The following is a 288,358-nucleotide window of genomic DNA, read 5'->3' as shown; positions in this document are numbered from 1 at the left end:
AGGAGGGTGACGGAGGGAGAGGGGTCCATGCAGGGGAGAGTAGAGTCGCGGCGGCGGGACAGCGAGAGGGACAGGGCGCGGCTCGGGGGAGAGGTGCTGCGACGGAAGCGACCCGTTCGCTGGAAAATGCTGTCCTTTTTCTTGCGCTGCTCCTCTCTAAGGTCCTGCTCATCCTGTTGGACCTAGACACACACACACATGGAAACGGGTCAGTTCTTACTGGCATCTACCTTACAATCTACGGTTGCATCTTGCCAACTGACACACACTAGACCTTGTCAACTCCCTGGTGTCGAGTGTAAACCCTTATTCAGTGTGTAAAGATCATCGCTACACCAGGTGGCAGGATTGAGGATCTCTTCCCATGGTTTGGGTCATTTTGTCCTTCTGGGTGTGTTACAGACCCATTTCCCTCCGTACAGTACCTGTAGTCTCCCCAGCTGTAGCAGGTCCAGCCCCAGACCTACAGAGGCCAGTAGGGAGGCACAGCCCAGCAGCAGCAGGTCACTCTTCTTCCTCTGGCTGCAGCGCCGCACAGAGTCCTGGTAACCCACCCCGCTCCCCATCCCGGGCCCCGCCCCGCCCAACGAGGGGCCTCCCTCCTCCACAGCCCCGTTACTGCAGGGCTCTGGGGGCATCAGAGACCCGGGCGACTCCTCCAGCTCACAGTGCTCCTCTGTCAGAGAGAGAGAGAGAGAGAGAGAGAGAGAGAGAGAGAGAGACAGAAAGATAGAGAAAGAGAGAGAGAGAGACAGAAAGATAGAGAAAGCGAGAGTGTGAGAAGGAGAACAAAGCATTTCAATCAGTCACGAATCTGACAGATTTTGAATCCAGGGTATGTTTTGTAACCTCTTTTCTGTTGCAGAAATGGTGATTACATGAAGAGACCCACCCATTTCATTGAGGCTAGAGAAGCCGGCGGTCATGGGGGCGTGTTTGGGAGACTTGCCCAGATTCGGGGCACTAGAGGACCACACCTTGCATCCGTCGCCCAGCGAGTTCAACCTGCAAGACGAAGAAGATTGGGTCAATACTATTAACTGGTACCATACACCAAACACTCGCCAGAATAATGTTCAGAGATGATTCTGACGTGCAAATGAAACCAATCTGAAAGGGTAGCAGGCAGGTTAGGGAATGGGGCTAACAAGGGGCTGTTTTTGGACCATGGCTGTTACCTGTCCTCTCCGCCCAGTCTCTCTCTCTGGAGGGTGGAGCTGGGGCCCCAGGTGCGTCCCTTCTTTTTGCTAGCTGCCAGGTCCTCCTTCTTACACACGGCACTGCGGCCCCACGTTTTACTGCCATCGCTGGGAGTCACTGAGGGGCTCAATAACACAGTTATTGTCAGTACAACACAACACAACACATCATCAACAAACTCCTGTTGTGCCATGAACATAACAAAATGCAGTTCTATCCACCTGAATACCAGATCTAGGAAGGGAATCCACAACATTGGTTCGGATTATATTGAGACAATGGCATTCCCCACAATTGAATAACCGGTGTTAACTTGTTGGTGTGTCCTCGTTCCTCCAGTCCCCCTCAACCCCTGTCTCTGTCTCCCCTCTGTCTCCCCCACAGATCAACTCACGTCGTATGGCCCTGAGGCGGGGTATGACCCCTGGGCTGGCTGGAGGTGTGGTGCTCTCATTGCCCTGGGGCTTCCTCTTATCCACGCTCGGAGACGCCTGCACTGTGATCTTATGCTCAAAACCTGTGTACATACACAACAGGGAGGGATTACAGTCAAATGATTGGCAGCAAGAATTCCGGTAACTTTCCACCAAATTGCTTGGTTTCACAGAAATCCTGGTTGGAAGATTCCCGGAATCCGTGAACCCTCCAACCAGTCTTTCTTAAAAACCTGTGGATTTTGGGAAAGTTACTGTAATTTTGCAATCCTACTAAGGATAGAAAGAAAAAATAATGATGGCCTATTCATGTAATAGGATAAGTGCTTGGGTGCAATACCCTCCATCACACACCAGAGGGCAGACTGATGCTGTTGCTATCTCTGCCCAGCTTGAGCAGTCTGCTCTTCTTGAAGTGGCCCTTGCGCTTCTTGACCCTGGGCTTCTCTTGGTACATCTGGTGGATGATGATGTTGAGTTCACGCTCCACGATATCGATCTCTCTCTCAGCCAGCTCCTGCTCTCTCCTCCTCAGCTGCTCCTCCTGCTCCCTCTGCTCCTCGGCCGCACGAGCCAACGCCTCCTCCCAGGAACGCAACTCCTACAGGAGAGGAGAGGGGCATATAAAACAAAATGTAGATGTGGTGTTACAGCAACATAACACCCTGTCGAGGATCAGTCACGTTGCCAAGGCAACGGCACTTTCCTACTTGCACTTTGTGGGGGATGTTGACAACATGCCCACGTGACCGTGGGGGCTCTTCTCACCTTCTCCTTGGCCCTGAGCTCATCAAACATCTGCTGGATCTCCAGCCTCCAGTCCTCCTGCAGAGAGTGGAAGGACTCCAGGGGCATCTGAAACATGGCCGACTGTTCGATGGCCAGCAGCCGCATGAGGATACTAGTGAAGGACGGGCGACTGTGGGGGTTAGGGCTCCAGCACTCTGGGGATGGGGAGAGGAGGCTGAGTCAATATGGCTTAAATGTACACTACCGTTCAAAAGTTTTGGGGTCACTTAGAAATGTCCTTGTTTTTGAAAGAAAAGCAAATTGTCACGTTCTGACCATAGTTCTTGTGTGTTTTCCTTGTTTTAGTGTTGGTCAGGACGTGAGCTGGGTGGGCATTCTATGTTGTGTGTCTGGTTTGTCTATTTCTATGTTTGGCCTGATATGGTTCTCAATCAGAGGCAGGTGTTTGTCATTGTCTCTGTTTGGGAACCATATTTAGGTAGCCTGTTTTGTGTTGGGATTTGTGGGTGGTTTTTCCCTGTGTTAGTGTTTGTGCCACACGGGACTGTTTTCGGGTTTTCACGTTTCTTGTTTTGTATTCTGTTCATGTATAGTTTTTCTCATTAAAAACCATGGACAACTACCGCTCTGCATTTTAGTCCGCCTCTCCTTCGACGGAAGAATCCCGTTACACGTACAGAGGCCCATTATCAGCAACCATCACTCCTGTGTTCCAATGGCACGCTATGTTAGCTAATCCAAGTTTATAATTTTAAACGGCTAATTGATCATTAGAAAACGCTTTTGCAATTATGTTAGCACAGCTGAAAACTGTTGTGATGATTAAAGAGACAATAAAACTGGCCTTCTTTAGGTTCGTGAGTATCTGGAACATCAGCATTTGTGAGTTCGATTACAGGCTCAAAATGACCAGAAACAAATAACTTTCTTCTGAAACTCGTTAGTCTAAACTTGTTCTGAGAAATGAAGGCTGTTCCATGTGAGAAATTGCCAAGAAACTGAAGATCTCGTACAGTGCTGTGTACTACTCCCTTCACAGAACAGCGCAAACTTGCTCTAACCAGAATAGAAGGAGGAGTGGGAGGCCCCGGTGCACAACTGAGCAAGAGGACAAATGCATTATAGTGTCTAGTTTGAGAAACAGACGCCTCACAAGTCCTCAACTAGCAGCTTCATTAAATAGTACCAGCAAAACACCAGTCTCAACGTCAACTGTGAAGAGGCGACTCCGGGATGCTGGCCTTCTAGGCAGATTTGCAAAGAAAAAGTCATATCTCAGACTGGCCAATACAAAGAAAATATTACGATGGCAAAAAACACAGACACTGGACAGAGAAACTTGGACAGAGCATCCCGGAGTTGCCTCTTCACTGTTGACATTGAGACTGGTGAGTACTTGTGAAGCATCTGTTTCTCAAACTAAACACTCCAATGAACCTGTCCTCTTGCTCAATTGTGCACCGCGGCTTCCCACTCCTCTTTCTACTCTGGTTAGAGACAGTTTGCACTGTTCTGTGAAGGGGTAGTACACAGCGTTGTTCCGAGATCTTCAGTTTCTTGGCAATTTCTTGTATGGAATACCCTTCATTTCTCAGAACAAGAATAAACTGACGAGTTTCAGAAGAAATGTCTTTGTTTCTGGCCATTTTGAGCCTGTAATCGAACCCACAAATGCTGATGCTCCAGATACTCAACTAGTCCAAAGAAGGCCAGTTTTCAGCTGTGCTAAAATAATTGCATAAGGGTTTTCTAATGATCAATGAGCCTTTTAAAATTAATAACTTGGATTAGCTAACACCACGTGCCATTGGAACACAGGCGTGATGGTTGCTGATAATGGGCCTCTGTATATAGATATTCCATTAAAAAGCAGCCGTTTCCAGCTACAACAGTCATTTACAACATTAACAATGTCCACACTGTATTTATAATCAATTTGAAGTCCTTTTAATGGACAGAAAATGTGCTTCTCTTTCAAAAACAAGGACATTTCTAAGTGGCCCCAAACTTTTGAAATAGCCAAGTACAGTGGTTGTCTTCTAGATGTACACGCTACAGACCCCATCGCTCTGTAGCACCAATTGCCCTCAGATCCCAAACCATTGTTTATAGACAGACAGACAGATGATATTTCAAGTCCAAGGATGGGCTGAAGAAAAAGAGAGAGGAGATGAAAGAGGGGAGAGAGAGCAGTAAAACAGAGAGGGTGGACACGGTAGAGGGGTGACAAAGGAGAGATTAAAGGATAAACGGGGATAAGACAAAGGAGAGGGAGAGAGGGATGAAGCGAGAAAGAGCATTAGGAATAGTGGAGAGAGAAGTGGAGCAAGAGCCTATGAAATCGCCAGTTGGCTGACTGGGAGGGGAACCTACAGTACTCACACTCTGACCACCAACAATAATAGACTGAGAGGCTGACAGGAAGCCATCTTGGTTCTAATCAATAGGTGAAAATGGTTCTGACAGGAAGCCATCTTGGTTCTTACCCGCCAGCAGGAGTGCGAAGGGCTCGGGGCAGGTGGAGGGGACGGGCAGGGTCAGTTTGTTCATGGCCACTCCGTACGCCACGGCCAGCGCATCTATCTCACGGTACGGAACCTCTCCTGTTAGCAGCTCCCATAGCAGCACCCCGAAACTGAGAGGGGGGTACAGCTTCAAATCACTGGCACTGGTCATGATTGTACAGGCTACTAATAACACAAACTTTATGTTACCTACTAAACTCAGCAAAAAAAAGAAACATCCCTTTTTCAGGACCCTGTCTTACCAAGATAATTCGTAAAAATCTGAATAACTTCACAGATCTTCATTGTAAAGGGTTTGAACGCTGTTTCCCCATGCTTGTTCATTGAACCATAAACAATTAATAAACATGCACCTGTGGAAAGGTCTTTAAGACACTAACACATGCTGCAAGGAGGCATGAGGACTGCAAATGTGGCCAGGGCAATAAATTGCAATGTCCGTACTGTGAGACACCTAAGACAGTGCTACAGGGAGACAGGACAGACAGCTGATCGTCCTCGCAGTGGCAGACCACAAGTAACAACACCTGCACAGGATCGGTACATCTAAACATCACACCTGCGGGACAGGTACAGGATGACAACAACAACTGCCTGAGTTACACCAAGAACGCACAATCCCTCCATCAGTGCTCAGACTGTCCTCAATAGGCTGAGAGAGGCTGAAATGAGCGCTTGTAGGCCTGTTGTAAGGCAGGTCCTCACCAGACAGCAACAATGGGCACAAAGCCACCATCGCTGGACCAGACAGGATTGGCAAAAAGTGCTCTTCAATGACAAGTCGCGGTTTTGTCTCACCAGAGCTGTTGGATCGGAGGGTGAAGGCTAGGGCCATTCCCCCCAAGATATGTCCGGGAACTTGCAGGTGCCTTGGTGTAAGAGTGGGGTAACATCTCACAGTAAGAACTGGCAAATCTGGTGCAGTTCATAAGGAGGAGATGCACTGCAGTACTTAATACAGCTGGTGGCCACACCAGATACGGACTGTTACTTTTGATTTTTACCCCCCCCCCCCCTTTGTTCAGGGACACATTATTCCATTTCTGTTAGTCACGTGTCTGTGGAACTCGTTCAGTTTTTATGTCTCGGTTGTTGAATCTTGTTATGTTCATGGAAATATTTACACGTTAAGTTTGCGGAAAATAGACGCAGTTGACAGTGAGGGGACGTTTCTTTTTTCTTTTTTTTTGCTGAGTTTATATATTGAGGAAGTATATTTCCCTGAGGGTATGAATAGTTGAATTATTGAAAGAACAAGGACACTAGCTACTGACTGTGGGTGTTGCACCGTGCTGCGTGTACGACATGTCCCACAGTAACAACAAACGGTACAGTTTACATGACAGAGTGTTGTACCTCCAGACGTCGCTGCTCTTGGAGAACAGGGAGAGTTTGATGACCTCGGGGGCCATCCAGGCGTAGGTGCCCGCCGCGCTCATCTTGGTGGTCTGGTGCCACTCCCGTGCCAGGCCAAAATCGGTGATCTTCAGGGTCCTGCCACCCAGATCCTCCCTCTCAATGGGCTCCAGGATCAAGACTGAGGAGAAAGAGGGAGGAAGGTGAGGAGGAGAGAAGAGCGATGGAGAGACGGGAGAGAGGAACAGAAAGAGAGAGATGGGTTGAGTTTGATTGGAGGAGTAAAGGTACAGTGTACGTCATGCTGTACTACAACCTGTCCTTCAACAGAGGCCCTTATCCAAAGCACTTTAAACAGCACACCCTACCATCACATACATAGATAGAAGGTGTGGTTATTGACAAAAGCAATTCAGGTTTAAAGTGTGTGGTTCAAGGGCAGTGCAACCTGGGGATTATCAGCCGGTATCTGACCCTAGTTACCTGGCCATATTCCTCTAATAGGCCGTAGGCCATATCTGTCATCAACCTGTATTTTCCTCAGGTCTACACTAAATATATAGCACTATTGGCTGAAAGGTTTGGTCACATCAGTGTTCAGGACTCTGCCTCACCGACGTTATGCACTGTACTCAGCACCTCCGTTTTGAGGATGTCCACACAGCGAAGCAATCATTCCAAAGTCTCTAGGTGACTTGGGTGAGTCGTTTTCTCCCCTGTTGGACTCCCAGCGTTGGCCATATCAACTATCTCCTGTCCTCTCTTCTCACTGCACTTCCTCCTCCATTTCCGCGTGAGGGCTGGCTATGGAAATATCTGGAGTGTACACTGTCCACAGTGCTGGGAGGGAGGGAGGGAGGGAGGGAGGGAGGGAGGGAGGAGGGGGTTTGTACTTGCTTATCTACAGGCGTATGCAAAGGGAGGCGGAGAGAGGCACAGCACACAGCAAAGTCTTTGTTTAGACACACGCACGCACGCATACACACACATACACACAGAGAGAGAGAGAGAGAGAGAGAGAGAGAGAGAGAGAGAGAGAGAGAGAGAGAGAGAGAGAGAGAGAGAGACACGGCTCACGTGACACAGGTGTGCCTCTAAGATTCATTATTATGCTGACAGGCAGCTAATGTCCAAACACACACAACTAAAAGGTCATGTCAAGTACAGTACATACAGTGTATATTGAGTCTTCAACTGTTCAAGGCTTGACTATATAATGTGCTTTTGTTCATCTCCCGATGGCTCCACTCTTCATCAAATACCATTCTCACATTTTATTTCAGGTCAATCAACAATGTTCTGGGTTCAATGGCATGATAACATACTGTATATGTCACAAGAGCACTTAGGCAATATTGCCTGTCTGTCGGTCAACATGCACATTGGTGTTTGTGCGTTTGTGCGAGTGTGTGTGTGTATGTGTGTGCATGTGTTCTTCATGTGCTTGTTATGTTTCACATGCGTGTGTGTGTGTGTGTGTAGCCTCCACCCAAGTCTCATCTGAGGGACAGGGAATAGGGGATGGCTGATGACATTGATAATAAGCCATTGTCATCCCCCAGCTCTCTTTTTCTATTTCAATACCAACTGTCTCTCTCCCTGTGAGGGACAGCTGTCTTCCCATTGCTGGATGGGCCTTGCCTGTGTGTGTGTGTGTGTGTGTGTGTGTGTGTGTGTGTGTGTGTGTGTGTGTGTGTGTGTGTGTGTGTGTGTGTGTGTGTGTGTGTGTGTGTGTGTGTGTGTGTGTGTGTGTGTGCCTATGAAAGATGGAGAAAGAGTAAGAGAGAAAGAGAGAGAGAAAGAGAGAGAGTGAGTGAGTGAGTGAGTGAGTGAGTGAGTGAGTGAGTGAGTGAGAGAGAGAGAGAAAGAGAGAGAGAAAGAGAGTGAATGAGTGAGTGAGTGAGTGAGAGAGAGAGAGAGAGAGAGAGAGCGCGAGAGAGCGTGAGAGCGTGAGAAGGAGAGAGGCACAAATGTGTATCTGTTTGCATGTGAAACTGAGGGTGTGTCTGTGTCTGTCAGAGTCCATAAATGTGTGTGTTTGACTTAACACAGCATTGCTTTTGGTGTCTGACTACAGTATGTGTGCTGTACGTCGCACCCCCTTGAACTTTGCGACCTTTTGCCACATTTCAGGCTTCAAACATAAAGATATAAAACTGTATTTTTTTGTGAAGAATCAACAACAAGTGGGACACAATCGTGAAGTGGAACAACATTTATTGGATATTTCAAACTTTTTTAACAAATCAAAAACTGAAAAATTGGGCGTGCAAAATTATTCAGCCCCTTTACTTTCAGTGCAGCAAACTCTCTCCAGAAGTTCAGTGAGGATCTCTGAATGATCCAATGTTGACCTAAATAACTAATGATGATAAATACAATCCACCTGTGTGTAATCAAGTCTCCGTATAAATGCACCTGCACTGTGATAGTCTCAGAGGTCCGTTAAAAGCGCAGAGAGCATCATGAAGAATAAGGAACACACCAGGCAGGTCCGAGATACTGTTGTGAAGAAGTTTAAAGCCAGATTTGGATACAAAAAGATTTCCCAAGCTTTAAACATCCCAAGGAGCACTGTGCAAGCGATAATATTGAAATGGAAGGAGTATCAGACCACTGCAAATCTATCAAGACCTGGCCGTCCCTCTAAACTTTCAGCTCATACAAGGAGAAGACTGATCAGAGATGCAGCCAAGAGGCCCATGATCACTCTGGATGAACTGCAGAGATCTACAGCTGAGGTGGGAGACTCTGTCCATAGGACAACAATCAGTCGTATATTGCACAAATCTGGCCTTTATGGAAGAGTGGCAAGAAGAAAGCCATTTCTTAAAGATATCCATAAAAAGTGTAGTTTAAAGTTTGCCACAAGCCACCTGGGAGACACACCTAACATGTGGAAGAAGGTGCTCTGGTCAGATGAAACCAAAATTGAACTTTTTGGCAACAATGCAAAACGTTATGTTTGAAGTAAAAGCAACACATCTCATCACCCTGAACACACCATCCCCACTGTCAAACATGGTGGTAGCAGCATCATGGTTTGGGCCTGCTTTTCTTCAGCAGGGACAGGGAAGATGGTTAAAATTGATGGGAAGATGGATGGAGCCAAATACAGGACCATTCTGGAAGAAAACCTGATGGAGTCTGCAAAAGACCTGAGACTGGGACGGAGATTTGTCTTCCAACAAGACAATGATCCAAAACATAAAGCAAAATCTACAATGGAATGGTTCAAAAATAAACATATCCAGGTGTTAGAATGGCCAAGTCAAAGTCCAGACCTGAATCCAATCGAGAATCTGTGGAAAGAACTGAAAACTGCTGTTAACAAATGCTCTCCATCCAACCTCACCGAGCTCGAGCTGTTTCAGTCTCTCGATGTGCAAAACTGATAGAGACATACCCCAAGCGACTTACAGCTGTAATCGCAGCAAAAGGTGGCGCTACAAAGTATTAACTTAAGGGGGCTGAATAATTTTGCACGCCCAATTTTTCAGGTTTTGATTTGTTAAAAAAGTTTGAAATATCCAATAAATGTCGTTCCACTTCATGATTGTGTCCCACTTGTTGTTGATTCTTCACAAAAAAATACAGTTTTATATCTTTATGTTTGAAGCCTGAAATGTGGCAAAAGGTCGCAAAGTTCAAGGGGGCCGAATACTTTCGCAAGGCACTGTGTCTGTGATCAAAGCAGAGGCACCTGCTCTCCACTAGCTCTCATGTTGTCCCCATGTCTTCCGCTCCAGCACAACTCTTCACAGCGTAAAGCATACTAACAGCTCATACAAATACTGAAATATTTACACTTCTACTGTAGCGAAACTTGAAAAACAACACAACACCTATTCATACATATTATTCACTAAGTGGTAAAGTATTCACGCCCTGCATGGCAACAATGTCGACATCAGTTACTGGCACCCAGAAAAATACTAAGTGCCATCGACATTTTTCTAGTGCCCATTACCTTCCTCTGCCACAGCCCAGACCTGAACCACCCCTTTGTTCTTTCCCTTGATTCCTCCCCCATCCCCAGCCACTGGACCCTGACCCTCATCAGAGAGCAGAGGAATGCTGTGAGTCAATCTTTACACAGAGGCCTGATAAAGGCTAACCGTGGAGACTTAACCTTAGTGATCAGCCTTTAAAGGGGGCCATCTGCCATTTCTACACGGAGGGTCATTCTTTGCACCCGTAGCTCTGTCTATGAATTTGAGAGTGGTTACATTTCTCCAGCTGTTTACCAAAATGGAGAGAGTGCTTTGTTAAGGTTCGTCGTGACAACAGGTTATGTTAAGTACAGGTGGCTGACACACATTGGAGGTGGAAGGGAGTTTGAGAAAAGTCCAAACGTTTAATGCTGTACTATTATTATGTAGCAGTGTTTTTTATTTGATATTTATTTCACCTTTATTTAACCTGGTAGGCTAGTTGAGAAAGTTCTCATTTGCAACTGCGACCTGGCCAAGATAAAGCATAGCAGTTTGACACGTACAACAACAGTTACACATGGAATAAACAAAGATACAATCAATAACACAGTAGAAAAATCTATGTACAACATGTGCACATGAGGTAGGATAAGAGAGGTAAGGCAATAAATAGGCCATGGTGGCGAAGTAATTACGATATAGCAATTAAACACTAGAATGGTAGGGTGTGCAGAAGATGAATGTGCAAGTAGAGATACTGGGGTGCAAAGGAGCAAGATAAATGAATAAATACAGTAAGGGGATGAGGTAGATTGGATGGGCTATTTACAGATGAGCTATGTACAGGTGCAGTGATCTGTGTACTTGGTACTGTCTGTTATATTACATTTGTATACAGTTGAAGTCGGAAGTTAACATACACTTAGGTTGTAGTCATTAAAACTCGTTTTTCAACCACTCCACAAATTTCTTGTTAACAAACTATTGTTTTGGCAGGTCGGTTAGGACATCTACTTTGTGCATGACACAAGTCATTTTTCCAACAATTGTTTACAGACAGATTATTTCACGTATAATTCACTGTATCACAATTCCAGTGGGTCAGAAGTTTACATACACTAAGTTGACTGTGCCTTTAAACAGCTTGGAAAATTCCAGAAATTGATGTCATGGCTTTAGAAGCTTCTGATAGGCTAACTGACATAATTTGAGTCAATTGGAGGTGTAGCTGTGGATGTATTTCAAGGCCTACCTTCAAACTCAGTGCCTCTTTGCTTGACATCATGGTCAAATCAAAAGATATCAGCCAAGACCTCAGAAAAAAAAAGTAGACTTCAACAAGTCTGGTTCATCCTCGGGAGCAATTTCCAAATGCCTGAAGGGACCACGTTCATCCGTACAAACAATAGTACGCAAGTATAAACACCATGGGACCACGCAGCCGTCATACCACTCAGAAAGGAGACGTGTTCTGTCTCCTAGAGATGAACATACTTTGGTGCGAAAAGTGCAAATCAATCCCAGAACAACAGCAAAGGACCTTGTGAATATGCTGGAGGTGACAGGTACAAAAGCATCTATATCCACAGTAACACGAGTCCTATATCAACGGAAGGAAGAAGACACTGCTCCAAAACCGCCATAAAAAAATCCAGACTACGGTTTGCAACTGCACATGGGGGCAAAGATTGTACTTTTTGGAGAAATGTCCTCTGGTCTGATGAAACAAAAATAGAACTGTTTGGCCATAATGACCATCGTTATGTTTGGAGGAAAAAGGGGGAGGCTTGCAAGCCAAAGAACACCATCCCAATCGTGAAGCACGGGGGTGGCAGCATCATGTTGTGGGGGTGCTTTGCTGCAGGAGGAACTGGTGCACTTCACAAAATAGATGGCATCATGAGGAGAGAAATGATGTGGATATATTGAAGCAACATCTCAAGACATCAGTCAGAAAGTTAAAGTTTGATCGCAAATGGGTCTTCCAAATGGACATTGACCCCAAGCATACTTCCAAAGTTGTGGCAAAATGGCTTAAGGACAACTAAGTCAAGGTATTGGAGTGGCCATCACAAAGCCCTGACCTCAATCCAATAGAAAATGTGTGTGCAGAACTGAAAAAGCGTGTGCGAGCAAGGAGGCTTACAAACCTGACTCAGTTACACCAGCTCTGTCAGGACGAATGGGCCAAAAATTCACCCAACTTATTGTGGGAAGCTTGTGGAAGGCTACCCTAAATGTTTGACCTAAGTTAAACAATCTAAAGGCAATGCTACCAAACAGTGTATGTGTATGTTGAGTGTATGTAAACTTCTGACCCACTGGGAATGTGATGAAAGAAAATAAAAGCTGAAATAAATCATTCTCTCTACTATTATTCTGACGTTTCACACTCTTAAAATAAAGTGGTGATCCTAACTGACCTAAAACAGAGAAGTTTTACTAGGATTAAATGTCAGGAATTGTGAAAAACTGAGTTTAAATGTATTTGGCTAAGGTAAACTTAATAATATAATAATAATATATGCCATTTAGCAGACGCTTTTATCCAAAGCGACTTACAGTCATGTGTGCATACATTCTACGTATGGGTGGTCCCGGGGATCGAACCCACTACCCTGGCGTTACAAGCGCCATGCTCTACCAACTGAGCTACAGAAGAGTAACTATTAAATGGGATTGACAGTTGTGAGAGTGCTACACAGCTTAACCAGTTAGTGTACTTGACTTTAGTGTGGAGTGACTTTAATGTGCAGTGTCATCAACCTCAGTTGTTATGGTAACCAGGGCAGAGGTCGTGCTCTGTCAGACAGGAAGCTAAGGAGCTGAGACTGAGACAGAGAGATGACCCTGGGAGAACTAGGCAGAGTTGACAACCCAGTTAGCAACAAGCATAGTGACCTCACTGACCTGGACACCCCTATGCTCCTCTTCCCCCTCTTACTCTGTCATCATCCCTCCATTACTCTCTTTCTATCATTCCCTAACCTCACTTTCTTTTCCTCCAACCTCTCGTTCACTTCTACCTTCGTCCCCATCCCTTCCTGTCCTTGTTACTGACAAGGAGCGTATGGCTGAGCTCTTTGAACCACCACTTCATTAAGTCAGGATTCCTATTTTAGTCAGCCATGTCTCCTTTTAATTTATTCTTTTGCAAATAGTAGATCAGCTTTAATATTGCAGATAGATTATGGCTTCTATCCATGGAATTGTCTGCATCATTCCCATAATTTCACTCTTTTTCCCCTGCCCTGCTACACAGCTTCTCCCTGCAGGCGGTCACAGAGTCTGAGGTGCTAAAGGAGCTCCTTAGACTTTGACCCCCCCCCCCCCAAGAAAAAAAAACATCTGGGTCAGATGGTTTAGATCCTTTCTTCTTTAAGGTTGCAGCCTCTATCATCGCCAAGCCTATCTCTGACCTTTTAACCCGGTCTCTCCTCTCTGGGGAGGTTCCCAGGAATTGGAAGGCAGCCACGTTGCATCCTTTGTTTAAAGGGGGAGTTCAAGCTGATCCTAACTGTTATAGGCCAATTCTTATCTTGCCCTGTTTATCAAAAGTGTTGGAAAAATGTGTAAATAATCAACTGACTGGCTTTCTTGATGTCAATCTGGTTTCCGCTCAGATTATGGATGTATCACTGAAACCTTAAAGGTCCTAGATGATGTCACCATTGCCCTTGATTCTAAGCAATGTTGTGCTGCTATTTTTATTTACTTAGGCAAAGCTTTTAATACGATAGACCATTCCATTCGTGGCTTGGCTAAGGAGTGTTGGTGTCTCTAAGGGGTCTTTGGCCTGGCAATGTGCAAAGTCAGAACATCTTCTGTTTCAGCCACTGCCTGTCACCAAGGGAGTACCCCTAGGCTCGATCCAAGACCCCACACTCTTCTCAATTTACATTCCCAACATACACTACCTGACCAAAAGTATGTGGACATCTGCTCATAGAAAATCATAAAAATAAAGAAAAACCCTTGAATGCGTAGGTGTGTCCAAACTTTTGACTGGTACTGTACAGGTACACTACCGGCCAAAAGTTTTAGAACACCTTCTCATTCAAGGTTTTTCTTTATTTGTACTATTGTCTACATTGTAGATTAATAGTGAAGACATCAAAACTATGAAATAACACATATGGAATCATGTAGTAACCAAAAAAAATGTAAACAAATCAAAATATATTTGATATTCTTCAAATAGCCACCCTTTGCCTTGAAGACAGTTCTTGGCATTCTCTAAAATCAGCTTCACCTGGAACGCTTTTCCAAAGGTCTTGAAGGAATTCCCACATATGCTGAGCACTTGTTGGCTGCTTTTCCTTCACTCTGACTTATCTCAAACCATCTCAATTTGTTTGGGGTCGGGGATTGTGGAGGCTAGGTCATCTGAGGCAGCACTCCATCACTCTCCTTATTGGTAAAATAGCCCTTACACAGCCTGGAGGTGTGTTGGGTCATTGTCCTGTTGAAAAACAAATGATAGTCCCACTAAGCACAAACCAGATGGGATGGCGTATCGCTGTAGAATGCCGTAGTAGCCATGCTGGTCAAGTATGCCTTCAATACTAAATAAATCACAGACAGTGTCACCAGCAAATCACCCCCACACCATAACACCTCCTCCTCCATGCTTTACGGTGAGAAATATACATGCAGAGATCATCCGTTCAGCCACAGCGGTTGGAACCAAAAATCTCCAATTTCGACTCGACCAAAGGACACATTTCCACCGCTTTGATGTCCACTGCTCGTGTTTCTTGACCCAAGCAAGTCTCTTCTTCTTATTGGTGTCCTTTAGTAGTGGTTTCTTTGCAGAAATTCGACCATGAAGGCCTGATTCACACAGTCTTCTCTGAACAGTTGATGTTGAGATGTGTCTGTTACTTGAACTCTGTGAAGCATTTACTTGGGCTGCAATTTCTGAGGCTGGTAACTCTAATGAACTTATCCTCTGCAGCAGAGGTAGCTCTGGGTCTTCCATTCCTGTGGCGGTCCTCATGAGAGCCAGTTTCATCTAGCGCTTGATGGTTTTTGTGTTCCATATTGTTAATTGAAATGCATTCCAGGTGTCTACCTCATGAAGCTGGTTGAGAGAATGCCAAGAGTGTGCAAAGATGTCATCAAGGCAAAGGGTGGCTATTTGAAGAACCTCAGTTTACTACATGATTCCATATGTGTTATTTCATAGTTTTGATGTCTTCACTATTATTCTACAATGTAGAAAATAGTCAAAACAAAGATAAAGTAGGGGATCTGAAACTTTTGATCGGTAGTGTAGGTGTTGGTAAAGTGACTATGCATAGATAATAAACATTGAGTAGCAACAGCGTAAAATAAGGGGTGGGGGGGGGGGTCAATGGAAATAGTCCTGGTAGCCATTTGGTCTTATGGCTTGGCAGTAGAAGCTGTTATGGAGTCTTTTGGATCTAGACTTGGTGCTCCAGTACCGCTTGCCATGCGTTTTTTAAAATGTTACCCCTTTTTTCTCCCCAATTTTGTAGTGTCAAATTGTTTTAGTAGCTACTATCTTGTCTCATCGCTACAACTCCCGTACGGGCTCGGGAGAGACGAAGGTTGAAAGTCATGCATCCTCCGATACACAACCCAACCTAGCCGCACTGCTTCTTAACACAGCGCGCATCCAACCCGGAAGCCAGCCGCACCAATGCGTCGGAGGAAACACCGTGCACCTGGCAACCTTGGTTAGCACGCACTGCGCCTGGCCCGCCACAGGAGTCGCTGGTGTGCAATGAGACAAGGACATCCCTACCGACCAAGCCCTCCCTAACCCGGACGACGCTAGGCCAATTGTGCGTCGCCCAACGGACCTCCCGGTCGCGGCCGGTTACGACAGAGCCTGGGCACGAACCCAGGGTCTCTGATGGCACAGCTGGCGCTGCAGTACAGCGCCCTTAACCACTGCGCCACCCGGGAGGCCGTGGCTGGAGTCTTTGACAATTTATAGGGCATTCCTCTTTCAATTCATCCCAAAGTTGTTTGATGGGGTTGAAGTCAGGGCTCTGTACAGGCCAGTGGTTAAGTTCTTCCACACTGATCTCGACAAACCATTTCTGTAATGACCTCACTTTGTGAAACAGTAAAGGGCCTTCCCCAAACTCTTGCCACAAAGTTGGAAGCCCAGAATCGTCTAGAATGTAGTATGTATGTATTGTCGCGTTAACTTCTTGGTGACAGGGTGGCAGTATTGAGTAGCTTGGATGAATAAGGTGCCAAGAGTAAACTGCCTGCTACTCTGTCCCAGATGCTAATATATGCATATTATAAGTAGTATTGGATAGAAAACACTCTGAAGTTTGAATGATGTCTGTGAGTATAACAGAACTCATATGGCAGGCAAAAAACTGAGAAAAATCCAAACAGGAAGTGGGAAATCTGAGGGTTGTAGTTTTTAAACTCAGCCCCTATTGTAGATACAGTGGGATATTGGTTATGTTGCACTTCCTAATGCTTCCACTAGATGTCAACAGTCTTTAGAACGTTGTTTCAGGCGTCTACTGTGAAGTGGGACCGAATGAGAGAGGAATGAGTCAGGTGTCTGACAGAGTGCCACAGGCTCTGAGGCGCGGTCACGAGAGAGTTAGCTCTGATTCCATTGCTTTTCTACAGACATAGGAATTCTCCGGTTGGAACATTATTGAAGATTTATAATAAAAACATCCTAAAGATTGATTCTATACTTAGTTTAGCAACGCCCAAACAAAAGAAGCTATTTAGACATAAATAATATGCCATTGATGGACATTATCGAACAAAACAAACATTTATTGTGGATCTGCGATTCCTGGTAGTGCATTCTGATGAAGATCATCAAAGGTAAGTAAATATTTATAATGCTATTTCTGACTAATGTCGACTACCCAATATGGCGGATATCTTTTTTGGCTGCTTTGTTGTCTGAACGCTGTACTCAGATTATTGCATGCTTTGCTTTTTACGTAATTTAAAAACTAATCTGACACTCTGACAATCTGACAATTTTCATCAACATTTATAATGAGTATTTGTGTAAATAGATGTGGCTCTCAGCACAATCACCACATGTTTTAGAACTACTGAACGTAACATAAATATGCACTTTATTGAACAAAACAACAAGTCCTATGAGTGTCATCTGATGAAGATCATCAAAGGTTAGTGATTCATTTTATCTCTATTTGTGCTTTTTGTGACTCCTCTCTTTGGCTGGAAAAATGGCTGTTTTTTCCTGTGAGTTGGTGGTGATCTAACATAATCGTTTGTGGTGCTTTCGCTCAGTAAGTCCATTCTACTGCCAATGTTTGTCTATGGAGATTGCATGGCGGTGTGTTCGATGTTATACACCTGTCAGCAATGGGTGTGGCTGACATAGCCGAATCCACCAATTTGATGAGGTGTCCACATACTTTTGTATATATAGTGTAGCTCAGGCAGTAGGAAGCTCTCACATCCATTTATATGCAGATAAATTGTCTTAAATGCTCTACAAAAAAGCCTTCTTAGTGTCCAACAAGCTTTCTCTGCCCTTAACTTTGTTCTGAAAAAACAAAGGTCATGTCTGAGATACCTACTGCAACCCTCATCCTCCACATACGACGCCCATTCTGCCAGTCACATTCTGTTAAAGGTCCCCAAAGCACACATTCCTGGGTCTCTCTTCTTTTCAGTTCGCTGCAGCTAGTGACTGGAACGAACTGCAAAGAAACACTCAAACTGGACAGTTTTATGAAGTGTTGTGGTGTCTCTCTTTGTCGTGATGTTTTTTTTGGCCTACATTTTTTATTTTAATGGTAGGCCGTCATTGTAAATAATAATTTGTTGATTGACTTCCCTAGAAAGGTTAAATAAAGGTTAAATAAAAATTCAATGAAAAGTCTCTCCCTCTCCTTCTCTTAGTTAATCTCTCCACCCCCTCTTTCCCTTTCCCTTTCTCTCAGCCCTCCCTCCCTCCCTCCCCTCTCTCTCTACCCTCCCACTCCTTCTCTCTCTCTCTTTCTCTCCACAGAGGAACAGGTGTAGCCTGCAGGGTGGAACAGCTGTTGCCTCCAACGAACCCCCAGAGCAACCACTATACAGCCCCCCACAGCCCACTGCCCCCCGGCATCCCTTCCAGCTCCCCACACTGCTACCTGCTGGTTCTACAAGTCTAACAGTGCAGAGCACTGGAGCATATTTTACCTGCGATTTCCCACCTCAGTTGAATTTCCAGATAGAAAAATATTCTTCAAGAAATAGGGTGCCAGATTTTCTCTGTTGGAATTTCTATATGGTGGGAAGGGGGATTTCTGAGCCAAGGGTTTTGGGCTGGCTAAAAGTGTAGGTAACAGACGGGGCGGTGAGCCAACCAGGTAGAATGATTGGCATGGCTGTGAGCCAATGTGAGAGTGCGAAGGGCTCTATTATCCTTGTACTCCAATAGAGGTCTTTGATACAGTCACTGCCCCCGCCCCTCAGGGCCAGTCTGAGGGACTCCGTTTCCACTTCACCGCAGATCACAGCACTGCTGACAAAGCCCCCCACCCCACCACCCCATGTAACCACCCAGCCATCCCCTAGTCACCCCCTTATCTCCACCCCTCACCCCTCGCTCCCCCTGCCCCTCCCATGTCTGTCTGCCATTCCAGCTGTCGCCGCCTAGGATCAACTCAGACTACCCACACTGGGGAGGTTTGATGGAGAGAAAGAAAGAGAGAGGGAGTGAGAGCACGAGAGAGAGTGAGAGAGGGATGGGTATGGGAGGGAGAGTAAAGGCTTCCACATGCCTCCCATCTGAAACAGTTTGTGCATATATCATGAAGACATTTTGCAACGTTTTTGTTAGTTTTGGTCTATGGCAAGGGTTTTTTCGGCTTTTCGTGCACATTAAAGCCAGTATTACACTTCCTCAAAATAGTCTGAATTAATCTAAGATAATTCAGGAAATCTGTAATTAATGTAGATGTTTTTGCAGAGGATGTATTAGTCGCTCAAAATCTATCAAAGCCTTTTGGTGCAGTATTTCTCAAGTCAAAAAAGTTGCATGAAAACGAAACGTCTCTCGTTGAATGACAACAAACACTTCCTTGAAGAATTCCTACTGTTGACCAATCTCTGATGAAGGGGCATAGACTTCGGTTACAGAGCTTCGGCTTGCCTCAGGGAAAAAAAAGTGTGTGCACGAACAGCCGAAATAAATCTTGCCGAAGAACAAAAAATCTATTTTTTGGGGGGGTCATAATTTATGCACACACTGTTTCGGATGGGAAGCATACGGACGTCTTTAAGGGAGAGGGACAGAAGGGAGAGGGACAGAAGGGAGAGGGACAGAAGGAAGGGACAGAGAGTCGGAGGAGATGTGGGGGAGGGGATGGAGATAAGAGGGAAGGAAGGAGGCAAGAAAGAGAGAAAATGACAAGAGCGAGACAGGAATGAGGGCAAGGGCAGAGGGATGGGAATAAACTAGCAGACAGGATAGTGGGGGAAAGGAGGGTTGAGAGCGTGAGGGCAATAAAAGGGGAAGATGGCGAGGAAAATAGAGTGAGACGGGCAGAGGATTAATGGCGTGAGAAAGAGAGAAGTAAAGTCGACGAAAAGGGTGAAGGAGTGAAAGAGATGACTGGGAGACGAAGCTCTTTTGTTGTTGTTATCTTGCTGGCAGGATATTCTTCATGTCTTGATGTCCCTCATGGGTCTTTCTTTCTGTCACATATTCCTGTTCTGACACTCTAAAGAGAAACCATACGTCAGTCAAGAACACAAACCCATCTCACAAAACACTACACTGGGATACAAGTACAGTATACAGCACTGCTGTTAATTGTGTACGGTACCATAGCCCGCGGGTCCAGTAGGCTAGGGGAAGCTTTCCCTAAAGTAAACTGAATTAAGTTGCCAAAATGATATAGTATAATTAGCCCACTACTGTCTATACAGAAATACATTTAAGGATTCAAAATAGGCGTCAACAGCATGATTTGGACACAGAGGCTCATTAGCTTCTTTAAAAAATAAAAAAAAAGATTGTTTTCTATCGCATTGCCTACAGTCGGAAGGAAAGACGACAGCGTGCACATTCTGGACAGCGTGCACATTCTGGGCAGCGTGCACATTCTGGGCAGCGTGCACATTCTGGGCAGCGTGCACATTCTGGACAGCGTGCACATTCTGGACAGCGTGCACATTCTGGGCAGCGTGCACATTCTGGGCAGCGTGCACATTCTGGGCAGCGTGCACATTCTGGACAGCGTGCACATTCTGGACAGCGTGCACATTCTGGGCAGCGTGCACATTCTGGGCAGCGTGCACATTCTGGACAGCGTGCACATTCTGGGCAGCGTGCACATTCTGGGCAGCGTGCACATTCTGGACAGCGTGCACATTCTGGGCAGCGTGCACATTCTGGGCAGCGTGCACATTCTGGGCAGCGTGCACATTCTGGACAGCGTGCACATTCTGGGCAGCGTGCACATTCTGGGCAGCGTGCACATTCTGGGCAGCGTGCACATTCTGGACAGCGTGCACATTCTGGACAGCGTGCACATTCTGGACAGCGTGCACATTCTGGGCAGCGTGCACATTCTGGGCAGCGTGCACATTCTGGGCAGCGTGCACATTCTGGGCAGCGTGCACATTCTGGGCAGCGTGCACATTCTGGGCAGCGTGCGAGGCAAGTACCAAGCATACGATTAACGAGTTACGACAGTCAAGCGAAAGCTACATAGGCCCAGCCAGTCATATCGCAATATTTAAAAAAAATACAATCGCGGGAAGCGATAGTTTGGAATGCAAATGGCTATGGCGGTAAATAAGGCGCCAATGATAAGACTCTAATCTGTGTTTTTAGTTGATCTGTTGGTCCGTGTCAGCAGAGTGCAGGCTACCATGTCATTTGTAGTATTTCAAAAAGGTTTTGCCCGTGTCTCCAGTTGTAATAGCGTAGGGTAGGCCTCACAGGGATAAACTGCAGTACAGTGTAGAAAAATGCAAAAACCTTGAAATGTGTTTATAAAAGAAAGCAAAGAAAGGAGAAATGTATCTGATATACCCTATAGCCGAGGCCTACTCTATACGGTTACACGCGCTCAGCCACGCATCTTTTTTTTGTTGCCTAACAGGGATTGAGTTATATTTTTAGCCTAAATTATGACTACAAGAATCTACTCATCGCATTACATAAGTCTTCAAATGCGTTGATGCGCGGTACACCTTATTATAAAGGTGTACTCACCCGCCGCCTATGGATGGTAATTTACAGAACGGCAGTACCAACATCAGCAAAATGGACGCTGCACCCACAGTATCGCAGCCAGAGTTGCTGCACTTTGCCTGCTTGGATATGCAGGTTGTACTTAGTCTGCTCCCATGTCATTGATACCCCTGGTTGGCTCCAGTCGTATAACCAGAGGCCATTTGGGTTCTAATCCTGAGCCATGCTGCGGCACGGTTTCACCCTGGAGGCATTCACTTTGTCTCCACACAAATGCAACTGCCAAATTCGTTTTGACCAGGCAGCCTGGCTCTCATGAAGGATGGAGGCATTGAGACTGCTTTCCCCCAGTATAAATAATAATAATAATATATGCCATTTAGCAGACGCTTTTATCCAGAGCGACTTACAGTCATGTGTGCATACATTCTACGTATGGGTGGTCCCGGGAATCGAACCCACTACCCTGGCGTTACAAGCGCCTTGCTCTACCAACTGAGCTACAGAAGGACCGAAGGACCGAAGGACCGAAGGACCGTGTATGTGTATGTGGAGTAGGACTGCATCAATATTTGTACAATTGGGTTTCGAATTTAAGTCGTATTTCACTCACCACCTCAAACATATCGAGGTGAAATTGACATGGTTTAACCAAAGGCATGACATCTCTTAGCATTTGAGCGATCCATTTGAACCTCCCTGTGCCGTCTATTGGAGTCACAAACCATCGACACCAGGAAATCCATATACATGTTGCCTGGACTGAGAGGCTAGTCTTAGGTCCCCCAAGCTCTGCAACAGAGCAGGGTCAACGCAACGGAGCAGGGTCAACGCAACGGAGCAGGGTCAACGCAACGGAGCAGGGTCAACGCAACGGAGCAGGGTCAACGCAACGGAGCAGGGTCAACGCAACGGAGCAGGGTCAACGCAACGGAGCAGGGTCAACGCAACGGAGCAGGGTCAACGAACGGAGCAGGGTCAACGAAACGGAGCAGGGTCAACGCAACGGAGCAGGGTCAACGCAACGGAGCAGGGTCAACGCAACGGAGCAGGGTCAACGCAACGGAGCAGGGTCAACGCAACGGAGCAGGGTCAACGCAACGGAGCAGGGTCAACGCAACGGAGCAGGGTCAACGCAACGGAGCAGGGTCAACGCAACGGAGCAGGGTCAACGCAACGGAGCAGGGTCAACGCAACGGAGCAGGGTCAACGCAACGGAGCAGGGTCAACGCAACGGAGCAGGGTCAACGCAACGGAGCAGGGTCAACGCAACGGAGCAGGGTCAACGCAACGGAGCAGGGTCAACGCAACGGAGCAGGGTCAACGCAACGGAGCAGGGTCAACGCAACGGAGCAGGGTCAACGCAACGGAGCAGGGTCAACGCAACGGAGCAGGGTCAACGCAACGGAGCAGGGTCAACGCAACGGAGCAGGGTCAACGCAACGGAGCAGGGTCAACGCAACGGAGCAGGGTCAATGCACAAACACAGTCCAATGTTCATTCCACGCAGTTATATTAGCCTTTATTCTGTAACAGCCTGTCGTTTTCGACCTTTTCGTAGGGTCGACATGTCGGTCGAGGGCTCGGTCCCCGTGCGGCTCAGCTGGTAGCGAATGGTGTTAGCAACGCAAGGGTTGTGGGTTTGATTCCCACGGGGGACCAGTATGAAAAAAAGCATTGAAAATGTCTGCACTCAGTACTGTAAGTCGCTCTGGATAAGAGCGTCTGCTAAACGACTAAAACGTCGCTCTACACTGCATTGCCGTTTATCCCTGTGAGGCCTACTCTAGCTGCAGTGTTTGTCCCTGTGAGGCCTACTCTAGCTGCAGTGTTTGTCCCTGTGAGGCCTACTCTAGCTGCAGTGTTTGTCCCTGTGAGGGCTACTCTAGCTGCAGTGTTTGTCCCTGTGAGGCCTACTCTAGCTGCAGTGTTTGTCCCTGTGAGGCCTACTCTAGCTGCAGTGTTTGTCCCTGTGAGGCCTACTCTAGCTTCAGTGTTTGTCCCTGTGAGGCCTACTCTAGCTTCAGTGTTTGTCCCTGTGAGGCCTACTCTAGCTTCAGTGTTTGTCCCTGTGAGGCCTCCTCTAGCTGCAGTGTTTGTCCCTGTGAGGCCTCCTCTGCTGCAGTGTTTATCCCTGTGAGGCCTACTCTAGCTGCAGTGTTTGCCCCTGTGAGGCCTCCTCTAGCTGCAGTGTTTGTCCCTGTGAGGCCTACTCTAGCTGCAGTGTTTGTCCCTGTGAGGCCTACTCTAGCTGCAGTGTTTGTCCCTGTGAGGCCTACTCTAGCTGCAGTGTTTGTCCCTGTGAGGCCTACTCTAGCTGCAGTGTTTGTCCCTGTGAGGCCTCCTCTAGCTGCAGTGTTTGTCCCTGTGAGGCCTACTCTAGCTTCAGTGTTTGTCCCTGTGAGGCCTACTCTAGCTGCAGTGTTTGTCCCTGTGAGGCCTACTCTAGCTGCAGTGTTTGCCCCTGTGAGGCCTACTCTAGCTTCAGTGTTTGTCCCTGTGAGGCCTACTCTAGCTGCAGTGTTTATCCCTGTGAGGCCTACTCTAGCTTCAGTGTTTGTCCCTGTGAGGCCTACTCTAGCTTCAGTGTTTGTCCCTGCGAGGCCTACTCTAGCTTCAGTGTTTGTCCCTGTGAGGCCTACTCTAGCTTCAGTGTTTGTCCCTGTGAGGCCTCCTCTAGCTGCAGTGTTTATCCCTGTGAGGCCTACTCTAGCTTCAGTGTTTGTCCCTGTGAGGCCTACTCTAGCTTCAGTGTTTGTCCCTGTGAGGCCTCCTCTAGCTGCAGTGTTTGTCCCTGTGAGGCCTACTCTAGCTTCAGTGTTTGTCCCTGTGAGGCCTACTCTAGCTGCAGTGTTTGTCCCTGTGAGGCCTACTCTAGCTGCAGTGTTTGTCCCTGTGAGGCCTACTCTAGCTTCAGTGTTTGTCCCTGTGAGGCCTCCTCTAGCTGCAGTGTTTGTCCCTGTGAGGCCTACTCTAGCTTCAGTGTTTGTCCCTGTGAGGCCTACTCTAGCTGCAGTGTTTGTCCCTGTGAGGCCTAATCTAGCTGCAGTGTTTGTCCCTGTGAGGCCTCCTCTAGCTGCAGTGTTTGTCCCTGTGAGGCCTCCTCTAGCTGCAGTGTTTGTCCCTGTGAGGCCTACTCTAGCTGCAGTGTTTGTCCCTGTGAGGCCTACTCTAGCTGCAGTGTTTGTCCCTGTGAGGCCTACTCTAGCTGCAGTGTTTATCCCTGTGAGGCCTACTCTAGCTGCAGTGTTTGTCCCTGTGAGGGCTACTCTAGCTGCAGTGTTTGTCCCTGTGAGGCCTACTCTAGCTGCAGTGTTTGTCCCTGTGAGGCCTACTCTAGCTGCAGTGTTTGTCCCTGTGAGGCCTACTCTAGCTGCAGTGTTTGTCCCTGTGAGGCCTACTCTAGCTGCAGTGTTTGTCCCTGTGAGGCCTACTCTAGCTGCAGTGTTTGTCCCTGTGAGGCCTACTCTAGCTGCAGTGTTTATCCCTGTGAGGCCTACTCTAGCTGCAGTGTTTATCCCTGTGAGGCCTACTCCAGCTGCAGTGTTTGTCCCTGTGAGGCCTACTCTAGCTGCAGTGTTTATCCCTGTGAGGCCTACTCTAGCTGCAGTGTTTATCCCTGTGAGGCCTACTCTAGCTGCAGTGTTTATCCCTGTGAGGCCTACTCCAGCTGCAGTGTTTGTCCCTGTGAGGCCTACTCTAGCTGCAGTGTTTATCCCTGTGAGGCCTACTCTAGCTTCAGTGTTTGTCCCTGTGAGGCCTACTCTAGCTGCAGTGTTTGTCCCTGTGAGGCCTACTCTAGCTGCAGTGTTTGTCCCTGTGAGGCCTACTCTAGCTGCAGTGTTTGCCCCTGTGAGGCCTACTCTAGCTGCAGTGTTTATCCCTGTGAGGCCTACTCTAGCTGCAGTGTTTGTCCCTGTGAGGCCTACTCTAGCTGCAGTGTTTGTCCCTGTGAGGGCTACTCTAGCTGCAGTGTTTGTCCCTGTGAGGCCTACTCTAGCTTCAGTGTTTGTCCCTGTGAGGGCTACTCTAGCTGCAGTGTTTGTCCCTGTGAGGCCTACTCTAGCTGCAGTGTTTGTCCCTGTGAGGCCTACTCTAGCTGCAGTGTTTGTCCCTGTGAGGGCTACTCTAGCTGCAGTGTTTATCCCTGTGAGGCCTACTCTAGCTGCAGTGTTTGTCCCTGTGAGGGCTACTCTAGCTGCAGTGTTTATCCCTGTGAGGGCTACTCTAGCTGCAGTGTTTGTCCCTGTGAGGCCTACTCTAGCTGCAGTGTTTGTCCCTGTGAGGCCTACTCTAGCTGCAGTGTTTATCCCTGTGAGGCCTACTCTAGCTGCAGTGTTTGTCCCTGTGAGGCCTACTCTAGCTGCAGTGTTTGTCCCTGTGAGGCCTACTCTAGCTGCAGTGTTTGTCCCCTGCTCATGACCTCTCCATGGGGCCCGGAGTCACTTGGCCCGTCCGTCGATATTCACGTGGACCCTCTCAAGCCTCGCCAGGCCACTGTCTCACGCAACAAAATAAACCATGAACAGGACATCGTATCCGACCAGTAATAGGTGACGTCCAAGCGAAACACAGGATGATAAAACATTCTGCTTTGTTTTCAAAGAGGACACCCAGTGTGTCCTCTACTGTACTACGGTTGGTCAAGAACTCTGGCTCAGGGGACACCCAGTGTGTCCTCTACTGTACTACGGTTGGTCAAGAACTCTGGCTCAGGGGACACCCAGTGTGTCCTCTACTGTACTACGGTTGGTCAAGAACTCTGGCTCAGGGGACACCCAGTGTGTCCTCTACTGTACTACGGTTGGTCAAGAACTCTGGCTCAGGGGACACCCAGTGTGTCCTCTACTGTACTACGGTTGGTCAAGAACTCTGGCTCAGGGGACACCCAGTGTGTCCTCTACTGTACTATGGTTGGTCAAGAACTCTGGCTCAGGGGACACCCAGTGTGTCCTCTACTGTACTACGGTTGGTCAAGAACTCTGGCTCAGGGGACACCCAGTGTGTTCCTCTACTGTACTACGGTTGGTCAAGAACTCTGGCTCAGGGTACACCCAGTGTGTCCTCTACTGTACTATGGTTGGCCAAGAACTCTGGCTCAGGGTACACCCAGTGTGTCCTCTACTGTACTATGGTTGGCCAAGAACTCTGGCTCAGGGGACACACAGTGTGTCCTCTACTGTACTATGGTTGGCCAAGAACTCTGGCTCAGGGGACACACAGTGTGTCCTCTACTGTACTACGGTTGGCCAAGAACTCTGGCTCAGGGGACACACAGTGTGTCCTCTACTGTACTATGGTTGGCCAAGAACTCTGGCTCAGGGGACACACAGTGTGTCCTCTACTGTACTATGGTTGGCCAAGAACTCTGGCTCAGGGGACACACAGTGCAAGGCCCCCTGTGTTTGGCCTGCCTTCTCTCAGTGTCGTCGTCCCCCCCCGCCAGTCCCCGGGAGTCCTAGGCCCAGTGCTAGACTGGCCAGCAACAATGCCCTTCTAACAGCAGTCGCCACACACAACCTGGCCAATGTGCATTGTGCCAGCTTTCTGGCACCAGCGTGCGAGCATCTGTGTGTGCGTGTGCGTGCATTCGTACGTGCGTGTGCGCTCTCTGTTGTTGCTCTGTTGTCGCGTGAGGCTGGCAGAGGGAGGCTGGGTGCCATGGTTGCCCTGTTAACTGGGTACTGTACAGTATGTACGTTGGCATTCTGGGAATGTTATGAATGCAGGGAAATGAGCAACTGGGATGTACCTGAATACATGCCAAATTCCTCAAATCATTGAATGAGCGGAAACTCTAGAGAAGGACATGGGGTAGGGAAGCTGTGTAGTGTGACCTGTGTCCTCACTAGTTTACTGGTAGCCATTGGCCTCATCTCTTATCTGTTTATTGACCTGTGTGGACTGTGTGTGTGTGTGTGTGTGTGTGTGTGTGTGTGTGTGTGTGTGTGTGTGTGTGTGTGTGTGTGTGTGTGTGTGTGTGTGTGTGTGTGTGTGTGTGTGTGTGTGTGTGTGTGTGTGTGTGTGTGTGTGTGTGTGTGTGTGTGTGTGTGTGTGTTGCAATCTGACTGACCATTGATCGGTATCATTTCAGACACACTGAGCTATTCTACTTTCCCCTGCTATCCCTCTCCCATTCTCTCACTCTATCCCTCCCCCATTCTCTCACTCTATCCCTCCCCCATTCTCTATCACTCTATCCCTCTCCCATTCTCTATCCCTCCCCCATTCTCTCACTCTATCCCTCCCCCATTCTCTATCACTCTATCCCTCTCCCATTCTCTATCCCTCCCCCATTCTCTCACTCTATCCCTCTCCCATTCTCTATCCCTCCCCCATTCTCTATCACTCTATCCCTCTCCCATTCTCTATCCCTCCCCCATTCTCTATCACTCTATCCCTCTCCCATTCTCTATCCCTCCCCCATTCTCTATCACTCTATCCCTCTCCCATTCTCTATCACTCCCCCATTCTCTATCACTCTATCCCTCTCCCATTCTCTATCACTCCCCCATTCTCTATCACTCTATCCCTCTCCCATTCTCTATCCCTCCCCATTCTCTATCACTCTATCCCTCTCCCATTCTCTATCACTCCCCCATTCTCTATCACTCTATCCCTCTCCCATTCTCTATCCCTCCCCCATTCTCTATCACTCTATCCCTCTCCCATTCTCTATCCCTCCCCCATTCTCTATCACTCTATCCCTCTCCCATTCTCTATCCCTCCCCCATTCTCTATCACTCTATCCCTCTCCCATTCTCTATCCCTCCCCCATTCTCTATCACTCTATCCCTCTCCCATTCTCTATCCCTCCCCCATTCTCTATCACTCTATCCCTCTCCCATTCTCTATCCCTCCCCATTCTCTATCACTCTATCCCTCTCCCATTCTCTATCCCTCCCCCATTCTCTATCACTCTATCCCTCCCCCATTCTCTATCCCTCCCCCATTCTCTATCACTCTATCCCTCTCCCATTCTCTATCCCTCCCCCATTCTCTATCACTCTATCCCTCTCCCATTCTCTATCCCTCCCCCATTCTCTATCACTCTATCCCTCCCCCATTCTCTATCACTCTATCCCTCTCCCATTCTCTATCCCTCCCCCATTCTCTATCACTCTATCCCTCTCCCATTCTCTATCCCTCCCCAATTCTCTATCACTCTATCCCTATCCCATTCTCTATCCCTCCCCCATTCTCTATCACTCTATTCCTCTCCCACTCTCTATCCCTCTTCCACTCTCTATCCCTCTTCCACTCTCTATCCCTCTCCCACTCTCTATCCCTCTCCCACTCTCTATCCCTCTCCCACTCTCTATCCCTCTCCCACTCTCTATCCCTCCCCATTCTCTATCCCTCTTCCACTCTCTATCCCTCTCCCACTCTCTATCCCTCTCCCACTCTCTATCCCTTTTCCACTCTCTATCCCTCTCCCACTCTGTATCCCTCTCCCACTCTCTATCCCTCTTCCACTCTCTATTCCTCTCCCACTCTCTAACCCTCTCCCACTCTCTATCCCTCTCCCACTCTCTATCCCTCTCCCACTCTCTATCCCTCTTCCACTCTCTATCCCTCTCCCACTCTCTATCCCTCTCCCACTCTCTATCCCTCTCCCACTCTCTATCCCTTTCCCACTCTCTATCCCTCTCCCACTCTCTACACCTCTCCCACTCTCTATCCCTCCCCCACTCTCTATCCCTCTCCCACTCTCTAGCCCTCTCCCACTCTCTATCCCTCCCCCATTCTCTATCCCTCCCCCATTCTCTATCACTCTATCCCTCTCCCACTCTCTATCCCTCTTCCACTCTCTATCCCTCTCCCACTCTCTATCCCTCTCCCACTCTCTATCCCTCTCCCACTCTATCCCTCTCCCACTCTCTATCCCTCTTCCACTCTCTATCCCTCTCCCACTCTCTATCCCTCTCCCACTCTCTGTCCCTCTATCCCTCTTCCACTCTCTATCCCTCTCCCACTCTCTATCCCTCTTCCACTCTCTATCCCTCTCCCACTCTCTGTCCCTCTATCCCTCTTCCACTCTCTATCCCTCTCCCACTCTCTATCCCTCTTCCACTCTCTATTCCTCTCCCACTCTCTATCCCTCTCCCACTCACTATCCCTCTCCCACCCCTCTCCCACTCTCTATCCCTCTCCCACTCTCTATCCCTCTCCCACTCTCTATCCCTCTCCCACTCTCTATCCCTCTCCCACTCACTATCCCTCTCCCACTCACTATCCCTCTCCCACTCCTCTCCCACTCTCTATCCCTCTCCCACTCTCTATCCCTCTCCCACTCCTCTCCCACTCTCTATCCCTCTCCCACTCTCTATCCCTCTCCCACTCTCTATCCCTCGTCCACTCTCTATCCCTCTCCCACTCTCTATTCCTCTCCCACTCTCTATCCCTCTCCCACTCACTATCCCTCTCCCACTCCTCTCCCACTCTCTATCCCTCTCCCACTCTCTATCCCTCTCCCACTCTCTATCCCTCTCCCACTCTCCCACTCTCTATCCCTCTATCCCTCTCCCACTCTCTATCCCTCTCCCACTCTCTATCCCTCTCCAACTCTCTATCCCTATATCCCTCTCCCACTCTCCATCCCTCTCCCACTCTCTATCCCTCTCCCACTCTCTATCCCTCTCCCACTCTCTATCCCTCTCCCCTGTTCTCTCTGTGTGGCGCTTTCATCATGTTTATCAACTCAAGGGGTCTAACTGAGCTTAACAGAGAGGGAATACAAACATCTGTTTGCAGTATTCCCCTGTTCTCACGGTGCCTGTGCTGAGTCCAAGGCCTTACTCCGAGCCAAAACAGTAGTAAGACAGAACACACTGACACGACCACTCACAGGATAGGCCTCATTTGACCTTGTTCATTCGTCTGTCAGCTCGTTCTCTTTACAACCATTTGCTATGTTCAACGAATTAGTCCATCACCATTGGTTGATTGGTGAGGCGTTTTGGTTGGGAACATATACAGATGTGTGGAGTAGAGAGAGAGGTACAAGAGGAACTGTATGACCTTGATTCTGTAGAACACTCTGACTGCATCCCCACCACTTACTCCATCCCTGTATCCCTCCCCCAACCTAGCCCGCAGGGCCCACTCTACAGCAAGCACATTCCTTCTCCTTTTCTCTACCCATCCATCCCTCCGTCCTGTCATTCAAGGTCTCCAGTCGACCTCACTCCCTCCGTCGCTGCGTCGTCCGTCCTCTCCGCGCCCCCTTCCCAACAGTGACTCCTGTCATTGTGAGCCCAGCTCTGCCTTGGCTTGTTGTGTGAGAATGGGGTCATTGTTGCTGCACTCCCAGTGAGTGTTCCCTGCCCTAGCTAGCGAGCACCACCGTGTCCCTCTGTCCCACCTCCATACACACACACGCGCGCACACACACACATGCACACGCACATGCACATGCACATACACACACTCAATCATCAAGTTTGCAGACGACACTACAGTGGTAGGCTTGATTACCAACAACGACGAGACGGCCTACAGGGAGGAGGTGAGGGCCCTCGGAGTGTGGTGTCAGGAAAATAACCTCACACTCAACGTCGACAAAACAAAGGAGATGATCGTGGACTTCAGGAAACAGCAGAGGGAGCACCCCCCTATCCACATCGACGGGACAGTAGTGGAGAGGGTAGTAAGTTTTAAGTTCCTCGGCGTACACATCACGGACAAACTGAACTGGTCCACCCACACAGACAACCTCAGGAGGCTGAAGAAATTTGGCTTGTCACCAAAACCACTCACAAACTTCTACAGATGCACAATCGAGAGCATCCTGTCGGGCTGTATCACCGTCTGGTACGGCAACTGCTCCACCCAGAACCGTAAGGCTCTCCAGATGGTAGTGCGGTCTGCACAACGCATCACCGGGGGCAAACTACCTGCCCTCCAGGACACCTACACCACCCGATGTCACAGGAAGGCCATAAAGATCATCAAGGACAACAACCACCCGAGCCACTGCCTGTTCACCCCGCTATCATCCAGAAGGCGAGGTCAGTACAGGTGCATCAAAGCAGGGACCGAGAGACTGAAAAACAGCTTCTATCTCAAGGCCATCAGACTGTTAAACAGCCAACACTAACATTGAGTGGCTGCTGCCAACACACTGACTCAACTCCAGCCCCTTTGATAATGTAAAAATGTATCACTAGCCACTTTAAACAATGCCACTTCATATAATGTTTAGATACCCTACATTACTCATCTCATATGAATATACTGTCCTCGATACCATCTGCTGCATCTTACCTATGCCGTTCTGTACCATCACTCATCCATATATTTTCATGTACACATTCTTCATTCCTTTACACTGTGTGTATAAGGTAGTTGTTATGAAATTGTTAGGTTAGACTACCCATTGGTTATTACTGCATTGTCAGAACTAGAAGCCCAAGCATTTAGCTACACTCGCATTAACATCTGCTAACCATGCGTATGTGACAAATCAGATTTGATTTGATTTGACACACACACACACACGCGTGTAACACGTGTACATCCAAAGACATGCGTGCGAAAGCATTCAGACAGGGCCCTTGATTCATTCATTCATTGAATCAGGTGTTCTGGTGCCGGACAATATTTTCCTACTCCTGCCACGACGATGAATCAAGTCAATCCGTGACGGCTCTTCCAGCGGCAACGTCCCTCTTTCTGTTGTGCGGGAGAAGCCAGAGAAGACAGGCTACTCAGAGAGAGTCCAGCCCAGTCGTCCACCGACCGTCAGCCAGGCTCGTCTATCTCTGATAGGGATTAGCAGCTACTGCTAGCCATAACGCTAATCCTTCTCTCAACAAACACACGTTCAAACGCTTTTCAGTGGCACGCCATCCCATAATCCCATAAGTAGCCATTAGGGAACATGTATTCATGTCATAACGGAAGAGGTAACGAAATGTAAGATGATGACGCTCGACATTTCGGTCCAACTCCATCTAACCGAGTAGTATCCAAGTTACGGGTTCCTGCAATAAATGCTGAATTATCCAGGGGAGGGAAGAAACGACGGCAAACTGGACATGCCAGCTTGCAGACTCAAGGCCCCACTATTCAGGTGACTTTTGAACGTGTCAACTTGCTCTCCGTTTGAAGTGACAGAGCTCAAAACAGCAGCAGGTACCGTCAACCACCCACCCCCATCTTTATGATGCCTATAGACAGTGTAGCAGCCTCTCTCATTCAGTATCTTCATTGTCAAGCAGCTTTCACAAAAACTCCCCAAACGGAGGCTACAAACATGGGTTTTTAAATGGCATTTCCTTATCGACTCATCTACAAAAGGACTTGATTGGTGAATCCTCAGAGATGGGTATCTCCATCTCTAATCTCTAATCTAATCTAAGTCCAGTCCTTTCACCTTTCTGTGGTTGCGCAGGAAACTGGGTCACGGGACAGAAGCAACCATACAGTTCAAGTCGGAAGTTTACATACACCTTAGCCAAATACATTTAAACTTTTTTTTCTTCACAATTCCTGACATTTAATCCGAGTAAAAATTCCCTGTTTTAGGTCAGTTAGGATCACCACTTTTTTTTTAAGAATGTGAAATTTCAGAATAATAGTAGAGAGAATGATTTATTGTAGCTTTTATTTCTTTCATCACATTCCCAGTGGGTCAGAAGTTTACATACACTCAATTAGTATTTTGTAGCATTGCCTTTAAATTGTTTAAATTGGGTCAAACGTTTTGGGTCACCTTCCACAAGCTTCCAACAATAAGTTGGGTGAATTTTGGCCCATTCCTGACAGAGCTGGTGTAACTGAGTCAGGTGTGTAGGCCTCCTTGCTCGCACACGCTTTTTCAATTCTGCCCACAAATGTTCTATAGGATTGAGGTCAGGGCTTTGTGATGGCCACCTCAATACCATGACTTTGTTGTCCTTTGGAAGTTTGTCCATTAGGAAGACCCATTTGCCACCAAGCTTTAACTTCCTGACTGATGTCTTGAGATTTTACTTCAATATATCTACATAATTTTCCTACCTCATGATGCCATCTATTTTGTGAAGTGCACCAGCCCCTCTTGCAGCAAAGCATCCCCACAACATGATGCTGCAACCACCGTGCTTCACAGTTGGGATGGTGTTCTTCGGGCTTGCAAGCCTCCCCTTTTTCCTCCAAACATAACAATGGTCATTATGGCCAAACAGTTCCATTTCTGTTTCATCAGACTAGAGGATATTTCACCAAAAAGTGTGATCTTTGTCTCCATGTGCAGTTGCAAAACATAGTCAGGCTTTTTATGGCGATTTTGGAGCAGTGGCTTCTTCCTTGCTGAGCGGCCTTTCAGGTTATGTCGATATAGGACGTGTTTGACTGTGGATATAGATACTTTTGTATCTGTTTCCTCCAGTATCTTCACATGGTCCTTGGTTGTTGTTCTGGGATTGATTTGCACTTTTCGCACCAAAGTATATTAATCTCTAGGAGACCGAAGGCGTCTCCTTCCTGAGCAGTATGACGGCTGCGTGGTCCCATGGTGTTTATACTTGCGTACTATTTTTTGTACAGATGAACGTGGTACCTTCAGGCGTTTGGAAATTGCTCCCAAGGATGAACCGGACTTGTGGAGGTCTACATTTTTTTTCTGAGGTCTTGGCTGATTTTTTTAGATTTTCCCATGATGTCAAGCAAAGAGGCACAGAGTTTGAAGGTAGGCCTTGAAATACATCCACAAGTACACCTCCAATTGACTCAAATTATGTCAGTTAGCCTATCAGAAGCTTCTAAAGTCATGACATAAATTTCTGGAATTTTCCAAGCTGTTTAAAGGCACAGTCAACTTAGTGTATGTAAACTTCTGACCCAGTGGAATTGTGATACAGTGAATTATAAGTGAAATAATCTGTCTGTAAACAATTAATGTAAAAATGACTTGTGTCATGCACAAAGTAGATGTCCTAACCGACTTGCCAAAACTATAGTTTATTATCAACAAATTTGTGGAGTGGTTGAAAAACGAGTTTTAATGACTCCAACCTAAGTGTATGTAAACGTCCAACTTCAACTGTATGTATCTGTATACAGTAAGCTTATTGGGACACAGCCGTGTAGGTTGTAGTGTCTTAGCTCTTACTACTCATGTCTATAATAAGAAAGACTCCAGATACAAGGAAGTGAACTGGAGATTCACATTTAATGAAGCTAGTTAGTACAAGAATAACATAGAGCAACACTGCACATGACCAAGGGTTCTTCGTTATGAAAGGGGACATCAGTAATTAACAGAACAGAACATAGGTATATATAACGTACCTACCTCTGCAGTATAGAGGGGTCTATCTGACCCGTGTGTGTCCATAGAAATATAATCTATAGAAAGGGCTTAGAACCTCTAACCCGCTGCTAGTCCATCCATTATAGCATCATTGACTTGAATGGGGAGGTCTGTTCTATAGATTATATTTCTACGTGAGTTACAGTAGCCAGGTGATCAGTAGTACAGTATTTTGTGACCGGATGCTGAGTCATGCCCATATACTGTACAACTCAATGCAGTGGCAGCAGACACGTTAGCCATCACAGGGTAGCGTTTCCAAGACCTCTTTCTGAAGACCCATTATCTAGGGCAGGTTGAATTTCAACTTGGTCAAATCACCTGATCAATAATGTGTTTAATTGAATGGCTATCGACTAGGGCCATGTTTTTGAGAAATGTGCGGTTAATGACGTGATTGTTCACATGACCACATTCTTAGGGCTTCTCTCGAGTCAGCCTACTATATGTGCTTATAAAGTGCTATAACAGTTATATTCGTATTTATTTAGATTTTGCTGCTGGCATGAGAGCCAGCACACTCTTGCCCTGAATCATATGACCCAAGGAGGATTGTGCGCCACTGAGAGAGTGGGCTGATTCTGGATCAGTGTGACAGGTACGGCTAAAGGGACCACGGGACAGCGACCTGCCAACCCACAAACACCGCTGTCACATCACTCTAAGGAGGTCACCGTAATCAGATTATCCCAGTTAGACAGTCAGGCTCACTATTCCAGCCTCAGCCAGGCAAACAACCACACCGAGAGAAAGGCAGAAACACACACCAACACACACACACACACACACACCAACACACACACACACACACACACACACACACACACACACACACACACACACACACACACACACACACACTACAAATACAGTGAGTGGGAAGAGGAGAGGTTTGAGGGCCGGCCAGATAGGTGGGGAAGAAACAGAGGAGAAGCTGTGGGGCCTAAAGCTTCTCCATAACCGCTGTGATGCCAAACGGGCGGCGGTTTGAAGCGGATATCTGAGACCTGTACACCTGGACAATGAGCTGAGGTGTAACCCTAAACTAAGATGAACCACTGTTTATCTCCCTCTCTCTCTCTCTATCTCTCTGTCCCTCTCCTTCTACCTCCCCAATCGCTCTCCCCTTCTATCTCTCTATCTTTCTTCTCCCTCTCTGTCCCTCTCTTTCCTCCCTCATCTTTGTAACCTCTCCTCTCTCACCATCTCATTTGCTTCCTTCCCTCTCTTCCTTCCCTCTCTTCCTTTCCTTTCTCCTCTCTCTTCCTTCCCTCTCTTCCTTTCCTTTCTCCTCTCTCTTCCTCCCGCCCTCCCTCCCTCCCTCCCTCCGGGCTTCGCCGAGGCAATGTAAACATCGTCTGATCACATACTTGAATAGTTTCGCTTTTTTTTTTGGAACGGGACGCAGAGAAATGAGACGGCGTGACAGATTGAGACACTCCTTTGAAATCATCTTTTTCACACGGAAATAATTCCAAGTGAAGGAATTGACATTTGCGCCGGGATGCTGACAGCTGGATGACTCAACACAGCCCAGTGTCGTGGAGGCAGCTCTGTGTTGTTGCCAAGGCTTCGCCATCCAATACCCATCTGATCCCTATCATCACAGCTACTGAGGGAGGGGCAGCTTTTCACATGGCGGCTCTCGCCTACATCACGGCTTCACAAACCCGGGGAGCGATTAGGAACAGTAACGGAAGATCTGTGAGCCGGGTGTTTTTAAGCTACAGACACTCCAGATCATCTCTCCCCTTCACAAATCTCTGGACTCAGCATCCTGTAGCCTCAACTCGTACCTCTACACCCCATCTCCCATACTCACGTCACACACACAGACAGGCCCACGTACACCCCCACACACACACACACACTAACACACAGTGCCCCCCAATACACCAACAACTGTGACTTTAAACAGCAAGTAGTACAAAGGACCAGAAATAGCTTGGCGAGTTGCAGAGCAGAACTGCTGTCCTTGAGGAGGGGTGGTAGAAAGAGGAGGACGAGAGGAGAGGATGGGAGGAGGGGAGAGGATGGGAGGAGGGGTGGTAGAAAGAGGGGGACGAGAGGAGAGGATGGGAGGAGGGGAGAGGATGGGAGGAGGGGTGGTAGAAAGAGGAGGACGAGAGGAGAGGATGGGAGGAGGGGTGGTAGAAAGAGGAGGACGAGAGGAGAGGATGGGAGGAGGGGGGAATAAATGACAGGGGGAAGATGGCAGAGAGAGAGAGCCAGCTCTCCAGGGCTGAACTTACCCTGCCATTCTCAACTCAACTGTCTGTGTGTCAAACAGAAGACCTCTCTATTTCGTTTCATCCACACGATACTTAAATGAACCCATCAACACGAGGGTTAACAGTATGCATTGTACTGCACATTCTGTCAGTGTCCACTCATCCATCCTCTGTTAAATGAATGTCATATACTATACTTCCCTTAACTGGAGACTGGAACTAAAATAGGCAATAATACAGTCTGTCTACGGCCTATGAGGCAATCAACTGTGTGTGCATGGCTGATTCAACATGCAAACAAACCAACGGAAAGAATGAACGTGTTCCCATTCTGAGTGTGATTTGCCCCCCAAACGTTTTATATTTGACATGAAATAGGACTCATTTGGAGCGAATTATATCTTTGAGAAGGCAGACTGGAGTGGGAGACGAGTGTTGGCATACTCACTGTTGCTTGACTTGAGGTCTCTGTGTATAACCGGTACAAAGGTCTGATTGTGCAGGTAGTCCATCCCTGTGGCGATCTGCACGGCCCAGTTCACCAGCACCCTGGGGGGTACCTTCTTCCCAGCTAGGGCTCTGTTCAGGGCCCCCCCGCGGGCGTACTCCATCACCAGGCAGAGGTTAGGCTCTCGCAGGCACACCCCTATCAGGTTGATGATGTTGGGGTGTCTGAGCATCCAGAAAAGCCTGGCCTCTTGTCGTACGCTTTCAGCTGTGGCGCTGATGTCCTCGTCCGGGTCCTGCCTGGCAGCTTTAACTGCCACCTCCTCCCCTTGCCACATCCCCCTATACACCTTCCCAAACCCCCCCGCCCCGATCACCTCCTCCAGCACCAGCTCCGTGAAGTCGATCTCCAGGGGGCACCCCTCAGGCACCCCACCCGCCACCAGCCCTCCTGCGGTTAGCTGCGGGTAGCTGCCGGCGTCCCTCCGAGTAACGTAGTTGCATGGGAAAATGCCCACCTTGTCTTGGATCTTGCCCGTCCACCAGCCCTCGTCCCCGGACACTTTGGAGTCCTTGGAGAGGACCTCCAGGAGGTCCCCGCGCCGCAAGGTCAGCTCCTCGTCTGCCGTGGCCTCGTAGTCAAACACGGCCGTCCAGTAGGGGTTGGAGGTGGTAGAGCCGCACTGGTGGCCAGGGTGGGAGTCTGAAGAACCAGAGGAGGAGTTCCAGCTGCTGCCATTCTCAGCCTGGACAGCTGTAGCAGCACACACCGGGGGAGCAGGGGTCATATGTGGGGGCATGGAGGAGAGAGGGGGGCCATAAGGGGGGCCAAGGGGACCAGCGAGCACGAGGCCAGGGGGAGGAGGGTCGCAGCAGCCCCCACAGCTGGTGCAGGGCAGGGGGCTGCTGTGCTGCTCGCTCTGGCATATGGATCCATGGCTGCCCGGCTGCTGGTCAGCGGTGTGGGCCTGCCCTCTGTCAACTCACACACAAAATCCATGCAGGGCCCATCAGCTGAATCCAGGCCTCCTTAACCAGAGGAGTGACAGATCAGTGGACAGGCAGGCCAAAGCTCCACTGTCCCATCACTGGCCCCGTTTACTGGGGTAGTTCCAGTTCCTGTCACCAATCATGTGTGTGTAGCAGTCTGTATTACCATGTATAATGCAGTGTGTATTTAACATGTATACCTACGAGTTCACTTTGGGGTGACCCCTGGCTATCCCTGAGAGAGGCTACTGATTATTCTCCCATGTATGTTCTAGAAAGCTACCACAGAGGCTGGCCTGGGAAAAATCCCAAAGTAGACCATGTGTTCCCTCTTCAGTACTGTGAGTTGAGGTTCTGGTGGATGGGATAGCTTTGCGCTGCTTCAGGATCTGAACACGGGTCTCTGTAACATCCCACACGGCTTTTACGACTACTGTAGGGGGGCTGTGTGTGTGTGTGGGGGGGCTTATGATCCTCAAAGCATCTATTGCTATATTAGACTACAGATTTGATTTACTGCGTCCCTCTCAAGACTCAGCAAGAGCTGGATGGTCTCAGTTGACCACAAATGTTTATTCTGGTTTCTTACTATTTTTATTTCCTTGATTTTTTTTGCCCTGATGAATAATTCATGGCCAAACGCTACACTTCATTTCGCCTCCTTGAGAACAGATCCTGACACAGAGATTTAAAGAGGCAAACTCACTCCTCTCCCTGGAGATTATGAGAGGCCAAAGACAGTGAGGAAGCCACGCGACAGTTAAAGGGGATCCCACATCTAAATCGGCTATTTATAAATCAGTTGCACCACGTGTAACAAAACATTTTGTATTCTAAATAGTTTCACCTGTGTAGTTTAACATCCTCTGAGCAAGGATCGTTGTTATTTCCAATCAAGCGCAGCGCAGAAAAATAGCGCTTGTCTGACATCTCGTTATTACAGGGTCATTGGCTTTTTGACAGCGATGAAAGACCCGTCTTTGACGTCGTATTTCGTTGAAATGTCGATTGAAATATTTCCCTACTATCTGCTGCCTCGTCTAAGTCCTGCACGCCTACATCGATCAACGTATACGCCCGTTGAATGTTCTTAAAAAACCTACTCCTCCATTTTTAGATGGGGAATTACGGCGGACAGTGTTCAGGCAAACACCATTGAGTGACTGTACATTTTGCACCTTAGTTGTCAGCGAACATCAATGATTGATCGTTCGTCTTGTTACATTGTCCGGCCTAAATTCTGCGCTCTGTAACGTTTCAATAAACACGATACAGTGAGCTTTCACGAATGCGCGAGTTATCGCGACAGAAACGTATACATACAACGTGTACAGAACAGTCTGTTGTAGCCATAATGATCTTCGCGTCAATTTTGTAGGCTATAAGACGATGCTCATTCATAACATCTGATACATTTGTAATCATAAGCAATAGCCTTGTCTAGTTATATGGACACAATGTTGCACATTTCAGTTATTTGTGAGCAAAGGTCCCCCGCACCTGCTGGCTTTTAACGAATATATTTCAGTGCTTTTCGACACCTTCACACGCTATGTTAGAGACCGAAATAGCCTACAGTAATAATACATTATGTGTTTTGTGAAAGCATTTGACTGTAATTCCAATTGCAAATATTTGTGTATCTCTGATTCGAGTTGACGTGATAAAGAATAAGGCGATTAATCGTCTACGGTAACGTGTTTTCTTTGGCTTTGATAGACAGATGCACCATCCTCGAGGCAATAATAATAACAACAATAATAAAAATAATAACGTAGCAGGTCTAATAAAAGCCTAATTCTTCCTTTTGGTGCAACATTGAATTACAATCCTGTCTTTATGCGTATATGGCGTCTTGTCTTCTGGTTCAAATAAACCAAATATGAAATATTCAAATATTTACGGAAAAAAAGCCTGACCACTGTTCATCACAACAAACATCCATTGACATTGTCGCATGGGCGTGTGATCGCATCCAAATATCCACCATCAGATTCCATAATCCAATTCCACAAAATGAATCGTCTTGGAGTCCTTGCTCATCTGGGTCAGTCGGTTGGCCACTTGTCCTTCACAATCAAATCGCTTTTTTCTCCAAAAGACGTGCCATTTCTAGACGGAGCTGTCAGTCTCTCGGCTGACTTTGTATCCAAATACACCGGCTGTACTGGGGGTGGAATATGCCGTTGTATTCTGGGTAGTGTAGTTTCTTGAGGAGCCTACATCCACATAGGCCTTTATATCTCAGAATTTGGACATCGCTTGGACGACCAAATGAACTTTTGCTTCATTTTGATTATTAAAAAAAATGGGTTTTAAAATAGTCTATCTGTAAGGCGTATTTTTATGGGTGACCTTTAAAGTTAAGGCATTGCTTGACTGTACAACAACAGCCTATACTGGTCATTGTCAGTTAACCTTGGTCATTAGGCTGATGTTTTGTGGACCAGTGGGTTGAAATTGTTTTTCGTGGTGTGTGTGTGTATATAACACTGTGTAGCCTGTGTGTGTCATTGGCGCTTGTGTGAGAGAGCATGCATGTGTCTCCAATTATCACACAGCATACTGTCTAGTATACAGCTCTATTTTATTGCAATTTACAATCCCATCACAATTTGGTAGATGTTTATCACGCAGATTTCCGGAGACAATAGAACTTAACACTGACTAAATGGAACCTTGGCCCCACACTGCCCCCTGGTGATAAGGTTGGATGACACCTAGACATGATCACCTTCACTTTCTGCACCTTCCCTCTCTAGGGTTCCATTGGCTCCCTCACCCAGTCCACCTCTAGCCTCCCATACATGCTCTCCAGAGGGGCCCATGGTGGAACTGGAAGGGGGGGCCTTTCCAATGATGATCTGGCCCAGGGACACCTGGCTGGCCTACCTGGTCTGAAGAGGGGACAGGGTGCAGTGGTAGCGCTGGACAGCCCCTGGGACATCCAGAGGGCCAAGAGCGGACAGTCTGTCCCTCTGTGGAGCGGAAGCCATATTGGGATACAAGCTTGTATAGGCTCTCCCTCCAGTTGGAGTCCCTCTTACCCTTGATGGGCTCCAGTCTGAAGTGTTGTGGGCTGTCTGGAAGCTGCACCAGACTAGCGTCCTTGCTCATCCCCATGGAGCTCATCCATTTTATTTTATTTTACCTTTATTTAACCTTTATTTAACCAGGCAAGTCGATTCTTATTTTCAATGACGGCCTGGGAACAGTGGGTTAACTGCCTGTTCAGGGGCAGAACGACAGCTCGGGGGTTTGAACTTGCAACCTTCCGGTTACTAGTCCAACGCTCTAACCACTAGGCTACCCTGCCTCCCCTATGAGGGCGGGGTCATAGACTTGTACGTGTGCTTTCTCAGGGATCTCCACAATGCTCTCCCACTTGGCTGTGGACTGAGAGAATTTGCTGCATTTCTTTGGTGAGCGGTGTGGGCGCTTGAAGTTGTCGCTTGGCAGGCTGAGGCCTGGCTCCTCTTTAGGGGGAGAAGATTCATGGGTGCCCCCCAAGGGACCTCATAAGAGGGAGGTCAGGAGTCCACATGTGATCTGTTTACAGAGAGTGGGAGACAGAAATAGACAGTAAAATAGAAAGAAGAGAGGAGAACGAAAGGGATGGGAGAAATAGGGGTGAGACTGATAATGATTGAGCTACAAAATAATACATTAAATAAATATACAAAAATAAACTATTACTTGATGAATCGTGTCTTGCCACACCATCACCCAACACATCTAAAGACTTCCAGGGTTTCTCTCCATGAAACACGAAGATTACTAATTAGGGCAGAAAATCGGCATTTGCTTCCCCCGGATTAAAATCTGAATTTTTCCATCGGCAGACGCTGCCTGCTTAGTTAGCACCAGCAGCACTGCCCTGGAAAGCAGAGGCCTGATTGGGTACTGAGGGATGAGAGTGGTAGCTAAGCGCCCTGGGTACAAGAAGAGAACCAGTCAGTCAGTGTTCACTTTCATAGCATATTGAGGAACTAGTTTGAAAACAATATTATACGTTTGTAATACAGTACAAAGCCGTCGTGTAAATGATGAATATTGCCATTGTGCACTGGAAGTAACGTGTTGACAATAATATATAAGCAATTAAACAAATGCACTGGGTATGACAGTCATATTGGGCCTCATAGTTCCAGTGTTCTTTGCTGTGAACTCCAAGAAGGGCCCTGAGGAGAGAGAGAAGAAAGGGGGGAAGGTCCCTGTGTAAAATATGGCCTGGACAGCCTTCTGCTGATGGATTTGGTGGGAGCGTCTGTAGATCTTTCGTGCTCCAGATCATCAAGACAGTTTTCTATCCCACCGTTTATGGAGCCTGTGGTTGTGAGAAGGGTTTGGGAGGGGAAATACACAAACAAATCATAAATAAGACTGTTGCTAACAAAACTGGTTCATTTGTGAAATGTCAATCAAATCAAATCAAATCAAAATCAAATCAAATGTATTTATATAGCCCTTCGTACATCAGCTGATATCTCAAAGTGCTGTACAGAAACCCAGCCTAAAACCCCAAACAGCAAGCAATGCAGGTGTAGAAGCACGGTGGCTAGGAAAAACTAGAAAGGCCAAAACCTAGGAAGAAACCTAGAGAGGAACCAGGCTTTGTGGGGTGGCCAGTCCTCTTCTGGCTGTGCCAGGTGGAGATTATAACAGAACATGGCCAAGATGTTCAAATGTTCATAAATGACCAGCATGGTTGAATAATAATAAGGCAAAACAGTTGAAACTGGAGCAGCAGAACGGCCAGGTGGACCGGGGACAGCAAGGAGTCATCATGTCAGGTAGTCCTGGGGCATGGTCCTTGGGCTCAGGTCCTCCGAGAGAGAGAAAGAAAGAGAGAAAGAGAGAATTAGAGAAAGCACACTGAAATTCACACAGGACAGGAGAATAGGACAGGAGAAGTACTCCAGATATAACAAACTGACCCTAGCCCCCCGACACATAAACTACTGCAGCATAAATACTGGACCCTGAGACAGGAGGGGTCAGGAGACACTGTGGCCCCATCCGAGGACACCCCCGGACAGGGCCAAAATCACTCTCAGTTCCTTTGATTTGAGCACTACTCACATCTTGGGTACGTCTTCATTGGCCTGCATTCTATTCAGTAAGCTGGTCTTGTTCTCAATGCCGTAGGCCCGGCTCAGGATGTACGTGGCCACCTCCCGCAGGTCCACCGCTGGGTCTAGGAGAACCTCCTCCAGCAAGTACAAGTGTTTGTCCTGGAAGTGATCTACCTGATCCAGGACCCCCCCCCAGGCGTTTCCAGTGGGGGTTCCCCTTCTGGATATGTTTCAGGAGGCAAAAGGTGAGGTTCTTTAGGATCTCTGGAGGGATGTCGTAGGTCTGGAACATGCTGAGTAGGGCCTATGTGCAGTTCGCACAGACATCACTGTCCATACCCTCAATGGTCAACATCAGGTCAACGTCATAGGCTCTCGGAGATATTCTTCAGAAGCTCATTTCCGTAACTAGTGTCATCTTCCTCGTCTTCGGGTGGGGATTCACACTCGGTTTCGGGTGTCAAGCAGTTTAGGCATGCGGATTGGTTTGTTGAGTCTTGCTTCTTTGGCCTTAGCGAGGATGACAGTGTCTATTGGTGAATGCTCTGGTTCCTCCTCTGACTGCAATAATGTTATCTGAAGGGCTTTGGCAACAGGGCCTTGGGTGGCTCCTGCTTCGGCTTCCAGTTACGCAGCACTGAGTCGGGGAGGAAGCCGCGTGGAGCCACGGTCCAGTCTAGAAGAAGTGTGTCTGGTGGGAGTCTTGAATAGTGTTTGAGACTTATCCCATTCTCATGGCCCTTCCATTAGCTCGTCCTGCAGATTCACTTCCTTCTCTACAGTTCTAACCAGTTGGAGAGCATAAGACCAGGAGCCTGTGAGAGGGGAAATGATTGCTTTAACTACCATTTATAACAGGTAAACTTGACTATGTTGTAAATGTTATTTCATTACACCATAATACTTTAAGTGTGGTCGCTTTGTGGTGTGGTGCAGCAGGCCAGGGATGATGCAGATGGTGCCTCCTGTTAGTGAAGCACACCTAGCTAACCGGCGTACCCAGGCTTATCTTGGCCAACTGCACACCCCGAGTGTCCCACACTTCCAAAGTGCCGACAGGACCCAACACCACCACCAACTCTAGGGCAGCGCAGCCGGTTGGGGGAGAGCAGCTGGAGCTTCCTGTAGCGGCGCCCACTGAACACCAGGCAGGGCAGGGGGCTGACCCCGGCCCACTCCGCCCCACCCACCATCACTGCCTCCACGCACATCACGCTGTCATCCAGGTCCTCGTTCCTGAAGGTCTGGATGATCTGCTTAGCTGTGCAAGGGCACAAAGCCACGTCTAGCACCAGGACCTCTGGACTACCACTGGCCACAAACAGTTCCTTCCGACCAGGGTTGTAGGAAAATCCCAGGGCCTGGTCCAGGAGGAGGAAGGGTCAGGGGAGAAGTAGCAACTCCTCGCTGGCGGGAGAGATCAGTCTGGCGATACTATCTTGCGATACAGCCAGGAGCTGTGCCTGTCCCTGACTGCTCTCGACCCGCCTCAGGAGCTGTGCCTGTCCCTGACTGCTCTCGACCCACATCAGGAGCTGTGCTTGTCCCTGACTGCTCTCGACCCGCCTCAGGAGCTGTGCCTGTCCCCGACTGCTCTCGACCCGCCTCAGGAGCTGTGCCTGTCCCTGACCAAGGCCCCCTGAGAGCCCTGTACTCTTTCTTCCTCACAGTCAAAGCTCTTGATCCCGCGGTTGCAGAGCGTGTAAAACGTGGACACCTGTCTCTCCGTCACCAGGCCACTAACGACAGTGTCCCTCTCCAAGGAGCTGCAGTGCCAGTCCAGCACCTTAACAATCCCCAGGTGGGTCTGCACAGAGGTCAGATGTCAGGGAAAACAATATGGTCGCTACTTATCAGTCCAACCAAGGTGCGGGTATTGAGTAAAAAAAACAGGATGTGTCAGAGAAGTTGAAGAGAAAATTATTTTTATCTTAAAGAACAAGAAGACTGTAGTGCTTCCTAACAAAATGTTTGAATATCCCACCCATCTGCAGAGTAGTCCAGAAGCCCCAGAAGGTGATGATGCCCATGCTGCCAGTCAGCAACTCCCCGGACACTTTGCAGTAATGCATACAGAGCACAGAGCCCAAGCAATTGGCCCGGTACAGGACCGCCATGCCCTGAGTTGGGTCAGAGAACACATGCAGAGAGAGGTTATCGCAGGTCCCAACAAAGATCCGCTGGCTAGGCACAGAGACCAGGTGCTCCACCCGGTAGCCGCTGTCCAGGGGCAGGCTCAGGTTGTGCCTCAGATCCCCTCGCAGGTTCTCTGTCCACACTGAGGGAGGGAGGTAAGAGTTCATGGTTTTGCAGTTTTGAGGTTTGCGCTAATTCTATTTGAGCATCATGCAATGGCATACCGCCCTGGAACTAATTGCCCTGGTCTAATAGGATCAATAAAATATTAATGTATGGCACTGCTTTTTGTTATACACAGTATTATCTTTTAATTTTCATCTGTAAATCCCTATTTAATGCCCCCTTCTCTCCCGATGCCGAGGTCATGGCGTGTCCCCATTGGAAGCCCACCACCACAGTGCCACGGAGGCTTGAGTTGGTAGTGAGGCACTTGTATGTAGTTCTGTGCACAGGAGTGTCGGAACTGCATGGCGGGAGTGGCATCCAGACACAGGGCTATCTCTTCCTCCACCACATCTTCATCAGGACCACACACTTCCTGTAAATATGCACGGGAAATGGTCAAGTGCTCGTAATGGCGACGACGATGATGAGATCACGGTCACAAATTAGATTTGGATGAAGATCACGAAGAACAATGGGAGTTCTAATTAGTTTCTTATGGGATAGTAAAACAAGTCCTATGACGTCGGAGTCAGCTATGATAAACGTCAAAATGTCAAATCAAGAGTGAGTTGGACAATACCTTTTATAGTTTGTTTCAGCTGCGGAAGAAAAATATTTACATTCTGGAACAGTCCTTCTCATTGAAGTCATGCTGCACCTTATCCCTTTTTCACTTCGACTACATCATCCCTGTAATTGAGGATGATTTCCACTCAGTTTGCGATTCACATGTGTCAATTGAAGAAATTGGAGAGGCTCTGAATTCAATGAAAAATGGGATAGACATTCTGTAGACAGTTTTGGCATTTACTAGAAGACCCTATTTTTAATGTTTCAAGATTGCATTGAAAATGGGTAAATGGTCTTCACGTATTTCACTGATTCTGAAGCCTGATAATCTTTCTGGTAAATGCCAAAAGATTAAAGAAAGGAATAGATACCATTATAAATGAGACTCAAACAGGATTTATGAAGGGCCGTCACATAAGCTCTAACATTCGTTTAGTCTTGGGCCTTCTAGATGAGTCAGATGCAATTGACTCAGATGCTGTTGTCTTATTTTTGGACTTCTGTAAAGCCTTTGACACAATTGAACATTAATTTCTCTTTCGGTCTCTTAAACTTTTTGGTTTCGGTGAACATTTTATCAAAGTCATTCACATGTTTTACAAAGATATAAATAGTTCTGTGCTACTAAATCTTAATACATCCAAAATATTCCGGATCAACAGAAGTGAATGACAGGGATGCCCAATTTCACCCTTTGTATTCATTTTGGTTGTGGAACTTCTATCTCTAGATATTCTGAATAATGGAAATCAATATACTGCATGCCCTTAATGCTATCACTGCACTCTCTATTAAAACTGAATGTTTCTAAATATGAAATCTTATGTTTATTTGACTCTGATGATAAAGAAATAGAAAATGTTCCTGTAAAGGACTGTGTTAAATATTTAGGAATACATCTGTCAAAAAAACACTTAAGTCAGACAACATGTGAATTTCTCTCCTAACATTAAGAAAACCAAGAATATATTGAATAATTGGCTACAAAGGGATCTTTCTATACTTGGGAGAGTGATTCTGTCCAAGGCAGAGGGACTGTCTCGCTTTGTGTACCCCTCATTATCTTTATGTGTAAATCCCTCTACCTGTAAAGAGATCAACAGGACTTGACTTCAAAAACAAGTCAGTCCTCTCTAATAAAAGAGGTGAAGGCGATCTGGAAGTGTTGGATTTTGTGACATAAATAACACTTTCAAGATCAATTGGTTGAAAAGATGTTTGGTCAATACTGAATCAGTTTGGTCTTTCATTCCAAACAATGTGTTGGGATGTCTTCCATTTTTACTGAAATGTAATTATATTCCTGAAAGATAAACCCACTAAATTGGCTACCAATAAGCTTTAATAATGGCCTGGAAAATATGTTTCCCGCACAATTTTTCCCCACATAAAGCTCTTTTGTGAAATAATTCAGACATAACTGTAAGGAATAAATAATTGTTCTACCCTTGCTGGCAACGAGAGGAATATTGACTTTGTTGTTGATGTTTTTGAGAACAGGGGTAATATTCTGGCATATGAACAATTTATACTTTGGATGGGTTTCCAATACCTTTCAGAGAGTTTATTTCTGTGATCAAAGCCTTTCCCAGTGGTCTTAACTACACTAATGAAAACTCATCTTAGCTTTGGTGATGATCACAGACCTTCTCCAGAACTCAGTTTGGAAGGCGTGGGCTTAACTTGAGAAATCCTTTTTGTAATAAATACATAAGATACATTTTCCATTCATGGAACCAACTTACGCCCAGAGGAAAAAAAGAGGTATGGAACTTATTCCTGATATTGTCTGGCTTGGTTGATGCCTTACAAATATTGTATACCAAACCAAATTAAGGAAGTGCACTTTACATAAGATATATCCATGTAATTCTATGTTGTCCAAATGTGTGGCTATTGACGATATCTGCGTTTTCTGTGAAAAAGATGGGAAAAATCTTACTCACTTGTTCTATGAATGTAAATCTGTGATATAATTTTGGGGAAACCTTGCAGAATATTATTTTCCATTTTGAACACTACCCATATTTTTGACATGAAAGCTATAATATTGCAATGATAACAAGACCCTTGAAATGATTGTAATTTTATACTAAATACATTATACACAAACAAAAATTCCAGAATTCTATACCAAAATTACTAATATTTTTGATTGAACTGAATCATCTTGTTAAGACATTATCCCTAGTGAATAACAAACACATCTTCCTGAATCATTATCATGAGAATCCGAGTGAATACAATTGCACTATAATTGTTTTTATTTTGTATTATTATTTATTTGTATGTATTTAGTATTTTCTTATTTTTTTTTTATACCTTTAATAAAAACTTTCTAAAAACTTTAAAGTTTATAACTGTGTTTTGTTTTGTTAGACATGTTTGATGTTGCGATGTAAGTTGCTGATAATTTTGTATTATGAATTAATATATATATATATATATATATATATTTAAGAGAAAGTATATAAATAAAAATCGATATAAAATCAGACTACATTATTATATTTCCTTGAAAAATTGGCGTATTATGACGTGGCAATAATGTAATGCAGCTTAATAGTAAAACGACACCTTTGCGTCATAGTGGTTGGCAGGCATATAAAGTGGAGAGGATGGGATTTGTGTTTTCAGGTCATGTCCAAAATAAAATAGCCAAACGCTGTATGCCTCTATTTGTGTTTACGTGTAAAAATGCTTTGATTATAATTGACTGCCACAAGGTTGCGCTATTTACTAATAAGTAGGCTCCAACTCTATAACCAACAACCCCAAATAGACAATGAACGTGATGCGAAATGATTTTACAGCCACATGTAGCTAGGAACTGTTATACCACAAAAACACAACTGCGTATTTCTGAGCAGCGCTGTTGTTTCTTCGAGACATTGCTGCGACAGCACTTATTGCATTTTTTTTTGCAATGAACATTACTAACGCGTCTGTGTTATGGTTGTAGAACACTGCCCCTCACATGTTACTATCGGTACTACAACAACCATGCTCGCACAGGCGCATTGCGGCGTGAGATCGTTTGCTAAGCGCAGCGCGGTGGTTTCGCCTGGCTTGTGTGATCGGACTCCGGAGAGGGCATTCCTGGCAACGTTTGCGAGCGAGATAGAAACAAGCAGTCCAGTATATTGTTCGATCAATGTTTCCCCTTGGATTGGGGATTTCTAACGGGATATAAGTTCTTCGAAAGTGCGAGAACGTCGAGAGGTAAGAAAACACTCCCAAGTCGTATTTGAAAAAGTAGTTTTGAGTAATAGTTCGGGCTCCTCAACAAACATTGAAAAGTGGCGAGTCGGGAGCGGGGTAAACGTTTCGCTACCATTGCTCACTGCTTGCAACTGGCCAGCGGAGAGCTATAACTTCATTCCTGCTATGCAGCCAACAACTTGCATACCACGGGTTCCTTTTTTTGAATCGTCGTTGCACCTTTCTAAACACGCAGAGGATATACGTCTCACCTAGACCCATATTAATCCGTTAACTAGTTAAAAACACGGTACATCGGCCTCAGAAATCATGTTTTATTAACAAAAAAAAAGAAGCCCGATCCTTCCTGGTCCGCCGTCTTTCCAATACGCAGGCGCATAGTAATTTTTGCATACTCCGGGTTTGTACTTTCTCTACTTGATTTAATCACACTTGTAAAGGCCAAGCGGCTGTGGTAAAATGACAAGTTCCAGACAATGGAATAATTGTGAAACGCAACAACATTTGGGAATGTAAACCAAGCCTAGTTTGATCGAGCTTAGAATTTTGAAAAGTGCTGCAGTAGAAAGTTTGCTAATGTGGGTTCATTTTTGTTTTGATTGAATTGTCCACAAAACACACTGTTTTCTTTAGGGGATTTGTGTTGGGTAGTTTATACGTTTCGTGTTTGGCAGCCTACGACAAAAATTGTTTGGTGTTGTGTGATTCACGGGTAAATCTTACGAACGAGCTAGTTAACTAACTAGGTCACTGAAAGTGGTTGTGCCTAGTATGGGTGACTCTGGCTAGCATGCTAACTAGCTAAATAATTTTTATTAACTAAAGCCCTCATAAGTGGTCTTACTGATTTTCATTCAATCAATCATCTTTCATTCAATCATAGAAACTTAAACCTCCAAAGTTCACCAATATTTGCAAGCCATGCTGACCTGTTCGCACACATTAGTGTCAATGCTGATCAGCTGTCATTGTGACATGTTAAGGTCTGTTGTGTCTGCCACCTGACCAATCTTATCTGTTAGGCAGTTGTAGTTTCCCCTTAACTCTGAAATTGAGTTTGTGTGACGTTAAAATAGCCTCTTGATTCAAAGATATCCATCTACTTTGTTCAAAGTCATCTGGGTGTGCGGGTGTGCGTGCAGTGGGAAGGGGGGGGTGAAATGTCTACATGTCGTATATTAGTCCACATGCCTGTGCAGTGGGTGAAACGTCTACATGTCGTATATTAGTCCACATGCCTGTGCAGTGGGTGAAACGTCTACATGTCGTATATTAGTCCACATGCCTGTGCAGTGGGTGAAACGTCTACATGTCGTATATTAGTCCACATGCCTGTGCACTGAATGCCGCAGGAAGTAACACATCAAATATTAGGATAGCCCTTTCATGCAGAGGGCAGCATAGATATGACGGTGCTTAACAATTTATTTTGCTTGCTTTCTCTCCGTGACTAATAGAATAACGATAATGCCAGTATCGGCGAGAAAAGGTCAAGTCCACTAACTTCCCTGCTTTCTGAGAACAGAGGGTTTCAGATCAGCTCATTAATGTTACACGAATCAAGTCTGCAGTTTCCTCATTGGCCTATTCACTTAATTTGAAGGAAATTACGTTAGAAAGGCAATGCTTGCTTGTGAAGTTCTGAATAACACAGTTAAAGTTGATTAACCACGACCAGGTGCCTCTAATTCCAATTTCAGATCCCCTCATTCATCCCGACTGCTTCAACTTTACAGGTGCCTATCACTGAACGATAGAAGTGTTTTAATTGAGACACTTCGTTTTTTGATCATTTCCATCAGGGAATTTCTATCAATGTCTCACAACAGTGGTGAAACTAACCAATACACATTTTAGTACTATTTTATTTCTTGATTCTGTGCTGTGAAAATATTTTGACTAAAGTTCTTGAATCAAAACCTGAACTAAGAGGTGATATTATGCCATTTTACATGCTTTGGGATATTTATTTAGATGACAAGTTATTGTTGCTGAATTGCTAAATTTGATAGTTATATTTTGGTTTAGTCCATTTCATATAGGCTACTGTATGCTGCCTTTATTGCCTTTCAAAGATAACATTTCTGTACAGCTTTAAAATAATTAGTGACTTAAATCACCTCTGGAGAGAAAAGCTTAACTTAAAAATAAAAAATAAACGTAAAAGCAGCATGTTTTGGTTGAAGAAAATGTTATATTTATTATGTTAATTCTCTGTGGTTACTTGGGACCCCGTAGTAGTGCTTCCCAATGTAGTTCCATGAGGAACCGTTCAAAATGATCTCAATGAATATGCCGTAGTTTCTTGCTGTCTCTATGATTAGGCTTACATTATAAATAAAGTAAAAAGACTTTAAAATACAAAGGGAATTGTATCTCGGTGACCCCCGTTGCATTCTAACCTGTAAACCTAATGATTCACGCACCCCTCTCATTGATGATTCATCGAACTCATGTGTTTTTTTGTTGTTGAAGATAAAGACCACTTATTCAACTGGTTCTCAAGGGTACACACTTACATGCTGACCAAACCGGCATTGCTCACATGTTTATTTTTGTTCACCCACACCGGAAGCGGTCAGGACACGCTGGTTGAAATATCAAAACAAACTCTGAACCAATTATATTCACAGGCCGAAAAGCATTAAACATTTAAGGCAATTTAGCTAGCTTGCTGTTGATAGTTAATTTGTCCTGGTGTTGCTAGCTACTTTGTCCTGAGATATAAACATTGGGTTGTTATTTTGCCTTAAAATGCACAAGGTCCTCTACTTTGACAATTCATCCACAGATAAAACTAGAAACCTAATTTGTTTCTCGTCATCTCTCCTCCTTCCTACATGCTTCCTTTTTGGACTTTTATATGGAGGTTGGTAACCAACTTTACGGTGCATTACTACAACCGACAGGAGTGTGGATGTCAGTGCATCTTTCAATCACCCACGTGGGTATATGCTCCTAAAACCAATAAGGAAATTTGAGAGGAAGGACTTGCAGCGCATCGAGCGTCAAATAGAACAAACTTCTATTTTAACGCCTAGCCATGCAGACGCTCACTGTCGCTGCAATGATTGAATAACATGTATGTGTAAATGTATTTTTGCAAGCCTCACGCCCCCCGACGAGAGCGGGTTGGTCAGCATGTTTCTCAGCTGTTGAGTTAAAACAATTTTCATCAAATGAATCGAACATGGCTTGAGTGTCGGGTGTCTTCTCTAAAAGTAGACTACACAAGCCCTATCGATTTGATTTCTTTATCTTCCACTTAGTATTTTTCCGTTTCAGCTATTCCGACAGCACAGTTTGAGTCTTAATAACCACCACACGGGTAGTCCTCCCTCTCTGTTTTGTCATTTTAGATCTATACTGTTTCTTGCCAGGTTTCTCCCTGACCCCTGGGGACGTCCTGGTTAAATAAAGGTTAATAGAAATGAACAATATACTGCACGGCGTCACATAAGATGCGGCCGACAGACTGATCCATCATGCTCATTAGTGTAGCATCACAGCTCCGAGAGGAGGAAGCAAGCCTCGGGCTAGGGATACCATCTGGCCCTCATCATGCTGGAGAGAGCATCGTACGTTTGTGCATTTGTTGTTGTTGTTGTTGTTTTGAGCACATATCGCTCACATCCAGAGTAAATAAATAAAGTGTTTATCTGCGATTGACGTTGTGATCTTACAATATAAATATACGGCATGCAATCGGCATTAACCCACCTGCACCGGTGTTGCTCACAGAATCTCTTTGAAGTATTGGCCGTCCCTTGAAGCCCGTCTGTGACTCAGCATGTATGACAGTTTCAACAGTTTGAGTTATATAAAAAAAGAGCAGGATGTTCGTTAAAATTAGGATCTACTTTATGGCTCCTTTACTGTCATAAAACATCATCCCCTCTCCTCACTCCCTCAGGCACGAGCCCCCGAGGTGTTTTATAGATTCACTTTTCGGGTAGGGAGGGAGAGCGAGCACTTCTCCCAGACCCAGTGGTTATTCCCCTGCAGGCTTTCCCCAGGCCTGTTTGACTGGGGTAAATATAGCCTGTTGGTTTTAGCTGGAGGATAAACACAGATGTTGAGTAGACCTTCCTCGCCACAGAACAGTGTCCTCCCTGCACTGAGAGAGGGAGAAATGTCCCACTGTCCACAAAGCTTTTAAACAGAGTTATCGGACTTAGTAAGGTTGCTGTTAGGGCTATTACGTCTCTACAACAGGGGTTTTTCTGCATGAAAGGGGGCTTGGGTGGTGGGTGTGGTAGGGTGTTTGGCAATGGGTGGGCGGCGAGGCTGAATTTGATTGATTTTCTTTTTTTGACCAGTTTCCTGCAACTCCACAAGTCCATGTAGCAGATTGTGGACCCTAACAGATATTTATGTATACTGAGCCAAAATATAAATGCACCATGTAATAATTTTAAAGATTTGACTGAGTTACAGTTCATATAAGAAATCAGTCTATTTAAATAAATTCATTAGGCCCTAATCTATGGATTTCACATGAATGGGAATACAGATATGCATCTGTTGGTCACAAATACCTTCAAAAAAAGGTAGGGGCGTGGATCAGAAAACCAGTCAGTATCTGGTGTGACCACCTTTGCCTCATGCAGTGTGACACATTTCCTTCGCAAATAGTTGGTCAGGCTGTTGATTGTGGCCTGTGGAATGTTGTCCCATTCCTCTTCAATGACTGTGCGAAGTTGCTAGATTTTGGCGGGAACTGGGACACGCTGTCGTAGACGTCGATCCAGAGCACCCCAAACATTCTCAATGGGTGACATGTCTGGTGAGTATGCAGGCCATGGAAGAACTGGGACAGTTTCAGCATCCAGCCGTGCATTATCATGCTGAAACATGAGGTGATGGCGGTGGATGAATGGCACGGTGGATGAATGGCACGACATTGGGCCTCAGGAACTAGTCACGGTATCTCTGTGCATTCAAATAATTAAGCAATAAGGCCCGAGGGAGTGTGTTATATGGCCAATATACCAAGGCTAAGGGTTGTTCTTACGCACGACGCAACGCAGAGTGCCTGGATACAGCCCTTAGCTGCGGTATATTGGCCATATATCACAAACCACAGAGGTGCTTGTATTGCTATTATAAACTGTTTACCAACGTAGTTAGAGCATTAAAAATAACTTTTGTCATACCCGTGGTATATGGTCTGATATACCACGGCTGTCAGCCAATCAACATTCAGGGCTCGAACCACCCAGTTTTTATAATAACTAATATTCATGAGTTCTAACTTGAAAAATTATTTGTTAGTTTATAAATGTACAATTTATGCTCCCTGCATATAAAAACCACAAAGACTGATGGAAAGTCCTGAACGCTAGATGGTCATGGTCACATGGTGGAGGAACATATTGCCTGTAGCTTACTGTATGTCCATTATAATAATATAATAATATATGCCATTTAGCAGACGCTTTTATCCAAAGCGACTTACAGTCATGTGTGCATACATTCTACATATGGGTGGTCCCGGGAATCGAACCCACTACCCTGGCGTTACAAGCGCCATGCTCTACCAACTGAGCTACAGAAGGACCATTGTAAGCTTGTGGCCACCAAGTGGCATTTTCACTTTTTAGTATGGAAAACAGCTGTGAGGATTTGTTTTTAGAATTTTTACAACATATTGACACAATTATAATCTTTATAGAATAAAAATCAAATGTAATCAATTCCATGTGAAAAACATATTTGACTCAACATTAGCAAGCCAGCAGTAGATGAAGCAGAATGTGAATTCGTTCCTCCCTCTCTCCCTGGTTTTAGCTTGCGGCTATCGCTGTGTAGCTGGCTAGGTTTAGGATATTTACTAGCCCATTCCAGTGAGTTGGCAATGTTAGTGACATATGGCAGTACACAAACAAAATCTTGCTCACTTATTTTGCCAACTAGAAAGAAATAGCCACAAAGTCATTACGAAACAGAGGAACACAATAGCAAGCTAATGTTAGTTGCTACGTCTTCAACAAGAAACAACTGTGATCAACATTGATCCTATGTTCAAAAAATAAACTTTCTCATTGAGCAAAATCCACAATCTACCCCTCCAAAGAATGCCTGGCTCCAGGGTTACTAAGAAATGCCACCAGACCCGCGTTCGGATCCATGGCAGAAGCGTCTCATTACAATTTATCTCACACTAGGCAGGCCTTACAGAAAACTCCCTCTGAGCCACAGACCGGCATATTTACATTCCGTTCCTAAAATCTGCCATCGGTCCAGTGTATGGAATATCTTCGAGATGCCCTAGCCCATAGCAGATGTCAGAATAAAATTCTGCTGGAGGTGTCGTATAAACCCGTGCAGATCCATCCGACTAGCCATCCACACACACAATTTTGGCCCCAGCCATAAGGCTGTATACAGTAGGTGACCTTCGTCGTGGCTAAAACTACTCTTTCCCATAGGCTTGTACAACCGTTGAAGTCGGAAGTTTACATACACTTTAGCCAAATAGATTTGAACTCAGTTTTTCACTAATCCTAGTAAAAATTCCCTGTCTTAGGTCAGTTAGGATCACAACTTTTTTGTATTCGGTAGTATTGCTTTTATATGGTTTAACTTGGGTCAAATTTTTCGGGTAGCCTTCCCACAAGCTTCCCATAATAAGTTGGGTGAATTTTGGCCCATTCCTCCTGACAGAGCTGGTGTAACTGAGTCAGGTTTGTAGGAGTGACTCGGTCAGAGAAGGCTATAAGCCCAGGCCTGGAATAACAAATGTCAAGCTAAAATGCCCTCGGCCCTTGCTGGTGTGCTGTTTTTAACATGAATTGATTTCTGACCCCTTATACCCTCCTTGGTTCTAATTAGGTCATTCACATTTCGAAACCGATGCTGTGCTGAATCAATAGAACAGGTAGATGAGCAAATCACGCATGCAGAACCCCTGGCAAAGCATTTCCCCAACCCCTTGGGATATGTGGGTGCAACTGAGGCCCTCTTGATTTGCTGTTAACCTTATTTTCTTCTGTATTTGCCTCTGCTGTTTCCACCGAGAAGCGCTAGCAAGCCTAGCTGTCTTTATTTCACCCGTTCTCTAGCTCTCTCTCAAACCGTGCTCGTGCACATAGAGCTGTAATGGACTGGGCCGTGTGCGAGTTAAGATGTGAGGGGACTTCCACAAAGAGCCCTGTCACGCAGAGAGTGAAATGTTCTATAGAGGAAGGAGGAATTCCTGGATAAAGGGAAAAGGAAACGGCGGACATCTGATCTTTGCTCGGTACCATCTGTGTTTCATTGGGAGATGAGTTGTTTGGCTCTTGCTTGCCCTGGCCCTTCCCATTGCGTGAGTGGAGGTCCGGCTTGAGGACAGGAAGTGAGTGCGCTCAGGGAAGTAAGTGAGTGTGTACTGGTCTGTGTGGTCAGGGCGATGACTGTCGCTATGAATCAGACAGTAGGCATGACTAGAATCCAGCTGGTCAGGATATAATAAAATACATCCTCAACTATTCCATTTATGGTTCAAGCGACGTTTTTAAGTATGCATTGATAACATTTTGGAATGGATGAATGGGTACAACCCAACAACACCAGGAAAGCTGTGGTCATTTGCTTAATTCCACGTCCTCTGTCTCTGAGGATGTTTCCGTTTTGGAGCTGGCCAGTCACACCCATGTCTATCTGCTCATCCTTATCCCCCCCGCTTTCATTCTCTATTTTCACTCTCCCTCTCTCTTTTGCTCTGGAATGTGTCTAGAGGCGTGCGAATGTCCCTCCCACCCTGTATGCGTTTGTGCAGTCCAGTCCACCTCCCCACAGTTCAGATTCTGTCTCCACTGTAGAGTCATTGTTTTAATGTGAAGTGGGTGTAGCATGTGGTCATTCCACGAATGCCGTTTGGACAGATTTTATGGTACTGTACCAGTGTGTGCATTTTTTCCTCCCCTTTTTCGAAATCCGATTTGGTGTGATGGAGCTGCTGCAAAGGCCATGTGGTTATACTATATAGTATGTTCAGGAAGAGAAGGGGGTGTTTCTGAGAGAGACGCAGGCTGTTTGTTGTTTCGGCGGGTGGGGCTGTTGTCTCTCCTAATGATGTGTGTGTGCATGTCTCTCTGGGCCAGTGGCGGTACACTAATGATGACAAATGTCTGTGAATATGTGTATGAGAGAAAGAGAGAAATAATTGTGCACTGTTGACACCTTTTTGTTCCTTGTCCCCTTGGAGTGGGCCTGAGAGTGATGGCGTGAGGGAAGTTGCATACAATGATATACTAGACAATTCTGTGCTTCCAACTTTGTGGCAACAGTTTTGGGGAAGGCCCTTTCCTGTTTCAGCATGACAATGTCCCCATACACAAAGCGAGGTCCATACAGAAATGGTTTGTCGAGATTGGTGTGGAAGAACTTGACCGGCCTGCACAGAGCCCTGGCCTTAACCCCATCGAACACCTTTGGGGTTGGAACACCGACTGCGAGCCAGGTCTAATCGCCCAACATCTGTGCTCGACCTCACTAATGCTCGTGGCTGAATGGAAGCAAGTTCCAACATCAAGTGGAAAGCCTTCCCAGAAGAGTTATAGCAGAAAAGGAATGTCTTGTTTGACGAGCAGGTGTCCACATACTTCTGGTCATGTCGTGTACGTAATCATGTTGGATGATAAATTACCGAGCTATAACAAGCTAGAAGTTAGTCTATGGTTGGTTGCTGTCTCGGTCTCTCCTCCCTCCACCTCGCGTCACTCACTCACAGTACACACAGCTTAAGGACACGCCTCTGCCTGTTAGAGCGTCTCGCCCCGGTGATTTATCAGTTCTGGTTAACAAAGTAGCTTACAAATTGACTTCTGCTGCTTCCCTCACTCTGACTTGACCGGGTCTGGATCTGACCAGATCTATACGGAACTGGTCTAGTTATCCTCGGGTCCGTTCAGAACGGGTCTCTAATGTATATCGGATCCGGGTGGGAAAGGCCCAGGTCCATTTCGGAATGTGTCTTGACTTTTTGGACCCGTGAAGTCCTCCTCTACTTTAGAGGCCCAACATAACAATCCCTGTCACAACAGACAATGCGAGGAATGTTTTATAGTTTCGCAAATAAAGTTAGCCAAATAAACAAAAATTAACTATAGTAACTGTTGACATGAAAGACACATTGGAGGAGGAGAGTGTGAATGAATCCCGAAAGGAAAAAGTGGCTAGAATGAATGTGTGAGTGGAGGAAATGTGCTGTTGTCCTTTCCCTGTTCTTCTCCTGAGAGGGAGAGGGTGTGTTCTTGGTTTAGCAGGGCAATTCAGTGGCTCCCCTCCCATCGGGATAAATGGGAGCACTCTGAAAAGGGTGAGGACAGGACACAGACAAACACAGAGCATGTATTGTCTATCACAGTAACCAGGTGACACACACACTCTGAAGGTCACTTCCATTACTCCACCCCTAAATAAAACGGGCTTGGCCCACTTACAGAATCACAAACACTCAGCTAGGGATGTTGCTGGTCACAACGTTTCTTCAGCGGTTTCACGTTAGTTGACCATTGATTTAACAAACACATTTAGCCACCCCTGGCGTCCACACACAGCCTACATGCCACTGATGCAGACGTTTGTAACATCTGCATTTTAAAATGTCTAATACATCCATGTAATATAGCCTACACCTTCTCAATAAATCCAGTATTTATTTTAGACTGATCTAAAGCATGATGTGAAGAAAATTTCAGAAGGACAGAATAGCATACTCTGAGTTGTCCTGATCTGGCTATGCCAAATGGCTGTGGGCTACACTAGTTCGTTCAGCAGACAAGATTTACTTAGAATTCCATGGCATTATTTTATAGTATGAAGAATACAACAGGGATGTAAACTAGTCACCTTTTCAGGTGAAATTTGCCGTTTTGAATCCAAAATAGGTGATCTACGTGATTCGTGTCGATCCGACGGGGGGGTTGGATCACTACTGGCTGTAAGTGAACGAGTGATGCGCGTTTGGATAAATACTGGCTGTATCCAAGGTTCAGCCAATCGTTCACTTAACAATAGAATGCAATGCAGCCAGCGATTTAACCTCTTGCGTCGAGCAATCCCACATGCGGGAGCGTAATCATAGCCTCAAGCTCATTACCATAACGCAACGTTTCCTATTCATGAAAATCGCAAATGTAATGAAATAAATATATTCAAACACAAGCTTAGCCTTTTGTTAACAAGACTGTCATCTCAGATTTTCAAAATATGCTTTTCAACCAAAGCTGCACAAGCATTTGTGTAAGAGTATTGATAGCCTAGCATAGCATTAAGCCTAGCATTCAGCAGGCAACATTTTCACAAAAACAAGAAAAGCATTCAAATAAAATAATTTACCTTTGAAGAACTTCGGATGTTTTCAATGACGAGACTCTTAGTTAGATAACAAATGTTCATTTTTTTTCCAAAAAGATTATTTGTGTAGACGAAATAGCTCCGTTTTGTTCATCACGTTTGGCTAAGAAAAATACCGGAAAATGCAGTCACTTACAACGCCAAACCTTTTTCCCAAATTAGCTCCATAATATCGACAGAAACATGGCAAACGTTGTTTAGAATCAATCCTCAAGGTGTTTTTCACATATCTATTCGATAATCTATCAGTGGTGGTAGTTGGCTTCTCATCAGAAGCAAACGGAAAAATACTGCAGCTGGAGATTACACAATAATTGCGACGGAGGACACCAAGCGACCACCTTGTAGATGTAGTCTCTTATGGTCAATCTTCCAATGATATGCCTACAAATACGTCACAATGCTGCAGACATCTTGGGGAAAACGTGTAAAACGTAAGCTGACTCCTAGCTCCTTCACAGCCATATAAGGAGTCATTGGCATGAGGCGGTTTCAAAAAATGCGTCACTTCCTGATTGGATTTTATCTGTGTTTTTTCTGTAACATCAGTTCTGTGGCACTCACAGACAATATCTTTGCAGTTTTGGAAACGTCAGAGTGTTTTCTTTGCAAAGCTGTCAATTATATGCATAGTTGAGCATCTTTTCGTGACAAATTATCTTGTTTAAAACAGGAACGTTTTTCATCCAAAAATTAAAATAGCGCCCCCTATATCCAAGAAGTTAAAGAAAGAAGAGACAACCAACTTACTTACTTATTACAGCATCAGGACACGCTCTGGAGAGGCATCTTGTCAGTTACAGCAGCTAGCTGGATCGAATTCTCCGTTAGCTAGCCAGAGAAATGTTGAGCAACAACAACTCATCTGATCAAGTAATTGAGTTTATGGTGTGAAAATTAGCTGGCTAGTAAAGTCAGACAGCTAGCGTGAGCTAGCTAACGTCACAACATCAGATGAGCTAACGTTAGTAACCTAATCAATCCGCTGTAGTATTTACCCGGAAAACGACTCCTTGCCCCGCTCCTCAAGTTATGACGCGTTGGCTGCTTACTTGACCCTGGCAATCTGTGTGAAATGTTACCTAGCTAACGAGCTAACCACTATCTGTTAACCACATACTGTGAAAACATTAAGTTATTTTTCAGAATGAGAGAATTAGGTGACAATGAGGCGTTGCTTGGTAGACAAGTGGATTCAGGGATCAAGTGTAGCTGGAGCTGGGCCTGGCTTAAACTGGATGCCACGATAGATGTGGAAGGAACACCACACATTTTCCCCTCTTTCTCACTTTTGCTGGCACATTGTAGAACAGATGTCCACAGGCAGAAATTGTACAATGTAACCATGTGCAGTGTAGCCCACAGTGTTTTTGTTGTGTTGAAGTTGACAGTAACACATGTGTGAGTGAGGGGGGTGAATGTGAATGTTATTTTTGCACACGTAGACTTGTGCACTTGATCGATGTCTATAGTGGCCACTATAATAGAGCAAATTCTATTTCTACTTTAAGATGTTTTTTTCCCATGTGTAATATTTATGTGTGGTCACAAGCGTTCTATTATAAAGGCTGTCATGGCTAACTGCAATATCATATTCTTTGTTGTGTAATTAGTTTCTCCCTAGCAGGGATTTTTTGCATGTTTCAGTGCAACAAAAAAAAGTGTCACCTTTTTGGGCCCTCAGCAGTTTGCATCCCTGATACAATTGAACAAAGCAGAATAAAATAAAGGATATTTTCTCCAAACGATTTGAGTGATGCGGCTATTCTGTGTTGAGCGGTTAACAAGAAATAGGTATTCCTATATGCTTAATTTAGAGTTGTTAATGTAAACTTTAGTTGTTCTACAAACGTTGCGTATATATGTTTTGATTTTTAATACATTGTAATTCTGCGTGACGTGACTCTGATGATGATTTAAAAACCGTTACTTAATGGGCATGAGCTGTGCTTAGTTTTTTCTGCAGGCTGTACACACTACATCAGTCTCTCATTCACAATTTGACAAGCACTTGATGAGCCGAGAATTTCACGGTGGCATTCCCTTTGTGTGGCTGTAATGCACCCTAAAAAAATAATTTAAATATAGTAGGCCTAACCTATAGAAAGCTGATGGCCTCTACTAAAAAGAGGAGGATCCCATCACACTGTTTTCTTGTGCAATCGCATTGCCTATAGAAATGTTGTGCAACATGATCTCATGGGCTCTCATGAAGTGTTAGATACATTTTTCGATTACATTTGCATTGATGTCAGAGAGCTGAGAGGGACAATGGAGCCCTGCGTACCAGGCAGTTAGCAAGTTTAGTAGGCTACTAATGACCAGCAGCAGCATCAAGAGCTCGGAGAAGCCTAATTACCGTGACTAAACGGTCACGTGGAATTTGACTGCCTTCATGACCGCCGGTGTGGCGGTAATACGGTCACCGCTACAGACCTACACCCAGCGTCCTCGCCACTTAGGCATGACCCTCTCAGCTTTGCCCTCTAAAAGTTGCATGAATTCACTCTACACAGACACCTAAAACTCGCACACACTTGCGTGCATTCACATTTACTTTCATGCAGTTCTCTCTTTTGCAAACCCTTGGGCACATTCACACACACACACACACACACACACACACACACACACACACACACACACACACTCTGTTGTGTTTTTCCAGTGGTTCCCATATCTGGATTTTACTGGAATGTTGGCATCCACACGGGGAGCCTCTAGGCCCCCCCTCTTCACTCTCCTTTTCTCACTCATTAGACAAATGGTTTCACTGAGGTCAGGCCACATGCTGTTGTCTGTTCAGTGGGACGTGTACCTGTGTCTTTGCAAGTGCATGGTCGTGTGCTCATGAATGCGGCACCACCAGGCCGTGGGCTCACACCATACTACCCTTGGCTAATCGAGCGGGTTTATTGCGTCAGTGGGACACACCTTTACCGGGCTATTACTGACCGAATTCCATTTCTGAGATGCCTGAGATGGCTCTGGGGGTGTGACCTTCCCTTTGATGCTGTGAGCTTAGAATCAACAAGCAGACATCAGTAATCGTGGTTGCTCTGTATTAGAAACACATGCTGCGGAGAGGAGAGTTTCATTTTAAAAGGGCATCGACCCTTGGACACTGAAGGGTGGGTGTTGACAGCTCTGGGTGGGAGTTCTGTCTCTACATTAGCCTGTCAGAGAAGGGCTTTGTAAGAGCATACAAAGCTAGAAGTACACACACACACACACACACACACACACACACACACACACACACACACACACACACACACACACACACACACACACACACACACACACAGAGTGCTCCTCTGCATTGGAAAAAGCCACACCTTGCTCCTGGTATCTTTCACCAAAGACTGCCTATATATCACTGTCTGAATAGACCTCAGCTCACCACCTGCCTCTGTTCACCTGGCCAGGATAAGGGAGTGGTGTGTGTGTGCCCTAGGCCTCGTTTGTATGTCTGCGTGTGTAACGGTGCTAAAGCTGTGCTGTGCTGTGCCACGGGGAGTGCTTTTTAGCGCCGTTTGCTTGGTTTTAATGCCCATGCTGCATTCTTCATATCTCGTTATAGATTCCGTTTGTAAAGTGTCTTTTTTTTCTCTCTCTTTTTCTTCTTCTAGTGATTCCGTTCAGTCTCAATAGTGCTACTGCACTCGGTTTGCCTTGCTTTGGCAGGCAAGCCCAGACTGTTGCTCTGTGCTCAGGGGTTTTGGACATGTAACCAAGGCAGCTGTGAAGCAGCACTACAGTTACAGTATGTTGCCAAGCTGTTTTAGCAACAGCAGGGGAGATGTCTGTGTTGTGTAACAGTCTTTGAAGACACATGTGTGAGGGACTAAGTTGGTGTGTCTGTACTGTGTGTGTGTGTGTGTTTCGCATTGGGAGCTGCGTGGGCACAGAGTGTGTACCGAGTGACGACGACACACAAGTGGAACGGTACACAGTCAGCATAACTCTGGTCCCTGGGACTGGGAACAGGCAGACTGGGGAGGGTGAAGGCCTCCACTGGGCCAGCCTGGCCCCGGCTTTCACACATTTAGGTTAGGTGTGAGCGAGGAAGAGCAGGCCCTAGTAAAACCCGTAACACCTGGGTGCAAGGCAGTTGTGGCCGTGTTTTTTCTGTGCTTCTCTCTGCATGTGTGTGTCAACGTGTGTGTCTAGGTGTCGTTACACCTAATTAATCGAAAAACCGGGGCCCCCTGTAGTCGCGCTGCTTCACTGGACTCTCGGGGTAAGGCCTGGTAGACACAGAGGAGGAGGGCAAGAGCAGAGAGATTATGAAGCGAGGGATCTGTTTTAACACTCGGGGGTCTGCTGCCAAAACACCTAGCTTAGTGCTTTTAATCCTCAAGCCAAAGGGTTTTTGCTTACCGATTGTGCTCTCGTCCAACTTCCTTTTCAAGTTTGTGTGCTTTTGTTTGCGGCCGTGTTTGTGAGGCGTGTTCGTAAACACGCTATGTGCACAGCTTGTCTGGTTGTTTCCTGGTCGTCAACACGCTAGCGAAGAGCCCCGATGTGGTTTTGGAGTGAGCCTCCCCTCCCCGTTGGTTCTTCTACACAAGCGGGCAGGCAGACGTGTTTATTTACCCTGGTCCCTGCAGGGCTGGCATCTGCCCTGGGAACCAGTATACCGCATGGAGCCCCAGCCTCGTGTCTTCATTGGTTTTTCCCCACTGTGTGTCTGTTTTCCTCGCCGTTCTGGGCTCACAGTTAATAAATACATGCTCGTTCCACAACGTTCTTTTGTATTCTGTCTTTTTCGTTCCTTCTATGTAGACTGTTGCCAGGGTAATGAGTGGTAGTGCCGTGCCCGAACTGAACCGCGCACGCATTGTTAGGACGGCCTATGATTATTGCCAAAGACGTTAGCTTACCGAACCCAGCGTCGATAGCCCAATCTGACATTGTGAGTGTGGGGTGCTCACACATCAGTGGAGGTCTGATGGAAGGGAGCAGAGGCTTGGAGGGATTCAGTAGCAAGGGCCCGTCACTGTGGGTTTTACATCTCGGCGTGGCGCCGCACGGCTCCTCCGCAGAGTCACGCCGGAATCCGGGTCGGCCCTGTTTTCCCCGAGCAGCCCGAGCCGCGGTGTGCTCTAGTCATATTGGGACCTGCGTCACCTGCCCTGTCTGTCGCTCCATGTTGGGATGGCACAGCATGGCTCTGTTGGCAAGACAGATGGCCTGGTGCTGGCTACCTTAGGGATGGACTGTCCTGACAGACCTATTACCATCTCACCTAGGGCTCTCTATGCCATGGCAGCTTCACCATACCTAGAACTAATGCCCAAATTCAGATCTTCCCCAACCGCCCTAACCCTAGCTCTGCAAGGTCTGAATCGGGATTAGGCTCTTTGGAACAGTTAACCTAAAAGGATTTGGAGCTGTCTTGTCATAAGCAGTGATTTTTGTTCTCCACAGAGTAACAGGCTGGAGTGGTTGCACTGTGGCTTTGGACACTGGATCCAGCCTTTCGAGTTGGAGTCCAAGGTGATGTGGTCTAGAAGCACAGAGGCTGAGCCCAGCCTGCCCACAGTCAATATTGGCTTTTGTGAGTGCCTGCCTTCTGGCGTGAGAACAAACAAACTGGCAAATGTCTTTTGAGGGAGAAATGGGAGAGAGAGATGGATTTTCTTTCATTCCTGAGAGAGAGAGAGAGAGAGAGAGAGAGAGAGACTCTCTTGCGACTCTCTGTCTGAGATGTGACACCTGTTCCTAATGTTCTCCAGGTCTGCATTTATAAAACACTTGATGCTAACCACAGCTCTAAGTGGTGAGTGGGTGGGTTTTTGATTGCATTCGTTGACAGCTCTCACAGGTTTTCCTGTGTACATGCATGAGTGTGTGGTTAAAATGTTTGCGTCGTGAGCTGCTGCTATTTAAATGCCACGGCAAACCCATTGAGCCCTGGGCAGTATGTTTGTCTCACTCACTCTGTCCAGCTGGCTGCCCGAGAGAGTGAAGGATAAAAAGAGTCTGTACAGCAGAGTCAAGGAGGTGTAGAGGAAGCAGCTGAGGGAAGGGTTGGCGAGTGAAGGATATAGTGTGGGGGGGGGGTTTACAGAGAGGGCAATGAATAGTAAAGGGTGTGGTGGTAAAAGTGTGTCCCGGTTTCCACGGCAACATAAGAGACCAGCCAGTCTCGTAAACTACGCGCGCCAGAGATGCTTTGAAGGGAACCTCTCCACTGCAGCCCCTTCCTCTGCCTGGGCGTGCTTGTCAGGCCGCAAGTAATGATCACCTTGCCCATATGAGGCGATCAGAAGGGCAGGCCTGAGCCAAATGCTTCTCCCACCTACAAGCCCGTGGAAAACGTGTAATGTTTTATAGTTTTGTGCGTGTCTGCGTCACGGCCAGAAATGAACGCAATTCTCCCACCGCAAAGATTGAACCCTTGTGTGGTTGAACCTCAGCCTTATTTACTCCCGGGAATCAATTAGGCTCTTGTGTGTCCGCTGGTGTTCTTACAGTTGTACTTCTTCCGTCAGTTAGAGCAGACCGGGTGGCTTTGTTTGGAGACGAGTGCTGGGTCTGTTTTTGCACATGTTCGCATGATCCCACGGTGGGTAGGGGTGGAGGACACGGACACACACAGCCCCATCGGCTGTCCGGCTGCCGCGTTAATAAGTCGGAGGCTGACCTCAGTGTTTTCATGCTCTCGTCCCCATCTGTGATTACCCTCTGTGCTTGGCCATGATGCGGTGGCTTTGTGCCACCGAGCACTGCAATTGTCTCCACCTCTGTTGGGTCAGGGTGGAGGTGTTTACAGGGGTTGCCAAGTCGTTTGTGTAGTGACGACATTTGCGTACTGGCTTGAATAGGTAGCTTGGGAGTGAGTGGGATGCCAGAAGCCTTTTGAATCAATACAGTCCCACATGTTCTTAGCTGTTGTGAGATTGACTGTGACAGCGTAGACTCTACGCCGTAGAGGGTCATATTTCGTGGCTTCCCCTTCCCACTATTTTTCATTTCTCTGGCCTGTCCTCTCCCTTCATCTCAATCTCTCTACCCTGTCTGTGGCTTAGCCCCCTTCCTAAAGCTATTTTTCTCTATCTCTCTCTCTCTCTCTGTATGTCTCTGTATATCTCTCGCACTCTCTGTATCTCTCTCTCTCTGTATCTCTCTCTCTGTATCTCTCTCTCTGTATCTCTCTCTCTGTATCAATTCAATTCAAGGGGCTTTATTGGCATGGGAAACGTGTTAACATTGCCAAAGCAAGTGAGGTAGATAATATACAAAAGTTAAATAAACAATACAAATTAACAGTAAACATTACACATACAGAAGTTTCAAAACAATAAAGACATTATAAATGTATTTCTCTCTCTGTATCTCTCTCTCTCTGTATCTCAATTCAATGGACTTTTTTGACATGGCAAGTTCATTATTACCTACATTGTCAAAGTATCTCTCGCTCGCTCTCGCTCTGTATCTCTCTCTCTCTCTCGCTCTGTATCTCTCGCTCTGTATCTCTCTCTCTGTATCTCTCTCTCTGTATCTCTCTCTCTCTCTCTCTCTGTATCTCTCTCTGTATCTCTGTATCTCTCTCTCTCTCTCTGTATCTCTCTCTCTGTGTGTATCTCTGTATCTCTCTCTCTCTGTATCTCTCTCCCTCTCTCTCTCTCTCTCTCTGTGTATCTCTGTATCTCTCTCTCTGTGTGTATCTCTGTATCTCTCTCTCTGTCTCTCTGTCTCTCTCTCTCAGGACAAGTGAAGTAGATAATAAACAAAAGTGAAATAACCAACCAAAATTAACAGTAAACATTACACCCACCAAATTTCCAAAATAATATATAGTGTTGTAATGATGTTAAAGTACAAAAGGGAAATAAATAAACATAAATATGGGTTGTATAGACAATTGTGTTCTTCACTGGTTGCCCTTTTCTTTTGGCAACAGGTCATACGTCTTACTGCTGTAATATTGTGGTATTTCACCCAGTAGAGTTGATCAAAATTGTGTTTGTTTTCAAATTTGTAATCTGAGGGACATATGCGTCTCTATGTTCATACATTTGGCAGGAAGTTAGGAAGTGCAGCTCAGTTTCCACCTCATTTTGTGGGCAGTGTGCACATAGCATGTCTTCTCTTGAGAGCTAGGTCTGCCTACGGCGGCCTTTCTTAATAGCAAGACTATACTCACTGAGTCTGTACATAGTCTAAGCTTTCCTTTGTTTTGGGTCAGTCACAGTGGTCAGATATTCTGCCACTGTGTACTCTCTGTTTAGGGCCAAATAGCGTTCTAGTTTGCTCGTTTTTTTTTGTTGTTAATTACTTGACAAATTGGAAAGAATTATCGTTTTGTTTTCTCATGATTTGGTTGGGTCTAATTGTGTTGCTGTCCTTGGGGTCTGTTTGTGTTTGTGAACAGAGCCCCAGGACCAGCTTGCTTAGGGGACTCTTCTCCAGGTTCATCTCTCTGTAGGTGATGGCTTTGTTATGGAAGGTTTGGGAATCGCTTCCTTTTATGTGGTTGTAGAATTTAACGGCTCTTTTCTGGATTTTGATATTTAGCGGGTATCGGCATAATTCTGCTCTGTAATCATTATTTGGTGTTTTACATTGTACACAGAGGATATTTTTGCAGAATTCTGCATGCAGAGTCTCAATTTGGTGTTTGTCCCATTTTGTGAATTCTTGGTTGGACCCCAGATCTCACAACCATAAAGGGCAATGGGTTCTATAACTGATTCAAGTATTTTTTTTACCAGATCCTAATTGGTTTGTTGAATTTTATGTTCCTTTTGATGGCAAAGAAGGCCGTTCTTGCCTTGTCTCTTAGCTCGTTCACAGCTTTATGGAAGTTACCTGTGACGCTGATGTTTAGGCGTCACAAGTATAGTTTATAGTGTGCTCTAGGGCAACATAGTCTAGATGGAATTTGTGTTTGTAGTCCTGGCAACCTGGACTTTTTTTGGAACACCATTATTTTGGAACACCAGAATCTGTGCAGAAGATCTTGGTACTGCTGTAGGCCCTCATTGGTTGGGAACAGAAGCATCAGATCATCAGCAAACAGTCGACGTTTGACTAAAGATTCTAGTAGGGTGAGGCCGGCTTCTGCAGACTGTTCTAGTGCTCTAGCCAATTAGTTGATATATATGTTGAAGAGGGTGGGGCTTAAGCTGCATCCCTGTCTCACCCCACGGCCCTGTGGAAGGAATTTATTTATTTTTTCTCCAATTTTAACCGCACACCTTTTGTTTGTGTACATGGATTTTACAATGTAAAATGTTTTTCCCCCAACACCACGTTCCATCAATTTGTATAGCAGACCCTCATGCCAAATTGAGTCAATAGCTCTTTTTTTTTATCAACAAAGCATGACAAGACCTTGGCTCTGTTTTGGTTTGTTTGTCAATTAGGGTGTGCAGGGTGAACGCGTACGGTAATTTGGTAAAAAGCCATTTTGACATTAGCTCAATACATTTTATTTAACCTTTATGTAACTAGGCAAGTCGGTTAAGAAATTGTTCTTATTTTCAATGACTGCCTAGGAACAGTTGACTGATTTTTACCTCGTCAGCTCGGGGATTTGATCTTGAAACCTTTCAGTTACTAGTCCAACGCTCTAACCACTAGGCTTCCTGCCATCCCTCAGTACGTTGATTTCACTGAGGAAATGTACGAGTCTCTCTCTCTCGCTCTCTTTTCTTTGCTTCTCCATCCTGGCAAGCCGAGACCTGAGGCTGAATACCAGCTAATCCCATAATACATACTGAACCGACCACAGGAGAGGGGGAAGGAGCGAGGGGAGGCACGAGGGTTCAAGGAACAGAAGGGGGGTGGGGGAGGGCAGAGCAAAGGATTTTTTTGGGGGGTTGGGTTCAACCTAGAGGCCAGTTAATTTGATAGCTAACAGAAAGGAAGAGGGAACATATCCAGAAGCAAGGCTTATAAGGAAGCAGTAGTAGTCACTCAGCGGGAGGGAGGAGGGTGTCTGTGTCTGTGTCTGTGGTGGTCTGAAGAGAACCAGGTTAGAATCACTCAGCGGGAGGGAGGAGGGTGTGGTGGTGATGTGTTTTTAAAAATTTCCTCCAGCTGTGTCTGTGGTGGTCCGAAGAGAACCAGGTTAGAATCAGGGAGGGGGTGACGGGCACGACACTCGCATGACCCCCGGAACAAAGCTCCATGCGACAGGCTGGGTTCGACCTGCCTCGCCACACAGTTCTGCGCGTAGAAGAATGTAGTCTTCCACCAGGTTGACTGTTTTGCACCCTTGACCGAGTCCACCTGAGCTGCTGCTGCTGCTGTGTGAACCCAGACGGCATGCTGCTCACGCCACTGCCCCGCTGAACTGTTAACCCACGGACGAGAAGGTCACAGCGGAGGGTGGTCCTTCTGTAGCTCAGTTGGTAGAGCATGGCGCTTGTAACGCCAGGGTAGTGGGTTCGATTCCCGGGACCACCCATACGTAGAATGTATGCACACATGACTGTAAGTCGCTTTGGATAAAAGCGTCTGCTAAATGGCATATATTAGGGTCACTCAAAGGCCTTCTCTAGGGTCGCGACTGATTCCCCCCTCTCTCTTTCTTGGCCATTGGTGAATGTAATGGGGCACTCGTGAGTACAAGAAGGCCCACGTCTAAGTCATAAAGTAAAGATAATGAGAGAACAACGGTGGGCGTAGTCCAGCCTGCCTGGTAGTGGATGTTGATGTGTCAAATTAGGCTTGTTCCATTCAAAGCAGAGAAAGAGAGGATCCCACCCAAGATGCATGCAATCTGCTTGGAGTGCTGCTCCCCCAGGAGAGCTGAGCGGTCACTCTCCTGCCCGGTAAAGGTCTCTGCACCCCTCGTATACCAGAGTCCATTAGGCAGAGTCATGACAAGACCCATCTTAGAGGCATTCCTTTTTAATGTTGGTTAAAGTCCAGCCCCGGCAGTCTCGCACCCCAAACACCAACAAGACTTGTGCAGTCAAAGTGGTTCTGAAACTTTTTTTTGTTTGCGCTGTGACCCAGTTATAGCTTTAAAGTTGTTTCGTGACATACCAGTTGAGCAAACCCAAGTTTTCGTGACACAACAGAATATTTTCGGTAACCCAGAAAATGGCAACCCACCTAGTTTGCCGTGCATTGCACTTGTGCGGTGAGCTGAATGTTGTGCTGGTGGTTTTATCATCCTGGCCAGTAATCCTGAAAAGTTCATTCAAAGGTCCAACACGGCTCCCTCCTCTTCTATTTTCCTGGATTGATGTGTAGTGTGCTTTGATTGGCTCCCGAGTGGCGCAGCGGTCTAAGAGACTGCAAGAGACGTCACTGCAGTACCTGGTTCGAATCCAGCCTGCATCACATCTGGCCGTGATTGGGAGTCCCATACGGTCGGCGCACAATTAGCCCAGCGTCGTCCGGGGTTGGCCGGGGTAGGCCGTCATTGTAAATAAGAATGTGTTCTTTACTGACTTGCCTGAGTCCAGTCTGATCTGCATTCCAGCCTCACTAGGCCAATGCTTCCCACATAAGTCCAGAGAAGTAGAGTAGAGCGGTTCACAGAGGAAGCCTCAAAATAATGCATCATTTCACAAGCATCAGAAGAACAGTCCGGCATTATTATCACCATCTCCCGGGCCCCTACTGGCTGCCGGGCTTATCTAGGCCACATGACTGCTAGATGCAGCATAGCTCTCTATGGAGAACCCAAACCTTCCAGAGGACAGGCCGACTGACTGACTGACTGACTGACTGACTGACTGACTGACTGACGGACGGACGGGCTGACTGGCAGACTGACTGACTGACTGGCTGACTGACTGGGGAACGCGATCCGGGACTAAGGGGGGGGGGTCCTATCGGGCTCACTCCTCAGGGAGCACGCTCAGTCCTCACAGGATCCCAACGGCCTCCACTCTCAATGGCGCCATTGAGGAGAGAGCGTGAGAAAATGAGGCAAGAGAAGGAGAGACTGTCTAAAACTGTGTCACAAGCCCTCTTTGTCTGGCTGTACTGTAACTCCCCCCCAACACACACACACAAACACACACACACACACACTCTGCCCCTTGACCCTGTTGAAAATGTGGCTTTTTGTTGGTGCGTCAGTATGAGCTAGTTGGCGGGAAAAGAGAGGCCTGTCGGTTTTTCAACAAAACACTGGCAACAAAACCATGAATCTTGTCAATGCATTTTGGTTTTCAATTTAGTGGCCTTTTTTTATTTTATTTTATTTTTAATATTCAACAGCTCTTTTCCAACTGTTTATTTTGTTTCTGTGAAAGAAAATCAATCCCTGATTTTGAGGAGTAAAACAACAAAGATGCGAGTGTCGTCAGAGTTCTGACTGCATGTATGGACCATTGACGTATTAATGTATTGACATCTATGTGCCCGTCTCACCACCCATGTAGCAATAGTCAGCCACAATATGCCTCTTTCTCACTGGCCCCAAATCTGTTTCCAGAAAGCAGTGTTTGTTCTGTTTACTTCCTGGTTGCCAGATTCTGCTCTTTGCTCTAAAGTACCCCCCCGTTCCACTGGTGGTGCTGTATTTAATCGGTTTTAAATGTGCTGGAGGATGTGTTTCAGGGGCGTTTTAATCAGTGATTGACCCAGCAGATCTGGTCCTTGCTGCTGGGAGGAGAGCATGGTGTCGTTCCTACAGTCTGGCTCTGGGGCTGGACAAACAGCATGTTTCAAAATATCTCTTTTTTTTTCAGGCTAATAGTTTGAAGGCTGAACATTCCTTTTTTTTTAGATGGTCCAAATTAAACTTTAATTTAATTTTTTATAAACTGCACTTTTCACTTTTTTCCACTGGGTCCCTTGAGAAACAACACTGATGCCACTGGCGAGATGGACATCATGTTAGAAGGGGCCATGCCACGGGGGACAGCTGGCTGTGTGACTGTTCTATGTCATTGCATGTCTTCGTTGGGGTCTTTTCTCCTCTCTCTGCAGGACACCCTTTGATCCTAAAGCCTCATCATCATTTAGCCTCATTAGCCTGTCGCTGGGGTGATACGGTGACAGGAAGAGCCTCGTAAAAGAACCCCCCCCTCAGACCTCCATTTCCTCCCACGTCCCTAATGCAAACGTGATGACCATACTCACCACTCAGTCAGAGCAGAGGGCAGTGTAACACTTGAAATGTCCCCCTTGAAGAATATTTCGCAGCCACTGCTCCTACTCGTACGAGTGGACTACTGTTTGTCACTGTGTTGTAATTAGCCCATGAACTGGATCTGCGCTGTAGGATTCTCCTAGATACGATTGTGGTTTGTTGACGGGCTTGTGAAGATTGTTTCCCAAAGCTAGGCCTGAGGGAGAAGATGGCACCTGCCGGAAAGGCGGATAAACCCCCACATTTTTTGCTGTGTGTTTTTTAAATATATTTGTTTTAATGCCTAGTAGTCAGCTATGCATGTTGGCTGAGAGTAGCCTCCATGTGCAGAGGGGCTAATCGGCGCGGCGCAGCACTATCCCCCCCTGTTCTCCCCTGGGACGCACGCCTCCATGTGAGCAGCAGCAGCTGTGGGGGTCTAACTCACCCCTCTGCTCCGTCATTACCAGACCCCCCCGTGGGGCGGTAGACGGGGAGGACCTCAGGCCAAGAGGGCCGGAGAAGCTTGACCATTTACTTCACAACCATTACTTAAGTAAGCCGTTTGGCTACTGTTATGTCTACCCAGTCGATCCTTATGCTCTCCCGACCTAGCCTAAACAATGGTTTGTCTTCATGACTCATGACTGTGCAAAGACAGTTCTTATACATTCATGTTAATGATGTCTGTTACAGTATGTGGTCCTTGTGGCAGGGGGAGGGGCTTCAGGAAAAGTGTAACCTTCCCTTCTACCCCTGGACAACCAGAATAAAGTATCACAGTTTTGCCGTGACAGCTTAGCTCACCCACTGTAATGTTCTTCCTGTGTGTGTGTGTGTGTGTGTGTGTGTGTGTGTGTGTGTGTGTGTGTGTGTGTGTGTGTGTGTGTGTGTGTGTGTGTGTGTGTGTGTGTGTGTGTGTGTGTGTGTGTGTGTGTGTGTGTGTGTGTGTGTGCTCGTGTCACCTCACAGGAATGTGGGTCAGTTGGTCTGTCTGCTGGCTCCTCAAGCAGCATGTAGATGGTAATCAGCCCTGTGTGTTGACACCTTTACCTACCTGACGCCACTCGTTACACCTGTGTGGCCCAGGTAAATGGGCATGTGTTACTCTCGAAACCGTGTGTACTCTCTGTGTGTGTGTGGGACACAGAGTGGGATTTAGGCCCATCTCCTGCTCCGCGTGTTAGCATAGCCGCGTTCTCTTTAAAAGCGCGTCTAGTGTATGTGTGGAATTAGGGCTGGGAACCGCTACGGTCCTCGAGATACAATATCATGACACTTGGGTGCCAATACGATATGTATTGGGATCTTTCACTATTCTATATGTATTGCGATTAGATTCTGACGTTTTATTGCGACGTTCCAAACATATGGCTCATCAAATGTCTGCCGCAGAGGGACAAGGCATGAGAAAACTATTTTTTTGATCGGTCATGGGAATTTAAAGTGTTGAAAAAGAATTGGCTCCCTATTTTAAAAAGATGGAGAGAACAAGCTACGAAGGAAAAATACTGCCATTTTGGTGTGCAGGTACAGCAAAGTAGCACAAAAACAATATTGTAATGTTGTCAGAACGAAACGATATGTCATCCAGAAAAAAACCTGATATGTAACTAAGGATTATTTTCCCTCAATCACTATGTGGAATGCTCAAAAATGCAGGATGTTTTTTTAAAAGCATGCATGCTAGATTATATTAGGGAAACGGACACAGTAACAGATGTTGAATCCTGAGGAATGCATATTTAAGGGTACGGTTACCATGACGTCTTTGATGAATGTAGTGCAATTTAAAACACGTTGTATTGCGTGTTTCGAAGCAGTAGGGCATGTGGTTGTTCATCTTTTCACGCCTGAGTTCCAAATATGTCTTAACGGTCGCCCGAGCGTGTGTTATTTGTTTTCATGCACGTGATGTCAGAATGCACTCACTGTTCCAAAATGTGATTGTTACGCAACATGACAGTTAACACGCGCTGCCCTCCAACAAAGAAACGCTGCCTGCTAATTATCTATAGGCTGTGTTTCCACTTGTCAATTTCAAATAATTTTCTAACAAGTTTTATTTTCTTAACAGTAGTTTGAATTGAAGTGTGTTCCGCCTCCTCATTAACCTGTTACTCCTACCCCCTACTTTTTAGAACATTCTGTTAAAAATCGCGCAACATTTCAGCGCCCTGCTACTCATGCCAGGAACATAGTATATGCATATGATTAGTATGTGTGGATAGAAAACACTCTGACGTTTATAAAACTGGTTAAATCACGGCTGTGACTGTAACAGAACGTGCGTTTCATCGAAAAGTGCAGGAAAATCTGATCACTGAAAATGGGAAAGTATATTCATGCGCCACTTCAACCCATTGTTAAACGAGATCCACATTAAATGGGGCCGAGGTTGCAATACCTACAGCTTCCACACGATGTCAACAGTCTTGTCATTTGCCTACGATTTGTTTCTTGGTCAAACAGACACAAGGCAGCGCAGTTCTTCCGGTCTCCGACCGGATATTTTGGTTGAGATTTACCCGGACATTATTTCCAGACGTACAGCTATAGAATATACATCGCCTCGTGATCAATTTGATCGCTTATTAACGTTTACTAATACCTAAAGTTGCATTACAAAAGTATTTCGAAGTGTTTTGTGAAAGTTTATCGTCAACTTTTTTCATTTAAAAAACGTTATGTTATAAAACGCTATTTTCTTCGTTGATCACACAGTCTTCATAGATCGATATCTAGGCTATATATGGACCGATTTAATCGGAAAAAAATACCCAATAGTGATGTTTATGGGACATCTAGGAGTGCCAACAAAGAAGATGGTCAAAGGTAATGAATGTTTTATATTTTATTTGTGCGTTTTGTGTAGCGCCGACTATGCTAATTATTTTGTTTACGTCCCCTGCGGGTCTTTTGGGGTGTTACATGCTATCAGATAATAGCTTTTCATGCTTTCGCAGAAAAGCATTTTAAAAATCTGACTTGTTGCCTGGATTCACATCGAGTGTAGCTTTAATTCAGTACCCTGCATGTGTATTTTAATGAGTGCTATTAGCATTTAGCGTAGCGCATTTGCATTTCCAGATGTCTAGATGGGACGCCTGCGTGTCAGGTAGGAGCAAGAGGTTAATTCACATAGAAGTAGCCCATTTCACTGTTGCGGACAATTTATTTTTGAGGCTTTACTGAGCCAGACAAACTTCTCGCTTGACGAAGAGCCCAAGTACTTCCCCAGTGTTTCTGCAGATCCAAGTATGCAGACATTTGCACAGTCTTGCATACACTTTTCCCACCTGGCACATTTTCTGGCTGGAGCTTGCATTGCATTCATTGTTGTTTTCCTTGCAAATGTTTTTATTTATTTTTATTTAACCAGGCAAGTCAGTTAAGAACACATTCTTATTTTCAATGACGGCTTGGGAACAGTGGGTTAACTGCCTGTTCAGGGGCAGAACGACAGATTTGTACCTTGTCAGCTCGGGTGTTTGAACTCGCAACCTTCCGGTTAACCACTAGGCTACGCTGCCGCCCCAAATAATATTGGACGTTTGCGTTCCTATCAAAGTAAGTGCCTTATTTTCTGTATATCGTGTTGGCGTTTCTACTGTTGCTTACAGTATGTATATATGGAGCGTCATGTATTTACCATTTTATTTGTGTTTTCAAGTACTGGTGACAAATCATGCATTCCGATTATTGCATAGATTGAAATGGACACCTGTGATGTAAATGTACTTTTTTGAAGGTTGTACTGATTATGATGAGCTAATGCTAAGCTATTTGCCAGCTATGTGTGTCGCCATGTTTGTTGACATTATACAAAACATTCTTGGTGTCACATAAAACGTCTGTCAGACCAAAGATGTCATAACAAAATGCGGCCAAGGAATGGTTCACTAATTTTTTTAAATAAAAGAAGGGAAGTGAATGATGTTGAAGGAGGTGTGTCATCTACCATCTGTGCTACAAACAGACCCAACTCATCTTGTAACCTCTTAACTTTTGTTGACGCGAAAAATCAAACATATCGGCGCGCACAAATTACCCATCGTCGGATTACTTTCGATTTTCGAAGGTATTTTACGACATTTTTTTCAATCATGGTGAGCTCACCCGTGATGTGATGAATTGGAAATAGTGGCTAATTGCTATTAGCTAATTAATATTGTGGTTTCTGTCAGCCGAGAATTATCTAAATATGACCGCTTGTGTTAAGTCAATATTTCCTCGGTTGGCGCTCGGACTAATGTAGCCTACATTTTATGGTTTGAATGATTGTGTTATGCGGTCACTACCTTTTTATTTATTTACCCCTTTTTTCTCCACAATTTCGTGGTGTCCAATTGGTAGTTAGTCTTGTATCTTCGCTGCAACTCCCGCACGTACTTGGGAGAGGCGAAGGTCGAGAGCCGTGCGCCGTCCAAAACACAACCCAACCAAGTGGCGCTGCTTTTTGACACAATGCCCACTTAACCCGGAAGCCAGCCGCACCAATGTGTCGGAGGAAACACCGTACTCCTGGCGACCGGAGTTGCTAGTGGGCGATGGGACAAGGATATCCCTGCCGGCCAAACCCTCCCCTAACCCGGACGATGCTGGGCCAATTGTGCGCAGCCCCATGGGTCTCGCGGCCGGCAACGACAGAGCCAAGACTCGAACCCAGAATCTCTAGTGGCACAGCTACTTAGTCCACTGTGCCACTCGGGAGGCCCTTTGCTGTCGCTACTTCTGTGAATGTCTGAACACTGCATCCAGAAATAAACTGTTCACATTGAGGACTTAACGTTGTAAAGTTTCAGTGAAACAGCTGTGGCCAACTCAAATGCTGACTGTTGCGTCAATCGAAACTGGACGTTCTAATCACACCGGTTTAAGTGTACACTGCAGGGACCACTGTAGAATGATCACACCCGTTTGTTGGTACGTGTCAAGCCTTCTCACACAGAGATATCGGGGAGGCTAGCTGGGAGAAGAGAGTCAAGGGACACAGCAGAAATATCGGAGAGCTAGAGGGAGAGATTCAAGGGATAGAGGAGAGATGTGAGAGATGGATGGAAAGAGAGCGGGAGAGATGGAGGGCCAGAGGATGACTCAGAGATCGGAGAGGAGGCGGGGTCGAGGACTGCTGGGCCTCTGTAGGAGCAGCAGCTCTGTGCTGGCGCATCACTCTAAAAGCCTCAGTCAATCTCTCCTATCTGATTTACCACGGAGTCCTTGGTCTGTCAGGCTCTGCTCTCTCCTCGTGTTAAAATGCATTCTTTCTCTCTCCCTCACACACATTGAATTCCCCCCTGTGCTCCTGTGCTTTCTCTCTGTCCATTACTTTCCTTTACAGGCTCTTCTCTGACTGCAGTCCTACTAGGCTCCTAACTTACTGCGTTCGTCTTTCTCGTTCCCTCCGGCTATTTTCATTTTTTCCCCAGTCTTCTGTTATACTGACCTTCCCCTCTCTTCCACTCTTGTTTCCGATGTTTCTCTGCCCTTTCTACACTGTCATCATTTTTCTGTTGGCTCCTTTACCCTCTCTCTCTCTCTCTCATTCCCCACGCTCTCCCCCCCTCCCCCTAGAGATTTGAACAGAGGTGATTATTATTATTATTATTATTATACTGATACGCAAGTGCAAGTGGGAGGCTAACCACTTTCCCTCTACAGTGTGTGTCTGCGTGCATGCTTGTTAGATTCCTCTTCCCCTACCTGTAGTGACAAGGAAACATTTTGTGATTGACATATTGCGGAGTGGATGATTGGACATCTTATCTATTTATCGCTCGGGTTATGTGTTGTGAATGCTCACCGCCTCACGCCTACATCCTAACTCTTTCTGTGTGTCCAGGGTTGTCATGGAAACCGACCGCACCGCAATCCAGAGTGAGCGGAGTGTTGTATACATACATACAGTGAGGGGGTGTATTTGATCCCCTGCTGATTTTGTACATTTGCCCACTGACAAAGAAATGATCAGTCTATAATTTTAATGGTTTATTTGAACAGCGATAGACAGAATAACAACAACAAAAATCCAGAAAAACGCATGTCAAAAATGTTATAAAATGATTTGCATTTTAACGAGGGAAATAAGTATTTGACCCCTCTGCAACACATGATTTAGTACTTGGTGGCAAAATCCTTTTTGGCAATCAGAGGTCAGACTTTTCTTGTAGTTGGCCACCAGGTTTGCACACATCTCAGGAGGGATTGTGTCCCACTCCTCTTTGCAGATCTTCTCCAAGTCATTAAGGTTTCGAGGCTGACGTTTGGCAACTCGAACCTTCAGCTCCCTCCACAGATTTTCTATGGGATTAAGGTCTGGAGACTGGCTAGGCCACTCCAGGACCTCAATGTGCCTCTTCTTGAGCCACTCCTTTGTTGCCTTGGCCGTGTGTTTTGGGTCATGCTGGAATACCCATCCACGACCCATTTTCAATGCCCTGGCTGAGGGAAGGAGGTCCTCACCCAAGATTTGACGGTAAATGGCCCCGTCCATCGTCCCTTTGATGCGGTGAAGTTGTCCTATCCCCTTAGCAGAAAAACACCCCCAAAGCATAATGTTTCCACCTCCATGTTTGACGGTGGGGATGGTGTTCTTGGGGTCATAGGCAGCATTACTCCTCCTCCAAACACGGCGAGTTGAGTTGATGCCAGAGATCCATTTTGGTCTCATCTGACCACAACACTTTCACCCAGTTGTCCTCTGAATCATTCAGATGTTTACATACATACATACATACATACATACATACATACATACATACATACATACATACATACATACATACATACATACATACATACATACATACATACATACATACATACATACATACACAGCATTCCCCAACCTAACCCACCCTGAGATGCTCAAGGGAGATGGTGGCGGTGCCCCTCACCACATATCTAGGATCAGATAGATTTCCCCCCAACTCCATTTCCAACCTTAAAGTGGGTAAGGGCTTCCATCTACTCCTTGAAATTCAGCTATTACCGTTCACCCACTTTTCATGTGATTAGTCCGGTACTTCTCACAGCAGTAGCCCCCACCATACTACTGTAGACAGCACAGCGCCACGAGTCACACACTGGAGAGACATCCAGCAGAGGTAGGAGTTCTCTCATGCAGGTCTGATCAACCCTCCTATTTCCATTCAAATAGAGTTGGGGGGAGGTAGAGTAGAGGGAATAGGAGGAAGAAAAGGATGAAAGCGTGGCAATCCCACCTCCCTGTGTTTTAGTATGAATGGGGCTGCCCTCCCCTCTCTGCAGGGGGTCCCTCCCTGCCTGTAGTACACTTTCGGGCTTAATAGTGAAGGTTGCTCGATGATGGTGCTATTAGAGAAAGAAACCATTTTAGATGCACACAATTTATTTTAACACGCCTAGCACAGTCTCTCTAGCTGGTAAAGGTTTGATGCAGGGCAGTGTTCCTTATCGCCGGTTCTATAGAGGGATATGCATTTGCTTTGAACCAACCCCTTTATAACCGACCACCTTTGTCATGGTTGACTTTTCGATGCTTTCTCTAATGGTGTTGGGAACATAGAAATATAATCTAGATTATATTTCTATGGTTGGGAATCAGGGAAAAGAGTGGTGGTTGTGCAGAAATGAGGGATGGGCATTTGAAATGATTGCACTTAGAACAATGCATTTCAATGCATCCCTCCCCCCCGGATATCCGGATAGTAGAATGTTTTTTTTATTTATTTAATATCTTCAATCAAGGCTGGCTCTTTTTTCAGCTTGAGAGTGGGGGAGGGGACGAGAGAGGACCAGGAGCCGTGTGTGTGTGTGTGTGTGTGTGTGTGTGTGTGTGTGTGTGTGTGTGTGTCTGTGTGTGTGTGACAGTCTGTGTGTGGCACGGTGAGAGAGAAAGTAGTCAAACTGACTCGTGCTAGTTAGACAAACTTGTTGCTGGAGTCGAATATCTATCATACCATCTGGCGGTGCAGGTCTTGACTGCATCAAGTCGTTGTGAACAAGTTAGCTAGCTACAGTAGCTAGCTAGTCAGAGTAGCATGGCTAATCGAGGCTATTTTGCTGCGATCCCTGTCCTTGTCGACAACTCCATTCATATGAATGAAACTGACGACCTGTTGGTTGATCATTGTAGCCTACTCCTTATTTTGACAACTTTCTTCCGTAATTTTAATTAATTCCATTTTGCGTTGGTAAGAAATCTCCCACTTCACTTGCTACACACACAACCTCTGTAGCGTCGCTATTATTGACCCACAATAACAAGCTGTTGTCACGGTACCAGAATTTTGACTTTGATACCGATACCAGGTTTATTATCATACTCGATACAGTCACCATACCAAAACGAGACCACGAAACAAAAGGAGTATTAGCCAAAGTTACAGAATGGCACTTGATCCTGCTAGATAAACTCATCTGCTGCACTGTTCAATCGTTAGGCGTCTTTTGAGTTCAATATCATTACATTTGAACAATTGTATGTAAATAATATTGAGACAGCCATTTATGCATTAACCTGTTACTCCTACCCCCTACTTTTTCGAACATTCTGTTAAAAATCGCCCAAATTCATATAAATGTCAAGAATTGTGGAAAAACTGAGTTTAAATGTAGTTGGCTAAGGTGTATGTAAACTTCCGACTTGAACTGTATTTACAACAGGAGTGTAGCCTACCTGGCTGGCATGAAAATGAACCACGGGAAAAGTGTCCTCCCTTCGATATTTAAGGACATAGATTATGCATTTTTGCCGCTGTTCTGAGACCGGTGCATGATAATGGTTCATTCTAAATCAAAACTCATTTCACACATTATTTAGTATATGTGAAGACCGCAAGAATACATTTACATTTACATTTAAGTCATTTAGCAGACGCTCTTATCCAGAGCGACTTACAAATTGGGATAGCCTGATGGTTGACAATATTAGCCTATCACGTGTGAATGATGTATTATCGCTTGTGCAGTAAGGCAAGAAATAGCTTGCCTTTTTTCTTTTGCTACCTTTTTCAAATCATAGTCATGTAGCCAAGCCCGTAGACCTATTTGTTTTGATAGGGTTTGTATCACAAGTAAAGTGGCCAAATAACTTCTGTGTGTGAGTTTAAAGTTTGGGGGAAGATAATTTTCACCATAAACATGCACATTTTTAGAATAAAGCGTTTACGTGCGTGATCGCGATTGTCGTCACTTTTGAGAACCGCGCAAATGCAATGGGAAATCGCATCAAACACATCACCCAAACAGCCTATCATACTTTTAACTCACCTCACTGTGATCAATTTGAAGAAAGAAGTTCAACCGCGGGTTTAAACAGTGTAAAAGAAATGGACAGAGCTTTCTAAGGTGATTATTAATTCAAAACGCCGATATGCATCTTAGAGTTTATGCATATGCATAGGCTTATGAGCCCAAGCCCCCCCCAAAGGAATGAATAAAAATTATGCTTGTTCCATTATACAATGCATAGCCTACCGCATATTACGCATGGCAGAAAAACCTAAAACAAAACTGATTTAAGATGTCTTTGATACATAATTGGTCTAGCCTTTGAGTGTGGACTGTTATTGTGCATACTGGATGGACTGGTTACCTTATGCTATGCTCCAAAATGTACATCCATGAGCCTGGGAGAGAACGTATAGCCCTAGGCCATGCTGTTGGTTCATTGATGATGCAGAGCGGCTTAGTTAGCCTACAAAATAATTAATTTGATTTTGAGTAGTCTAGTAATAAGGAATTTGTTATATTTTCATAATTAATTGGGGGACACATTACCTTTAACTATACCACACGAGACCGGGAGTATTTTGCGTGACAGTAACCGGCGGACAAATTTTCATGACCGCCACAGCCCGAGTAATGTGCCAGTGGAATCAGATTTTGTGGCTGCGGAAGCTAGTGGAAACCAGACGGGTGGCGAGGGAGATGAAGAAGTAGATTTTTTTGGGTGGTGAGGGAGGCAAAGTGAACTAATAACGTTTTTGGTGACAATCAGCTTTAAAATCAGCATATTTTGCTTAATGGTTTGCATATTATTACAAACAAAGGCACTTAGGGGAGTGGATTCAGCTGTGAGCTGGCAAGGAAAGTTAGCCTACAATTAAAAATGGAAGCTACAGGTATAGTCTTGCATTGTAAAAGGGTGCTATCGTGTATGGACATTTGTTTTGCGAACAGTAATGAACAGTTTCAACATTTCTTAATTCCTTGTTGCGTTATTCAAGTGTGTTAACTTCTGTGCAGCATGAGTGGGGAGCTGACGAGGCAGCTCAGACAGCTCTAGCATTGAATAAGTGGAGCAGGCAATTGCTATAAAGGGACTGCACTGAGTAGATGTAATCCTCTCAATCACGTGACAGTACCAAATGTAACAAAAATGATAGTATCAAACAGGTTTTTGTTTTGAAAAAGTACAGAAGTTTTGGTATACCGTGCAACACTAATGTAGGGGCGGCAGGTAGCCTGGTGGGTAGGAGCGTTGGGCCTGTGTCCCAAAGGTTGCTGGATCGAATCCTCGAGCTGACAAGGTTGAAATCTGTCATTCTGCCCGAGCAAGGCAGTTTAACCCATTGTTCCCCGGGCGCCGATGACTTGGATGTCGATTATGACAGCCCCCCGCACCTCTCTGATTCAGAGGGGCTGGGTTAAATGCGGAAGACACATTTCAGTTGAATGTATTCAGTTGTACAATTGACTAGGTATCCCCCTTTCCCTAATGTGTAGGCTACCAGAGCTTCTTTTTGGGGTGCACTCATAAAAACTGTTGTTTTATTCAAATGTTGAATGTGGTGGTCTATCCTTGTGGACTTATGTGGCAAAGCCTTTTCATTGTTAAATTAGGTCTGGATTTTTTCTCTAAAAATGAATCCTCTCCCGAGAAATCAAAACACTTAGCGTACGTTCGGATTTTCAAATAACCGTTCCCATCCCAAGCAGAAATGAATTTGAATAACCGTTCCCGTCCCGAGCTGAAATGAATTTGAATAACCGTTCCCATCCCGAGCTGAAATGAATTTGAATAACCGTTCCCATCCCGAGCTGAAATGAATTTGAATAACCGTTCCCATCCCGAGCTGAAATGAATTTGAATAACCGTTCCCATCCCGAGCTGAAATGAATTTGAATAACCGCTCCCATCCCGAGCTGAAATGAATTTGAATAACCGTTCCCATCCCGAGCTGAAATGAATTTGAATAACCGTTCCCGAGCTGAAATGAATTTGAATAACCGCTCCCATCCCGAGCTGAAATGAATTTGAATAACCGCTCCCATCCCGAGCTGAAATTAATTTGAATAACCGCTCCCATCCCGAGCTGAAATTAATTTGAATAACCGCTCCCATCCCGAGCTGAAATTAATTTGAATAACCGCTCCCATCCCGAGCTGAAATTAATTTGAATAACCGCTCCCATCCCGAGCTGAAATTAATTTGAATAACCGCTCCCATCCCGAGCTGAAATTAATTTGAATAACCGCTCCCATCCCGAGCTGAAATTAATTTGAATAACCGCTCCCATCCCGAGCTGAAATTAATTTGAATAACCGCTCCCGTCCCCGAGCTGAAATTAATTTTAATAACCGCTCCCGTCCCGAGCTGAAATGAATTTGAATAACCGCTCCCGTCCCGAGCTGAAATGAATTTGAATAACCGCTCCCATCCCGAGCTGAAATTAATTTGAATAACCGCTCCCATCCCGAGCTGAAATTAATTTTAATAACCGCTCCCATCCCGAGCTGAAATGAATTTGAATAACCGTTCCCATCCCGAGCTGAAATGAATTTGAATAACCGTTCCCGAGCTGAAATGAATTTGAATAACCGCTCCCATCCCGAGCTGAAATGAATTTGAATAACCGTTCCCGAGCTGAAATGAATTTGAATAACCGTTCCCATCCCGAGCTGAAATGAATTCATATAATACAATGGCAGTGGTATCACACAGCTAAAAAAGTCTACCCATTCTGACAGGGTAAAGAACTGCGTACATTGTACAGGCCACGTCAGCCAGGGTATGATTACACCAACACTGCGATGTGTCTTACAGGGCTTTCACACTAAATTGGTTTGGAGCGTTTCTCTCGAGAGCGCACTAAACAACGCACCATGGTTCGTTCAAAAAGGGTGGTCTCGGCCCGATTCCATTCGTACCGTGGTTAGGTTCACTGCTGGTGAGAACACAGTCCAGGCCAAACACCGGGAAAACTGATGCGTGCATTTTATGAAATGTACTGTACTGTAATTTGATATTATCATGCAGAATCTCTATTATTATTAATATTATTGATTAGGGAAGATGGGGGTTATACCGGGTTATAAGCTACTGAATATAGCTACTATTGTGCCGTTTTTATCGAAAGTAATATGACGTTTGGGATACACGTGCTATGCTTCTTGATAATCAGAGGGATTTAATGTGAGCATTGTCCCCCCCCGATAAACAAATTACTTGAATTAGGGGGGTACAATAACAAATAATGGAACTCCGATTCGAACTACAGCTCAGAACTGTGTGAAAACGCCCTTACAGTTGCATTGACAAACCCATTAGATGACTGGAACGGCTCCTCTTCAAACTGGTTGGAATATGGAACGACTTAAGTAGCACTTTAGTAGCCCTCGCACGCACACACGGCAAACTTTCTAAAATATGAATGCAGCCGGAGTTTGGAGTAATCCATTTAAATCGCAACACAATGTGTATGGCGGGCGGGAGGAAGGCCGCTCCTTGCTTCTCTCCTCTGTGGCTCACCATGGAGCAGAGCGCCGCTGGATCAACCACTAATGGTATGTAAAAAAAAAAGGATGATTTTGCATGTACTCTTTGAAACGCGCCTGGTTTCTAATTCGGGCCGGCCCAGTCACACTGTGTTCAGCGTGCTGAGAGAGATTTTTAATTACCCTGCTCTGCTGTGGGAGATGATGATGATGGTTATTACTGAGCTTTCCCTAGCTCTAACATGCAGGGACATAACTGACCGTGCTCACTGAGCCTACTGTACAGCCGTATACAGCAAGGCACACGTTCATATTACACAGTACACACACACAGGCAGGTGGAAACACGCTCATTCACACACACACACACACACACACACACACACACACACACACACACACACACACACACACACACACACACACACACACACACACACGGAAGCATAGCTGGTACCAAGAAGCCCAGTCGTCATACTCATAAGTCAAGAACATGCACTCGATTTCCTGATAGATCCAGCTCTATACACACACACGCACGCACTCGCTCCCCCTCTGCACTGGGCATGACTTTCTTTTCTCTTTTGTTTGATGGTCATTCCGTCTGGCAGGCACTGCAACCACAGAGAACGACTCCAGTACTAAATATACAGCTGATGTCCTATTTAAAAAGAAAATGCACACATACGAGGCTAAATGGAGTGTCTTCATTTCTTTGTGTTTATTATAATGGAATGTAGGCTAGGCTATTATCCTACATGCCTGTAAGCCCCGTGGCCTAGGTGTTACGTTTCTACATTTCAACCCTAATAGGCTTTAACAGTGACTCTACTCCATGGGCTGAACTGTTAGCCACGGCTGGAAAGTTTTCACTCTTCATTTGATTTTGATTTTGGAAGTTGGGGAGGTCTAAACTGTAAATCCATGCTGACTCTGCAGGCTATATTCAGGACTGGCCCTTGGCTCTGGATACTATACTCTCCAGTAGTTTAGTCGATACACACACACACACACACTCATGGCGCGCGCACACACACACAATGTCTCTCCCCGCCCCCACACACTCATTTACTAAGAGATTGTAGTGCTGTGCGTCGTGGGGTAAGTGGACCTGAATTGATCAGTATTGATTGGCACTGTATTGTCAGAAGGTAATGGGCCTCCCCTCAGGACATTTTAGCAGTGTCTGACCCCCCCCCCTCCCCTCCATCTCAGCCCAATCAACCTCACTAGAGTTGGGCGATATTACAATAGTATCGTATAGCCATCACGATGTGACAGACGATGGTTTAGCCTATTTGAACTTGACTGGAGCCGCGCAGCAATGAAGGGAGTGGTACAGCACACAAGCGACATTCAGATTAATTTGCCTATTTGCTATATAGCCTATTTGTTTCAATAAATATGTTAAAGAAAGCAAGGGAGGAATGTAGGCCAGACAGTTAAGCCGGGACTATACCAGAATCGCGATACACGTAAGTATCGTGGAAAGGAAACAAAACACAGCGCGGATTTAACTTCTTTAGGAAAATGGCCCTAATGTTGGAAACAAACTTTAATTATGTTGTCATCCGGAGTAACATTTTCGTATTTCCTAAGCTATAGCACACCCTATTTTACACACAGCGGGTTTTTAAGGGGTTTTAACGAGTTACGTCTGCTTTGTGTGTTCATTTTTTTTTTTAAATATCGCAATAATGGGTATCGACCAGACCCGACCCGACTCGACCGAGCGGAGAATTCCAACAAAGCCGTGCAAAATGTCCATTCTCTTTCGGAAGACCTGTAGCCTTCACCTAAAGCTTGTTGTTTTTGTCGGCCAATCAGAGCGACACTACAGTCAAAGAAGCTACATGTGTAGCAAGTGAAGTGAGAGATCACTAATACACTGCAAGATTCACAAAAAAACATGACAGAATTAAACGTTGGCAAAGCGAGAGACGAGCATCCAACCGTTTGGCAATTGTTTGGAGTTGGGGGGGAATGAACAGCATGTAGACTCAATTGTCTACATAGGTTATCTAAGCTAACGTAGCCAGCTATCTAAGCTACTAGGACTTAATGGAGGTTAAATTCATTTGAAGTAAATCACTTTTTGACAGCATCCTTTTTGATTTGAAACTTTCCATACATACCCATGGAATTAGTGGCCAGGAAGGGATTTATTTGGACCTGAATGCTAAAACATTGAAGAGATAAAGGTGCTCTAAGTTGACCCGTTTTGCATACTCCACCATACCATGAGACATCCATGCCTTCATCACTGGGGACATATGTTTTGTTCATTTTTGTTTTAAACCTTTTTTTAATGTCAATTATCAAGATTCGGACCCCTTGACTTTTTCCACATTTTGTTATGTTACATTCATATTCTAAAATGGATAAAAAAATTCTCATCAATCTACACAATACCCCATAATGACAAAAGTAAAAACAGGTGTTTAGAAATGTTTGCAAATGTATTAAAAATAAAAACAGATACCTTACCCTTTGCTATGAGACTCAAAATTGAGCTCAGGTGCATCCTGTTTCCATTGATCATCCTTGATGTTTCTACAACTTGATTGGAATACACCTGTGGTAAATTCAATTGATTGGACATGATTTGGAAAGACACACACCTGTCTGTATAAGGTCCCACAGTTGGCAGTGCATGTCAGAGCAAAAACAAAGTCATGAGGTCGAAGGAATTGTCTGTAGAGCTCCGAGACAGAGTTGTGTCTAGGCACAGATCTGGGGAAGGGTACAAAAAATGTCTGCAGCATTGAAGGTCCCAAACAACACCGTGGCCTCCATCATTCTTAAATGGATGACGTTTGGAACCACCAAGACTCTTCCTAGAGCTGGCCACCCGGGACAAACTGAGCAATCAGGGGAGAAGGGGCTTTGTCAGGAAGGTGACCAAGAACCCGATAGTCACTCTGACAGAGTTCCTCTATGGAGATGGGAGAACCTTCCAGAAGGACAACCATCTCTGCAGCACTCCACCAATCAGGCCTTTATGGTAGAGTGGCCTGACAAAAGCCACTCCTCAGTAAAAGTCACATGACAGCACTCTTGGAGTTTTCCAATAGGCACCTAAAGGACTCTGACCATGAGAAACAAGATTCTCTGGTCTGATGAAACGACCCTAAGCACACAGCCAAGACGATGCAGTCGTGCCTTCGGGACAGGTGTGCCAAGCTTGTAGCATCATACCCAAGCAGAATCCAGGCTGTAATCACTGCCAAAGTTGCTTCAACAAAGTACTGAGTAAAGGCTCTGAATACTTATGTAAATGTGATATTTCAGTTTTATTTTTTTATACATTTGCAGAAAGTTTTAAAAACCTGTTTTTACTTTGTCATTATGGGGTATTGTGTATATATTGAGGGGAAAAAATGATTTAATCAATTTTAGATTAAGTTTTAGATTAAGTGCCAACATACTGAAGTTGCCTCTGCCAGGAAGGATATTAGAAAATATTTGCCTCCCAAGTAGGCTCTGCCCATTTTAAACAACATCTTTTGTCATGATTTGTCCAGTTGTGAATGTGATTTCACTCTATAGCCTAATGGTGGTTATAGTAGGGTTTTGTTTTCCCGCCCAATTATATATTTTGGAGGGGTTGGCAAGTAGTGGCGGTACCATTTGTATATCGCAGTGTTTTATGAGTACAAAAGTTGACATCGACCAACCGTAAACCTCACCCGCTCACCCCGTCCTCCCCCCATATTTGATCACCCCACCCTCTTGCATACTCTTTCACATCACTCACTCCGGTTCTGAGCAACCCAACACCATTTTTCTATTTATATTACTGAGCTTACATCAACCCCGTTCCTCATCCCACTACTCTGTAGCCGACCCTCGGCTTGCCCCCAGTCCTACAACCTCCACCGACACACACCGACCTCCCACGCACTGGCACTAGCACCCTGAGTGCAGTCGTCCCCTGGCTCACCCTGCCGCCGTCGTTTTGTTCAGGAGAACATTCCCGTGCACAGGAAGAGGAAATCGGGAAGTACGGAGAGGCAGGGCATCCGTGACGCGGATCCTGTGTTCTGCCTTACAAACAGGACAACGGAATGGATCCCATGCAGCGACCCCCCCCAAAAAAAAAAAAAGACTCCGGAAAAGAGGGAAACGAGGCGGTCTTCTGGTCAGACTCCGGAGACGGGCACACCGTGCACCACTCCCTAGCATTCTTCTTGCCAATGTCCAGTCTCTTGGCAACAAGGTTGATGAAATCCGAGCAAGGGTAGCATTCCAGAGGGACATCAGAGACTGTAACGTTCTTTGCTTCACGGAAACATGGCTCACTGGAGAGACGCTATCGGAGGCGGTGCAGCCAACGGGTTTCTCCATGCATCGCGCCGACAGAAACGAACAACTTTCTGGTAAGAAGAGGGGCGAGGGCGTATGCCTTATGACTAACGAGACATGGTGTGATGAAAGAAACATACAGGAACTCAAATCCTTCTGTTCACCTGATTTAGAATTCCTCACAATCAAATGTAGACCGCATTATCTACCAAGAGAATTCTCTTCGATTATAATCACAGCCGTATATATCCCCCCCCCAAGCAGACACATCGATGGCTCTGAACGAACTTTATTTAACTCTTTGCAAACTGGAAACCATTTATCCAGAGGCTGCATTCATTGTAGCTGGGGATTTTAACAAGGCTAATCTGAAAACAAGACTCCCTAAATTGTATCAGCATATCGAGTGCGCAACCAGGGCTGGAAAAACCTTGGATCATTGTTACTCTAACTTCCGCGACGCATATAAGGCCCTGCCCCGCCCCCCTTTCGGAAAAGCTGACCACGACTCCATTTTGTTGATCCCTGCCTACAGACAGAAACTAAAACAAGAGGCTCCCACGCGGAGGTCTGTCCAACGCTGGTCCGACCAAGCTGACTCCACACTCCAAGACTGCTTCCATCACGTGGACTGGGATATGTTTCGTATTGCGTCAGATAACAATATTGACGAATATGCTGATTCGGTGTGCGAGTTCATTAGAACGTGCGTTGAAGATGTCGTTCCCATAGCAACGATTAAAACATTCCCTAACCAGAAACCGTGGATTGATGGCAGCATTCGCGTGGAACTGAAAGCGCGAACCACTGCTTTTAATCAGGGCAAGGTGTCTGGTAACATGACCGAATACCCTCCGCAAGGCTATCAAACAAGCTAAGCGTCAGTACAGAGACAAAGTAGAATCTCAATTCAACGGCTCAGACACAAGAGGCATGTGGCAGGGTCTACAGTCAATCACGGACTACAGGAAGAAATCCAGCCCAGTCACGGACCAGGATGTCTTGCTCCCAGGCAGACTAAATAACTTTTTTGCCCGCTTTGAGGACAATGAAGTGCCACTGACACGGCCTGCAACGAAAACATGCGGTCTCTCCTTCACTGCAGCCGAGGTGAGTAAGACATTTAAACGTGTTAACCCTCGCAAGGCTACAGGCCCAGACGGCATCCCCAGCCGCGCCCTCAGAGCATGCGCAGACCAGCTGGCCGGTGTGTTTACGGACATATTCAATCAATCCCTATAGCAGTCTGCTGTTCCCACATGCTTCAAGAGGGCCACCATTGTTCCTGTTACCAAGAAAGCTAAGGTAACTGAGCTAAACGACTACCGCCCCGTAGCACTCACTTCCGTCATCATGAAGTGCTTTGAGAGACTAGTCAAGGACCATATCACCTCCACCCTACCGGACACCCTAGACCCACTCCAATTTGCTTACCGTCCAAATAGGTCCACAGACGATGCAATCTCAACCACACTGCACACTGCCCTAACCCATCTGGACAAGAGGAATACCTATGTGAGAATGCTGTTCATTGACTACAGCTCGGCATTCAACACCATAGTACCCTCCAAGCTCGTCATCAAGCTCGAGACCCTGGGTCTCGACCCCGCCCTGTGCAACTGGGTACTGGACCTGGCGCCCCCAGGTGGTGAGGGTAGGCAACAACATCTCATCCCCGCTGATCCTCAACACTGGGGCCCCACAAGGGTGCGTTCTGAGCCCTCTCCTGTACTCCCTGTTCACCCACGACTGCGTGGCCACGCACGCCTCCAACTCAATCATCAAGTTTGCGGATGACACAACAGTGGTAGGCTTGATTACCAACAACGACGAGACGGCCTACAGGGAGGAGGTGAGGGCCCTCGGAGTGTGGTGTCAGGAAAATAACCTCACACTCAACGTCAACAAAACTAAGGAGATGATTGTGGACTTTAGGAAACAGCAGAGGGTACACCCCCCTATCCACATCGATGGAACAGTAGTGGAGAGGGTAGCAAGTTTTAAGTTCCTCGGCATACAAATCACAGACAAACTGAATTGGTCCACTCACACAGACAGCATCGTGAAGAAGGCGCAGCAGCGCCTCTTCAACCTCAGGAGGCTGAAGAAATTCGGCTTGTCACCTGAAGCACTCACAAACTTCTACAGATGCACAATCGAGAGCATCCTGGCGGGCTGTATCACCGCCTGGTACGGCAACTGCTCCGCCCTCAACCGTAAGGCTCTCCAGAGGGTAGTGAGGTCTGCACAACGCATCACCGGGGGCAAACTACCTGCCCTCCAGGACACCTACACCACCCGATGTTACAGGAAGGCCATAAAGATCATCAAGGACATCAACCACCCGAGCCACTGCCTGTTCACCCCGCTATCATCCAGAAGGCGAGGTCAGTACAGGTGCATCAAAGCTGGGACCGAGAGACTGAAAAACAGCTTCTATCTCAAGGCCATCAGAATGTTAAACAGCCACCACTAACATTGAGTGGCTGCTGCCAACACACTGACACTGACTCAACTCCAGCCACTTTAATAATGGGAATTGATGGGAAATGATGTAAATATATCACTAGCCACTTTAAACAATGCTACCTTATATAATGTTACTTACCCTACATTATTCATCTCATATGCATACGTATATACTGTACTCTATATCATCGACTGCATCCTTATGTAATACATGTATCACTAGCCACTTTAACTATGCCACTTTGTTTACATACTCATCTCATATGTATATACTGTACTCGATACCATCTACTGTATGCTGCTCTGTACCATCACTTATTCATATATCCTTATGTACATATTCTTTATCCCCTTACACTGTGTATTAGACAGTAGTTTTGGAATTGTTAGTTAGATTACTTGTTGGTTATTACTGCATTGTCGGAACTAGAAGCACAAGCATTTCGCTACACTCGCATTAACATCTGCTAACCATGTGTATGTGACAAATAAAATTTGATTTGAGATCAAGGACGAGGTTGAGGGTCAGTGAGAGAAATATGGACGTATAGACATGGGAAGAAAAGGGGGATAGATAGAGAAAAACCGAGTGAGAGAGAGAGGAATAAAGGTGTCTGCATGCTTCCCTAACAAAACAGTTCGGAAGAGTTTGTGCATATATTATAGGGACACTTTGTGACAGTTTTGTTCATTTTTTACTTTAGTAGGGGTTTTTTTCTCTACTGTTCGGGCACACCATTTATTTTCTCTATCGACAAGCCAAAGTCGGAGTCTTACGCGTAGGGATTCTCCAATGAAGTCTTTGTCATTCAACGAGAGGGACGACTTGTTTTCATGCCCATTTCTTGAGTTGAGAAACACTGCACCAAACAGCTTAGTTAGATGTAAAATTGCGTGACTAAATGGACACAGTAGTATTGCTGCTTTTTTTTCTCGTTTTCCAAGCGAAGGTCTTTAAGGGAATATACAGACACATTTGTTCGGTTCGGCCTAGCTGAGTTCGGCTAGGTGCCAGCCGAACTGAAGCATGTTGATGCCTTAAGAAGAAGAGAGTGGGAGAAAGAGAGCTGGGGGGGGGCAGAAAGAGGGAGAGAAATGCCAGAGGATGCTGCTGGATTTCTGTTCAATAAAAGTTTTGTTTTACTTCAGTATAACGTCTGACATGTATAGTGTCGTAGCCACATGAAAAGAGGTAAATGCACAGAGGCTTTATGTCTGAGCTGTTTTATCCGTGGAGGATCAGAAGATCTTAATTGTTTGCTCGATTTTGGGTGCTAACATATGAATGTTGTAGAGATAACTGGTGAGTTTGTGTATTTAGGAGACTATGGTGTGTGCCACTGAGTGATTGGATGTAGGCCTTGTGTGTGTGTGTGTGTGTGTGTGTGTGTGTGTGTGTGTGTGTGTGTGTGTGTGTGTGTGTGGTTTGTAAGACACACAGAGCCCCTGGCATCCACGTCTCCTCATCACACAATAGACTCACTGCTGGACTGATGAGCCTGGAACTGACAGCAGACACACACACACGCCTCTCTCACTCACTCACTCACTTACACACACACACACACTTCTCGCTCTCTTTCTCTCGCACTCACACACACACACACACACACACACACACACACACACACACACACACACACACACACACACACACACACACACACACACACACACACACACACACACACACACACACACACACACTGTACCCACTCAACTCCTCACACAGAGCTCAGTCAGCCTACTTGGAATGTTATTACCAGTTAACAAATAAACATTATGAATCTGCTAAAGTAAAGTAGCAAAATTAATGTTTTGCGGTGTGTTTCTCTCTTTTGGCCTAGATCTTCCCAATTGTGTTAGTGTAGTTTTCCTCTGGCTACCTGGAGGCTTTGTTCGGGCTCTCTGACGTTTCACTCAAAATGTCACCCGTTAAAGTTTTAAACAACTGGTAGTTGTCTCTTCGGTTCCCTAATAGCAGAGAACAGTGGTTCTAACTTCTTACCTTGTGTTCCTCTTGTGTTCCAGGCAGCAGAGCTGTGACCCACTTCCCCGGTCCCCGCCTCACTGATCCCCTGATGCCCTGTGAGTCAACACACACGCGGACCACGCCCGATTCACCTGCACAGCTGATGCCAGGAGGAGGTAGGCTAAATGAGTAACAACAAATGTGTGTGTGCACGTATGTGTTAGTAACACTTATTTTACAGCAGCAGGGCAATACGTGGTCGGCTGTAAAAGGGAAGGAAGTCACAGAAAGTGTGTTGCAGGGATTTGTGTCCCCATCTACAGATTTATATTGCCTTCAGATGACAGCTTGAAAGACCTGGTTCAATACTCAGTGAAACTCCCCACCTTCCACCAGTAGAGTTTGGGGTTTCATTTGCATAGTCGACACGGGACTGTTTTTGATTTGTTCGGTCCCGTTTCTGTCTATGCATCTGTTTGTTGTAGCCAGAATGCTGACAACGTTTTTAACGTGGTTTTACTCTTATCGAGAGATTGAATGTGGTCGCAAGTGTGTACGCTCGCACACAAACCCATTAGGGATACTGGAAGTCTTCTGTGCGGACCAGCCTTAACCTTGGGCCATCGCCTGATCCTCTGTTATGTGACAGCCGTCCTGTGTGTTGTCAATGTTAAGTCAGGGGGAGGTTAAGGGGTGTGTTTTGACGTCTGTGGCTGAGTCTTAGGCCCTATTCCTGCTGCGAGAGATGCGGTGTGGCGAAAATAGATTTCTACTTTTCAGTTCGCATCACATCCTTGCTTTGCCTTTCGTTGTGGCTGGCAAAGCGTCGTTCTTGGTCCGCAGATCAAATTGACCCTAAATATCACAGTAGCCACTAGCCAGTAAGCACAATTTATTTAACAAATCTTAGAAACTTTTCTTCTGAAATATATTACACTATTGAATAATTACAACCAAACCAGATTACACTCTTGAATAATACAATAATTGACAAGCGTGGTTTATTTTCTCATCCGTACGTATTCAATTAGCTGAAAATACACAGCTAACTCCTGTTAGCTAGTTATCTAACAAACAACATTCTTCATGATCAAGTAACGTCAGCATATAACGAACGTCTACCCCTCCCGTACTATCAAAAGTACATTCACGTTATCATACAGCGTCATTCATATTATATTATAGGCTACACAGCTAGGCAACGTTATCTAGCGAACTAGTTAGCTCGCCAAACAAAATCATTTCAGCATCCTCCTCACATCAACGTGCTGTCTGTTAGCCGAAGGCTGACGTTTAGCTGAACCATAGCTAGGACAGGAACTCTTAGGCTTACACTAGCGTATTAGCGCTACACTAGAGTATTAGCGCTACCTTAGAACAAACCAGGTAAAAGCAAATTGCGTCTGACAACGTTGAACATTTCAGAGTGTAACCAGCTGTTTCTACAATGTCAGGTAAAAAATAAATGGGTATTTTTTGTAAAAAAGTATGAAATACATCTACACTTAACCATATAGTCCTGGTTTTACTGCACTGGTAATATTCACTTAAATGCACTTCGTTCAATAGGGCTGTGAATGGCTAGGTACCTCCCGGTATGATATCACGATACTTAGGTGTCGATACGACATGTATTGCGATTCTATATGTATTGCAATTCGACACTGATTTTTAACTGAGATTCCACGGTCCAAACATATTGCCCACCGTATGTCTGCTGCAGAGGGACAAGCGCGAGCCATGAGAAAACGAGTTTTGAGCAGTCATGGGAAAAAAACAATATGTTGTATATTTCAAAATAATATCATCACTAACGACCGGGGCGAGTCATGTTCCTATTCAGTCCGAAAGTCGAGTACTGTGTCTGAATCCACTGTAGTTCTACTAAGCTACACCACAGACTTTTGGAGGAAGTAATGCAGTTGACTGCTATTAGCTTTCCCTCTTTCTGAGTCTGAGAATTCCCCTTGTTCTCTAAAGTGGCTGTCTACCCCAGGAGAAAGGCCCAGTGCTAGATTGCACCACAGCAGTAGATTAAAGTGGTAGTAAATTGAAGTCGATGCAAAGGTCTCAGTGAAATTATGATGAATGCTTTATTTGCATAGCTGATTGGGGTTAAAAGTACCACTGCTCAGCATGACGGCCTCGGGACACGCTTTAGAAATGAGCTGTAAGGGTTAGTCTCTTTTTAAACCTGAACCAATGGTGTGTAGATGAGGGCTCATCTCATCCAGTCAGAGGGAGGGGAGGGGGGTCAGATGTTGCATGGCCTTATGCTGATGTGTAAATCTTACTACCTCCTAATGTTATCAATGTAAAGATTTGTGTAAGCCTATGTCATGGCAGAGACAACAAGGCGACCTTCAACGTATCCCCCCCCGCAACAACTCCTCAAACTTCCACTGCCCTTCACCCTACTTCAGATCACAGGCAACCAAGTGGAGGAGGGGAAGATTGTAGGTCGCCCCTCATTCCCCGCCCCCATGCACCCTTCTCCTATGTATGTGTGTGTGCGCACAATGCAAATGCGCACGTGTCTCTGTGTGTGTGTGTATCACTCCCTGCCAATGTTTCTCCCCCAGGCTAGCGTTCTGCCTGTATGACGGAGTAGACCACAGCAGTGACAGTAGAGGTTATCAGGGACAGAGTGCAAAACAATGTCACAGGAAATCAATGGAGACCATCACGGCCGTGCCAGGAGAGGCAGCACAAGAGACCCTGATCCTGACAAGACCTGTCACTGCCAGGTTCAGTAGGGAAGCCCAGCAGACCTGGAGGACACACTAAGACAGGGGTGAAAAACGAGGGCTGCAGTGTGTGTGCCAGCTTTTCCAAGCCGTCACTTTATCTCAAACACTGCAGCCCTCCGGGACCAGAGTCAGGCTAAGTTGGTCAAGTCTTATCACACAACAGTCCCGGGAAAAACCACAGATTGTCCTTTTATCGTGTTCATGTGGCCCCGGGGTTTGGTTAGGGTCAGAACTGTGGTCAGGTTGCAAGGGGAAGCCAGTGGGTTGAGATCAGGTAGCCGGAGAGACTGGTCATCCTGGACTAGCTTGAGACAGACTCACCACAGGAACCCTGCAACGACCAGAGGATAACCGAGCTGAACTTTCTGCATCGCTACACATTCACAACCCACTGTAGCGACAGTAAGGGTCCTAGTCATCTCCACCACTCACTAATCATCTATTCATTCATTATCAGGTCACAGTTTTCACTCGTTACAAAAATTCTGTCTCCTAATAAGGATTACGGACGCTAACATTCTGGCAAACTGAACAGACATCAAGGGTCTCGTGTCATTTCCTCCCGTCACTCTCGATCAGTTTGCAAAGTACTGTTTGGCTACATATGTTTCGGCACTTGATTCTCGTCTTCATGTATATTCCACCCCGGCCCTGGGGGTTGTGTATGAAGACCACACAGCCCAGTCTCTGTTGTAGTCGATCTATACCAGCGCTGGTATTAGGAAAGCATCTCAGAGTAGGAATACTGATCTCGGATCAGGCCCCCCTGTCTTCATAATCTGAATGCTGATCGGCTGACAGCCGTGGTATATCAGCCGGGTATGACAACATGTTTATTTGCACTGCTCAAATTGCGTTGGTAACCAGTTTGGTAATAGCAGTGAGGCACATCGGGGGTTTGTGGAATATGGCCAATGTACCACGGCTCAGGACTGTGTCCAGGCACACCGTGTTGCGTTGTGTGTAAGAACCCCCCCCCGGGGCCTTATTGCCTAATTCTGTCGCCATTCTATGCATGGGCTACCTCTTTATCTCAAATGCATTATTATCCTGCGTGGCCGTCTGTTCCACAAGTGACTTTTTCCTTGACCTTGGTCACTTGGCTTTGTCACGATACAGTAACCGTCTCTGGAGCATGTGTACAATAATTCCGCTGGTAAGCTGTAGCTCTCTCGTTGCTCTCTCTGTGATTATGGTGAGCGACTAGTGTAATTACCAGCTCCAGTATGTGTTTTGCGTTGTGTGGGCCAAGGGTGCACAGGCACTCCGAGCGTGAGGCGGTGTGGGGGAGGGGGAGCGCATCTTCAGCGACCTCACTAATTGCTATGGGAGTAATTAAAAGGCATTACATTCCTGCGTTACGTCTTCTGTAGTTTGGGCCAGAGCTGTGTCTGCCTGGGGGTGGCTCAAAGCCCTTCATGTTCCTGTGGCTCCTGTTTCCTATGGCACTTGCCATTTTCTGCCCCCCCCCCTACTTATAACTCTATTTAGTTATTTTTGTTGTTTGGGGATAAAGCTCATCCCTTTCACCTATGTGGGCCATCCTCTGTGCCTTGGGTTGCGATGGGTCTGTCTGGAGGAGTTTCCTTACAGCTCTTATTTTGGGCCGTGGCGAGCCCATCTCTTTCAGTTTGGCAAAGGCTCCGTGAACCGTGGAGGCTAGCGACGGCGTCAAACAACGTAACATTTCACATTTGAGTTGAATTAGAAACGTATCAGTGCACTGCATAACAAGATGTGTGTGCCAAACGCGTCCTGTTTCGTTGTGTGGCTGTGTTTTAGTCTGTGTCTGTCCGCCCTCCCAGCTTGTGCGTCTGTCGGGCCTTTGGCACGGCGTTGTGGGACACCCAGAGACATGACAGAACTTCCACTCTCTCCTGACCTGCGTTCAGCTGAATAAAAGGGCCCTTTCTCCGGCTGTAGCAGCCCGGGACCTATCTGGGATTGGGACTGATAGCGTATCAAAGCCAACGTGCCGGATGAGGGAAGGTTTTTGTTCCGGAGCAGCAGGATCAGAGCAGGACCCTTCGGAAAGGGGCCTTTTTGAATATCCTGTCCTTCTCCAAAAGACACAATGCATTTGTGTGGTTAACTGGTGCTCAACTGACCGGGGGGGGTTTGTTCACTGCAAATGAGTTTTGTTCATGGTATGTGTGTAATGCTGTCATATGCCAAAAGTGAATCACAAGAGGATTGTGCAGAACGTACACAAGTTTCATTCACTCTCTGCCTTGTGAGATGTAACACTCAATATAATTCAAATTCGGCTGAGTAGAATGATGAATAGAAGCTTGTGTGGGAATGATTACGATCCCCACAAAACATTATCCCCCCTACCAGTAGCTAACATCCGTTAAACAATGTCAGACTGAGAAATTGCCTGGATCATAAGCTTACTGGAGACAGATGTTGGGATGGAATGAGAACAAGGATTGGCGGATCATAAAGCCCGAATGGAGAGATGCAGAAACACAGGGATGAAGCAAAAGGAAACCGATAGGGATGGAGCGACGAAGGAGAGGAGGGAGTGTGAGCGGAGAGGAGACTGAATAAAATGGCGATAGAGGAGCCGAGGTATAAGGGACACAGAAAAAGAGAGAGAGAGTAACATTAGAGAGTTTTGAGCAGAGAAGACCCTGAATAAAGCAGAGGTAGATTAGGAGTCTAGGGAGGCTTTTTATAGCGCCGGTCGGTGGTGAAGCCTGATTCTTTGTGACTGCCATATTAAGGCGAGTCATTTTGGTTCAGTGAACACGTTTCTGCTCTCTTCCTTCTCGCAGTCTCTCGACTCCGTCACTTTCTCCCCCCTAGCGTTCTGCTGTTCTGTCGCTTTTACATTCTCTCCCCCCTTCTCGGTATTCTATTCACTCTTCCCCTCCTTAGCTGAGTATGAAGTAGCTTAGTTGCGTGCATCCTCGTTTGTTTCTTTCTGAAAACGCCATGGCAAGGGAGGGTGAGAATGTACAGCAGGATGGGTGGAGTAGGGTCGGGCGATATTACCATAGTGTCTGGTATCGAAGATTATTGTCAGCCATCGTCGATGGTGGCGACAGTGTGACGTGACAGGCTATGTATAGCCCATTTCAACTTGACTATAGCCCATTTCAACTTGACTATAGCCCATTTCAACATTCCGTTGTTATAGCCTGCACAACCTATTTCAAGAAATATGCTATAAACAATTTCTAGAATGCAAGAGAATAATGTAGGCCGATATTTTCATCAAAGCAGCGCAAAATGTCCAGTCAGAAAATGTTCGTTTTTTTCCCCCAAAACAAATTGGATGATCTGGGCAATATAGCTGATGCTTATTTTTTGTTGTTGTGTGTGGACACTACGGTGTCTTAATTATTTTAAAAGCCTAATTTAGTATTTTCTCTCCATTTGATGTGAATATGACCTGTTTTTTTTTCCCGGCCACACTGCTGCGTGATCAAACTATGAATTTATCTAACGGAGTTGTCAGAACGTTTTTAAGTTATTGAATAACCACTGCATGGCAACTGCGCCATCCTCGATCGCACGGCGCTACAGGGGATGTTGCAAACAGCCCGGTACATCACTCGGGCCGAGCTCCCCTGCCATCCAGGCCCTCTATATCAGACGGTGTGAAAGGAAGGCCCGGAAAATTGTTAGACTCCAGCCATAGACTGTTCTCTCTGCTTCCGCACGGCAAGCGGTACCGGAGCATCAAGTCTGACACAAACGGGCTCCTGAACAGCTTCTATCCCTAAGCCATAAGACGGCTAAATAGCTAACAAAATGGCTACACACACTATCGGCATTGACCCTTCTATTTTATTATCTCTATTCACACACACACACACACACACACATGCATTCATACTGACTCTACACACACTATGCTACCAGGCCAAGTGTCACGATGCCAAGTAGTATCGAAATACCACGGTGGGGGAAAAAAATCTGTGCCCCCCTTCACGTTAGTTTTTTGGAGAACGTTTAAAAAATGTCTCTGAAACTTCTACTCAATGCAACACATTGTATTTAGCTTCACACTGTTCAGTGTATAATAGAATTCTGCATAGAATGGCTCATTTGCTCATATTTGCAAAGGCCTAACTGTGATTTGGCTGGAGGAATGGGAGGAAGGAATATGCATCAGTGGAGGCTGCTGAAGGGAGGACGGCTCGTAATAATGGCTGGAACGGCACGAATGGCATCAAAACGCACAGAAGCCATGTGTTTGATACCATTCCACTCATCGGCAACAGCCATTATCACGAGCCCGTCCTCCCAAATGAAGATGCCACCAACCTCCTGTGCTATACATGCATAATGATCTGCATGTCATTGTGTCAGTCTGGGGAAAACACTGCATGAAGCCTTTACTCTTCAGTACACACACATACAGCTTTCTCTCTCTCACACACACACACACACACACACTGCTCCCAACTTTTAAAACGTTAGGCACCAAACAGAATTTAAGGACCACCAGAAATACATAGATTTTTTTATCTAGTTTAGGCTTAGATTAGGCCTAATATGAATCCTACCTTTTGAAGCACATCTCATGAATAGCAGACCGAAATGTGCCTAAGCCTACTGTCAAGTACCAGATCGTTAGCTAGCTAGGTAGCATAACTGAACGGGTTATTTTTGTTATCAAGCCAATAATTAGCGACTCTGGATTTTTTTTTAAATATATTTTTCTACGGCCCACAACATGGTTTGTGAAATGATATAAAACGCATGCGAATCTCGATAGGACAAAAAAAAAGGCATCTCCGGTAATATGGGCCATATTTTCTAAAAACCGTTTAGGTTGGAGACGAGCTCTTTTCTTTGCTGTAAAATCTCCAAGCATGCCTGTCACGATTCTTTCCATTTTCCCCTCTGACACTCAGAGGCTGCATGATGGTGAGCTTGCAAAGTCGACTCAGACGGGCCTGTGCTCTTGGTTATAACAGGTGACGAAATGATACAACGTATCAACATTGCTGGCTTTGCACACTGCTCCAATGCAACAAATGTAGAAATCGAACAACGGAAGACTCATCGGGGTCTGCACCCGCACTCGCCATCACGGCTAAATTATATATATATATATTTTTAAACCGAAGGTGGAATAGACGTGCAGTGCTGGCGAAGAGAAGCAGGTGAGTGAGGGCTGATAAGGGATGCAGCAGGGTGATTACTGCTGCCACACGTGATATACACATCAAAGTGGATATCATTGGACCTGCCCATACAAGAGACGAGTGGCCGTTGCTTCAAATTCAACTCAATTTATAAACAAAAGTGACTTTTATAAAAGGCACCAGCGGGTTCTTTAGATCGGTAGGGCATAAAAAGTTGGTAGTATCATATGAAACGGTACAACGGTATTCTAAAATGTTGGTATCATAAGTATCATGACGTTTTGGTACCGTGATATTACTGGTATGTCGAGCAACACACACATAGTCATCAAACTGAGCAGCAGCATATACTGTATCATATATCCTGATGCCTAGTCACCTTACCCCTACACATATCTATCTATCCCTACCACTCCAGTATCCCTGCACATTGGGAATATGGGTATTGGCACTGACTCTGTCTATAGCTTACTTGTTTTCTTGTTGTTTTTCTTATTTCTATTTCTTGTGGGTTTTGTTCTATTTTACTTCATTTTTTTTTTTTTTAAATCATTGTTTTATACTTGTTCTACTGATATTGATTACTGCATTGTTGGAAAAGAGCAACGAATGCATTTCACGTCAGGTGACAATAACTTAACTCGGAACGAAAAACATGATAGGCCTAAGGTAGTAGTAATGAGACGGGTAGAACAAACAATAGCAAGATAGAAGAATCGAATCGGCTTAATCTAAATTAAGTTATGCATGCATCCCTCCTCCTCGCCGTTGCAAACCAAAACAGCCAAAAGCAAAATCCGACTAATTAAAATAGCTTATCGAAAGCATTAAGGCGAGTTACAGTTATGAGTATTTCCCGAACAGAGGCCATTCTAATAGTGTTTGTCCTAAAGGTGCAGCTTTCAAATGGTAACAATTGTGAAAATCAGATTTGATCACAGATTTATTTTTAATGACAAATATTACAGCCAACAAGTGAAATTGAGCCAACATTTTGTTTGAAAGTTTGAACGAGAACTCAAATGAAAACGTACAGCTTATGAAAGAAAGTGTGTAGAGTATGCCAATCCTATTTCCATAGTTTATTATTAGCTATGTAAAGTGCATTTGGAAAGTGTTCAGAGCCCTTCACTTTTCCCACGTTTTGTTACGTTACAGTCTTATTCTAAAATTGATGACAGTTGTATTTTTGTAATCCATCTACACACAAAACCCCATAATGACAAAGCAAAAACAGGTTTAGAAATGTTTGCAAATGTAAAAAAAAAAAAAAAAAAACAGATGCCTTATTTACATAAGGGTGGCAGGGGTAGCCTAGTGATTAGAGGGTTGGACTAGTAACCGAAAGGTTGCAATCGAATCCCCGAGCTGGCATGGTAAAAATCTGTCGTTCTGCCCCTGAACACTGTTCCCAGGCCGTCATTGAAAATAAGAATTTGTTCTTAATTGACTTGCCTAGGTAAATAAAAGTTAAATAAAACAAGTATTCAGACCCTTTTGCTATGAGTCTCAAAATTGAGCTTGGGTGCATCCTGTTTCCATTGATCATTCTTGAGATGTTTCTGCAACTTGATTGGACATTATTTTGAAAGGCACACACCTGTCTATATAAGGTCCCACAGTTAACGGCATGTCAGAGTAAAAACCAAGCCATGAGGAATTGTCTGTAGAGCTCTGAGACAGGATTGTGTCGAGGAACAGATCTAGTGAATGGTACCATAAAATGTCTGCAGCATTGAAGGCCCCCAAGAAAACAGTGGCCTCACTTATTCTTAAATCGAAGAAGTTTGGGAACCACCAAGACTCTTCCTAGTGCTGGCCAACCTGCCAAACTGAGCAATCGGGGGAGAAGGGCCCTGATCAGGGAGATGAACAAGGACCCGATGGTCACTCTGACAGAGCTCCAGAGTTCCTTGTGGAGATGGTTCTCCTTCTGGAAGGTTCTCCCATCTCTGCAGAACTCCACCAATTAGGCCTTTATGGTAGAGTCGCCAGACGGAAGCCACTCGGAGTTTGCCAAACGGCACCTAAAGGACTCAGACACAAGATGCTCTTGTCTGATGAAACCAAGATTGAACTCGTTGGCCTGAAGGCCAAGCCTCACATCTGGAGGGAACCTGGCACTATCCCTATGGTGAAGGATGGTGGTGGCAGCATCATGCTGTGGGGATGTCTTTCAGCAGCAGGGACTGCGAGACCAGTCAGGATCGAGGGAAAGTACAGAGAGAATCTTGATAACCTGTTCCAGAGCACACAGCCAGGACATCACAGGAGAGGCTTTGGAAAAATCTCTAAATGTCCTTGAGTAGCTCAGCCAGAGCCCAGACTTGAACACCAATCGAACATCTCTGGAGAGACCTGAAAATAGCTGTGCAGCAACACTTCCCATCCAACCTGACAGAGCTTGAAAAGATTTGCTAAAATGTCTCTTTAAAAAAAATTTTTTTGCTTTGACATTATGGGGTATTGTGTTCAGATTGAGGAAAGTGTCATGGAAATTCCTACAGGTGGACACAAAGTCAATCTTTAAATTAATCATTGTTTATTTGTCAGCGCACTGGAGAGGTTCCAACCAACTCGATGCACCATAGTACACATGTCAATCAGGAGCTTTTCCTGGGCAGACCCAGCAATTGTCTTTATAAATGGCTATACACAAGTTATATTTGCTTGGTTTAGCATAATTCATTCATCATTACTGTTTTGTTTCATCCACGTGACAGACCAATACTGGTTCATAAATGTGACCGACCAATACTGGTTCATAACACGTGACAGACCAATACCTCACAAGGCTTCTTTCTCTCTAAGGTGAGACGTTGAAACCGAGATCTTTCATTCGTTCTCAAAACAATGTCTGGGCGCACTGACAAATTGCAGCTACTGATAGTGAGGATTTGTACAGTCAGCCACTTCCGTGAACACAGAAATTGGTTGTTAGAACAGCACACCGAAATTAGTGACAAGAAAAGCACCAACATTAAAATTCCCATTACAAATGAAGAACAATTTCATCCATTTTAGAAGGCTGTAACGTAACAAAATGTGGAAAAAGTCAAGGGGTCTGAATAATTTCCGTAGGCCATGTATCGAGCCTAGGCATAATAATAAGGGAAGATTAGGCAAAGATGCAAATCATTGAATAATTATCCAGTTCTGGGGACAGCAGAGTTGCGTGCTCTGAAGCCGTGCCCTTCATGATTTTACAACCCATCACACGACGCTCAGCCAGCGAGGCTGTCTTGTGCGTCGGCACACACAGACACTCGCCTCTTTCATGCCACGGCTTCAACAGAGAGGAATAGGCTACTGAAGATTTGGCTCCAAAATATACTTTGTTATATTTTGTCTCGTCCCTCTCGCAGCATGCGGGCTCGTGTTAGCTGTCCTTTTTAGCTTTAAAAAATATATATTATTATATATTTTTGGGCCAAAGTGTTTCCCAATAGGGGATGATGTTTTGGTACTTAATCACGATAGGACAAAGGTTGACTTCACCCAACCTCAAAGTCATGCTCATATCTGGCCTGGTGCTTAAACTTATACCCACTGCGCACACACCTTATTATATACCTACTCTCACACACGAATGCATATGACCTCTCACTGCCTGACACCAGCTGTAATGCACTTGTGTACGCACACATACCTCTCACGGGCTGATACCAGGTACATAAGCATAGATGCTCTCATATTTATCATCGCCCTGAGCAGATAGGAGAAAAATGAGGAACCACACATACTGATTGTAAGTTAAATTAGCTGAAAGATGACACTGCAGCAGTAACCCAACGTGTGTGTGCATATTCTGCCTCCATGTAACTATCCAGTCGGTTTAGCTGGGATTTGTCCTAGCACTTTCAGAATGGCTTTATGATGCAGGAGTGTGTGTGTGTGTGTGTGTGTGTGTTGCTGAAATATGACACTAGTATGATAATAATAACCCTGCTTGTCAGGCATTCTGAAGATTAGTCTCAACAGGAGAAATCCTCTGTCAAATCCCCTCACCTCACTACTCTCTCTCTGTCTCATATCATCCTCTCTCTCCTCTCTCTCATATCCTCTCTCTCTCTCCTCTCTCTCATATCCTCTCTCTCTCTCTCTCTCCTCTCTCTCATATCCTCTCTCTCTCTCTCCTCTCTCTCATATCCTCTCGCTCTCTCTCCTCTCTCTCATATCCTCTCGCTCTCTCTCCTCTCTCATATCCTCTCGCTCTCTCTCCTCTCTCTCATATCCTCTCGCTCTCTCTCCTCTCTCTCATATCCTCTCTCTCTCCTCTCTCTCATATCCTCTTGCTCTCGCTCTCATATCCTCCTCTCTACCTTAATCACTCTCTCACACACTACTGCAGATGAGTTGCTGTAGTCAGTTTTCGTGGTGTCATTTCATTGGGTAGCAGGGGGGAATCTGGGTTAGTGTAGGTTAGTGTTTAGGTGTGCATGTTAAGAAACAGCGTATTACTGTATGCATGTTTTTTGTTTTTTTTGTTGTGGTCATCAGCATATCAATGTGTGTTTTGTCTCCTCCCCAGATCTGCCCAGAGCCTGAGAGAAGAGAGACGGCCTACTGTGTAACTGGGCATATGACAAGCAGGGTCTCACCATCCCAGTGAAAGCGATGTGTGTGGGAGGTGGAGGCCACAGCATCAGCAGAGTGTGTGTGGGGCTCCTCTCCCACTCCCCTACCCCCCACCCTGGCACGGGATGCCAGCCCACTTCCCCCCTGCCTTCTGTCCTGCCCTGAGCTCTCTTGGGGCGCCATGAACACCTACAGAGATAGAGGGGTCACCTGCACCTCCTCAGACCTGCTAGAGAGGGGTGGAGGGGGAGGGCCTGGGTCCCTCCTCACACAACATGCCGCCTTCCACCTCACCCTCAACGGCCACCCTGCCCCCTCCTCTGACCCAGCCACCCAATCCCGTGTCTCCGTTCCCAAGATGGGCGTCCGCGCCCGTATTGCTGAGTGGCCGCCACGCCATGCGCAATCGAGGGAGTCGCTCCTGGAGAACGGGCAAGGCGCTAATCACCATGGAGACGACCCCTCCACGACGACCTCCTCCGCATCTTTCCCCATCTCCGAGGTCGGGCTGGTGCGGGGAGGAGTGGCTCGTTTACCGAGGCGACGCACAAAGGACGTGGAGTTCCGTGGTGGGTACGGGGGTGTAAGAGGGTCTCCCGTAGGCCTGCGTGCCTTCCCCCCGTTACGGCAGCGCTCCAACAGCGAGGTGACTCTGAGCGAGCAGGATGAGAACGAGGTGGAAGGTCGTGGAGGTGCTAATCTGTTCCGGGAGTATGGCAGCACCTCCTCCATCGACGTGCAGGGCATCCCCGAGCAGAGCTTCTTTGACATGCTCAGCCAATTCCACCAGGAGAGGCCCGACCAGCGCAGCACTGCTCCCGTACACCTGGGGGAGCTACTGTACACCAACTCCCCTCCCTCGGCACCCCTCCCCACGGGTCACTCCCCCATCCCCACACCCCGGGGGGAGGATGGAGGGATGGGACGGTCGGAGAACAGGGTGAGGAAGAAGAGTGGGGGGACAGACTCGTCTCTGGGGACATCCTCTCTGTTCCGGAAGCTCCGCAGCTCCAGCAGAGGGGAGCTGGACAGAGGGGAGGCGGGGGAGGACGGGGGAGGCCGTAACTCTACAGATACCCCCTACAAACCCTGGGTGTGCCCCAAGAGCTTTGTCCACTACGACGCCCAGAGCATCCTGTTTGACCTCCATGAGGCTGCTGCTCAGCGCGCGTATGTATCCCAGCGGAGGAACACTGCCACCGGGGCATCGGCGGCCTCCGTCTCCCTGGCTGTGTCACGGTCCTCAGCTCTGAGTGGGTTGGACGCTACCTACTCCAGCGTTGAGGACCTGACGATAGGTCTCGACCCCAGCGCGCCCACCCCCTCCCTGGGCGTGGACCCTCTGGACGCCCCCCCCGGTGGCCCCACCTCCAGTCTGCTCCTCCTCAGCTGCCCCCACTTCCGCAACGAGACGGGGGGACACGGGGAGCGCAACGTCAGCTTCCTGAGCTCCTCGGCCGAGCGGGGTGGGGAGGGGGGCGCGGGTGACCTGGCGAGGGGCAGCCTTCGGCGTAGCAACGCCAGTGTGTCGGTGGTGGAGGTACCCATCGAGCAGCAAGTCACCCGAATGGACAGGCTGAAACTCTATAGCATCGAGCACGTGGACCTGGGGGCACGCTACTACCGAGACTACTTCCACGGGAAAGGTAACAACTCGATCCAGCCGCCCTATCCTGCCTAACTTGTACGACTATTAGTATTCACTCTCCCTATCATTATCTGCTGTCAATAAAAGTCTAGCCATGTCACTAGTGTTTCCACTGGCGGTACTCTCTCCTCCTCCATCCAGCTGTCCCTGTACAGCCAACCTGGCAGCGGTCCCAGAGGATAACATGTACCTGCCTCTTGTCTGTTGGCAAACTGAGTTCACAGCTCTGGGAAGAATTAGTTTACTCCCTCACACACACGGTGACCTCTCTGCCTCAGCACATGAATCCTGACACTGGTTGTCTCTTCCTATTAAAATGCCCCGATCATAGAGAACAGGTTGTGTGTGTGTGTGTGTGTGTGTGTGTGTGTGTGTGTGTGTGTGTGTGTGTGTGTGTGTGTGTGTGTGTGTGTGTGTGTGTGTGTGTGCTCCAAGCATTGCCTCTCTAAGACCCTGGAAAAATAGATGGCTGCCCCCCCGAGGACAGAATCGTCTGCTAAGAGCCTAATTAGAGACAGAACGCTGTGTGGAACATGAGACTACTCTGCTGTTGTAACTGTACTACCCTGCATGCATGTCAAAAAGCTGACGTTTGTACTGCGGGACAAAGCGGGAATGCTAAACATGGCTGAGCCTCTTCAATTATGCAGGGGCGAAACTAGTTGAAAACGAGATCCTTCCATGGGTTTCCTCCTCCTCCGCTCACAAATGGGAGAAGTCGCTAATGAATCATACGGATTGATATGTTTATAGCCTTTTACTTTAGGAATGTGTCTCATCGGAGATTTCCACTTATATTCATCAAACTGTAGATAAGCAGACAGGCTACTCATTCGTCACACAGTTGTAATAAAATATCATGTGGAGCGATCTGTTTATGAAACCAGCATGTCTGGCTACGAGGCCTATATCGCGCAGAGCAATAAGGCTAGTACGTCAAAGCAAGCGGTTTGTGTTGTTGTGGATTGAAGAGCAAATATAATTGAATTTAGTATATTATTATTATTATTGTATTATCTACTCTACCTATCTGAAGGTTACTCAAGCATGTGACATCTGGGAAAAGTGGAATCTGTTCCGAGCAAGCCATGCCACCACACCACCGGCTCAGCTGTACAGTCTTTGTTTGTCATTTGTAGCTCTAATCAATGTCCTCAGCTTCCTTGATGACCTGATTTTAATTCAATGTGAATCTCTCTCTCTGACTCTCTCTCTCTCTCTCTTTCCCTCCTCCGCTCTGATCTCCTTTCATCTCAACCCCCCCTACTTTCCCTCCTCCATTTTTCCATGTCCAAAGGCTGTTATTGCAATGATCAATACACGGTGATCAACAGTACCAAAGGCATGTCCAGACATGTTGTGAACACACTCTCTCCCTGTGTGTCACTTCAGAGCACTCAAACTACTTTGGCACGGACGACAAGCTGGGTCCGGTGGCTGTGAGTATCCGCAGGGAGAAACTGGACGACACTAAAGACCTGAAGGACCAGTACCAGTACCGCGTCATCGCCAGAACCAGTGAGGTACTAACACCTAACCCCCGCCTCCCACTGTCTGCCTACACACAGCTAGATGGAACACCGAGTAGGCTGAATACTGACGCTGCCAAATGTGTGTGTCGTTTGAGTAGGCAGAGTGTGCTTGAGACACAGGGTGGGAGTGTGCGTTTTTTTGGACGCTGTTATTTATGCCTGGACTGGACCTCAGCGAGTCACCACGGCTCATCCTGGCTCCACCCCACACTACCCTCTCCCTTCACACCTTCCCCTCGCACTCTCCAATCCCTCAATTCTCTGCCAGTGGAAATTTCCACCTGACCAGGCCCTGCTCAGAACAGCTAAGCCCAAACGCTGCCCCGGGCCCGGCCCCGGTCCACTGGTTGGCCTCTCTCCACTCAAACCCCAGCTAGTGATCGGTCAAACCTCTTCATTCGAAGCAAAGATGTAGCCGGACAACTCCTTCTTTCTGTTGCGCTGTGGATCGCTTCATGCTTTAGTCTGAGACGGCCATCGTTGAAGTCAGTTGTGGTGAAGAGGTGCGTTGTACAAAACAAAGTCATCAGCGATTTAGATCCTCTCTACCTGATCAGAGTATCAAAGCCAATGATACGTTTTCAAACCGCCACTTTACCCACGTGTGGTCTAACTCTGGCCCAACCCATTGGTTTCTGGACCAATCAGACGGCCCGAATGTGTTCGCATTCGGTAAAGGTTTGGGGAGGTCCTCAGATCCAGACTCATTGCGGAGAAGGAACTAACGTTCGTACGTGTGGCGTAGTGTTTGGCCGGAGCAATGAGTCTGGGTAGCCAGGCAAGCAAAGATGTGCTCTGATTGGATCACCACCCCTCCAGGCCTGGGACAGGGCGTTCTCTATGATTGGCCATCGAGCATTACCAAAGTCCTCTTTAGTAGATTATAAACACCAAGTGTGGACACTTTGTCCTTGGACAGGGTTTTGAAAAACGGGTGCCCCAGTGTGCGGGGATCTCCCATTAACAAACTAGGGCACCACCGGAGGCACTGAAATATTCATGTGGAAAAGCCCATAAACAATCCAGGCCACTATTTTTAGGGCACTCTAAGAGTCCACATGTACCTGGCACTACCTTTCCTGCACACTCAAGTTATCTCAGGATGTTTCTTGTACAATGCATTCGGGAAGTATTCAGACCCCTTGACTTTTTCCACAAAAAATGTACGTTACAGCCTTACTCTAAAATTGATGTATTTTTTTTTTTAAATATACTCAAACTACACACAATAGCCCATAATGACAAAGCGAAAACATACCTTATTTACTTAAGTATTCAGACTCTTTGCTATGAGACTCGAAATTGAGCTCCGGTTGCATCCTGTTTCCAGAAGGACAACTATCTCTGCGGCACTCCACCAATCAGGCCTTTGAAGGTAGAGTGGCCAGACGGAAGCCACTCCTCAGTAAAAGCCACATGACAGCCCACTTGCCAACTAAAGGACTCCCAGACCATGAGAAACAAGATTCTCTGGTCTGATGAAACCAAGATTGATCGCTTTGGCCTGAATGCCAAGCGCCATGACTGAAGGAGACCTGGCACCATCCCTACGGTGAAGCATGGTGGTGGCAGCATCATGCTGTGGGGATTTTTCAGTGGCAGAGACTAGGAGACTAGTCCGGATCGAGGGAAAGATGAACGAAGCAAAGTACAGAGATCCTTGATGAAAACCTGCTCCAGAGCACTCAGGACCTCCGACTGGGGCGAAGATTCACCTTCCAATAGGACAACGACCGTAAGCACACAGCCAAGACGATGCAGGAGTGGCTTTGGGACAAGTCTCTGAATGTCCTTGAGTGGCCCAGCCAGAGCCCAAACTTGTACCGAACTTGAAAGGTGCTGCCAAAGGTGCTTCAACAAAGTACTTGTTGAGTAAAGGGTCTGAATATTTACGTAAATGTGATATGTCCCCCCGCGCTTCCGTTTTTTGCTTTGTCATTACGAGGTATTGTGTGTAGATTGATTGGGGGTTAATTCGCTCCATTTTAGAATAAGGCAGTAACGTAACAAAATGTGGAAAAAGTCAAGGGGTCTGAATACTCAGAGACTGATTGACAGATTGACTGACCACTGCACAAATAGCCATCTTAATAGTACTTTCCAATAGTGTCCAGTGAGTGACTGTGCCCCTCTGGCTAGCTGCTGCCCTCCCTGTTGTTTTTAGCTGGATTACATGGCTGCCTGGCCTCCTCGCCTTAGTCCCTATGGAACAATGGGCCGCTCCGCCGCCTGTGTCTACAGAGATTAGCTCACACAGACGCTCCACTCAGGCCTGTCCTTGGTTCCCACACACAGACAGACACACAGACACACAGACAGCTCACAACCCCCTCACTCATTGAAGTTTGAACGACGCTGACACAGCATGCTATAACCACACGATGCACACTCAATCGCGCTCGTCCACGTGCACTCAAACACATTGTTACACATACCCTACAGATGCCCCAGGCTGGTGCAGTCAGCCACTACTGGACACCAACGTAAGGGTTCCCCATCCTGCCAGGGGGAGAGATTGGGTTGGGGACAATTGTCAGAGGTTAAAGGTCACCGGGGGGAAACACGATGTGAATAGTTCGACGACAGGTTATTGGCAACTATTGGCTCAGCATCTGAGAAACGACTTGAGTAGCTCTGTGTTGTGCCAGAAGGTCATCTGAATAGGTGGAATTTAACCTGCACTATTTAGGGGTTTCTTTTCCCCCACGACAAAAAACCCTTGACTTCGTTAAGGTGAAGCACTCTCTCGTCCCCTCCAGCTCCTCGGCAGTGTGTTGCAGTTTTAATGAAGCACGGTGCCGTGGTCTCTCTGAATACAATGAATAAAATACAGCTCTCTCAGCACCTGAGATTGTTATGGCCCCGTTGTCTGGAAACACCCCGAGTACCGGTCTCCCCTGTAGGGTTCACTCAGGTGCATGGCAGTAAGAAGCTTTTAAAGATTGCAGATATTCATCTACTGAAGACATTTGTCCTTTTTCTCAATGTCTCAAAACAACTTCCAGAGACATAGATGTGAGCAAGTTCTCTGCAAGTGAATGGACAATAAAGTACGTCTCATCTTACCTTTTCGTGTGTGTTTCACATCTCTATCACTCCCATGTCCTCTGTGTGTGTGTGTGTGTGTGTGTGTGTGTGTGTGTGTGTGTGTGTGTGTGTGTGTGTGTGTGTGTGTGTGTGTGTGTGTGTGTGTGTGTGTGTGTGTGTGTGTGTGTGTGTGTGTAGCTGGTGACGTTGCGGGGGTCCATCCTGGAGGATGCGGTGGCCTCCACGGGGAGGCACGGCACGGTGCGGGGTCTCCCCCTGAAGGAGGTGCTGGAGCAGGTGGTCCCGGAGCTCAGTGTGTCCTGCCTGCGCCTGGCTCTCAGCACGCCCAAGGTCACCGAGCAGCTCCTCAAACTGGACGAACAGGGGGTGAGTCGGCGGGCCATGGTCTCAGGCGCGAGTTAAGTGATATATCTGTGTCTTTTTATCACCTCCTATAGCTACAGTCATAAACGCCAGACAGGCGTGTCTCAGTTTGCGCCGGGGGAGCGGCAGCCGCGTGTGAATGCGGCCTAATATTTGTTTCTTCTCCGGTGTAGCTGAGTCAGAAGCACAAGGTGGGAGTGCTGCTGTGTCGGGCAGGGCAGAGCACCGAAGAGGAGATGTATAACAACGAAGAGGCCACGCCCGCCTTCTCTGCCTTCATGGACCTGCTAGGGGAGCAGGTGTGCCTCCGAGGCTTCACCAACTACGCCGCCCAGCTGGACACTAAGAGTACGTGTCTGTGTGTGTGTGTGGGAGGGTAGAGTGTTTGTGTTTGTGTTCGTTGGTGTTTGTGTCTTGTTTGTGTGTGTGTGTGTTGGGGGGGGGGGCGTAGTAGGGTGTGTGTGCAGGCGAATGTGTGTGCCCAATGTCATCACTTTTTTTCTCCGTGCCTTCCTAATGGTTAAATGTAGTTTTTGCAATCATGTAATGATGTAACTTAAGGCCCAGGTGTGAACACTGAGTAAAATGAGTGATTCCTGTCAAATGGCTCATGGATGTAAAAACTCTGTTGCTGCGTCAAATCCTATGAAGTCAACCGTTTATAAAGAGTCTCGACAGACTGTGTTTCTTTTTGATGTGGTGTTCCTTTATTTGTTGAGTTCATGCCCTGGTGCTGAACTGGGACAGGATAACGGAACGTTGACCGTGTGTTTGCTTGTGCGTATGTTTGTGTGTGTTGCTCTCTCTCTCGGTTTCCCCCAGCTGACTCGACGGGAACCCACTCCCTGTACACCACCTACCAGGGCTATGAGGTCATGTTCCACGTGTCCACCATGCTGCCCTACATGCCCAACAACCCACAGCAGGTGAGACCAACACACACACACACACACACACACACACACACACACACACAGCATGGTCTACCACAGCCCACCCCAGACACCTTCAACTCCCCTTCTATCTAGTATTGTTGTCTGGTCAATCCCACAGGTGTAGTTACAGGGGTCAGGCACTCTTCCAGATGACCCAAAGGGTACTCAGGGTGGAGTGGCCATTGTCAAAGTCTCACTAATCCTTTGGACGTCCGTCCGAGTGTCACCGTTGAGTGTCATAGCTCAGATTCAGAAGACACATGGCGGACAGAGACAGGAAGGGTTATATAAACTCTCTTGTGTTTGTGTAATGTGGTTTTGTTACAGCTCTGTTCTATAGTTTGTCTGGCTCGGACATGGACAATTGCGGCTGCTCGTGAAATATAACTTCTCCCTCTCTTTTAGACTGGCGTTCCTCTTCAATTCTGTGTCTGTGGTGTTTTTCCTTGAGTCTTTGTTCCCTTTTTGAATGGCCTTTTCAGTCCTCTCTCTCTTATAACTGGATCGAAGCTGGGTGGGGCTCGGGCTCTAGGTTTCCCTTTCTGCTCTAAATGAAGCTGCCTTCCGACATATCCCTCAGGGCGTTGTGTTAACGGTGTGTGCGAGTGAAACTGTGCGTCGGTTGTTAAGCTCGGCATTTCTTGTGTATGCCCAAGTGTTTGCATGAGAACTTAATGTGGGTGAATGTACAAGGTCATATAAACCCCAGGAGTGTACTTATATTTGTAATGTGCTGCTAACGGTATCTATGTTCATTAAATACATGCCAACTGTACAGTAACTGTTGCTAGCACATACACCACATGGCCAAAAGTATGTGGACACCTGCATGGTATTAATATGGAGTTGGTCCTCCCCCTTTGCTGTTATACCAGCCTCCACTGTTCTGGGAAGGCATTCCACTAGATGTTGGAACATTGCTGCTGGGACGAGCTTCCATTCAGGTCTGGCTCGCAGTCTGCGTTCCAATTCATCCCAAAAGTGTTCGATGGGGTTGAGGTCAGGGCTCTGTGCAGGCCAGTCAAGTTCTTCCACACTGACCTAGACAAATCAGTTCTGTATGGACCTCAATTTGTGCATTGGGGCATTGCTGAAACAAGGAAAGGTGCTTCCCCAAACTGTTGCCACAAAGTTGGAAGCACAGAATTGTCTAGAATGTCATTGTATGCTGTAGCATTAAGATTTCCCTTCACTGGAACTAAGGGGTGTAGCCCGAACCATGAAAAGCAGCCCCATTCCATTATTCTTCATCCACCAAACTTTACAGTTGGCACTATGCATTCGGGCAGGTCGTGTTCTGGCATCACTCCAGAGGACACTTTTCCACTGCTCCAGAGTCCAATGGCGGCGAGCTTTACACAACTCCAGCCGACGCTTGGCATTGCTCATAATAATCTAAGTCTCGTGTGCAGCTGCTCAGCCATGGAAACCCATTTCATGAAGCTCCAGACGAACAGGTTTTGTGCTGATGTTGCTTCCAGGGGCAGTTTTGAACTCTAAATTGAGTCTTGCAAACGAGGACAGGTGATTTTTACACGCTTCAGCACTCAGCGGTCCAGTTCTGTGAGCTTGTGTGGCCTACCACTTTGCGGCTGAGCCGTTGTTCCTCTTAGATGTTTCCACCTCACAATAACAGCATTTACAGTTGACCGCGGCAGCTCTAGCAGGGCAGAAATTTGACAAACCTAACTTGTTGGAAAGGTGGCATCCTATGACGGTGCCACGTTGAAAGTCACTGAGCACTTAATATATATACTTTTTTTGCCCCACTGTGTAGTGGATACATTCAAATAGTTGCTAAAACATGCTAACTGTTGCTAACAGCAACATTTTTGTCAGTCAAGGTGTCTGAATAATTTGGAATGCACTGTATGTGAATTGGGGCAAAAAAGTAATTAGTCAGCCACCAATTGTGCAAGTTCTCCCACTCAAAAAGATGAGAGAGGCCTGTAATTTTCATCATAGGTACACTTCAACTATGACAGACAAAATGTGAGAAAAAAATCCAGAAAATCACATTGTAGGATTTTTAATGAATTTATTTGCAAATTATGGTGGAAAATAAGTATTTGGTCAATAAACAAAAGTTTCTCTACTTTGTTATTATACCCTTTGTTGGCAATGACAGAAGTCAAATGTTTTCTGTAAGTCTTCACAAGGTTTTCACACACTGTTGTTGGTATTTTGGCCCATTCCTCCATGCAGATCTCCTCTAGAGCAGTGATGTTTTGGGGCTGTTGCTGGGCAACACAGACTGGTTGCTGACTAAATGCCTTGCATAATGACGCATGTGCAGGCTGTCAAATTAAAGTCACTCCTTCGATATTAAAAGAAAATCATACCTGTCAGTTTCACAAGGTTGTAGTAATGACAGGTCCAGCTACTTAAGATATTTGCTCAAATCTAGGTTTTGCCTTTAGAATTCGAGAAAATGAACAACTAAGGACGACTTCCTCCCATTGTCTGCCAAACCCTGGTCTGTTAAGTCGGCTTCCAGACGCTTTCCTAGAAGTATCGCGACGTTGCGCCTCTGGGTACAAAAACTCTGTGGTTACGCTATATGTGTGCCTGACTGAACTACTTTTATAGGCGTGTGGGTGTGTAAATGGTACAATGGCAGAGAATAGATGAATATTCAGCACACTTACTCCATCCAGGGGCGCAAAGGCAACAGCAGCAACATGTTTTACTTCTGCCTTGCAACCTCTAGGTGTCAGTGTTGATCACCAATAAACATTCACACCAGTGGAGGCTGGTGAGCTGAAAAATGGAGTAGGATGGGAGACTCACGGTATAGGCGCGGAACGCATGGAGACGACAAAGTGTTTTTCAAAAATCGTCAAAGACAAATTATTTTAATGAATACATTTGTTGTACAGTGTTATGGGGAATGAGAGGGCTACTTACACCGTGTTGGAAAGGGATCACAGCAGGGATTGAATGAGGGTATGAGGCATGAGTTGAGGTGTTCAGAGTTTTGACCAGTGCTGGACAGGATTTGACTGGGAAGACTAAAAACAATCACACTACACAGTTAGACAAATGAGCTAAGAATGAGTTAGTCCAAGCAAGGAGTAAAATCAATGATGTGTAATGTGATAGTGTATGTAAATACAAATAGCAGATACATTCCATTGCAGCCGCACCATCGTAGGTTTGGACAACGAGTTTCTCTATGAACTTAAACTCAGAAATCTCAAAATTCATCAAATCAAACAGACTGTATCTCGCCCACTTGACACATCAAAGTAGTCCAAGAAATGTTCCTGAATAAAGCCCTGATTATCCACATACCTGACGATACCTGACAACTGCACACTGACTTTCCTTCTGGGGCCTGGAGTTTTTCCTTATATGTTAACCTAACTAGGAAAACTCTGGACCCTATAAGGTATTGACAGTGATTAATTTTAGGGTTATGATGGGACCTGTTTTTCCTTATCAGGTCACATGGGTAATTTAAAAAAATAATAAACTCCTGAAAAAAGCTCCTTACCCTGGAGGATGAAACCCCTGTCAAACTGAAGCTACCTTATATTCCCTAACAATATAATGGTGCGATAGTGAGTCAAGTGAGCTCATAGTGCCAGTTCTGTCTCACTCATGTTCATTTGTACTTGTTCTGTCTCCCCCGCTCACTCTCCTCCCTCCTTCTGCTTCGGTCTGTCTCTCCCTCTGCCAACTCTATGTGCTTACCTCCACCCTCGCTCGCACTCCTTTCTGTCTCCCTCTTTCACACGTTCCTTTTTGCTCCTTCTCCCCCCCCCTTTCTTTTTCTCCCTCAGCTCCTGAGGAAGAGGCACATAGGGAACGACATCGTCACAATAATCTTCCAGGAGCCGGGAGCGCTGCCCTTCACCCCTCAGAACATCCGCTCCCACTTCCAGCACGTGTTCGTCATCGTCCGCGTGCACAACCCCTGCTCCGACGGCACTTGCTACAGGTAGGGGGGGGGACACACCAACTCCCACCATGGCATTCATTATGCTGCTGTTATTGGTGGGTTTGTTGATGTTTTGTAAATATTTTTTACTCCTCTATCCTCAGTGTGGCTGTGACGCGCATGAAGGACGTGCCTCCCTTCGGCCCGCCCATCCCCAGCGGGGTGACATTCCGTGACCCTGAAGCCTTCCGCAACTTCCTCTTGGCCAAGGTGATCAATGCAGAGAGCGCCGCGCACAAGTCCGAGAAGTTCCACACCATGGCCACGCGCACGCGACAGGAGTACCTCAGAGACTTAGCCGAGAACTGTGTGAGCAGTACGCCGCTCGACTCCGCGGGCAAACTCAACAACCTCATCTCGCTGGCGTCGAAGAAGAGAGAGCGGGCGCGGGCGAGGGAGGGGGCCGAGTTGGGAGCGGCCGGGGCGGTGGCGTGGAGGGTGCTGGCCCAGGACTTCAGTGGCGGCGGGACGGAGATCTCCTGCGCTCTGGGCGTGTCGGCAGAGTACATCCTCCTGGCAGACTGCAACACCAAGGAAGTGGTGTTCAACTGCTTTTGCGTCGACGTGATCGGCTGGACGCCGGAGAGGCTGGCGCTGAAGATCTTCTACGGGAGAGGAGACCACATCGCTGTCCGAGTCCCAGAGGGCTTTGCTCAGGACATCAGGGAGGTGGTGCAGAGGTTAAAGGTGAGCGGGCAGAGGTCATAGAGCAGGGGAAGGTTTACCACATGTATGGTGGTGTAAGAGGCACCGGGCTAGGGAAGAGTTCAACTGGATTTTTTAGCCTGGGTACCACTTCCCTACATTGTTGCGTAAGACAATTAAGAGTTTGCTAAAGCAGACAAACAGACACCCAGGCTAAGGTGACCGTGATTCTTGCCAAGGGGCGGTTCTGAAACAAAAATCCATGTTTGGCTGTTTTGTGTGATTATGTATTTAATGATGCATTTAAAACCACCAGTCTTTGTGAAGCCTTTTTATTTGCTTAAAGCTCCTAGGCTCTCCTCCCTCCCTCTCTCCCCAGGCGCTGACGGTGGGCTGTGAGACGGTGGATATGACTCTGAGGAGGAACGGCCTGGGACAGCTGGGGTTCCACGTCAGGCTGGATGGCACCGTGGCCGAGGTACTTTTCCATTCCTTCAAAAAATATATTTCTGTGAAGTCAAATCCATAAAAAATCATTGTGAATTTATATTACATATATATTTATTTATTTATTTTCATATTTTTTTTTACCTGCTTTAGGTGGAGGAGTACGGCTTTGCCTGGCAGGCGGGGCTGAGGCAGGGCAGCCGGTTGGTGGAGATCTGCAAGGTTGCCGCGGTAACCCTGACACACGAGCAGATGATCGACCTACTGAGGACGTCGGTCACCGTTAAAGTGGTGATCATACCGCCCTACGAGGAGGGAGGGCCCCGCAGGTCAGTGTGTTTGTGCCCATGTGTTTGAGTGTGTGCGCGCGCGTTTTGAGTGTCTGTGTGTGAATATAAATGTGTTTGTGTCAAAGCATCATCCTGCCTCCGAAGGATGTGTTGCAGAGAGAGAAGAGTCACAACACACAGCAACACCAACAGAGCTGAGATATGCTGGCCAGACGTCTCTGTTCTGTGGAGAGTTTTGAGTGGGAGTGTGTGAAAGAGAGGCGAGAGGCACATGGTCTGAACATGTGTGAATTCCTGGACGTGGTGAAAGAGGAGAGGGAAAGAAAGAGATGGATAGAACGGAAGTAACAATCAATGGAATGAGTACACAATTTCCTTTCAAGCTTTCTTATTCCCCTTCTCGCTGTCTGCCTGTAATGCCTGTGTTTTTTCACGTGCCTCTCACTCTTTATCTCTCTTGCTATCTCCCCTTTATCTCTCTTGCTATCTCCCCTTCCCCCATCTCTCTTTTTGTTGGCTCCGTTCCTCTCAACCTTTCATCTGAGTATGGGCCTTGAGTACAGTGGGATAATGAGGCTCTATTAAATAGTGTGGGGTTGAATGTTACTGAGATGAATACGCACTGACTACACACAGTGGGACTAGTCTCTACTCGATATATAGCCCAGCTTGGGTGTGTCCCGAATGGCACCCTTTCCCCTATTTAGTGCAAATACGTTCAAATAGGGCCCATAGGGCTCTGGTTAAAAGTGGTGCACTATATAGAGAATAGGGTGCCATTTTGGACCCCCCTCCGAGTGTGCTGCTCCGTAGTCAGGGTCACATGGAGCAGGATGTCTGTTCTTGATTGAGTTGGGGTTTGCTAAATACAGTAATTGTGCTGCCGGGGCTGTGTGATGGCACAGTGGTTGGACTTCTTAAATGTTTAAGGCAGCTTAATTGCATGACTTAAACCCATTTGATACACGCACACACACACACACACGCTCACTCCTCTACACACACTACATAATTAGTCTTGTATTTCACTCTTTCTGTTCCGCCCTCTCTTTTTCACCCCACCCCCATCTCTCTCTATCAGGCTCGTTTTCTATAGTGTGCCAGGAAAACGGATTGCATGAGATTAAGGCCTGGAATCTGCGGGGAAATAAATAAATATATAGAGGCGATGAATGAAAAGTGCGTGCTCTGTTTGAATGAAGAGGGTAGAAGAGGAGGGAGAGAGAGGCAGTGTGTGTACAGTAGGGCAGCGGCGTAGAGGAGCTTGGATGGGTAGACGTGTCTGAACACCTCTCAGGTGGGAGAAGCCAAGTGGGTGGGAGAGAGAAAAGAGAACTGCCTTCACTTCTTCCTCTTTCTCTCCCCTCCCGGTGTGCGCTGTGGACAGGACAGCGATATAGAGATGCAGTAGCGAGAGAGGGTGTGTGTTTGCTCGCGGAATGTGTGTGTGAGAGAGAGAGCTCCAGCTGTCAGGCCGGCCATTGCGATGGAGCGGTCTCTGGAAGTGGGCACCGGTGTTTTCTGTCTCTAAGGTTGGTGCTCTGGTGTGTGTGTGTGTGTGTGTGTGTGTGTGTGTGTGTGTGTGTGTGTGTGTGTGTGTGTGTGTGTGTGTGTGTGTGTGTGTGTGTGTGTGTGTGTGTGTGTGTGTGTGTGTGTGTGTGTGTGTGTGGGTTGTTTCTTGACTTGACATTGGCAGTTATATTTGTGTGGGATCAAGTTTTTTTTCCCTTACAAGGTTGGTTAGTAGACTCACTGGTATGTGTTTGAGACTGATCGAGAGACCACCATATGCCCATCATTCTACCCATATAGTGTCTCCTGGTATCTTTCATACAGACCGTGCATGTGATGTTGCGATGTCCCCTCTGTGTGTGTGCTCTGTTTACTTTAGCCTGCAGCGGTAGTAGTGGTGGTGTGTGTGTGTGTGTGTGTTGTTTTCTGAAGCAGTCTTGGGCTTAGTGTGGCCAGGCCTGTGTGATTGAGCTTAACCCAGGTCAAATAATAGGGGAGAGATCACACTCAGAGACACGGACAGGACAATCTGCCCCTGTCCAGCTCTTCTCCTCTTCTTGTCCGCCACCTAGGCTATATTCATATTTTCTGTCCCTTTCTCCACTTCTCCTCCCTTTCCCTCCTTTTCCATGTCCTCTAATTTGTTAATGTATCCTGTCCCTTTCTCCACTTCTCCTCCCTTTCCCTCCTTTTCCATGTCCTCTAATTTGTTCATGTATCTTGTCCCTTTCTCCACTTCTCCTCCCTTTCCCTCCTTTTCCATGTTCTCTAATTTGTTCATGTATCTTGTCCCTTTCTCCACTTCTCCTCCCTTTCCCTCCTTTTCCATGTCCTCTAATTTGTTAATGTATCCTGTCCCTTTCTCCACTTCTCCTCCCTTTCCCTCCTTTTCCATGTCCTCTAATTTGTTCATGTATCTTGTCCCTTTCTCCACTTCTCCTCCCTTTCCCTCCTTTTCCATGTTCTCTAATTTGTTCATGTATCTTGTCCCTTTCTCCACTTCTCCTCCCTTTCCCTCCTTTTCCATGTTCTCTAATTTGTTCATGTATCTTGTCCCTTTCTCCACTTCTCCTCCCTTTCCCTCCTTTTCCATGTCCTCTAATTTGTTAATGTATCCTGTCCCTTTCTCCACTTCTCCTCCCTTTCCCTCCTTTTCCATGTCCTCTAATTTGTTCATGTATCCTGTCCCTTTCTCCACTTCTCCTCCCTTTCCCTCCTTTTCCATGTCCTCTAATTTGTTCATGTATCTTGTCCCTTTCTCCACTTCTCCTCCCTTTCCCTCCTTTTCCATGTTCTCTAATTTGTTAATGTATCCTGTCCCTTTCTCCACTTCCCTTTACCTGCCTTCTTTTTTTCTTTCTTTTCTCCTCTCTTCCCTTCCCCCGCCGTCCTCCTCCTCTATATTTTCCCTCGTCTGTCCTTCCTCTCACCTCCCCCTAACCCCCCTCCCCGTTGCAGCGATGTACGATGTCTGTGGCGGTGTGGTGCCTCTTTAACCTGTCGTGCCGTTCCGGGTTAAAGAGGGATCTATATCGCTCTCTCTTGAGTCGAAAAGGAGACGAACGCCCCACTGAAACTGATATTACGTAATTGAGGGTGTTCCTTTGAATATTCCCCAAAAAAATGAATGTGCACTTCATTGTATTATTGGTAGTGCAGTGGCTCATAATGTCCAGATCGTGACTGTTTAGGGGAAGTTGAAGAAAAGCCCGTTATCGCACTAATAAAAGTGTTTAACTGGAGTGGTCTAGCCTACAACGACCATTTCCACACGCCTTGCGCGTGTATAAACTCGATGCACGGTGACCCATCTAGGCCACATACACAGGAATAAAAGGCTGACCGGGAGAATCTTCATGAGATTAGCAGTTTATCTTACCGTGCTTCTGTCCAGCGACAACTGGCTGACTGGGAGGTCAGGTCATGGCTTCTATCTGTACGTACGCTCGTAGAAACGCACACACTTGACCCGGGGCCTTACAGTAGGGGATCGAGTCCTGATGGAGTCCTGAAGAAGCTCATTAGTGTGTGTGTGTGTGTGTGTGTGTGTGTGTGTGTGTGTGTGTGTGTGTGTGTGTGTGTGTGTGTGTGTGTGTGTGTGTGTGTGTGTGTGTGTGTGTGTGTGTGTGTGTGTGTGTGTGCGCGTAGCCACTGACATGTTGTAAGCAGCTATGACATTTCTAGTTGTTGTCTGGTGTTTGTGTGTGAACGGTGTAGCCTTGCAGTACCACTGACTCTCCGTTCCCCTTCTCTGTCTGTAGGGGCTGTACAGAGGAGTATGAGATGAAGACAATGGAGCAGAAGCCAGAGCCTGAGCCTGTGGCAGCAGGGTACCGGCCCTCCCCTCGCCCCCCCGATTGGCGCTGGGACAGCACCGCCGGCCCTCCTGGCCTGCACAGCGCACCCACCCCTCAGCGCTGGACCCCTATGGGCCCCCCACCACCCCAACCCCGCTCACACAAGGCCATGGTCATGCCCGTCCCATACAGGGAGCCCCAGCACCTCTCCAACAAGAGGTGCGACACTGACGTGTGTGTGATTTGTTTGCCTTGTGCGTAGACACTGGTGTCATTGCCTTTGTTTGCGTCAGTGTCTTGAGAAGGTTTTGTCCTATGCTCATGGCCTGGTGTGATTCTCATAAATGCTCCGACATGGAGGTTATCCTTATAAAAAAAAACGTAAAGCATCGCTGTAGGCGGAGAACATATAAGTGATTTCAAACGAAACCAGGATAAAAAATACCATGATTTTGGGGATTTGTACAAAATGGAACCCATAGCATGGTTATTTTTGGGGAAGAATTGTTTACATATATTTTACATTTGTAACTAATAATTTGGCATAATTGAGAAATAATTGATCAAAGGTGGCATTTTTATGATATTCCTTTAAGACTCCGTAATGTTTCATCTGTAGGTGCTACAGGGCAAAAATGTGTCCTATGAAGCTTTACCGCCTGCTCTGTAATATATTTTCTTTACAACAATATATACAGTACCAGTCAAAAGTTTGGACACACCTACTCATTCAAAAAATATATATTTTATTTTAGATTCTTCAAAAGTAGCTGTGATGACAGCTTTGGCATTCTCTCAACCAGTTTCACCTGGAATGCAATCTTGAAGGAGTTCTCACATATGCTGAGCACTTGTTGGCTTCTTTTGCTTCACTCTGCGGTCCAACTCATCCGGAACCATCTCAATTGGGTTGAGGTCGGAGGATTGGGGAGGCCAGGTCATCTGATGGAGCACTCAATCACTCTCCTCCTTGGTCAAATAACCCTTACACTGCCTGGAGGCGTGTTGGGTCATTGTCCACAAATAATAGTCCCACTAAGCTTAAACCAGATGGGATGGTGTATCGCTGTGGTAGCCATGCTGGTTTGGTGTGCCTTGAATTCTAAATAAATCACAGACATTGTCACCAGCAAAGCACCATCACACCTCCTCCTCCATGATTCACGGTGGGAACCACATATGCCGAGATCATCTGTTCACCTACTCCGCGTCTCACAAAGACACGGCAGTTGGATCCAAAAATCTCCACATTTGGACTCGTCAGACCAAAGGTCAGATTTCCACCTGTCTAATGTCTATTGCTTCTTGGCCGAAGCAAGTCTCTTGTTATTGGTGTCCTTTAGTAGTGGTTTCTTTGCAGCAACCATGAAGGCCTGATTCACACAGTCTCCTCTGAACAGTTGATTTTGAGATGTCTTTTACTTGAACTCTGTGAAGCATTTATTTGGGCTGCAATTTCTGAGGCTGGTAACTCATGAACTTATCCTCTGCAGCAGAGGTAACTCTGGGTTTTCCTTTCTTGTGGCAGTTCTCATAAGAGCCAGTTTCCTCATAGCGCTTGATGGGTTTTGCAAATGCACTTGTTGAAACTTTCAAAGTTTGAAATTTGACTGACCATGTCTTAAAGTAATGATGGACTGTCGTTTCTCTTTGCTTATTTGAGCTGTTCTTGCCATAATATGGACTTGGTATTTTACCAAATAGGGCTTTCTTCTGTATACCACCCCTACCTTGTCACAACACAACTGATCAAACGCATTAAGAAGGAAAGAAATTCCACAAATTAACGTTTAACAAGGCACACCTGTTAATTTAGATGCATTCCAGGTGACTACCTCATGAAGCTGGTTGAGAGAACATTTTTTATTTTATTTTTTACCTTTATTTAACTAGGCAAGTCAGTTAAGAACAAATTCTTGTTTTCAATGACGGCCTAGGAAGAGTGGGTTTAACTGCCTGTTCAGGGAGTTGTACCTTGTCAGCTCGGGGGTTTGAACTTGCAACCTTCTGGTTTCTAGTCCAACGCTCTAACCACTAGGCTACCCTGCCTAGTGTGCAGAATGCCAAGAGTGTGCAAAGCTGTCATCAAGGCAAAGGGTGGCTAATACTTTCTTTTAGTTAACACATGGAATCATGTTATATTTCATAGTCTGGATGTCTTCACTATTATTCTACAATGTAGAAAATAGTTAAACGTAAAGAAAAACCCTTAAATGAGTAGGTGTGTCCAAACTTTTGCCTGGTACTGTATTTTGCTGTGTGACTCTGGGTTTTATTTTGGGAGCACTGTGCAAATATGAAAGAAATCTTCCAGATAATAATTGTTGTAACAAGGCTTCACTTTACTGTTGTTTCCCAGTGCCCCTAGAGAAACAATTAAGTACGGATTCGTTAGCATCACGGTTGCACCGTTACTAGAGCAAAAGTGGCTCGCTTCCAGTCCAACCAGGTCAAAGGATCTGACCCGTATTACCGGCGCAACATAAAAAATAAAAAATCCTCCTGTAAAGGATCGCCGGGACCGCACTTTACATTCATAAACCATGTCGTGGGCCATTCTAAAACTACTCGCTCATCGACGTTGTTAAACCATTTTGCACCTTGTTCAGTCGTGTTACCTCGTTGGCTAGCTAGCTAATAACCTGGTAACCTTTACACCCAAACATTTGGGTGCACAGAAAGAAAGAAAGAGGGATTTCACATGACTGGGAGTACAGATATGCATCTGTTGGTCACAGATACCTTAAAAAACAAAGTAGGGGCGTCCAGTCTGTGTCTGGTGTTACCATTTGCCTCATGCAGCGCGACACATCTCTTTCGCAAAGAGTTGATCAGGCTGTTGATTGTGGCCTGTGGAAAGATTCCCCACTCCTCTTCAATGGCTGTGCGAAGTTGCTGGATATTGGCGGGAACTGGAACATGCTGTCGTAGACGTCGATCCAGAGCATTCCAAACATGCTCAATGGGTGACATGTCTGGGTGAGTATGCGGGCCGTGGAAGAACTGGGACATTTTCAGCTTCCAGGAATTGTGTACAGATCCTTGCGACATGGGGCCGCGCATTATCATGCTGAAACACAAGGAGATGGCAGCGGATGAATGGCACGACAATGGGTCTCAGGATCTCGTCAGGGTATCTCTGTGCATTGAAATTGCCATCGATAAAATGCAGTTGTTTTCAAGGTCCGTAGCTTATGCCTGCCCATTACATAGTGCCCCATGGGGGTGGTGGGATTATGTTCAGAATGTTGATATCAGCTAACCGTTCGCCCATACAAATCAAATCAAATTGTATTAGTCACATGCACCGAATACAACAGGTGTAGACATTACAGTGAAATTGCTTACTTACGAGCCCCTAACCAACAATGCAGTTTAAAAAAAAATAGGATAAGAATTAGAAATAAAAGTAACAAGTAATTAAAGAGCAGCAGTAAAATAACAATAGCGAGACTATATACAGGGGGGTACCGGTACAGAGTCAATGTGCGGGGGCACCAATTAGTTGAGGTAATATGTACATATAGGTAGAGTTATTAAAGTGACTATGCATAGATAACAACAGAGAGTAGCAGTGGTGTAAAAGAGGGGGGGATGCAAGTAGTCTGGGTAGCCCTTTGGTTAGATGTTCAGGAGTCTAATGGCTTGGGGTTAGAAGCTGTTTAGAAGCCTCTTGGACCTAGACTTGGCGCTCTGGTACTGCATGCCGTGCGGCAGCAGAGAGAACAGTCTATGACTAGGGTGGCTGGAGTCTTCGACAATTTTAAGGCCTTCCTCTGACACCGCCTGGGATAGAGGTCCTGGATGACAGGGAGCTTGGTTCAGTGATGTACTGGACCGTTTGCAAGTACCCTCTGTAGTGCCTTGCGGTCGGAGGCCGAGCAGTTGCCATACCAGGCAGTGATGCAACTCGATTGGTGCAGCTGTAGAACCTTTTGAGGATCTGAGGACCCATGCCAAATCTTTTCAGTCTCCTGAGGGGGAATAGGCTTTGTCGTGCCTTCTTCACGACTTTCTTGGTGTGTTTGGACCATGTTAGTTTGTTGGTGATGTGGACACCAAGGAACTTGAAGCTCTCAACCTGCTCCACTGCAGCCCCATCGATGACAATGGGGACGTGCTTGGCCCTATTTTTCCTGTAGTCCACAATCATATCTACAATCGACTCCATGCACGCTGTCTGCCTTCTGCCTGGTACAGTTGACACCGAGATTCATCCATGAAGAGCACACTTCTCTAGCATGCCGAAGGTGAGAATTTGACCACTGAAGTCAGTTAGGACGCCGAACGCCAGTCAGGTTTGTGCAGAAATTCTTCGGTTGTGCAAACCCCAAGTTTCATCAGCTGTCTGGCTGGTCTCAGACGATCCCGCAGGTGAAGAAGCCAGATGTGGAGGTCCTGGGCTGGCATGGTTACACGTGGTCTGCGATTGTGTCGGTTGGACGTACTGCCAGAATCTCTAAAATGACATTTAGAGGCAGTTTATGGTAGAGAAATTAACATTAAATTATCTGGAAACAGCTCTGGTGGACATTCCAGCAGTCAGCATGCCAATTGCACGCTGCCTCAAAACTTGAGAAATCTGTGGCATTGTGTGACAAAGCTACATATTTTCGTGGCCTTTTTGGGGGGGTCCCTAGCACAAGGTGCACCTGTGTAATGAGCTTGCTGTTTAATCGGCTTCTTGTTATGCCACACCTGTCAGGTAGATGGATTAACAAATTTGTGCTATTTTTTTGTGGGGTTGAGAAATAAGCTTTTCGTGCGTATGGAAAATGTCTGGGGTGTTTTATTTCAGCTCATGAAACATGGGACCAACGCTTTACACCAACGCTTTGTTCGGTATAGAAACCTAATATTCCACACAAATGACTTTGTAATTTTCATGACAAGTATTCGTATCAACATTTTATCTTTAATAATACATTATTGTATTTACAGTGTTACATGTTCATTTCTAGGTCACTACCTAGGCCCAATATAGGCTGTTTCTCAATCAGTTTTTAAAAAATCTTATTTTCTAGTGCTACTAAATTTCATTTAGTGCTCCTAACTTTTTGAAGTTGGGAGCACCAGTGCTACCAATACATTACTTTTTTTCTACATTTAGAGCCCTGCCTTAGAGTATATTATGCTCAACAATATACTGAAAAATGTCTTCTACTTTCATTCATTAATGTAAATGTGTTTATTGAAATCAATTTAGTACCCTTTACAGTGGACATAGTAAAGCTTCGTATGACACCGAATTTAGCTTTGTAGCACTTAGATGAAACTTTAGGGAGTAATTAAGGAGGCAGGAGTAATTAAGGCAGCTTTGATCAAATATTTCTCAATTCTACATTTAGATACACTATATTTATAACACTATGTGGACGCCCCTTCAAATTAGTGGATTCGGCAACATGGCACACAGCCATGCAATCTCCATAGACAAATATTGTCAGTAGAAGGGCCTAACTGAAGAGCTCAGTGACTTTCAACGTGGCACCGGAATAGGAGTCCACCTTTCCAACAAGTCAGTTGGTCACATTTCTGCTCTGCTAGAGCTTCCCCGGTCAACTGTAAGTGCTGTTATTGTGAAGTGGAAACGTCTAGCAGCAACAACGCAAAAGCGGTAGGCCACACAGGCTCACAGAACAGGACCGCCGAGTGCTGAAGAGCATAAAAATCGTCTGTCCTCGGTTGCAACACTCGTACCAAGTTCCAAAATTCCTCTGGAAGCAGCGTCATCACAATAACCGTTTCCTTGTTAGGAGCTTCATGAAATGGGTTTCCATGGCCGAGCAGCTGCACACAAGCCTAAGATCACCATGCGCAGCGTCAGCTGGAGTGGTGTAAAGCTCGCCGCCATTGGACTCAGTGGAATTGCGTTCTCTGGAGTGATGAATCACACTTCACCATGTGGCAGTTCGATGGACAAATCTGGGTTTGGTAAACGCCATCAGAACACTTAACTGCCCCAATGCATAGTGCCAACTCTAAAGTTTGGTGGAGAAGTTATAATGGTCTGTGGCTGTTTTTCATGGTTCAGGCTAGGCCTCTTGGTTCCAGTGAAGGGAAATCTTAACGCTACAGTATACAATGACATTCGAGACGATTATGTGCTTCGAACTTTGCGGCAACAGTTTGGGGAATGCCCTTTCCTGTTTCAGCATGTCAATTCCCCCGTGCACAGAGCTAGGTCTATACAGAAATGGTTTGACGAGATTGGTGTGGAAGAACTTGACTGGCATGCACAGAGCCCTGACCTCAAACCCATCGAACACCTTTGGGATGAATTGGAACGCCGACTGCGAGTCAGACCTAATCGCCCAACATCCGTGCCTGACCTCACTAATGCTCTTGTGGCTGAATGGAAGCAAGTCCCTGCAGAAATGTTCCAACATTTAGTGGAAAACTTTCCCAGAAGAGTGGAGGCTGTTATAGCGGCAAAAGGGGGACCAACTTCATGATTTGGGAATGTGATTTTCTAAGAGCAGGTGTCCACATACTTTTGGTGGATCAGGATCAGGTCCTCTCTATCCATATAACCATATAAATAATGATCTAAAAGTTAAAACTGATCATAGATCAGCACTCATACTCTATGGCGCTTTATTAATATACTGACTTTAAACTCCGCTGTCCCCTCTGCAGGCCGGTGAGTTTCCCTGAGAACCACTACTGCCTGTCGCCAGCGGGGGGCGACAGAGTGCTGCCCTACAGGAACCCCTCAGCCAGCTTCTCCTCCCCCTCTGGCCTGGGGGGCATGGTGGCCCTGGGGGGCCCCGTACTCAGCGGGACCTTCATACGCTACAAACCCTCACCTGACAGGTCAGTCAACAGAGTCTGTGTGTGTGTTAGTGTCTTTGTGTGTGTGTATCTCTCGGGTTGTCTCTGACTGGCTCTGTGGTTGTCTCCGTTTGTGTGCATTGAGCTATCATTGAGGTCTCCATTTGTTTGTATTGGAGGAGGATGTCACTCCTTCCTGTTCCCTGGCATTTCCTTTGCATGATACTTGGCAGGCTTTTGGCGGTTGTTGCTAGGAGTGGTAGCTAACTTGCTGCAGACCTTTGACTGATTTGACTGTCGATCTTCTGTCAGTGAGGCCTGTACGAACACACTCTTGGATTAAGACTCCATTGTGTAGTTTTACCTGTGTGTTTGGTGATTATTACATCCTGCCCAACCAGAGAAACATGTTTGAAATGAGCGCCATCAGGGAACATAGCAAATACAGAATCTGGGAAATGCTCTTAAACATATCTGCGTGTGTTAGGGCTGTCCCCGGGGGGGTGGGGATATATTGGTCGTCCGAGAATCGTCTGCCCGATTGGTCAAAACTTTAAAACGTGTATTTTTTTCATATATAGACACACCCTATGTGTTTGAATAATTTCAACTATATGCACTGAGCTTGTCTGATGCTTTAACCACTCTAGGGTTTTAAAAAAACTTTATCTGGGCGGTAGATTTTGGCTTGTTTTTTTTTTACTTGGAATGTGATCTTGACTCAGAAAAGGTTGGTGACCACTGTCTTCGAGTGATGGACTGTACCATCCCTATTGCCCCCGCAATGGATCAGTCCACTGAGACAGGCGCAGATCAGACCGGTGTTTTGTGCACCATTGGATCAGTCCACTGAGACAGGCGCAGATCAGACCGGGGTTTTGTGCACCAATGGATCAGTCCACTGAGACAGGCGCAGATCAGACTGGGGTTTTGTGCACCATTGGATCAGTCCACTAAGACAGGTGCAGATCAGACTGGGGTTTTGTGCACCATTGGATCAGTCCACTGAGACAGGCGCAGATCAGACCGGGGTTTTGTGCACCATTAGATCAGTCCACTGAGACAGGTGCAGATCAGACTGGGGTTTTGTGCACCATTGGATCAGTCCACTGAGACAGGCGCAGATCAGACCGGGGTTTTGTGCACCATTAGATCAGTCCACTGAGACAGGTGCAGATCAGACCGGTGTTTTGTGCACCATTGGATCAGTCCACTGAGACAGGCGCAGATCAGACCGGTGTTTTGTGCACCATTGGATCAGTCCACTGAGACAGGTGCAGATCAGACCCGGTGTTTTGTGCACCATTGTGATTTACGACTGCTCGACGAGAGAAATCTCCGTGGATAAACATCCTTACGACCACACAATGGACCGGTCGACTAAATGGAGTCAGCCCATGTTTGTGTACCTTCTTTTTTTTTTGTCTGGCTGAGTCTGTATAACCAGAGTGTGAGTTAGGGTTGGGCAGTATGGCCAAAATATCATATCCCAATATTTTTAACCAGGCTTGTGTGGTATACCATATATACCTCCCCCCACATTTTTTCCCCCTAATAACTTATATTGAGCCAGTCACATGGTATATTTGTTTACGAAGAGCACCGTGTAGAAAACATGTCGATCTTCAGTTGAGAAGCACAAGAGTGGTGATCAAGTTCCACTCGACATTCACTACTAATGTTTGCCATCTATAAATACCTTATAACTATAAATTAACTATTTAAGATGTGCCAAATACATTTTCTCCAGTTCAGGGCTCCAGCTATACTTTTGGTTTGCTCATTTGCTAGCTACAAAGTGAAGGGGCTAGCTTGCAATATCAAGCTTCTTGGTTGCAGCACAGACAATCCATCCCCTTCTGGATCAAGTGTGAGTAGCCTTTTGTGATAGTTCTACAACTTCATGACCTGGGTTGTCTGTCCTTGCATTTAGCTTTTGTTCGCTAGTACTTTGTTAGCATTTGTAACAAAAACTATTTGCAGGAGGATAGGGAGAGAAGGCTCAAGTAGCAAATGGAGTAAACCAAAAAAACAGAAACTGACTTTTCACATTTAACACATACCGTTGTAGAAGGTAAAGTAAAAACCCAAACCAGTTCATGCATCAAAACTGGTATATAGTACGGTATTACTCCCAGTCCTTGTGTGTGTGTGTAACCTCCCTGTTCCTCTTATATCTGTATAGGTACGGTTCAGCCCAGCGCCCCCTGCTGGCCTACGAACCTCATCTCAGTCTGGACATCACCTCTAGTGGAGAGTCCTCCTCGGGCTTCACCAGCCAGGACAGCACTATGGAGCGCTGCAAGACAGGTACACAAACACAAATATGTAGACAAACATACAGAACGCACACACACATATATCTATAAAAAAATATATATACTTTAAGTGGCTAGCTTGCTTTGCGCATGACAAGTAATTTTTCCAACATTTGTTTATCGACAGAATTCCAGTGGGTCAGAGGTTTAGACACACTAAGTTGACTGTGCCTTTAAACAGCTTGGAAAATTCCAGAAAATTATGTCATGGCTTTAGAAGCTTCTGAGAGCTGTATTTCGGGTGTATTTCGAGGCCTACCTTCAAACTCAGTGCCTCTTTGCTTGACATCATGGGAAAACTAAAAGAAATCAGTCAAGACCACAGAAAAAAAATTGTAGACCTCCACAAGTCCTTCTGGTCCTTCTGTGGCTCAGTTGGTAGAGCATGGCGCTTGTAACGCCAGGGTAGTGGGTTCGATTCCCGGGACCACCCATGCGTAGAATGTATGCACACATGACTGTAAGTCGCTTTGGATAAAAGCGTCAGCTAAATGGCATATATTATTATTATATTAAGTCTGGTTCATCCTTGGGAGCAATTTCCAAACGCCTGAAGGTACCACGTCCATCTGTACAAACAATAGTACGCAAGTACAAACACCATGGGACCACGCAGTCGTCATACCGCTCAGGAAGGAGACGCCTTCGGTCTCCTAGAGATTAATATACTTTGGTGCGAAAAGTGCAAATCAATCCCAGTACAACAGCAAAGGACCTTGTGAAGATGCTGGAGGAAACAGGTACAAAAGTATCTATATCCACAGTAAAACCAGGCCTATTACGACATATCCTGAAAGGCCGCTCAGCAAGGAAGAAGCCACTGCTCCAAAACCGCCATAAAAAGGAGGCTTGCAAGCCTAAGAACACCATTCCAACCGTGAAGCACGGGGTTGGCAGCATCATGTTGTGAGGGTGCTTTGCTGCAGGAGGGACTCGTGCACTTCACAAAATAGACGGCATCATGAGGGAGGAAAATGATGTGGATATATTGAAGCAACATCTCAACACATCAGTCAGGAAGTTAAAGCTTGGTCGCAAATGGGTCTTCCAAATGGACAATGACCCCAAGCATACTTCCAAAGTTGTGGCAAAATGACTTACGGACAACAAAGTCAAGGTATTGGGAGTGGCCATCACAAAGCCCTGACCTCAATCCTATAGAAAATTTGTGGGCAAAACTGAAAAAGTGTGTGCGAGCAAGGAGGCCTACAAACCTGACTCAGTTACACCAGCTCTGTTAGGGGGAATGGGCCAAAATTCACCCAACTTATTGTGGGAAGCTTGTGGAAGGTTACCCGAAATGTTTGACCCAAGTTAAACAATTTCAAGGCAAGGCTACCAAATACTAATTGAGTGTATGTAAACTTCTGACCCACTGGGAATGTGATGAAAGAAATAAAAGCTGAAATAAATAATTCTCTCCACTGTTATTCTGACATTTCACATTCTTAAAATAAAGTGGTGATCCTAACTGACCTAAAACAGGGAATTTTTACTAGGATTAAATGTCAGGAATTGTGAACAACTGAGTTTAAATGTATATGTAAACCTCCGACTTCAACTGTACATATCCATACACACACACAGAAATAGAGAGTCAGGATTAAAGAGAGTCAATTGGAGAGTGTCCAAATCGAACTGAGTTAGACATCAGAAAAGAGGCTTAAATACGGACTACCCCAATACAGTGACCACACACACACACACACACACACACACACACACACACACACAATGAACACGTAAAACATAACGCTGGCCTACATGCCACACCTGTCACTACATTAAACCTTTGATGCGTAATGGTGTGTGTGTTCTCTGCCCAGAGCCCCTATGGCATGTCCCAGCGTCATCGTCTCGGGGGCCAGGAGGAGGAGGGCAGAGGAGACCCACCCGACAGGACGTCCCAGGGAAAGACTCCCCCAACAGACACTCAAAGGTCAGATATAACTGTACTCTTTTCTTTTTTTTGGGAGAGAGAGAGATTTTATGCCAGTTGTTGCTTTTCTGTGTATCTACCGTCTCTTTCTCTCTCACCTCATCCCCCTCTCTGTAGGGTGAGACCCAGTACTCCAGCCACTCCAGCAGTAACACTCTCTCCAGTAACGCGTCCAGCAGCCACAGTGACGAGCGCTGGTTCGACGGGGCCGGGGGGGAGAGAGGAGGCCCGGGGGTATCCGGGGGTTGCCTAGGCGACCTGGCTGAACCTGACCCCGACCCCCTCAGTAAGGGCGGCTCCAGTGACAGCGGCATCGATGCCCCCACCCTCTACAACACCAAGCCCGGCGGTCGCCACGGAAACCAGTCCAGCCAATCACAGAAGCCCCTGCACTGTTCAGCAACCTATAATAGCGGGCTGCAGGACGTCTCTGGGGTGAGGGGCAACGGAGTCGAGGGGCGGAGACTAGAGTCGTCACCTGTATTGCCTGCCAATCAGAACAAAGGATACCGCACGCGTACCTTCCCTCCTCCAGGATCCAACGTGGAGAAGCCAGACTCATTTAAACCCAGGTACAAGAGAGACACACTGCTTATACACTCCAACGCTGTTTAGCTTTAAGTAGTGGTAAGAGAGTGGAAGTGAGTAGGACAAAGCACGGTATGTTTTGTCCACACAGGCATCCCACCCCTCATACTGAACGTACCGAAACACATCAGTGTGTAATCCTTATGGGGGTCATGTATGGCAGATGTGCCACCCTTGCCCTACATACACATAGACCAACATATTTTAGAGTTCAGCTACTCTTAGAGGGGGATTAACGGATTGGGGGTTTCGACCCCCAGTTCCATCACTCCAGTCCCCCAGTTTATATCCAGTCACTTCAGGGGAACAGGACAGCACACTGGCACTCTGACACACAGAGGCACCCATCACACAGTGGGACACCACAAATAACGTACAGGTATGTAGTCTAAACTGTGGTACAGGAGCTTAGGAAATGGGGATAGAGACGTGTGAGTGTTTCAGATGGATGGGTGGAGGTGTTGAGTGACGGTGGGTTGGATGGACAATTTGTAGATGAGTGGTTGCTTGAGTGATTGGGTGGATGGTTTGCTGGATGTATGTCCAGAGAAAGCCATGATAGCTGGTCAGGGATATTCACAGATGTTGGTATGATGGTTAAAGTGGCTTTTGGTGGAAATGGGTCAGGAGAAAAAGGGGATTTGAGAGGTGAATTCCACCTGCAGCTGTTCTGCATGACGTGTGGTTTGTTGTGTCAGTTATGTATCCCACCCTGAATGGATCCATCAACTCAAGCATATCTCTAAACCTGTGCATCATTTATATTGACTTTGTTATGCATGTAGACGGCTAGATAGATCGGTTTATGGATTCGAGCATGTGTTTCTCTGTACATTAATGCCGTGCGTCTGTGTGTCGTCACAGGGCCTGCTATACACCCCAGGGTTACAAGACCCCTGCAGCAGAGAAATCACGGCCGGTCCGAGCCGCCACAGTCACGCCTAACTCTGCTCTACTCAGCTCCACCCCTCTGTCCAGCTCCGCCCCCAAGGCCTTATACAGCAAGAGCAGACTGGGCGCCTGGCAACCAGACGACAACGCCCCCTCCCGTTCAAACACACCCACTACCTACAGCTCTGACAGTAACAGCAGCAAGAAGTGAGTGAGTGAGTGAGTGAGTGAGTGAGTGAGTGAGTGAGTGAGTGAGTGAGTGAGTGAGTGAGTGAGTGAGTGAGTGAGTGAGTGAGTGAGTGAGTGAGTACCATTCAAAAGTTTAGGGTCACTTTTGTCCATTTAAAATAACATCAAATTGATTAGAAATACAGTGTAGACATTGTTAATGTTGTAAATGACTATTGTAGCTGGAAACGGCAGATAAACATTTTAAAAAGGAATATCTACATAGACGTACGGAGGCCAATTATCAGCAACCATCACTCCTGTGTTCCAATGGCACGTTGTGTTAGCTAATCCAAGTTTATCATTTTAAAAGGCGAATTGATCATTAGAAAACCCTTTTGCAATTATGTTAGCACAGCTGAAAACTGTTGTACTGATTAAAGAAGCAATAAAACTGCCCTTTAGAGTAGAATTTGTGGGTTCGATTAAAGGCTCAAAATGGCCAGAAACAAAGAACTTTCTGCTGATGCTCCAGATACTCAAGCGTGTCTAAAGAAGGCCAGTTTTATTGCTTCTTTAATCAGAACAAAAGTTTTCAGCTGTGCTAACATAATTGCAAAAGGGTTTTCTAATGATCAATGAGCATTTTAAAGTGATAAACTTGGATTTTAATAATAATGGGCCTCTGTACGCCTATTCCATAAAAAATCAGCCGTTTCCTGCTACAATGGTCATTTACAACATTAACAATGTCTCCACTGTACTGATCAATTTGATGTTATTTTAATGGACAAAAAATGTACTTTATTTAAAAAAACAAGGACATTTCCAAGTGACCCCAAACGTGCGTGCGTGCGTGCGTGCATTGAGAGGCACTGGTCTACCGTGGCACTACCAACACAAAAGCCAAGCATCACGCCACTATGTTAAGCCATGCTCAATGGGACAAGTTGTGTCACTGTATTTAACCTACATTATATTCCTGCTGTGTGTGTGTGTTCAGACACGTGGACGTGAATTCTAAGAACGTGTTCGGACAGCCCCGTCTTCGAGCATCGCTAAGGGACCTGCGGTCTCCACGGAGATCCCACAAGAGCACCGTCGAGGACGACCTGAAGAAACTCATCATCATGGACAACCCTGGAGAGATGCCACAAAGAGACACGGTGAGGGACACACACAGTACACACAAACCCAGTACATACAGAACCAGTCAAAAGTTTGGACACACCTACTTATTCAAGGGTTTTTCTTTATTTTTACTATTTTCTACATTGTTGTATAATAGTGAAGACATCAAAACTATGAAATAACACATATGGAATCATGTAGTAACCAACATTTTATATTTTATATTCTTCAAAGTAGCTACCCTTTTCCTTGATGACAGATTTGCACACTCTTGGCATTCTCTCAACCAGCTTAATGAGGAATGCTTTTCCAACAGTCTTAATGGAGTTCCCACGTATGCTGAGCACTTGTTGGCTGCTTTTCCTTCACTCTGTGGTCCAACTCATCCCAAACCATCTCAATTGGGTTGATGTCGAGTGTTTGTGGTGACCAGGTAATCTGATGCAGCACTCCATCACTCTCCTTCTTGGTCAAATAGCCCTTACACAGCCTGGAGGTATGTTGGGTCATTGTCCTGTTGAAAAACAAATGATAGTCACAGTAAGCGCAAACCAGATGGGATGGTATATCGCTGCAGAATGCTGTGGTAGCCAGGATGGTTAAGTGTGCCTTGTATTCTAAATAAATCACTGACAGTCACCAGCAAAGCACCATCACACCTCCTCCTCCATGCTTCACGGTGGGAACCACACATGCGGAGATCATCCGTTCACCTACTTTGCGTCTTACAAAGACATGGCTGTTGGAACCAAAAATCTCAAATTTGGACTCATCAGACCAAAGGACGGATTTCCACCGGTCTAATGTCCATTGCTCGTGTCTCTTGTCCCAAGCAAGTATCTTCTTCTTGTTGGTGTCCTTAAGTAGTGGTTTCTTTTGCAGCAATTTGACCATGAAGGCCTGATTCACGCATTCTCCTCTGAACAGTTGATGTTGAGATGTGTCTGTTACTTGAACTCTGTGAAGCATTTATTTGGGCTGCAATTTCTGAGGCTGATAACTCTAATGAACTTATCCCCTGCAGCAGAGGTAGCTCTGGGCCTTCCATTCCTGTGGCGGTCCTCATGAGAGCAACTTTCATCATAGCGCTTGATGGTTTTTGCGACTGCACTTGAAGAAACTTCTGAAGTTCTTGAAATTTTCCGGATTGACTGACCTTCTTTATGTTTTAAAGTAATGATGGACTGTCGTTTGTTTTTGCTTATTTGAGCTGTTCTTGCCATAATATGGACTTGGTATTTTACCAAATAGGGCTATATTCTGTATACCAACCATACATTGTCTGATTGGCTCAAACACATTAAGAAGGAAAGAAATTCCACAAATTAACTTTTAACAAGGCACACCTGTTAATTGAAATGCATTCCAGGTGAAGCTGGTTGAGAGAATGCCAAGAGTGTGCAAAGCTGTCAAGGCAAAGGGTGGCTACTTTGAAGAACCTCAAATATGACATATTTTGATGTGTTTAACACTTTTTTGGTTACTACATGATTCCATATGTGTTATTTAATAGTTTTGATGTGTTTCAGTGTGTAGAATAAATTTAGAAAATAGTAAAATAAAGAAAAACCCTTGAATGAATAGGTGTGTCCAAACTTTTGACCGGTACTGTCCATACACATATACACCCACACACAACACACTATTTTACACATACACACCCCAAACATGCTCACCCACAAACATACTACTAACCTCCCTCCCCTCTCTTTTCAGTCTCCTCGACACACTCTTCAGCGCACGTTCTCCGACGAGTCTCTGTGCAGCGGGCGCAGGGATGCCAGCTATGCCAACTCTGCCCCCCTGTTTGACCAGGGCACTCCCAGCGACCTGCTGTTCACCTGCACCCTACCCACCCGGCGCCATGCACACTCTGCCAACCACATGCCCAACAAGAAGGGTGAGTGGGGCCACAGCTTGATGTCATTACCTTCTCACTTCATTGTATCCGTACATAATGATCGTTTATCAAGAAGCAAAGTTTATCACGTGACATCATCATGAATGCTAAGACCACTTAACTTGCCCCCCCCCCTCCTGCCTGGCCAGTCCCTCTGTCTGCGTCGGAGCTGTCTCTGACAGAGGTGAGGGATAAGGTTCCCCCCCTGAGGAGGCTCGACCCGGGGCTCATGCCCCTGCCTGACACTGCCTGTGGCCTGGAGTGGGCCAGTCTGGTCAATGCTGCCAAGGCCTACGAGGGTGAGTGTGAGTATTCTGTGTGTGTTCAGATATTTGCGAGAGACATTTTGTTTGTGTATACATGCAGAGAGGGAGGGGGAGAGAGGGAGACTCACCTCAGTTCCTGACACCTGGCTCCTTCTGGTCTCCTGCCACCACAAAGCTTCTCACAGCAGCTCCAGCAGGCACAAACACACATGGCCCCTATTGACACATGATCCTGGGCCTCAATTACTGCCCTAGCCCAGCTAAGCTGCTCCTGGCTGGGCTTGATTGTGTGAAATGTCCCTGGAGACCTTGTGAAGATAGAGAAAAAAAATCAGCATTTGTAGATTGGTAGCTGATTGTGAATGGGGAAATGCAGCATTGTAACAGTGTGTCTCTGTGTGTTTTTTACAGTGCAAAGGGCAGTGTCGCTCTTCTCGCTCAGTGAGCCTCAAGTTGGGGTTCCAGACATGCGGCCGATCAAGAGTCCAATCCAATTCCAAACACCTCAGACTCCACGCACTACCCCCACCTTCGGCGGGTAAGTCTCTGAGACACACACACACACTTCGCATGAATTCACAAATATTCCACACACACGACACCAACTCGCACACCCAAGATTCACGCACAAGCTCAAACAATCACGATCCATAGACACTGCCACGGACGCACAATCTTAAGTTCACGGCAGTCACAGCCGATTAGGAACGTTTCGTCTGTTTGACCCTGAGACTCCAAATCCTAAACCCGAAATGTGAGTGTATAAAAGCACGGCCTACTCGGATTTCCCCATTTCCCTTTGGTCAGGTCAACCTCACCTGTCACATGTAGGGAACCACCATCCCGTAGTTAGCTGTGGTAGTTAGTTACACATGGATCAAACCGGTTACCAAGGGATCTCCGAACACCTTCTGTCGTGAACAAACAGTGGAGTGTTTGAGTTACAGCAGTCCGGCCGGTCAGCTTGTGCTGTCCCAGGGCATAACTACAACCTATCACTGAAACGACCTCTTGTTTCCCGAACTAACCTACTGCGTCGTACGGTCCTGATGAACTCTGTTGTTCTGTTGAACACACACCTTGTTAAACCTGTCTGCCCTACCTGCTACCTAAACCCAGGTGACAGTGTTGAGTTAAATGTCTTTGTGTGTTTTCAGGGATGAGGTACCCAACGCCCTCTCGGGGCGGCTGTACAGCCTCGAGGTGATGCTGAAGCAGCTCAACACTGACCTGGAGAAGGTACTGTTTACACCATTTAGTCTCAATGCTAATTTATATGGCTGTACCTCTGACGCAGGTAAGAACTGAAAATGATAATAAATAAACTCTTCCGTCCCTTTCTCTCTCTCTCCCCCCCACCTTCCCCTCCCTCTCTGTCCCTCAGGAGAAGAAGGACAAAGTGCACCTGTTGGCTGAGATGGCTAACCTGCGGCAGAATAACCAGCGGCTGCAGGAAGAGAGCCACTCGGCCAGCGAGCAGCTTCGCAAGTTCAGCATGCTCTTCACCGACACCCCGCAGAGGAAGTGAGCTCACACAGGACACAGGAAGTGACCTCGGAGAGGGCGTGCAAAAGCATTCGCAAAGAGGACGTGTGACCTAAGCCGGGGGGGGGGGGGCACAGTGAGTTTCATGAGTGGGGAATAGATTTGTCAGTGAGTCTGGTTAGGTATGTGGAAGAATGCAAGTAAGTTAAGGTGTAACATTATGTACAAGAAAATGTGTAACTTTTAAGCATAAGAGGGGGAAAGAACCCCCACCCCCCCCACCCACATTCTTACGTTCTATCCTCCACCTGCTGCTTCTGTCACATTCCAACCACACTATCTCCCTCCGGGGGGTGGGGTGGTAGGGGAGAAGAGGAGCACTTACCCCTCCACCACTCTGACCTGCTTTTGGGGAGAGGGACCTGCCGTTACGCCGCCACCCTCTCTGGTGCACCTCCTACCCCCAGAATCCCTGCCTCGCTCTGGGCTGGACGGACACATGAGCTACAGAGAACCAATGGATCCCCGTTGGCTCATCTGAAACCGAATTGCCTAGACAGAAAGAGCCTGCAAGTAGACACGCCTATTTTTTTTAAACTCCCGCACACCGCACAAGCCGACTCCCTCAGGCTGTGCACCCAGAGGAAATCCTTCTGTCCCTGCTTGTAGGTTTTTATTTTTTGTAACTGAGGTCTTATACACTCCTGCGTCAGAGCAGAGCCAATAAAGAGGAGAGCTTTTATTGAACTGTAGAACACAAAGATCGCACGGCGAGGCCTAATACTGTTCCTGAAGCGAATCAGCCAAAAAAAAAAAAAGGGGACTCCAACTCCCAGAATGCTCTGGGAGACGTGTGTTATAAAAGAAATGGTACTGTACTTTTGCCTGTGTGATTCAACATATAGGTTGAACACATATCTATTGTACTGATATAACTGACTTAATGAGGTGTGTAACTCGTGAAGGTGTGTAGGGTACAGCAAATACTCCCACAATGCATTAATCGCACAAAATGGAGAGCTCTGGCGATGTTGTTCTTTACCCTTCGTTGAGTGTGTGATAGGCTGACACAGGGCATTTCAGTTACGAGCAAGCTATAATATGACAAGGTACGCCAGTGATATGAGACGAGCCTTCTCGTTCAGTTTATGAAACAGAATATAGTGTCATAAACTCAACGATAGTATCTCAATGTCCATTTTTGGTTAACAATCCATTTGAAAGGTATTTACAAATATCCAAGCAGTATGTTTTACAATTTGTAGAATTGGCATATTTCGTGGTTTTTGTTTTGGGTACCAGCTGCGGGTACACACCTGTGTGCATTTAGAAAAGACTCATAGAAATTATCTTTAAACACTGTAGCCGTGTGTGTGTGTGTGTGTGTGTGTGTGTGTGTGTGTGTGCGCGTGTGTGTGCTAGAATGAAGGGGTATTATACATTAATTTAGCTAACAGACAGTCCTAGTGTCTGTAGAATCAAACTCAACCATTTATACACAACTGTGAGACCTAAATGACGTAAAACAGAAGTAACTTAGCTTGGGGTGGTGGGTCTGTGTGAAACTTGTGGCCATTTTGTAAAAATGTCCATCTGACAGGAATACAGTCAAATAAATCAACACAAATACACTATATTCTCACTAGCTTGGTTATATTCTTTGCAGAAAGCATTTTTCTTACAGCTTTGTGTCTTTGTGTCCGTTGTTTGTTATGAATGTGGGATAATTGGAGGGGAGCGTGGAGCTGGCAAAACCAACGTTGGGGGTTCCAATTCTCATCCATTCCCAAAAATGATAAAAGGGTCTGCTGAAGGAGCATATGACTATTTTCGTTCCAGTAAACGTAAGCCCCGAGCACAGTTAAGTACCCTTTCATCACAGGCCCTCCTTTTTCAGGAACCTTCTGCCCTGCCTCAACTGGAATCCTTTCTTACCCTCACTACTCTCAGGACCTTTCAGACACCCCCTTTAAGAACTGTACTATGTATTGTTTTGTTTGTGTAGATAAGAGCAACATGTATACAGACATCTCTGTCTCCGTTTCTCTTCATCTCACCATCTCTGGTATTTGCTCATCACTGCCCCATCCACAGACGCTGTTGTAGTCTGCCTCCCTGTGTCCTGTGAGCTGCCCATCCTCCTCCAGCCAGTTAAATCATCTCGTCTTGGGCGAAACCAAGAGCAACTGAAACAACCCACTCATGTTATCACTGAAGCTCAGCAAACGTGCTGTGATGTTGTTATCTTCAATGTCTTAATCTTTATTCTGTTTATTTGTGTGTGTGTGGAGGGGTACGGGTGTTTTGAGGGTTTAGTTTTGATATATTTGATTTGAAGCGAACTGCAGTTATACATGTTGAACATAGCTCGGTGCATCGATGTTGCACGTGCACAAATCAGAAATGGTAAATACCGAAATGTTGTTATGTTTGAATATTTGTATAATTTATTTTTGGCCACTTTTGCAACCTGAAAAAGACAAAATAGTGAAATGAAGAGGGCACCGTGTTTTTTTTATTTCTATGTATTGCCGTTTGACTTTTAAATCTTTGTTCAAGGCTGATTTCTATGATGCTGTATTGTTTTTATGATTTAAATTGTTTTTTTCTGAGTTAGGTGCGTTCTGCATGAGGCAATGGGGGTTCTTTATGCATCGACGAAAACTTACGGTTGAACGTTGTTTTTCTGGGGGATGTTGTATCAATGACTGTACATTTAAAAGTGTAAATTGTTTTCATTGTTTTATAAGAACATATATAAAAAAAAAATCTTTCATAATGATGGAATCATTTTTATCTTTCCTGGCAATTGGTATTTATAATATATAATAATATAATAATAAAATATTTAACTTATTTAATCACCATTAACAGGTTGTGGGTCTGCTAGAGTTGCTGGCATGTGACCTGGGGCACACAATGTATCGACTGAATCCTCAAATGAAACACTGAATGGAACTAAATGGAACAGGAATGCGAGTGGATAGAAGGGACAACAATGTGGTGCGTGCTACGTCATTGGCTGACAGATTGCTATAACGTGTACACTGAATGCAACAACTTCAACGATTTTTACTGAGTTACAGTTCGTATAAGGAAATCAGTCAATTGAAATAGATTCAATTAGGCCCTAATCTATGGATTTCACATGACTGAGAATACACAAATGCATCTGTTGGTCACAGATACCTTAAGGTAGGGGGCGTGGATCAGATAAACAGTTAGTTTCTGGTGTGACCACCACTTGCCTCAACACATCTCCTTTACAGAGAGTTGATCAGGCTGTTTATTGTGGCCTGTGTAATGTTGTCCCACTTCTCTTCGGTTGCTGGATGTGGCCGGGAATAGTAACACGCTGTCATAAGTCAATCCAGAGCATCCCAAACATGCTCAATGGGATACATGTCTGAGTATGCAGGCCATGGAAGAACGGGGACATTGTAAGCTTCCAGGAATTGTCTACAGATCCTTGCAGCATGGGGCTGTGCATTATGAAATGGTGGGAGATGAATGGCAAGACAATGGGCCTTAGGATCTCGTCACGGTATCTCTGCATTCAAATTGCCATCAATAAAATGCAGTTGTGTCCATTGTCCATAGCTAATGCCTGCCCATACCATAACATCAGCACAAGGTGCACCTGTGTATTGATCTAGCTGTTTTAATCAGCTTCTTGATATGCCACACCTGTCAGGCTGATGGATTATGTTTGCGAAGGAGAAATGCTTACTAACAGTGACGTAAACAAATCTGAACATTTGAGAGAAATAATCTTTTTTGTGGTTATGGAAAATGTCTGGGATATTTTATTTCAGCATATGAAACATGGGGTCAGCACTTTAGATGTTGCGTTTATATTTTTGGTCAGTAGTTAGCTGATAGGTATTTAACGTATCGGCATTGTAAGGTCTGTCAGGCAGGGACAGCGCCTTTAAAATAAACCCTTGCCTCAACGAAAACTTGGATCCAAAAAAGCAAGTTGTGTTATCAGTGGATTAGATGTTTTCAGTTGAGTGAGAGGCTACAGAAATTACAAACCATGGCAGTTACTGCATAAATATATTTAAATATATTTGAGAGCAAAATATTTTAGATAAGGAAGAGTAGGCTAACCATCGACAGTCATGATATCAATAAATGTTCAACTCCCAATAAAGCTGGACAGTAGAACTCGACTCTTTCCTGTCGCCAACGCCTCGGGGACAGGTCACCTTCTCTAACATCATCGCGACCCTTGACCCCGGGGCCTCTCGCATGCTGCTACTGACCTGCCACTATGACTCCAAAGTCCTGCCCCTGGACCCCCGTGTCCCTGCTCTCAATCAGCGGGTGTTCTATTATGTCTATCAATTTATTTCCAGGGACCGCATTTGATATCTATTTATCAGTTTAGTCAGTAAAGGAGATTATGAGAAACGGTCAAATGTTCAAAGCACACCCATCCCAAGTTGGCAGCAAACAAAATTCAGTTACACAACGAGCCCTAACATTGTGGTCATAACCTTACATCAGTGTCTGATTTCAGGCAGTTTACTCAGAAACACAGAATAAAGACTGCAATGGAAAGAACAGAGATGCTGAGTAGCTGGGTTTCTCTCCCTGCTCTCTGTCCCCTCTCTCTCTCTGCAGTGTAGAGTATAAGGTGCTGACTGTAGCCTTGCAGAGAGCAGCCCTGTTTTTAGCCGCAGAATCCTCTGTTTAGCAGTGCCCCCCTCCCCTCCCCCGGAGACAGATCTTGGTAGTCACACAGCCAAACTGCGACATCATTGCAGCCTCACACAAAAAGACAAATCAACTGCAGGAGTGACGTTGTTGCTGGGAAATGAGAATTGAGATGTAATGAAATGTTGCCTTGGCCTCGACTTGGTTACCAGTTGGCACAGAGCAGAGAATTCACCCCTCTCTCTTTCCCATCTTCTGCTATTAAACACGACCACCTCCCCCTTCCCTCTCTCTCTGCAGGCATCTGCTGTAACCCTCCAACTAGTGGTTTTTGACAGAGAGGATTAATTTGAGGAGTGGACAGCCAGACTCTCTACAGACCGAGATACCTGGCAGAGGGCGTGGCACACACACCCCACCCACCTGGCTCCACACACACACACACCAACCTACTGCCGGCTGTGGTGACAATCAATTACATCCCCTTCCTGCATTAAGGTGAGAGGGTGTGCTCATATACATACAGACACACTAACACTGCGTCGCCTCAGCTGATGGAATTTTGTCTTATGAAATACTTTCAATCCTGCATGCATTTTTTTCTTTCACACCAACTCAGGTGTTCATGTGCTTCACGTCATTGCCACCCCCTTTCCCCCTGTTCTGTTACACACTGGATGACACTGAGGAGAACATACACCAAGGTTCTGGCTGAGTACCTGGGCTTCTAACCATAAATCAGAACCAATAGATGACCTAGAAACCTTTTAACCAGTGTAGGAAATACACAGATGGGATTGGGGACAGTTTTGCCCTGACATTGCAAAAGACTAGGGGCAGATGGATGTTCCATCCACTGAAACCAACAGACTCGTAGACACGTTGATCTGAGAGCAGAACTACCATCAAGTTACATTGCTAGATGTTGGCAACTTGGATGACAGAAAACACTTGATGGTACACATTCAATGGGAAAGAAAACTGGAAGATGCCTTTCTCTGAATTATATTCTCATTGATGTTCTTAAGGATAAAGACCACACTGACTGAAACCTTTTTTTTTAATGCTATATAATCATGATCATCAGTTGTGATTTTTTTTTGCCAACAATTGATTTCTGTGAATGTCATATTTGAGACTTGGTTTCGTGCAGTAAGCTCACAGATGACATCGAAGGTTATATTCACAGAGCATGGCAGTGACTGAAAACTTGAAGAAACGTAACAATGGGCGACATTAAAATGGTTGTCAATGCCTTGGGTTGTACTGTCACTGGATATCTTCCGTATGCATTACTTCTCCCCAAGAGGTGTCAGGCATGTCTTGGTTTTAGCTACGGAAGTGGTATTTTCATCGGTATCATTCAGCACATCTTGCCAGAGTGCTGCGTTTTAAACATTGTGTCAATGATTAGGTGACAACTTTTCTATTAAATTGCATTTGATTTTTTTTTCAGATTTAAAACACTTAACCATTTTGGATACAGGGTGTTACTAAAAAAAGATAGTTCTCTCACATTTCTGGCTAGACAACTGAATAGTATTGCCTCTGAAGTGAACATACTATACATAATGGCTCAGGTAGTGGAGAGATTCAGAGTTGTCCCCCACCCATATGGCTCAGGAGGTGGGGGTTGGGGGCAGGAGAAGGGGGGACTGGGGGTGCCTGGAGATGAAAGGTCATTGTCAGAGGACGGGTATGCTGCTCCTGGGTTTCTGTTGGAGCCAATAAGTGGTCCACAAGCTTCCTGTTCCCTGAGAGGAGAGAGAGCACATTTCAGTTCTCTGGTCATGCCAAAAGAGGGCAGTGGTGGTCCACAGCAAAATGAAATGTAATACTGTCATAAAGCAAAAACAGAGGATTGACTGCCAGACAAACGAGGAATTAAAGGAGGGATGAACATTTTCTCGTGAAACGTATTCGAGGGAGAGCAGAGAAGGTGAAGACTCACCCGGTAGTACCGTGAGCTGCTCGGTCCCGTTGCCGTCTGTTCTTGAACCAGTTGCTCACCTGGGTGGTGGTGAGACCGGTGGCGGCTGCAAGCGCTCGTTTCTCACGTGGTGAGGGGTACGGTTTATGGTAATACCACTCGCGCAGCACACTCCGGGATTTCTCCTATAAAGAGGAACATTCACTTCAGATTGAAACAAGTAGGATAATGATTTAAAGTTCATGGTAGCCTTAAGAGGCCTCTACTCACTTCCTTTCCGTCATCTGCACCGGTCAGTACATTTGAAGCAGACCGAGTAAGACACTTTAGACTTGAGTTCCAGGGAGAAAAGTCCTTTTGTCTTGACATACACCATCTTGACTCCACAAGAGCCTTCCTCCCCTCATCTTTTTTGTCTAGTCTAAACTCGGATGCAACAAAATGTTATAGATGTCTTGGTCCATAATTAAGCTCTATCTATAACATATATTATGTGACATTTTGGCAACATGTCCCTCGGGACATGGACCAAGACCCCCTAAGTCCCTAGGGACATTTTGTTGCAAAAATGTTCTGAAGCAGTAAAATATTAAATATTATTTATATTGACTCAAACGTAGCAGATTTAATTCACTGTACCTTGAAGCAGTAGCTGGTCTCCTCTCCATCCCAGATGGTTCTTGGCAGGGGAAACTTACGGCGTACGCGGTACTTCCCCACAGCCCCAAGGGGACGCCCTCTCTGGCACTCGGCCTCCAGGTAGTGTGCCCTCAGCCAGAGCTGCTGCAGCAGGGGGTGGCTGCGATTGGAGAAGGGGAAGCCCTCCAGGAGGGCGTAGAGGTCCGAGAAGCGCCTCAGATGGAAGGCCACGGCAGCCCGTGCCTTCAGGACGCTCTCCAGACCCCCCAGGCAAGAGGAGGAAGAGGGGGGAAGAGTGCGGAGGAAGCCAGTCAAGCTCTCCATGCGCCCGCTCTGCAGAAGGACCTCGCACACACACGCCACTTGTTCTGCCGAGAAGACCATTGCCACGGAGATGGAGCCCACGCACGACGAGAGGTCAAAAGGTTAGTTGGCCTACCTCTGTGGCCTTTCACAACTCTCTGAAGGGAAGTGTTTTAGCGATAGCTTGAGAGCCTGTAGAGAATGTTAGCTGCTGTCGGGTGAATAAGTCTGTATGAATGTGTATATATATATATATATATATCTCCTTATTCATACCCTGTCTCCGCCCTGGCAATGTTGAACTCAGGTAACCTGAGAGCATGGGGGTTACAAAAACAGACACACCTGATTGGGTACACAACAGAGAACGCATTCATCCAGAGAGAAAGCAGGATTGTGTTGTTCAAACAAGCGTATTTAAATCTAATTTACTAACCAAATTGCAAAAGCGCTTCTAACGTGGTTTGGTAGTGTAGGCACTCAATAGTTTGTTCCCCCATGACCCATAAATCTCACATGGGAGATTTAAAGAGAGGCATTCACAAAAATCACCCCCAAAACAAATAAATGTTGTTTTCTTTATATAGTTTATTAGAATATCACAAAACTGCATATAAAAAATTAAATACCTTTCAGTACAAAACCAACCTCAAATGTTTTTTGTTTTTTAAATCTAATAATCCCTTTACTCACTTAAAAAATACATTTAAAAAATAAAAATACATCTTTGGATAACTCAGCTGGAGGTTGTGTGTGTGTTACAAATTCCTGCACCTGACACGAACAGCCATTGGAGCAGCACACACTAAAAAAAAAAAACACTACATGTAGACAAGTGGTGGGATACACAAACAAAAACACACGTTCCCTTTAGCCTCCAACTCATGCACTGTATCGTATGGGAAAAAAATGCCTTAGAACCAACAAAACATTTCCAAACACCGATTAAAAATATAAAAAACTCAACATGTAACATTCCTTTGATGGGTATTCACATCCTATTCAGATTGTAAAAGTGTATAATATCATTTGAGAAGTGGTGATTATCATTAGCTACACATTCTGAGACTGTACAACCAGCCATCCCCTGGGAAGGTCCATTGATGCTTTTTCCGTTGTCCATGTGTTCCACAAGGACTGCTCGTTTTGTTCCTCTCCATTCAAAGTATTCAAAGTTACTACTAGAAAATGATTGATACATGCTTTAAATACACACAGAAAATAAACAAAAACACACAAATATAAAAAACACAACAGTTGGTGAGTGACACTGAAGAATAGCGTTGTTTTACTGTTGGCCAGAGAACTGCCATCTGTGCTTTGGTTATGGAGAGATGGCGAGTACTGCACGTTTATGGCGAGAACAACTGCACCGAGTCTCGCTGGATACCATTCCATTCTAGGAGACCTGTCACCTGCTCTCAGCGCTTCATGACTCACTGTTGCTGATATCAGGATAGAACAGAGGCTGTTTGAAACTCAACCTAACCAGCTGATTCGACCTATCCCGTCCCTTCAGATCAGTGAGTGCAATTCGTCAAGAACAGAGAAAAGGCAGCAGGTTTTACAGAATAGAATCTGGCCATCACCTTAGGCGTAAACATGACACGGACGAAATGTGCAAAAAGTACAACGAGGAGGGAGTTCTCAATGGTGATTATGTCACGGTAGGCGTTAGTGATGCTAAAAGAGCAACGGCCGTACAAACCAAGGTTGGCCACGTTACGTTTCTCTGGAGTTCGAGGGACACGGGTTATTACAAAACTCATATTCGACATCCACGTGGGAAGTTGCTTGTCTCAATGGTGCTTCATTTTGTGAAGAGTAGAACACATTCTTCACTTTGAAGACCCAAAGGCAGTAAAACCCACACTGACCCACCAACCTCAGCAACTAGATAATAAGGCACTTATTAGGTCGAGCTCAAACCCATAAAAGTAAGATCAAATGAAAATAAAATTTAAAAAAATTCAGACCATTTGTAGTAGTGTACGATTGTGGCGCAAATATGGCACCATGTGGTCAAGCAGAGTGTGTAGTGTACACGCGCGTTAGACAGTGTATGAAACCTATCTTCACTAAAGCTTGGTCCTAAGACTGGCTTACATATGTAATACATGTCACGTGGTCATATTTACAGAGGACCATTGCATTGATTGCAGAGAGTCAAAAATATATATATATATATTTTTTTTAAATCCCAGGTGACTCCATTCCCTCCTACAGACCTCAGACGTGACAGAGCTTAGCATTGCATGCCAACCTGTAGTTAAATGAGGAGCCTGTGCCCTTTGACGTGGTGACACTGCTGACAGGGAGGAGTACACAGTCCATCTCGATGCTAGAGTGTTCGGGGGATTCTGGTGTCACGGTCAGCCCACTTTCTGTTTGCGTTCACTGAGGCTAAACTGTGCAATTACTCAGCAGCACCAAAGTGAGCAGCCATTCAGAACCACACAGTCCAACTTCAACGGGACTTAATGCTTGGCTGCGTCTGCATTTGGCGGCGTTTAGAGACTTAAACAAGACAACCTGGCCGTGGCGTACCGCTCAACCCAACGCCAACTAAAACCCAAGGCATTCATTCCCTTGTAGTACAAATAGTCTTGGATGAAACGGGGACGTCTGTGCATAAAAGCCGCAGAATGTCCTTAGAAATTAACTTGATGCCGAGTAAAAGGAACCGAGCCTTGCTTGGAGAGTTAGGACTTTTACTGCCCACGGTTGACTCAGCTCCTCCATTTTGTCTCGGACTGGATTTTGTGACACAGGAAGGGCTCTTGGCTTATGGGAGGCAGACGACAACAGTATAAGAGTTCTAAATATGCAAGGCCATCCTCCAGGTCATTCCATGGTGCATACAATCAGCCGATCTCATGACGGTTTATCCAAAAGGATCATCGCCTAGGATTTTGTGAGTCAAAGCACATTTCTCATACGGGTCAAAGCCAGTCCACTCTTCAAATCCAAGGGAGCACTGAGGTTGTTCCGTAACATGTAGTCTTGCTGACTGATTTTATGGTGTTGTGGGTTGGGGGGTTGGGGGGACGGGGACTGGATTACAGCCCCAACTCGTCATCCACAGGGACTGATTGTAGCTGGGTGAGGATCTTGGGCTCTCCATCCATCTCCTCTGGGTCCCCCAATGGCGACACCCTGTCCACATCCTGTTCTGGAGAGGGGCTCCCCAGTAGCAGTGCCTCGCCTCCAGGTAGGCCCAGCAGAGCCGGATCCTCGGGAAGATCCCCCTTCCCACGGACGTCAAACATAGTCAGGCTGGCAGAGATGGAGAGGGGGACAGGGCTCCAGGTGGTGTGGGAGAGCTGAGTGGTGGGGGTCACTCCACTGCACATGGGGCTGAGGGAGAGCATGCTCTCTGGGGTGAGGGCATTGGGAGGAGTGTGGGTGGCAGAGAGGTCCAGGGTGTGTGGGGAGGTGGTGGAGAGGGGCTGGTTGGTGGGGACACCCGTCTCATGAGTGCAGTAGAGCGGAGAGGAGTTGATGAAGCAGAGGGGGGACGTCTGGAGGGTGTTGGAGGTTGAGACAGAGGTGGAGACTGGGATGAGGGTAGGTGTAGGGTGGATGACAGGGCCGAGTGTGAGTCCGGGGCCTACTCCGTTGGTGGGGTGGGTAGAAGCCTCAGGGACGGGTTTCATGGGCAGGCTGCCGAACTGGATGCCAGCCGGGATAGTTAGGATCAGCTTGCCGTTCTGGTAACTCAGGATGGGGCTTCCACCATAGAGGAGATTCCCTACAGGACACAGGAGAGGTAGAAGTGAAGAGGAAGTAGTAAAAAAAAATATTTGTTAGCAGTTCATCAACAACATTGAGATAGCAAATGACTTAGTAATAGGTCAGACACACAGAGAAGATTGACTGCCGATAGCACAGTATGAGGCTTTCCTTATCTCGCGAGAACAAAAGACAACCCGTTGTGTACCGATCTGATACTGACGAACCTGCCGTTTCAACACAACTTTCATCTGAGCCAATCAGAGTGCACGGAACCCGTGTGGGATCCGAAAAGGCAACTATGGGTAGCAGCAGTCCAATATGGCGACCGGAGTGTGGGTGAGCGGATGCGCCGATAGGAGTGGGTGTATGGAAAGCGAATCAGATAACTGGGCAGATTTGTTGCCACTCAAGAACATTTTGCGTGGCTGATTGGGCTGCACGACGAGTCAATAAGCCGGCGATCGGGGCATCAGTGTTGTATGGGCTTGCCTGCAGACCTGAGACTGCTTGTGTCACCAGTGGTAGCTGACGTGGCCACCCCCCCCCTCCTATGACTTTATTTCAAGTAGGAAAGCAAACCTACACAAGAAATAACTAATATTGATACGTGAAAATAAAGCCTATGCAATGGGGAGGGCATGAACGGAAACACAACCGGGACACAGTGCCTTTCGCTCCTGCTTGACCAGCACTACTGTCGGGCAACGGCGTGAGAAGAAGCTACCTAATATCAGGGGGACAGTCAGTAAGCACGCGCATATAAAACACACCAAGCGACAGACAGTACACCGCTCATCACTTTTAAATTTATAAAATAAATAAACAAAATCGTCAATTAGAACTGGAAATGTACAATTATTTATGGAAAACTAACAGTGAAATCAGACTCATCCTCTGGCTTCACAACAGAAGTTGAATCTCGCGGTATTATAGCTCTAATGTGCGGTAGTAGCACGGTAAGAAACGGGAGGGACAAAACAAACACCACTGAATCAAAACCGCCTAACCTATGGCAGAGCACTTCACACATCCACTCCTTTCCACACGCCCACTCCTTTCCTTTCGACACACCCATACTCCAGACGCCATATTGGGAGGCTTCTCTGAAAAGGAGTGTGTCGACAGAAGACAACAAAAACTTTTTTAAAAAGGCACAAGATATCCGCCCCACGTTAGCTTGCCAACTTAAGCCAGGCAGTCACACAACACTTCATATGAAAACACATGGGGTGCTAAGTGCAGCACAATGCACACAACATTAGCTGCTTTACCAAGCTAGCTATCTAGTGATCATGACTCTCAGTTCCATTACATTACACATAAGAGTCATTGGATGAAGGTGTCTTCTGTACAGGGGACTTTGGTAAAGAGCCCAGATGCTCAATCTAAACATCGTCACTCGTGGTACGGTTTTGGAAGTATGAGGAACCTTATATTTCATATCGGCGATAAATAACTTTCTAAAAAAATACATTTTAAAAAAAGGTTCAATTGATACGCAACTGGACAGGGTTAAAGTTAGTGTTTCCATATCTCCATGTTACAGTGCTTGTTTACAGAACACAAGAGGCGACCACCTGCGCTAATTAGCCATTTAGCATGCTCCAAACACCCGTGTGTAAGTGTCACTCGGGAAGTGAAGCAGGAAATGTAGTACCGTCGGATGGAGGCGCACACACAAGCTGTACGGATTTGGACAAAATTGCTACAATAAGTAGATTTTTTTATTTGAAGGGTTCTTTCTCGCTGATGAAAGATAAGGGCCATGTGTTTCGAAAAGCCGTACTGCAAGCGATGATTATTGACGTTTCTAAGTGTTAACACAGCATTCTTCACGAGGTAGTTGTGGGCGAAGCTAATGACTGAAACTGTAGGGAGAAGTCCGAATGCTGCCTAGAGTTTGAGCTAGCAAGATGAATTATTAAATGTTATTCACTCTCCATTATCCCATATGGCCCAAAAGTTGACTGCCGACACTACCCATCGACAGTCGTCCCCGTGTGTCCGAGTCTTAAGTTACCTGGCGAGGCGGAGGGGAGCTGAATGACCCCAGAGTTGAGGAGCTGGACACTAGGAGCCATGCTGGTCGGGGGGCCTACAGTCTGGAGGGGTCCCAGTTGGTTTATCCTAAAGGGCCCCTGAGGCATCCCACCTCCAGTGGCCGAGGCTAGGATCTGGAAAGCCCCTCCAGATAGAGAAGGGGTGGCCGGGCCGACCTGAGGGAAGGAGAGTTGTCCCGCGGAGGAGACAGGCACCAGCTGGGGCAGGGAAACCAACTGAGCTGGGGTTGTCTCTTTGGACTGGGAGACAGGAACCACTTGGGTAGGGGAGGAGATGATCTGGGGATGGCCTAGTGGGGACTGGATCTGTGTCAGAGTGGGGATCGTAGCTGAGGTCTGGTCACCCAACTGGAGTGTGAGTCCCTGGGAGAGCTGTCCATTGGTGAGCTGGGACAGGGAGAGGATGGTGGATCCCGCTCCCAATGTAGAGGAGCCAGTATGATGCTGGGGGAGGGATTGGGCGAGGTGGGGGGCAATGTTCAGAGTCTGGTGGCCCTGGAACTGGGAGAGGGTGCCCTGGGGGAGGGAGGAGGTGAGGGGGGGGACAGGAACTAACTGGGGACACTGGCCTCCAGGGTTGTGTTGGACCAGTTGGGATACAGGGACACCCTGGATGGAGGGCACCACCTGAGGCAGGGAGAATACCTGTGGGCTGGAGTAGCTGTAGGATGACACCACCTGGCAGATGGAGCTGGAGGGGGTGAGCTGAGAACCAGCTGTGGCAAACACAACATACTCCCCCTGCTGGTTGGGGAGGCTCACTACAGGGCTGGAGATGACCACGCCAGGGGATGACTTAGAGACCGGGAGGGTGTCAGAGAGGTGGCCATTTTGAGTCAGAACCAGGGAGGGGAGGGAGGTGGGGGAGAATGTTGAGGGGGAAGACAAGGAGGAAGAGCGGGAAGGAGAGACTGTCTGGATGTCCTCGGCTTTGAGAACCATCCCCTCTGGGACATTGATGAAGTCCAGGGTGGGGATAGTCGAGGGGTTCGTCAGGCTAACATTGTCCATCTTACAGTCCTCTGTCAGGGGGAGGGAGATGACCGAGCTGGGCTGGGCCTCCATGGCTGTAACCCCCTGGCCCTCCAGACCCATATCCTGCACAACCGCACTGCTTTTGGATATGACTTGCGCTCCATTGAAGAGCAGAGGCGAGTTAGCCGATATGGGGCTGAGGGTAACCGTGTGACCATCGCTCAGAGTCAGCCCGTTGATGATGACGCCACCCCCTGCCCCGGAGATCAGGGAGCCCCTATTGAGGAGTAAGGGGTGGGAGGCGGCGAGGAACCCACCAGCCCCGTTGAGGAAGATCTGGCCCCCAGTGCTGCAGGGGGTACCAGAGAGGGAGATGACGGAGGCTGTGGAGCCCACAATGTCCTCTAGTTTGTCTGAGATGTCGTCACCCTCATCGTCTGTGCTGTGGTTGCCATCGGACTCACTGAGAAAACACAGGGGAGGAGCAGAGGAGAACGATAAGGTGAGTGAACCGTGGGGGGAGTGAGACAATGAAAAGAGACAGCTTATGGAAGAAGGGGGAGTAGAGGGCAAGGATTGCCCGATGGAATGGGGGAAAAAAAGAGGGGAAAGGGGTCACAATGTTACAATACACATAACGTATGGTAAATCAATAACCGTCAGTTAGAACAAACTCCCTCACGACGCCAGGACAGCGGAGTCAATCGCCACCTTCCGGAGACACCTGAAACCCCACCTCTTCAAGGAATACCTAGGATAGGGTAAGTAATCCTTCTCACCCCCTAAAAAGATTTAGATGCACTATTGTAAGTGGCTGTTCCACTGGATGTCATAAGGTGTATGCACCAATTTGTAAGTCGCTCTGGATAAGAGCGTCTGCTAAATGACTTAAATGTAAATGTCAGTGACAATCTCTCCTTTGATCCTATGGTTGACACCATATTGTGATGTGCATGTCCTGAAATATCCTGGTGCACTGAAGCAGTGTGGGTCACACAGAGAACAATGGACAACTGATATACTGTCCCCAGCCACCACAGCCCCCTAGATATAAGATAAAGACTGGACTGCATGGGGGATGATCGGCAGTCTGTTTTTATTTCTCCACACGTGGGAAAGGACATCAACAACTGACACACAAAAACCCCAATTTCCTGTGTAGCTTTGGAAACTGCCAACTTCCCTGGCCAAAACTAGCATTACTGTATGTAACCTATACACACACAACAGTATAACACATATTTATAAAAAAAATAAAACATTTAAAAAAGTAATGGGTTTTTAAAATGTGCACGCTAAACGGGGCACAGGAGAGCTGAAGACATTTACGGTTTGAAATATATTATTTTCTCCTTTTGTTCCCCAACACCATTTCCTCTCTCTTTCGGTCTCTGTTCCCCCCTGCTCTCCCAGCGGTGCAGGGCATATTATTTTCTCCTTTTGTTCCCCAACACCTACACCATTTCCTCTCTCTTTCGGTCTCTCTCTCCCAGCGGTGCAGGGCCTCGGGAGCGCGCAGAGGTCCGCCGGGAGACTTTGCGGTGCAGAATTTCAGGAAACTTGAGCCACAATGGGCGCCCGGATCTCACATTTCACAACAAAGCAACATGCTCTTTCTCCCAGTCGTGCTCTCTACGACATGTGTGGCGTTATCACAGTCAGAGTTCATGCGTGCTGTCATTCATAAACATCAAATCAAAGTTTGTGTCACGTGCGCCGAATACAACAAGGTGTAGACCTTGCACTGAAATGTAGTTATTGCAGGGATTGATGGAATTTTATTTAAATATGTCGAACATGAACCATACAGTTGAGAAACCACACAGTCGAGACCATGGTTCAGAAAAGTCTGCATCACACAAAATATGTTTGGAGCACTAAAATAATATTGCAGTCGACAGATCCATCATATATGTCACAATGCTAGGCTACTTTCTAGCGCTCACTCCTACCTATCAGATCAGGAGAATTTCGGTGAACATTGTGTGTCAAATGAATCAATGTCTTAGTGTGTGCCATGTGCAGCAGTATGGGTTATATGTACTCCCATGGTCTGGCTGCCTTGCTAGAAATAAACAACTCTGAAAATGATACTGTACATAAACAATTGTGTTCATTATAAAACGAACCATATTGACATAGATGTTTGACATGCAATCGTGTATGGAAGGTTTTAATGGGGTATTTGGTTACAAATGTAGACAGGAATGCATAGCCTACCTTTTGCTGTTGGTACCAGACGGGGTTCGGTCTCTCTGCCGTCGATTCTTGAACCAATTGCTGACTTGCGTGAGGGAGAGTCCAGTCACATTGGCCAAGTTTTTCTTCTCGTCTGGAGTGGGGTACCTGTTGCTTTTGTAACACTCTTTCAGTGCATTGCGAGACTTCTCCTTGAAACAATATACCGTTTCCTCTCCATCCCAGATTGTTTTCGGCAGGGGAAACTTCTTCCGAAGCCGATACTTGTCCACGGCGCCCAGGCTACGACCTCGGGACCTCTCCGCCTCCTTGTAGCGCGCCTGCAAGTAGAGGTCCTGCAGGAACCCATGGTTGCTCGGGTGGAAGTCGTGGCTTTCCAAGATTGCGTACAGCTCCTTGAATTCTTCCCGGTGGAAAGAGACCAGTGCCTGGGCCTTGAGCAACGTCTCGTTGCCACGTAGCAGCTCGGCCGAAGGAGGGATGGTTGATAGGAATCTCCACAGGCGATCCACATTGCCTGCCTGTAGAAGGGCTTCGCACAGACATGCTACTTGATCGGTCGAAAAGCTAAGCGCCGAGTTCTGAAAAGTTTTTAGCAATTGTTCCGAAACTTCATCCGGATCCGTCTCCTCTTTCACCGGAGCGGCCTCTTGGGTAGGATTCTCCGTGCTATTCTCAGATTGTTCTGCAGACTCCAAAGACAAGGAAGCCATTTTTAGTTAAACTTTTTTTTAATTTTAGTTCCTCCCCTGCGCGCTCTCTCTCGCCCATTCTCCGTCCACGAGTGTCTGCCACAGCTACACGCGTCACGCACGCCTCTTACCTCGTCAATCTCCGATTTTAAGATTCATTATAGCGATGCCTGTTCAATACCTTTTATTAGGCTACATGTTATTGTTCAATTCCAGATTGAATAACCACGTTATTTTATTGACAATTTGATGTTATTATCAGATTGTACTAAATAGTTCTACTGCCCCCCTCCTCCTTTTTTTTCAGTATACACTTTTCAGCCTGTCTATGGAGGATCAGGATGAAGTAGGGCCCGGGTATATGGTATGTACGTATTCCAGATGAGATGATGTACATTATAACGTCACATGTAGATGTGTCCATGTGTTTACTGTTCTCAAAGTCTGTTGATTTCACATGAATAGTTGAATTAAGCAGGATCCGCTCTTTCCATCTGTGAGATAGGACTACGGGTGAACTAGCCCATGCGTGCTGTGTGTTCTTTCCCTGCTGTCTGTTTACACTGCTGTCTGTTTAGATGGTTGATGGTTGTCTCTCCAGTTCTTCAGCTGGCATCGGAATGAGCACCTGGTGTGGTTTCTCTATCCAAATACTCTCAGTGCAACACACACACACACACACACAGTGCCATGATGTGAATGTTGTTTTGGAATTAAAATGTGCACCCATCTCTCTGACAGTGGGGTTGGTACAAGAGCTGGTTTGATTTGTTTGTGTAAATAGAGTGTGCAAATTTGTGACTTTATTTAGCCTTTCTGATAGAATAACAAATCAAATTGTATTTGTGACATGCACTGAATACAACAGTGAAATGACCTTTCAGTGAAATGAACTTACTTACAAGCCCTTAACCAACAATGCAGTTTTAAGAAAAATAAGTGGTAAAAAATAGATGAGTAAAAAATAAAAAAATGATTTAAAGAGCAGCAGTAAAATAACAGTAGCAAAGCTATATACAGGGGGTACCGGTATAGAGTCAATGTGCGGGGGCACCGGTTCATCCAGGTAATTGAGGTAATATGTACATGTAGGTAGAGTTAAAGTGATTATGCATAGATAATAACCAAAGAGTAGCAGTAGCATAAAAGAGTGGGTGTTGGGTGGCGGGACACAATGCAGATTGTAGCCAATGTGCGGGGACACCGGTTAGTCGGAGTAATTGAGGTAGTATGTACATAAATGTATAGTTAAAGTGACTATGCATATATGATAAACAGAGAGTAGCAGCAGCGTAAAAGAGGGGTTGGGGGGGCACAGAATGCAAATAGTCCGGGTAACCACTTTGATTACCTGTTCAGGAGTCTTGTGGCTTTGGGGTAAAAACTGTTGAGAAGCCTTTTGATCCTAAACTTGGCGCTCTGGTACCGCTTGCCATGCGGTAGTAGATAGAACCGTCTATGACTGGGGTGGCTGGTGTCTTTGACAATTTTTAGTGCCTTCCTCTGACACCGCCTGGTGTAGAGGTCCTGGATGGCAGGCAGCTTAGCCCCAGTGATGTACTGGGCCATACGCACTACCCTCTGTAGTGCCTTGCGGTCGGAATCCGAGCAGTTGCCGTACCAGGCAGTGATGCAACCAGTCAGGATGCTCTCAATGTTGCAGCTGTAGAACTTTTTGAGGATCTGAGGACCCATGGCAAATATGTTTTTGTTGTGCCCTCTTCAAGACTGTCTTGGCTGTCACACCCTGATCAGTTTCACCTGTCCTTGTTATTGTCTGCACCCCCTCCTGGTGTCGCTTGTTATCCCTGGAGTATATATCCCTGTGTTTCCTGTCTCTCTTTGCCAGTTCGTCTTGTATGTTCCAAGTCAACCAGCATGTTTTTCCCGTGCTCCTGTCTTTTCTATTCTCTTTAATTAGTCCTCCTGGTTTTGACCCTTGCCTGTTTTCTGGACTCTGTACCTGCCTGCCTGACCATTCTGCCTGCCCTGACCTCGAGCCTGTCTGCCACACTGTACTTCCTGGACTCTGAACTGATTTTGACCTTTTGCCTGTCCACGACTATTCTCTTACCTACCCCTTTTGGATCTAATAAATATCAAAGACTCAAACCATCTGCTTCCCGTGTCTGCATCTGGGTCTCGGCTTGTGCCCTTATAGTACAAACTGGCCATGACAGACCCAGCAGACGTGGACCAGCTCCGCTATACTGTCTCTGTGCAGGGAGTCATCATTGGGAGGCATGAGGAGCTACTGCTGGACCTTTTGGAAGGGCTTCGTTCCTTGATGGAACGTCACAACCAAGGGTTCAAGGCTATCATGGAACAAATCAATGATTTAACTCATAGGCAGCCTGCCACCTCCGAGACCTCCCAACCACCCAGTACTATTGTACAGCCGACCCCGGCTCCCCGACAACCCCGCTTACCTCCTCCGGAGCGATATTCTGGAGATCCTGGAACTTGCCAGGGTTTTCTTTCTCAGTGCTCCCTTGTTTTTGAGCTGCAGCCATCTTCGTTCCCTTCGGACCCGTCGAAGATAGCAAATATTATTACGCTAAAGTCAGCAAGAGTGCTCTCCTGGGCTATGGCAGTTTTGGGAGCAACAATCCACCATTTGTTGTCATCATGGTAGAGGTGAGGAAGGTATTTGATTCTCCGGTATCTGGGAGAGGGGCGGCCAGTAAACTTCTTGAATTACGTCAAACCTCCCGTAGTGTGGGGAGCAACTGTTGGAAGACAAGGATGTAGAACACGTTTCCTTATCGCTCCTGAGTTAGTGACCATATTTATATATTTAACCTTACGAAATTGTATATATTTTGGTTTGGCCAGGCGTCTGAAGTGAGCCCTAAACAATTCAGATCAAGTTTGAGAAATGTAAGTTTGTAATGTCGTCTACTCGGCCAAAAACTGAGTCTGCAAGAGCAGGCCGCAGCAAGCCCGTGCCCTTTCTTGATTCACCCCCGCCACTGGATGCTGCTAATGCCGGCCTCACGGAAACACTGACTGTGGAGATGCTACAATCTGTGATAGGCACCCTCAAAACCGATATTTTCAGCAAAATTGACTCTCTCTCTACCAATCTCAAGTCCGAGATATCAATGGTCAAAGATGAGCTTAAAAAAATATATTGAGAGTATACAAAGTAAGCTTGACGCACATGAAGTGGCCTTATCGGAGCTGGAGCGAGGTGCTACAGACCACAGCACTCGCATTAGCGAGCTAGAGGCTAACATTTACAACATTAACAACTAGGGTGGCATACCTCGACAATAGATGTGAAGATATGGAAAGTAGAATGCGGAGGAACAACATTAGTCTACTGGGAATAACTGAGGGAGTGGAGGGCCCAAAACCCACGGAGTTCATGGCCCAGCTGCTACAGGAGCTGCTCGGTCTGGAGGAGAAGCCACTTCTAGACCGGGCCCACCGCACTCTGCGTAGCCAACCCTGGGATGGAGAACCCCCGCGACCATTTGTCATCAGGGTGCTTTTCTTTCACGTCCGCAATGACATACTGAGGAGACCGGAAGAAGCATCCTTTCTCCTCTCCAAGGGTAAAAGAGTCTCGATATTTGCGGACTACACCACAGCTGTGGCTAAGAAGCGGGCTAGCATTGGAGCTGTGAAGCATCAGCTACGCGCCTGCCCGGGCGGTTGTTTTTCAGCCTCATCTACCCTGCGGTTCTGAAACTGACTTTACGAGACGGCTCCACGCACAGATTCGAGGACCCGGCTTTAGCGGCCGATTTCATCAACAAGAACGTGAAAGCGGCTGTTGTACCGCATGGTGTGGAACAAATGGTTGTTTAGCTGATCTTCTTAGCAGGCCGGCTGGCAGACTGGTTGGCAAGCTGAGCCAACTTTGCTGGGTTCATCGACATTTGAATGTCACTCTCTTTTATTTATTTTTATTTCCAAAGCAGGTTGCCACCTCTAATGCCAATATCTGTCTGTTTTCATGGCTCAGCCGTAGTTTTTCCATCAGTATTGCTGTTAAACCTCTCTTAACCAAGGTTTGTTTTCTGTAGACTCTACTGGGGACTGATCTATGTATGTTTGGCTTACTTTGGTTAAATGGTCACAAATCTCAGGTAGCACAGAGTAAGCGTTATCATGCTTTGCTCTAAACTTTTTTTGTATTTAGGGTTTTGCTTGCATCTCAGTTGGGGAGATGCTTTGGCAAGGGAGGGTGTGAGGGAAGGGGTTTTTCCCTCTATTTGTATATAGTTTTTATGTGTTTTTTTGTGCTTCGTCGCTTGTCTTTTGTTTTTGAAATTTGAGCTTTTAGGTTCAACTAGGATATTTAGTTTACATTGTATCTTGTCCTTTACACATTCTCTCTCTCTGAAGACATGACTCAGCCTAGTGTAGCCCATCCGGCTGGAGGAAGTGGCTTTAATTTTCTTACTTGGAACTACAGGGGCATAAATAACCCAGTTAAACGTAGTAAGGTGCTACACCACCTTCATCAATTGAAAGCTCACATCATCTTTCCCCAAGAAACGCATCTGAAGGTATCGCAACACTCAAGTCTCTGGTGCAGATGGGTGGGTCAGGTGTTTCATTCCTCATTTCAGAGTAAGGCAAGAGGGGTGGCTATCTTACTTCACAGATCGGTACCTTTTACATGTTCTAATGTGATCGCAGATCCCCATGGAAGATGCATAATTGTCAGTGGTAGGCTGCTCAATACGAATGTACTTCTTGTTAATATTAATGCTCCTAATTGGGACAATGGGGATTTTTTTCAAATCGGTTTTCTCTACACTCCCAAATATGTCTTCTCTGATGTTGATCTTAGGCGTTGACTTTAAGTGTTGGTTAGACCCACATTTGGATCGATCCTCCACTAAACCACCCACCTTAACAACCTCACCTAGAGTTGTCCGAACCTTTGTCTGAATTCGCAGTCTCAGATCCTTGGAGAATGTTTAATTCGTCTGAAAAAGCATACTCTTTTTTTTTCTCATCGGTTCACCACACTTTTACACGCATAGACTACTTCCTTGTAGATGACAGGCTTCTCCATTCCATATCTTCATGTTCATATAATCCGAGTGTTGTATCTGACCACGCCCCTATTACTATGGAAGCAGTCTTTCAAACTGTTGACAATCTGCGACCGCCTTGGTGGCTAAATACTCAACTGCTCAGTAATGAACACTTTTGTTTTGAGTCAAAGCGACTTTTTCATGATTACAAATAGAACCCCAAACATCTCTGCGTCTACTCTGGGAAACTGTCAAATCTTATATCAGAGGTGAAATTATTTCCTACACCGCACATGAGAACAAACTGAAAAGGGATAGGCTATCTATGTTAACACGCTGTATTGCCCAATTATTTATAAGGAACGTTTAACTTAAAAAACAAAAAACAAAGACCCTCTTGACTGTGTATCACACCGTCCAATTAGCCTGCTAAATGTTGACTATAAAATTCTAGCCAGACTTCTGGCAAGGCGTCTGGAAACACTCCTCCCATCAATTATCTCTCCGGATCAAACAGGATTTATTAAAAATAGACACTCGTTCTTCAATCTTCGATGATTATTTAATATTATATATATGTCACGAGTCCGACCGAGGGTGTTTCCCCTTCCCGGGCGGGTGGAGCTCGGCGGTCGTCGTCACCGGCCTATTAGCTGCCACTGATTGTTTTTCCTCCCCCTCCTTGTATGTTTAGTGTTGCACCTGTTCAGGTTAATTAGTTTGTCTTTATTAGACAGCCGGCCCGCCTGGTTGTTGTGCGGGATTATTTCATTGTATTCTTCGGCTCTGTTGTAAGGTACGTGTTAGTGCCTGGTCGTGATTTTTCCATTGTATTTTTTGATTCCCTGTGTTTGGGAACGTAACTTTTGTGAGCACCCTGTGGTGCGTTGGTGCTATTAAAAGACGCACAGCATTGAACTCTGTCTCCTGCATTTGACTCCACGGTTGCCAGGGGTTTCTGCTTCAGCTGGAGCTATACCTGGCCACCATCAGACCCACTCCCTCAGGAGCAGAGAGGGTGAGTGTCCTCATCTCCTGCTCACGGGTTGTGCTCTGGAGTGGGCGAGCGCAGTCTGGAATGGCCCAGACTCAGCACGGGAGCACTACACAGAGTTTTCCTGCCGCTTCCGTGCCGTGTTTGATCACCCTCTAGACGGCCGAGCCGTGGGAGAACGACTATTTCATCTCAGGCAGGAGAGGAGGAGCGCCCAGGATTACGCGCTGGAGTTCCGGACCTTGGCAGCCGGATCTGAGTGGAACGACAGGGCCCTTATGGACCACTACAGGTGTAGTCTCCGAGAGGACGTCCGCCGGGAGCTAGCGTGTCGGGACACCACTCTGTCACTGGATCAGCTGATTGACATCAAATCAAATCCAATTTGATTTATATAGCCCTTCGTACATCAGCTGATATCGCAAAGTGCTGTACAGAAACCCAGCCTAAAACCCCAAACAGCAAGCAATGCAGGTGTAGAAGCATGGTGGCTAGGACAAACTCCCTAGAAAGGCCAAAACCTAGGAAGAAACCTAGAGAGGAACCAGGCTATGTGGGGTGGCCAGTCCTCTTCTGGCTGTGTCGGGTGGAGATTATAACAGAACATGGCCAAGATGTTCAAATGTTCATAAATGACCAGCATGGTCAAATAATAACAAGGCAGAACAGTTGAAACTGGAGCAGCAGCACAGTCAGGTGGACTGGGGACAGCAAGGAGTCATCATGTCAGGTCGTCCTGGGGCACGGTCCTTGGGCTCAGGTCCTCCGAGAGAGAGAAAGAAAGAAAGAGAGAATTAGAGAGAGCATATGTGGGGTGGCCAGTCCTCTTCTGGCTGTGCCGGGTGGAGATTATAACAGAACATGGCCAAGATGTTCAAATGTTCATAAATGACCAGCATGGTCAAATAATAGTAAGGCAGAACAGTTGAAACTGGAGCAGCAGCATGGCCAGGTGGACTGGGGACAGCAAGGAGTCATCATGTCAGGTCGTCCTGGGGCACGGTCCTTGGGCTCAGGTCCTCCGAGAGAGAGAAAGAAAGAAAGAGAGAATTAGAGAGAGCATATGTGGGGTGGCCAGTCCTCTTCTGGCTGTGCCGGGTGGAGATTATAACAGAACATGGCCAAGATGTTCAAATGTTCATAAATGACCAGCATGGTCAAATAATAGTAAGGCAGAACAGTTGAAACTGGAGCAGCAGCATGGCCAGGTGGACTGGGGACAGCAAGGAGTCATCATGTCAGGTAGTCCTGGGGCATGGTCCTAGGGCTCAGGTCTTCCGAGAGAGAGAATGAAAGAAGGAGAGAATTAGAGAACGCACACTTAGATTCACACAGGACACCGAACAGGACAGGAGAAGTACTCCGTTGCCCGGTATCCCTACAGCCCTACAGACTGCGGAGGCATTATTCACCCATGTCTTTCGGCACTACGGGGTGCCGGAGGACATCGTTTCTGGGATCGGGGCCCCCAATTCACGCCTCGGGTATGGAGAGCGTTCATGGAACGCTTGGGGGTCTCTGTCAGCCTGACCTCCGGTTATCACCCGAGAGTAATGGGCAGGTGGAGAGAATGAACCAGGAGGCGGGTAGGTTTCTGCGGTCGTATTGCCAGGATCGGCCAGGGGAGTGGGCACGATACATTCCCTGGGCTGAAATGGCTCAGAACTCACTACGCCACTCCTCTACTAACGTGTCCCCTTTTCAGTGTGTGTTGGGGTACCAGCCGGTCCTGGCACCATGGCATCCGAGCCAGACCGAGGCTCCTGCGGTGGAGGAATGGGTACAGCGCTCCAAGGAGACCTGGATGGCCGTCCAGGAATCTCTGCGACAAGCGAGTGGACGGCAGAAGAGGAGTCCACCGCAGTGAGGCCCCCGTGTTTGTACCGGGACAGGGTCTGGCTCTCGACCCGAAACCTACCTCTCCGCTTGCCCTACCGGAAGCTGGGTCCGCAGTATGTAGGGCCCTTTAAAGTCCTGAGGAGAATAAACGAGGTGTGTTATCGATTACAACTCCCTTCCTATTATCGTATTAACCCCTCGTTTCATGTGTCTCTCCTCAGGCCGGTGGTAGCTGGTCCCCTGCAGGACAGTGAGGTGCCGGAGGTCCCCCCCTCTGGACATTGAGGGGTCCCAGTATACGATCCGGGCCATTCTAGACTCAAGACGCCGGGTGAGGGGCCTGCAGTACCTCGTGGACTGGGAGGGGTACGGTCCGGAGGAGAGGTGCTGGGTACTTCACGTCTCGGGTATGGAGAGCGTTCATGGAACGCTTGGGGGTCTCTGTCAGCCTGACCTCCGGTTATCACCCGAGAGTAATGGGCAGGTGGAGAGAATGAACCAGGAGGTGGGTAGGTTTCTGCGGTCGTATTGCCAGGATCGGCCAGGGGAGTGGGCACAATACATTCCCTGGGCTGAAATGGCTCAGAACTCACTACGCCCACTCCTCTACTAACGTGTCCCCTTTCAGTGTGTGTGGGGTACCAGCCGGTCCTGGCACCATGGCATCCGAGCCAGACCGAGGCTCCTGCGGTGGAGGAATGGGTACAGCGCTCCAAGGAGACCTGGATGGCCGTCCAGGAATCTCTGCGACAAGCGAGTGGACGGCAGAAGAGGAGTCCACCGCAGTGAGGCCCCCGTGTTTGTACCGGGACAGGGTCTGGCTCTCGACCCGAAACCTACCTCTCCGCTTGCCCTACCGGAAGCTGGGTCCGCAGTATGTAGGGCCCTTTAAAGTCCTGAGGAGAATAAACGAGGTGTGTTATCGATTACAACTCCCTTCCTATTATCGTATTAACCCCTCGTTTCATGTGTCTCTCCTCAGGCCGGTGGTAGCTGGTCCCCTGCAGGACAGTGAGGTGCCGGAGGTCCCCCCCTCTGGACATTGAGGGGTCCCCGGCGTATACGATCCGGGCCATTCTGGACTCAAGACGCCGGGTGAGGTGCCTGCAGTACCTCGTGGACTGGGAGGGGTACGGTCCGGAGGAGAGGTGCTGGGTACCGGTGGGGGACATCTTGGATCCATCCATGTTGAGGGATTTCCATCGCCTCCATCCGAATCGCCCTGCGCCTCGTCCTCCGGGGCGACCTCGAGGCCGGTGTCGGCGCACTGCGGGAGCCGCGCGTCAGGGGGGGGGTACTGTCACGAGTCCGACCGAGGGTGTTTCCCCTTCACCGGCGGGTGGAGCTCGGCGGTCGTCGTCACCGGCCTATTAGCTGCCACTGATTGTTTTTCCTCCCCCTCCTTGTATGTTTAGTGGTAGCACCTGTTCAGGTTAATTAGTTTGTCTTTATTAGACAGCCGGCCCGCCTGGTTGTTGTGCGGGATTATTTCATTGTATTCTTCGGCTCTGTTGTAAAGGTACGTGTTAGTGCCTGGTCGTGATTTTTTCCATTGTATTTTTTGATTCCCTGTGTTTGGGAACGTAACTTTTGTGAGCACCCTGTGGTGCGTTGGTGCTATTAAAAGACGCACAGCATTGAACTCTGTCTCCTGCATTTGACTCCACACCCATGACACCCGGAGCATTACAATATAATCCTTCTGTCGCCAATACCTCCGACGCCATTATATCCCTGGATGCGGAGAAAGCGTTTGACCGGGTGGAATGGAAATACCTTTTTACACTCTACATAAACTCTGCTTTGGCACCAAATTCATGACGCTGGGCTGGACTTGGATAAGACTTCTGTACTCGCTGTACTGCAGGTGTATTATTATATACATCCAACCTTTCTGTCTATGTTCCTGCTGCTCTTGCCACATTTGCATCCTTCGGTCACTTATCAGGGTATAAACTGAATCTCAGTAAAAGCGAATTGATGCCGCTTAATATGGCCACAAAGAAATCCCCTTTACATAACTTGCCATTTAAAATTGCCCACAGTAGTTTTATTTACCTCGGGAGTACATGTCACAATCAGATTTGAAAACCTTTTTCAAGCCAACTTTGCTCCTCTTTAACCCGTACTAAGGACGATTTGGAGTGCTGGTCTTTGCTACACCTCTTCTTAGTCGCAATAACTAATTCTATTAACATGAATACTCTCCCTAAATTCTTATATCTCTATCAGTGCCTTCCGATTTTTTTCTTCCCAAAAGATTTTTCAAAAGATCGACGGCCTAATACTACCCTTTATATGGGTAGTATACAGCTTTTGCAGAGACCCATACCAGACGGTGGTCTAGTTCTACCGGATTTCAGATTCTATTATTGGCCGCTAACCTTAGGATCATTCAGTACTGGTTGCAGAGCAGAGATATTCACACCTCCAATTTGGCCGCCTCATCTATACCGGCATCATTGTCTTCCCTCGCTCACTCCACCGTTACAGGCCCTTACTCCTCCTTCACCTAAAATATATGTGTCAAAACAACATTGAAGATCTGGAATCAATTTAGGTGCCACTTTGGGTTTCAGACAACCTCTTCTTTGGATCCGGTGGCCTCAAACCCATCTTTCCCCCCATCTATGGTTAATGGTGCTTTCTCACCATGGTCTAGTCTCGGTATTAAAAGATTTAGAGATCTGTATATTAACAATACATTTAGTACGTTTGAACAATTATCAGCTAAATTTGGTCTCCCAGACATCATTTATTTAGGTTCTTACAAGTCCGGAGTTACGTCCACAGCATAGATCTAGGATTCCCCACCCTTCCTGATGAAACACAGTTTGACACATTTCTTATCCCACTTTCTACTCTGAAAGGCACCGTGTCAATAATCTATAGTCAAATTTGCTCACTACAAACCATCTCATTAAACAATATTAAATCCTCATGGGAGGAGGAACTGGGTGAGGAAATATCTGATGAACTATGGGAAGGGGCACTCAAAAGGGTACATCGCTCTTCTATTTGCGCTCGACACGGTCTCATTCAATGCAATCTCATTCATAGGGCCCCCTGGACCAAAGCAAGATTAACCAAAATTTACAAGGATGTGAACCCTAATTGTGTACGATGTAATCGGTCTCCTGCTAATCATGTACACATGTTTTGGTGTTGCCCATCTCTTGTTGGTTTCTGGAAAGACATATTTAACACACTCTCAGAATTAAGCGGGAAACACAGATCGAGCCAGACCCTTTTATTGCACTATTTGGGGTTTCCTTACCCACAATACAATCGACCAAAATGAATAAGGATGTAATTGCCTTTGTCACTTTGTTAGCGAGACGATTAATTTTACTTAGATGGAAATCCTCTGTACCCCCTTTTCATGCTCGTTGGATTAAATCCGTTTTGAATTGCATAAAGCTGGAAGAAATTAAACACACGCTCAATGGGTCTGTAGACAAATTCTATGCAATGTGGGCTCTCTTCTTTTCTTATGTTAAACAGCTACATTTCCCTGCAGTTCCAGAGTGATGTATATTTATATCTTGGTGATGGAAGAGGCCTGGTATGTGCATAAACGACATCTCGGATGTTTAGGACTGTATTATCTGTGCTTGTTGACCTATAACAATTGTATCAAAATATACATCATTTTTTTCCTGTGTTTTCCTTATATTTTATTTATTTGTTTTTGTACTTTTATGTCTCTCTCTGTCTCTTTTTTGCTGTCTTTGATGTGTTGTTTTATATTACTACCAAATAACTTACAAGTGCAATTATTTTGTACATGCTGGTGTTGACAATTCAATAAACAATGTAAAACAAAACAATAACAAAAAAACTCCGTAGTGTGGCAGACTACGCGGTTGATTTTCGCACGTTGGCCCCGAGAGAGTGCCTGGAATCCGGAGTCTCTTTTCGATCATTTTCTTCACGGATTATCTGAGGTGGTAAAAGATGAGCTAGCAGCTGGAGAGGACCGGTGTACGTCGGCTCCCTCATCGCCCTCACCATCAGAATTGACGGACGCCTAAGGGAACGCAGGAGTGAGAGGAGGTCTGGTCTCGGGCACACTCGTTCATCCGCTATGGCTCGCTCACCTTCCAAGGAATCCGGAAACCCCTGAAGGCTGTTTTCCGAGAGGATCCAAAGCCACCCGAGCTCCCTCGTGAATCATCAACGAAAGGTGAGTTGGATACTCCTGAGCCTATGCAATTGGGAAGAGCTAGGTTATCGGTTGGGGAACGCTCACGTAGGCTGAGTTCAAACTGTTGTCTGTTCTGTGGAGGGGCAGGACTTTAGGAAACCATTGTCTCTGGTGGGTACAAGTACTCTGGTGAGCCAGACTGGGAGTTCCCTAATTCCCATCGCCTGCAAACATTTTGTTTGTGCTTTTACTGTTGGGAGACCAATCTAAGTCTCTCCGAGTGCTCATTGACTCTGGGGCTGATGAGTTTTATGGATGCCACTATTGTTTCTGAGCTTGGTATTCCCACTCAACCTCTCTCGGTTCCCATGGATGCTAGGGCGCTGGACGGCCGCTCAATAGGTAGCGTCACCCATAGTACTGTGTCCGTTCATATACGGGTTTCAGGTAACCACTGTGAGACCATCCAGTTCCTCCTCATTGCAAGTCCCCGTGTTCCAGTTGTCTTGGGATTTTCATGGTTTAGGGTAATGTCCAGATGGATCCTGGAAAGGTGAAAGCAGTGGTGGATTGGCCTCAACCTACGTCCAGGGTGCAGTTGCAACGATTCCTTGGCTTTGCTAACTTCTACCGCCGTTTCATTCGGGGTTACAGCACCCTGGCAGCCCCGCTCTCGGCACTCACCTCCCCCAAAGTACCATTCACATGGTCTCCAGCTGTCGACATAGCCTTTGTGGACCTGAAGCATCAGTTCACAACAGCAACCATCCTCATTCATCCGGACCCGTCTTGTCAATTTATTGTAGAGGTTGATGCTTCTGACGTTGGAGTGGGGACCATCCTGTCCCAGCGATCTGCCCAGGACCAAAAGCTTCATCCTTGTGCCTTCCTGTCCCATCGTCTCAATCCTGCAGCGAGGGAACTACGACGTAGGCAACCGAGAACTCCTGGCGGTCAAGATAGCGTTGGAAGAGTGGAGGCACTGGCTGGAAGGAGCAAAACAGCCATTCTTGGTCTGGACCGACCATAACAATTTGGAATATCTCTGTACAGCCAAGCACCTTACCTCCAGGCAGGCTCGGTGGGCTCTCTTGCTTACTAGATTCAACTTCACCATTTCCTACCGCCCAGGGTCCAAAATGTTAATCCTGACGCCCTCTCCCGCCTATAAAGTTCCTCTGCCACACCCTCTGTCTCAGAAACCATTCTCCCTACCTCATGCCTTGCAGCCACAGTGGTTTGGGGTATTGGGTCCCTGGTTCGTAAGGGCACAACGCTCCCACGTGTCTAGGATTAAGCCCTTGTCTCACAGTCCTTTGTCTTCTGTCCCCAAGCCCACCCCCCTCCCATTGTCATCGATGACCATCCGGCATACACAGTGAGATGTATTCTGGGTGTTTGACCGAGGGGCAGAGTTTTCCAGTACCTGGTTGACTGGGAAGTAGAGGTGCTGGGTTTCTGCTAGACATCCTGGATCCAGCCCTCATCACCCTGGTCAATCAGGTGTGCGCCCAGGTAGAACGCCCGGTGGCGTCCCTAGAGGGGGGTTACTGTCACACACTGATCAGTTTCACCTGTCCTTGTTATTGTCCCCACCTCCTCCAGGTGTCACTTGTTATCCCTGGCGTTTATATCCCTGTGTTTTCTGTCCCTCTGTGCCAGTTCGTCTTGTATGTTCCAAGTCAACCAGTGTGTTTTTCCCGTGCTCCTGCCTTTTTCTATTTTCTTTTACTAGTCCCCCTGGTTTTGACCCTTGCCTGTTTTCTGGATTCTGTACCCGCCTGCCTGACCATTCTGCCTGCCCTGACCTCGAGCCTGTCTGCCACACTGTACTTCCTGGACTGAACTGGTTTTGACCTTTTGCCTGTCCACGACCATTCTCTTACCTACCCCTTTTGGATGTAATAAATATCAAAGACTCAAATCTGCCTCCCGTGTCTGCATCTGGGTCACGCTTTGTGCCCTTATATTGGCGGGTTTGGACCGTGATAGATTTGTTGGTGATGTGGCCACCAAGGAACTTGAAGTTCTCAACCTGCTCCACTACAGCCCCATTGATGAGAATGGGGGGCGTGCTCGATCCTCCTTTTCCTGTAGTCCACAATCATCTCCTTTGTCTTGATCAAGTCGAAGGAGAGGTTGTTATCCTGGCACCACACGGCCAGGTCTCTGACCTCCTCCCTATAGGCTGTCTCATCGTTGTCGGTGTTGTGTTGGCGGCGAATGCAGATGATTGTGTGTATGATAATGAGTTCCCTGGAGAATGAAGAGTGTGATAAAGTGAGAGAGATGGTATGTGTGTGTGTGACAGAGAGTGTTTTACAGCACGTACACCTGGATGTGCAGACAGACAGAGTGTGATGAGGCAAGGCCAAACACCCCTATCTCAACTTGAAACAGGAATGGTAAACTTTTCCTCTAGGGGTGGAGGTAGTGGGGAGGCGGTCTGGCTTCTGGCTGCACCCCATACTCCTTTCTTTGATCTTGTCTTTTCTGACCATACAAGCCCTCAAACTCCCACTCTCAGCCCAAAATTCTAATTTGATGCACAGATGCTATTTTATGTTCCTGTCTGATCTGTTTATTTCCCACTCACACATCCATGAATAGATATTGGAGTAGACAACCATTATATGTCAAAGGCAGGGCCTGGTAATAACTTTTCAAAGGTAAGAATGTGTCTCTTTCTCACTGTGATTAATATGTCATAGAGCAGTTAACACCTTAGCAAAGAATCAAATTATTCTGCACATGAAATATATATATTAATTCAATCAATCAATAGACTAACTTCAAAATATTTCAATGCACAATTTTATTTGCTTTCATCGCAATTCAACGTTGTTTGTAACAATGTAGCTAACTAACATTGCATGACTTTGTCACAAAACTAAACATTTGGGCTTTATAGGGCTTATAGCGCCACTGTGTGGATACAATTGATACTTCTATTATTTGGGCGTGGCACTTTCACGCAAAACCCCGCATTGATTCCTACATTGATGATTGGTTACTAATCATGAAAGGCCACTTCTATCAACATGATTGACGTGCCTACGTAGGCATCCCAATGCCTTTCTTTCTGTTACGGCATCTTAGAAATGTGCTACCCATTGGTCAACCTAAAATACACACCCAACATTTTAATGACATGACTGGTTCCCTGCGGTTGTGGGCGGGTAGAAGGTTCCAGAACTGGGCGTAGAATGATCTGTGGGTGGTGTCGTTTGAAGTGAACAACACATCCGCCAGCCACCCTTCTCCCATCGGTTCACTGAGATTACAGCACATGGTCCCTGGATTGATTTAGCCTAAAAACACCCAGTTATTTGATAGTAGCTACTTATTTATAGAGATCGTCAAGAAAAGTGCAGAAGGACAGGTAAATATTTGTGGAAGGACTCACGTTAGCTAGCGAACTTTGTTTAGTTTGCTGCGTGCATGCTAGTTAGCTACTGTAGCTAGCTAGTTCTCCTTTTCTAAACTGTGAACTTTGTATCTGACTAGCCGTGTTGAAAGCCATTTGCAACTGTTGTGTACTATTTATTTAGGTTAAGAATGTTAACTGACTAACTGTTATTTGTAATTTATGCAGTGTTCGTTGTTGCCTGAATAAGTTAAACACCGGCGAAACGAAAGCTTGAAAATGGACGGTGGCGTGACGGTCATCACCAATCCCACGGTGTCGGTGCGGCTGACCAGTACCATCAGTTCGTTCGAGGTGAATAAACGATATAACAGGGGAATCACCATCGCCGAATTCAAGGTAAGTTGTCGGTAATTTGTCCTTCGGGCCTCTGAATCTTAATGATGTAGCAATTGCCCCTCTGCACTGCAGACACTAAGACCACAGGCGTATCACAGCCTGTGGCCATGTGATGCAGTTTCTCGGTTTCCATTTTTTTCCCCTCTAGGGTAAATTGGAGATGGTTGTGGGTACCCCGGCCTCCAGCATGGAACTGCAGCTTTTCAGTACCACTGACAAGTTCATGCAGAAACTAGATGACAACGAGGCCCTGCTAGGTTCCTACCCTGTGGATGATGACTGCAAAATTCACGTATGTACTAATGTGCTCAAACACTGCTCACATGGTGTGTCCCCTGTTTACCTTTATTCACACTGGAGTCATGTGTAAGATGTTAGATCTGTTGATGGGGTCTCTTAATCCACAAGTGATTCCAATGCTCACAAGATTGCTGACCACAGCATGACTCTGCTAGCTTCATTGCCAGCCTCTTTCTACATTCGACAAGGTTATATGGTTGCCTTGCCATACTTGTCTTGTTGGGCTAAACGGCGACCAGTTGGTTAAAGGCAGAAACTGACTGGCACCTGTACGATGACTGAGCCATTCTGTTATTTTTTAAATTCAATATGCTGAGTCAGGATGATGGTGAATTCTGTGTGCTTAGGTGATTGACCGCAGTGGAGCCAAGAGCGGAGAGTTCAGTGATCTGTCTAAAGTGGAGAAATTTGAGATTCCAGATGAGGTCTATGAGAAGAGGACAGGTACTGTGAGCTTGCACCATCATCCATCATTCACAGCTAATGCGTACATTTGAAATTGAATCTGAGGCAGTGAAGAAAAGACTTGTTGAGAGCCATTTGCCACTTTCGAGTGCCACAACAGATAACTAGTGATAATTGCTCTCATCTATATCCTGTGTTGCCTTTCAGTTTGAGGTTACATGGCAAAACCTTTCCTCAGTACATTACATACGTAATGATTGAGTGGCAAACTATTACCATTGTAATATGGGGATTTCAAAATGGATTGTCCATATTTCCTCCTCAGATTCTGTAAGGTCATTCATGAAGAAGCAACGCGTTGGTCGCTTCAATGAAGAAGAGACGGCTAAAAAGGAGGCTGAGCTTGCAGCTCGTGAGGCCGAGGAGGAGACTGCTGCTGCTGCCATCGGCGTCGGCAACCGATGCCAAGTGCAGGTTGTTGGGCTACCCACCAAGATTGGCACCGTTATGTATGTTGGTGAGTGAGGTTGAAGCTTATTTTCCACAACAGGATTTAGGCTTGTCTAAACATACTGTTACCATGGTTACTCCGTGGATTATCAGTCTGACTGAAGTCGCCCTAAAAAGATGCAATAGTCTCTACAAGCCAGAGTGTTGAATAATGTATTTCCACCTACTGTACTGGTTGTACATGCTGTTGGTTCTTTTGGCGGTAGGAGGTGGAGATAAGGTATCTACAGGAAAGGGAGAGCGAGACCCTTAAGTAGAATTGAGACTTCAGAAAGTGTTCACACCACTTTACTTTCTCTAAATTGTTGTTACAGCCTGAATTTAAAATGGATTATTATTATTTTTAAATTAAAAAATGTCACTGGCCTACCCCATAATGTCAGTGGAATTGTTTTTAGAAATGTTTTGAAATGAATCCAAATATAAAAGCTGAAATGTCTTTATGGCAAGCCTAAATAAGTTTGTGGAAAACTTATGTCAAATAATAAGTTGTCTTGAATACAAAGTGTTATGTTTGGGGCAAATCGAATACAACACATTACTGAGTACCACTCTCCATATTTTCAAGCATAGTGGTGGCTGCATCATGTTATGGGTATGCTTGTAATTGTTAAGGACTAGGGAGTTTTTTAGGATAAAAAAAATTAACTTAATGCACAGGCTAAATCCTGGAGGAAAATTAGGTTGTCTGCTTTCCACCAGACACTAGGAGCTTAATTCACGTTTCAGCAGGACAAAACCCTATTACACAAGGCCAAATCTACACTGGAGCTGCTTACCAAGACAGTGAATGTTCCTTAGTGGCCTAGTTACAGTTTTTAGTTAAACCTACTGCAACACAACAACATGTGGAATAAGTCAAGGGGTATGAATACTTAAGGCACTCCTTATTCCAACAGAAAACACTTATTTTCTGTCTTGCAGGTACAGTAGATTTCAAGCCGGGTCATTGGGTGGGAGTGAAGTATGACGAGCCTCTTGGGAAACATGATGGCAGGTGAGGGCAACTGGCATAATTTTTGTGACATCACATGGTGTCTGAGAATGTTCACTGTTAAGAGCTACCTTGCATCATGAAGTGTATTTCTTGTATTAGACTTATGGAGTTGTGCAGACAGCATGAAATGTACTTGATGTCTCTTCTCTCTCTTTCCTTAGTGTGAAGGAGAAGCGATACTTTGAATGTGAGAACAAGTACGGTGCGTTTGTCAGGCCCCTGACAGTGACCGTGGGGGACTTCCCAGAGGAAGACTACGGTCTGGATGAGATGTAGAACTGTGATGCTGTCACCCAGTCAAAGGGTGTGGGCAGATGGGTTCAACCAAGGTTCAACTTTGACCTCCAGTCTGACTACGAACGAACCCGGGGCGAGGGACAGTGTCATTGCGATTAACTTTATTTTGTTTTGCGCTGGTCAGGGAGGTATGGGTTGGACAATAGAGAGCTGCAACTGGGTAAGGAGGCAGTATCGCCTAGGACCAAATCTAGTGTAGGTGTTTGATATCAGAATAGAAATTCAGTGCAGAACGTGAGTAAACCGCCATGGGAGGATCTAACCTAGTCAATGTTTCATGTGAACTCTGTTGGAGGGTATGAAGTGGTCCTCTTATGCACCACCTTCCCTTCAGAAGTACCCACTGCCCCCACTCAATTACACTGCTCAATGATGAGTTGTTCCAAGATGGAAAACGACTACTAATATTCTTCACTGGCATTCTATATCAGAGCAGACGGTTGGGTTCCAAATAAAATTCAAGTTTTTTTTCTCCCAATCTGTACATGTACAGTGCATAAAGAAAGTATTCAGACTCCTCAACTTTTTCAGCCTTATTTTAAAACTATAAAACTGCACAGCGTATGTGATCAGAACTAGATTAAGCATACGACACAATTAAACAGACCAATAACAGCAATAAAACAAACATACCAAACAAAACAAGAGACACCCATATTCAGCGAGGTGAATCATTTTGATTCTGAACATTACATATAGAAAAATAATGAAGAGGACTCGAATAAAACCTATAAAACATTTTCCTCAACAATCTACACACAATACCCCATAATGGTTTAGAGAAAACAGGTTTTGGAAATGTTTGCAAATTTATTGAACAGAAACACCTTGTTTACATAAGTAATTTCGCAGTAGTTTTGAAAGTGGCGCTCCTGAGTCAAAACTAGTCCCTGTTTTTGTGTATTGTCATTAATTTTGTGTGATATGAATTTGGAAAATTGTTTGAGGTGTATTTTAAAATTCATCTGTTACAAATCCAATTTGTGCCATATTTTACGAATTTCTTTAAAATCCAGGACTGCTTCTTTAAATGTTTTTTTTTTGTGTGGAATTTACTGGATATTGAATGAGCAGAGTTGAGAAAAGCTCTCGAATTAAAGTACAAAGTCTTTGATGCCTTGTTACAACTACATTGTTGGATGTATTTCATGTGAATGATAACCAGGTGGTCCTACAAGTTCATTTGATCCAGTGGCTTTAGAATGCAAGCGTTCCTAAATTGATGTCCTCCGAATTTTGAGTTGAACCTGAATTGCCCATCACATCCTAGATTCAAATTGAATAATAGGCAGTCATAAAAGCATCACAATGTGAATTATCAACCCAATCCATGGTTCTGTTAAACTTTATAAAATAAATCCCATGCTTTGGAATGCAAGAATTCACACTACAACAAACTATCTAGTTGTTCTGATTAGTGACAGTTTATTTGAATATCTGTTCAATGGTTATTGTACCATAAAGCCCTTTGTTTTTGTGTGTCATGTCCCTGTTCTAGATTCTGGAAAATGTTAAGCTGCTTCTAACGCTCCAACACTTCAAATGTCTGAACACCAGTTATGCACATAGACAGCATGCAGTTCAGACCTAGAGCTCAGCTGACAAGTCACTTTTCAGATGGATGAGATATCTGTGTTTCTACTGAACTTCATTGTACTGCTCCTCATCGCCACTTCAGAGATTGACTCATGAAAGCATGTGATCTGTCATTTGTTAAGTCGCGCATGTAACTGAGCTAGTTTTGGAAGAGAAACTGAATATGAAAGCAAATAATTCATGCATTCCTTTTTTATTTTATTTTTTTCCTCGGCCCTGATTGGTCCATGAATTGCAATCTGTTCTTATGAAATCTCAAAGGTGCTGGTGTTATTTTTGATGTGCCAAAGTGCAATGGTATCTAATGCACAATAAAGTAAAATAAACATACCAGCAGATGTGATGCTCAAGGTGTATTTTACCGATTCTTACTCTGATTCACTATTAGTAGGACAAAAATAAAGTACCTCATGCATGGTGAAAAGAGAGGTAGAAGAGATCTCTAGTCTAGGCAGGGGTTGAAGACTTCATCACACTTTGCAACCTGACAGTTTCGGGATGTGGGACACTGCACAGGAAACTGAGAAGGAATATGGTCAGTGGTTGTAAAAGTACCCAATTGTCATACTTGATACCTGCTCATTGACTTTTGCTCAGCCTTCAACACCATAGTACCCTCCAAGCTCATTACGCTCGGGGTCCTGGGTCTGAACCCCGCCCTGTGCAACTGGGTCCTGGACTTCCTGATGAGCCGCCCCAGGTGGTGAAGGTAGGACACAACACCTCCACTTCGCTGACTAAACACAGGCCCCACAAGGGTGTGTGTTCAGCCTCCTGTACTCTGTTCACCCATGACTGCGTGGCCACACATGCCTCCCATCTATATTATCAAGTTTGCAGACAACATAACAGTTGTAGGCCTCTCTGAAAATGGCAGCCTACAGGGAGGTGAGGGCCCTGGCGGAGTGGTGCCAGGAAAATAACCTCTCCCTGATCATGGACTTCAGGAAAAAGCAGAGAGAGCACGTCCCTATCCACACCGACGGGACCACAGTGGAGAAGGTGAAAAGCTTCAAATTACTCTGCATACACATCACCGACGATCTGAAATGGTCCACCCACACAGGCAGTGTGGTGAAGACCCTCACAAACCTTTACAGATGCACATTTGAGAGCATCCTGTTGGGCTGTATCACCACCTGGTACTGCACTGCCCGCAACCACAGGGCTCTCCAGAGGCATCACCGGGGGCACACTGCCTGCTCTCCAGGACACCTACAGCACACGATGTCACAGGAAGGCCAAAAAGATCATCAAGGACATCAACCACCCAAACCACAGCCTGTTCACCCCGCTACCATCCAGAAGGCGAGGTCAGTACAGGTGCATCAAAGCTGAGACCGAGAGACTGAAAAACAGCTTCTATCTCAAGGCCATCAGACTGTTAAATAGCCATCACTAGTCGGCTACCACCTGGTTACTCAATCCTGCACCTTAGAGACTGCTTGTATTCGGTGCATGTGACAAATAAAGTTAGATTTGATTTGATATACTGTATTCTATTCCACTGTATTTGAGTCAATGCCACTCTGATATTTACTCCATTATTTGATTTAGATTAGTATTTTTATGAATTGTTAGATATTACTGCACTGTTGGAGCTAGAAACACAAGCATTTCACTACACCTGCAATAACATCTGCTAAATATGTGTATGTGACCAATCAAATTAGATTTGATTTGAATAGAAAATGACTGAAGTAAAATTTAAAGTCTCTCAGTAAAATACTATTTGAGTAAAAGTCAAAGTATTTGGTTTTAAATATACTTAAGTATCATCTACAAGACCCTGCTAGGTAAAGTCCCCCCTTATCTCAGCTCGCTGGTCCCCATAGCATCTCCCACCTGTAGCACGCGCTCCAGCAGGTATATCTCTCTGGTCACCCCCAAAACCAATTCTTTCTTTGGCCGCCTCTCCTTCCAGTTCTCTGCTGCCAATGACTGGAACGAACTACAAAAATCTCTGAAACTGGAAACACTTATCTCCCTCACTAGCTTTAAGCACCAACTGTCAGAGCAGCTCACAGATTACTGCACCTGTACATGGCCCACCTATAATTTAGCCCAAACAACTACCTCTTTCCCTACTATATTTTTATTTTTATTTTGCTCCTTTGCACCCCATTATTACATTCTTCCACTGCAAATCTACCATTCCAGTGTTTTACTTGCTATATTGTATTTACTTTGCCACCATGGCCTTTTTTTTTTGCCTTTACCTCCCTTATCTCACCTCATTTGCTCACATCGTACATAAACTTGTTTATACTGTATTATTGACTGTATGTTTGTTTTACTCCATGTGTAACTGTGTCGTATGTGTCGAACTGCTTTGCTTTATCTTGGCCAGGTCGCAATTGTAAATTAGAACTTGTTCTCAACTTGCCTACCTGGTTAAATAAAGGTGAAATAAAAAGTATCATAAGTCAATTGAATTGCTAAAATATACTTAAGTATCAGAAGTAAAAGTATAAATAATTTAAAATTCCTTATATTAAGTAAACCAGACAGCACAATTTTCTTGGTTTGTATTTATTTAGATAGCCAGGGGCACACTCCAACATAATTTACAAAGGAAGCATGTGTGTTAAATGAGTCTGCCAGAACAGAGGCAGTAGGGATAACCCGGGATGTTCTCTTGATAAGTGGGTTAATTTGACCATTTTTCTGTAAAAACATAACGAGTACTTTTGAGTGTCAGGGAAATGTATGGTGTAAAAAGTCATTTTCTTTAGGAATTTACTGAAGTAAAAGTAGGCAAACAAAATACATAGTAAGGTGCAGATACACCCCCCCAAACGACTTAAGTAATACTTCAAAGTATTTTTTTACAAAGGTACTTTACACCCCTGGGTTACAACAGGCACAAATACAGTAAACACAACATACCACTGAACATACAGTAAAGAGAGTGTGGCAGATATAACAAGCAGCTGTCTCCTCTATTGTTTAAAAGTGGGGACTGCTGCAAATAGAGAAATAAGGAAGGCACTCTGATGTCTTCATGCCAACACGACTTGCTTCTTTGCAAAAAAAAACGTCACATTTCATATGTACCTATCTGAGCTCACGCGAGAACTTCGGTTTCATTGCCAGTGGTGTGCGACAGAGACAGTGAAGATGGCGTCGCAGGAGACCGAAGCTTCTCCGCAAGCCAACGGCGAGGTAAAAATGAATTAAATTGTATGACTGTCGTCAATGTGTGAACGTACCAATATCGGCATATGGCTAACTCGAGCAGTGAATGGCACTGCAGACATTGTTATTGAAGTGTGATCGTTTCACACGCGAGCTTTTTGACGCTGTCAATGCCGGTCGGTTTATAAACGTCCCCCCTGCCTTTCACGGTGCGTTTGTTACAGGATCTTGCAAGTTATTTTCTGATAAACCGACAACCATATTTCTGATCAAAATAATGAGGTCGGTACTTGGGGTAACAGATCATGTCATGACAGTGGATGATTGGGTTAGCCCGTTTTAACCTAGCTAGTTAGCTACAAGAGTGACTAGCTAGACTGGCGATGATATTTCGTCAGCCTAGCCGACGTTCGTTAGCATAATCATTTGTCAATCATTACCTTTAATCGCACTTCCTTTTTTTTAACGGACTAAAGTTATTACTTGGTAGACTAGGCTAGTCTGCTGCCTATCACTATCAACTGAGTGCTAAACGAATCACAACCCGGCGCTGAGAATGATCGAACATCTGTGATTTCTAGATTTTGGTTCGTTAACTACTTAGTTATGGATGTTGCATCTTATTAGCTGGCAAGTAGATCCGGCCGCATGTTTACAGCTGTACTAGGGTCAGACGGGATTCATGTATAGATTAAGACACCGCGGAGCTGGCGCAAAATATGGCTCGGGAAACATACCTCAATCCAGGGATGAGAAATGTGTTGTATTCCGATTTGTCCCATTATCCAAACTGTTACACCGAGAAGTTTTCTAGAAGGGTTAGCTAAAAGAGTAAGGTAACATGCAAAGTAGTTAAAGTTGCTAAAAAATGCTTTAGTTGTCTGTGATGTGAACTTGACATTTGCGTTAAACGCCCAACCAACCACCCTACTTTAATTTGTGTATGTCTTTTGTAACCATACCAAATGTAAAATCTACTAATTTGGTGTCGTGGATGTACAATTACTATGTTACGTCTAGTCTGAGACCTGGCTGTTTTTCTGGAAAACTGCTCTTTTCATCCTCAAGCCATGGCAGCCATTTTGGAATTGCAGTGTCAGCCAATCCGCTTCTTTGTTGTTCAAGGCGACATGCCATTCCATAATGGCTGCTGTGGCTACTGATAACTGTCATTCAATCTTCTCCTGTAACAGTTGGGATAATGGGACAATTCGAAGTACAAAGCATTTATCATCCCTCAATTGGGGTATGTTTTCCAAGTGAGATGCCGGATAATCTAAACAATTTACACAGTGAGCCTGTCTGACCCTAGTGCATCTGTAAGCAAGCGGGTTGGATATTCTGGTTAGTTATTAGCTAACTAGCTAGCAAGCTAGTCACTACTCATCAGTTAGCAAGCTAATGTTGACTTCGGTCAAACATCCGTGCACATGCATGCCACGGGACTGTCATCCCCTTCTGAACAGATCGGATCAATTACTAATTTTTGGCTCGTGTGACATTTGCTTTCACTGGGAGACTACGTATGTAAAAAATAAAAGGAGGGGGTGTAATTTCTTGCTGTGTCTCAACAAGCCTCCTGATTTGATAGGTGTGTTAAGTTATTAAATCAACTTCAAACGCATCCACTAGAGGCCCTCTTACCATGCTATAGCCTTCAGTGTTATCTAAGGTCCTCATGGCTTGTTTGCGCAGATACTTCTAGTTGATTATCCACTGCATTCACGAGTATCTCCCACTCATAGGAACCAGTTTGGTCCTCTTATCACAGATACTGTCACTCATCTCACCAATGAGGAATGCTACAGGAGCTAAGGCAGCAGCTGTCTTTCGATTCCCTCCATGAAAGATTGACAGATAAAGGGCTGTGTTGCCTCTCATAGCAGTAGGCAAAGCCATTGGTTGTTTTGAAGCTTTTACTCTGTGTCCCATTGGCAGAATTTAGTAGTGGGTCAAATGTTAACCCCAGTTGACAATGTGAGTTGTAAGAATGACTTCTTACTGGGAAAATAATAGTTGGATTTTGGATCCTGTGTAATCTTGGGATGCCCTCTGGAACAAAACGGAGCATCTGCCACAGATAATGAAATCATTCCAGTCAGTTAACATCATAAGGAAACTGCTGCCTTCACTCAAAAACACTCATGCAGCACTATTTAGCTTCAGCCTCTTAGGCCATGGTGGTCACTGTGTTGACTGAAACCTTTATGACTGTCAATGCAGTTTGTTCTTAGAGGCTTGCTGTCCAACCCTGTTTGTGTTGGTGCCATGCAGGGGAGATGTGATTTTCAGAAAGTGGGGCCTGTCTTGTGACTTGGCGTGTGCTTTTGTCTTTTGTTTCACTGGGCAACAATGCACCCCTGCTTGGGCTTTCTGACTGACACGTTCTTGGCTTGCAATGCTTCCTTCATGTTGCACTCACTCCAAACCATCCAACTTAATTAGACAGGTTTTGCTTACATGTCAAATCCTATCAAAGTAGCTACATCATCATGGGTCCTAATAGTAGACTTCCAGGGGAACATTAATGCAGTGTAAACCATTGACAAACCTCAGGGAATCACTTTCTTTATAAGTGACTCGCGTAATTCATTGGTGGCTCTTGAAATGAGTCCCAGATTGGATAACCCCCGAAGTGCTACTTTCGTCACCCTGGTTTGGGTCTTATTTTTTTTCTCTTGCTCGCTTTAGGTCAAATGTAATGGATGCTGGAAAATCAAAAATATTTTCTTATAGTGTTCCTGGACACTGGGAACTTCTGGGTAAAATGTCCTACAGTCGACAAAACAAAATTCACCAGACATGGGTGAATTTTGTTGTCTGTAACCACGTTTCCATCCACAGTTTTTATGCAAGCAAAATCACGACAGCTGTGATGGAAACAGGAAGATTCAATACAATTTTATAAATGCCGACAGCCTAGGGAGATTAAACATTAAACGGTTAGCTGCTGAAAATACATTTGGCCTGTCATGATATAGGTGAATTTGCATAATTTAGTGGAATTAAATTGGCGTGTGTATTTTCGTTTGTCGTCATGCATAACGAGGCTAGTTTGAGGAGCGGAATAGTCGATCACCTGTCAAAGCCTGCACTGATGAGAAACGTGCTTTTGTCAGCCAAGTCATTGCGCAACAAATAACATGCGACTGCATCTAGAATTGTTTAGCTTTGATGGCCACGGTTTTAAAATTAGCTTTTTTTTCTTTCTCGATCTCAACTCGTAATAAAAGCACGCCTCCCATTCGAGTGCGTAGGCTATAACCTTAGTCAATGGTAAGAAGGCAATCAGCGCGTCACTCACCACTTTGCAATTTTAGTTTGCGGCAGTATATTAGTTTGAAACCTGAAAGTTTTACTTCAAATAACGAGTCATGTCTTACCTTGCTTCAAAGTAGCATTGCGGAAATCCATACATAGAAACGTGGAGGCAATTATTTTAGACTTCCTCATGCCATTAATCAGCATTTCTCTCATGTTTCAAATCAAATTCCCGTGATTTGCGTTTTGGCAAATGTTTTAAAAATAAGTTTTATTAGCTGCTTCATTACAGCAGTTGCATGTTAAATAATAGACCATAGAGACTTTTGACTGTATGAAGCTCTGTGGCACAAGAGCCCCGACCTGTTTTTGATCCCCGCGTTTTTAGGTTAGAAATAGTGTTGCGAAGTCTCAGAAGCTTTGTGGGAAAAGCCTGGGAATTTTGCTTAAATTCATTTTTTTTTAAGTAAGCTTATAACAGTGAACCTTTTTTTGTGTGATACACAGAAGGCAATTCTAGATTTTGTGGCATATTTTGGTTAAACTATCCCCAATTCAATGGAATCGCAACCCTCTGCATGCACAGCGCATTCTTCCATCACATGTACAGCTGATTCTCAAGATCTTACACACTAATGAGATGCTATTGAGCCCACACTACTACACTACCTGAGCCAAGGACTACATGCTTTCTGGTAAGTTTTGATTACAATACTGGGTGGGTTGAATATACTTTGACACATGATTTTTTGTTAACTTGTAAATAGTAGTCTACAGCAAAGTGTGTTTAAATGATTTGTAACGTCACAATTTCTGCTATAGTCTTTGCTACCATGTGGGTTTTTAGCTTGCTTGAGCCTGCTAACTGAGTGTTAATTCATCTGTTTCCATACATGTTTAATTAAAAAATATATATATCTTAGAAAGGAGTTGTTAGATTAAACTGCCTAACTTTATCTGTACATGGAATAGTATTTTTATTTATTTACTTTTTTTACAAATGTTTTTATAACCTTTACAGGCAAATGCCACGGGCACTATCTGACAAAAGTCCCTCTACTTCTATTCGAGGTGAAAATGATGAATTGGACACATAATCGATAGCAACAGCTCATGGTCCTCCTGGAATCAGAAGTTTTTTTGACTCAATGGAGGAATGTAGGCAGAGAAAAGCTGATGAATGTCTTGCTCGAGCTGTGTATGCAACTGGTTCAGCGCTGATGCTCACAGGCAATGTCTACTGGAAGAGATTTCTGAATGTTCTTTGCCCAGCATACACCCCTCCAACCAGACATGATTTATCTACTCATTTGCTGGATGCAGAGTTCAAGTGAAGGTCAAGCAAATCATTGAGAAAGCAGACTGAATTGCAATCATCTCTGATGGGTGGGCAAGGAATAATTAACTTCATCATCTCCACCCCTCAACTAGTATTCTACAATAGCACAGACACAAGGGACAACAGACACTACGTTGTAGGTGAGTTGAAGGTAGTCATCAATGACCTTGGACCACAGAAGGTATTTGCACTGGTGACAGACAATGCTGCAAACATGAAGGCTGTTTGGTCTAAAGTAGAGGAGTCCTACCCTCACATCACACCCATTGTCTGTGCTGCTCATGCATTGAATCTGCTCTTCAAGGATATCATGGCACTGAGAACAATGGATACACACTACAAGACAGCCAAGGAAATGGTTAGGTATGTTAAGGGTCATCAAGTTATAGCAGCAATCTACCTCACCAAGCAAAGTGAGAAGAATAAGAGCACCACATTGAAGCTGCCCAGGATCACCTGTCGGGGTACATAATACATAATAAGATGTATTACAAACGCTAGATCACTCACCCATCACTGTGATTTGTATGCTATGGTGCAATGGACCTCTCTCTTCACCAGGAGGTGATAGCACTGGTACACTTTTGTGTACAAAGCGTTGATGGGACAACTCCCTTTGTATCTGTTCTTTACTGACCAGATCAGTCACTCAATATAGTCTTCGTTCACAATTGCTGCTGTCCTTGTCTGTTCCGGGCTAGAACTAAGATGAAGGGGGGGAAATATTTTTCCCATAATGCGCCTTCATCTTGGAACGTGCTTTAGGAGATTTTAAAGGTAGGGGAGTTAGTGTCCTTGTCTGTTTTTTTTAAGACTGATCGACAACACTGTTTCACAACTGCAGTTTCTAATCTTCAATTGGATCTTTAACTTGTGACACTTTGTATTTTGTGTGTATTCTGTATTTTTCTGTTATGTTTTATGCACACGCTGCTATTAACCTGTTTCGCCTTCTTGCCAGCTCGCCCTCAAAATTGTTTTTTTAAACCTCAATGGGTTTTACCTGGTTAAATAAAAAGTACGAGTCTACCGTCTCCTTGACGTAGGTTGTTGACCGGTTAATGAGGGGCAGTTAGTTGGCTGCAAAATGTACCAACATTTGCATCCCTACGACAGACATTTTGTTCGTTAGACATGGTGAGATCTTCTTGTCTGTAAAATGTTTTATGCAAGAAATGGCAGTGGAAACAACTTTGTTTATGCACAAAAATTGATATAATAACCATCATATCGAAGTAAACGAGTTGTGATTTGTGGTCCTGCCACAATGACTCGGAAAACCACGCAATTCAGCTAAATAAATAATGAACTTCAGAGGGTGGCGGTGAAAGTGCAAGGTGATGAGCTTGATGCTCCTTTACAATAAATATCGAGGGTCTTATTCTAGTGACATGATGGCTACCGTATGACAAATTAAAAATGAACTTGCTCTTTTGTCCATAAATTTTAAAAATAAACTTGCTCTTTTGCCCATTATCATCTCGTGCAGGATATACCCGCACTATATCTGCGAGCTGTTGGCTATAGCGCATGCGCCAATACCAGAGTAGGCACTTTTGCTATATAACGCAACATTTAAACCATCAGTAGAGTTGAAAATGCGATGGAAACTCATTTTAACTTGTATTTATTTTATACGGTACGTAAGAATTTAAGCACAGAAGTTGTGCACTACGTCATCATGCACAACTAGTTAATTTGAGGGGAAAACGTCTCTGGTGGGAAAATGCACATATTTTGTTAATGCAGAGAATATTTGCATAAATCTTTTGCCTAGCTATTGAAATGGCTTTTTTAAAATTTACATTTTTGCACCCTACATTCCACTTTATCAGTGTTGTCCAGGGAACATGCACCAAGACGAGATTGGGCAAGATTGCTATTTGATAGAAACAGTTTTTGTGACAACCGATGGAATCGCATTGAACTTAAGTTTCCATTAACTGAATAAAAAACTGATGTGCAGAAGGTGTTTTTTTGTCATCGCACAGCTTTTCATCTGTAACAAGCCAGTTTGATGGAAACACTCCTGTGCCTATCTTTTTGATGGATATTCCACTAGTGGATGGAAACCCATCTTAGGATTCCCTGATTGACAGGGATGCACAATATAGCGGTGAACATATCGGAATCGGCCGATATTAGCTAAAAATGGCAACATCGGTATCAGCCGATGTCTAGTTCAACGGCGATGTTAAAAACCCATGTCAAAGCTACCGTGCATACCTGTATGATGCATACCTGTACTCCATGTAAAATTTTGAAATGATTGAACAGAATAGTAAGTAAGTGAAAGAAATATGTTTTGATTGTTTTACTGGTATTGGGGGCATACGTAAATGCCTTTTTTGTGCAATAACTTTTTTGTGTGTAACCTTTATTTAACGAGGGAAGTCAGTCAATTGAGAACAAATTCTTATTTACAATGACGGCCTGGATGAAGCTGGGCCAATTGTGTGCCGCCCTATGGGACTCCCAATCACGGCCGGATGTGATACTGCCTGGATTAGAACCAGGGACTTTAGTGACGCCTCTTTCACTGAGATGCAGTGCCTATTTAACTGTACTAGAATGCTGAAAAGGCCGCTAAAATGTTTAAATATTGGTTATTTGTTTCGTTTTTGGCGATGAAAATATCGGTATCGGCCAAAATATTTAATATCGGTGCATCACTACTGATTTGGTGTGTGTGTGTGTGTGTGTGTAGGTGAGCAGCAATGGAGCTGCTGCAGCCGTGGATGGCCAGGCCATACAGACTGCTGTTGGGGACCCTGCACAGCCCCCGCCGGCTCCACCACCCAACGCATGGTCGGTCATAAAGGGAGTCCTCTTCAGGTGGGTCAGAAATGTGTGCACGGAAAGTATTCAGACCCTTTTACGTTGTCCATATTTTGTTACACTACAGCATTATTCGAAAATTTATTAAATCTTTTTTTTTTTCAATCATCAATCTACACACAATACCCCATACTGAGAAATCAAACTGAAATATCACATTTACACAAGTATTCAGACTCCTTTACTCAGTATTTGAAGCACCTTTGGCAGCAATTACAGCCTGGAGTATTCTTGGGTATGATGCTACAAGCTTGGCCCAACTGTATTTGGGGAGTTTCTCCCATTCTTCTCTGCAGATCCTCTCAAGCACTGTCAGGTTGGATTGGGAGTGTCGCTGCACAGCTATTTTCAGGTCACTCCAGAGATGTTTGATCGGGTTCAAGTCCGGGCTCTTGCTGGGCCACTCAAGTACATTCAGAGACTTGTTCCCCTAGCCACTCCTGCGTTGTCTGTGTGGTTGGAAAGTGAACCTTTGCCCCAGACTGAGGTCCTGAGCAGGTTTTCATCAAGGAACCCTCTCTGTACTTTGCTCTGTTCATCTTTCCCTCGATCCTGACTGATCTCCCATTCCCTGCCGCTGAAAAACACCCCTTTGCATGTTGTTGCCACCACCATGCTTCACCATAGGGATGGTGCAAGGTTTCCTCCAGATGTCACAATTGGCATTATGGCCAAAGACTTCAATCTTGGCATCATAAGAAACCAAGGTGCACGATGGCGCACGCGGAATCCAAACCGGCTGCGCGCGTGTGCCATCGTTCATAAATGCATATTTTATCCCCCCACACCAAATGCGATCACGACACTCAGGTTGAAATATAAAAACAAACTCTGAACCAATTACATTAATTTGGAAACGGTTTGAAAAGCATTAAACATTTATGGCAATTTAGCCAGCTAGCTTGCACTTGCTAGCTAATTTGTCCTATTTAGCTAGTTTGCTGTTGCTAGCCACTTTGGGATATAAACATTGAGTTGTTATTATACCTGAAATGCACACGGTCCTTCTACTCCGACCAATTAATCCACACATAAAACGGTCAACCGAATCGATTCCAGTCATCTCTCCTCCCAGGCCTTTTCTTCTCTGGACTTTATATTGCGATTGGCAACTTTCATAAATTAGGTGCATTTCCGCCAGCGCCCTCGTTCGTCTTTCAGTCACTCATGTGGGTATAACCAATGAGGAGATGGGAGAGTCAGGAGTTGCAGTGCGATCTGCATCACAAATAGAACTGACTTCTATTTTAGCCCTTGGCAACGCACATGCTTGTTGGCGCGTGCGAGCAGTGTTGGTGCAATAATTGATTAATATAGATTTTTCTACATTTATTTTGAAACGCGACACGCACGCGACGCGAGCGGTCAAGTCATGGTATAAGTCTAAATATTGCTGTTACATTGCACAACCTTCAATGTTATGTCATAATTATTTCAAATTCTGCCAAATTATGGTCTTTGTTAGGAAGAAATGGTCTTCACACAGTTCGCAACGAGCCAGACGGCCCAAACTGCTGCATATACCCTGACTCTGCTTGCACTGAACACAAGAGTAGTGACAGAATTCCCAGAGTTAATATTTACTGCTAACTTGCATTTCTTAATGAAGTGTGCCAAGTTTTAAAAAATATACTTGTGTATTGATTTTAAGAAAGGAATTGGTGTTTATGGTTTGGTACATTGGTGCAACAGTGCTTTTTTTTGGAATGCGCTTGTTAAATCATCACCAGTTTGGTGAAGTAGGCTGTGATTCGATAAATTAACAGGCACCACATTGATTTTTTTTTAAACGCAGGACAAGCTAGTTAACTACACATGGTGGTTGATATTACTAGTTTAACTAGTGATTATGTTAATTGTTTTTTTTTATAACATAAGTTTAATGCTAGCTAGCAACTTACCTTGGCTCCTTGCTGCATTCACATAATCGGCGCGTGATTATCGATTGTTATGAAAGCTTGAAATTGACCCTAATTAATCGTCCATGTCGACCTCTAGTACGCACTACCCTCTGTAGTGCCTTAAGGTTGGATTCCGAGCAGTTCCCATACCAGGTGGTGATGCAACCTGTCAGGAGGCACTCGATTATGTAGCTGTGGGACTTTTTGAGGATCTGGGGACCCATGCCAAATCTTTTCAGTCTCCTGTTTCTAAGACAGTCATGACTGTCTTAGCGTGTTTGGACCATGATAGTTTGTTGGCGACGTGGACACCAAGGAACTGGAATCAATCCTCTCCAACATCTGATGCTAAAGAGAGAGAGATATATAAAAACACTCGTCTTTATCTCAACCTTTATTTGACACACACCCTTTATGGTAGATGCTAAGTGGGATCGTTGGGACTACCCTACCCTTAACCCTAACCTAGCATTTAACCCTTACCATAACTGTTTTAAATTTCAACTTGAATGGGGTAATGTCATTTGGGTGGTCCCAATCATAGAAATGTAATTCTATTTCTATGGTTCCAAGCACCCCACTTAGAAAAAAAAAAAACGTTTTACACATTTGACTAAAAGTTAAATTTTTTCAATTGGACTTACTTGACTTTCTTCTTCTCTTTCCTCATCCTCTACAGGATCTTTGTCATCTGGGCCATCAGTAGCTGGTTCCGCAGAGGGTCCTCTACACCAGACCCCAGTACCCCAGCTGGGGCACCGCATTTACCCAGCCGAAACCTTTTCCCCAAGGAAAGCCTCATGGTACACCAGCCTTTTCACACCGTTCTGCATAAGCGATTAACCCTAGGTCATGTGACAGTATTGACTTCCTGGTTGACGTTTTGGTCTGTGCCTGCCGCTCAGTGGTAGTTCTCTGGGTGAGTTGTGTGCACAACTTGTCTCCGTTGATGAGCTTTATCCTGGCTAGCTTCTTGACTTGCACTCAGTAATTAGTTCACACTGCTGGACAAAGAAGCTGTGCCACAGCAAACAACCACCCAAAGTGGTTGAGAACAAGTCAATAGGAGAATATGGAAATAGATAACATGAAGAATAAGTGATAACCTGTTTTCTTTTTGCCCTCAGGACCTGTATGTGTACATCTCCCAGGACGAGGTGTTCTCTGACTTCAACGACACACAGTCCCTGTTCTGGTTCCATAGAGACCTGGTCTACGGAGACTGGAACACTGGAGAAGATGGGGACGGCTGCTATGAGCACTCAATAGATCTGAACATCCCAGAGGTGAGGGAGCAGGAGGGAGAAGTGAAGGTAGAATGTCCATTTTCTAATCTCTTTCTCTTTCGCTGATCCGATGTGCTACAGAAGGTGCAAATGAATGGTTCCCTCTACATCCACGTGTATTTCACAAAGACTGGATTCCACCCAGACCCCAAACGCAAGGGCCAGTATCGCCGGCTAGCGACAGTCCATGCCACGCGGAGTAAGTAACCGACACCCCCCCCCCCCCACCTTTTCAAAGTAGTATGTCAGTGGTTTGACTCACGTTTCCCTCTTTGACTCTTTCAGTGCTGAACAAGTTCAAACGCAGGAAGTTCGTGAAGACTAAGAACCTGCTGACGGGGGAGACCGAGACCGACCCGGAGATGATCAAGGTCGGCTGTGTTTACCATGATGCATAGACCCTATTTTTGTTTTCGGTCAGTAAACCAAGTCCGTACCGTATTGATTGACTGACGTTCCCCCCAGCGAGCGGAGAGCCATGGCCCAGTGGAGATCATCTCCCACTGGCACCCTAACCTCACCATCAACATGGTGGATGACCATACAGCCTGGGTCAAGGGCTCGGTCCCACCTCCACTGGACCAACGTAAGCTCTACCAACCTATTCTCACGCTTCTCAGTGGTTCAGAGCATGTACTAGGAGGGTTGAGATCTACTGCTTCTTTACAAATATCTAACTAAAGGGGAAATACCCTTTTTTTTTGTTTAGTTTTACTGCTCTATTCCGTTTCATTTTCTCAACCCATTCTTTTTACCCTCCACAACCCTACAGATGTGAAGTTTGACGCGGTGAGCGGCGACTACTATCCTATCGTCTACTTCAACGACTACTGGAACCTGCAGAAAGACTACTACCCCATCAATGAGAGCCTGCAGTCACTGCCTCTGCGCCTGTCCTACTGCCCGCTGTCCCTGTGGCGCTGGCAGCTCTACGCTGCCCAGAACGCTCGCTCACCGTGGAACTTCCTGCCAGAGGACACCTATGAGCAGTCTGACGAGGACCAGGACTCTGTCAAGGTCAGGGGTTAGAGGTCATAGGCTGGGGCAGGGCGTACATTTTTGTTTTGCTTTTGCTCCTCCAATTTAGCACATCGTAGAATCAAACTGGTCCCGGAGTCTGGACCCCATGTTGTTTCCCTGGTAACCGTGGCTAAGGAACTGTGTTCTCTCTGTAGGTGGCCCTGCTGGAAACCAACCCCTACCTCCTGGGCGTGACCATTGTGGTCTCAATCGTTCACAGCGTCTTCGAGTTCCTGGCATTCAAGAATGGTGAGCTCACTGTGCTTCTTTTTTCCCACAGCTTAACTGCCTATTACATGTATTTTGTGTGGTTGAATGTTCTTTCTATTCTGGTGTGTGTGTGTGTGTTAGACATCCAGTTCTGGAACAGCAGGCAGTCCATGGAGGGTCTCTCTGTGCGCTCCATCATCTTCGGGGTGTTCCAGTCCCTGGTGGTGCTGCTCTACATCCTGGACAATGAGACCAACTTCGTGGTGCAGGTCAGTGGGTTTTTCCATTTGTGTGTGTGTGTGTATATAATATATATATATTTTAAAATAAAGACATGTCACCAGACCCTTTGTAATGTCATTCATCATGACAGGCTCTGTAGGGATGTCGTTCATGGCCATTGTACTAGAGCAGAGTGGTCCCTTCTCTAATCCCCAGCTCGTGTCCCATAACAGGTCAGCGTGTTCATCGGCCTGCTCATCGACTTCTGGAAGATCACCAAGGTCATGGACGTCAAGGTGAGATGGAGAACAGGTATTTCTCTTGTTTTCGGGTTGCACAAATGAATCCCTGTTTGTTAGCTAATCTGGATGTCGGTTTCCCCTTAGTTGGACAGAGAGAACAAGTTGTTCGGGATCCTCCCACGCTTATCAATAAAAGACAAGTCCACGTACGTGCAGTCCTCCACCAAAGTCTTCGATGACGTAAGGAAACGCGTCACCGCCACACACACAATACAATGGCTTTTATTGACCGCTAGAATGGCAAAACTTCTACTGACGTTTTTTTTGTCCTGTCCTCTTCCCTCTGCGTAGATGGCGTTCAAGTACCTGTCATGGCTGCTCTACCCTCTGTTCGGGTGCTATGCCGTCTACAGTGTGCTGTACCAAGAGCACAAAGGCTGGTACTCATTCGTACTGGGCATGCTCTATGGCTTCTTGTTAACCTTTGGTGAGTCGCGGGTGGTCATTGTTCAGAACTGGGATTATACATATTTTTTTGTTGTCTGATTTTTCAAGGAATTCCTATTTTTCTGGTCTTGGAAGATCCTCGTTTTCTATGCTGTGATGATCACATCGCTAAATATCAGTTGCACAGTCCAGGACAAGTGAGAGTCTATGCCGTCTTAATCCTCATTTTACATAGCCTGATCCCTATTGACAGTGTCCGAGCAGACAGTCGAGCCTTATTGACCCGTAAAGTCTATAATTATTGATCGTCTGTCCTTGTTAACACATTCTCTCCTAAATGTCTCTTTATTATTTGACCATCCTAAGTGATATTCGACCCTAAGTGACACTGTCGGAGACGGACTAAGTGCGACGCTCATCGTTTCTTTGCTCTGATTCGTCGTGGTGTCTGCTTTGTGATTTTTGGCTCAGGTTTCATCACGATGACGCCACAGCTGTTCATCAACTATAAGATGAAGTCCGTGGCCCACCTCCCATGGAGGATGCTCACCTACAAGGCACTGAACACCTTCATCGACGACCTGTTCGCCTTTGTCATCAAGATGCCCATGATGTACAGGATAGGATGTCTCAGAGACGGTGCGTTATTACTCACTGCCCTCCAACACACACACATTTCATAGACTTAAGTACAGTCCATTCCGGGTCTTAACAATGACTATCCCATTGATGTAAAAAAAAAACACTAAAAAACGAGTTCCCTTAGGGGTTTAACGGTACACGTATTCATACCGAACCGTTTGTTTCTGGCTGCATCGTGGACCTGAATGAATGCATCCCAAAAATATATGAACAAAGTAATAACACTGGGCCTGCAGGCTGTCTACGCTGCATTGTCTGCCTTTTTGAGTACGTCTGAGCTGAAAAATAACATGTTCAGGCTGTTCCGTTAACGACTACAGTGGTTCCTCGTTTGAAATCGTACTGTAGTGTCGTGAACGGTATGTTGTGATATGTGGGTGAGTCTCAGCGCTTGCAGTTAATACTCATTTAAAACACCAGAGGGCATATTTAAGCATCTTCTCCATCTAGTCTTTTTTTATCCTTTTTTTTTATATTGACGGAAACACAAAGATGTTGATGAACAAAAACCGTATACTACTTTCTATTGGATGTAAAGTACATCATGACCTAATAAGGTTGTTTTTGATTATGTGGATTATAATTGTCATTTGTAGGGGGTTGAAGCATTTCCGTCAGGGCAAATCAGGTCTGTGCTATTGAGTTAGACATTTCAAACTTTAGTCTTGTGTCAGGTGAACTGTTGTTTCTTTTGGTTTGCTCGTTTTGTTTAAGCGTTTCAGTTATAAAAAAAAAAAAGAAACAAAAGGGAGCCTTGAATAATTAAACAATATATGAGCTGCAACAAGTTGGCTAAAGCAATTGCAATCACGATTGAAAGCGACTGTTTTTAATCTTTGGTTGTGCTATTATTGTATTTGTTGTGTTACAAATCGTCATAAAAAAAAAAATGTTTTGCCAAATTTCTCAATTCTTATTAGCCAATGCCCATCACGTGATCGGGTCCTTATCAGGCATCGCAGCTTCGAAGTAACAACTGAGACATAAACTGAACAAGTTCCACAGACATGTGACTAACAGAAATTGAATAATGTGTCCCTGAACAAAGGGGGGGGTCAAAATCAAAACTACGTCAGTAACTGGTGTGGCCACCAGCTGCATTAAGTACTGCAGTGCATCTCCTCCTCATGAACTGCACCAGATTTGCCAGTTCTTGCTGTGAGATGTTACCACACTCTTCCACCAAGGCACCTGCAAGTTCCCGGACAATTCTGGGGGTAATGGCCCTAGCCCTCACCCTCCGATCGAACAGGTCCCAGACGTGCTCAATGGGATTGAGATCCGGGCTCTTCGCTGGCCATGGCAGAGCAATGACATTCCTGTCTTGCAGGAAATCACGCACAGAACGAGCAGTATGGCTGGTGGCATCGTCATGCTGGAGGGTCATGTCAGGATGAGCCTGCAGGAAGGGTACCACATGAGGGTGGAGGATGTCTTCCCTGTAACGCATAGAGTTGAGATTGCCTGTAATGACAACAAGCTCAGTCCGATGATGCTGTGACACACCGCCCCAGACCATGACGGACCCTCCACCTCCAAATCGATCCCGCTCCAGAGTACAGGCCTCGGTGTAACGCCTATTCCTTCGATGATAACTGAATCCGACCATCACCCCTGTGAGACAAAACCGAGACTCTTCAGTGAAGAGCACTTTTTGCCAGTCCTGTCTGGTCCAGCGACGGTGTATTTGTGCCCATAGGCAATGTTGTTGCCGGTGATGTCTGGTGAGGACAGGCCTACAAGCCCTCAGTCCTGCCTCTCTCACTGATGGAGGGATTGTGCATTCCTGGTGTAACTCGGGCAGTTGTTGTTGTTGCCATCCTGTACCTGTCCCGCAGGTGTGATGTACCGACCCTGTGCAGGTGTTGTTACACGTGGTCTGCCACTGCGAGGACGATCAACTCCCGTCCTGTCTCCCTGTAGCGCTTTCTTGGGCGTCTCACAGTACGGACATTGCAATTTGTTGCCCTGGCCACATCTGCAGTCCTCATGCCTCCGTCACGCAGATGAGCAGGGACCCTGGGCATCTTTCTTTTGGTGTTTTTCAGAGTCAGTAAAAAGGCCTCTTTAGTGTCCTAAGTTTTCATAACTGTGACCTTAATTGCCTACCTTCTGTAAGCTGTCTTAACAACCGTTCATTAATTGTTTGTGGTTCATTGAACAAGCATGGGAAATGGCGTTTAAACCCTTTATAATGAAGATCTGTTAAGTTATTTGGATTTTTACTAATTATCTTTGAAAGACAGGGTCCTGAAAAAGGTCAGTTTCTTTCCTTCTTTTTGCTGAGTTTCTATACCCAACATATTCAACATGCATTATATAGTGATGGTTTTATATCAATTACACCTACTGTAGTGAAAAAAGCTTGCCCAGTTTTCCAATAGTTATTTTTACTGTTTTTTTACTGGTTCCACATCTGTATTACATCACTAGGTGGAGACATTGACCATAGTACCCCAAACCCTGAGTACCGACCTGTATGGTCTACCACATGTCTCATTAGCACCACCAGCTGACGATTTCTCCTTAATTGTCTTCCCCATGCCCTAATATGAACTTGTCCATTCACTTTGTGATTATTCTGAAGAAGGCCATTGAAGGCCTCAACATCATTCTTTATAACCTGTTTAGGGAAAGTACAGTCTTAGTGTTAAGCGAGCGTTGTGCCTTTTCCATTCCAATGGGTTCGTCATATAGAAATGATAAAAACAACATTTTATTTTAACAGCTCCAAAGCAATTGCCTGTCTATGGCTCAGGAACCACTTGCCTCTTTCTGTAATCAAGATACCTACTGGTAAACTCTTGTTGGATTCTGGGTTAAACTTGGAACATTTGCTATCCTAGAAACTATGTTTTACATCAGAAGTTGATGGCTTTGGAATGTGCTGGGTGGATGGGAGGAAGTCACAGGATTGCTATAGGGGATAGGGATGGACATCTGTGGATTTAGGAAAATGAGGGGTTGAGGTCAGGTCATATCCCCTTAAGGGAGAAATGATGATTCATTACCCTATTACTTTGTCTCCAACTTGGAGTGTATATACTAACTTGGAGTGTATATACTAACTTGGAGTGTATATACCAACTTGGAGTGTATATACCAACTTGGAGTGTATGTACCAACTTGGAGTGTATGTACCAACTTGGAGTGTATGTACCAACTTGGAGTGTATGTACCAACTTGGAGTGTATGTACCAACTTGGAGTGTATGTACCAACTTGGAGTGTATGTACCAACTTGGAGTGTATGTACCAACTTGGAGTGTATGTACCAACTTGGAGTGTATATACTAACTTGGAGTGTATATACTAACTTGGAGTGTATATACTAACTTGGAGTGTATATACTAACTTGGAGTGTATATACTAACTTGGAGTGTATATACTAACTTGGAGTGTATATACTTGTGGTGGAAACATGTGTCTAGTGCAGCTCTAATGATCCTCTGGGAAGAATACACTTGGTTAAGCATTCAGAGTGTCAGAGTTTTTTATTACTCTGAGAACACTTAACTGTTAGGACAGCTTATGGGGTCTCCTGTAGGCCGTCATTGTAAATAAGAATCCGTTCTATATAAGAATTGGTTAAATAAAGATTTAAAATAAAATGTTTTTAAAAAATCTGTCAACGACTAGTTGGAACTCTTAAGACTGGAGAGGCTGCATAGGAAGTTACGATATTAAGACTAAACCGGACACGCTCTTAGGCCTACAGCTGAGTGGTGGTTATACAAGGCTATAGCGATAAGAAACCATCTAATGACATGACTTATTATAATGATGATCATAATTGTAATAACAATAAGGAGATGAAGAAAAAGGAGGTTAGAGAAGCGAGAGCTGCTTGCATATTATGTGTGACAAACCGATGGTGTTGGATTACAATACCTTTTCTGCCTGTTTGGAACCGTGTAAACAACACGAATACCAGAGAATCTGTTCTAACAAACATTTTGTAAAGCCTTTTTATTAAAGCATAGCAAAGATTTTAAAAACTGACTGCTTGCTTTACCCAACATTTTATCCGACATTTTGCAGTTGTGTGATACTTGGTACTCACGTCAGTCAGTAGACTATTAAATAAACTCAAACAGGCAACAGAAGCAGGATCCGTCTCATTCCTGTAGACATACCTTTGGTAGTGTATGTGGAAACCTGCTCGTTGAACATCTCATTCCAAAATCATAGGAGTTTTAATATGGACTTGGTCCCCGAACCATGAATGAAAAACAGCCCCATCCTCCACCAAACTTTACAATTGGGGCTAAGCATTGGTTCAGGTAGCGTTCTCCTTGCATCCGCCAAACCCAGATTCGTCTGTCATCACTCCAGAGAACGCGTTTCCACTGCTCCAGAGTCCAATGGTGGCGAGCTTTACACCACTCCAGCCGACGCTTGGTATTGCGCATGGTGATCTTAAGCTTGTGTGCAGTTGCTCAGACATGGAAACCCATTTCATGAAGCTCCCAACGAACAGTTCTTGTGCTGACGTTGCTTCCAGAGGCAGTTTGGAACTCGGCAGTGAGTGTTGCAACCGAGGACATCATTTTTACGCGCTACGGCACTCGGCGGTCCCATTCTGTGAGCTAGTGTGGCCTACCCCTTTGAAGCTGAGCCACTGTTGCTCCTAGATGTTTCCATTTCACAGAGCTTCCAGTTGACCGGGGCAGCTCTAGCAAGGCAGACATTTGACAAACTGACTTGTTGGAAAGGTGGCATCCTATAACATTGCCACGTTGAAAGTCACTGAGCTCTTCAGTAAGGCCATTCTACTGCCAATTTGTCTACGTAGATAGACTGAACAAAAACATAACGAAGCAATTTCAAAGGAGTTACAGGTCATACAAGGAAATCTGTGAAGTTTAAATAAATTCAGTAGGCCCTAATCTATGGAATTCAAATGATAGACAGATACCTTTTTTAAGGTTGTAAGGCCCGTTGGACGTACTGCCAAATTCTCTAAAACGACGTTGGTGTCGGCTTATGGTAGAGAAATTAACATTCTAAATTACTTCGCAACAGCTCTGATGGACATTCCTGTAATCAACATGCCAATTGCACGCTCCCTTGCCTTGAGACATCTGTGGCATTGTGTTGTGACAAAAGTGAACATTTTAATGGCCTTTTATTGTCCCCAGCACAAGCTACACCTGTGTAATGACCATGCTGTTTAATCAGCTTCTTGATATGCACCTGTGAGATGCATGGATTATCTTGGCAAAGGAGAAATGTTCACTAACCGAGATGTAAACCAACTTTAGCATTTTTGAGAAATACGCTTTTTGTGCGTTTAGAAAATGTCTGGGATCTTTTTTTTTCAGCTCATGAAACATGGGACCAACACCTTACATGTTGTGTGTTTCATATTTTTGTTCAGTGTAATTAAGTTGGTGTTTCCTCAATTTGCAGTTTTATGCACAAAGCAACATATGGGGAAAGGCGACAATTCAATGGTCACTGAAGATTGTTTCAGAAGTATGGACAGCTCTTTTTCAGCATGCGGCTGACTGACTCACTTATTTGTAGCTTTTGTTCAAAATAAGTTATACTACAAAGCAGGGTTAAATGTATACTTTCTGATTTGTCTTTAGCATGTTTATTGCTGCGTATATGCGCCCATTCTCGGTTGTTGAGAATATGGGGATTCAGCACCTCATGAACGTGCTCGAGACTCTATGAAACTGGAACCTTCGCACCCGTTTCAGAGCGGGTCCTACCCGTTTGCTATCTAAGCAAGCTAAAGCCGACATTGTCAATGAATTGGCCAATGTGTTGAGCAACTCCAGTCCTCAGGGTGTAGAGTGGTTTCACACTTCTCCCCATCCTAATCAAACACAGCTGATTAAACTAATTGCATTCTAAACTGAATATCATGATTAGTTGATTGTTGGAGTCAGGTGTGTCAGCTGGGGAAAAAGTGTGACACCAATCAGGCCCCAGATGATTGGAGTTGCCCATCCCTGCTACAGATGGATCTCCACGCCTACAGAGAGCTAATTAAAGGATAACAAAATCTATATTGTAAAAGTACATTTCCTGCAATTCTCCACATTTTGGCATAGGGTGGAGGCAAATGTTTTCAGTTTTAAATATGATCACTCGTGATCAATGTACCCCACCCCGGTCAGTAATTCAAAACATGCTTACTTTCGTGTTTAGATAGCTGGCCGCAAGACTAACTAAACATTAAAATATTTTTTTTGTGCTGAAATGGGCTAATTGAGTGACTGATGCACAGCCACATGGTTTAATTGCAGCTTGTGTTGTCTATTATTCTAACTCTTAACAGTAAGTTGAGACCCAGGCTGAGTTGGTCCACCGGCCTACAAAATGTTCTGCGGGCTCATCCCTGGTGTAGATGAAAGGGACAGGTTCAGGATTCTCAAGCCTTGAGACAATTGACACATGGGGTGTCAACTCCATATTAGGAAGGTGTCCTTAACGTACAATGTCTGAGCCATGTTTACATATTGATTTCACACAGATATTGCACTTTGTTGATGAGTAATTGTTTTCATTTAAGAAAAGGCAAAGTGTTAGGACTCCTGATTTGTGCTCTCATCAGCCATTATATGACTCATGATCATACATGGAATCAGGAATACCAACACTTTGTATTTTAAAGGGCCTAAAATTTTGCTACAGTAACTATTGGCATTTAATTTTCCCGCTGTACCAAAACCGAACTGTGACCCCAAAACCACAATACGTACCCAACCATGTGTTTCGCTGAACATTACACCCCTAGTTTTGATACCCAAGGCTTATTGTCAGGGAAGATTTTACAGGTTTTAGTAGGCGCAACTGACTCAACACAGAAGTTGGCATAGTCTGAAATAACATCTGTGACTTCATCAAGATCAGAGCTGCTGTCCTCATCTCCCACATAGTAGAGTCAAAACACCCCTGGGGACCAAATACCTCCCACATAGTAGAGTCAAAACACCCCTGGAGACCAAATACCTCCCACATAGTAGAGTCAAAACACCCCTGGAGACAAGTGATACTGTTGTCATTCCAGATCTGGACAGTTATAACTGTTTTAACCCAACCAAGGGTTTTGGTGAACATTACACCCCTGTAATAACTCCTATGTTTCCCTCCCACAGACGTAGTATTCTTTGTCTACCTGTACCAGCGCTGGATCTACAGGGTGGATCCCAACCGGATGAATGAATTTGGCACCAGCGGAGCGGAACCCACTGGAGTGGACCCTAACAAGGACAGCACAGCACAGGGGGAGGTCACAGCCACAGGGGAGGTCACCGCCATAACAGAAAAAGCAGAGGAGGAGAAGAAGAACGATTAACATGACCAACCTATCCGCCTTTCTCTCCCTCGCTCCTGGGGCGAAGCGGACCTGTGGAAACCAGGCAGAGTGAAATGTCACTTGCCAGGGAAAAAGGAGTCATTGTATTCTGTCATGGACACCGCTACATATTTCTGTTTAACTCTTCTTTGTGTGGGGGATCTGCAGCAAATCGTAATTAATGTAGACTCTCTTTTTTTTTTTCTTTTTTTTTTCTGCAGTTCAAGTGAAACGTGATGTACTGTAATCGTTATCTTTTTCTATGGGTAACAGTAATGTATTGGAAGCAAGTTTGTGAATGTGGGAGATCCAGTTGAGGGTGGAAGGTCGCAGTACATATCTCTGTATTTTCAGATCTTTGCACCATTTATGGATTTCTTGTGATTTTTTTATTTTTTTTATTTTTCATTCCGTGTGTGAACGCAGTGTGTCATGGTGGGGTAACTGGAAATTGGTGAGTAGTGCTGGAGGAAACTGGAAGGGTCCAGAGCCAAGGGCGACGTGAAGGGAACCAAGATGGACGACCTGTCCAACACTACCCACGAAAGACAGACTACCCTCCATTTTTAAACAAATGGTCGATGTTCCCAACTTGAACAAAAAAAAAACAGCCTTGTAGGTATTAATATAAATACATTAATATTATTGACTTGATTTCTGTTTTCAGTCATTTGAATTTATTTAGTATGTTCTGAAACTACAGAATCTCAGCTTGTAATGTTAATACTGATGTCAAAATGTCTAGCAATAGCTGATTTACAAGTCTTTATGCCTGGACTTCTGATTTTTGAATTGTTTTACTACATTCACACGCCAAGCAGGACCAACTTGACATACAGTCTACAAGACATTAACAACCCACCCTCAGAACAGCCTCATATTGTCGGGGCATGGACGCTACAAGGTGTCAAATGCGTAATACAGGGATGCTGGCCAATGTTGACTCCTATGCTTCCCACCGTTGTCAGGTTGGCTGGATGTCCTTTGGGTGGTGGACTATTCTTGATACACACGGGAAACTGTTGAGTGTGAGATGGTTTAAAGCAGTGTTTCTCAAACTATGTCCTGGGGCTGTACTTTTTTTTTTTTTTTTCCCTAGCACTTCACTTTCAAATAATCAACTCATCATCAAGCTTAGATTATTTTAATCCGCTGTGTAGCGCTAGGGCAAAAAAACAAAATATGCACCCTTTAGGGTCCCCAGGACTGAGTTTTGGAAGCGCTGACATAAAGGCATCCCGCAGTAAAGTCACACACCTACACAAATAATTACTTTTTTCCCCAATTTATTTCTCCCATAGGAGATTTTTAGAAACACTTAAAATAAGGGCTGTTCAGTCTTAACAGGCTGTGATGAGTTAACAATGTAAATCTCTCTCGGACAAGGGGATTTATCAACGTATTTGGCTATTTATTCTCAGCTTTTAGAGATGCTAATTGGCATCAAAGTAGACGACATGCAAGATGACAAATCCCTGCAAGCACACGTATTGTGTACATTTCAAACTTACCCCCAAGACAGCTCTCCGAATTGTCAATTTAAGGAAATTTAGCCATTTTATTCCTTACTAAATGTAGTTAAGAGATGGTTATTCCACAAAACCTTACGTTTTCCTCGTTTCGGCAGTCTCACCCAGAGCATCATGGGCATGGTTATCAAAACATGACGCCAGTTTAAGACTTCACAAAACACGTCCCTTATTTTAAGTGTTTCTAGAATAGGTTTATGGGTGTTATTGCTCATACTGTGGTACTCTAAGAACATATTTTCATTAAACTAGTACCATTTAAAGTGGCAAATTGTAGTTCAAGCAAATGTCCAGGCAACTTCTGAAGGTACACCCCACTACTGTCTTTGGTAAACAGCTGAGGGATGGATGTAACCACTGTTGAAATAAACCCGTAAGACAAATTCTATTCTTTAAGAATTAATGTGTGGTGTCGCGAGAATTTTCAATTCCAATGATAACTCAAATAATTTATAACTTTGACCAATTCCCAGAGGTTTGTAAGACCCTGGGTTTAATAATAATTAGGCGAAGTCTCAGATTGTGCAAAAGGTTAATTATTTATTCAGAGAGTACTCTGAAGTCAAAAATGAGAACAGTCATTTTATAATTCACACACACATCAGTAGAAACTCTGCCTCCCTTTAGGTGGGCTGTATTTTTCCACAATACTAACACATTCCTAGTTGATCACTTTTCTTCCAGCTTGGCAGTTTCTAGCTGTTCCTCTCTTCCCTAGATTAGAGGGACCTTGGAAAGGGCCTCATTCCTGTCGTACGTTTTCAGAGTTATAACTAAGTCATCTGTGGTTCACATTGCTACAAAGTAACACAATGTTGTTTTTTTTATCTTAACTTGTTTTACACACACATTATTGGGTTATAGTCTCATAATTCTAATACATTTCACACCGTTAAATACATTTCAGGGTGGAATTCTTTAGTCATTACTTTAAACATATAAATTCCTTTATCAATCCACCCTTTGACTAAATATTACACACTGATACTTCAACCTTTTATTGGAATTATAAATGTCACACAAAATCAAACAAAACCAATACATGTATTTACATCATATACATCATATACTGTTCTAGGCCTATATCCAATTATAACTCTTCTTTTTAGCATTTTCATTATCTTCATGAAATAAACAGTCTGTCTAAACATTGAAGATAGTCTCATCCAGCATGGGCTCCTCGTAATCAAAGGGATCAGAGTCATCTACTCGGTTTGGAGGCATGTATTTGTTGTCCCACTAGTCGGAGCTCAGAATCAGTCCTTACCTCACCATTTTGTTGCGGCATCGATCTCTCTAGAGTCCTGTTGATTAAAACCTCTCGCACACAGCTGATATCTCAAAGTGCTGTACAGAAACTCAGCCTAAAACCCCAAACAGCAAGCAATGCAGGTGTAGAAGCATGGTGGCTAGGAAAAACTCCCTAGAAAGGCCAAAACCTAGGAAGAAACAACCTAGAGAGGAACCAGGCTTTGAGGAGTCCTCTTCTGACTGTGCCGGGTGGAGATTATAACAGAACATGGCCAAGATGTTCAAATGTTAAATGACCAGCATGGTCAAATAATAATAATCACAGTAGTTGTCGAGGGTGCAACAAGTCAGCACCTCGGACGTAAATGTCAGATGGCTTTTCATAGCAGATCATTAAGAGTATCTCTACCGCTCCTGATGTCTCTAGAGATTTGAAAACAGCAGGTCTGGGACAGGTAGCAAGTCCGGTGAACAGGTCAGGGTTCCATAGCCGCAGGTGGAACAGTTGAAACTGGAGCAGCAGCACGGCCAGGTAGACTGGGGACAGCAAGGAGTCCTCATACCAGCTAGTCCTGAGGCATGGTCCTAGGGCCCAGGTCCTCCGAGAGAGATAGAGAGAATTAGAGAGAGCATACTTAAATTCACACAGGACACCGGATAAGACGGGAGAAGTACTCCAGATATAACAGACTGACCCACCCCCCGACACATAAACTACTGCAGCATATACACTGGAGGCTGAGACAGGAGGGGTCAGGAGACACTGTGGCCCCATCCGATGATACCCCCGGACAGGGCCAAACAGGCAGGATATAACCCCACCCACTTTGCCAAAGCACAGCCCCCACACCACTAGAGGGATATCTTTAACCACCAACTTACCATCCTGAGACCAGGCCGAGTATAGCCCACAAAGATCTCCACCACGGCACAACCCAAGGGGGGGGCACCAACCCAGACAGGAAGATCACGTCAGTGACTCAACCCACTCAAGTGACGCACCCCTCCTAGGGACGGCATGGAAGAGCACCAGTAAGCCAGTGACTCAGCCCCTGTAATAGGGTTAGAGGCAGATCATCCCAGTGGAGAGAGGGGAACCGGCCAGGCAGAGACAGCAAGGGCAGTTCGTTGCTCCAGAGCCTTTCCGTTCACTTTCACACTCCTGGGCCAGACTACACTCAATCATATGACCTTCTGAAGAGATGAGTCTTCAGTAAAGACCTCAAGGTTGAGACCGAGTGTGCATCTCTCACGTGAGGAGGCAAACCATTCCATTAAAATGGAGCTCTGTAGGAGAACACCCTGCCTCCAGCTGTTTGCTTAGAAATTCTAGGGACAATTAGGAGGCCTGCGTCTTGTGACTGTAGCGTACATGTAGGTATGTACGGCAGGACCAAATCGGAAAGATGGGTAGGAGCAAGCACATGTAAGGCTTTGTAGGTTAGCAGTAAAACCTTGAAATCAGCCCTTGCCTTAACAGGAAGCCGGTGTAGGGAGGCTTGCACTGGAGTAATATGATCAAATGTTTTGGCTCTAGTCAGGATTCTAGCAGCCATTTTTAGCACTAACTGAAGTTTATTTAGTGCTTTATCTGGGTTGCCGGAAAGTAGAGCATTGCAAGTAGTCTAACCCAGAAGTAACAAAAGCATGGATTAATTTTTCTGCATCATTTTTGGCTGAAAGTTTCAGATTTTTGCAATTTTACGTAGATGGGAAAAAAGCTGTCCTTGAAACGGTCTTGATATGTTAGTCAAAAGAGAGATCAGGGTCCAGAGTAACGCTGAGGTCCTTCACAGTTTTATTTGAGATGACTGTACAACCATCAAGATTAATTGTCAGATTCAACAGAAGATCTCCTTGTTTCTTGGGACCTAGAACAAGCATCTGTTTTGTCCGAGTTTAAAAGTAGAACGTTTGCAGCCATCCACTTCCTTATGTCTGAAACACAGGCTTCTAGCGAGGGCAATTTTGGGGATTCACCATGTTAGCAGTGAAAGTTAACATTATGTTTTCGAATGACATCCCCAAGAGGTAAAATACATAGTGAAAACAATAGTGATCCTAAAACGGAACCTTGAGGAACACCGAAATTTACAGTTGATTTGTCAGAGGACAAACCATTCACAGAGACAAACTGATATCTTTCTGACAGTTAAGATCTAAACCAGGCCAGAACTTGTCCGTGTAGACCAATTTGGCTTTTCCAATCTCTCCAGAAGAATATGGTGATCGATGGTATCAAAAGCAGCGCGAAGGTCTAGGAGCACGAGGACAGATGCAGAGCCTCGGTCTGACGCCATTAAAAGGTCATTTACCACCTTCACAAGTGCAGTCTTAGTGCTATGATGGGGTCTAAAACCATACTGAAGCATTTCGTATACATTGTTTGTCTTTGGGAAGGCAGTGAGTTGCGGCGCACCTCTTTTTCTACAATTTTTGAGAGGAATGGAAGATTCGATATAGGCCGATAGTTTTTTATATTCTCTGGGTCAAGGTTTGGCTTTTTCAAGAGAGGCTTTATTACTGCCACTTTTAGTGAGTTTGGTACACATCCGGTGGATAGAGCCATTTAATATGTTCAACATAGGAGGGCCAAGCACAGGAAGCAGCTCTTTCAGTAGTTTAGTTAGAATAGGATCCAGTATGCAGCCTGAAAGTTTAGAGGCCATGATTATTTTCATCATTGTGTCAAGAGATATAGTACTAAAACACTTGAGTGTCTCTCTTGATCCTAGGTCCTGGCAGAGTTGTGCAGACTCAGGACAACTGAGCTTTGGAGGAATACGCAGATTTAAAGAGGAGTCCGTAATTTGCTTTCTAATGATCATGATCTTTTCCTCAATGAGTTTATTACTGCTGAAGTGAAAGCCATCCTCACTTGGGGAATGCTGCTTTTTAGTTGGCTTTGCGACAGTATCAAAAATAAATTTAGGATTGTTATTATTTTCCTCAATTAAGTTGGGAAAATAGGATGATCGAGCAGCAGTGAGGGCTTTTCGATACTGCACGGTACTGTCTTTCTAAGCTAGTAGGAAGACTTCCAGTTTGGTGTGGCATAGGGTGGAGGCAAATGTTGTTTGTATCATCCCATATAAACACACACAACACCATAGCTACCACGGATAATGGGAGTGAACTTCGGGAGAAGCGGGAATGGGGTGAGGGCGGGAACTGCAGCAATGCCAAGAACTGATGGCCGGGGTGCCGCGGGCGGTGAAGTAGCCAATCAATTGTCAAAATGTCGCCTCAAATTCAAGTGCCGCCATAGGCGACGGCCTAATCTTGCCTAATGGAAGGGCCGGGCCTGCTACCCACGAAAGACAGACTACCCTCCATTTTTAACTTCTTATGGCTGGGGGAAGTATTGAGTAGCTTGGATGAATAAGGTGCCCAGAGTAAACTGCCTGCTACTCAGTCCCAGTTGCTAACATATGCATATTATTAGTATATTTGGATAGAAAACACTCTGAAGTTTCTAAAACTGTTTGATGATGTCTGTGAGTATAACAGAACTCATATTGCAGGCAAAAACCTGACAAAAAATCCAACCAGGAAGTGGGAAATCTGAGGTTTGTCGTTTTTCAACTCATTCCCTATTGAAGATACAGTGGGATATTGGTCATGTTGCACTTCCTAAGGCTTCCACTAGATGTCAACAGTCTTTAGAACCTTGTTTGATGCTTCTACTGTGAAGGGGGGCCGAACGAGAGGGGAATGAGTCTGAGGTCTGCCAGAGAGCCACAAGCTGGCCACACTCGTTCACGTGAGAGCGAGCTCTGTTCCATTGCATTTCTACAGACAAAGGAATTCTCCGGTTGGAACATTATTGAAGATTTATGTTAAAAACATCCTAAAGATTGATTATATACTTTGTTTGACATGTTTCTATGGACTGTAACGGAACTTTTTGACTTTTTTTCCTAGTGAACGCGCTTCGTGAGTTTTAATTTGTTTACCAAACGCGCTAACAAAAGGAGCTATTTGGACAAAAATGATGGACATTATCGAACCAAACAAACATTTATTGTGGAACTGGGATTCCTGGGAGTGCATTCTGATGAAGATCATCAAAGGTAAGTGAATATTTATAATGTTATTTCTGACTTCTGTTGACTTCACAATATGGCGGATATATTTTTGGCTTGTTTGGGCTCTGAGCGCCGTACTCTGATTATTGCATGGTTTGCTTTTTCCCTAAAGCTTTTTTGAAATCTGACACAGCGGTTGCATTAAGGAGAAGTTTATATAAAGTTCCATGTATAAGACTTGTATTTTCATCAACATTTATGATGAGTATTTCTGTAAATTGATGTGGCTCTCTGCAAAATCACCAGATGTTTTTGGAACTACTGAACATAACGCGCCAATGTATACTGAGATTTTTTGATAGAAATCTGAACTTTATCGAATAAAACATACATGTATTGTATAACATGAAGTCCTATGAGTGTCATCTGATGAAGATCATCAAAGGTTAGTGTTAGGAATTGTATGAATAAATTACTAACCAATATCCCCATTATAAATAGAACTGTAACTAAGTAAACTTATACTCTGTTTTGTTATATCTAATTAACAATATGAAGTCATAAGTGAGGGATTGTGGATCCTGAAACAGGGTAATTAAATAAAATAAATACCATTCCAGCCAGATTGGAGAAGATTGGAAGTGTTTTTTTTTTAAGTAAGCAGAAAGGGTAATTAACCTATGGTTGAACCGACTCAACTTAGCACTGGAATGTTCAGATAAAGACATTTTTTTTTCATAGGTTTTCCGTTGGAACTGGAACTGTCAGCTAAGTGGTGATGGATAATGGTGAGGGATCAAGAGTTAATTCAGTTATATTGTGTGTCATGTGTGTGCGCTAGTAGGTCGGAATGAACTTTTAAACCTGCGTTTATCTTGGTCGACAGGAGGAGATTCATTCTAGAACCAATGACGTCATATTTTGTATATAAACTGTTGTTCGTGGTTACATGGCAGCGCGCTCCGAGAATAAATACTACTATCTAATTTTGATAAGACTGGTCTCCGTCTATTTTACGCTAATAAGAATCTTACAAATTCTCATAAAATAGACTAAGTGAATTCAATTAATGAAAATATATTGTAATAATGAAATTATATCAACAGTTAGTGATTAATTCTCTCTCTATTTCAGATTTTTGTGACTCCTCTCTTTGGCTGTAAAAATGGCTGTGTTTTTCTGTGACTTGGCTCTGACCTAACATAATCATTTGTGGTGCTTTCGCTGTAAAGCCTATTTGAAATCGGACACTGTGGTGGGATTAACAAGAAGTGTATCTTTAAAATGGTCTGAAATACTTGTATGTTTGAGGAATTTTAATTATGGGATTTCTGATGTTTTGAATTTGGCGCCCTGCACTTTCCCTGGCTGTTGTCATATCAATCCCGGCAGCCGAAAGAAGTTTTAAACAAATGTTCGATGTTCCAAACTTGAGCAAAAAAACAACAACAGTATTGTATGTATTAATATCAATATATTAATGACTTGATTTGTTTCTCAGTCACTTGAATGTATTTAGTATGTTCTGAAACTACAAAATCTCAGCTTGTAATGTTAATACTGATGTCAAAATGTCTAGCAATAGCTGATATACAAGTCTTTGCTTGGACTTTTGATTTTTAAAATTGTTATACTATATTCACACGCCAAGCAGGACCACCTTGACATACACAGTCTACAAAACATTAAGAACACCTTAAGAACACCTAAGACATTAACAACCCCACCCTCAGAACAGCCTCAATTCGTAGGTGCATGGACACTACAAGGTGTCAAAAGCGTTCCACAGGGATGCTGGCCAATGCTGACTCCAATTCTTCCCACAGTTGTCAAGTTGGCTGGATGTCCTTTGGGTGGTGGACCATTCTTGATACGCACGGGAAACCTTTGAGTGAGAAAAACCCAGCAGCGTTGCAGTTCTTGCCACTCAAACCGGTTCGGCTGGCACCTACTACCATACCCAGTTCAAAGACACTCAAATATTTTGTCTCGCACATTCACCCTCAATGGCACATAAACACAATCCATGCCTTAAAAATACATTTTAACCTGTGTCCTCCCCTTCATCTACCGATTGGAGAGGATTTAACGAGTGACATCAACTGGATTCACCCAGTCTATCATGGAAAGAGCAGGTGTTCGTGATGTTTTGTACACTCACTGTATGTGGAATAGCATAAAGCAGTGTTTCCCAAACTTGGTCCTGGGGACCCCAAGGGCTGAACATTTTTATTCCATAGCACTTCCCAGCTGTTTCAAATAACTAATCATCAAGCTTAGATTATTTGAATCCGCAGTGTAGTGCTAGGGCAAAAAACAAAACATGCACCCCTTGGGGTGCCCAGAACACAGTTTGGGAAATGCTGGCATAAAGGCAACCCGTGGTAAAGTCACACACCTACACAAATACTTGCTTAAATTTAGGCTTTATTTCCTGATGTTTCACAACATGGTGCAATCACTTCACAGACATGTTTACTCCTACGATGATAGTGTCACATTGAACGAAGCGTTAACATTCAGTGAAGAAATGGCTTCAGTATGGATTTGGAGGGAATAGCCATAGAGTCCCACAGTGGATGAGTCATATACCCAGAAAACCTAGTGGTCAAACAGGGAAATGGTTCCAATCGTTTTTCCACCATTTATTATTCCGATAGGGGATTTTAGAAACACTTCAAATAAGGGCTGTGTTTTGTGTAGGCTTATCCGGGCGTGAAATTGTATTAACCGTGTAAATCTCTCTTGGACAAGGTGACTTATCAATATATTCGGTTATATTTATTCTCAGCTTTTGAAAATGATAATTAGCATCAAAGTAGATCATCAAGACTACAAATCCTTGCAAGCTCCTGCACGTCATCTTTAGACGATACCTTTGCTAACAGGTATTGTGTAAATTTCAAACATGTCCAAGACAGTTCACAGAATTGTCAACTTAAGGATATTTTGCCAATTTATTCCTTACTAAATTTAGTTAACAGATGGTTAATGCAGAAATTCTTAGCTTTTCCTCGATTCGGCAGTTATCAAAAACTGATGCCATGGTAAGCCTTCACAAAACATAGCCCTTATTTGAAGTGTTTTTAAAATCACTTTTATGGGTATAATGACTCATACTGTGGTACTCTAAGAAAATATTTTTATTAACATAGCACCATTAAAGGGGCACTCTGTTGTTCAAACAAATGTTCAGGCAACAAATCTGCAGGTACACCCTGCCACTGTCTTTGGTAAACAGCTGAGGGATGGATGTACCCACTGTTGAACTAAACCCATGAGACAAATTGTATTCTTTAAGAATCAATCGGTATATATATATATATATATATATATATATATATATATATACACACACACACATACAGTGCCTTGCGAAAGTATTCGGCCCCCTTGAACTTTGCGACCTTTTGCCACATTTCAAACAAAGATATAAAACTGTATTTTTTTGTGAAGAATCAACAACAAGTGGGACACAATCATGAAGTGGAACGACATTTATTGGATATTTCAAACTTTTTTAACAAATCAAAAACTGAAATTGGGCGTGCAAAATTATTCAGCCCCCTTAAGTTAATATTTTGTTGCGCCACCTTTTGCTGCGATTACAGCTGTAAGTCGCTTGGGGTATGTCTCCACCGTGCTTCTACACCTGCATTGCTTGCTGTTTGTAAGAAGGGCTATATAAATACATTTGATTTGAGGTGTGCCAAGCTTGTAGCGTCATATCCTAGAGGACACTAGGCTGTAATTGCTGCCAAAGGTGATTCAACAAAGTACTGAGTAAAGGGTCTGAATACTTATGTAAATGTGATGTTTTTAAAATATTTTTTGAACATTTGCAAAATAAAAACTGTTTTTGCTTTGTCATTATGGGGTATTGTCTGTAGATTGATGAGGGGGGGAAACTATTCAATCAATTTTAAAATGAGGCTGTAACATAACAAAATGTGGAAAAAGTCAAGGTCTGAATACTTTCTGAATGCACTAATATAATAATAATAATAATAATACTTTCTGAATGCACTAACGTGAAAGTCCAGAAATGCATGCACCAATTGCCTCTTTAAACCAACAAAACATCTAGTCAGTACACCACCACTACCCAGACTGACACAATATGGCTTATCCAGAGATTTGGCTCATTAGAGACTATAAAGATGCTAGTTTTAAGCTTTAACAGTTAACATACCAGATTTCTCAGCAATAGGCTATGGAAATACCCAGAATTCACATTATGTTGAGAGGGTTGGGCTTCTTTCCTCTGGGCGAGATAAAGGTTCAGCACCTGGAAAGGATGGAATGGAGAGGGGAGGAATGATCACTGAGATCAGAGATGAATCCTGTTTTCACCCAGATGTAAGTGTTGCCCGGCACCAGTTCAGGGGAGCTGCAGTGGTCGGGTAATGTGTGGTACAGAGGGGAAGGCAGGGTGCTGACATTGCCACGAGAGGCCAGCAAAGACATGGCGTTTACCATCACGATGGACCGCTCGTTCATCTTCATAGACACACTCTCCACTGTTCCTAGCAGAACTGGACACAAAATTCAGATCAGCTTTGTGAAGCCACTGTACTCGGTGTCAAAAATAAAGTACAGTTGAAGTCGGAAGTTTTACATACACGTTAGGCAAATACATATAAACTCAGTTTTCACAATTCCTGACATTTAATCCTAGTAAAAATTCCCTTTCTTCGGTCAGTTAGGATCACCACAATTTTTTAAGAATGTGAAATGTCAGAAAAATAGAAGAGAGAATTATATATTTCAGCTTTTATTTCTTTTATCATATTTCCAGTGGGTCAGAACTTTACATACACTCAATTAATATTTGGTGGTATTGTCTTTAAATTGTTTAACTTGGGTCAAATGTTTCGGGTAGCCTTCCACAAGCTTCCCACAATAAGTTGGGTGAATTTTGTCCCATTCCTCCTGACAGAGCTGGTGTAACTGAGTCAGATCTGCCCACACATTTTCTATAGGATTGAGGTCAGGGCTTTGTGATGGAAACTCCAATACCTTGACTTTGCTGTCCTTATGCCATTTTGCCACAACTTTGGAAGTATGCTTGGGGTCATTGTCCATTTGCGACCAAGCTTTAACTTCCTGACTGATGTCTTAAGATGTTGCTTCAATATATCCACATAATTTTCCTCCCTCATGATGCCATCTATTTTGTGAAGTGCTCCAGTCCCTCCTGCAGCAAAGCACCCCCCACAACATGATGCTGCCACCGCCGTGCTTCACGGTTGGGATGGTGTTCTTCGGCTTGCAAACCTCCCCCTTTTTCCTCCAAATATAACAATGGTTATTATGGCCAAAAAGTTATATTTTTGTTTCATCAGAGAGGACATTTTTCCAAAAAGTACGATCTTTGTCCCCATGTGCAGTTTTGTGGTGTGGTTTTGGAGCAGTGGCTTCTTCCTTGCTGAACGGCCTTTCAGGTTATGTCGATATAGGACTCGTTTTACTGTGGATAAAGATACCTTTATACCTGTTTCCAACAGCATCTTCACAAGGTCCGTTGCTGTTATTCTGGGATTGATTTGCACTTTTCGCACCAAAGTATGTTCCTCTCTATGAGACAGAACGCGTCTCCTTCCTGAGTGGTATGACGGCTGCGTGGTCCCATGTTGTTTATACTTGCGTACTATTGTTTGTACAGATTAACGTGGTACCTTCAGGTGTTTGAAATTGCTCCCAAGGATGAACCAGACTTGTGGAGGTCTACAATTTTGTTTCTGAGGTCTTGGTTGATTTCTTTTGATTTTCCAATGATGTCAAGCACAGAGATACCTCCACAGGTACACCTCCAATTGACTCAAATTATGTTAATTTGCCTATCAGAAGCTTCTAAAGCCGTGACATAATTTTCTGGAATTTTCCGAGCTGTTTAAAGGCACAATCTATTTAGTGTATGTAAACTTCTGACCCACTGGAATTGTGATACAGTGAATTATAATTGAAATAATCTGTCTGTAAAAAAATAGCTGGAAATATTACTTGTGTCATGCATAATGTAGATGTCCTAACCGACTTGCCAAAACTATAGTTTGTTAACAAGAAATGTGTGGAGTGGTTGAAAAACAATTTTTAATGACACCAACCTAAGTGTATGTAAACTTCCAACTTCAACTGTATACTGAACAAAGATATAAACAGAACATGCAACAATTTCAAAGATTTGACTAAGTTACAGTTCATATAAGGAAATCAATCAATTTAAACAAATAAATTAGGCCCTAATCTATGGAATTCACATCACTGTGTAGGGGTGTAGCCATGGCTGGGCCTGGGAGGGGATCCACTGGAGAGCTAGGCCCAGCCAATCAGAAATAATTTCCCCCCACAAAATGACTTTATTACAGACAGAACTACTCCTCAGCACCCTCCCAACCACCCCTCAGATGAAGAAGAAGCCGGATGTGGAGGTCCTGGACTGGTTACAAGTGGTCTGCGGTTGGACGTACTGCCAAATTCTATCAAATGATGTTGGAAGCAGCTTATGGTAGAAAAATTAACAGCTCTGGTGGACATTCCTGCAGTCAGTTTGCCAATTGCACGCTCCCTCAAAACTTGAGACGTCTCTGGGATTGTGTTGTGTGACAAAACTGCACATTTTAAAGTGGCCTTTTATTGTCCCCACTACAAGGTGTACTCACTCTGTTTAGCCTCACATGTGAATCCTTAAAGAGAAGGGTGGGGCTGGCTTAAGGGGATGTGAACGATGCTGAATGGGTGTAGACAAAGAAGAGCTCTCCAGTAGTGGTACCAAAACATTCAAGGGCCATTTTCTCAAAAGTGGGGTTACAAGTTAATCAACTTTCAAAGCAGAATTTACTTTCCCATTGTTCCTCAACTCTAGTGCATGATATGCCATTTTCTAGCTCTGAGTCTATACTTTTATCCAAAAACACCACCTCAAATGTTGCTACATAAGACCGAATCCAGCCGGTCGGTCACATTTTTGTTCAGTGTAGATTCAAGTGCTTCCCACTGTTCTTGCTAGAGGTCAAAGTATAGATTCATGTTTCCTTCACTCTGTGCTGCAAACTGGAGGCCTTACCTTCGGTGTAACACAGATCTTCCGTCTTCAAATCCCCCAGTGGTAGAAGCCTGGGTCCTGAGGGTAGTAAACAACAGTCTAATCAAATGGACTTAGACAGAGACAGAATCCATACAGGGACCCATCAAAACACACCCCGTTTATCATTTATGAACTACATATAGAATCATCATATCATTCGTTTGGGCTGTGGGTTGGTCTTTCGTATGGCCCAGAGATAAAAAGACATAAACCAAACTGACATAAATCATGGATCGATGAAAAATGGGAGTCAAGTTCGGAATGTATCCTGTTCCCACTGACCTGGAATCATGTTCATGCTGGTGGTGTTTCGTTCAGACCTTGGGTGCAGAACCCCCGCGCAGCAGGACCACAGGGAGGAGTTGGGGTAGCGGTGCCCACAGCAGGTGAACCCTGACTGGGTAGGGTAGAGCAGGTCTAGCCCTGGGGCAGAGCAGCAGGTCTGAGTGGAGCCGGCCTCCATCAGGATATTCCCACAGCACTGGGCATCCTCTGTGAGCCTGCCCTGAACCTGCAGGTCGTACAGAGTCCCTGCACAGCACTTCATCTGGCCACTGCTGGTGTCGTAGGCCTTCCCTCCGCAGCAGGACATGTTTCCCAACCTGCGGTGTCTGTGCAGAGAAAAAAAGATTTGACCCAATAGCAAGAGAGCTGTTCTGATACACACCAGCAAATTGATTAGGTATTGTCAACAGGTTTGTTGTCTCTATTAGTGTGTGGCGGGTTAGTTAACACTTGGATAAACTGATTAAAGTTAACGGTAAAACGGGACTCCCGGGTGGCGCACTGGTCTAAGGCCAGAGACTTTGGGTTCGAGCCCAGGCTCTGTCGCAGCCGACCGCGACCAGGAGGTCCATGGGGCAACGCACAATTGGCCTAGCGTCATCCGGGTTAGGGAGGGTTTGGCCGGTCGGGATGTCCTTGTCTCATCGAGCACAGTGTTTCCTCCGACACATTGGTGCGGCTGGCTTCCGGGTTGGATGCGCGCTGTGTTAAGAAGCAGTGCTGCTTGGTTGGGTTGTGTTTCGGAGGATGCATGACTCTCGACCTTCGTCTCTCCCGAGCCCGTACGGGAGTTGTAGCAATGAGACAAGATAGTAACTACTAAAACAATTGGATACTACGAAACTGGGGTGAAAAAAGGGGATACAAAAATGAAAAAATAATTACGTTAACGGTAGAACTAACACAATAAATGGCTTATGGAAGCACTTGTCTATGTGAGAGAGAGGTATAATTATATATTTATATATAATATTTATGCTACCTTTTATATCGTTGATCCTAATGATTTAGGCCTAGATGTACAACAGCCAATGTGATAGAGTAATGACCGTGGAATAAAAAACTAAATGTGTATGGGTGGAGAGAGGGTTGGTTTTACAGGTTCACTCGCTCTGGATTGTCAGTACTGCATGTATTCTTGGCTGTCGTGCCATGGCTGTGTCAGAGTTGATTGTAACTTGGGTAGTCCTTTATGGGCAGTGTGATTCCTAAGACACATTTTTACTTCCAGTCATTAGCAGCCGTTAGAATCCATGTTCTTTTTTTCCTTACTTTTTTTTGTCGGAAAACAACAGGATATGATGAGGACTACATGAAATATGTCTTGCATGTATTGGACATAAAAAAAAGGACTGGTCTTGTGATATATTTAGGTTGTTTTCTCTTCATTTTTTCAAACATTTTCAAACAATTGATTCCAATGAACTGAGCAGGCTGGGCTGACATGGTTATAGACTTTCTAAATATGAGCATGCATTTATAAGATTGTGCTGTTATTATTTATATTAATATTATCAATTATTGTTACTATTTATTTTTTTCTGACTGTTTTCCATGTTATTTGGTTAGTTCTCTTAAACACCCTCATATATATGTTATCATGGGACTGCCCGTATTCCCCTCTGGCCAACGCCAATTGGCGGCCAAGGGCTTGCCTTAGGACGCAAAGGTGCGTCATGAGTCAGGGAGATGGTCTGATGGTCTTAGTGATAACAGACCTAGATATGGGGGGAGGTTTTAGTGGGTGGAATATTATATCTCGATAGTGAGGCTGTAGAACTTTTGAGGATCTGGGGATGCCAAAACCCATGCCAAATCTTTTCAGTCTCCCGAGGGGGAAAAGGTTTTGTCGTGTCCTCTTCACGACTGTCTTGGTGTGCTTGGACCATGATAGATCGTTGGTGATGTGGACACCAGGGAACATGAAACTCTCAACCTACTCCACTACAGCCCTGACGATGTTAATGGGGGCCTGTTCGGCTTGCCTTTTCCTGTAGTCCAAGATCAGCTCCTTTGTCTTGCTCACATTGAGGGAGAGGTTGTTGTCCTGGCACCACACGACCACATCTCTGACCTCCTCCCTAAAGACTGTTGTGTCATCAGCAAACTTAATGACGGTGTTGGAGTCGTGCTTGGCCACGCAGTTGAGAGTGAACAGGGAGGACTATGTACAAACCCCTGAGGGGGCCCAGTGTTGAGGATCAGCGTGGCAAACGTCTTGTTGCCTACCCTCACCACCTGGGGGCGGCCCGTCAGGGAGTCCAGGATCCAGTTGCAGAGGGAGGTGTTTAGTCCCAGGGTCCTTAGCTTAGTGATGAGCTTCGTGGGCACTATGGTGTTGAAAGCTGAGCTGTAGTCAATGAACAGCATTCTCACATAGGTGTTACTTTTGTCCAGGTGGGAAAGGGCAGTGTGGAGTGCGATTGAGATTGCTTCATCTGTGGATCTATTGAGGCAGTATGCGAATTGGAGTGGGTCTAGGGTATCCGGGAGGATGCTGTTGATGTGAGCCATGGCCGGCCTTTCAAAGCACTTCATGGCTACCGATGTGAGTGCTACGGGCGGTAATCATTTAGGCAAGTTATCTTTGCTTCCTTGGGCACGGGGACTATGGTGGTCTGCTTGAAACATGTAGGTATTACAGACTCAGTCAGGGAGAGGTTAAAAATGTCAGTGAAGACACTTGCCAGTTGATCCGGGCATGCTTTGAGTACACGTCCTGGTAATCCATCTGGACCTGCAGCTTTGTGAATGTTGACCTGTTTAAAGGTCTTGCTCACATCGGCTACCGAGAGCGTTATCACACAGGCATCAAGAACAGCTGGTGCTCTAGTGCATGCTTCAGTGTTGCTTGCCTTGAAGCGAGAATAAAATGCATTTAGCTCGTCTGGTAGGCCCGCGTCACTGGACAGCTTGCGTCTGGGATTCTCTTTGTAGTCCGTAAAAGTTTTAAAGCCCTGCCAAATCTGATTAGCGTCAGAGCCAGTGTAGTAGGATTCAATCTTAATCATGTATTGCTTGTTTGATGGTTTGTCCGAGGGCATAGCAGGAATTCTTATAGGCATCCGGATTATTGTCCCGCTCCTTGAAAGCGGCAGCTCTAGCCTTGGGGACAACGTCGTCGATGCAATTATTGATGATGCCAATGACTGAGGTGGTATACTCCTCAATGCAATTGGATGAATCCCGGAACATATTCCAGTCTGTGCTAGCAAAACAGTCCTGTAGCGTAGCAACTGCGCCATCTGACCACTTCCGTATTGAGTGAGTCACGGGTACTTCCTGCTTTAGTTTTTGCTTGTAAGTAGGAATAAGGAGGGTAGAATTATGGTCAGATTGGCCAAATGGAGGGCGGGGGAGAGCTTTGTATGCATCTCTGTGTGTGGAGTAAAGGTGGTCTGGATTTTTTTCCCTTCTGGTTGCACATGTGACTTGCTGGTAAAAATGTGGTAAAACTGATTTAAGTTTGCCTGCATTAAAGTCCCCAGCCACTAGGAGCTACGCTTCTGGGTGAGCATTTTCTTGTTTGCTTATGGCCTTATAGGGTTGGTTGAGTGCGGTCTTAGTGCCAGCATCGGTTTGTGGTGGTAAATAGACAGCTACAAATAATATAGATGAGAACTCTCTTGGTGGATAGTGTGGTCTACAGCTTATCATAAGCTACTCTACCTCAGGTGAGCAATACCTCGAGACTTCCTTAATATTAGACTGTGTGCACCAGCTGTTATTGATAAAAAGACACACCCCCACCCCTCGTCTTACCAGAGGTAGCGTCTCTGTTCTGCCGGTGCATTTAAAATCCCTCCAGCTCTATATTGTCTGTGTCTTCGTTCAGCCATGACTCAGTGAAACATAACATATTACCGTTTTTAATGTCCCGTTAATAGGATAATCGTAATCATAGGTCATCTATTTTATTTTCTAATGATACTGAAGTAGAATTGATGGCAATGGGAGTTTACTCGCTCGCCTAAGAATTCTCAAAAGGCAGCCTGATCTGCGTCCTCTTTTCCGCCGTCTTTTCTTCACGCAAAAGGTGGGGATCTGGGCCTGTTCCCGGGAGAGCAGTATATCTTTCTCGTCGGACTCGTTAAATGAAAAAGATTCTTCCAGTCCATGGTGAGTAATCCCAGTTCTGATGTCCAGAAGTTATTTTAGATCATAAGAGACGGAAGCAGCAACATTGTGTACAAAATAAGTTTAAAAAACTAGTTACAAACAACGCTAAAAAAAATAAATGTAAAAAATTAAAAAAATAGAACAAAATAGCACAATTGATTACAGACATGTAAAACGTTAGCCATCCTCTTCGGCACCATTTTTTGACACTTAAATAATTGTGGTGCTTTTTAATGGTAAGTCTACAAACATTGGTTGTGGTAAGTATAATTGAAACTTGGGTGTCATTATGGTAAGTCTGGAAATAAGTATAGCCAGTTATAATTGTAATGGCTTCGCAGATCATAAAAAAAAAAGATACATTTTTACATGGCTAAAAGAGAATATAATATCTATTGTTTACAGGAAACTCATTCTACAAATATAGATGAGGTTGGGTGGAAAAAGGACTGGGAGGGAGAAATATATTTGTGTCATGGGCAAAGATACTCAAAAGGGGTGATTATACTAATTAATACACATTTTGATCCGATTGTGCAAACTGTGCGAACAGCGCCGCAAGGAAGATGGATTCTTTTAAATATGCTAGCGGACCAAAAACAGATCTGGCTAATTAATGTACAGTTGAAGTAGGACGTTTACATACACTTAGGTTGTAGTCATTAAAACTTATTTTTCAATCACTCCACAAATTTCTTGTAAACAAACTATAGTTTTGGCAAGTCGGTTAGGACATCTACTTTGTGCATGACACAAGTCACTTTTCCAACAATTGTTTACAGACAGATTATTTCACTGTATCACAATTCCAGTGGGTCAGCAGTTCACATACAGTGGGGCAAAAACGTATTTCGTCAGCCACCAATTGTGCAAGTTCTCCCACTTAAAAAGATGAGAGAGGCCTGTAATTTTCATCATAGGTACACTTCAACTATGACAGACAAAATGAAGAAAAAAAAACCTCCAGAAAATCACATTGTACGATTTTTAATGAATTTATCTGCAAATTATGGTGGAAAATAAGTATTTGGTCAATAACAAAAGTTTCTCAATACTTTGTTATATACCCTTTGTTGGCAATGACAGAGGTCAAATGTTTTCTGTAAGTCTTCACAAGGTTTTCACACACTGTTGCTGGTATTTTGGCCCATTCCTCCATGCAGATCTCCTCTAGAGCAGTGATGTTTTGGGGCTGTTGCTGGGCAACACAGACTTTCAACTCCCTGCAAAGATTTTCTATGAGGTTGAGATCTGGAAACTGGCTAGGCCACTCGAGGTCCTTGAAATGCTTCTTACGAAGCCACTCCTTCGTTGCCCGGGCGGTGTGTTTGGGATCATTGTCATGCTGAAAGACCCAGCCACGTTTCATCTGCAATGCCCTTGCTGATTGAAGGAGGTTTTCACTCAAATTCTCACGATACATGGTCCCATTCATTCTTTCCTTTACACGGATCAGTCGTCCTGGTCCCTTTGCAGAAAAACAGCCCCAAACATGTTTCCACCCCCATGCTTCACAGTAGGTATGGTGTTCTTTGGATGCAACTCAGCATTCTTTGTCCTCCAAACACGACGGGTTGAGTTTTTACCAAAAAGTTATATTTTGGTTTCATCTGACCATATGACATTCTCCCAATCTTCTTCTGGATCATCCAAATGCTCTCTAGCAAACTTCAGACGGGCCTGGACATGTACTGGCTTAAGCAGGGGGACACGTCTGGCACTGCAGGATTTGAGTCCCATCTGTTACTGATGGTAGGCTTTGTTACTTTGGTCCCAGCTCTCTGCAGGTCATTCCCTAGGTCCCCCCGGTGTGGTTCTGGGATTTTTGCTCACTGTTCTTGTGATCATTTTGACCCCACGGGGTGAGATCTTGCATGGAGTCCCAGATCGAGGGAGATTATCAGTGGTCTTGTATGTTTTCCATTTCCTAATAATTGCTCCCACAGTTGATTTCTTCAAACCAAGCTGCTTACCTATTGCAGATTCATTCTTCCCAGCCTGGTGCAGGTCTACAATTTTGTTTCTGGTGTCCTTTGACAGCTCTTTGGTCTTGGTCATAGTGGAGTTTGGAGTGTGACTGTTTGAGGTTGTGGACAGGTGTCTTTTATACTGATAACAAGTTCAAACAGGTGCCATTAATACAGGTAACGAGTAAAGAAGAAGAAAATAAGAAGTTACAGGTCTGTGAGAGCCAGAAATCTTGCTTGTTTGTAGGTGACCAAATACTTATTTTCCACCATAATTTGCAAATAAATTCATTAAATATCCTACAATGTGATTCTGGATTTTTTCCCTAATTTTGTCTGTCATAGTTGAAGTGTACCTATGATGAAAATTACAGGCCTCTCTCATATTTTTAAGTGGGAGAACTTGCACAATTGGTGGCTGACTAAATACCTTTTTTCCCCACTGTACATTAAGTTGACTGTGCCTTTAAATAGCTTGGAAAATTCCAGAAAATAGTGTCATGGCTATAGAGGCATTCTGATAAGCAAATTGACATCATTTGAGTCAATTGGAGGTGTACCTGTGGATGTATTTCAAGGTCTACCTTCAAACTCAGTGCCTCTTTGCTTGACATCATGGGAAAATCAAAAGAAATTAGGAGACGCGTTCTGTCTCCAAGAGATGAACGTACTTTGGTGCGAAAAGTGTAAATCAATCCCAGAACAACAGCAAAGGACCTTGTGAAGATGCTGGAGGAAACAGGCACAAAAGTATCTATATCCATAGTAAAACGAGTCCTATATCGACATAAACTGAAAGGCCGCTCAGCAAGGAAGAAGCCACTGCTCCAAAACCGCCATAAAAAAGCCAGACTACGGTTTGCAACTACACATCGGGACAAAGATTGTACTTTTTGGAGAAATGTCCTCTGGTCTGATGAAACAAAGACAGAACTGCTTGGCCATAATGACCATCATTATGTTTGGAGGAAAAAGGGGGAGGCTTGCAAGCCGAAGAACACCATCCCAACCGTGAAGCGTTTTTTTCACAAGTCCGCAATCTGGATCCCTGCACAGTCTCATTGAAGATCTTGATCACTTTTCTAGCCTCTCTGGATTAAAAACTAATTATGACAAGTGCACCATATTACGTATTGGATCGTTAAAAAAATAGTGTTGACACTACCTTGTTAGTTTACCAATAAAATGGGTGGATGGTGAAGTAGATATACCTGGTATAAATTAACTTTCCACAATTAATTTCAATAGAAAGTTAGCAACAATAGATAATATTCTGAAACCATGGCGAGGTAAATACTTGTCTATTTATGGAAAAAAATCATATTGATTAACTCTTTGGTCCTATCACAGAATACGTACTTACTAATTGTCATGTTCTGACCTTAGTTCCTTTGTTTTGTCTTTGTTTTAGTATGGTCAGGGCGTGAGTTGGGGTGGGCAGTCTGTTTATTTTTCTATGTTGGTTTTTGAGTTCGGCCTAGTATGGTTCACAATCAGAGACAGCTGTCGTTAGTTGTCTCTGATTGAGAATCATGCTTTGTCCACCTGTGTTTCATGGGTGTTTATTGTTTTTTCATTCACCTTACGGGACTGTTCGTTTGTTGTTTGTTGTTTTGTTCAGTGTTCAGTTATTTTATTAAAAATATGAACACTTACCACGCTGCGCTTTGGTCCTTACCTCATTCCAACGACGAGCGTTACACTAATGGCACTGCCTACTCCAGATGACTTGTTTTTTTTAAATCAAATGAGCAAAAAACATTTCATTTTATTTGGAATGCTAAGCCAGACAAAATTAAACATGCCTATTTCTATAACGAATATAAGTTTGGGGGGCTGAAATTATAATCTATTAAAGCTTTAAACCTCTAAAAGCTTCACTCATACTTAAGTTATACTTAAATGGTCTTCCAGTAGATTATCACAAAAGGCTCATCCATTGTTCAAAAATGTCCTTTTTGCCTCTATACAGATTACAACTTCTCATTTCCTACTAATTGAAAATTACATTTTGTTTAAATTATCGCCATGCAAAGCTGGTTACAATTTCAGTTTTATCCTCCAGAGAAGAAAGAACAAATATTACAACAAATGGTTATGGTTAAACTCAAATATACTGATAATTAAAAAAAAAAAACATTCTTTATGGAAAAAATGTTTAAAAATGATTAGATTTGTTAATGACATTATGAATAGAAACGGAGGAGTTGTCACATATGCAGTTATCGAAAATATATGTGTGGATCCAAACGTACAACCTCAATCCAAACGTACAACCAACAGATTGCAGCACTACAACAAAAAGGGAGGCAAGTGGAAAAGGGAGAAGGTAGGGAACTTGAAAGGCCGCACAGCAAGGAAGAAGCCACTGCTCCAAAACCGCAATAAAACTGCCATATATTAAAGATACAAATTGGCATAAATAGAAAAATATTCCAGTGTAATATTCCAGTTTAATTTGAGGACAAAAATGTTGACAGCTGCACCATAACGGTTGCAAAATAAAATGGGAAGATATTTTCGATGTACCAATTCCATGGCATATGGTTCATGAACTGGTACAAAAACACTACACTTGATTCAACACTTTAAATTATTGCCACCAACAGAATGCTATATATATATATATGGAGCATAAAACAATCTCAGCTCTGTAGATTTTGCTGCGAAGAGACCGAATCAATAGATAATTTATTTTGGTATTGGCCCTATGTAGCTTGTTTCTGGTCACAGGTACAGGAATGGTTAAAAAAAAAATCACAACATGCACTTAAAAACTAACCTTACAAATAGCAGTGTTTGGCGATTTGGAAAGTCATAGTCAGTCAATAAATAATATAATAATACTCGTAGGAAAGGTTTACATCTTTAGCTCATAAACTGTGGATAGTATCCAATTAGAAAGGTAAAAAAATGAGGTAAAACATCACAGCCCAATTGAAAAATATATGGCACATGGAAACCAAACGAGGGTGGTCTATGGAGACAGGTGGGATGGGCTGAGTGGCGGGATTAAAGAGCTTGTGTTTGGTAAAGTATCATTGTTATGTGACTGCTTTATATAAAAGTACCATGTATGTCAAATGTATATGTAAAATGTATGTATAAACTCAGCAAAAAAAGGAAACGTCCTCTCACTGTCAACTGCGTTTATTTTCAGCAAACTTAACATGTGTAAATATGTGTATGAACATAACAAGATTCAACAACTGAGACATAAACTGAACAAGTTCCACAGACATGTGACTAACAGAAATTGAATTTTTTTATTTTTTTATTTCACCTTTATTTAACCAGGTAGGCTAGTTGAGAACAAGTTCTCATTTGCAACTGCGACCTGGCCAAGATAAAGCATAGCAGTGTGAACAGACAACACAGAGTTACACATGGAGTAAACAATTAGCAAGTCAATAACACAGTAGAAAAAATGGGCAGTCTATATACAATGTGTGCAAAAGGCATGAGGAGGTAGGCGAATAATACAATTTTGCAGATTAACACTGGAGTGATAAATGATCAGATGGGCATGTACAGGTAGAGATATTGGTGTGCAAAAGAGCAGAAAAGTAAATAAATAAAAACAGTATAAAAACAGTATGGGAATGAGGTAGGTGAAAAAGGGTGAGCTATTTACCTATAGACTATGTACAGCTGCAGCGATCGGTTAGCTGCTCGGATAGCTGATGTTTGAAGTTGGTGAGGGAGATAAAAGTCTCCAACTTCAGCGATTTTTGCAATTCGTTCCAGTCACAGGCAGCAGAGTACTGGAACGAAAGGCGGCCAAATGAGGTGTTGGCTTTAGGGATGATCAGTGAGATACACCTGCTGGAGCGCGTGCTATGGATGGGTGTTGCCATCGTGACCAGTGAACTGAGATAAGGCGGAGCTTTACCTAGCATGGACTTGTAAATGACCTGGAGCCAGTGGGTCTGGCGACGAATATGTAGTGAGGGCCAGCCGACTAGAGCATACAAGTCGCAGTGGTGGGTGGTATAAGGTGCTTTAGTGACAAAACGGATGGCACTGTGATAGACTGCATCCAGTTTGCTGAGTAGAGTGTTGGAAGCCATTTTGTAGATGACATCGCCGAAGTCGAGGATCGGTAGGATAGTCAGTTTTACTAGGGTAAGCTTGGCAGCGTGAGTGAAGGAGGCTTTGTTGCGGAATAGAAAGCCGACTCTGGATTTGATTTTTGATTGGAGATGTTTGATGTGAGTCTGGAAGGAGAGTTTGCAGTCTAGCCAGACACCTAGGTACTTATAGATGTCCACATATTCAAGGTTGGAACCATCCAGGGTGGTGATGCTAGTCGGGCATGCGGGTGCAGGCAGCGATCGGTTGAAAAGCATGCATTTGGTTTTACTCGCGTTTAAGAGCAGTTGGAGGCCACGGAAGGAGTGCTGTATGGCATTGAAGCTCGTTTGGAGGTTTGATAGCACAGTGTCCAATGACGGGCCGAAAGTATATAGAATGGTGTCGTCTGCGTAGAGGTGGATCAGGGAATCGCCCCCGCAGCAAGAGCAACATCATTGATATACACAGAGAAAAGAGTCGGCCCGAGAATTGAACCCTGTGGCACCCCCATAGAGACTGCCAGAGGACCGGACAGCATGCCCTCTGATTTGACACACTGAACTCTGTCTGCAAAGTAATTGGTGAACCAGGCAAGGCAGTCATCCGAAAAACCGAGGCTGTTGAGTCTGCCGATAAGAATTTGGTGATTGACAGAGTCGAAAGCCTTAGCGAGGTCGATGAAGACGGCTGCACAGTACTGTCTTTTATCGATGGCGGTTATGATATCATTTAGTACCTTGAGTGTGGCTGAGGTGCACCCGTGACCGGCTCGGAAACCAGATTGCACAGCGGAGAAGGTACGGTGGGATTCGAGATGGTCAGTGACCTGTTTGTTGACTTGGCTTTCGAAGACCTTAGATAGGCAGGGCAGGATGGATATAGGTCTATAGCAGTTTGGGTCCAGGGTGTCTCCTCCTTTGAAGAGGGGATGACTGCGGCAGCTTTCAATCCTTGGGGATCTCAGACGATATGAAAGAGAGGTTGAACAGGCTGGTAATAGGGGTTGCGACAATGGCGGCAGATAGTTTCAGAAATAGCGGGTCCAGATTGTCAAGCCCAGCTGATTTGTACGGGTCCAGGTTTTGCAGCTCTTTCAGAACATCTGCTATCTGGATTTGGGTAAAGGAGAACCTGGAGAGGCTTGGGTGAGGAACTACGGGGGGCGGAGCTGTTGGCCGAGGTTGGAGTAGCCAGGCGGAAGGCATGGCCAGCCGTTGAGAAGTGCTTATTGAAGTTTTCGATAATCATGGATTTATCGGTGGAGACCGTGTTTCCTAGCCTCAGTGCAGTGGGCAGCTGGGAGGAGGTGCTCTTGTTCTCCATGGACTTCACAGTGTCACTGAACAAAGGGGGGTCAAAATCAACAGTCAGTATCTGGTGTGGCCACCAGCTGCATTAAGTGTGCATCTCTTCCTCATGGACTGCACCAGATTTGCCAGTTCTTGCTGTGAGATGTTACCCCACTCTTCCACCAAGGCACCTGCAAGTTCCCAGACATTTCTGGGGGGAATGGCCTTAGCCCTCACCTTCCGATCCAACAGGTCCCAGACGTGCTGAATGGGATTGAGATCCGGGCTCTTCACTGGCCATGGTAGAACACTGACATTCCTGTCTTGCAGGAAATCACACACAGAACGAGCAGTATGGCTGGTGGCATTGTCATGCTGGAGGGTCATGTCAGGATGAGTCTGCAGGAAGGGTACCACATGAGGGATGAGGATGTCTTCCCTGTAACTCACAACGTTGAGATTGCCTGCAATGACAACAAGCTCAGTCCGATAATGCTGTGACATACCGCCCCAGAACATGACGGACCCTCCACCTCCAAATCGATCCCGCTCCAGAGTACAGGCCTTGGTGTAACGCTCATTCCTTTGACGATAAACGTGAATCTGACCATCACCCCTGGTGAGACAAAACCGTGACTTGTCAGTGAAGAGCACTTTTTGCCAGTCCTGTCTGGTCCATCGATGGTGGGTTTGTGCCCATAGGCGACGTTGTTGCCGGTGATGTCTGGTTAGGACTTGCCTTACAACAGGCCTACAAGCCCTCAGTCTAGCCTCTCTCAGCCTATTGCGGACAGTCTGAGCACTGATGGAGGGATTGTGCATTCCTAGTGTAACTCGGGCAGTTGTTGTTGCCATCCTGTACCTGTCCCGCAGGAGTGATGTTCGGATGTAACGACCCTGTGCAGGTGTTCTTATACGTGGTCTGCCACTATGAGGACAGTCAACCCGTCCTGTCTCCCTGTAGCGTTGTCTTAAGCGTCTCTCAGTACGGACATTGCAATTTATTGCCCTGGCCACATCTGCAGTCCTCGTGCCTCCTTGCAGCATGCCTAAGTCACGTTCACGCAGATGAGCAGGGACCCTGGGCATCTTTCTTTTGGTGTTTTTTCAGAGTCAGTAAAAAGGCCTCTTTAGTGTCCTAAGTTTTCATAACTGTGACCTTAATTGCCTGTAAACTGTTAGTATCTTAACGACCATTCCACAGGTGCATGTTCATTAATTGTTTATGGTTCATTGAACAAGCATGGGAAACAGTGTTTAAACCCTTTACAATGAAGATCTGTCAAGTTATTTGGACTTTTACGAATTATCTTTGAAAGACAGGGTCCTGAAAAAGGGACATTTCTTTTTTTGCTGAGTTTATGTAGCAAAAAAGCTGTAAAAAAAGTTAAAAGATATTTGTCCTCTGAAGAGGGATTAATAAGGATTCATATTTTTTTAAAGAGCTGTCATGTTCGGTGAACTCACAGCCATAAGTACTGATAATTTAGAATGATGTATTTTAACCATTATATTTCAATGAATATAGCACTCAAAGAAATGCAATCTGGAGAGTCTAGCTATAAAATTGAATTATTTTAGCCCATTGATTGCTTGAATCAACAGATTGAGCAATGAAGAGAGATTACCAAAACCCAGTGGTGGAAAAAGTACCCAATTCTCATACTTGAGAAAAAGTAAAGATACCTTAATAGAAAATGACTCAAGTACAAGTGAAAGTCACTCAGTAGAATACTACTTGAGTAAAAGTATTTGGTTTTAAATATAATTAAGTATCAAAAGTAAATGTAATTGCTAAAATATAAAATTGCTAAAATATTTATCAAAAGTAAAAGTATCAACAATTTAAAAATGTATTATTTTAATGTTTTATTTAACCAGCAAGGGCTCATTAAGATTAAAATCTATTTTTCAAGAGTGCCCTGGCCCAGATAGGTGCTGCCTATCTTGCCTTATATTAAGCAAACCAGACAGAACCATTTTCTTGTTTTTTAAATTTACGGATAGCCAGGGGCACACTCGAACATATCCCCGATTTTGTGTTAAATGCTGTAGAACAAAGCTTTCTTAGTGCCCAACAAGCTTTCTCTACCCTTAACCTTGTTCTGAACACCTCCAAAACAAAAGTAATGTGGTTGGGTAAGAAGAATGCCCCTCTCCCCACAGGTGTGATTACTACCTCTGAGGGTTTAGAGCTTGAGGTAGTTACCTCATACAAGTACTTGAGAGTATGGCTAGCTGCAGGCTAAAGTTAAATCTAGACTTGGTTTCCTCTATAGTAATCGCTCCTCTTTCACCCCAGCTGCCAAACTAACCCTGATTCAGATGACCATCCTACCCATGCTAGATTACAGAGACATAATTTATATATCAGCAGGTAAGGGTTCTCTCGAGCAGCTAGATGTTCTTTACCATTCGGCCATCCGATTAGCCACCAATGCTCCTTATAGAACACATCACTGCACTCTATACTCCTCTGTAAACAGGTCATCTCTGTATACCCGTCTCTTGATGCTTATTTATAAAACCCTCTTAGGCCTCACTCCCCCCTTCTGCCAGTCACATTCTGTTAAAGGTCCTCAAAGCACACACATCCCTGGGTCGCTCCTCTATTCAGTTCGCTGCAGCTGGCAACTGGAACGAGCTGCAACAAAACACTGAAACTGGACAGTTTTATCTCAATCTCTTCATTCAAAGACTCAATCATGGACACTCTTACTGACAGTCGTGGCTGCTTTACGTAATGTATTGTTGCCTCTACCTTCTTGCCCTTTGTGCTGTTGTCTGTGCCCAATAATGTTTGGACCATGTTTTGTGCTGCTACCATGTTGTGTTGCTACCATGTTGTTGGTATGTTGTGTTGCTACCATGCTGTGTTGTCATGTGTTGCTGCCTTGCTATGTTGTTGTTTTAGGTCTCTCTTTATGTAGTGTTGTCTCTCTTGTCGTGATGTGTGTTTTGTCCTATATTTGTATGTTATTTTTTAAATCCCAGCTCCCATCCCCGCAGGAGGCCTTTTGCCTTTTGGTAGGCCATCATTGTAAATACGAATTTGTTTCTTAACTAACTTTCCTAGTTAAACAAAATATCTGTACTTTACTATTTATATTTTTGACAACTTTTACTTTACGAAAGACAATAATGTACTTTTTACTGCATACATTTTCCCTGACACCCAAAAGTACCCGTTACATTTTGAATGCTTAGCAGAACAGGAAAATGGTCCAATTCACACACTTATCAAGAGAACATCCCTGGTCATCTCTACTGCCTCTGATCTGACAGACTCACTAAACACAAATGCTTTATTTGCAAATGATCTCTGAGCTTTGGAGTATGCCCCTGGCTATCCGTAAATAAAATATAAAATGGGGTTTGGTTTGCATAATATAAGGAATTTGAAATGATCTATTTTTACTTTTGATACTTAAGTATATTTTAGCAATTACATTTACTTTTGATACTTAAGTATATTTAAAACCAAATATTTTTAGACTTTTACTGGATGGCTTTTACATTAGTCATTTTCTATTACATTATCTTTACTTTTACTCAAGTATGACAATTGGGTACTTTTCTCACCCCGTTATCCATCATAAACCAGCCCCTCGCGCTTGCCAACTCGCTCTGAGGGCCCTCCGTTGTCACATGTTGCGGAGGAAACTCGGGAGGGTGACCTTAAGAGTAGCGAGAGGGTCAACCCCTCAACTTCAGGACACACTCGTGACTTGAATGACGCAATTCATGTTTCACATTGAAATAATATAACAAGCATGATGTTCAAATGAACAAATCCCCCCCCAGAAATCAACCAGCTTCCTCCTAGAGTCAGTCACACAACAGGACTAGGTAGACAAAAACAACTACCCACCCCCCAAACCCCCTCTTAGAGACCCCAAAGCAGACATACAGGCAGGCCAGTTGAGAACAAGTTTTGGGATGCATTTACTTTGTTACATGTGTCATGCCTTGAAATCAGACACAAACAAGGATGAGGGAGTGATTTGGGATTCAACCACAGAGTCAAAAAAAAGCTAATCGAAATGAGTCACTACCCACCCCCCAAACCCAAAGAGGTGTCTGGCCCCCTCTTAGAGCCAAAGCAGACACATTTCTCTTAAAATGTCTGGTAGTCTGTCTGAATGCCTCTGACTGGAAAAAGGGAAGTGAAGTACAGGATGGGAGGAGACCTTTAGACCTTTGGCTGCAGCGGTAGACGCCCTCTGGGAGTCAGTGGTTTGTATGACTTGGTGCATTCCATTAAGCAGTTAGTCGCCCACGGAATTCTATAAAATCGAAGATAGTGTGCCTGGGAATGTGGTTATGTTTAATTTCATTACAGTCGCATCCATTCATGTTTCCCAGACATAAACATACATAGATGCACACCCAGTGTCTGATGGTTGGGAATACTTTCCACCGTTAGTTAAAGTACAAACACACACTGGTTGAATCAACATTGTTTCCACATCATTTCAATGACATTATGTTGAATCAACGTGGAATAGATATGTTGAACCAACGTGGAATAGATATGTTGAACCAATGTGGAATAGATATGTTGAACCAACGTGGAATAGATATGTTGAACCAACGTGGAATAGATATGTTGAACCGACGTGGAATAGATATGTTGAACCGACGTGGAATAGATATGTTGAACCGACGTGGAATAGATATGTTGAACCGACGTGGAATAGATATGTTGAACCGACGTGGAATAGATATGTTGAACCGACGTGGAATAGATATGTTGAACCGACGTGGAATAGATATGTTGAACCGACGTGGAATAGATATGTTGAATCGACGTGGAATAGATATGTTGAATCGACGTGGAATAGATATGTTGAATCGACGTGGAATAGATATGTTGAATCGACGTGGAATAGATATGTTGAATCGACGTGGAATAGATATGTTGAATCGACGTGGAATAGATATGTTGAATTGACGTGGAATAGATATGTTGAATTGACGTTCCTAGTGGGATTGCATCATCACTTGGAAAGGGGAGGCTGGATACAGTCTGTTGAAGATGAAGTGATCTAATCGTTAGCCTTCAGGCACTCTGAACTCTACTTGCAGACAGTGATAACCCCATGTCTTTGGGATAAACTGCCTGGCTAGGTTAATCTACCTACAGTTTCCACCCTACAGAGCAACTCACTTGTGTCCATTGCAGCAGATTTCATCCTGAGGGTTGTAGGTCTCTTCTCCACAGCAGTGTTTGCCTGGATTGTTGAGATGAACGCGTGACTCACACACAATTTCACGGGATGGCAGATACAAGTGGCCACCTGGGGAGCACTGGTGCCCAGCCTCCACCCCACGATGCAACGTCTGGTTACAGCACAGCACCCGTCGGTCCTCTACAGCATAGGGAGTTTTACCGCAGCACTGGGAGAGACACACACCAGTCAGCAGGGTATCAACACACGCGCACACATAAATAACAGACACACACACACAACTTCATGCACTCACAAACCATAGCATGCAAATACACAAAATTCACACACAATCACAAAAGAAAGTCAAAACGCTAGAAAAGTCTGACTTTCTTACCAGTAAACCTGTGCACACATCTTCTACCGACAGAGTGCCGTGATAGAAAAGAGACCCAAAGAGAGCTCTCGTTACTCGTCAGGTACACTCTCACACTGAAGAGGGGCTGTACTAATCTAATTGGTTGCGGAATGGGGCTTAAGTAAATTACTGTGCGGACTAAACTGACATAGTACAGCATATAGCCAAAGTAAAGCTCTCACCACTACAAATAGTCCTTGTTACTGGCAAATCATGGGGCAGATTTTCTCCCTGATAGACTTTTAGATCAAACAGCACTCTAGGACATTGGCTTGGAGTATAGGACACCCACTTCCAACTGGGGCCCTATCTAAACATTCTGAGTGTTGAAACTAGTCTGTGGACAACGTATAGTTTGATACTTTTAGTTATTTTGACCATTAACATTTTTTTTTAACAAACACATCCATTTACAGTACAGCATTGTCTTCATGCCTTGACAAACAACTACTCAACAAGTGGGTGGATGATACCTTCATTTGACTGAGAAGAGCACATTTTTATGTTGCGGAGGAGGTTCAGTGAACTAAATTTAGCTGTAGGCCTAAGCTCTGTGGGCTAATGGACTCACCAGGTTTTTCCCAAGCACCCTGTGAGAAATCTGCCCGGCACAGCAGATGTTGATATCTGGATTGTAAACCTGAGAGCCACAGCTAGCAACATTGTAGGGACCTGGTGAGAGAGATGGGAAGGAGGGAGGACAGAGATGGTGATGACTCACATGAAAAAAAAATACTTGTTTGCTATAGACATCTATAGAACTTACTGCGGCATTCAGAAAGTATTCAGACCCCTAGACTTCTCCCACATTTCGTTACGTTACAGCCTTGTTCTAAAATGGATCAAATTGATTATTTTCCTCCTCAATCTACACACAATACCCCACAATGACAAACCGAAAACAGGTTTTTAGAAATGATTGCAAACGTATAAAGAAAAGAAGAAATACGTTATTTACATAAGTAATCAGACACTCTGCTATGAGACTCGAAATTGAATTGAAATTGAGCTCAGGTGCATCTGTTTCCATTGATCATCCTTGATGTTTCTACAACTTGATTGGAGTCCACCTGTGGTAAATTCAACTAACTGGACATTATTTGGAAAGGCACACACCTGTCTATATAAGGTCCCACAGTTGACTGTGCATGTCAAAGCAAAAACCATGCCATGAGGTCAAATAAATTGTCCCTAAGACAGGACTGTGCCAAGGTAAAGGTCTGGGGAAGGGTACCAAAAAATGTCTTCATCATTAAAGGTCCCCAAGAACACAGTGTCTTCCATCATTCTTAAAACGGAAGAAGTTTGGAACCACCAAGACTCTTCCGAGAGCTGGCTGCCCGGCCAAACTGAGCAATTGGGGGGAGAAGGGCCTTGGTCAGGGAGGTGACCAAGAACCTGAGCTCCAGAGTTCCTCTTTGGAGATGGGAGAACCTTCCTGAAGGACAACCATCTCTGCAGCACTCCACCAATCAGGCCTTTATGGAAGTGGCCTGAAGCCACTCCTCAGTAAAAGGCACATGACAGCACACTTGGAGTTTGCCAAAAGACACCTAAAGGACTCTCAGACCATGACAAACAAGATTCTCTGGTTTGATGAAACCAAGATTGAACTCTTTGGCCTGAATGCCAAGAGTCACATCTAGAGGAAACCTGGCACCATCCCTACGGTGAAGCATGATGGTGGCAGCATCATGCTGTGGGGATGTTTTTCAGTGGCAGGGACTGGGAGACTAGTCAGGATCGAGGGAAAGATGAACGGAGCAAAGTACAGAGAGATCCTTGACGAAAACCTTCTCCAGAGCACTGAAGACCTCAGACTGGGGCAAAGGTTCACATTCCAACAGGACAACAACCTTAAGCACACAGCTTTCTAAATATCGTATAATACAATTATAAAACCACTAACTATGAGATTTCACCTTCCTTATAACTGTAAAATACATATTTGTATGTTTAGTGTTAGAGAAATGTACATCTTTTCTAAAAGTCCCTCTTGCTCCCACTGCTGTAAACATCACACAGAGCTCTTGCTTGGCTTCCTGAACTTGTTAGGAACCCGCCTTTCACCCCATATCAATGTTGTACATCTATGACGAACATAACGTGTTTTGTTTAAAATCTATGAATTATTTTAGATGAATGGCTGTAAATCAAACTCAATGTGCTATGATGTAAGGATTGAGGGCTAGGGTTGGACAATATTACGATATAAATCAGAAATCAACGATGTTTGATAGACATCGTCAATGGCAATAACACCGTGATGCGACAGACGATAATTTAACCTACAGTTGCAAGACAAAGTATCTGAACCCTTTGGAATTACCTGGATTTCTGCATAAATTTGATCTGACCTTCATCTAAATCACAACAATAGACAAACACAGTGTGCTGAAACTATTGACACAAATTATTATATTTTTCTTGTCTATATTGAATACCGAATTTAAACATCCACAGTGTAGGTTGGAAAAAGTACCTGAACCCCTAGGCTAATGACTTCTCCAAAAGCTAATTGGAGTTAGGAGTCAACTAACCTGGAGTCCAATCAATGAGACGAGTTAGGCAATTTTGGTTAGAGCCGCCCTGCCTCATTAAAAAAAACACTCACGAAATTTGAGTTTGCTATCCACAAGAAGCATTGCCTGATGTGAACCATGCCTCGAACAAAAGAGATCTCAGAAGATTAAGAATGGTTGCCTCGCATAAAGCTGGAAAGGGTTACAAAAGTATCTCTAAAGGTCAGTCCACGGTAAGACAAATTGTCTATAAAATTGAGAAATTTCAGTACTGTTGCTACTCTCCCTAGGAGTGGCCGTCCTGCAAAGATGACTGCAAGAGCACAGCGCAGAATGCTGAATGAGGTTAAGAAGAAGCCTAGTGTCAGCTAAAGACTTACAGAAATCTCTGGAACATGCTATCTCTGTTGACGAGTCTACGATACGTAGAACACTAAACAAGAATGGTGTTCATGGGAGGACACCACGGATGAAACAACTGCTGTCCAAAAAAAAACATTGCTGCACATCTGAAGTTAGCAAAAGAGCACCTGGATATTCAACAGCACTCATGGCAATATTCTGTGGACAAATTAAACTAAAGTTGTGTTGTTTGGAAGGAACACACAACACTATCTGTGGAGAAAAAAACTTAATCGCAACTGTAAAGTATGGTGGAGGGTGAACACCTGTTGTATTCGGCGCATGTGACAAATAACATTTGATTCTAATCTGTTTTTAGCGAGGAGGTGGCTAGGATCTGCCATGGTTTAGATGGTAGCTCTTTTCTGACTGCGGGGACCTGCTTTGGTGGTGTGCCATTCACTTAACATGCTGGCCAGGACTTCACGTGCAGTTCAACCTCTTTTACAATGTTTAGCCACCACACGTTTGTGCACAGTCTCAGGCTGCATTACAGATCCTTTACTGTGTTGCTTGGCAATACAACAACTCGCTCTCCCCCTGCCCCGGGTAAAAATAAATTGACGATACAATCATAGATCAACAATGCTTGGACAGGCGGATGGGATGATGTGTCATTCCAGACATGGCCCAACCCCATTGCAAGCATGTGCTTTGTCAGTGGCTGGGATGTAGGGTTTAGCCAGGAATTGATGAACAGTAAGAAGAGTGATTGAAACGCTAGGAGGGACATCCCAGGCTTCAAGTGGTTTCAGATTTCACATCCTATGTCACACAGGCTAAAGAACCAGGTGGAACCAGGGCTATTGCTCAATGCAAGCCATTTCGATCGATTTATAAACAAAGGGACTTTACATCTAAGAGGTTTTAACCCGTCTCCTCCCCTTCATCTACACTGATTGAAGTGGATTTAAGAAATTACATCAATAAGGGATCATAGCTTTCAACCTGGTCAGTCTACGTCATGGAAAGAGCGAGTATTCCTATAATGTTTTGTACACTCAGTGTACATACACATCAGAGGAGGCTGGTGGGAGAAGCTATATGAAGACTGGCTCATTGTAATGGCTGGAATAGAATAGATGAAACGGAGTCAAACGTGTGGTTCCATATGTTTGACACCGTCATATTTATTCCAATCCAGCCATTACAATGTGCCTGTCCACCTATAGCTCTTCCCACCAGGCTCCGATACAAAAACAAAATAAAAAATAAAACTAGTCGGACACCTTGTGCTGTCTTACATGGGTTGCGGCTGAGTATTCCTTCACAGCAGGTCTGGTGACGCAAGTAACGCTTCCCTTGGAGAGATGTAGGGTTCTCACAGCAACCCTCTGTTGTTGGGTTAAAACAGGCACCTCGACCACAGGGCCTCTCCCCTGGCATACTGGAGGCATGCAGAGAGCGAGAGAGATGCAATACAACAACATGCACCTACACATACATAAACAATAAACGTATATGTACACAAACACAAGCATAGTTGTGAAAAACCATGCTAAAAAACAATCATCGTTACGTTTCTAATTATTCCACCAGTCTTTTTCTACAGACAAAAGGTTACCAGTTAAACTCCCTTTTTGTGCTTGTTGGCAGGCCATTCAATATCTCGGGCCTCGGCCAAAAGCCACAAGGCTTTTAGCAACTGAGACATCAATGGTTCAAGTCCAAAGGCAACCTTACCAGTTTGGAGAACTTGCGTCATTTCCCCTGTACTGAAAAAAAAGAGCGAACAAAATACACAAAGATGACAAACGATCATAATGGGAAGTTTCATTACAGCCATACAAAACCAGCAGGTTGGCTTTTTACTAACATTAGAACTTGATGATGCACAGCAGCTTGCATTGAGAGGCTCTGGGGATAGTGTTTCAGAGCAGCAGCAGTGGCTTTGCTGGTTAAACTGGTGGTCTCCACAGCATCGGTGGTGACTGGACATTTTGGCCAGGACCTTCCTTCCTTCAATAATATTTCCACAGCAAAGCTGGTTGTCTTCATCGTAAGGCTCTGTGGGACAGGTAATAACAATTGCTGAGATTTACTGTTTAAAAGAACTCAAGAGCTTTCAAGGGCTACAGTCTTACAAGCTTGACATTGTGAAGGGGAGTGAGTGAACACAGAAGCCGTGAGGTGAAGGTGGTCGTCACAATGAGAATCGGGAAACATCTCCCAAACAGCATTCTGAGTAGACAGACCGCCACTGGGAAATACAGTTTGAGAGCCAAGTCTAAAATGCACACTACAACACCACCTCTGTTATTGCCTTTGGGGAGAATAAAACAAACACAGCTACATCATCAATGATGACAGCAAATCTATGGTGCAGTCTATGTTAATAGACTGCACCTCACTGACCTTTTCCACAACACTTGGCATGGGGTTGGGTCCTGTTCAGGATCCGTGAGTCACAACACAGTTGGTTGAGAGGGTCGTAGGCCCTCAACCCACAGCAATCTGACACCAGCTGGCTTACATTCAGAGTCAGTTGACCTGCAATGGTTGAATCACAGATAAACACCCACACAGCATATAATTTCAAATTTTGGAGGTGCTGAAAAAAGTATGATTTTAACCCAGTTACCAGGTTCAAGTGAATAGGTACAGCAGGAAGCCTGGGTGAGGCTGAAGGCCCTTTTTCCACAGCAGGACAGCCCCGCCCCTTTATGCCGTACTCCTTCACAGCAGGTGAAATCTAGACTTCTATAATTAACCCCGCCGCAGATGTGATCTCTGGGAGACCTGAAAGGCAGAGGCTCATCTTCATGTCTAGAGGGCATTTATCTTCATCTATATGAAGCACATAAACTAGACATAGACAAACTGGAGTCGCAATGCTCACACATACAGTTACATCATGATGACACGTCTTAATTCACGAAAGGTAGTATGATGAAGTAGCCCCTAAACACTGTTCTAAGGTCAGTTTTGCATATCCCCACTAAAGATCTGGGCCCAAGGGCAGCTTCTAACCAGAGCAGAGATAATAATGGCACTTGCTATACTCACATGCCGTAGAACTTCCCAGCATGGACGGAGACTGGAATTCCAAAAGGATTGAACTGCCCTGTGAGACAAGTAACATCCCCACATCAAGACAATGTCCTGGCTACGTATTCTGTGAAAAGCTTTCTCAGGTTATGCTGTTAATCTAAGTGTGATATTTGCAAAACACACACTAAGAAAATATTGTAACTGTAAATTGCTTTACAGTAAAAAAAAAAGAAAAGAAAAAGTAAAGCACTGAATCATTTATTGCTTTAAAAATCGCATATTACAACTGCCTATCAGTGACTGAAGTTGATTAGGATAAAACGCATAAAGATAATTCGATGATAAAATGCCTGAAAAACTGAATAAGGTATTGTCAGGAAGCAACGGTACCTATGGCTGCGGTTAGCACTCCTTAAAGATCTCCACAGCAACTATAAAAAACACATCCACTAGTATGCCCTAAAAGGCTATACTGTTTAGAGTAATGATGACAACTCATTTCACTGACTTACGCCATACTGAACAAAAATACAAGACGCAACATGCAACAATTTCAACAATTTTACTGAGTTACAGTTCATATGTGGAAATCAGTCAATTTAAATAAATAAATTAGGCCCCAATCTATGGATTTCACATGACTGGGCAGGGGTGCAGACATGGGTGGGCCTGGGAGGCCATAGACACACCCACTTGGGAGCCAGGCCCAGCCAATCAGAATTGTTTTTTTTCCCATAAAAGGGCTTTATTACAGACAGAAATACTCCTCAACACCTAGCACACTTTAGAGTGGCCTACCCAGCACAAGGTGCACCTGTGTCGTGATCATGCTGTTTAATCAGCTTCTTGATATGCCTCACCTGTCAGGTGGATGGATTATCTTGGCAAAGCGGAAATGCTCACTAACAGAGACGTAAACACATTTGTGCACCAAATGTGTCAGAAATAAGCTTTTTGTGTGTTGGGAAAATTGTTGCATTCATATTTTTGTTTTTCGCAGATTGCAGATATCCCTATTCAATCAGAACTCTGTCAGGGAAGTAAGGTACATAATGCACAGGGGTGAAAGTAATGCCCGAAGTCCACCAGATGCATATGCGTTTTGTTTTGCCGGATGTCTAGCACACATTTTCCATACTTGACACACATGTACGTCACTTTTCAACTAGCTACAATGAACAGAAATGTAAACACAACATGTAAAGTGTTGGTCCCCAAATTGTTGCCACAAAGTTGGAAGCACAAAATCGTCTAGAGTGTCATTGTATGCTGTCGCGTTACGATTTCCTTTCACTGGAACTAAGGGGCCTAGCCCGAACCATGAAAAACAGCCCCAGACCATTATCCCTCATCCACCAAACTTTCCAGTCGACACTATGCATTGGGGCAGGTAGCGTTCTCCTGGCACCCGCCAAACCCAGATTCGTCTGTCGTACTGCCAGATGGTGAAGTGTGATTCATCACTCCAGACAAGACGTTTCAACTGCTCCAGAGTCCAATGGCGGCGAACTTTACACCCCTCCAGCCAACGTTTGGCATGGTGATCTTAGGCTGGTGTGCGGCTGCTCGGCTATGAAACCCATATCATGAAGCTCCCGATAAAAAGTTATTGTGCTGACGTTGCTTCCAGAGGCAGTTCGGAACTCGGTATTGAGTGTTACAACCAAGGACAGACCATTTTTTTACCCGCTTCAGCACTAGGCGGTCCTGTTCTGTGAGCTTGAAGGGGTGTCCACATACAGTACTTTTGTATAAGTAATGTAGTTTGGAAAGCAAATGGCTATTGCTGGAAAGAGAAGGCAAGAAAAAAACTCTAATCTGTCTTGAAAGTTATCAAAATTCTCAACTTAATTGAGCGAACAGTAGGCCTGTAGCCTATCTTAGGATATTGGCACCAGCGGAGAGCATCGGCCATATCCCCTGAGTGTGCATATTCACTCTCATCACTGTTGTGTCAATGCCACTTAAAAACGTTTGTTTTTGGACAATAATTTCCTCTTCCAGTTTAGATGGAGGTCTACTATACTGTATTTTATGATACACCAGTATTGATGCACAAACCGGTTTGGGTTTTTACATTACCTTTGTGGCAAACCTCTTCAAGGTTAGGAGCGTTTGTCACAAACTAAGTGGTAAACTGTCACCAAATCACCCAAGAATGAGAGTTCTTTCGAACAGGACAGTACCTGTGTGTTTGTTTCTCCGTCCTGGTCCACCCAGGCCGTAGGCGAGGTCAAGGATAGCAGAGTTCGGTACACGAATCGGGTTCTCGGTAGGTCCAGGTCCAAACGCCAACAGGTAAGTCCAAAACAATCCAGCTCATACACGGTAAATCCAGCCAATTTCTTATAGTCTCTTTCTCTATTGTTCATAGCTCCTTCCAGCACTCTCTCTTCCTCTTCCTGGTTTTTCTTGACCCTTTATCTGTGGGTCTGCTCCACCTTCTGAGGGTTCCCCTTGCTTCTGGGACTTGTAGTTTTGGCAGTCGGCCATTTTGTGATCTGTAGTTCTGACAGGGGTGGCCATTTTAGTGATCGGGCAGAGCCCGTTTATTAGTTCTGCTCTCACATATCTGCCACTTATCACTCGACCCCCTTCTTTGCCACATATCTCTCCCCCTAGATCCGACCCCCCAGGGCGGGCTACCGCAGCAAAATATGCATGCATGCGGGATAACCCATCCACGTTTCCCATTTCCTTCCCTGCTCTGTGTTTTAAGTCAAAATAAAACGGTTGTAGACTCAAAAACCACATCATCACCCGAGCGTTCTTCTCTTTAGCCCTATGCATCCAGGTGAGTGGGGCATGGTCACTGATGAGGGTGAAGTGGCGCCCCAGCAGGTAGTACTTCAGGCTTTCTAGAGCCCACTTTACTGCCAGCGCCTCTTTCTCAACGACTGAGTAGTTGGTTTCCCGTGGTTCCAGCTTCCTGCTTAAAAACAGGATGGGGTGTTCCACCCCTTCTACCTCTTTGGATAGCACTGCTCCCAAGCCGACCTCTGAGGCATCCGTCTGAACCACAAACTCTTTCTCAAAGTCTGGTACCACCAGCACTGGGTTACAGCAGAAAGCCTCCTGTAATGTCCTAAATGCTTTGGTGGCCCTTTCATCCCATTTGACCATGTTTGGCCCTCTGGCTCTAGTCATGTCGGTAAGTGGGGCGGCCACTATGGCATAACTTGGGATGAACTTCCGGTAGTAACCGGTCAGCCCTAGGAAGGCTCGGGCCTGCTTCTTATTTACTGGTTTCGGCCATTCTCTAATTGCCTTCACCTTCTTATGTTGGGGTTTGAATAACCCTCTTACCACAGTGTATCCCAGATACTCTGTTTCCTCTAACCCCACATAACACTTGGCAGGGTTTGCCGTGAGCCCTGCCTTTCTAAGGGCATCTAACACTGCCTGTACCCGGGGTAAGTGGGATTCCCAATCTGGGCTGTAGATCCCCACGTCATCTAAATAAGCTGCGGCGTATGCTTTGTGCGGTTTTAGGACTTTGTCCATGAGCCGTTGAAATGTGGCTGGGGCCCCGTGTAAGCCGAATGGCATGACGGTGTATTGAAACGAACCGTCAGGTGTTGCAAAGGCTGTCTTTTCTTTGGCCCTGGGGGTCAGAGGAATTTGCCAGTACCCTTTTGTCAGATCAAGGGTCGTAATGTACCGAGCATGACCAATTTTCTCCAGTAGTTCATCTACTCGGGGCATGGGGTAGGCATCAAACTTCGAGATTTCATTTACCTTCCGAAAGTCGTTACAGAACCGCAAAGACCCATCGAGCTTGGAGACCATCACAATTGGGCTAGACCACTCACTATTTGACTCTTCGACCACTCCAGCTGTCAACATTTTCTCAGTCTCTGCTCTAATCACGGCCCGTCGAGCCTCGGGTACCCGATATGGCCTCATACTCACTTTTCTCCCTGGTAGGGAAACGATATCATGAGCCGTAACCTCAGTTCGGCCAGGTACCTCTGAAAACACATCTCTGTTTTTCTGGATCAGGGTCTTTACTTCCTGTACTTGCGCTGGGGACAGAGTGGGTGAAATATTTACTTCGGCTGTCTCCTGAATGTGTGTGGGGTATGTGACCATTAGTGTTTCTCTCTCTCTCCATGCTTTTAACAGGTTTATGTGATAAATCTGTTCCTGGGGCCGTCGACCTGGCTGTCGGATCCGATAATTGACTTCTCCTATTCTCTCCAGTACTTCATATGGTCCTTTCCATGTGGCTAGTAGTTTACACTCTACCGTGGGGATCAGCACTAACACCTTATCTCCCGGTTGAAATTCCCTCAGGGTAGCCTGCCGGTTATAAGTGTGCCGCTGGTGTTCTTGTGTTTGTCTCATGTGCTCTCTAATGATGGGCATGACTGTGGCTATCCTGTCTTGCATTGCCGTGACGTGCTCTATGACACTAGTATACGGGGTGTATTGGTGCTCCCAGGTTTCCCGGGCGATGTCTAAGATTCCCCGGGGATGCCTCCCATATACCAGCTCAAAGGGAGAAAACCCCAGCGAGGCTTGAGGAACCTCTCTAATGGCAAACATCAGATACGGCAACATGCAATCCCAGTTTTTCCCATCCTTTTCGATTACCTTCCTGAGCATTGACTTCAGGGTTCGGCTGAATCTCTCAACCAGCCCGTCCGTCTGAGGATGGTAAACCGATGTCCTCAACTGTTTCACCTGCCACAGTTTACAAAGGTCCGCCATAAGGCGGGACATAAAGGGGGTCCCCTGGTCGGTAAGGATCTCCTTTGGAACCCCTACCCTGGTGAACAAGAGCACTAATTCCTTTGCGATATTTTTGGAAGTCATCGTCCGAAGTGGAATGGCTTCTGGGTAGCGAGTGGCATAATCTAGAATGAACAGAATGTATTGGTGCCTTCTGGCGGATTTGGGTAGTGGGCCCACTAAATCCATCGCTATCCTCTCAAATGGCGTTTCGATTATGGGGAGTGGCACTAACGGGCTTCTAAAAGCTGGTCGGGGAGCTGTTAACTGGCACTCCGGGCACTCTCCACAATGCCGAGCCACTTCAGCTTGAATTCCTGGCCAGTAAAACCTCCTTACAATCCGGTCTCGGGTTTTATCGATACCAAGGTGTCCACCCAGAATGTGCCCATGAGCTAGATCCAGTACTGTCCTCCGGTACCGAGTGGGAACCAACAACTGTTCCACCACATCAACCCCTATTTTCGAGACTCTGTACACCAAACCCTTTTTCATGATGAAGTGGGGAAAACTATTAGGCATCATCCCACCATTTATGGGAGTACCATCTACGACCTGCACATCTGCTCTGGCTTGCTGCAGGGTTGGATCCTGGTTTTGGGCCGTCCCAAAATTAGTCAAGGACTCTGCCAGGTCTGCTGGTTCTAGATTGTCGTCCTCTGGATTCAGATCGACCCCAGCCCCACTAGTACCGGGCTGTTCGTTATCAGCGAGGTTTGCCACTTCATCCTCCTCCGCCCCTACTAGCACCTGTGATGTTGTCCCCTGGGAGACCTCTTTTCTTGGCTTTGGTTGAAGGCCCCATGCTTCTTCCTGCTTGGTCAGGGTTGTTGGCTTCTCAAATATGCCATTCTTGTGGCCTAACTTCGCAAAGTTAGGAAAGTCTCTACCCAATATTACATCATATGGCATCTTTGGGACCACGCCGACCTCATAATCCAGCAGACTGTCCTCTGTTTGTATGCTCACTAAGGCCGTGGGGTACAGACGGGTATCCCCATGAATGCATGTAACACTGATATCCTGTCTTGTATCCAGTTTATGAGTCGGCACTAGGCCTGTAACGACCAGGGTTAGCATACTCCCGGAATCCAGTAGTGCTTCAACCGCTTTCCCTTCAAACTTCACCCTGCACATATGTTTGTTTCTTGATCTTTCAAGTACAGTGGTTACAACAGGACATGCATACCGTATATCATCTTCATTTTCAGCAAGGTTACATTGCATTGGCTCTTCTTTAATAGGGCAGTAGGCTGCAATATGTTCTGGTTGATTACAATTGTAACAGATAATAGGGGTTCGGGGGGGAGACCCTCTCAACACCCAGTCCCGGTTTCCGTTTTTTCCCTTAGTGTCTCGGCCTGATTCTGATTCTTTCCTCATGGCCCCACGCTGCTCTCTTCCCCCTCTATATGTTGGGACAGCCTTACCCTGTCCGCTGGTTCGCCCATGCCTGGGGAACGGGAATCTTTCCTCCTGTGCCTGCTCAGCTGTTCTTGCCGTACAATACCGTTCAACCAGGCCCACGAGATGGTCAGTGGAAAGTACCTCGTTCTGGCCAACCCATCGTCTCACTTCTTGGGGTAGACCTAGCTGAAACTGGTTGAGTACGATGGTCTCGACAATCTCTGCGGATGACCGGGTCTCTGGTCGCAACCATTTCCGTGCCAGGTGAATCAAGTCGAACATCTGTGTTCGTGGGGGTTGTCCCGGTCGGTAGGACCACTGGTGGAAGCGGTGTGCCCTCACGGTATCGGTCACTCCCAGTCTAGTCAGGATCTCCCCCTTTAGTTTATCGTAATCCTGTGCATCTTTCAACTCCAGGTCGAAATACGCTTTTTGAGCGTCCCCTGCCAGGTATGGTGCCAGAAGCCCTGCACATTCTTCTTTCGGCCACTTCACCCTCTCTGCCGTCCTTTCGAAGGTGGTAAGATATGCTTCCACATCATCCTGCGCTGTCATTTTTTGAAGAAAATGATTGGCCCTCCTCTGGGTATTTGCAGCTGGTAATTGAGCCCCAATTTGGTCCGCTAGCCCCTTTAGGCCTTCTCTTAACTCCCGGGTGTTTCTCTCTTGCTCTTCTATGAGCAGCTGGTTGGTGCGGTGCTGGATCTGTAACGTGTCCTGATACATTCACATTGCATCCTGATTAACTATTTGTTGAGCTCTAGTTGCCTCTTGTTGGGCGGCCGCCGCTTGTAACAGGGCCTGTATGGCTCCCTCCATACTAATTTTCCTGAAAAACTGTCCTAACCAAACAAAGCCAAAACAAAAAAAACCTGACTCCCCTTTGGAGTGCTAACTGAACATTTATTTATTTTTTCCTTCTACCTAACCAGTGGTATGTTAGTCCATGCCCGCATCCTCCACCACGTGTGGCAAACCTCTTCAAGGTTAGGAGCGTATGTCAGAAACTAAGTGGTAAACTGTCACCAAATCACCCAAGAATGAGAGTTCTTTCGAACAGGACAGTACCTGTGTGTTTGTTTCTCCGTCCTGGTCCACCCAGGCTGTAGGCGAGGTCAAGGATAGCAGGGTTCGGTACACGAATCGGGTTCTCAGTAGGTCCAGGTCCAAACGCCAACAGGTAAGTCCAAAACAATCCAGCTCATACACGGTAAATCCAGCCAATCTCTATAGTCTCTTTCTCTATTGTTCATAGCTCCTTCCAGCACTCTCTCTTCCTCTTCCTGGTTTTTCTTGACCCTTTATCTGTGGGTCGGCTCCACCTTCTGAGGGTTCCCCTTGCTTCTGGGACTTGTAGTTTTGGCGGTCGGCCATTTTGTGATCTGTAGTTCTGACAGGGGTGGCCATTTTAGTGATCGGGCAGAGCCCGTTTATTAGTTCTGCTCTCACATATCTGCCACTTATCACTCGACCCCCTTCTTTGCCACACCTTCTATAACAGTATTTGATTTTGGTTTGTTAAATGTTTACTCCATTACTTGAGTCATCTCACTCTCTCCATGCCACTTTCCATATAAACCGTCCCCCTGTTACTCATGGAGCGAATTTGTTGTTCCTCGACCCTGACACACTTGCTTTCAGTCTGCATGGTCAATGCAGCACATGCAACAATGTTGATGACAACAATAATGTTTTCCCTTTGCTTCTTAATGTGCATCCACTAGTGTTCAGCATTGAGGGTCACCAACAACACAGTGGCCTCCATCAATCTGAAATGGAAGATGTTTGGAACCACCAAGAGTCTTCCTAGAGCTGTCCGCCAGGCCAAACTGAGCAATCGGGGGAGAAGGGCCTTGGCTCAGGGAGGTGACCAAGAACCCGATGGTCACTCTGACAGAGCTCCAGAGTTCCTCTGCGGAGATGGGAGAATCTTACAGAAGGACAACCATCTCTGCAGCACTCCACCAATCAGGCCTTCATGGTAGAGTGGCCTGACAGAAACCACTCCTCAGTAAAAAGTACATGACAGCCCGCTTGGAGTTTGCCAAAGAGGCAACTAAAGGACTCTCAGACCATGAGAAAACAAGATTCTCTGGTCTGATGAAACCAAGATTTACCTCTTTGGCCTGAATGCCAAGCGTCACGTATGGAGGAATGCGGGCACCGCTCATCACCTGGCCAATATCATCCCTACAGTGAAGCATGGTGGTGGCAGCATCATGCTGTGGGGATGTTTTTCAGCAGCAGAGACTGGGAGACTAATCAGGATCGAGGAAAAGATGAACAGAGCAAAGTACAGCAAAATCCTTGATGAAAACCTGCTCCAGAGCACTCAGGACCTCAGACTGGGGCGAAGGTTCACCTTCCAACAGGACAACGCAGGAGTGGCTTTGGGACAAGTCTCTGAATGTCCTTGAGTGGCCCAGCCAGAGCCCAATCAAACATCTCTGGAGAAACCTGAAAATAGTTGTGCAGTGATGCTCCAATCTGACAGTGCTTGAAAGGATCTGCAGAGAATGGTAAAAACTCCCCAAATAAAGGCGTGCCAAGCTTGTAGCGTCATACCCAAGACTCAAGGCTGTAATCGTTGCCAAAGGTGATTCAACAAAGTACTGCTTAAAGGGCCTGAATACTTATGTAAATGTGTTATTTCATTTTTTAAAATAAATTTGCAAAAATAAATAAATCAAAAATAGCTTTGTCATTATGGGGTAATTGTGTAGATTGGTGATGGGGGCATTTTTTCCATCAATTTTAGAATAAGGCTGTCACGAGACAAAATGTGGAAAAGTGAGTTTCTTACATCTGCAAAAGGCTAGTTTGTCTTTCCTTAGCAAGTTGGGCCTACATTGTGTTAGCTGCTAATGCTAATCGCTAGTTAGCTGGCTAGCTAGTTAATACATGTACTGAGTCAGAGCAAAAGTAACTAGCTATACAGCCTGATATATCTTGTTTGCGCAACAGTATCTTCTAAATCAAAGAGGAATACACAAAGCGTGAATATGTTACCTACATAAAGTAGCTAAGAAAAAACATTAAATATAGCCAAAGATTATAGGGTCCCCTAGGAAACAGTTACTAACACTTCGGTTCCTACCCTGTCACAATCATTTTTGGCATTTTCATTCGTTGTCATGTCCAACAACACTGTATTAAAAGTGTCCACTATTATATTCTAACTATAGAATTAGAATAACCATCATACTTCCATGATTCCAACAGTTCACCCAAGTGTTTTGAGCTAAATGGCTAATAAAATCTCAATTGCAACATTTGGTCAAAAATAAGGCCTGGATTGTTTGCTTATAACGTGCAGCCCTACAAGGCAGTATGGAAATGACCTCAAATGAGTGATGGAAATGCAGAAATGGATGAAAATGCAGAAAGTCATTTTGGGTTGAAGTTGAATTGAACAGTATACTGTAAAACAATCAGCATGGGGAAAGACCAATTGAAATCACATAGAATGTATGTTTTGCCAGCCTAGGGTCACGCACTACTCAAAGCAATTTATAACTTGTATTATTCAAAAACATAAAATACCTTCTTTTTTTGTATACCGTGACATGATATTTTGGCCATACCACCAAGCCCTAATCAGACATTGTTTTTACTGATCTGTTTGTAAGTGTCAGCAGAGTAGAGTACCCTGTCATTTGTCTAATCAAAAAAGATTATTTCAATGTCTCCAGTCATATAAAGTGAAGTAGAATTGCATGAAATGTGTTTATAAAAGGCCAAATTCTTCACGGGCAAAGAAAATATTGTTTAAGAAATGTATCTGCTATAGCCTAGGCCAACTCTACCGTACGCCCTCAGCCAAGCATTGAAAGGTCATTTTGTGAACAGTGACTGAGCTATATTAGCCTAAATTATGAATATCCAATGCACTGATCACCTTAGGAATAGTAGGCTATCTTACATAAGTCTGCAAATGTGATGACGCATGTAATGCTTTATTATAAAGGTGCATTTTTATGGTGAACATTAGCTTCCCCTAACTTGAAACTCACACGCCGCCTAGGAGTGGACACATCAATTCTGGCCTAATGACAATCGGCAAATATCATTACACTTTTTTGGTGTTTTGTGTAACAGATGTCTCTTTCCATTCACCACTGTTTGGAGGCTTGAAATATGGTAGGAAGTGGATGAACGTGCGCTGCTAGCCTGGTAAAGGAGCCCTTTGAAGTGACGGTTTGACAATCAGATGAAAACGTCAAAACTGGTTGTGTTTACGCCACAATAAAAGGTAATGCATTTTAAAAGTGAAATGACAAATCTTTACAACTATGTCCACAGAGACCCTATTGATTTAATTCTAGGGATTATATATGTAATAATATAGCAAGCACATATAGGTCCAAACCACAGAACAATAAGTAATAATGTATTCCACTGGGGATTATTGTAACTGAAGAGGAGCCCACATTACAACACTGTCTCTGCTGTCTACTGTACACACATCAATCTGAGAGGCAGAGTAGTAGCCCACATTACAATAATATCTCTGCTGTATACTGTACACACATCAATCTGAGAGGCAGAGTAGTAGCCCACATTACAATACTATCTCTGCTGTCTACTGTACACACACCAATCTGAGAGGCAGATTAATAGCCCACATTACAATACTATCTCTGCTGTCTACTGTACACACATCAATCTGAGAGTGAGAGTAGTAGCCCACATTACAATACTATCTCTGCTGTATACTGTACACACATAAATCTGAGAGGCAGAATAGTATCCCACATTACAATATCATCTCTGATGTCTACTGTACACACATCAATCTGAGAGGCAGAATAGTGGCCCTCACAGCCCTACACCTCTCAACAACTGGCCCCATTTAATTCATACAAACAGATGCAAGAGATGACAGTGCTTTCCACTTACCATGTGCGCTGTAGCAGGGTAGAGTCAGAAGAACTGCACAAATGAAACAAACACATGTTAAGGAAAGGAAGTCCAGAGATTGTACACACAAATTCTAGCAAATGTGCAGAGTTTGACAGTGATGGTCACATACCAAACATCCGTAGTGGAGTGTTCATGGTGTTTCTTTCCATAAAGCAATCTCATTCATAGATCGAAGCTTAAGATGAGTTGAGAAAAGTAGTCCAATTCAGCCCCACCTACAAGCACCTAGTGGTGTGGAGTCAACTCCAAAATAATAGATTCTTTGCCCGTCGACTCCAATTTCTGGGATGTCAAGCTTCGATTCTGCAACGAATCGACTCCTCGATTTTTGCAACGGCGGAAACTACATGACATCACCAAAAGTATGTGGACAACCCTTCAAATTAGCGGATTCGGCTATTTCAGCCACATACGTTGCTGACAGGTGTATAAAATTGAGCACACCGCCATGCAATCTCCATAGACAAACACTGGCAGTACTGAAGAGCTCAGTGACTTTCAAAGTGGCACTGTCATAGGATGCCACCTTTCCCACAAGTCAGTTTGTCAAATTTCTACCCAACTAGAGGTGCCCCGGTCAACAATTATCTCAACCAGCTTTACCTGGAATGCTTTTCCAACAGTCTTTAAGGATTTCCAAAATATGCTGACCACTTGTTGGCTGCTTTTCCTTCACTCTGCGGTCCAACTCATCCCAAACCATCTCAATTGGGATGAGGTCAGGAGATCGTGGATGCCAGGTCATCTGATGCAGCACTCCATCACTCTCCTTCTTGGTCAAATAGCCCTTACACAGCCTGGAGATGTGTTGGGTCAATGTCCGGTTGAAAAACAAATGATAGTCACACTAAGTACAAACCAGATGGGATGGGGTATCGCTGCAGAATGCTGTGGTAGCCATGCTGGTTAAGTGTGCCTTGAATTCTAAATAAATCACTTAACAGTGTCACCAGCAAAGCACCCCCACACCTCCTCCTCCATGCTTCACGGTGGGAACCACAAATGCAGAGATCATCCGTTCACCTACTCTGCGTCTCACAAAGACACGGCGGTTGGACCTAAAAATGTCAAATTTGGACTCATCAGACCAAAGGACAGATTCCCACCGGTCTAATGTCCATTGCTCGTGTTTCTTGGCCCAAGCAAGATTCTTATTAGTATTGGTGTCCTTTAGTAGTGGTTTATTTGCAGCAGTTCAACCATGAAGGCCTGATTCATGCAGTCTCTGAACAGTTGATGTTGAGATGTGTCTGTTACTTGAACTCTGTGAAGCATTTATTTGGGCTGCAATCTGAGGTGCAATTAAATCTAATGAACTTTTCCTCTGCAGCAGAGATAACTCTGGGCCTTCCTTTCCTGTAGCGGTCCTCATGAGAGCCAGTTTCATCATAGCGCTTGATGGTTTTTGCGACTGCACTTGAAGAAACTTTGAAAGTTCTTGAAATTGTCCGATTTGACTGACCTTCATGTCTTAAAGTAATGATGGACTGTTGTTTCTCTATGCTTATTTGAGCTGTTCCTGCTGTCATATGGACTTGATCTTTTACCAAATCTGTATATTCTAGATTTAAAGATTCTAGATGTCATTTTGGATTGGAGATGCTTAATGTGAGTCTGAAAGGAGAGTTTACATTCTAACCAGACACATAGGTATATGTATTTGTCCACATATTCTAAGTCAGAACCGTCCAGAGTAGTGATGCTGGACGGGCGGGCAGCGATCGGTTGAAGAGCATGCATTTAGTTTTACTTGCATTTAAGAGCAGGCTAAAATTATTGCCACCAATTTCCAGCCATTTTTTGATCGTGGAGGACAGAGGTTTTAGAAATTATAGCAATAGTCTAAATCCAATGTACACAATTCCAAGCAGGAAATCCCTTTCAAATATCACTTATTCCACAACTGTACGAGAGCACACATGCTTCAGTATGGGAAGGAGTCCAAAAACCTACTGCAGTTTGCCTTACCACTGACTGCTGGACATCAAGGGTACCCACTTCTTACATGTCGGTTACCTGTCACTTCATTGAAGATTTTTCGATGTCTAGCTGTCTTCTGGACTGCTTTGAGTTTAGCGACAGACACACCTCAGAGAAATTGGCAGAGGAACTGTTGAGAGTGACCAGAGAATGGCAAGTAGATGGAAAAGTGGTCTGTTGTGTTAACGACAATGCAGCTAACATAACCAAAGCCATGAAAATGTTCAACTGGACACATCATCCATGTCTTGCCCACACAATCAACCTGATCGTAAGAGGTGCTCTGACAGTGATGAAGCCCACTGTGGACAAAGTGAAAGCAGCTGTGGAATACTTCCACAGGAGCACAGTAGGTGCTGAAAAACGAAGGTCTACAAAATGCCAGATGGGGATGCCTGAGCTGAGGCCTAAACAAGACTGCACTACAAGGTGGAATTCAGCATTTTATATGCTGAAGCGGTTTCTTGAGTCAAAAGATGCCATCATCTCTACCCTGGCCATTGTCAATGCACCTGTTGATGCTCTGACCCAAGAGTAATGAGAGGTGGTGGAGTCCTGGAACCCTTTGAGCAGGTCACTATGGAGATCAGTGGAGAGAGATACAGTAAGCAGTTATTACTACATCATTATTTAATCCAGTATTATATATGTATATGAGAATGTAGTATCTGTGGACAAAACATGAACCTGAACTAATAAGGTACTGTTCTCTCTTTTCAGATATGTGACAGCCTAAAAAATTATACTCCTGTGTAAAGGTCTGCAGCGAATCACAGCCAGCCGCCAGAGAGAAGCAAATGTAACCACAGGACATGTGACAGAGTTGATGGACACCCTATGTTCATCAATGGACAGAAAGTTCCACAGAATGGAATATAATCACGTGCTATCAGAAACCGCTGCACTTGACCCCAGGTTTAAGAAGTTAGCCTTCAGTGATGCCAGAGCGATTGATGAGGCTCTTCAAAGAATAACCTCAGCAGCAGGGAGGGACATCCCCAGCAGTCAGCTGGCTCAGGCACCAGGGCAACAGGAAGAAGAGGGATCAGATGGAGCAGAAGAACCAGCAGTAGTGCCACAAACGTCTGCTGTTTGGATGCTGTTTGACGAGAGAGCAACTGGGGATGCAGCACGAAGGAATCCCTCAACAGATGCCATAATGGAGCCCCTCCTCCAAAGATCTGCAGATCCTCTGAGCTGGTGTAAGAACAAGGCCTCTGTCTACCCAGGGCCTACTAAAGTCACGACAGGGAGACTCTGCATAGTGGCCACATCCGTTCCCTCTGAGAGGGTCTTCTCGAAAACGGGACAAATAATTACTGAGAAGAAACTGCATCAGCCCCATCAGCCCCCTTTGCATTCAGCTTGTATTTCTGAATGCAAACCTCTCATAAAAGCAAAATATGGTCAGCATTGCTGTGTGCTACTGGATATAACATGGCAATAAAGAAGCGAGAGAGAAAAAGGGACCAGTTTAATGTTTTAAGTGGGATGCTGCAGTTTTGCACATTGTTCCTTATTTTTCTTTGACATGGTGCAATATTCTATTATTATGTTGTTCAGATTGTATTCGTTTTGAATAGTTCATTTATATGACCTTTGTTTATATATATTTTAAAAGTTATACTTTAAATGCACATGTGTAATAGCATCATTCTTTTTAACATTTATTTCAATTTGTGGGATGCTGCAGTTTTGCAAATTGTGATTTATTTTTCTTTGATATGGTGCAATATTATTTTATGCTGTTCAGATTGTATTCGTTTTGAATGGTCAGATTGATATGCACTTTGTTTATATACATTAAAAAGTTATACTTTAAATGGAAATGTTTAATAGCATTCTTTTTCATAACAAAACAATGCATTTTTAAATGCATTGTGATTAAGGTAGAGTATGATTTAATTTAATAATTTAATTAGAATTGTTTTAACACCAATCACAGTCAAACTATCGCAAACTGTTTGAATTGAAAAAATACAAAACGTGTTTTTTTTTAAAGAGCCGTTTGAGAGCCAAAAGAGTTGGTGAGTTGAGCCGAACGAGCCGGCTCACTGAAAAGAGCCGGAATGCCGGACAGTGCTGGTCGTAAAAAAGCTAGCTAGTTCATGGATGCAAACAATGTTCTTCCTCAAAAACACACCAAAACGACATAAGCTGTTTCAGTAGCTATAGTTTTTTTTGTTTAACGTAGTTATTACACATTGATTACTCTCTCACTCGTATATCATGTCACAACGATTCGCCACGTATGCTATGAGTCATAGATTGTCATTTGCATAAAGTTCGTTAACGTTAAAGTTCATAGTAACGTTAACGTTGACTTAATGTTAGCTAGCTATCTAACGTCGGTTTTGAGAAGCAAAAACAATGAGCTATTTGTATTTGCAGAGGTTTTGTGGCAACATTCTACAACCAGACTGCTTAGAGACCTGGGAATTAAGTGCCAGAGCCAGCGTTCGGCAATCAAAGCTGTATCGGAGGCGGCAGAAGGCAGCAGTCAGTGGCTCTGGATGAAGAGGAAAGACCCCAGCTGGGCCCTGAAGTGAGAGGGCCAGGAAGTATGCGGTCAACAATGCTTGACTCAGGGAGGAGGACGCCCCTGCCATGCATAGTCCCATGGGATTGTTGGCTATCAACAACAAGGCAACTCCTATGACTAATTGGGAATGGGACGCAAGTCTAGGATTGATCACCCTGTCGCTGGCCGCCTTTGGGGAGGGTGAATAGTGTGAAAGGCCGAAACACCCTAGGAACCAAAGGTACACTACTGACGATGCGCTCCCCAAATTTCACCAGGCTCACTGTTCATTAACTCTTGGAAGTGCTTGCACAAAGGATAGTAACATCTCATCCTGTGTTCTTGGAATCTACATCGCTGACCTTATTTTAGCGCCCCCAAAAACGTAGTACTTCCAGATCAACTGTAATATCAATACCATTGTAAAGCACACTTTCTCCCCTTTCCAACAAAATCAATGACGACCTTCACCTCTAAAATGTAAATAAAACACTATAAAGAGTTTCTATAATGTGTCATTACCTATACCTATTGGAAGGTTTTTGTCGAATTTGAATCGGGAATTTTAGGGCGCCGCTAAAGTTATCTTCAGAAGTAAACAGCGGCTTTTTCAAATCATGATGACTTGCAGTGATGACGAAAACGAAAAAGGACTTAGATATCCTCCTTACCCTGTCCCTGTGTTGTTTTTAAACGGTGAGAGAAGCGCTACACCTGGTGGAGAGAGGCTGTAAAGACACAGAATGAGTTGCTTTATGCGTGCTGTTACGTCATGACGCATCACAATTTAACGTACGGGGGGGGGGGGCGTTTTTACAACTTTCTCCAATACTATTGAGCCATTACCGTGTCAATCAACGCGTGATTAGAAATGTAGTTCACACTCAATATTTTGATGTCAACAGACGTTACAGTGCCATTCGTTTTCATTGCAACCTCGTTTGAATGTAGTGGTTACGCAAATGTGTACCGAATGGGGTTTAGTCACAGTTAGATAATGTAACGCTACCAACGGCGTCAGCTAGCTAGATCTGCCATTGACAGTAAAACTGAACTCGAGATAGCTAGCTAACGTCACTCGTCTATAATCTAGTTATGGAATCAATAAAACGTAGTAACGTTAGCCAGCTAGCGATGTAGTTAAAACTGTATCGCACGGTTGTCATTGTTAGACCATGTTGCGGAGCCTTCGGTGGGCAAGCGGTCATTTGATTGATGAAGAGTTGGCCAGCGATCTAATTGCTGTTGCAGGCAGAGGAGTTCCTACAAGAGACAAAGGACATCCAACAACGGGAACTTTACCAAGATGGAAAGTTGTTACATTTGTACAGCATGAGTGGCAAAGGCTGAGATTGTATAATTTTACTTGTCCTGTGTTAAGTCTCCCGTGTCAAGTCTGGGGTTGTGTGCGCACCTCTATCTAGCAAAGTCAATCAATCAATAAATACAAATTTGGTTGGCCTAGCTAATGCTGTTCCTAAATTCTATATGGTGCTCTTATAGTATTTTAATCTAAAAATATTTTTAGGAGTGTATGCTGTTTCACCTGTTTTGTGATTGTCTCCACCCCCCTCCAGGTGTTGCCCATCTTCCCCATTATCCCCTGTGTATTTATACCTGTGTTCTCTGTTTGTCTGTTGCCAGTTTGTTTTGTTTGGTCAAGCCTACCAGTGGTTTCCCTCTGGTCCTGTCTCTCGGCTGTTCCTTTTTTCTAGTTTTCCCGGTTTTTACCTTTTCTGCCTGCCCTGGGCCTGCCTGCCATCTTGTACCTTTTCCCCACCTATCTGGATTACTGACCCCTGCCTGCCCTTGACCTGTCTTTTGCCTGCCAGTGAGTTCTGATCAGTCTGATTCTCTGTGCTCTGAGTTGGAGCTTGAGGTAGGCTATACATTAAACAACTGTTGAAAAGTAAATATCTCCCATTTATAAAACTTCACTAATCCATCAAATGTTCTCACAGGTGCCTTGTGTTTGATTACATACATAGATGAACTAAAAACACTAGCACTGCAAACACTCAGAACAAAGAGAGCAGCAGTGCCTGGACTTTGCAGTCTCCCTCTTTGAGTCCCCCTTGAGAGACAGGCAGAACCTCTCGAGTCCACACACAATAATTCAGTATTTCAGTCTATGATTGTCATGTGAGTGTACCTGGGTGATTCTGCAACTACGGAGCTTCTATGTCCTCAGGGTCAATTTTGGGGATTTATTTTTTTAAAACATGTTTTTATTCTTTATATGTTAATGACGTGATGTAACTGACATTTGTTTATAGCTGTTTTAGAAAAATGACAAAAAGATATACATTCCTGAATAGTACGATCGCAGCCATTATCAGATATTATTTCTAGACAAATCAAACACAATTATAATACTGGTAAAAATGGTGTTTCATTTTTTTATTTTTTTTTATCTGAAAGCTTTTAAGGGCCAAAGTGCCCGAAGTTGCAGAATCACCTCCCAGAATCGAAGGTTGATTTTCACAGCTGTTGCACAAGGTGTTCATTGTTGTAAATGGTAAGGTATCCCTTTACGGTATTCGTTAGTTCAACATGATTCATTATTGTGTCCTAGGACCTACAATAGATGCATATATTCAACCACAAGGGTGTACTAATGAGCTATGCGAGATAGAAAAAAGTATCATAAGAGAACTACTGAAAGTAATATTATTTCAGTGTAGATAAGGGAACGAGAGGTCAAATTAAAAACATGCCAGCCAGACAAGCCAGTCTATGAATCAAACGCATTTGCATATGAATTAAGTAGAAATGAGCTGACTTTGTGATCTGTAAGAAAGCTAATAGTTGATCGAACCCCATTGTGATTTGGAGGGACACTTTTTGCCATGACACCACCATTGATTTGGTTAGTCACTCTTACGCGAACATATTTTCACTTATGCTCTCCAAGGGCCGGCGCTGTTTGAAGGTGTGGGTATTGATGTGGATATGCAGACCTGCGAGCAACTGCGGTCCCTCATGAGTTCGGCTTTTTTTGTGGCCCTCACCACGGTCAAAATTGTTCATCTCTGACATAAAGGATAGATTAATTGGATTTAGTTGGCATATCGTTTGAATCACACCGGGATGCACCACCATGAGAAATTGCATGTTTGTGCACTACCAGTATCCTTCCTCATTCTATTATAAATATCCCACTCTATTTTGCATTAAACAATGAAATATACTATTCTATTTTCTGAAATATACTTAGTGCAAGTAGCTATATTTTTAAAGTACAATAATCGATCCCATTGTGCGTAAAAAACCGGACATGAGGAAGGGTCTTATTTTTTATATCAGGATATTCACACTCGGGTCATTGCACTTTGCGGCTATTATAAAACAGTAGTTTGCAAAATATCGTTGATGGAATGAACCGTCATCTGAAGTTTCTACATGGCTACTGCCGGCACAACACTGCCTCTGGGGGTTTCCCAAGCAGTGATGTAAGGGGATTTCCACCCAACCGAACAGCCAGTCAAATCCATCCAACAAGTGCGGAACTAAACGCACACTCGAACAGGGCGCTTGTGAGGCGACTCATTTTAGCCATAACATATGCACTAGCTCATCGCATGCAGGAGATGTAGAATTTGTATGCTTTTTAACAACGAAAGGCCAATTGAACCATATCGAAGTACGAGAGCGAAGAGAGGACAATATTTGATTGCAGTAGCCTACCATGGCCACGAAATGATCGGTTAGGGGAAATAGGGCGGAATTGTGTTTGTGTCTGTTTTTTATTTTTATACTCGAACAAGGTTTTCAGCTCCAGGACAAACGTCGTAAAGTGCCATGAGAAACATGAGTGTTCAAAACTGCACTGCAAGTAAGTGTATTTTCTTTTAAATAAACGGAATCTGAGTTATGCATCAACGGTGTCTAATGTGTGTTGTCCCAAGTCATTCACATTCGCACGAACAGTATAAAAAGTGGACAGACTGCAGGGGCCTAGACAAGAGATTCTATAGTGTAAACGGCACACACTCCCATGCTATTCAAACTGCACACACTCCCATGCTATTCAAACGGCACACACTGTCCATGCTATTCATTTGACAGTTTGTGTTGTCATTCTGTCTTCCCCAGCGTGACTGACAGTTGAGTAGAAGGGTCAACACCCACTTCAGAGACGTTAGTCTTAGACACTAGTCTTAGGCTACCTGTTATACTTACACTATTACAATCACTGTCATACATGTATATACATGTCTTGCCTGTCACAAAGTAATCATTAATGAGTTAACTCACTTTTTTTTCTCCCGCTTTGTACAACAGCAAATGACTTGGGTGAGTAGGATATTTGTTATTAATGTATAGTTACTTTTTTTTTTTAAATGACTAGTAGTCATATAGTCTACGTACGTGCCTCCTAGGCCTGTGCATCATGCTCATGGTTTGATGTAGCTGGTACTGTACACATACAGACGTGGATCACACTCAGATGGCCAACCCACCAGCTCAATGTTTGGAGGCCCCCCATCAGCGTGTTTGCAGTCTCCCTCATCCCACTCCCTCTACTCTTTTTAGACATCATTCAGGAGGTGATCTCTGCAGACCGAGAGTTTCCCTGTCAGGCCCAGTCTCGTTTCTGCCTCCCCAGACCTCCTCATCCCCCCGTAGACTCTGACCGCCAGGCCCAGAACCACAGGGCCATGCCCAGGCAGATCCCCTCCTCAACGCCCCCAGTACTGGTGCCAAGGGGCACGACCTCCAGGGTGAGTACCAGGCCTTTCGGGATCTAATACAAAAAATATATTCAATAAATGATACATTTCTACAAGGGAGATAGTTTTTGTTAGGCCATTGATTCATAGAGTTCAACAGAAAAATGGAGGGGTTGACTTTTTGGTATTTGACATTTCATTAGGTTCCCCATTAGCTGTCGAAAAAGCAGCAGCTACTCTTCCTGGGGTCCACAGATGGCCTACACACCAGCTCAAAACTTGTAGTTGTTGTGTGGTGGTTAGTTAGTGATTTGATTTGTTTCTGCAGACACTCAGCTACTCTTTGTGGTCACATTAGTTCACACTGTCAGGGCTTGGTATCTCAGTTTGTTGTAATAGCTGGGAGATAAAGTCAAGAAAACAGCTAAGGTCTAGTCTTATCTGGGACGTGTGCTATTGCTTCCTCGTGGGCTAGTTGTGGGAACCAAGGCAGAGAGACACACCTCAGGGATAAGTGAAACTCAACTACTCACAGTTTCCATGGATAAGCATGGTGACTCACTCAATTCACTGGTGCTTTGACTTCTAAGGCGGCCTTGATTACCTTGTTGTCATGCCTTGGGTTGCTGTTCTTCAATAGTCTGGAACTCACAGTGAGACAATTGTGGTCTGTGTACGTCTGTGAGTCAAAGCGGTGACTTGAGAGAGACTGTGAGCTGAGTTGACACACCCCCGTCTGCATGTTGTGGCATCTCGTGGGGGCGGTGGCAGAAAAAGGAGAGAAAGAGTGTCATCTGATTCCTACTTTCGTTTTGAGTTCCCTTCCTTCCTGGACCCAACCCTTTCAGGGTGGAAGTTCACTTTCGGAGGCTTTTCTGCTTTTCTAATTGGTCGATCTGCTGTAGATTATGTCAACTTCCTGTTTCCTGAACATGCGCCTCCCGGCTCGATCCTAGTTGCTTTTGTGTAGAGGCTCTAAGGCATGCCAACACTATTACTCTTACACACTCGCACACATACCCCGCCTGTAGACGCTACTTTGCGGTGGAGCACAATGATCTCACACGCACCTCTTTTTGCTCATACTTGCTCAACTTCTGGCGGTTTGTTTAGACAGACTTGAGTTGTAAGGGCAGCTTGTAATAACAAAGGGAGAAGGCGATCCCTTAAGTCGGTCAGCTTTTTTTCTTTGTTCCGGTTTGTTTTTGGTGAGTAGTTTTTCCTGTTGCTGGTCTCTAGGGATTCTTCAAACGGGCTGTTAATTAGAAGGTATGTGGTTGAACTTGGAGAGTGAAGGGCAAAGTGTGTGTGAGAGAGATTGTGTCTGTCTGTAATGACCACAGGCCGTTAAAAAAAAAAATGTATATAACTATACCATTTTGACGTGCAAGAGAACCTAGAAGAAATGGGCAGACGGACAGAGCTAGAGAGATGGAGGCATGAAGGATGAAGAACAGTCATGCATCTCAGCAGCCTGATAGGGTGGAAGGGAGACGGAAGTATAGAGGGGTTAACCAAAAACGGAAGGGTTGCTCTCTAGTTTAACGGTTGAAAGGGGGGCATGGCAACAGAATGTGTCAAATGAGGACATAGAAAGTGGTGTACCGAGAGGGAATATGTAGATAAACAATAACAATGCAGGTTATCTTTGAAAACGCTCTCACCATTTCACTCTCAGTACCGTCATGATGATGTTTTGGATGCAAAGTTAACTGTTTGTTGTCTGCTGTGTTCTTTACATGGATTTTTAAACATGGCCACTGACTTTAAACGATGTCTGTCCGCAGCCGCCCTGCTTCTTCCCTCAGCCCCAGCACCCCTCTAGCACCAGAGATATGGCAGCACCTCACCCCACTCGTGGGGTCTCTCACTCGGGCTCAAACCGACGAGGACGGGGGTCCTCTGGTTCAGGGACTTCCAGGGGGCCAGATAGTCCCTCTCGACAGGCCCAGACAGACACAGATCTGCTGGAGCAGATCCTGGAGAGGCCCACCCTGGCTGTGGTGGAGCAGCCCAAAGAGAGAGGCATGAGATTCCGTTATGAGTGTGAGGGCCGCTCGGCCGGGAGCATCCTAGGGGCCTCCAGTGGAGACTCCACCAAGACCCTGCCTGCTATAGAGGTACCCAATAGATCCATATTGTAGTTTGTATTTATTTGAAGTTGATTGGAAACACTTTAATTTAAAACACAGTTAATGCCCTTACTCTTGTGATAAGGGACATCTTTCATCGTGACCATTTAACGTCTCATTAATATAGAACCTAGTCCTTATATTTGTTTACTGCAAATTGTGTTCCCAATGTCATCCCTAACTTGCACTGGATTTGTATGTTTGTGTGGGAAGTGGAAGGGGGTTAACGGAATGTACCATCTATCCCAGAATAAAGGTGTTTCTCCCCTTGTTGGTTTGGCTGCCCTCAACATGTCGAGCCTTGCTAGTGTAAGGAGCAGGGGCAGAGGGGAAGGGGGAGGAATTACATGTAACTGAAATAGAAAGTACCCCACAAATCCACATCTTTGTGTGGTTCAAACTAAGGGGATTACCCCCCTTTAAACACTGTTGATTCGCACCCACATACTACAATTCAGACCGCATCCCTCTAAGATTGACACTACCAGCAAGTGTGAAGTTTGACAGTTGAAAGGGAGAGTTTTGGTTAATCACTGCACATTTATTCAGTTTTAATCATGCTCTCACTTGCGTTGGAGGAAGAAAGACGGTTTGATTGATGCATATCTCTCTCCCCCTCCTCTTTCTTTGTCCCTCTCCCCCGCTTTCTCTCCCCATTTCTTTCTCGTCTTCACACTCTTTCCCCTCTCCTCCCGCTTTCCCTTCTCCTCCCTCTTTCAGCTCCAGGGTCCCATTCAGAACATAAAAAAAGTGACGGTCACTGTTTCCCTGGTGACCAAAGACTACCCGTACCGCCCACACCCCCACTGCCTTGTGGGTAAAGACTGTGCTGACGGTACCGGAATCTGTGTCATCTGCTTAAACCCTCACAGCAACCGACGTCACAGGTGCCCCTCTCTTTCTCTCCTCTATTCATCGCTCTCTTTTCGTGACAAGTGCATTTTCTCCCTTTGTCCACCAGAGGCCCATATCCTATTTCTTTCTCGTTCATTCTTCACCTCTTTGGGAGTGCTTTGCCAGGAAAGTGTAAACTAGGTTAGTGTAAACATGTCTGTTTTTAATGGTTTGTAACCGACCATGTTTTGTGTGCATCATGCAGCTTTGCTAACCTGGGCATCCAGTGTGTCAGGCGGAAGGAGCTGGATGCCTCACTCGAGAAGAGACGGAATCAGAAGATCGACCCCTTTAAAAGTGAGTAGAGCCCTGACACGCGCACACAAAGCACATCGCAAGCGCACACAGAACTTACCCAATTACATAAACCCAATATCATTGTACAAGAAAGTTGTATTTTCATTAGCCGTAGGGTAATATCATCTCCTCTGTCCTCCCAGCGGGCCACTCTAAAAGCATCGAGGACATGGACATGAACGTGGTGCGGCTGTGTTTCCAGTGTGAGCTGGAGTGGGAGGATGGAAATAAGGACTTCCTGAACCCCATAGTGTCCAACCCCGTCTATGACAAGAGTAAGATCACCCCCCCCCAACGTCCTCCTGACACGGACACCTGCGCATGACTGCTTTTACAATAGTCTTCAAACGTGATACGAACCAGTACCCTCACACCACAGCTATGTAAATGTACTTCCTTCCTGAACCATCTCGCAGGTGCTCAGTGTGTGTGTGTGTGTGTGTGTGTGTGTGTGTGTGTTTACAGAGGCGACCACAACATCTGAGTTGAAGATCAACCGTCTGAACGTTGTTAAAGGGCCATGCACCGGCAAGACTGAGGTCTACATGCTCTGCGACAAAGTCCAGAAAGGTGAGATGCAGCCAGACTCCCAAGTTGTAACATAGAAACACTGTGTTGAGCGCGCTGATATCTAGCAAATTAAAGGGTGAAGGTAAAATCCTGTTTTTAAACAACTCGATGGAAGTGGCACATGATGTGTAATGACACCTCTCTGGAAATACACTGTTGAAGTCATACAGCCTGCAGGACTATACAAGCTGATTGGTGGGTGTGTGTGTGTGTGTGTGTGTGTGTGTGTGTGTGTGTGTGTGTGTGTGTGTGTGTGTGTGTTCCCCCTCAGACGACATAGAGATCATCTTCAAGAGGGGGTCTTGGGAGGCCAAGGCGGAGTTTGCCCAGACGGACGTCCACCGGCAGATCGCTATCGTGTTCAAGACCCCGTCCTACCAGGAACAGGACGTGGGGGAGGAAGTGGAAGTAAATGTCCTCCTGCGTCGTCTCTCGGACCACATGGACAGTGACCCCGTCACGTTTACCTACCAGCCCGACAACACAGGTTGATACAACTTATGAATGTTATTTATATATATATATATGATATCATAATGCTGTGTTATAACATGTTATGTATTGTGCAATAATATAACATTATAGAGACAAGAGCTATTCAAACAGAGGTATGAAAGATATTTTTTTCTGTTTTGATGCCGTGTTCAGATCCATATGAAGTGAAGCGGAAGAGGAAGATAAAGTCGGACATCGGCTTCACAGAGAGGTCCTGTGTGGCAGGTGAGGATTGGCCTCGGGCTCTTTCTCTTTCCAGCTTAAACTTCTGCACCTAATTGCAGGACAGAAAGTAAAAAAAGAAAATGAAAGCGAGAACAATAACAGCTGCTTACACAGGACCCTCTCCGAAACAAATGACTGTACATCTGAGTGTCAATAAGGTGTTCTTATATTCAGTGCATTCGGGAAGCATTCAGAGCCCTTGACTTTTTCCACATTTTGTTACATTACAGCCTTCAATTGTTGTTGTTTTTCTCATCAATTTACACACAATACCCCATAATGACAAAGCGAAAACAGGTGTTTAGAAAGTTTAGCAAATCTATTACAAATAAAAAACAGAAATACCTTATTTACTTACATAAGTATTGAGACCCTTTGCTATGAGACTCGAAATTGAGCTCAGGTGCACCCTGTTTCCATTGATCATCTTTGAGATGATTCTACAACTTGATTGGAGTCAACCTGTGGTAAATTCAATTGATTGGACATGCTTTGGAAAAGCACACACCTGTCTATATAAGGTCCCACAGTTGACAGTGCATGTCAGAGTAAAAACCAAGCCATGCGGTCGAAGGAATTGTCCATAGAGCAATCGGGGGCGAAGGGCCTTGGTCAGGGAGGTGACTAAGAAACCGATGGTCACTCTGACGGAGCGCCAGAGTTCCTCTGTGGAGATGGGAGAACCTTCCAGAAGGACAGCCATCTCTGCAGCACTCCACCAATCACGCCTGGTAGAGTGGCCAGATGGAAGCCACTCCTCAGTAAAAGGCACATGACAGCCCGCTTGGAGTTTGCCAAAAGCCACCTAAAGGACTCTCAGACCATGAGGAACAAGATTTTCTGGTCTGGTGAAACCAAGATCGAACCCTTTGGTCTGAATGCCAAGCGTCACATCTGGAGGAAACCTGGCACCATCCTTGAAGCATGGTGGTGGCAGCATCATGCTATGGGGATGTTTTTCAGTGGCAGAGACTGGGAGACTAATCAGGATCGAGGGAAAGATGAGCGGAGCAAAGTATAGAGAGATCCTTGATGAAAACCTGTTCCAGAGTGCTCAGGACCTCAGATTGGGGCGAAGGTTCACCTTCCAACAGGACAACAACTCTTAAGCACAGAGCCAAATTAAATTTGATTTGAAGACACACAGGAGTGGCTTTGGGACAATTCTCTAAATGTCCTTGAGGGGCCCAGCCAGAGCCTGGACTTGAGCCCGATCATATATCTCTGGAGAGACCTGATAATAGCTGTGCAGCGACGCTCCCCATCCAACCCGACAGAGCTTGAGAGGATCTGCAGAGAACAATGGGAGAAACTCCGCAAAAACAGGTGTGCCAAGCTTGTAGCGTCATACCCAAAAAGACTCAAGGATGTAATCACTGTCAAAGGTGCTTTAACAAAGTACTGAGTAAAGGGTCTGAATGCTTATGTAATATTTCATTATTTTATACATTTGCAAAAGATTCTAAAAAACTGTTTTTGCTTTGACATTATGGGGTATTGTCTGTAGATTGATGAGGAAAAAATATAATTGCATCCATTTTAGAATAGGACTGTAAATGTAACAGAATGTGGAAAAAGTCAAGTGGTCTGAATACTTTCCGAATACACTGTAAGTCCTTTCTATCGCCCACAGTTCAAAATGTGGCTGCAGCAGGAGCCTCCACCTCTCAGCCATTCGAGCCGTTCACCTTCCCCCCAGCAGAGAGCCAGCTGGTCCCAGAAGAGTTGCATCCTCCTGCCCAGTCTGGGGCCTCCACCATGGGGGAGATCCACTACAATGACCTCCAGGAAGACAACTTCTTCAATGAGGACATGAGCCCAGACGACATCAGTATGCTCTCTCGAATTCTGTTCAGTGACCCTGCCCTCCTTGGCTTTGGCCAGGAGCACAACTCCAACTTCACCCCAGGCGTCATGGACATGAACTTTAACTTCAACCAGGGTGGGTCTGGGCAGGACTTGGGCTACTATAACGACCTGCAGTTCAACCAGCTGGTCAACGAGAATCAGGCCTCTCCGATGGACCTCCTCCCAATGTTACTCCGCGGCTCCGCCCCTCAGGACCAGGGCCAGTGTGATAACGAGGGGTGTGATTTGGTCCAGGTAAAGACAGAGGGGGACCTATGAGGACAAAACGTAACCCCTTAAGACTGAATGTGGCGCGAATGTAGCCCCTGAACGTTAAGGGGCTTTTGTTGTGTTGCTCCTCAAACCAGAAGTGTAGGGTGTGTAAAGTCCTAACTCTGCCCTGTGACAGTCATCTCACCCAAATAAAGTACAGTATGAGAGTTTGACCACACACAGGTAATAGCAGTAGCGGAAGCACCTTGTACCTTAACGTTGTGGTTACCCCTTGCCCCCAAAGGCCTCGCTGGATGAGGCTATAATCCAGACCCCTGCCCCCCCTTCCCACACACGACCACTACCAGACCCTAAAAGGATACGTTTCAAAATGTCTGCCCGGACCCAAGTCTCTGAGTGTACTGTGCTGCCTTCACCATGCTGCTAACGTTAGCCTAAGGCTAATAGCTGTGATCAGCATAGCACTCACGGAAGACATGTAGCTTTAGCTCCTCCGGGGGACCAGAGTGATACTGGTGGAGGCGAGTCGCCCTTCCACTAGGCTAACCATGGGTGTTAAGAACGATTCCTACCTACCCATTGTCATTACTACCTGTGGTGACCAAATACAAAACGGACACACAAACTCAACCCTTGTCTGCCATGTCAGTTTTCCTTGTCAGGCTCCGTCCTTATTGTGTATATATTGTGACTGAGGCAGACTACCACCAGGACCTGCAGGAGATCCCTGATTTTGAGGGTTCAACTGAAGGAAAGCACAACAAAAGGGCTCGATTCAATCCGTATTGTGGATGTTCAGCGCTATTTACATTTCAAGGTCATTTCCAATTGAGCCGACACATGCACCATTTACCAGGAATGCAGTCTCTGCGAATGCGGCATACTTTGCCGTTACATTTTCATCGCACTGTAGCAAGGATCTTCAGCACGACACATTGAATCGAGCCCTAAGCATTTAATTGTTGGCGCAAGATAACCTGAAAACTAACCCTCTGTGGAGAAATTGTTAAATACAAAGGGACCAACCACAAATGCTGTTTTATTTTTCACTTTCCATATGTGATATATTCTTTGTATAGTCAAAGTTGTATCGTCAAAAGTTCCTTTCTTTTGACTGGTATCTGTAGTTTTTGAATGTTGACATTAGTTTTAACCTCTGGCTCACCTGTTGACTCTGTTCATTGTAATAACCAATCTCCATGTACAGTAGAAACGACCATAGTCCAATGCGCTGTCCATCTGTTCCTAGTGTTTAGATTATGTTCTGTGTATGTTCAGATTCACAGCTTCATTGTACACTGTATGCCAGACTCCACCCTTCACCCTGTAGTGTTTTGATTATTGTCATTTAGTATTTCAAAAAATAAAATGATTCCAAGTCTTCATCTTAAACTCTGGTCACATCAAGTGGGTTTTGTCGTTGGCCATATAGGCTATTTAATATTAATTACATGATAGCTTTATTCATTTTGTAAAAACCTAACTGGCCAATGACAAAGGAGAGAGAAAAAGAGAGAGGGACTGAATGAAAGACAGAGGGAATGAGGCAAAGGCTGTGGGAGAACGGTGAGCCAGACTGTCCTCCTGGGTTCGTCTTTGTGTTCAGGCACTGCTGCTTTTAATGCCATCCTATTTTTAGCTGCCACAGCTTTTGTTGCCGGGTCATAGTCCAGCCCACTCACATTCCTAAAAGCCTCACTCACATTTACTCCAAAAACTACGTGACTTCCCCTCACCTCACCAACACAACACAGTCTTGTACATGGGCCCTGACTTGACAATAAGTGTACAACACAGAAATATATTGTTTGTGTTGTATGTAACTGGTGTTTTATCTCATGTAAAAGCAGAGATGCTCTTTTGTTAGCCCATCAGTTTCTGGGGAAGAGCTCTGACGAGGCGCTTCACTTTGTCCTCCAATGCCATTGGATATGGCTTTTTGCCTGATGAGATTACACCACCTGTGAGTCACTGCATCGACGATGACTCATTCTCCCATACACCTTCTGTGTAGTGCTGCTGAAACTTTATTTGGAAGCATTTCTATTTGGATGTATTTATTAAAACATAACAGTTTAATCCCTTTGTGTTCAGAGTTTTTGCTTAGTCAGAGGAGCATTATGGGAAGTTATAAGGCCACTGTAAAATCCCACGCAGGGTAGCAGTTCAAGTACAAACCATCATTTTTTAATATGTTCTTACAGGAGAAATTTAGGGGTTTGTTCTGGTTTTTTAATGCCTACTGAACACAACCCAGTGAAAGGCTACTGTATGGCAGCAAATGTTCCACTAGAGAGGCACAAATCACACCACTCTGTTATCTGCTAAACGGCACAAACCTGAATGGATCTCTCTTCACAGGTCCATGGTGAACGATATGATGACATAGATTTGTTTAATAAGCTCAGTAAGGCCCAGTCTGAGCAGGTGTATCTCACACTGTGCTTTTCACTGTTCACCAACACTGGAAATAGCGTTGCGTAAAGCCACAGGGAAACTCCACGCTGGGCTCGCAACCAAAAGTTGAATTACCGTATGTACACAGTTAGTTACACACTGATGAGTATTACTAGAGGTAAATCTATACACATTTCCTACTTTACTATATAGTGCATTTCATACTTGACTAAAGTATACACACTCATTAAATGGTTTTATTTCTACGGGCCTACTGTATATGCCCACGAGTTTTGGTCTGAATTCACTTTAAAACTAGCTCAGCAGCTTCAGAAGAATTTGCATACTTGCCCAGAAATAAACTTTGGGATTTTGAAACATGAAAAATTCCCATGAATTCACGCAGAAGAGCTTTTTCCTAATAATACGGATTAGTCATAGGAAAGCAGACGTGAGTGTTCACACAAGTAGGCCTACATACCATTGCACTGAGCTAAGAGTCAGACCTCCTCATTCAAGAGATAACCTTTTTACAGTAGAGGTGAAAGTTAAAAGGTTAACATTACACACCCAAACACTTGCGTCTGATTGAGGAAGTTGAAAGGTCCTATGTGGCAACAATCCTCCACCTCCTCAAACCATCGATAGATCTTACTGACACGTTACTGACTTTACGTTCTGCAAAATGTGGTTGAACGCAAACGAGAATGTGTGACATAACAAAGTCAACGTCTAACCTCTCCTCTCGCCACCTTCTCTGGTGCTAAAAACAACCTGTGTGTGTGTGAGACATATTGAATCTCTGTGACATATTGGGAAAGTATTCAGACGCCTTGACTTTTTCCACATTTTGTTACGTTACAGCCTTATTCTAAAATGGATTACATAGTTTTTCTCCCCTCGTCAATCTACACACAATACCTCATAATGACAAAGCAAAAACAGGTTTATTTAAAATGGAGGGGAAAAATGAAATATCACATTTACACAGCTATTCAGACCCTTCATTCAGTAGCCTACTTTGTTGAAGCAAGCAAAGCTCAAGGACATTCAGAGACTTGTCCCGAAGCCACTCCTGCGTTGTCATGTCTGTGTGCTTAGGGTCGTTGTCTTGTTGGAAGGTGAACCTTCGCCCCAGTCTGAGGTGCTGAGGGCTCAGGAGCAGGTTTTCATCAAGGATCTCTCTGTACTTTTCTCCGTTCATCTGTGCCTTGATCCTGACTAGTCTCTCAGTCCCTGCCGCTGAAAAACATCCCCCCCAGCACGAAGCTGCGACCACCATGCTTTACCGTAGGGATGGTGCGAGGTTTCCTCCAGACGTGAAGCTTGGCATTCAGGCCAAAGAATTCAAACTTGGTTTCATCAAACCAGAGAATCTTGTTTCTCATGGTCTTAGCGACCATCGGGTTCTTGGTCACCTCCGTGACCAAGGACCTTCTCCCCTGATTGCTCAGTTTAGCCAGGCGGCCAGCTCTAGAAAGAGTCTTGGTGGTTCCAAACTTCTTCCATTTAAGATTGATGGAGACCACTGTGTTCTTGTGGACCTTCAAGGCTGCAGACATTTTTTTGGTACCCTTCCCCAGATCTGTGCCTCAACACAATCCTGTCTCGGAGCTCTACGGACAATTCCTTCGGCTTGGCTTTTGCTCTGACATGGACTGTCAACTGTGGAACCTTATATAGGCAGGTGTGTGCCTTTCCAAATCATGTCCAATCAATTGAATTTACCACAGGTGGACTCCAATCAAGGATGATGAATGGAAACAGGATGTACCTGAGCTCATTTTCGAGTGTCATAGCAAAGCGTCTGAATACTTATGTAAAAAGGTTTTTTTTTTTTTTTTAAATCTGTTTTCGCTTTGTCATTATGGAGTATTGTGTGTAGATTGCTGAAGATTTGTTTTTATTTAATCAATTATAAATCAAGGCTGTAAGTTAAAAGAAAATGGGGAAAAGTCAAGGGGTCTGAATACTTCCCGAAGGCACTTTAGAATGAATTAAAACTAGATTGTCCTAAATGTGGAATGATTAAATCATTTCAATCATGATAAAGGATAAAACTTAATTACCACATAACAGAAATACAGGAGGGAAGTTTGTTATATAAGGATGAACCAGGCTGAGGCCTGGTAGTGGTACAGTATGACTAGGCAGTTTTCCTAGCACTCCATTTAAGCAGACTCGCTACCTCTTCCTAGTGGTTCCCAAAGGATATTTACGGGAAAAATACATTGACACCTTTCTTTTTTCTCAATGACATTCAAGTCAGCATTGAAAAAAAGCGCAAGTTTGTTCCACCTGAGTGAGTCTGACCACAAGTCAGAGACCCCTATGATGACACAACAAATGCCATTTGATGGATATTTTTTTTGTCTTCTAATGCCTCTTAAGGGGAAAGTAATCTAAAAAATGAATAAGATTACATTACTGAGTTCAGGTAATCAAAAAGTAACGGATTACAATTTTGGACAAGTAACTGGAACAGATTATATTTACAAAGTAACCTACCCAGCCCTGGTTTGGGAGCATTGAATGTTGATGGCCCTATACACAGTGGGACTCAGCTGTAATTTATCATGGGTGACATTAACACAAGCAGTCACAAAGCCTGCATCTACACAGGCAGCCCAATTCTGATCTTTTGCCCAGTTATTTGCAAAATAATGATTGATCTGATTGATCAAAAGACCAATTAGTGGAAGAAAATATCAGAATTGGGCTGCTTGTCTAAATGCAGCCTAAGGTGAAAATATGTACTAGTGTGATGTGTACTTTGTGTGCAGAGGGTGCTGTGGTTTAGAGATGGCCTTCATAGCTGTTTCTCTGGGGGATTCAAGGGAATCCTGGCCTTGTAGGCTGACTGGCTGATCTTAGTGTGGAAACAATTAGCAAACCAGATGCTATCTGAATTTAGCTGATAGAGTTGTCACCTCCTGAACCACAATGCTTACAATAGGGCAGTGGTTCCCAAACTTTTTATTGTCCCCATACCCCTTCAAACATTCAACCTCCAGCTGTGTGTACCCCCTCTAGCACCAGGATCAGCGCACTCTCAAATATTGTTTTTTGCCATCATTGTAAGCCTGCCACACACACACACACACACTATACGATATATTTATTAAACATAAGAATGAGTGTGAGTTTTTGTCACAACCTGGCATGTGGGAAGTGACATAGAGCTCTTATAGGACCAGGGCACAAATAATAATATAATAATCAATCATTTTGCTCTTTATTTTGCCAGCTTACATATGAAACCTTATTTGTTCATCGAAAATTGTGAATAACTCACCACAGGTTAATGAGAAGGGTATGCTTGAAAGGATGCACATAACTCTGCAATGTTGAGTTCCGTCTTAAATCATTTTCCACATTTAGTTTCAAGCTAGTGAGGGCCGAAAATCCACTCTCACATAGGTATGTGGTTGCAAAGGGCATCAGTGTCTTAACAGTTTGATTTGCCAAGGCAGGATACTCTGCATGCAGCTCAATCCAGAAATCTGGCAGTGGCTTATGATTAAATTCCATTTTCACAGAACCACTTGTTGCAATTTCAATGAGGCTCACTTGTTCAGATATCGGTAAGCCGACTGAAGGCAGGGCATGAAAGGGATAACAAATCCAGTTGTTTGTGTCATCCGTTTCAGGAAAGTACCTCCGTAATTGCGCACCCAACAAACCCAGGTGCTTCGCTATATCATATTTGACATTATCCATAAGCTTGAGTTCATTTGCACACAAAAAATCATACAATGATGGAAAGACGTGTGTTGTCCTTGTTAATGCAGACAGAGAGGGGCTCCAACTTCTTAATCATAGCCTCAATTTTGTCCCGCACATTGAATATAGTGGCGGAGAGTCCCTGTAATCCTAGATTCAGATCATTCAGGTAGGCCAGTCATGTGAGAAACTAGTCATCATGCAAGCGATCAGACAAGTGAAAATGATGGTCAGTAAAAAAACGTGTCAGTACTTTGCCCTTTGATAACCAGCACACTTCTTTCTGTAGGTTGTAAAAAAGCGTTACATGGTCGCTGCCCATATCATTGCATAGCACAGAAAATACATGAGAGGTCAGGGGCCTTGCTTTAACAAAGTGAACAATTTTCACTGTAGTGTCCAAAACGTCTTTCAAGCTGTCAGGCATTCCTTTGGCAGCAAGAGCCTCTCGGTGGATGCTGCAGTGTACCCAAGTGGTGTTGGGGGCAACTGCTTGCACGCGCGTTACCACTCCACTATGTCTCCCTGTCATGGCTTTTGCACCATCAGTACAGCTACCAACATGAGCAGCAGCTACGTTTGGCTACATACGGACCGTTAGTGGAATTCCCGCGAGAGAGTAACGGTTAATGCGATTGGATGTTAATTATTTGACTAGGCTACCTGTATTTGACATTGTATTGTTATTTCGCTGAACACTACACAGTTTAATTTTATTTTTGGCAGTGAAACGAGGCTACCCAGGCGAGAAAAAAACCTCACCCAAATGTATAGCCCCGTTAGAAAATATAAATGGACTGTTTTTCTTAATGTGAATCACATTATTATTTGGTGTACCCCCGAAGGCATTGCGCGTATCCCTGGGGGAATATATATACCCCAGCTTGGGAATACCTGCAAAAGGGGAAAGTGTGAATACAAAACATTAGGAACACCTTCCTAATATTGAGTTGCCCCCTCCCTATAGCGATGCTGGCCCATGTTCACTCCATTGCTTCCCACAGGTGTGTTAAGTTGGCAGGATGTCCTTTGGGTGGTGGACATTTCTTGACACACAAAGGAAACTATTGAATGTGAAAAACCCAGCCGTGTTGCAGTTCTTGACTCAAACCAGTGCGCGTGGCACCTATTACCAAAGGCACTTAAATCTTTTGTCTTGCTCATTCACCCTGTAAATGACGCACACACACAATCCATATCTCAATTGTCTCAAGGCTTAAAAATCCTTCTTTAACCTGTCTCCTCCTCTTCATCTACACTGACTGAAGTAGATTTAACAAGTGACATCAATAAGGGATCATAGTTTTCACCTGGATTCACCTGGTCATGTCATGGAAAGAGCAGGTGTCCTTAACGTTTTGTATACTCAGTGTATGTCATCTCCTGATGACTGCTTGATTTCAATCCAGAAAAGGTTCACCAAGTAAATAAACCTCGCCCGCCGACCCACTTGTCAGTCAATGACAAAATATAAATACATACCCATACAATAATGAGGGAATGGAACAAAGCAATTACCACATCTGGTCAAATTCAAAGTCGTTGAGAAGCTAAATCTCAAGTCACAGCGATCCGATCATGTCACATGTCCATATTCAAATCTATAGTATACTACACTGTCATTCCATTCACTATCTTTACAATGAAATGAAATCATTTAAGGCCCTGATCACACAGCAAAAGGCATCTTCCTTGAACGATGATCCACGCATGGTATATTTCACTGTTTAATCCTTAGTTTGCATACTGTGCAATCCTCATCGAAGACTCTGCCTGCGTAATGGCACAAAGACATGTTTACAAAAAAGGTATGGGCCTTTTAGATTTACAGCGAGGGTAATTCCAGCCTTTGGCATACAACATCGCCTGTCCTTATAAATTGAGGATGAACCTTTAGACAGGTAATTGTTGAGAAGTCCTACTCGGTTGCTAGGTTACAACACCCACGGGAGTCCCCCAACTAACAGGGTTTCCCCGCCTAAACACACACTATTTGGTCATGGAAACAGTTACAGCAGGATATGTGCAGGCACACTGAAGTTGTCGAAAGCGAAAGCCACACAACAACAAAAAACACAGTGTTTACTGAAGAGCCAAGCAACTTCTTTTTCAATAATATAGTTGTGTACCATATAAGGGAATTTCATAGACACGTGTGTATGTGGTCTTCATTACATTTAAGTGAGTTAAGGAGTGTGTGGATGAACTCCATCTTGCCTTATAGTCCTTGTAATCTTCCAAGAAGCACAAACAGAGAGTGGGACATTTACACAGCTGCGTTATATTCAAAATGTAAATGAGAAAACTAAGCTTATTTGTTTAAGATTCAATTATTCTAGGCTATTGCCTGTTGTGTTGAAACTAATACCACGATGACGACCTGGGACCTCATTTATCAACGGCGTGTACATTTCGTCCAACATTCTGGCGTAGGTGGAGATTCTAGGCTTTGCCTGTGCAATGGAACATACAGCGCCTTCAGAAAGTATTCATATCCCTTGACTTACTCCACATTTTGTTGTGTTAAAGCCAGAATTCAAAATTGATTAAATATATTTTTTAAATATCACCCATCTGCAAACAATACCCCATAACGATGAAGTTACTTATTTATTTTTCTTCAATTGATTTAAAATGAAATACAGAAATATCAAATGTACATAAATATTCACAACCCTCTGTTATGACACTCCAAATTGAGCTCAGGTGCATTCCGATGATCATCCTTGAGATGTCATTACAACTTGATTGGAGTCCCATCTGTGGCCAATTCAATTGTTTGTACGTGATTTAGAAAGAAACACACCTTTCTATATAAGGTCCCACAGTTGTTAGGGATGCATGTCAGAGCAGAAACTACACCATGAAATCCAAGGAACTATCCATAGGTCTCCGACATTTCTTGGGTATTGAAAGTATCCAAGAGCAGTGGCCTCCGTCAATGGGAAAAATATGGAACTACCCAGACTTTGCCTAGAGCTGGCCGTCCGACCAAAGTGAGCAACCCGGGCAAGAAGGACCTTGATCTGGGAGGAGACAGAACTACATAGTTCCTTGGCTGAGATTTCGAAAACCTGCAAGAAGGACAACAGTTTCTACAGTACACTAATCTGGGGTTTATGGGAGAGTGGCCAGATCGAAACAAACCACTCCTGAGAAAAGACACATGACAACATACCTGGAGTTTGCAAAAAGGCATATGAAAGACAGAACATAAGAACATAACATGGTTTGATGAGACAAAAATGTTATTATTTGGCCTGAATGCAAAGCGCTATGTCTGGAGAAAACCAGGCTCAGCTAATCACTCATCTAACACCATCCCTACAGTGAAGCATGGTGGTGGCAACGTCATGCTAAGAGACTGGTAAGGATAGAGGGAACAATGAACGGGGCCAAATACAAGCACATCCTTGATGCGAACCTGCTTCAGTGTGAAAATGACCATAGACTGGGGGCGACGATTTTACATTCCAACAGGACAATTACCACAAGCATTACAGCCAAAGCAAAGCCGGAATGGCTTCAGAACAAGAATGTGACAGTCCTTGAGTGGCCTGGCCAAAGCTCAGACTTGAATCCCATTGAAAATCTGTAGAAAGACTTGAACATTTCTGCTCACCTCCGCTCCCCATCTTCTTTAACAGTTTGAGAAAATATAGAAGAATGGGAGAAAATCCCCAAATCCAGATGTGCAAAGCTGAAACGGACATACCCAAGACGACTCAAAGGTGCTTCTACAAAGTTTTGACTCCGGTTTGAATACTTATGACATTTTCTGGGATCTTTAATTTCAGCTCATGAAACATGGGACCAACACTTTACATGTTTATATTTTTGTTCAGTATATATGTGTGTGCTCGTGAACCAGCATTACAACCATGTCTGGAAAACGTCATTCACCTTTTATGGTAACAAAAACACCCTCGTGTGCTGTATGATTGAGATTTTGGAGCTGGTCCCTGACGGTCTCTAAAAGAAAGCGCAATGGCCAATCTTAGCACATTTCTGGAAAGGTGTGGGCAGAAGGGTAATGTTCTGAAGTTATTTTTTCAAACCAAATGCATGCCGCCTACAGCGAGTGCCAAATACTGTCCGCATATTCTGCAATATTGAAACAATTTAAAAGTGCTGCAGCCCACACTTCGATGCAAAATATAATGTACAAAAATATAAACGCAACATACAACAATGAATGATTTTACTGAGTTACAGGTCATAAGAAAATCAGTCAATTTAAATGTATTATGCCCTAATCAATGAATTTCACATGACTGGGCATAGGCCCACCCACTTGGGAACCAGGTCCACCCACTGGGGAGCCCAGCCAATCAGAATTCGTTTTTCCACACAAAAGGGCTTTATTAGACAGAAATACTTGGTTTTGGTGGCTGGTCTCAAGACGATCCTGCAGGTGAAGAAGGCAGATGTGGAGGTCCTGGGCTGGCGTGGTTACACTTGGTCTGCAGTTGCCCATGGCTGTCTTCTATCTTTCTTAAAATGATACTGAAAAAGTGGTAATCACTTCCATCTAGAGGATAAACATGAGTATGACAGTCTAGATTTGGAATCAAGAGCCCAGTACCGTACAACTAACCACAACACTAACTAAGAATTTGCCAATAAAAACAGATTAAAAATGAATATTTTATTCCTTAGACAAATGATATAGCACTGAATGGGGAATATTTACAAGGTAACAACCCAGATGAATCAGCCCAAATCAGCTGCTGAAAATAGAACCTGAATAAACAAGTGTCTTTCAATGGGACCAAGTGATCACCAAGTGTCACCATCAACAGGAAGTGACCGCAGTGCTCCTCAAAAAAATGGCCCTTGCTTTTTCCTCCACCAGCTGTGGTTCAGAGAGCTTCTGGATGGCCAGCACCTTTGCCGGGTTCTCCACACAGCTCTTGAACAAAGCCTCCGGCTCCTGGGAAACAAAACAATTAGAGTCCCGTTAGAGAGATTATGGGCACGAGCAGATACAATCTAAAAATCAGTCAATATCACCCGTGCAGTTTTACCCTGGCAGGGTGATTACTGTGGGACACCATATTATTATTATTATTATTATATGTCCTATGTGACTGAAACGATGCAGTTACCTTGTGCTCCAGTTGTCTCTGTTCCTCCACGGCCTCATCCACACTCAGGCCAACCCACTCAGCCTCCTCTGCGGGGATCTCAAACTCCTGCTGGGGGCAATGGAAGAGGGGCGAGGACAGAATGTGAGGGAAAGAGATGAGGGAGACCTCATTACGTCATCTATAAACTTTGTGCAGCACTTTCACTGACTTTATGAACAGTTGTTGCGTCATCTCCTATAGCAACTTGGTGAAAGCTCAAGACAAAAGTGTGTTGGAATTTCAAACCGTCATGGTCCAAAACATAATGAACCGACCTTGTGCTTGGTGTAGATCCTCTCCCTCTTGACATGGTCCCCTGGGTAGAGCTGGATGTCTTTAAAGGCCAGCCTCAGGAGCATGGCCCGCCTCAGGTCCATTCAGGTCCTCCTTTGGTGTCTGGAGGAGAATCAAGCGAGTCATTGGATGATGAAACCCACACTGTGCCATCTTCTCAAAACACAGCACGTTGGACAATTGACATGTATCCACACACTATAGCTAAAGACGGCAACATGCAGACTCCTCTCCCTCACCCTCAGGATGTAATAGTCAAAGCCGTAGGCGGCATCAATGAGGTCTAGGGTGCGAGCCGTGACGGTGATGGTGAGCTTGTGGTTGAGGATTTCACTGTACAGCTCTCTGGTGAACAGCTGTGGCTTCCAGACCCTTTCCAGCCTGGTGGAGAGCTGAAGAGATAGACAATGTTAGGATACATGCTCAGATATAGAATAAAGTGTGACTGTGAATACGGGGAACACAACAAATGCTCATGATATTCATTAATGCCCTTCATAGTACTCACTGTGTCATTGTTTGCATATCTGAAGCCTGATATCCATCCTTCATCTCCCCATAGGCCGTCCTGGGACTCAGGGGGTAGTAAATGGGGATGTCTTGGACCCGCTCCTTGTGCCCTGTTTTGGGGTTGGCCCTGTATTTGACTCCCAGGGCCTTCCAGTGGACCGGGGTGGCCTGCGTGGTCTCCTCCAGAGAGCAGAGGTAGTGTTTGGGGAGGAAGGCATAGATCCCCTGCTTCAGTTTAAGGGCTTCCCAGATCTTTGAGAGGTACTTGTGGAGAGGCATGGTCACTGGGTTGGTATTGACGCATGCCTCGCTGGGAAAACAAAAATATAATTGGACCAAGCGTAGTCTTATTTGCAATTCCTTTACTTATTTGTTAAGTTAAATCTCGTTACATTTAATTGTGATTTTGTTAAACTCATTGTTAGACAACAGCAAAGTAAGGAGAAATAGCTATTTAAATATGTTAGCTAGATGCTCGCCGTTGACCTCCAGACAATCCAGCAGCAACAATGCCGCACGTTCGGTTTCACTAAACTAGCTACAGTAGCTGGATAGGACAGCTATGAAGCTATTTATAATATAATTTCTAATTTGTTGCCAAATACTAGTCCCTACTCAGTTCAAACGGCAACCTACCTTTGAAATGGATAAACGACCAACTACACCATCAGATGCCGTTGATATCTCTCCACGTTACAAAAACAAGGACATGCAACATTTCCGCCTACTCCAACAAGGACATTGATTGCTTGGTTAAGAAAAAAAACGGCGAAGCGATGATTGGTTTATCGGGTTTGGCAGTCATTATGTGCTTCCGGTCTTGTTCGTTTGAAGGATGCATATAATTTGCTTCGCGCTGCACCAGATTTTTTTTACTGTTTTGAGTGACGCAATAATCATTTTATAAAACACTGTAATCCAGAGCAATTTATAGTATCAATTAGCCTTAAATGCCCAATGTTCAAGGACACGTTGACAGATATTTCACCTTGTCGGAGATTTGAACCACCGGGCCTTCGGCAACTGACACAACGCTCTAACCGCTAAACTACCTCTTATCATCAATACCCAAATAAATGTACCAGCGTGACTCTGTTGAAATACAACTATAAAATAACATATATATTATTCAGGAACATACTTAGATTGTTGTTTTTTGCTGCGTAGTATATAAATCAGCATTGTAGGTGATCAAAGTCCATGTATTTTGAGCATTTATAAATGACGCCCGAAAGGTGGAATTGAACCACTCTGCCGCTAAGCAGCTACAGGTTTGAAGCCTGCACCCCGGACCACCGAGGCTCATCCGGGCATTTGATTGAGAGTTCGCAGTGCCTATATATACCTAATGGTGTACATAAGTGTTTCAGTGTCGGTGACAAAATGTTGTGGTAAAAACAGCCGTACTATTTAGTATAAGGAATGTACGTTTCCTACAATGAAAACGTAAGCATTTTAGTGACTGTATAATGAAAGAAACACAGAAATTAAACGAAGTATGTTGTTAAAGGGAGGGCTTTTCGAAATAATGCAAAATTGCTAAGATTTGATTGGCTGGTTGACAACAAAAGGGGTGGAGTTTATATAGTGTGTATCCAGGGTATATCCAGGGTCAACGTGGGGGGAATGTGTGCACTCATTGCTTAAAATGTGGTAGGACGTAGGCCATTACTTGGATCCTACAACACCGCACAATAAAATTCAGTAGGACCTGTCAATGTGAAGATGTCATTGTTAGGTCCCGGCCCTTCCACAATTTGTGGCACTATATTTACCTCCAAAAACACAATTGCGTTTGTTTTGCTGCGTAGTATATGTCAGCGAATTCGTAAGAGCATCATTGGTGATCAAAGTACATTATATTTGACTGTTGATAAATGACGCCCGAAAGGTGGAATTGAACCACTCTGCCGCTAAGCAGCTACAAGTTTGAAGCCTGCACCCCGGACCACCGAGGCTCATCCGGGCATTTGCTGAAGAGTTCTCAGTGCTTATTTATACCTAACCGTATACATAAGTGTTTCAGTACCGGTGACAAAATGTTGCGGTAAAAGCAGCTGTACCATTTAGTATATGGAATGTACGTTTTCATACAGTGAAAATCGCAAGCATTTTAGTGACTGTATAATGAAAGAAACACAGAAATAAAGTATGTTGTTAATAAGGGAGGATTTTTCTAAAGAATGCAAAATTGCTAAGATTTGATTGGCTGGTTGATAACAAAATGGTGGAGTTTTTATAGTGTGTATCCAGGGTCACCATCAAATAATGGCTGGTCCCTGGCTCTGACCCCATTCTATGAGTGTGTCTAAGGCACAGGAGACTGCTGAGAACAGTACAGCTCATAATAATGTATGCAACGGAGTACATGGAAACCATGTGTTTGATTTATTTGATACCATTCCCCTGATTCCGCTTCAGCCGTTACCACGAGCCTGCCCTCCCCAATTAAGGTGTCACCAACCTCCTGTGGTTTCAGGGGGAGTGGGATATCCCAAAAAATCATTTCCAATTCACACATGCACTTTTACATGTGTGAAATAGGACAAATGTAAGCACCCACCTAATTATCTTATCTTATTATCTCTGTAGTGAGGTGTCTTAGGCAAAATACTGTATTTTTGGGCCTATTTACTCTACTCCCATTATAAAGAGAAATTATGACAAAGTGCATTACAGTCGGCGATGTAATCAGCTTCTCAATGGTAGGAAGAGCAGGACTCTTATTTATGGGTTCATTCATTTCAAGCATGTTTTGTGCACAAAGGAAGCAGAATTTCTTAAAATTATTTTATTCCAGCACTTTTGGTGAAGATAGACACACGACTGTAAAAAAGCAATCCAAATGATATTTCAGAATCATGTATACATATTCATATATACTAAGACCTAGGTTCCCAAACTTTTTTGCACCACGACCCCATTTAGATATCTAAAAATTATTGCCCCACCAACCATGTGAAAAAAAATGATACAGCCTAATTAACAACCAATGTTTATTTTTTTATTTGGGGCTATGGTAGTCAATTGAAAAACATTCTAACCGTATTTCTGATTGTCTTCTCAACTCACCATCACATACTTTTAATGTGGGACTATGACAGTCAATTGCAATCTAGTCTGACATAATGTCTCTTATCTCACCAACACTAATGAGATGGGTGTGCTTGATGCATGTAGCTTTGGGGCATCTTATGCCGCGTTCAAAACAACTGGGAAGTGGGAACTTAGAAATCTCCTACTTCCGACTTCAGTGTGTTCAAAATAACTGGGAGCTTGGGAATTTTTTTTGCTCCAACTGGGAAAAATAGTTTTCAATGTCGTCCAACACGGAATTCCAACTCGGGCTTCTTTCTACAGCTCCGACTTTCCGACATGAAGATCACTGACGTCAGGATTCAAGTTCCCAGTTGTTTTGAATCCTGCATTAAAGTCAGGAGGCGTGGTCGACATCGCACACCTCATCTCTGCTGTCACAACCAACCTGGATCGATATTTGGTTTTAATGCAGATGAGAGTACTGAATCCAGCTTCACACAGATATGAGCTTGTGAAGAGTACCATGAGTTTTACGGTGCTTTCAAGAGAGCTGCGAACTCGGACAAATACGTCAGTGATCTTCTGGTCGGAAAGTCGGAGCTCTAGAAAGAGGCACGAGTTCTCGAGTTGGCATTCCGAGTTGGATGACTGTTCAAATTGATTTTTTAAGTCGGAGCTAGTGTTGAATGCACTGAAGTCAGAAGTTGGAGATTTCCGAGTTCTCAGTTCCGAGTTCCAAGTTGCTTCGAAGCGGTATTAGTTTTCCGAGGGAGACGGCAGGAACCAAAACTTCTCCATCTTCTCAATGTGTCATTCTGCCACATGACAGCTCTATCAACTGTTCAATTTCACTTACCGGTAAGTCAACTGAGCCAGGATCACAGTCAAATGGATTGGGAAGTAGGTCCAAAATATGGAAAGCGAAAATGATCAAATCGTCTTACCTGGAACACATCTTAGCAATTGTAATTATAATTTTATCATTATCACGTGTCAAATGTCCTTTTCTTTACATGTGGTTTTTTCACTTATCCAGTGTGTGTTTACAGGTGATTTGAATACTTGATCATTATATTTTTTCACTTGCTTTTTTCAAGTGTCAAATGTCATTTTTTGTACACATGATTTTCTTCACCTTTCCATACTCATCTGTGCAAAAGCCCACCATTCGATCCCATGGAATCTGTTTTCGTCAATAGCACACAGAACATCCCCTGTGCCATTTCATGCTTGATGATAAAGATAATTGGCATAATTGCCAACCCAAAGATGACGCTGGTGGGGCACCTATCTAGGATATATTAACAGGTGCATTATGAGTGTCTGATGAGGATGTCGTGACCTGTAACACGAAATGTAATCACAATCTCAAGTACAACACACAAATTCACACTTTTTCACCAAACCTAATCAGTTTCATCAAGAAATTACCTTTCATATAAAATAATTGCTCACAATACTTTTCATATGATTTTCTTTTCATTTGCTTAAATACTTTTGACCATCATTTAATCTAACTGCGCTTAATGGATTTTGAGAACGACATAAATAAAATGTGTTTCAAGTATAAATATTTAAAATGACATGTATGATACATGATAACTATGCATAATGACTACTTGTTATTGCTAATTGTTTTCAATATGGAGCAGGATAGACAGCAAGGGAGAGGAAGAAATCAAATAGCATGTGGACAAGGGGTCCGTCAAAGAGGTGGGAATGAGCCCCATCAAAGAGGTCAAAGAGGTGGGAATGAGCCCCATCAAAGAGGTCAAAGAGGTGGGAATGAGCCCCATCAAAGAGGTCAAAGAGGTGGGAATGAGCCCCATCAAAGAGGTCAAAGAGGTGGGAATGAGCCCCATCAAAGAGGTCAAAGAGGTGGGAATGAGCCCCATCAAAGAGGTCAAAGAGGTGGGCATGGGCCCCATCAAAGAGGTCAAAGAGGTGGGAATGAGCCCCATCAAAGAGGTCAAAGAGGTGGGCATGGGCCCCATCAAAGAGGTCAAAGAGGTGGGAATGAGCCCCATCAAAGAGGTCAAAGAGGTGGGCATGGGCCCCATCAAAGAGGTCAAAGAGGTGGGCATGGGCCCCATCAAAGAGGTCAAAGAGGTGGGCCTGGGCCCCATCAAAGAGGTCAAAGAGGTGGGCATGGGCCCCATCAAAGAAGTCAAAGAGGTGGGCATGGGCCCCATCAAAGAGGTCAAAGAGGTGGGCATGGGCCCCATCAAAGAGGTCAAAGAGGTGGGCATGGGCCCCATCAAAGAGGTCAAAGAGGTGGGCATGGGCCCCATCAAAGAGGTCAAAGAGGTGGGCATGGGCCCCATCAAAGAGGTCAAATAGTGGGCATGGGCCCCATCAAAGAGATCAAAGAGGTGGGCATGGGCCCCATCAAAGAGGTCAAAGAGGTGGGCATGGGCCCCATCAAAGAGGTCAAAGAGGTGGGCATGGGCCCCATCAAAGAAGTCAAAGAGGTGGGCATGGGCCCCATCAAAGAAGTCAAAGAGGTGGGCATGGGCCCCATCAAAGAGGTCAAAGAGGTGGGCATGGGCCCCATCAAAGAAGTCAAAGAGGTGGGCATGAGTCCCATCAAAGAGGTCAAAGAGGTGGGCATGGGCCCCATCAAAGAGGTCAAAGAGGTGGGAATGAGCCCCATCAAAGAGGTCAAAGAGGTGGGCATGGGCCACAGAAAAGAGGTCAGAGAGGTGGGCATGGGCCCCATCAAAGAGATCAAAGAGGTGGGCATGGGCCCCATCAAAGAGGTCAAAGAGGTGGGCATGGGCCCCATCAAAGAGGTCAAAGAGGTGGGCATGGGCCCCATCAAAGAAGTCAAAGAGGTGGGCATGGGCCCCATCAAAGAAGTCAAAGAGGTGGGCATGGGCCCCATCAAAGAGGTCAAAGAGGTGGGCATGGGCCCCATCAAAGAAGTCAAAGAGGTGGGCATGGGCCCCATCAAAGAGGTCAAAGAGGTGGGCATGGGCCCCATCAAAGAAGTCAAAGAGGTGGGCATGAGTCCCATCAAAGAGGTCAAAGAGGTGGGCATGGGCCCCATCAAAGAGGTCAAAGAGGTGGGAATGAGCCCCATCAAAGAGGTCAAAGAGGTGGGCATGGGCCACAGAAAAGAGGTCAGAGAGGTGGGCATGGGCCCCATCAAAGAGGTCAGAGAGGTGGGCATGGGCCCCATCAAAGAGGTCAACGAGGTGGGCATGGGCCCCATCAAAGATGTGGACATCAGAGGGAGGGAGGCAGACGGCAGGGAACTGTTGTGTCTAATGAAGTCTGGGCTGTTGTTGTTGACCATGTGGTATACACCGGCCTTACCATTGCAGAGGCTGCCAGATAAATTCACCCCAATCTGAGAAGATCAACTGCCAATTCGATCACAAGAACATTTCGCCAAGAAAACCAGTCTGCAGGATATGCACTATACTTTTTTTTGTTGGTATTTTATTAGGACCCCATTAGCTGTTGCAAAAGCAGCAGCTACTCTTCCTGGGATCCACAAAAACATGAAACATTACAAAGATTGACATAATAAAGAACATCAATAGACAATAAAAAGCTCAAGGACAGAACTATATACTTTTTAAAAAGGCACTCATAGCCTACATATCAATACTTTACTATTACATTTACAGTAAATTACATTCTAACACACGTAAATTCGCAAAACATATTACAGTATTCTGACAGTATGATCTATTGACCCTGTTTTACCCTCAGAATTGACAGAAGACCACATGGTGGTGGCCGTGTGCTGACCGACCAGCAGTAGTGGGCAGTGGTGGAAACGGTGAAAGCCAGGAATGACATACGGCTGTCGGAAATTACGCTGGCCCATTGAGGAGAACGTTGACACCAACAAATCGCCTTTTGAAGAGGCACCAGGTATCTATGAAACACTTTTTTTGTTTGGTGCCTTTTGAGAGAAACAACGACCGGGTGGAACAACTGGGGTCCGAGTATGTTCAGGTACAGCACTATATTGTGTATTACTGTTACTATTTGATGCACATGCTATGCAACTTACTTCACAATATCATATTGGAACTGTACTATAAAAATAACTAACCAAAATATATTTTTAGAGAGTGATGGTGCTTGATGCTTGTTCAACCTGGCCAAAACTCAGGACTGTGGGCAGAAGCTCATTGTCCAAGGGCCTGGACAACGTGTGCATTTTGGTAGGAGGTAGGTGGCCCATCCACAATTTTTTACTTATATTTATTTACCTCCAAAAACACAATTACGTTTCTTTTGCTGCGTAGTATTTATCAGCGAATTCGTACGAACATTGTTTGTGATCAAAGTCCATTACATTTGAATGTTGATAAATGACGCCCGAAAGGTGGAATTGAACTACTCTGCCGTTAAGCAGCTACAGGTTTGAAGCCTGCACCCCGGACCACCGAGGCTCATCCGGGCATTTGGATGAGAGTTCGCAGTGCCTATATACACCTGAGGATGTACATAAGTGTTTGAGTGTCGGTGACAAAATGTTGTGGTAAAAGTAACAGTATTATTTAGTATAAGGAATGTACGTTATTCTGCAATGAAAATCGCAAGCATTTTAGTGACTGTATAATGAAAGAAACACAGAAATTAAACGAAGTGTCTTGTTAAGGGAGGGCTTTTCGAAAGAATGCAAAATTGCTAAGATTTGATTGGCTGGTTGATAACAAAAGGGGTGGAGTGTTTATATTGCGCATCCAGGGTCACCATCAAATAATGGCTGGTCCCTAGCTTTGACCCCATTCTCCAAGGGTGTCTAAGGCACAGGAGGCTGCTGTGTTCATAATGTTCCGTTCGTAATAATGTATGGAACGGAGTAAATGGAATGTTATCAAATACATGGAAACCATCTCATAGGCCAACAGGCAACCCTCCAAGTGCCTGCACAATGTGGGGGAAACATTTCTGTGTGCGAAGCTATCTCTTAAGATGGTTTGGTGTGCCACCCTCCTTCCATGGATGAGGCATGCGACAACATCAACGCAGACCAATGTCAATGTCAGCAAGACGGAGCTCCTCTTCCTCCCGGGGAAGGACTGCCCGTTCCACGATCTCGCCATCACGGTTGACAACTCCATTGTGTCCTCCTCCCAGAGCGCTAAGAACCTTGGCGTGATCCTGGACAACACCCTGACGTTCTCAACTAACATCAAGGCGGTGTCCCGTTCCTGTAGGTTCATGCTCTACAACATCCGCAGAGTACGACCCTGCCTCACACAGGAAGCGGCGCAGGTCCTAATCCAGGCACTTGTCATCTCCCGTCTTGATTACTGCAACTCGCTGTTGGCTGGGCTCCCTGCCTGTGCCATTAAACCCCTACAACTCATCCAGAACGCCGCAGCCCGTCTGGTGTTCAACCTTCCCAAGTTCTCTCACGTCACCCCGCTCCTCCGCTCTCTCCACTGGCTTCCAGTTGAAGCTCGCATCCGCTACAAGACCATGGTGCTTGCCTACGGAGCTGTGAGGGGAACGGCACCTCAGTACCTCCAGGCTCTGATCAGGCCCTACACCCAAACAAGGGCACTGCGTTCATCCACCTCTGGCCTGCTCGCCTCCCTACCACTGAGGAAGTACAGTTCCCGCTCAGCCCAGTCAAAACTGTTCGCTGCTCTGGCCCCCCAATGGTGGAACAAACTCCCTCACGACGCCAGGACAGCGGAGTCAATCACCACCTTCCGGAGACACCTGAAACCCCACCTCTTCATGGAATACCTAGGATAGGGTAAGTAAGGGTAAGTAATCCTTCTCACCCCCCCTCTCCCCCAAAAAAAAAAAAAAGATTTAGATGCAAGTGGCTGTTCCACTGGATGTCATAAGGTGTATGCACCAATTTGTAAGTCGCTCTGGATAAGAGCGTCTGCTAAATGACTTAAATGTAATGTAAATGTAAATGTTGTAATTCCGATAGTGTCCACAAGATGGCAGCAGTGTATGAGCAAAGTTGAAGTATGAGCCAACTACATACCCAGGTACATTTGGGCAAATTGTGAAGGAGACATTCACATGACATTTTTTTGCAAGAATATCGTCAAATCTGTTTACTTGGACTTTGATTGAGCTTTTCCAGTATTAGTCGTCATACTATAAGTTCAACATTTGCAAAACACCCAGTTTTCATAACTTTATAACTCCCCATATTCTTGTGATTTTTGTCCAAAAGGAAAAGGCTTGCTGTCGCACAAGGTTAGCAGCTACATTTTGCGACAGATTCGGCCGCATCATCGGCGTGCCATGAAGGCGTCGCTCTCTGACCAAATTTAGTGTCCTATAGGATATGCTACACCCCTAATGATATAGTGAAGTCTGATTACAGTCTATGATCTCTGAGGAATAAATATGAACGTGGTTTGACTGGTTGAAACAATGTTTAGGGTTAGATTTTCAGATTCCTTTCTTTGCAAATTGAACGAGTGGAAGTACAAAATCGATCGTGCATGCTATATGGACCTTTTTAGAATATGAAAAAGGATTTGATCTAACAAAATGACACTTTATGTTATCTCTGGGACCCTTTGGATGATAAAATCAGAGCAATATTTCAGAATTTAAGTACACATTTCACCTTCAGAGTTGAATTGATCAAACCTATCGCGGTGAAAAAGGTGTTTTGTTGTTAGGAGCTCTCCTCAAATAATAGCATGGCATTATTTAGCAGTAATAGCTACTGTAAATTGGATAGTGCAGTTATATTAACAATAATTTAATCTTTCAGCCGATATAAGACACTTATATGTACCGACATTTGTTGTTTCTCTAAAATCTGCGATCGTTACACAAGAGAGTATGTGCGTATGTGTATTTGTCTGCTGTGCTCAAGTGTTAAACTTCAAGAACATTGACAAGAGGGAGTAGACCTACTTAAACATTGGGAGCATTAATAGCTATATATTAGTGACATTTGTGTTGTTTACGGTGAAAATTCTGTTGTAGATCATGTTGTGTTTCCGTCCCTTACAATCAAAGCATAGTATGCCTGTACCTCAATGCACTGCCTTTTAATTAAATGTAAAAATCTTTATTTAGCAATTAACTCCATTAATTACTGTGATTGTTTGACAGCCCTAAATATTTTACACATTCAATGTACACAAAAAGTGAATGATTAGACATACAACTTTGTCATTAATGTGCAATAATGGCAGTGAAAATACACTACCATTCAAAAGTTTGGGGTCACTTAGAAATGTCCTTGTTTTTGAAAGAAAAGCACATTTTTTTTGTCCATTAAAATAACATCAACTTGATCAGAAATACATTGTAGACATTGTTAATGTTAGTACCCGCAAAACACCAGTCTTAACATCCACAGTGAAGAGGCGACTCCGGGATGTTGGCCTTATAGGCAGAGTTCCACTGTCCAGTGTCTGTGTTCTTTTG

The 288,358-nt window shown here is 45.0% G+C and overlaps 8 protein-coding genes, 1 long non-coding RNA gene, 3 other non-coding genes and 1 pseudogene across 21 annotated transcripts in view; 5 read left to right on the top strand and 8 right to left on the bottom strand.

Moving 5' to 3' along the window:
• The window catches only part of map3k10 (mitogen-activated protein kinase kinase kinase 10), a 42,496-nt gene extending 3,690 nt beyond the window's left edge, over positions 1 to 38,806 (bottom strand). Inside the window, exons 1-10 of the mRNA XM_052525785.1 lie at positions 37,359 to 38,806; positions 6,266 to 6,446; positions 4,871 to 5,019; positions 2,403 to 2,578; positions 1,989 to 2,235; positions 1,595 to 1,717; positions 1,179 to 1,317; positions 893 to 1,005; positions 426 to 676; positions 1 to 182 (exon numbers count right to left, since the gene is read on the bottom strand). The exon at positions 1 to 182 is cut by the window's left edge and continues 347 nt beyond it. Of these exons, the coding sequence (XP_052381745.1) occupies positions 1 to 182; positions 426 to 676; positions 893 to 1,005; positions 1,179 to 1,317; positions 1,595 to 1,717; positions 1,989 to 2,235; positions 2,403 to 2,578; positions 4,871 to 5,019; positions 6,266 to 6,446; positions 37,359 to 38,157 (2,360 nt within the window). The 5' untranslated portion in view covers positions 38,158 to 38,806. The remainder of the gene's footprint in view (positions 183 to 425; positions 677 to 892; positions 1,006 to 1,178; positions 1,318 to 1,594; positions 1,718 to 1,988; positions 2,236 to 2,402; positions 2,579 to 4,870; positions 5,020 to 6,265; positions 6,447 to 37,358) is intronic.
• Positions 38,807 to 49,306: 10,500 nt separating this feature from the next.
• On the top strand, positions 49,307 to 141,201 carry sipa1l3 (signal-induced proliferation-associated 1 like 3). 3 transcript variants are annotated; one of them, XM_052525779.1, is made up of 23 exons: positions 49,307 to 49,518; positions 94,421 to 94,537; positions 106,748 to 108,440; positions 109,835 to 109,965; positions 113,200 to 113,388; positions 113,559 to 113,733; positions 114,208 to 114,311; positions 118,106 to 118,263; positions 118,368 to 118,950; positions 119,288 to 119,386; positions 119,509 to 119,684; positions 123,419 to 123,673; positions 130,094 to 130,270; positions 132,414 to 132,538; positions 134,373 to 134,485; positions 134,603 to 135,057; positions 135,938 to 136,171; positions 137,136 to 137,298; positions 138,980 to 139,163; positions 139,313 to 139,468; positions 139,841 to 139,967; positions 140,587 to 140,668; positions 140,814 to 141,201. In XM_052525779.1, the coding sequence occupies exons 3-23, from the start codon at positions 106,976 to 106,978 to the stop codon at positions 140,955 to 140,957; spliced, it is 5,295 nt and encodes a 1,764-aa protein (XP_052381739.1). In that variant the 5' UTR covers positions 49,307 to 49,518; positions 94,421 to 94,537; positions 106,748 to 106,975; the 3' UTR covers positions 140,958 to 141,201. The 3 variants fall into 3 exon arrangements, with proteins under 3 accessions (XP_052381739.1, XP_052381744.1, XP_052381743.1); XM_052525784.1 differs by having other exon boundaries at positions 49,308 to 49,518; positions 139,313 to 139,462; XM_052525783.1 differs by lacking the exon at positions 49,307 to 49,518 and adding an exon at positions 85,524 to 85,684.
• A 3,266-nt stretch (positions 141,202 to 144,467) lies between these two features.
• On the bottom strand, positions 144,468 to 148,698 carry six9 (SIX homeobox 9). The gene is made up of 3 exons (XM_035773490.2): positions 148,146 to 148,698; positions 147,528 to 147,691; positions 144,468 to 147,330 (listed from the first exon to the last, which is right to left on the bottom strand). Exons 1-3 carry the CDS (start codon positions 148,527 to 148,529, stop codon positions 147,153 to 147,155), a joined length of 726 nt encoding a protein of 241 aa, XP_035629383.1. The 5' UTR covers positions 148,530 to 148,698; the 3' UTR covers positions 144,468 to 147,152.
• A 2,791-nt stretch (positions 148,699 to 151,489) lies between these two features.
• On the bottom strand, positions 151,490 to 158,356 carry LOC118396443 (homeobox protein SIX5-like). The gene is made up of 3 exons (XM_052525755.1): positions 157,439 to 158,356; positions 154,204 to 155,681; positions 151,490 to 152,199 (listed from the first exon to the last, which is right to left on the bottom strand). Exons 1-3 carry the CDS (start codon positions 158,128 to 158,130, stop codon positions 151,508 to 151,510), a joined length of 2,862 nt encoding a protein of 953 aa, XP_052381715.1. The 5' UTR covers positions 158,131 to 158,356; the 3' UTR covers positions 151,490 to 151,507.
• A 14,938-nt stretch (positions 158,357 to 173,294) lies between these two features.
• tbcb (tubulin folding cofactor B) lies at positions 173,295 to 178,313 on the top strand. Its single transcript, XM_035773477.2, has 7 exons — positions 173,295 to 173,468; positions 173,682 to 173,852; positions 174,001 to 174,144; positions 174,500 to 174,596; positions 174,883 to 175,074; positions 175,992 to 176,064; positions 176,226 to 178,313. Exons 2-7 carry the CDS (start codon positions 173,733 to 173,735, stop codon positions 176,338 to 176,340), a joined length of 741 nt encoding a protein of 246 aa, XP_035629370.1. The 5' UTR covers positions 173,295 to 173,468; positions 173,682 to 173,732; the 3' UTR covers positions 176,341 to 178,313.
• Positions 178,314 to 180,959: 2,646 nt separating this feature from the next.
• LOC118386067 (putative lipid scramblase CLPTM1) lies at positions 180,960 to 203,731 on the top strand. Its single transcript, XM_035773468.2, has 15 exons — positions 180,960 to 181,122; positions 188,403 to 188,530; positions 191,114 to 191,237; positions 191,562 to 191,720; positions 191,802 to 191,919; positions 192,006 to 192,091; positions 192,186 to 192,306; positions 192,493 to 192,737; positions 192,896 to 192,989; positions 193,092 to 193,219; positions 193,406 to 193,468; positions 193,559 to 193,654; positions 193,766 to 193,901; positions 194,333 to 194,500; positions 201,615 to 203,731. The coding sequence occupies exons 1-15, from the start codon at positions 181,009 to 181,011 to the stop codon at positions 201,812 to 201,814; spliced, it is 1,980 nt and encodes a 659-aa protein (XP_035629361.2). The 5' UTR covers positions 180,960 to 181,008; the 3' UTR covers positions 201,815 to 203,731.
• A 7,300-nt stretch (positions 203,732 to 211,031) lies between these two features.
• LOC118386041 (usherin-like) lies at positions 211,032 to 259,977 on the bottom strand. Of its 5 annotated transcripts, none has more exons than XM_035773435.2 (13): positions 259,790 to 259,977; positions 249,988 to 250,020; positions 238,963 to 239,020; positions 238,538 to 238,695; positions 238,312 to 238,446; positions 237,773 to 237,963; positions 237,640 to 237,671; positions 237,186 to 237,343; positions 233,604 to 233,704; positions 232,614 to 232,843; positions 215,992 to 216,320; positions 215,689 to 215,745; positions 211,032 to 213,157 (listed from the first exon to the last, which is right to left on the bottom strand). In XM_035773435.2, coding segments are annotated over exons 3-13 (1,647 nt in total). In that variant the 5' UTR covers positions 238,965 to 239,020; positions 249,988 to 250,020; positions 259,790 to 259,977; the 3' UTR covers positions 211,032 to 212,903. The 5 variants fall into 5 exon arrangements, with proteins under 5 accessions (XP_035629328.1, XP_035629336.1, XP_035629309.1 ...); XM_035773443.2 differs by lacking the exon at positions 259,790 to 259,977 and adding an exon at positions 255,184 to 255,249; XM_035773416.2 differs by lacking the exon at positions 259,790 to 259,977 and adding an exon at positions 250,121 to 252,525.
• On the top strand, positions 252,506 to 253,088 carry LOC127931842 (uncharacterized). The gene is made up of 2 exons (XR_008143244.1): positions 252,506 to 252,595; positions 252,712 to 253,088. It is a non-coding gene; the product is annotated as an uncharacterized LOC127931842 (long non-coding RNA).
• Positions 255,380 to 267,263, top strand: LOC118386036 (transcription factor RelB-like). 4 transcript variants are annotated; one of them, XM_052525727.1, is made up of 11 exons: positions 255,380 to 258,347; positions 258,797 to 258,808; positions 259,049 to 259,236; positions 260,973 to 261,305; positions 262,038 to 262,204; positions 262,417 to 262,508; positions 262,652 to 262,783; positions 262,974 to 263,078; positions 263,350 to 263,565; positions 263,727 to 263,798; positions 265,432 to 267,263. In XM_052525727.1, exons 1-11 carry the CDS (start codon positions 258,314 to 258,316, stop codon positions 265,923 to 265,925), a joined length of 1,845 nt encoding a protein of 614 aa, XP_052381687.1. In that variant the 5' UTR covers positions 255,380 to 258,313; the 3' UTR covers positions 265,926 to 267,263. The 4 variants fall into 4 exon arrangements, with proteins under 4 accessions (XP_052381687.1, XP_052381688.1, XP_052381693.1 ...); XM_052525728.1 differs by lacking the exon at positions 258,797 to 258,808; XM_052525733.1 differs by lacking the exons at positions 255,380 to 258,347; positions 258,797 to 258,808; positions 259,049 to 259,236 and adding an exon at positions 260,245 to 260,393.
• Positions 267,264 to 276,161: 8,898 nt separating this feature from the next.
• Positions 276,162 to 279,234, bottom strand: LOC118395353 (39S ribosomal protein L28, mitochondrial-like; annotated as a pseudogene).
• On the bottom strand, positions 279,159 to 279,245 carry trnastop-uca (transfer RNA opal suppressor (anticodon UCA)). The gene has a single exon. It is a non-coding gene; the product is annotated as a tRNA-Sec (tRNA).
• A 569-nt stretch (positions 279,246 to 279,814) lies between these two features.
• On the bottom strand, positions 279,815 to 279,901 carry trnastop-uca (transfer RNA opal suppressor (anticodon UCA)). The gene has a single exon. It is a non-coding gene; the product is annotated as a tRNA-Sec (tRNA).
• Positions 279,902 to 285,307: 5,406 nt separating this feature from the next.
• Positions 285,308 to 285,394, bottom strand: trnastop-uca (transfer RNA opal suppressor (anticodon UCA)). The gene has a single exon. It is a non-coding gene; the product is annotated as a tRNA-Sec (tRNA).
• Between the last annotated feature and the right edge of the window lie 2,964 nt (positions 285,395 to 288,358).

Source organism: Oncorhynchus keta, chromosome 1, assembly GCF_023373465.1.
Source record: "Oncorhynchus keta strain PuntledgeMale-10-30-2019 chromosome 1, Oket_V2, whole genome shotgun sequence".
NCBI classification, from domain to species: domain Eukaryota; kingdom Metazoa; phylum Chordata; class Actinopteri; order Salmoniformes; family Salmonidae; genus Oncorhynchus; species Oncorhynchus keta.
Note: the sequence above shows the minus strand (reverse complement) of the source record. Positions and strands in the feature narration are given on the sequence as shown.

Bases quoted from the DNA above. Each gene is read 5' to 3' on its own strand.
- LOC118386036 (XM_052525727.1), top strand. From the start codon at position 258,314: ATGAGAAACATGAGTGTTCAAAACTGCACTGCAA. The intron at 262,205-262,416 runs GTGCCCCTCTCT...TGCATCATGCAG, and splicing joins CACAGCAACCGACGTCACAG to CTTTGCTAACCTGGGCATCC. The intron at 262,784-262,973 runs GTAAGATCACCC...GTGTGTTTACAG, and splicing joins CAACCCCGTCTATGACAAGA to AGGCGACCACAACATCTGAG.
- sipa1l3 (XM_052525779.1), top strand. From the start codon at position 106,976: ATGAACACCTACAGAGATAGAGGGGTCACCTGCACCTCCTCAGACCTG. The intron at 119,685-123,418 runs GTCAGTGTGTTT...CTCTGTCTGTAG, and splicing joins GAGGAGGGAGGGCCCCGCAG to GGGCTGTACAGAGGAGTATG. The intron at 135,058-135,937 runs GTACAAGAGAGA...GTGTCGTCACAG, and splicing joins CCAGACTCATTTAAACCCAG to GGCCTGCTATACACCCCAGG.
- LOC118386041 (XM_035773416.2), bottom strand. From the start codon at position 250,160: ATGGAAAGAAACACCATGAACACTCCACTACGGATGTTTG. The intron at 239,021-249,987 runs GTAAGTGGAAAG...CTTGTCTCACAG, and splicing joins ACCCTGCTACAGCGCACATG to GGCAGTTCAATCCTTTTGGA. The intron at 216,321-232,613 runs GTGAGTTGCTCT...TTCTCTGCACAG, and splicing joins ATCTGCTGCAATGGACACAA to ACACCGCAGGTTGGGAAACA.
- tbcb (XM_035773477.2), top strand. From the start codon at position 173,733: ATGGACGGTGGCGTGACGGTCATCACCAATCCCACGGTGTCGGTGCGG. The intron at 174,597-174,882 runs GTACTGTGAGCT...TTTCCTCCTCAG, and splicing joins GGTCTATGAGAAGAGGACAG to ATTCTGTAAGGTCATTCATG. The intron at 176,065-176,225 runs GTGAGGGCAACT...CTCTTTCCTTAG, and splicing joins CTTGGGAAACATGATGGCAG to TGTGAAGGAGAAGCGATACT.
- LOC118396443 (XM_052525755.1), bottom strand. From the start codon at position 158,130: ATGGCTTCCTTGTCTTTGGAGTCTGCAGAACAATCTGAGAATAGCACG. The intron at 155,682-157,438 runs GTAGGCTATGCA...GTGTTTTCTCAG, and splicing joins TCTGGTACCAACAGCAAAAG to TGAGTCCGATGGCAACCACA. The intron at 152,200-154,203 runs GTAACTTAAGAC...TGTGTCCTGTAG, and splicing joins GCTCCCCTCCGCCTCGCCAG to GGAATCTCCTCTATGGTGGA.
- six9 (XM_035773490.2), bottom strand. From the start codon at position 148,529: ATGGTCTTCTCGGCAGAACAAGTGGCGTGTGTGTGCGAGGTCCTTCTG. The intron at 147,692-148,145 runs GTACAGTGAATT...TCCTCTTTATAG, and splicing joins AGACCAGCTACTGCTTCAAG to GAGAAATCCCGGAGTGTGCT. The intron at 147,331-147,527 runs GTGAGTCTTCAC...CTCTCCTCTCAG, and splicing joins GCAGCTCACGGTACTACCGG to GGAACAGGAAGCTTGTGGAC.
- LOC118386067 (XM_035773468.2), top strand. From the start codon at position 181,009: ATGTACCTATCTGAGCTCACGCGAGAACTTCGGTTTCATTGCCAGTGG. The intron at 191,238-191,561 runs GTACACCAGCCT...TTTTGCCCTCAG, and splicing joins TCCCCAAGGAAAGCCTCATG to GACCTGTATGTGTACATCTC. The intron at 193,902-194,332 runs GTGAGTCGCGGG...TTTTTGGCTCAG, and splicing joins TGGCTTCTTGTTAACCTTTG to GTTTCATCACGATGACGCCA.